The 284,479-nt window shown below is 40.3% G+C and overlaps 2 protein-coding genes across 9 annotated transcripts; one reads left to right on the top strand and one right to left on the bottom strand.

The window, feature by feature from the left end:
• The first annotated feature begins 77,895 nt into the window (after nucleotides 1-77,895).
• Nucleotides 77,896-178,345, top strand: LOC136164338 (charged multivesicular body protein 3). Of its 3 annotated transcripts, XM_065929160.1 has the most exons (7): nucleotides 77,933-79,169; nucleotides 81,486-81,625; nucleotides 142,810-142,870; nucleotides 150,651-150,830; nucleotides 172,739-172,860; nucleotides 176,332-176,446; nucleotides 177,811-178,345. In XM_065929160.1, exons 1-7 carry the CDS (start codon nucleotides 78,944-78,946, stop codon nucleotides 177,954-177,956), a joined length of 990 nt encoding a protein of 329 aa, XP_065785232.1. In that variant the 5' UTR covers nucleotides 77,933-78,943; the 3' UTR covers nucleotides 177,957-178,345. The 3 variants fall into 3 exon arrangements, with proteins under 3 accessions (XP_065785230.1, XP_065785232.1, XP_065785231.1); XM_065929159.1 differs by lacking the exons at nucleotides 77,933-79,169; nucleotides 81,486-81,625 and adding an exon at nucleotides 119,937-120,112; XM_065929158.1 differs by lacking the exons at nucleotides 142,810-142,870; nucleotides 150,651-150,830; nucleotides 172,739-172,860; nucleotides 176,332-176,446; nucleotides 177,811-178,345 and adding exons at nucleotides 92,083-92,198; nucleotides 98,515-100,532 and having other exon boundaries at nucleotides 77,896-79,169.
• Nucleotides 178,346-191,944: 13,599 nt separating this feature from the next.
• Nucleotides 191,945-247,775, bottom strand: KDM3A (lysine demethylase 3A). Of its 6 annotated transcripts, none has more exons than XM_065929154.1 (26): nucleotides 247,630-247,775; nucleotides 246,855-247,069; nucleotides 238,638-238,793; nucleotides 237,337-237,447; nucleotides 233,062-233,164; nucleotides 232,186-232,310; nucleotides 231,432-231,504; nucleotides 231,241-231,329; nucleotides 224,408-224,571; nucleotides 221,959-222,473; nucleotides 218,049-218,253; nucleotides 215,280-215,451; nucleotides 211,992-212,139; nucleotides 211,757-211,852; nucleotides 211,023-211,150; nucleotides 209,466-209,661; nucleotides 208,038-208,210; nucleotides 207,344-207,580; nucleotides 205,132-205,303; nucleotides 200,281-200,368; nucleotides 199,315-199,445; nucleotides 195,276-195,395; nucleotides 195,052-195,191; nucleotides 193,745-193,921; nucleotides 193,529-193,663; nucleotides 191,945-192,661 (listed from the first exon to the last, which is right to left on the bottom strand). In XM_065929154.1, the coding sequence occupies exons 2-26, from the start codon at nucleotides 247,038-247,040 to the stop codon at nucleotides 192,581-192,583; spliced, it is 3,921 nt and encodes a 1,306-aa protein (XP_065785226.1). In that variant the 5' UTR covers nucleotides 247,041-247,069; nucleotides 247,630-247,775; the 3' UTR covers nucleotides 191,945-192,580. The 6 variants fall into 6 exon arrangements, with proteins under 6 accessions (XP_065785226.1, XP_065785223.1, XP_065785224.1 ...); XM_065929151.1 differs by having other exon boundaries at nucleotides 211,992-212,144; nucleotides 215,237-215,451; nucleotides 247,630-247,773; XM_065929152.1 differs by having other exon boundaries at nucleotides 211,992-212,144; nucleotides 215,237-215,451; nucleotides 247,674-247,753.
• Nucleotides 247,776-284,479: the final 36,704 nt, after the last annotated feature.

Here is a 284,479-nt window from a genome sequence, read left to right as displayed (position 1 = left end):
GCAAGAATACTGAAGTGGGTTGCCATTACCTACCCCAGGGAACTTCCTGACCAGGGACTGAATCCATGTCTCTTGCATCTCCTGCATTGGCAGGCAGATACTTTACACTGCACCACCTGGGAAGCCGTTAACTTACCTCTAGGGTTCTTGAAAACCTTTCCTCCATCAGATTCCTTGACTCCATTGACCTGTTTCCATTGCCACCTGTATCCTTCTCTGCCGGGGTCCAGCTTTGTCAGGGTCCGGGGGTACCCTCAGGATGAACGGCGTCGGCAAGAGAAGACACGTGAGACCAGCCTTGATAGGACCAAGTCTGCGAGGGAGGGAGAGAGAGAGAGAAAGAGAGAGTGACCAGACTGGGGGTGTGCAGCAGAGTCTGGCAATGCTTTATTTTTTACCGTAGCTTTTATACCCTAAGTTAGTACATTTCTGAGGGGAAGATAGTTTAACATTACATCAGCTTGTTCTTCATGAAACCAGGATGTTTTCTGCATACTTCTTAGTTTATGAGGGTCTTATACATTATCTTCTGGCCTTGGGGCCTATTAACATTTTATGCAAGTCAGGTGAGTGTAAACCTATTTTCTGTTTCTATGGTGACCTTAACTGAAAGGTAGCAGTCTCATAGGGCAACAGTACAGAGTAGAAGTATAACCTCGTTAACACAAAAATTAATCCTTCTGCAGAAGTTGTCAGTTGAGTTTATCTAAGAAGTTTACTACACACTGACTCTGCGACTTTGGTGAGGCAGCCCCTGCCTAGCACTCCTGACTAACAACAACTGTTTCATTGTTACCACACTAGGGCTAAGCTCTTATTTTTCTAGATGTAACTATGTTAACAATGGTTTCCACAGCACAACCTTAGCACATTAAAAGCAAAACACAGCAAGCAAAACACAGCAAGCAAACATCAACCCAATAACCACCTTCAGAATAATTTTTCTTATGTTTTCTAATAGGACTCCTTCACCTCTCAAAAATGCTCTATGTCTATTAGGGCTTTTATATAATCAGGTTCTTTATGTTATTTTATGATTAGGGTATTATAAGCAATCATGCACATTAGTACCAAGAGCATAAACACATTTGCTAAACAAACTAAAATACCAGCAAAGGAGTTTAAATTAAAACACTCCTTTCACCCTAGATAATCTCATAAAATACCACCACCCAGGAAACTCATTGATTAAAGTTTAAATTTATTCTTATTTGGGGAGAGATCAGGGAAGGCCTTCTGCCTGTGTCACAGAAATTAGGGGGTAGTCTATTGAAGCAAGCATCAGAAAGACAGATATCATCTTTAAGGTGAGCGTCGGGGGCAGCTTTTCGGAATCCCTGAAAGCCTGATCCGCCCTGCCTGTCAGGTTTTCTCCTCATGACCTTGTCATGGGTGGGATCTCATGAGCTGGCTCCCGGCACTTCTCAAGATCCCTTCACTAAGTAACCTGCCTTCAGTCACCCCAGAATTATTGGTGCTTTCCAGGTGTCCTCGTCAGTTTCCCTAGGGATACAGATTGTCTCACTCCCTTTTCCATTCACCCTCCACATTTTCTCTGCATGCTCTGTATTGAGTCTAACTTCCTAATGTCTAAAATGAGGCTTTTCAGTTTCTACTTCCTTCACCTTCATTGTGCTTGGTTGCTCAATCATGTCTGACTCTGCGACTCCATGGACTGTAGCCCACGAGGCTCCTCTGTCCATGGAGACTCTTCAGACAAGAATACTAGAGTGGGTCCCCCTCCAGGTGATCTTCCCAACCCAGGAATTGAACACAGGTCTCCTGCATTGCAGGCAGATTCTTTACTGTCTGAGCCACCAGGGAAGCTCAGGAAAACCTGAGTGGGTAGCCATTCCCTTCTCCAGGAGATCTTCCAAACCTAAGGATTGAACCCAGGTCTCCTGCATTGCAGGCAGATTCTTAACCATCTGAGCCTCACCTCCATTAATACTATATTTATTTACTTATTTATTTATTTATTTTGCTGTGCTGGGTCTTTGTTGCTACAAGCAGACTTTATAGTTGTGGCACATGGGCTTCTCATTGAGGTGGTGTCTCTTGTGGAACTCAGACTCTAGGGTGTGTGGACTTCAGTAGCTGTGGCTCATGAGCTTAGTAGCCCCATGGCAGGTGGGATGTTAGTTCACGGACCAGGGATCGAACCCATGTCCCTTGAATTGGCAGGCAGGTTCTTAACCACTGGACCACCAGGGAAGTCCCTTCATAAGCACTTTTGTCATCCTTCCGAGATTATAATTACTTCTCTTACCTCTACAGTGCTATCAAATGAATCTTCAAAAAATAATAATAATCTTCATTCTCCTGAAAAAGTTGTTATAAGAATTAAATCAGACAATCCATGTAAGGCACTCAATATAATGCCGGGTATATGGTAAGAGCTATTATTATCCACTAATGAGAAATAATCAAGACTTCCCATTACCTGCAGTTTCAAATCCTGATTCTTAGCTGTGTGGTCTGCCCAGCATAGCAAAACATCTCAATCCCCCATCCAAACACTGGACACTTTCACACTTTCAGGGTGAATTAAGCACAGCTTCATCATGCTTTTTCTTCTCCTAGAATGCTTTTCTTTATTCTCAGCTACTCAAATCCTTCCCTTTCTTCAAGTAATAAGACAAATCCTATCACTATTAATATCTTTCGCTATTGATACCTTCTAGATCTCGGACTGCCACTCCTCAATGTGGTCATCATCAGCCATGTGTAGCTATATTTTTAAATCTTTATTTATGTATTTGGCTGTACCAGGTCTTAGTTGTGGCATGCCAGATCTTCAGTCTTCGTTGCGGCATGCAGAATCTAGGTCCCTGACTAGGGGTTGAACCCGGGCCCCCTGAATTGGGAATGCAGAGTCTTAGCCACTGGATCACCAGGGAAGTCCCCCTATGTAGCTATTTAAATTAAATTTTTTAAATTCATTTTCTCAGTTGTACCAGCCACATTTCAGCTGCACCGTAACTACAGATGCTAGTGGCTACTGTGTTAATCAGCACAGAACATTTTCTTTACTGTAGAAAGTTCAGTTGAACAGTTCTGATCTAGACTGTGACCCTAAGGGTTACCAACCGCTCCTTGAACTGCTGGAGGACTTCTCTGTTAAGCCATTTAATGCTTAAGTGCATACTGCCCCCATATTTTTAGTTAACTTTTCCAAAATGTACCTTGTTTTCTAACTAGATTGTTAGCTCCTAGGTCAGGGATGAATTTTCTTTTCTCTCCCATGATTTAATCAGCACAGAAAAAGTGCCCTAGGTACTTGTTAAAGGAAAGAAGATAAACAAGAAGAGTGTGTGCATGCTAAGTTGCTTCAGTCCTCTCTGACTCTACGACCCTGTTTAGCCCACCAGGCTCCTCTGTGCATGGGATTCTCCAGGCAAGAATACTGGAGTGGGTTGCCCTGCTCTCCTCCAAGGGATCTTCCTGAGCCAGGGATCAAACTCCTATATTAGCAGGTAGGTTCTTTTCCACTAGTACCACCTGGGAAGCCCAACAAGAGGAGAAGAGACTGCAAATTTAACCAAGGAAAGAAAAACAGTACTTGTAAGAGCAGAGATCTTTGTCACCTTCTTCCCTTGTATTGGTCCTTCCTGCCTAGGGCATAATTGCTTTCAGCCTAAACCTTGATTTCTCAAAGTCTCTAGAAGTAACAGGAGAAAAATTCCATTTTCAGAACAACTGCAAATTATTTTTCTATGACTACATTTTTACCACACAGCAAAAAATAACTCACTCACACACAAACACCAACCAACAAACAAAAACCCCATCCAATATCAACTGAGCTCCTGCCCCCATAATTTGTTCAATCTAGAGACCGTTTCATTTGCAATCATTCTAGATTTTGCATTGGTCCTTCCCTCCACCCCAAATTCCATTCTCTGTAACATTTAAGAAAACAATCCAAAGAAAGGAAAAAAAAAAAATCCTTTTGTTTTATGACCAAAATACATCTTCTTTGTCAGAAAATTAGAAAATGCAAATAGGTTAACAAAAATAATCATCCAGTGAAATCCCAAGACCCAGAAGAAAAAAAGTTAGATTTAACACTTGGGATGAATTTCCAGACTTTTTCTTACATATACAGATAGGCCCATACGTGAAGGATGTTTCTCAATATTTAGAATTATTTTGTAGACTGTTTTTATTTTTCTCAACATTTCTCTGGGGCTTCTCTGGTGGTTCAGACAGTAAAGACTCCGTCTGCAATGCAGGAGACCTGTGTTCAATCCCTGGGCTGGGAAGATCCCCTGGAGAAAGGAATGGCTACCCACTCCAGTATTCTTGCCTGGAGAATCCCACAGACAGAGGAACCTGGCGGGCTACAGTCCAGGTAGTCACAAAGAGTCAGACACGACTGAGTGACTAAGCACATACATTTCTATAACAAAAAATTTTCAGAACTGCTTGTGACATCTTTTCGAAATGTTTATTAGCTGTTATACATAACTATAGCTTAGCATTCACCCTTATTCAGTATATCTCATACTTTTTTTTTTCATCTTGATTTACTCTTAGATGCTTGAAAGTAGACAGACACAAGATAGAAAAAGTAAAAATTTCATCTTTCAAATTTGAGAATATATAAAGAAAACTTTTAAAATATGCTTTTTATGCAAAATGCACTTTCAGTTATGAGTAAGAAAGACTATGTTTATAATTGTAAAAAAAAAAAACAAAAACACCTTGTGAAAGAGACCTTGCTAATTTCCTGACTGTTCTAGCTGACAGCCAATACAAAAAAGTAAGATTAAATTGACAAAATGTGTTATTATGAAATATCAAATTTTGAAAATAACACTCCTTTTCATCATTTATTTAAAAATCAATTTTCATCATTCTCAAGCCATAAAAAAAAAGAAATCTCCACATGAGACATTTCTGGAAATTGCTGCTAAGACTAAATTAAGAAATGGGTGAAAGCATAACTACCAGAAAAAATTATTGATCAGAATGTTTTTCAGTTCTTTTATATCTCCTGTGTGGTTTGGGGCATATTGCCACTTACATGCCTGTTTGCTGGCTGGCTGGATTATACCTGCCTGCCATTATGACCTACTGGTAGGCAGTGTTGACAATAATGCCTTTTCTTTTGTATCCTCTACCACCTTCTTTCAGCACCACCAATGATTGTTAAGACAGCCTATCTCAACAGCACAGCCCTCCCCAGTGTGGCTTCGCCCCTTCTGGAGGCCAGGGCACTGCTCATTGGCTGCCTTCTGGTTTTGTTGTTGTTTAGTCTCAGAGTTGTGTCTGACTCCTTTGTGACCCCATGGACTGTAGCCCGCCAGGCTCCTCTGTCCATGGGATTTCCCAGGCAAGAATACTGGAGTGGGTTGTCATTTCCTTCTCTTGGGGATCTGCCCAACCCAGGAATCGAACCTGTGTCTCCTACATTAGCAGGTAGATTCTTAACCACTGAACCACCAGGGAAGTCCACCTTCTAGTTTAGACACCCCCCTAAAGATCTCTGTGAGGATGATATGCAGGCAGTGCCCTCATATATTATGCCCTGTAGGGGGGGGGGGTTATACCTTTTGGACTTGGTCCCACAGGTTTTATTGATCTGATCATTTTCTTTCTGGAATCCGAGTGTCTTTCTATACTTTGTTTCCTGCTCACTCTTTTGTGTGGTTTACAGGTATAGCAGGAAGGGTGATAGCACTGTAATTCGGAAGTAATTCACTCAACCCCGCCCAGCCTCAGTTTCCTTATTTATAAAATAAGAAGCTTGAAATAGATGACCTTTAAGTCCCTTCCAGTTCTAAAGTTACAGAGATGCCAGTGTTTATTAGAGAACATGTGAGGCACTACACAACCAAGCAGGAATAGATAGATACGCCCTCCCTGCTGTTTTTCTGGGGTGGGGGGCACACCCTGTGGCTTGTGGGGTCTTCGTTCCCAGACCAGGTATCAAACCCATGTGCCCTAAAGTGTAAGCTGGGGTCCTAACCACTGGACCACCAGGAAATTGCCCCTCCCTGCTTTTGAAAATTTTGATTCTGAATCACTACTTCCTCATTGCAAAAGTGTAATGGGTGTTTTTTTCCCCACTTTGGCTTTGTTTATTTATTCCAGTAATAATAATACCTACCATTGATCGAGTGCTTACAGTATGCCAGGCACTTTGCTTTAAATATGTGATTATCAGAAGCAACTTTGGAAGTAAGTATTATTTTATCTCTATTTTACAGAGGAATAAACTGAAGTAGAGAGGGATTTCTGCAAGATCAGATAGCTAATACACAGTGGAGTTGGAATTTGAATTTAAATCTGTCTGACTCCAAAACCCATTAGTACTCTATCTCCGAAAAGCAAAATTATGCTCCATAACTACTTGTTAAGCATGTGGTTCCTAATAACACAAAGGATCATTTACTCTAAGTAATGTGGTTAGGTAATAGGAGTCTAGGGCTAAAATTCACAGAAATTGTAACACTTCTACTTGTCAGCTTTTACACCTTTGGCAACAATCTTAACCCAACAATCTTATTTTTTTTAAATAACAATTTCTACTCCATGCACCTTGCAACATCACTGAGTTATATATATTTATTTCTAAAATAATTTAAATATGTTTTATGTGGTAAATGTATACATGTAATTAGTAAATGTATAAGAATATATATGTATAGATTCATAGAAAGTTCTCTGTAAACCATGAAGCCCTATAAAAATCCAGGGTGCTGTTTTTTTCTCTTATGTATGTATTTGAGTCATCTGTTTATGTATCTTGTGTGCATGCATGCATGCTCAGCCATGTTCGACTCTTTACCACTCCATGGACTGTATGTAGCCCACCAGGCTCCTCTCTCCATGGAATTTTCCAGGCAAGAATACTGGTGTGGGTTGCCTTTTCCTACTGCATCTATTTAGGGCAGAGTCTAGGTTGTAAATTGCGGACGTACAAGATTCATGACTTTTGACAACCTGGGGGAAACTCCAGATAGTAAACTAGGCAAGTGCTTAAAACATGGCCTTTTGAGACTTCCAGTTCCACAAACACGAAGGAATCCCATTCCTCCAGGTTGTTTCTGAAAACAAAAAACAAAAAACCTGGACGTAGCACAGAAAACAAACATAGGAATATTTTGAAAGGCAGAAAGAAATTGGGCAGTATAGGGACCTTAGGACTTGAAAAATGACCTGGTGGTAAACTCACAGGTTTTCTCCCATATCTCAGTTGTTGTCGTTGTTGTTTAGTTGCTAAGTCATGTCTGACTCTTTTGCAACCCCATGGACTGTAACCTGTCAGGCTTCTCTGTCCATGGGATTTTCCATGCAAGAATACTGGAGTGGGTTGCCATTCCCTTCTCCAGGGGATCTTCCCCAACCAGGACTGAAACCTGCATCTACTGCTTTGGCAGGCGAGTTCTTTACCGCTGAGCCATCAGGGAAGCCCCATATCTCAGATGGGGCACTGCAAAGACTCCCACTCAGCACCACAAACAGGCACACACAATAAAGGCTCCAAGAAAGCCTATTTCCCCTAACCCAAGCTTGGGAAAAGGGATGGCCTAACACTGAAAACTTTGTTGGCAATATCTATCCTACTCCAGTCAAACACAAAAAACTGCATCCTTTCCCCCTAGCATGGTATCAGCAGAGCTGAGCAGGGACATAATTTTCCACTCAGCCCCGCTTAATCCATGGACATGGAGGCAGCGCTCCAGTTCCTCTGCCGAATTGGCAAGGCAGAGTAGGGAGCTGACCTTCCGTCTCCTGCCTGGCAAAAGCAGGTGGTGCTCCAGTTTCCCTAGCAGGTGGTACCAACACATTGAGCAGGGAGCTGGGTTTATACCCCTGGTTAAGAGGCAACCAGACAGTGGGAGTTGTTACCCCCCACCCTTCCACTGGGAGCAAGGGGAGTGCTGAACTTCCACCCCACCTCTTTGCAACAAGGCAGTATGAGTCAGGGCTCCTCTTTTGCCAAAGTGTGTTGGCAGGGCTTGGAAGCTAAACATACATACCCAGCAGCCCATGTGTTAAATCTCAACAGGGGACTGCCTGCTCTAAAAGAAAGAAAAAATTAAATGTGATCCAGAGCTTTGTTAATATACTATCCAGAATGTCCACGATGTGATTTTTTTTAATTAATCATCCAACAACTAGGAAAATCACAATATGATGGAGAAAAGACAATCAATAGATGCCAACAAAATGAATCAAATATTGAAATTATCTTATAATTACATTAGTGCTGAGTTGCTTCAGTCATGTCCGACTCTTTGCGATCCTGTCCTGCCAGGTTCCTCTGTTCACAGGAGCCTCCAGCCAAGAATACGGAGTGGCTTGCCATTACCTTCGCCAAAGGATCTTCCCAACCCAGGAATCAAACCTGCATTTCTTACATCTCCTGCATTGGCAGGCAGGTTCTCTATCACTAGCGCCACCTGGGTAAGCCCATGATAATTACATTAAAGCTATCTTAAAAATACTTCAGCAATCACTGACAAAGTTTCTTGAAACAAAGACAATTCAGCAAAGATAAAGAGATTATTAAAAGAATGAAACAAATTCTAGAACTTAAAAATATGTAAGTAAAATTTAAAACTTGCTATTTGGGCTCAAAAATAGAGTGAAGATAACAGAGGATAGGATCAGTGAACTTGAGGAACAGACCAATAGAACTTACTGAATCTGAACGACAGAGAGAAAATAGTCTGGAATAAAAATGAACACAGTCTCAGGGACTGTGGGATATTATTTTTTAAGTAACAATCATATCATTGTAATCACAGAGGGAAAGGAGAGTGAGAGTAAGACTGAAAATGTATTCAAATAATAACTGAAAACTTCCCTAATTTGGCAAAGACATAAACCTGTAATTTCAAGATGTTGAACAAATACCAAAGATACGTATGATATCTTTTATGTACATATCTTTTATGTATGATAAACCCACAGAATTCCACTTCAAGACATATGATAAACTTCTGAAAAATAAAGAAAATATCTTGGAAATAGTCAAAAAGAAATGACATCATTTTGTAGAGAGGAAAACCAATACAGATTACAGCAGATTTCTCATCTGAACCATGAAGGTCAGAAGGAAGTATCTCAGTTTTCAAGTACTTAAAGGACAGGGTTGTCAACTCAGAATTCTATGTCCATTGAAAATCACCCACAGACATACCAAAAATAATATTTTCCAAACAACAACAAAAAAATTGGAACATAAGGAAGAAAGAACATAATAAGCAAAAATGTTGGTATGTGCAATAGACTTCCCTTCTCTTGAGTTTTCTAAATTTCTAAATTGGCACTGAAAGTAAAAATTATAACACTGTTTGATGTGGTTCTAAATGTAGGTAGAGTAAATATTTAAGACAATCATATTAACAGGGAGGACAAAGACATAAAGGGAGGTAAGGTTTCTATGTTTAAGTTGAATTGATAAAATGACGCAAGTAAACTGCGGTATGGAGAAGGAAATGGCAACTCAATCTAGTATTCTTGCCTGGAAAATCCCATGGACAGAGGAGCCTAGTGGACTGCCATCCACGGGGTCACAAAAAGAGTTGGACACATGTTAGCAACTAAACAACAAACAATAACTTAAGAGGTATGTATAATGTAATACCTAGAGTGATGACTAAAAAATATATACAAAGAGTAAAATTAAAAATACTATTGATAAGAGGAAAAGGAGACATTATTGTTTAAGGGGTACAGAGTTTCTGTTTGAAATGATGAAAAAGTTCTCAAGTGGATAGAGATGATGGCTATACAACTTGATGAATGTATTGAATTGCATACTTAAAATGATTAAATATGGTAAACTTTATGTTATGTATATTTTGCCAAAATCTTAAACACATAATTTTAAAAATTAATTTTAAAAACATAGCAGTGGTAATAATTTTGCAGTATATAAATGTATCAAATCAGTATGCTGTACCTCTTAAATTGCACAACGTTATATATGTCAGTTATATTTCAATAAAGCTGGGGAAAAACACTGTAGATAAGTCAAAATGGAATTCTTCAAAATTGTTCAAGTAACCCACAGTATGGCTGGAAAGGAGAAACTAGAGAAGTAGAAAATAAAGACATAGAAAGCAAAACATAAAATGGCAAACTTAAGCTCTGACATATCATTAGTTACATTAAATATAAATGGTCTAAATACACCAATTAAAAGAGAAGATTGGCAAAGTGGATTAAAACCAGAACCTAACTTATATGATGTCTACAATAAGCTCATTTCAAATATAACTGTATAGACAGGCTGAATATAAAAGCATTTTAAAATACATATCATACAAATATTAATTGAAAGAAAGTAGGAGTAACTATATTAATATCATATAAAGATGACTTCAGAGCAAAGAAAACTACTGGAGGTAGAGATGGGCATTATATCATAATAACAAGGTCATTCCACCAAGAAGACACTGCAGTTCAAAATACCTGTGCACCACCCCAATGTTCATCGCAGCACTGTTTATAATAGCCAGGACATGGAAGCAACCTAGATGCCCATCAGCAGACGAATGGATAAGGAAGCTGTGGTACATATACACCATGGAATGTTATTCAGCCATTAAAAAGAATTCATTTGAATCAGTCCTAATGAGGTGGATGAAACTGGAGCCCATTATACAGAGTGAAGTAAGTCAGAAAGATAAAGACCAATACAGTATACTAATGCATATATGGAATTTAGAAAGATGGTAACGATAACCCTATATGCAAAACAGAAAAAGAGACACAGATGTGCAGAACAGACTTTTGGACTCTGGGAGAAGGAGAGGGTGGGATGTTTAGAGAGAACAGCATGGAAACATGTATATTATCAAGGGTGAAACAGATCACCAACCCAGGTTGGATGCATGAGACAAGTGCTTGGGGCTGGTGCACTGGGAAGACCCAGAGGGACTGGGTAGAGAGGGAGGTGGGAGTGGGGATCGGGATGGGGAACACATGTAAATCCATGGCTGATTCATGTCAATGTATGGCAAAAACCACTATAATATTGTAAAGTATTAGCCTCCAACTAAAAAAAATAAATGGAAAAAAAAAATACCTGTGCACCAGACAACAGAGTTACAAATTATGTGAAACAAAAACTGATAGAACTGGAAGAAATAGACAAATTCACATTACTAGCTGGAGACTTCAGCAACTTTCTTTCAATAGTTAGTAAAACAACTAGATAGAAAGTAAGCAAAGATAAGAAAGAACTTAACACCACTGACAACTAGCAGAATCTGATCAACATTTATAGATACCCAGCCCAATAATAGCAAAATATGCATTCTTGTGAAATATCCATGAAATATTTATCAAGATAGATCATATCCTGGGCCATAAAATAATTCTCAATAAATTTAAAAGAATTGAAATCATACCTAAAATGCTATCCAAACACAGAGGAATTAAACTAAAAATGAATAACAGTAAGATAACAGGAAAATCTCCAAGGGCTCGGAAACTGAACAACACACTTCTAAATAATACAGGGTTAAAAAAAGGTCTCACCTCAAGAAACCAGGAAAAGAAGTGCAAGGTAAACTGAAAGCAAGCAGGAAGAAGAAAATAATACAAAAGCAGATATGAATAAAATCGAAAATAGGAAAACAATGGAGAAAATCATAAAGGAAGAGTAACAAACCTCCAAAAAGATTGACAAGAAATAAAAGAAGACACTAATTACAGTATCAGGAATGAAACTGGATATCACTAAAGAATCTGCAGACATTAAAAAGATAATAAGAGGACTTCCCTGGTGGTCCAGAAGTTAAGACTCTGAGCTTCCGCTGCAGGTGGGGTGGGTTCGATCCCTGGTCAGGAAACTAAGATTCCAAATGCCATGGTGTGCGGCCCTCTCAAAAAAAATAATAAGGAAATGCTACAAACTCTACTCTCTATACACATAAATTTAACAACTTAGATGAAACAAACCTCAAAAAACACAGACTACCACAACTTGCACAGTATGAAATAGATCATTTTGTTTTATGTTTCTCTCTCTCTTTCTTTTTTTGCCTGCCTGGCGTGTGGAATCTTGGTTCCCCAATTAGGGACTGAACCCATACTCAGCAGTGAAAGTGCAGAATCCTAACAGCTGAACAGCAAGGGAATTTCCTAAACAGATCATTTGAATAGCCCTATAGCTACCCAAACAAATGGATAAACATACTGTGTTTGCATGATATATTTTATGTATTTTTACTGTGTAATGAATATATGATTACTCAGTAAAGATATTAATTCTTTCCAAATTGATTACTATAGATTTAGTGTGCTTCTGATCAAAATCTCAGCAAGGTATTTTATAACATAGACTAGCTTGCTACAAAATTTATATGTAAAAGTGCTGCACCTAGAATAGTTAAAATAATTTTGAAAACAAAGGCTGAACTAGGATAAGTCATTCTATTCCAATGTTAAGTCTAAATATATAGCTATAGTAACCAAGACTGCATGATACTGACATAGGGATAGACTGATAGTTCAGTGAAATAGAAATAGAGAACAGGAATAGACTCACAAATATGCCCAAGTGATTTTTAGCAACGGTTTAGAAAAAATTCAAAAGAGGAAGAATAGCCTTTTCAGCAAATACAGCTGGAGTTATTGGGCATTCATAGGCCAAACACAAGTGAATCTCAATCTAAGTCAAATATTTTTTACAAAAATTGCCTCAAAATGGATCTTGGACTTAAATGTTAAACAGGTCATCTAAAACTTAAAAAAAAAAGAAAAACTTGGCAAAAAATCTTTGGGACACAAGGATAAGCAAAGAATGTTTATTTGACACCAAAAGTATAATCCATAAAATGAAAAAATTATTCACTGAACCTCATCAAAATTAAAAACTTTTGCTCTGTGAAAGATCTTGTGAAGAGAATAAAAAGACAAACTATAGGCTGAGAATATAATTGCAAACCATGTATCTGACAAAGGACTTGTTTCTGGAATACATAAAGAACTCTCAGAACTCACTTTAAAAACCAGTCCAAGGGAGGTGGGATGGGGGACCAGGATGGGGAATTCGTGTAACTCTATGGCTGATTCATATCAATGTATGACAAAACCCACTGAAAAATAAAAAATTAAAAAAATTAAAATAAAAAATAAAAAAATAAAAACCAGTCCAGTCAGGAAAAAGGCATAGGGAGGCCAGTGGTCCAGTGGCTAGAACTCCTTGCTCCCAATGCAGGGAGGCTGGGTTCAATTCCTGGTTAGGGAACTGAATCCTGAATGCTGCAACTAAGATCTCTCATGCCCAAGCCACAAAGAAGACCCAACACAGCCAAATAAATAAAGTAAATATTATTTACTTTAATATTAAGTAATATTATTACTTTAATATAAAGTAAACATGGATATACATAGTACTGAAAAGGATTCACATATGGCAAATAAACAAATAAAAAGCTGTTCAAAAATAATTAGCAATTATACATATACATGTATCTATTCTTTTTCAAATTCTTTTCCTATGTAGGTTGTCACAGAGTACTGAGCATTTTACTTTGCTGTACTCCTGAAACACACAACATTTTTAATCCTATATAAAATAAAATTTTTTAAAAAACAAGTAAAAGGAAAAACTAGCAATTAGCAAAATACAAATTTAAACCACAGTGAGGTATCACCTTATACCTATCAGGATGGCTAAAACAAAATGTAGCAATATGCCAGATGCGGGCGAAGATGAAGACAAACTGGATCACCCACACACTGAAAAGGGGAAAAAAGGTGCAGTCATTCTGGACCAGTCTATGGCAGTTTCTTATAAACTGAAGTTGCTTGTCATGTAACCCAGCAGTTGTACCTTGGGGCATTTATTCCAGATCCACACAAAAAATAACCTGTATGCAAATGTTCATAAAAGCTTTACTTTTGTGATAGCCCCAAACAGGAAACAACCCAAATGCCCTTCAACAACTGACGGATTAAACAAACTGTGGTACATCCACACCATGAATTATTACTCTGCAGTCAAGAGGACTGAACTGTTGATACACATGACATCATGGATACATCTTAATGAATTACGCTGAGTGAAAAAAAAGCCAGTCTCAAAAGTTGTTTGTTGTTCAGTCGATAAGTCTTGCCCGACTCTTTGTGACCCCATGAACTGCAGCACGCCAGGCTTCCCTGTCCTTTACTATCTCCCTGAGTTTGCTCAAACTCAAGTTTGTCTTAAAAGGTATTTGTGTATATCATTCTTGAATGACAGTTATAGAGATTGAGAACGGATTGGAGATAGCAGGGACTGGAGATACTGGGAGGGACAAGAGTGCCTGTGGCTATGAAAGAGAAACTTGAGGGACCTCTGTGAGGGACCTCTGTGATGTTCAAGATCTTGCGTCTGGTAGCCACACAACTCTACTTATGTGATAAATTAGCATAGAAGTAGGATTCATCATACACATGTACACATTCACATATACACATGAATGTAAAACTAGGTAAATTTGATGCATTGTACCAGGTGACTACAGCCATGAAATTAAAAGACGCTTACTCTTTGGAAGGAAAGTTATGACCAACATAGATAGCATATTAAAAAGCAGAGACATTACTTTGCCAACAAAGGTCCATCTTGTCAAGGCTATGGTTTTTCCAGTGGTCATGTATGGATGTGAGAGTTGGGCTGTGAAGAAAGCTGAGCACCGAAGAATTGATGCTTTTGAACTGTGGGGTTGGAGAAGATTCTTGAGAGTCCCTTGGACTGCAAGGAGATCCAAACCAGTCCATCCTAAAGGAAATCAGTCCTGAATATTCATTGGAAGGACTGATGCTGAAGCTGGAACTCCAATACTTTGGCCACCTGATGCGAAGAGTTGACTCACTGGAAAAGACCCTGATGCTGGGAGAGATCGGGGTCAGGAGGAGAAGGGGATGACAGAGGATGAGATGGCTGGATGGCTGGATGGCATCACTGACTTGATGGACATGAGTCTGAGTAAATTCCAGGAGTTGGTGATGGACAGGGAGGCCTGGCATGCTGCGATTCATGGGGTTGCAAAGAGTCAGACACGACTGAGCAACTGAACTGAACTGAACCCGTGTTAGTATCCTGGTTGTGATATTGCACTATGTAGGATCTCTTTGCATTATTCCTTAAAACTGCACAGGAATCCATAATTATCTCAAAAAAATTTTTAACCGGCCTTTTGAGAATAATAATGTCCAGTATTCTTGCCTGAGAAATTCCATGGACAGAGGAGCCTGGCAGGCTACAGACCAAAGAGTTGCAAAGAGTTGGACAACGCTGAGCTACTGAGCACACATGCACACATGGTAATAAAGCAGAAAAGGCATCTACTATTTATGTCTCTAATTATTGTATCTAGAGCCTCTTTTCCTTGGTTTTAGGTTTACCTGGTTCCTTTTTCTAATGATTAATTTTTTTAAAGTACAGTTTCCCTTTCTCCATACCCTTATCAACATTTAAAAAAAAAATTTTTTTTTAAATTTATTTTTGACCATACTGGATCTTCATTGCTTTGTCTGGGCTTTCTCTAGTTGTAGTGAGCAGGGGCTACTCTCTAGTTGCAGTATGTGGGCTTATTGCAGTGGCTTCTCTTGTTGCAAACCACAGGTTCTAGGTAAGTGGGCTTCAGTGGTTGTGGTGCACAGACTTAGCTGCTCTGCAGCATGTGGAATCTTCCTGGACCAGGGATCAAACCTGTGTCCCCTGCATCGGCAGGCAAATTCTAATCCACTGAGCCACCATCGAAGTCTTGGTGATTAATTCTAAATTATGTTTAATCCCCCTTCTCCTGTCTTCTCCATTTTCCCTCTCAAATTATCAATAGGTTATTTGGGCTTGATGCAAGGTTATTTAAAGTTACATTTAAATATAGAAACTCTGATTGAAGTTCTCAAACTTATGACTGATTTTCCTTGTTGTCCCAAGGGCAGGGAGAGCATCATACTCCCTAGTGGACAGCACGTGGGAAGTATGTAAACAGTGAGTTTCTGTTGCTGCCAAAGACGAATGACTTGGTTACTAATCCCCTAAATCATCCTGTTTGTTGAAACAAACTCGACTTATTCTGAGCTCCTGCCTTTACCTTTGGTTGAGAATCAGGCATTACTCTTTTTGGAAAAGCGTAACAATTTATCAAAACTCCAAGAGAGTAATGTTTACCAGCAGAAATAAAGGTCAGGATATAAGGAAGTGCATACACTGATTTGAAACATTTGAAAGGAATGTGTCTTGGGGGCAAGTATAGTGCCCCAGTACCTCAGCATATGCTATTCCATCTGCCTGGAATGCCTTGCTTCCATCTTTCACACACTGCCCAGGTGTCTGAATCCTTCCGACCCCTTTCTTGATCTTACAGATATAATTATTTCCTAGGCTGATGGCTCAAGTGGTAAAGAATCCACCTGCAGAGCAAAACATGCAGGAGACCTGGGTTCTATTCCTGGATTGGGAAGATCCCCTGCAGGAGGAGATGGCAACCCACTCCAGTATTCTTGCCAGGGAAATGACAGAGGAGCACGGGGGACTACAGTCCATGGGACTGCAAAGGATCGGACGCGATTGAGCACATGTTGATGATGATGACATGCTACTCCTGTAGAGCCAACATACCTCTATTGTGGCACGTAAAGTGGAAGAGAAGCAGTGCAATACGGTGATCAAGAACTTGAACTCTGGCACCAAACTGAGTCTGAATCTCAGTTCCACTAGCTGTGTGACCATGACCAAGTTATTTAACTTCTTGTTGCCTCAGTTTCCTCTTTCATAAAATGGTGATAGTAATAATATTTACCTCATAGAGTTGTTGTAAGAATGAAATTAAACAATATATGCAAAATGCTTTAAAAAGCATCTGGCAAGTAATAAGCACTATGTGTTAACTATTTTCTTTTTTAAAATTTTTGGCCACACCATATGACATGTGGAGCCTTAGTTCCCCCACCAGGGGTTGAATCTGAGCCTCCTGCATTGGAAGGTGGAATCTTAACTACTGGACCACTGATGAAGTCCCTATTTTCTTTATTTATATGTTTATATGTTTAATTGGCTCATAAACTACTTGAGGGCAGTATAAGTTATCTACTGCTATATTCAAATTACTCCAAAACTCAATGATTAAAACAACAAACATGATTTTATGGTTTTGTGAGTTAGGAATCTGGAAACACTTAGGTAGCTCCTCCGGTTCAATGTTTCTTACCAGGCTGAAGTCAAGGTGTTGGCTCAGCTGGCAGAAGGCCCCGCTAGGGGAGGATCTTGTGGTTGTTGGCAGAATTAAATTCTTCATGGATTGTTGGACCCGGGTCTCAGTTCCACCTTCAGTTCCTTTCCACTGGGCAGCTCACAGCATGGCTGGCTTCCATTGAATGAACCAGCGAGACACGCTGAGCAAGAGAATTCACCCTAATTTTCTAACCTAATCTCAGAAGTGACATCCTTCACCTTTCCTGCCTTCTATTTGTTAGACACACTACACTAGGTCCAGCCCACACTCAAGGTGAAGGAATTACACAAAAGCAAGAATCAAAGGAGTCAGGGCTCCCTGGAGCCCATTTTAGATGCGGCCTGCCCAGTGATCACATTCTTCCCAGGTACAAATTGTACCCGTTATTTCCCTAAGTCTCATCTCATTATAGGCAGGGACTGTAACTACTGCCCCCTTTTCTTACATATTCAAGCAAAAGGAAAATGGTCACTTTCTTCTGTGTTGTGAAGGAAAAGTATAGAATCTTTTGTCACTAAAACTTAAGCTAGAACAAAATTTTATAAATAAAAATGTAATAAAGAACAAGATTTTTCTGAGTCTTTACTGTGAGTGCCCTGAAACACTTTGGAGAATTTAGTAATTACACAAATTTTAAACATCCATCATTTTAATTTTTTTCTCATATTTGGTTTGAGTGTGATGCTATTCCAAGAGATCAGGAGGTAAAACTTAATTTTACATCGTAAATTTCAATAAACTCATCCACGTAATTTTTATTTTGTCTATTTATAGTTGGATTCATGATGTCAAGAAATGTGGATAATTTAAACTCTCTTTTCCAAAACAACTCCTGATTATGGTTGTCCAAGAAGGTACAACCAAATAAAACACAGCATTGCATTCAAATAGAACTCTTCTTGGGCTTCCCAGGAGGCTCAGTGGTACAAATCTGCCTGTCAATGCAGGGGACACAACTTTGATCCCTGATCCGGGAAGATCCTACATGCCTCAGAGCAATTAACCCTATTCACCACAACTATTGAGCCTGTGCTCCAGAGCGGGGAGCTGAAACTACTGAGCCCATGTGACTCAACTACTGAGAACTTCATGCCCTAGAGCCCATGCTCCAAAGCAAGAGAAGCCACAAGAGAAGTTTCAGCATAGCCAAAAATAAATAAATAAATAAAATGATAAAAACAAATAGAACTCTTCTGGTTCAAAATCTCTGGAGATTGGCATTTCTCCAATCTCTAGCTGTAAGTGCATTCATTCACCTGTGATATGAAAGAAACACAAAGTAGATATCTGACATACCTTGCTCTCTGTCCTTGAGACGTATTTTCCCAGCACATAAGCAAAAACCATCTGCTTTGCCATGGAGCCTCTGGTTGGATCTGTAATAGCAGTTGGAACAGGGCACTTGGAGAAAGGGGAGACAGAAGGGGATTTCTCCTTATGAAGACCTGAGTTCAGTGCCGTGAGAAAAACCAGAGAAATTGACATTAAAGCTGACAGGTCTCCTCAAGGAGTGTGTATTGATGGCACAATAATTAAAATCTATTTCTCTTGTTCCCAGTCCAATGGGCCAGAAAATCTTTTTCCTGTTTTAAAACCTTGGGATTTTAAGACAAATTTTAGATTTTAGATTTAAATGGTCAATATAAAGGGAGATTTTTAGCTACTTCATCTATCAGAACTAAAGATCCTGGTACTCAATTTCGTTTATTCACGTCTTGTACTTTACAAAATCAGAATTCTCAATGAATGTTACAAAGGGAGGTCAGATAGTTTAGCTTTGCTACAAGAAACCATTTTAAAATTCTAATTAGATGAAAAGGAATATGGTTTCTTAAATTAAATTCTACAGTCACTTAGGTTTAAAATTTCCCTTCTGTTAAATAACAATAATAAAAACTAAAAAAAGGGAAAAAAAAATATCCTGGTACCCTGTTCTTATTTGTATTGTGTGTGCTTATTCGCTCAGTTGTATCTGATGCTTTTCAGCTCCATAGACTGGGGCCTGCCAGGCTCCTTCGCCCACAGAATTTCCCAGGTAAGAATACTAGAGTGGGTTGCCATTTCCTACTCCAAGGGAGCTTCCCAACCCTACTCCAAGGGAGCTTTCCTACTCCAAGGGAGATCAAACCGGAGTCTCTTGAGTCTCCTGCATTAGCAGGCAGATTCTTTTTTTTTTTTAGCAGGCAGATTCTTTACCACTAGTGCCACCTGGGAAGCCCCTGTCCATATTTACTCCTTCCCAAACACAGGAATAAAAACCTACAGAGATCTTCAGGATAGTAGTTTTTTATTTTTCTGAGAAGCAATGAAGAATATAATTTATAAAAAAATCAAATGATATATTATTAATAATAACTAGTTCTGTCTGTGACTGCCAGTCTCCTGAAATAGCACTTCTAGGCATTTCTGAGCAATGCCCACTTACTAAATCTGATAACCTTCCTGTCCTGCTCACTACTGACGCTTTTATTCTTGAAATGCCTTCCCAGAATGAACCTTCAGTTCTGATCTAAATGGGTCTCCTCACTTTCTCTGCTCACATTGTCCTTGCTTCCTCCCACACCTCTCTGCTAATCTAATGCCCTTTTCAATCCCCTGAAGTCTGAGCCTACCCTTCCGAGAATAGCTCATATGACGATTTTTCCTTGAAGCCTCCCCACCATGGGGACCCTCTTGAATCTCTGTCTCCTGTGGATTACTCTCTTTTTTTTTTGTAATGACCTTTCCCTACAATGTTGTGTTAGTTCCAGGTGTACAGCAAAGTGAATCAGTTATTTGTTATTGTTCAGTTGCTAAGTCATGTCCACCTCTTTGTGACTCTATGGACTGCAGAATGCCAGTCTCCTCTGTTCTTCACTCTCTCCTAGAGTTTACTCAAACTCACGTCCATCGAGTCAGTGATGTTATCTAACCATCTCATCCTCTGCTACCCTCTTCTCTTTTGCCTTCAATCTTTCCCAGCATCAGGGTCTTTTCCAATAGGTCAGCTCTTGGCATCAGGTGACCAAAGGACTGGAATTTCAGCATCAGCATCAGCCCTTCCAATGAATATTCAGGGTTGATTTCCTTTAGAATTGACTGGTTTGATCTCCTTTGTGTCCAAGGAACTCTCATGAGTCTTCTCCAGCACCACAGTTCAAAAGCATCAGTTTGGTGCTCCACTTTCTTTATGGCCCAACTCTCACATCCATACATGACTACTGGAAAAACCATAGCTTTGACTGTACAGGCCTTTGTTGACAAAATGATGTTTCTTCTTTTTATTACACCGTCTACATTTATCATACCTTTCCTTCCAAGGAGCAAGCATCTTTTAATTTCATGGCTGCAGTCACCATCTGCAGTGATTTTGGAGCCCAAGAAAGGAAAATTTGCCACTACATACATCCCGTCTTCTTAAGATTTTCTTCCCATTTAGGTCACCACAGAGCATCAAGTAGAGTTCCACAGTAGGTCACCTGTGGATTACTCTTGCAGATAAAAACTTGTCACTGCTTATTTTGGTTCATAAACAAATATTCTTTTTTAAGTTATCATCTAACATTTTCTATGTGTCCATCATAAAGCCATCTTGTCATGATATTTATTCTCAATTTTCAAAGACCCGTGCAGATGAACGGGTTGTAAAGCGGGAGTTTGTTCTGCAGATGCTGTGCAGTGTACCAGGTGGTGATAAACTGTGCTGCATATTCTTGAAGTCGAAGCCAGCAGGAGCAGAAGAAGGTGTCTTTCCTGAATTAAATGATAGGTTTCTACCTGAAATATTAAAATTAGACATCCAAATCACAATGCAGAAATAAACTAAAACAACTTCAAATTCAAGTCACCTAAAGTTGATATTTCTATAGCACATCTTACTAAAAATATTATATACAGTATATGTCCCTGTGCACACATTTGTATATCTGTATTCCATGATACATGAGGATTCCTTGCCTTGTGATTACTTATTTGTGAAACTCTGCAATTTTCAAATTTCCCTGGATTTTTACTTAAACTAAGTCCTTTTGTGAGCAGCTTGTCAAGTTTACTACTTTTTTCTGGTAAGGGATCTATGTGACTACTCCTGGGCTCAGAAGTAAAACATCTACAAACTTCTGAAGTAAACTGTAATGGTGACAGGTTTTATTCATCTTTCTTGGAAAACTTCTTCCAGAATTTTTCAACCTCTCTCTTACTTTGCTCTCAGGTCATTTCTCTGTATAATATACATAGGACACTTTTATAGTCAGCAGCCATAACTTCTTATATATTTCCCACCAAACAGAAGGTAATATTCAGCCAGTTAGAAAACTTCATCTTAATTTTACCCTTTCCCATGGCCATCTCAGGCAGGGAGTCTGTTTGGCAATTTTTATTTACTGACCTAAGTTACCAGTTTAACAACTTTTTTCCTTGGCAAGTTATAGCACTTGAGCTTGTGTGTGTGTGATTTCAGTGGTTTGCATCATACTACGTTTAAAGTGACAGTATCCCTTTGGGAAACAGAAAAATAGCTGATTTCATCATACTCCAAAACTAAATTACAGATTTCTTTTAAATTTTCTCTTTCCTTCACTTCTCCCAACTTAGCACAATGTTTAAATAGTATAGCGCTGTGCTGGGCTTAATCACTCAGTCATGTCTGGCTCTTTGCAACACCATGGACTGTATGTAGCCTATCAGGCTCCTCTGTCCCTGGAATTCTCTCCAGACAAGAATACTGGAGTGGGTTGCCATTCCCTTCTCCAGGGGATCTTTCCAATCCAGGGATCGAACCCATGTCACCCACATTTCAGGCAGATTCTTTACCAGCCAAGCCACAGCTCCAAGTCAGGGCATTAGTATTACACCTGGCATCTGCCTTCCTTAGGAGGCTTCCTGGTGGCTCTGACAGTAAAGAATCTGCTTTCAATGTGGGAGACCCAGGCTTGATCCCTAGATCGGGAAAAGTCTCTGGAGAAGGGCATGGCAACCCACTCTATTATTCTTGCCTGGAGAATTCCATCTACAGAGGAGTCTGGTGGGCTATGGTCCATGGGGCCACAAAGAGTCAGACACGACTAAACAACTAACACTTTCACACTCAACACACTGTTAGAGAAGAAGTGATAAAGTCTTGTTCCAACAATTCCCAAGAATTAAAACTCTGAAACAACTTCCTGGGCTGGTCTTCTCCTGTTACCCAGACACCTGAACCCAGAAGGAGTTAGGAGGAAATGTCATGATAGAGTTGCTGTATTAGTTATCTACTGCTATATAACAAATTATCCCCAAACTTAAGAGCTTAAAGCAACAAACATTAATTGTTCCACTTAATTTCTGTGGTTAAATAATCCAGGAGTGGCTTAACTGGATGATTCTGGCTTAGGGTCTTAAAAATAAGTTATACACACACACACACACACACACACACACACACACATACACAGATACATATATGTAGTTTTTCCAGCAGTCATGTAGGATATGAAAGTTTTACCATAAAAAAGGCTGAGTGCCAAATAATTGATGTTTTCTTTGAATTGTGGTGCTGGAGAAGACGAGAGTCGCTTGGACAGCAAGGATATTAAACCAATCAATCCTAAAGGAAATCAACCCTGAATATTCACTGGAAGGACTGATGGTGAAGCTGAAGCTCTGGTATTTTGGCTATCTGATGCAAAGAGCTGACTCATTGGAAAAGACCCTGATGCTGGGAAAGACTGAGGGCAAGAGGAGTAGACAGCGGCAGAGGATGAAACAGTTAGACAGCATCACTGACTCAGTGGACATGAGTTTGAGCAAACTCCAGGAGATAGTGAAGGACAGGGAAGCCTGGTATGCTGCAGTCCATGGGGGTGGCAAAGAATTGGACTCTGCCACCCCCATGGACTATAACCTACTGAAATGGGTTGCCATTTCCTTCTCCAGGGGATCATCCTGACCCAGAGATCCAACCCAAGGATCCTGAAGTACCAGCCAGTAAATAATTTGTCTGAATTGCAGGAGCCTTGGGTTGGATCCCTGGGTCATGAAGATCCCCTGGAGAAGGAAATGGCAACCCAGACCAACATTCTTGCCTGGGAAATCTCATGGAGAGAGGGGCCTGACAGCTAAGGTCCATGGGATCCCAAAAGAGCTAGACACCACTTAACAACTAAACAGCAACAACAAAATAGATATGTATATATTATATACATAATTTTATATATTGCAAGAAAGTGAGCATGTTTTATTTTACATGAACATTACATTAATCAGAATGTATCATGTGTTTTGTTATCATTTTAATTGTTTCTAACTTTTTAAAACTATCTTCTGGAATGTGATTCTGGGAAAGGAATTCTAGGACAGTGATCCACTCTGTGTTGCCAACAAAGCAGCATTTAATTTATCTATAATATACATGTAACTATCCCTTATGGTTTAAAGTTCAACATTAGTTAGTTAATCAGTAATCCTAGTTAATGGATAATCCTGATGATGATATCTTATTTGTCCAGTATTTTTTTAAGTTAAAAAAATTATTTTCATGTTTCATTTTTTATTTGATGTCATATCAGGTTTGCTTCCTGTGCCTGGCAAAAAACTTTCATCTTTTTAGGGAGACAATTAAAACTCAGTGAGATGGTTCACTAACTGGAGTCAGACCAGAATAACCATTGCAATTTCTACTCAAGATTTACTTCACATGAGAGTTTATAATTTATAAGCAGGAGGGTTCTATAAAGAAAATGGAATGAATATGAATGCTTTGAAAAGAATCCACTAATGTAACAGTAGGAATATGGAAAACAAGCAAAATGAACTTAAACAAGACATGAATTTACAAAGCAAAATAGGGATGGGGGAAAGGTTTTTTATCCTCAAGGGCCCAAAGAAAAGAAAAAAAATGAAAAAATATCATAAGAACCACAAACAATGATACCGAAGCAACTCAATCCACAGGAAGAAAACAAAAGCAAAACAAGACCTGAGAACTATAAATTAGGATAGGGTGGTCTTATCAAAAGAGGTTGTTTTAATAAGTCATGTTCAGGATGGGAGGAAAGGCTATTAAAATTTCTTCAGACCACCTGGGTTTGCTCCTCCCAGAGAAATGCAGCAACATAGCAAATAATAAAGGGGGAAAAAAACTAATGAAAGTATCAGTGTTAAATCATAGAAGAGATTAAGCAGAGAGCCTTTTAAAAGAAATCGAGAGTCCATAGTTGAAAGTGGAAGAAGATGAAGAAGTACAAAGGGCATAGAACATGAGTCAAAAGTTTGGGGTTCCAGCCCAGTTCTCCCACTCGTTTGGCCTTTGTTGTTGTTCAATTGCTCAATCATGTCCAACTCTTTGTGTCCCCATGGACTGCAGCACGCCAGGCTGCAGAGTAACTGTGTCACCAGGCGACACAGAGTGGACCACTGTCCTAGAATTCCTTTCCCAGAATCACATTCCAGAAGATAGTTTTAAAAAGTTAGAAGGACAGGCTTCCCTGTCCTTCGCTATCTCCCAGAGTTTGCTCAAACTCATGTCCATTGAGCCAGTGACACCATCCAACCATCTCATCCTCTGTCACCCTGTCCTCCTGCCCTCAATTGTTCACAGCGTCAGGGTCTTTTCCAATGAGTTGGTCCTTCGCATTAGGTGAGACATTTACTTCTCTGTGACTTTTTCCCTCAGCTATAAATTGAGATTAGAAAGTCATGGTACAGGAAAGCTCTCTCTTTTTATTTATTTACTTTTGGTTGCATGACTTTTCCATAGTTGCAGTGAGCAGGGGCTTCTCTTCATTGTGGTGTTTGGGCTTCTTGGGCTCTAGGGCACGCAGGCTCAGCAGCTGATGCTCACTAGTGTGGTGCAATGACTCAGTCACTCTGCAGCATGTGGGATCTTCCCGGACCAGGGATGGAACCTGTGTCTTCAGCATTAGCCGGCAGATTCTTTACCACTGGCCACCATGGAAGCTCCTCTTTTGGTATTTTAAACATGTTGCTCTCTGCCAGCTAACTTGTATTGTTTCCAAAGAGAAACCTGGTGTTTCTTTCTACATAACTTGTATCTTTTTTCTGGTTGTTTTTAATCACTTTTTTTTTTTTTTTTTGGTAAAATGATAATGATGTACCTTGGTGCAGTTATTGTATTTCTTGTGCTTGGAATTTGTCAAGCTACGTGAACCTTTGAATTTATAGTCTTCATCAATGTGAAAAAAAAGTTTGACCAATGCTTCTTCAAGTATTTTGTAGATTCCCAATCCTATCTGTTGAGGACTCAAGTTACTTTTACACTAGGCTACTAGAAGATGCTCTAAAGATCACTGATTTTCTGTTCCTTTTTTTCTTAAATTATTTATTAAATCTATGCTTCAGTTTGGATAGGCTCTACTGCTATGCTTTGATGTTCACTAATCTTTTTATTTTAATTTATAAACTGCCATTAATGACATCCAGTACAGATGCTATAGTATTCATCTCTACAAATTCAATTAGGTGTTTTTTAAAAATTTATTTTATGTTTCCACTTAAGTTTTTGAACATATGGAACACAGTTATAATAATTCTTTAAAGTCATTGACTGCTAATCTAACAACTGTAAATTCTGGTTTGGTTTTGATTTATTGATTCAATCTTCATCATCATTGGTCATATTTTCCTGATTCTTTGTATGTGTAGTAATTCTTGATTGGATGCCAGACATTATGAGTTTTGCCTTGTTGGGAGGTGGCTATTTTTATCCTTGTGTATATCCCTGAACTTTGTTTTGGAATGCAGTTAAGATAATTGGAAACACTTTGATCCTTTTAATTTACAATTGTTGGGTGAGACCAGGGCCAAAGGTTAATTAGTCAAAGGCTAATTGTTTTTTACTACTGAGGTGAGATCCTTTTAAGTACTCTACCCAGTGTGCCATAAATTACGAGGTTATCCCAGTGCACCAGGCCTGAGCACTTGTCTCATGCATCTCACCTGGGCTAGTGATCTGTTTCACCATAGATAATATACATGCACTGGGAGGACCCAGAGGAGTCGGGTGGAGAGGGAGGTGGGAGGGAGGATTGGGATGGGGAATACATGTAACTCTATGGCTGATTCATATCAATGTATGACAAAACCCACTGAAATGTTGTGAAATAATTAGCCTCCAACTAATAAAATAAAATTAAAAAAAAAAAATTACGAGGTTATCCAATTTGGCTAATGGGAACAGGCCTAGTTCCTGGCCCTGTGTGAGTTCCTCTAATCCTTTCAGATGGTTAATTCCCAAATCTTGAGTAATTTCGACACACTTATGTAGTGATTTGATCTCTGGTTCCTCTGCCTTTTCTAAATCCAGCTTGTACAACTAGAGATCAAATTGCCAATATCCACTGAATCACAGAAAAAGCAAGGGAATTCCAGAAAAAACATCTGTTTCTGCTTCATTGACTACACCAAAGCCTTTGCTTGTGTGGATCACAACAAACTGTGGAAAATTTTTTAAATGATGGGAACTCCAGACCATTTTACCTGACTCCTGAGAAACCAGGATGAGAAGCAACAGTTAGAACCAGACATGGAACAACGAACTTGTTCAAAACTGGGAAAGGAGTGCATCAAGGCTATATATTTTCACTCTGCTTATTTAATTTATATGCAGAATACATTATGCAAAATGCCAGGCTGGATGAAACTCAGCTGGAATCAAGATTGAACGGAGAAATATCAACAACCTCAGATATGCAGATGACAACACCCCAATGGCAGAAAGCAAAGAAGAACTGAAGAGCCTCTTGATGAAGGTGAAAGAAGAGAGTGAAAAAGCTGGCTTAAAACTCAACATTCAGAAAACTAAGATCATGGCATCTGGTCCCACCACTTCATGGCAAATAGATGGGGAAACAGTGACAGACCTTATTTTCTTGGGCTCCAAAATCACTGTGGATTGTGACTGCAGTCATGAAATTAAAAGATGCTTGCTCCTTGGAAGAAAAGTGATGACAAACTTAGACAATGTATTAAAAAGCAGAGCTATCACTTTGCTGACAAAGGTCTGTAGAGTCAAAGCTGTGGTTTTTCCAGTAGTCATGTATGGATGTGAGAACTGGACCATAAAGAAGGCTGAACACCAAAGAATCGATGCTTTCGAAGTGTGGTTGTTGGAGAAGACTCTTGAGAGTCCCTTGGACGACAAGGAGATCAAACCGTCAATCCTAAAGAAAGTCAACCCTGATACTCATTGGAAGGACTGATGCTGAAACTGAAACTCCAATACTTTGGCCACCTGATGCGAAGAGCCGACTCACTAGAAAAGACCTTGATGCTGGGAAAAATTGAAGGCAGGAGGAGAAGGGGGCTATAAAGGATGATGGTGGTTAGATAGCATCACTGACTTGATGGACATGAATTTGAGCAAACTCTGGTAGATAGTGGAGGATAGAGGAACCTGGCTTGCTATAGTCCATGGGGTCGCAAAGAGTTAGACATAACTTAGTGACTGAACAATAAACAATTGTTTAAGCTATCATTATTTTCTGTGCCTGTCTGATTTTTCTTTCTATCTGCATTCCTTCACTTTCTTAATTAGTAACTGTTGAATCTGCGCTTTGGAACTTAATGAAGGGCCTGGAAACTAAAGCCTCTTTCTACAAACAAGAAACAGGGGAAACAGAGGGACTTGTACCCAAGAGGGCCCTGCAGGGTCCTGCTCAATTTTGATACAATTTACAAATATTTTTCTCCCATTCTGTGGGGTTTTTTTTTTTTCGCTCTCTTTATAATGCCCTTTGAAGTACAAAATGTTTTTTTAATTTTGATGAAATTAAAAGTCTGACTTGTGTACTTTTTTCTTTTGTTGCTTGTGATTTTGGAGTCATATCTAAGAATCCACTGCCAAACTGAAGTCATCAAAATTTACCCCTATGTTTTCCTCTAAGAATTTTATAGGTTTATCTCTTATATATAGATCTTTAAAGCATTTTGAATTAATTTTTGTATATTGTGTGAGTTATGGGTTCAATTTCCTTCTTTTGCTTGTGGCCATCCAGTTTTCCAGTATCATTTATTGACGAGACTATTCTTTCACTATTGAATGATCTTGGCACATTTGTTGAAAATCAACTGACATTATGACATATCTCCAAAGAAGACATACAGATGGCTAACTACACATGAAAAGATGCTCAACATCACTCATTATCAGAGAAATGCAAATCAAAACCACAATGAGGTGCCATTACACACCAGTCAACATGGCTGTTATCCAAAAGTCTACAAGCAATAAATGCTGGAGAGGGTGTGGAGAAAAGGGAACCCTTATACACTGTTGGTGGGAATGCAAACTAGTACAGCCACTATGGAGAACTGTGTGGAGATTCCTTAAAAAACTGGAAATAGAACTGCCATATGACCCAGCAATCCCACTCCTGGGCATACACACCAAGGAAACCAGATCTGAAAGAGACACGTGCACCCCAGTGTTCATCGCAGCACTGTTTATAATAGCCAGGACATGGAAGCAACCTAGATGCCCATCAGCAGACAAATGGATAAGGAAGCTGTGGTACATATACACCATGGAATATTACTCAGCCATTAAAAAGAATTCATTTGTATCAGTTCTAATGAGATGGATGAAACTGGAGCCCATTATACAGAGTGAAGTAAGCCAGAAAGAAAAACATCAGTACAGTATACTAACGCATATATATGGAATTTAGAAAGATGGTAACGATAACCCTATATGCAAGACAGAAAAAGAGACACAGATGTATAGAACAGACTTTTGGACTCTTTGGGAGAAGGCGAGGGTGGGATGATCTGAGAGAACAGCATGAAAACATGTATATTATCAACTGTGAAACAGATCGCCAGTCTAGGTTGGATGCATGAGGCAAGTGCTTGGGGCTGGTGCACTGGGATGACCCAGAGGGATGGGATGGGGAGGGAGGTGGGGGGGGCGGGTTGTTCAGGATGGGGAACACATGTAAATCCATGGCTGATTCATGTCAATGTATGGCAAAAACCACTACAATATTGTAAAGTAATTAGCCTCCAACTAATAAAAATAATTGGGAATAAATAAATAATAAAATAAAATAAAAACCTCAAAAAAAAAAAAAAAAGAAAAAGAAAATCAACTGACATTAGATATATGGGTGTGACTAAGAATTCTGTGATTAAGACAATAGCTTCCAGAGTGTGTATGCCCTTGATCTGCTAGAATACAGAAAGTGAAAGTGAAGTCGCTCAGTCGTGTCTGACTCTTTGTGACCCCATGGACTGTAGCCTACCGGGCTCCTCTGTCCATGGGATTTTCCACGCAAGAGTACTGGAGTGGGTTGCCATTTCCTTCTCCAGGGGATCTTCCCAACCCAGGGATTGAACCCAGGTCTCCTGTACTGCACGGCAGACACTTTACCGTCTGAGCCAAAATACAGAAAGAAGTTATTAAAATGATCTGTTAGGATACAGAAATAAATTATTAAAATTATATATGGTTTAATTTAGTATATAATTTACACATATGGGCTTTCCAGGTGACAATGTGGTAAAGAATCAACCTGCCAATGCAGGAGACATGAGTTTGAAAGATTACCTGGAGGAGGAAATGGCAACCCACTCCAGTATTACACAATATATAAATTAAAATTATCTATCCTTAACAAATTAATCTTTTTAGTCTTTGTTGTTGTTGTTGTTCAGTCACTCAGTCATGTAAAACTTTTTTGCCACCCAATGAACTGCAGCCCTCCAGGCTCCCCGTCCATGGGATTCTCCAGGCAAGAATACTGGAGTGGGTAGCCATTCCCTTCTCCAAGGGATCTTCCCAACCCAGGGATCAAACCCATGTCTCCTGCATTGGCAGGCAGATTCTTTACAACTTAGCCGCTAGGCGAGCCTAACACAAACTCCACTGAGTAAATCTGAAGATCTAGTTGGCTTTGTTCAATGATTCACCAGCAGCACCCCATCTAATGGAGAGAAAGACTCTCTCTGGAGTTGTACAGAATGGGAGGTTTTTATAACCAGAAGAATGGGACAAGATGGGATTATTTTAGGCCAAGCCATCTTCTTTTGTGGAGAAAGGAACAAAACAGCTTTTATTATTCATTCTTCCTCTGGGGGTGGGATGTGGGTAGGTAGAGGGCCCACCAGAATATCTCACTGGTATTGATCAGAAAACCCCAGACTGGTCCATTAAGATGACATTCCTGGGGAAAGCTGAAACTAAAATTGGGTCAGGTATTAAATCTAGGTTTGGTATCCTGGGCTTTAGTAAAAGTGACGCCACTTTGGGCCCTGGTTTTCTCTTTAACGACTTTGTCAACTGACCCTGTGATATACCTTTTATTTTACTTTCTGTATGTTGTGACATATCACAATATATTTACTACAGGATGCCATGAACATGATTCATCTTTTCTTTTTTAAAGAATTTTCAGTGATAGGCCCTATACAATATTTTGTATTGAGAAGGAAAGGCAAAGAGCAATTTTCAGATACCATGCAGAGTTTCACTAGCATAATCTTTCTCAATCTTTTCCCTCTGGAGGAACTCTTGATATAATTTTCAGGTCTCAGAGAATGCCTATGCAATTTTTTTTTTTTTCCTTACAGCTCCCAGGTGGCTCAGTGGTAAAGAATTCACCTGCCAGTGCTGGAGATGCAGGAGAAGTGGGTTTGATCTCAAGGTTGGGAAGATCCCCTGGAGTAGGAAATGGCAACCCACTCCAGTATTCTTGTCTGGAAAATTCAATGGACAGAGGAACCTGGCAGGCTCTAGTCCATAGAGTCCCAAAGAGTTGGACATGACTGAGTCACTGAGCAGGCACATATAGTACATTAGCATTGAAACAGGAAGGAAGCGGGCAGGGCACAAACATTAAAAGAATGGCATAGCCCAAGGACATAACGTAAACTGATTAGAGCCAAATGGGTCCAAGATGGTGGATGAGTCAACTTCCATTAAACTCTGAGCCTCAGTATTTGCTCATTGTAACACATCAGCTAAATGACGTATCCACAGGTGCCATGACAGTTCCAAGGCTGACCATCAAAGGCCAAAAAGTGAGTGGCAGCCCAACCCCTGGAAATCTCCATCCCCTCCCCAAAATAGTTTGAATAACCCTCCCAGTCATTGTGTGTGTGCTTAGTCGCTCAGTTGTGTCCGACTCTGCAACCCCATGGACTGTAGCCTGCCAGGGGGCTGTCCATGGGGATTCTCCAGACAAGAGTACTGGAGTGGGTTGCCATGCCCTCTTCCAGGGGATCTTCCCAACCTAGGGATCAAACCCAGGTCTCCCGAATTGCAGGTGGAGTCTTCACCATCTGAGCCACCAGAGAAGCCTAGTCATTAGCCTATGAAATTACCCAGCCCATAAAAGCTAACCACACCATCTTTCAAGGCCACTCTCTCCTTCTGAAATTACCCACACTCTGTTTGTATCTCTAAATAAATCCACTTCTTACCTATCACTTTGTCTCTCACTCAATTTTTCCACGACAAAACATCAGGAATCTGAGCTTCTTTAAGTCCCGAAACCAAGTGTGTGATCTCAGTTAGAAGATCATGGATTTTGACAGCCTTTGAGTCCCAAATTGGATTTTGGCCAGGTTCAATCCTGGCCAACTAGGTTCAAGTCCCAGTATGAGTTACACAGTTTCAGCATGATCAGTAAATTGTAGATACAACAATCCAGTAATAACTTCCAATGATTTTTTTGAGTAGAGAATAAATACTTTTCTGAGGATCCATTTATTTTAACTAACTGATTAGGCTACTATTTTGTGTGGTTCTTCCTACTGGCCAAAGATGTTAACTCATAATACCTACTTGATTTTTTATCTTAACCAACTATTCGGAAATTCTTATCAGAAATTCCTACTAAACGATATTCTAGTGAGTTTAATATGTCACACATATGTGCAAGAGTGTTTGCTTTCCTCACTTAAAGTTTCTTTTAACAATGACTTTGAAAAAGAATCACATAGCTAAAATTAGCTTACTTTTCCTGAAATCTATCTCCTTATTGCCTTGTCATAAATATTTAAAACTCATGAGGCAAATATAATATATTTTTGTTGAATAACTAGCTTAATACAAAATGAAATTTAATTTTTTAAAGGGGAGAGTAGATTTAATTTATGTAAAGATCATATATTAATTTTAATTAATATTATTTACAACATGGAATTTATTGACAATGCTGAAAAGTTACAAAAATTATAAACCATGCAATATGAATAAAAATATGACCTAAGAGGGAATTCCCTGGTGGTCCAATGGTTAGGACTCTGTGATTTTACTACCAGGGCCTGGTTTCAATCCCTGGTTGGGGAACTAAGATCCCACAAGCCATGTTGCATAGCCAAAAAAAAAAAATTATGACCTAAGACAGCTTGATTCAGCACTATATGAAGGGATTTCCTAACTGAGTGACATCAAGCTCCCATACCGGCCTAGCAACTGCAAAATTACAACATGTATACTAATTGCATGATCTCTTTTATCAGACTATATAAAAGCATTAAAACTATGAAATTAAAGCTAAAGAATGAGATTTACCTTTTAATTGAAATGTGCCTTTTTTTTTTTTTTTTGCTGGTCCAACACAGATATTTCATTTTCAACTGAAATGAGACAATTTCTGACACTGGTTAAATACGCAAAGCTTATCTACACATTTAAGAGAAGTTAAACACTTCAGCAAAATGATCATTGTTTTCCCATGAATGAAAAGTGAAAGTGAAAGTCATTCAGTCTTGTCTGACTCTTTGCTACCCTGTGGACTATACAGTCCATGGAATTCTCCAGGCCATGGAGTGGGTAGCCTTTCCCTTCTCCAGGGGATCTTCCTGACCCAGAATCGAACCCGGGGCTCCTGAATTGCAGGCGGATTCTTTATCAACTGAGCTATCAGAAAAGCCCCCTTCCCATGAATCAGTTCAGTTCAGTTGCTCAGTCGTGTCCGACTCTTTGCGACCCCGTGAATCGCAGCACGCCAGGCCTCCCTGTCCATCACCAACTCCCGGAGTTTACTCAAACTCATACCCATCAAGTCGGTGATGCCATCCAGCCACCTCATCCTCTGTTGTCCCCTTCTCCTCCTACCCCCAATCCCTCCCAGTATCAGGGTCTTTTCCAATGAGTCAACTCTTTGCATAAGGTGGAGTTTCAGCTCAGCATCAGTCCTTCCAATGAACACCCAGGACTGATCTCCTTCAGGATGGACTGGTTGGATCTCCTTGCAGTCCAAGGGACTCTCAAGAGTCTTCTCCAACACCACAGTTCAAAAGCATCAATTTTTTGGCGCTCAGCTTTCTTCACAGTCCAGCTCTCACATCCATACATGACCACTGGAAAAACCATAGACTTGACCAAATGGACCTTGGTTGGCAAAGTAATGTCTCTGCTTTTTATTTTTTATTTATTTATTTATTTTTTGTCTCTGCTTTTTAATATGCTATCTAGGTTGGTCATAACTTTCCTTCCAAGGAGTAAGTGTCTTTTAATTTCATGGCTGCAGTCACCATCTGCAGTGATTATGGAGCCCCAAAAAATAAAGTCTGACACTGTTTCTACTGTCTCCCCATCTATTTCCCATGAGGTGATGGGACCAGATGCCATGATCTTAGTTTTCTGAATGTTAAGCTTTAAGCCAACTTTTTCACTCTCCTCTTTCACTTTCATCAAGAGGCTTTTCAGTTCCTCTTCACTTTCTGCCATAGGGTGGTGTCATCTGCCTATCTGAGGTTATTGATATTTCTCCCAGCAATCTTGATTCCAGCTTGTGCTTCTTCCTGCCCAGCGTTTCTCATGATGTACTCTGCATATAAGTTAAATAAGCAGGGTGACAATATACAGCCGTGACGTACTCCTTTTCCTATTTGGAACCAGTCCGTTGTTCCAAGTCCAGTTCTAACTGTTGCTTCCTGACCTGCATACAGGTTTCTCAAGAGGCAGGTCAGATTCCCATGAAAAGTGGGGTCCTATTTTTTCAAAGGAATCCAGAACTTGTAAACTTCATTTAAGTATACAGACTGTAGTTCAAAAAGTCCTTCTCTCTCTTTTTTTTTTTTAATCTATTAAAGTGGACTTTAGTATTTATTTATATTGTTTTATTTGACTGCATCATGTCTTAGTTGTAGCATTCAGGATCTTTCCATGAGCAGGCTCGGTAGTTGCCAAGTGCAGGCTTAGTTGCATATGGGATCTTGGTTCCTCTACCAGGGATGGGAATCCCTGCCATAGAGGGCAGATTCTTAACACTGGTTAAGGGATTAAGTGGTTTAAGAGAAGAGAAGGGAGACCAGCGAAGTCCTCTTTCTCTTCCCTCAAAAGTACAGTTCTCAGGCTGAGCAAAAGATTCAAGGAGTATGAGTTGCTCAAGTCATACCTTATGCATACAAGGACTGTCTGTGCTGCATACTCATATTCATTCATGTCTGAATCTCTTCGACCACGTGAACTATAGCCCATCAGGTTCCTTTGTTTATGGGACTTTTTAGGCAAGAATACTGAAGTGAGTTGCCATTTCCTTCTCCAGGGGATCCTCCCAACTCAGGGATTTGAACTGGCTTCTCCTGTGTCTTCTTCATTGCAGGTGGATTCTTTACTGGCTGAGTCATCAGGGAACCCCAAAACAGGGACTGTGATTCAGTGAGATTCTGTGGTTTTGCCAAGTGGTTTTCAATAAGATGTGAGGCTTGCAGAGACCCTTCCTCACCTTCAAACCTAATCAACAGTGGAAACACGTCAATATTTCCCTTTGGAACATAATTTGTCAAATTTTCATTTCTTTTCAATCTAAGAACCTATCTCTTGAAGTCAAAATGTTTTCTCTGGGATTTTATGATTCATCTTTTAACCTAAACTCTTGCTGTGTATTCTTTCTCTGCTAAGCCACTAAATTCCTGTTGGTAGCAGATTTATGTGCTCTTTATCCAGATGTTCACGCAGTTTAAAAATTATTCTCAAGTGAATTATTCTCTTTTTAATAAAGTTGGTGGTTTTTGTCACATCGTCTAGACTTTTAATATTTCTTCTTTAACAGGCTTTGACATCAGCATCTCTCTATGGAGAAAAACAATATGTTGAGAACAAAGTCAGAATTTTCTTTGCTCATTAGAGGCAAAGCCTTTCCTGGAGACAACCGTTGATGGGCCCAGTCATTACAAATGTTCGCACAGTTCTTCAGGTACAAAGACAAAACATTATAAATATGTTGGCCTTGACTTGTTTAGGGAGCTCTTTGCAGCAGCAGCAAAAAAAAAAAAAAGCTAATTTTCATCATTATTTATAAATCTTACAAATGTTGTGCTAAGACATTTATTGGTAAAATCTACTGACTCATCAACCTGGCTAGACAAGCAATTGTTGTTCAGTTTATCACATAAAACTTTGTTGGCATAATATTACATGTCACTAATATGTTGACTGATTATACTGTTGGATGATTTTTCCTTTTCTGGATAATAAATAAAGGCTACTAAATAATGTTATTCCTGAGCATTTTTACCAATTGTGACTTTTTTCTTTCTTATCTTTATTGAAATATAGTTAATTTATAATGTTGTGTTAGTTTTCAAGTGTACAGCAAAGTAATTCAGATATACATATATGTATATATGCATGTGTGTATATAAATATATATAAATCTTTTCCATTATAGGTTATTACAAGATATTTAGTATAGTTCCCTGTGCTGTACAGTTGGTTCTTGTTGTTTATCTATTTTGTACATAGTAGTGTGTATATGGGAGAAGGTAATGGCAACCCACTCCAGTACTCTTGCCTGGAAAATCCCATGGACAGAGAAACCTGGTAGGCTGCAGTCCATGGGGTTGCTAAGAGTCGGACAAGACTGAGCAACTTCATTTTCACTTTTCACTTTCATGCATTGGAGATGGAAGTGGCAACCCACTCCAGTGTTCTTGCCTGGAGAATCCCAGGGATGGGGGAGCCCAGTGGGCTCCTGTCTGTGAGGTCGCATAGAGTTGGACACAACTGAAGTGACTTAGCAGCAGCAGCAGCAGCAGTGTGCATATGTTAATCCCAAATTCAGTACCCCCTTTGGTATCCATAAGCTTGTTCTCTATGTCTGTGAGTCTATTTCTGTTTTATAAATAAGTTCATTTGTATCACTTTTTTAGATTCCACATATGAATAATATCATATGATATTTGTCTTTCTGTATCTGACTTACTTCACTTAATATAAATTCTAGGTCCATCCATGCTGCTGCAAATGGCATTATTTGATTCCTTTTCATGGCTGAGTAGTATTCCATTGTATATATGTATCATATCTTCTTTATTAATTAATCTGTCAATGGACATTTACATTGCTTTCATGCTTGGCTATTGTAAATAGTGGTGCAACGCATACTAGGGTGCATGTATCTTTTCAAATTAGAGTTTTTTCTGGCTATGTGTACAGAAGTGGAATTGCAAGATCATATGGTAACTCTATTTTCAGTTTTTTAAGGGCCCTCGATACTGTCCTCTGTAGCTGCTGCACCAATTTACATCCTACCAACAGGGTAGGAGTGTTCCTTTTTCTCCACACTCTCGTTAGCATTTATTATTTGTAGACTACTTTTTGGCTGCACTGGGTCTTTGTTGGGGTGAGCAGGGGCTACTCTCCAGTTGTGGTTCACAAACTTCTTGTTCCAGTGGCTTCTCTTGTTGAGTATGGGCTGTAGGGCCAGTGGGCTTCAGCAGTTGCAGCACATGGGCTCTAGGGCATGGGCTCAGTAGTTGGGGCATACTGGCTTAATTCCCTGCAGCATGTGGAATCTTCCTGGACCACCAAGAAAATTATTTGTAGACTTTTTTTTTTTAAAGCCAAGCTCTCCTTAAAAAAAAAGAAATATATATATATATATATACACACACTCATATATATACACATACACACACATTATTTATTTTTGACTGCTCTGGGCTTCCTCTAGTTGCAGCAAGCAGGGCCTACTCTTCCTTGTGGCGTGCGGGCTTCACATTGTGGTGGCTTCTATTGTCGTGGATCACAGGCTGTACAGCAAGCGCTCAATAGTTGTGACTTAGTTGCTCCTGCTTGTGCAGTCCTTCCAGATCAGGAATCAAACCTGGGTCTCCTGCATTGACAGGCAGATTCTTATCCACTGTGCCACCACGGAAGTCCTATAAACATTTTGATTGGGCCATTCTGATGTGAAGAGCTAACTCACTGAAACAGATCCTGACTCTGGGAAAGATTGAGGGCAAGAGAAGAAGAGAGTGACAGAGGATGAGATGGGTGGATGTCATCACCAACTTAATGGTGGTGAGTTTGAGCAAACTCCAGGAGATAGTCAAGGACTAGGAAGCCAGGTATGCTGCAGTCCATGGGGTCGAAAAGAGGTACAAGTTAGTGACTGAACAACAACAGTTCTGACCAGTGTGAGAATTGTTTTGATTTGCATTTCTCTAATAATTAGCAATATTAATTTTCTTTTCATGTGACTGTTGGCTATCTGTATGTCATCCTTGGAGAAATGTCTATTTAGGTCTTCTGCCCTGGGTTGTTTTGTTTGTTCTGTTTTGATACTAAGCTGTATGTGCTGCTTTGTTGCAAATATTTCCCCCAGTTTGTAGATTGTTTTTTCATTGTGTCTATTGTTTGCTTTGCTGTTCAAAAGCTTTTAAGTTTAGTTAGATACCATTTGTTTGTGACTTTTTTTAAACAACAGTTTTACTCTGTTTCAAGATTCTAATAGCCACATAAAATAATCAGCCACCTTACTTGTCAAAATGACTGGGATGTGGAGTTATGTGTCTTTGCAATTTGCAGGGACACATTGCTTACTTTGTAAGCTGTTTAATGTAGTGCACAAAGGAATAGAACAAAATGAGTTCATTGTCCTCAGGTACGATGAGATGCTTCAAAAGACTGAAATTTTCATCATGAACTCAATCTGAATTTTTCTCTTCTATCTCACACCTTGTCTTTAAAAGCCATCATGTTAGAAACCACATATGTTTAAAAGCACCAACACTAATAAAATATGAAATGGTGCTGTGCTAAGTCGCTACAGTTGTGTCTGACCCTTTTCGACCCTGTGGACTGTAGTCCTCTGTCCATGGGATTTTACAGGCAAGAATACTGGAGTGGGTTGCCATTTCCTTCTCCAGGACATCTTCCTGACCCAGGGATTGAACTCAGGTCTCCTGTGTCTCCTGCACTGGCAGGCAGATTCTTCACCACTGAGTCACTTGGGTAGAGCATAACAAATAACTTTGTGAGAAAAATTACTCCAAATGTTAAATTTTCACTACACAATTCACTAACTAAACAACCCATGCTTTCAGTGATTATAGTTTATGAGTTAGTGGAATAAATAATAGCAATGTTATAAGAAATAGGAGGGAGGCATTGATAATACTGTTATGAAATACTTGCACTACCCATGAGCATTAGAGTGAATTAGCTGTAAATGTAGATTGCAAACACTAAGGAAAATACTTAAATATATTTTTAAACAAGTGTAATTAATAGACCAAGAGAGGAGACAACAAGGAACCATATAAAATGCTCAGTTAAAACGAGAGAAGGCAGAAATAAGGGCTTGGAAGACAACAGAGGCGCTGGATCCGAAGTGCGATCCCTAGGGAGCAGTCCAGGAGGGGATGGCTTCGCCCCATCTGCGCTTGGTACTCAGATCTCTATCAATTAAAAAAAGCAAAAACAAAAGTGACGTTGGCCTCAATAATGTCATCTTTCTTTTTATCTGTAACTGAACTTTCCAAAAGGAAAGTCTAATTACTGTCCTCGGTTTTCTCAGCTTGCTGCAATCTGGCACCTGCTCCTATCACTCCTTTGAAACTGCTATGGCAAGCTCACCAACGATCTAACTTCCAAATCCAAAGTTACTATGCAGTCTTTATCTCATCTACCTCTCTGAGATACCCTCTTTTTTGAATTTTCAACCCCTGGACTTCTGAGAACCACAACTTTCCCATTTATCTCAGACCTCTCATCTTGGGCTTCTTCTTTGGCTTCCCTTCTCCCTGCCTGTCCATCCACCTCAACTACTATTCTAATTAACCTTGTCTGTCTTCCAGGTTCTTCTTCCTCCTATGCACTGGTGATCTCCCAAATAAATCTCTGCCTCTAGCAGGACCACTTCCAGATCTCTAGACCCACATGAATAGTGAAAGTGAAAGTCACTCAGCCGTGTCTGACCCTTCGCAATCCAGGCCAGAACACTGGAGTGGGTAGCCCATTCCCTTCTCCAGGGGATCTTCCCAACCCAGAAATCCAACCAGGGTCTCCTGCACTGCAGGCGAATTCTTTACCAACTGAGCTACCAAGGAAGCCCATCTAGACCTGCATAACCAGTTGACAAATAGTCTTCTCCACCTGGATGCTCTACGGGTATCTCAAATTCAATAAATCCAAATTAACTCATTATCTTTCCTGTGGTGCTGTATCCTCCTCCCCATCTGCCTTCCTTGCCTTGTCAATGCATCTACCGCCATTTTAGTTATCCAGCAGTTAGCTCGTCTCACTTCCTCATGCCCCAAAGATCAACACCTAATAAGTTCTGTTGCTGCTTTGTTAGTTCAGGCCCAGCTCACTTCTTACCCATGCTATTGCCATGTCTTCTGCCTAGAAATCTGCCTTCAGACTTTTCCTCACACCATCCATTCTCCTCCCTACTGGCAAGGACACTTTTCTAACATTCAGGGTTGATAAGTTTCTTCTCTTGCTTCAAATCCCTCAGTGACTTCCCTCTGTCCATGGCACATCGTTCATGTTCCTTAGCACCTCTCAAAGGTCCTTCATAAAACACTTTGTTTAATAGCACCAAACTGAAGTTACTGAACTGTCCATCAGATGAAGAATAAATAAGGAAATTGCAGCATACTCAAAGGAAAATATTACCAATGGACAAGCATGAACCACTGCCATACACAATAAGAACAAGAATGAATTTCACAGATATAATATTGAGCCAAAGAAGGCAGACATAGGAAAGTACAATCCACATGATTCTATTTATATGAAATTCAAGATTAGATAAATCTATGGTGATGAAAATCAAAGTAGTGATTACTTCTGAGGGTGGTTTGACTGGAAAGGAGCACAAGAGATACATGGGGAGCTGGAAATGTTCCAAATCTTCATCTGGGGGTTGAAGGAAAGTTACAGGGCTCAAAATAGCCTGGAGTTAAAACTCCCCTCTTGGTCCTCCCCACCATTCTATGCAAAACAAAGAACTCTCTCACGGGGGAAAAAAAAAAAGACTTTAGGGTGATTACACCCAGCCTTCCAGCCGGTTGGAAAAGAACAGGCCCCCTTAAGACAGTAGCTTTCTATACACATGCCTATGTATACTTACTCTTTACTTGGGTCAGTGCAGCAGCTCACTAATCTGACTGCTGCACCTTCTCGCCTCATTAAATGTGATCTGTTCCTGTAAAGTGCCGGCCTCATTCTTTTTCTGAACCTCGCCTTTTCTAACTCCCTTACCCTACAGGGGTGATTACATGAACTCTGTCTAACTCCCTTACCCTACAGGGGTGATTACATGAACTCTGTCTATCTCTCTATATCTGTAAATATTAATCAAGGTTTGCATGCTTAGTTGCATATATGTTACATCTTAATTTTTAAATTGCTGAGAATTTCCTGGTTGTTCAGTAGTTGGTACTCAGGGCTTTCACTGCCGTGGCCCAGGGTTCGGTCCCTGGGAACTAAGATGCCACAAAATGAGAGGCGAGGCCAAAAAAATTTTTAAGCAATCAAAATTGCTAAATTTTTAGAAACTTTGCTAACTGGGTATGGGGAGATGAATATATTGCTGGCTGCACAGTAAATTGATAACCATCTTTTAAAAAGCAGTCAGTCAAAAAAATAAAAATAAAAAATATATAACAGTCGGTCAATATGTAGTGAGAATTAATACTTTACATCATTTTACCCACTAATTCCACTTTAGTTTTAAAAAAAAAAAACCCTAAGAAAATAACAAGCAAAAAAAATTAGAGACCAGTTGCAAAAAGATTCTTGGAACAGTATTATCCATAAAAATGGAAAGCTGTATACACACCAAAAGTCCAATTATTGGGAAAAGGTTAAGTAAACAGTGGTAAAGGAATACCATAGAATTGTGTATAAGCATATAAAATATCTTACAACTTGTTCAAATACATACAAAATTATACCCCCAAAAATGATAATTCCAAAATTAAAATGCAAATTTAATGTACCAAGTTATATCAGTTATCTATATTCCATTTAAATTACCTAGAATTTAGTGGGTTTTTGGGCACAACCTGTGACTTGCAGAATTTTAAGTTCCCCAGCCAAGGATTGAACCTACGACCTCAACACTGGCCACAGAGAGTCCTAACCACCAGACCATCAGGGAAATCCCTAAAATTTAGTGGTTTAAAGCAACCATTTTTATTTGCTCACACACTTGGTCTGGGTTAAGCTGCATGGGATTTTAGCTGGCCTGGCCGGGGATCACACTTGTGACTGCAGTTATCTGGCAGCTCAGCTGGGGCCTGACAGTCTCAGTTTCATCCACATGGCTGGATTTCGGAGTTGGGTAGAGGGTAGGCTGCAAGGAGGCTTGATCAAGCTTCTCTATAGGATGGTAGCAACATGGCAAGAGCAGAAACCACAAATCTCAGGACTTCCCTAGTGGTCCAGTGGCTAAGAATCTGCCTTCCCCCCAAAAAAAGAATCTTCCTTCCAATGCAGGAGCTGTGTATTTGATCCCTGGTCTGGAAACTAAGATCCCATGTGCCCTGGGGCAACTAAGCCCTCAGGCCACAATGAAGAACCTGCAAGCCAAAATTTTAAATAATAATAATAACCTTGCCTCATTTCATTAAAAAAGAAAGAAGAAACTGCATTCTCTTGTTGCTCAAAGTTAGTCACAAGGCTGGAAGAGATTCAAGACAGGAGGAAATAGATTCCATATCTTTATGGAAGAACATCTAGGTCGCACTGCAAAGAGTGTTATAAACAGGGAGGATGGAGTTTGTGGTCATTAAACAACTTCCACACCAATGATTCACAGCCAGTTCCACAAGAAACATATTAATCATGTGTTTGTACATTGATACGGATAGAAGAAACCTCCAAAAAGCTGTAGCAAGCTGTTTTATATATATGATTTTTTTCCTGTAAAGTTGTTAGCCATTAAAATAAATAACTAAGAAATTTACATACCAAAATATATTCGTTTGACCACATTAAATGAGAACACAGAAGACCATTTTGTGCACAAGCAGTGCTCATAAAAGACAGCAGACAAGTAACTCCAGCATTCTAGATTCTATTAATATATTTAATGACAGCAGATATGGCAGGGACTGAATAGGCTTTCCAGGAAGCTTCAAAGATTTTTTGAAAGATTTCCTCATCAGGGTACTTGGACTAGTCTATTTTTATAAAGATAATACCACAGTTTATGACAGTTTATGCTGCACAACTGTTCAAGAGCAAAGGTTTCGATTTCACCTAGGACTTCTTAGTAGCACTGCCCTACACTAGCAAAACAGGTCCTCCACCCATTATTTTGGATTGCTTCCACTCAGTGAACATGTGTCCTCACATTCTTATTTCGAAAAACTTTGCGTTTTACATCCATACTCATTTGATACCCATTAATGTATTTCTTTCACCATTTTGCTCTGATTTTTACTTGCATAGATGCCTAGGATTTCTCCTAGTATAAGGATATTGTTGTTTAGTTGCTAAGTTGTATCCAACTCTTTTGCGACCCTGTGGACTGTAGCCCTCCAGGCTCCTCTCTGTCCATGGGATTTCCCAGGCAAGAATACTGGAGTGGTTTGCATTTCCTCCTCCAGGAGATCTTCCTGACCCAGGGATCAAACCCACATCTCCTGCATTGGTAGGTGGATTCTTTACTGCTGAGCCACTTGGAAAGCCCACGATATAAGGATGTACAGCCCCTAAAACTTAGTATTAACTGAACTGAACTTGTGTCTTCTCAGAGCTGCTGCCCTTTCTGCCCTCCTGGGTTAACAGCATCCTAATCATTGTAGGCATATCCAGGCTCAAAACTCTGGACTTACCTCTATTTTCTTCCTCTCCCTCTCCTCCTAGCTGCCTTCCTCAGCCAGCTGGGTTGACCTTTGAAAAGCCTCTCCTGACTGCTTCCATTCTATTCCTCAGGGCCCTATCAAACTCTTGTGCAATTAGAACTGCCTCTCATTTCTTCATGTTTTTTTCTCCCACACCTCACGCTGACATCTCCTTTATTTTTATAAAATAGACCAGTCCAGGTTACCTGATGAGGAAATTCAAGTACTACTTGTCTTCTAGATTATAGACTGAATGGGGATATTTACCTCCTTCCCTGCCCTTAGCAGCCGAGGCTTTGTGAAATAAAAGATTGGACACCAGGTATGAATTCTTGGAGAGTCAGGAGGCGAGTCTGAGGGTTGGTTGCATGCATCTAAGGTTATGGAGTCTCCTCTATGGCTCAGCGGGTAAAGAGTCCACCTGCAGTGCAGTAGACACAGGAGACATAGGTTCAACCTCTGGGTCAGGAAGATCTCCTGAAGAAGCAAATAGCAATTCACTCCAGTATTCTTGCTTGAAAAATCCCATTGACAGAGGAGCCTGGTGGGCTACCATCCACAGGGCCGAGACAGACATGACTGAGCAACCAAACGCACAGCACAGGGTTATGGGGTAACGCTTTGTGGATCAAAATGTCGTCTACAGACCTGCAGAAACAGCAGCTGGTGGGAGTCTGCAAAAAATGCAGAATTTCAAGTGCTACTCCAGACCTACTCCAGAGTTAGAATCTGCATCCTAGCAATACCTTGTGATTTGCATGCACACTAAGGTTTGGGAAGCGTTCTAAGATCTAGACCCCTTGGGCACCACTGTAATCCTGTTGGCCTCACATCTTACCCTAGTAGAGACTCCTGGAACTTAGTTTTGCAAAGTAGTGTAGTCCATGTGAGGTTGCCTGCTCTCAGACAGAGCCAGCTTCATGGGTCTGAGACAGATCTGTGCACTCACACGCAGAAGGGCCCCACACTGGGGTCTAATGCTTTGCTGCCACCATCTTGAAATTCTCAACAATTTTTGAACAAAGGACTCTGCATTTTCATTTGGCACTGAGCCCTGCAAATTATGTAACTGGTCCTGCTCCAGGATAGGAATAAACAGAAAAGTCTGACCACAGGTTGAGTGATTTCTCTTTGGTGGTGGTGGTTAAGTCGCTAAGTCATGTCCAACTCTTGTAACTCCATGGATTGCAGCCCACCAGGCTCCTCTGTCCATGGGATTTTCCAGGCAAGAATACTGAGCGGGTTGCCATTTCTTTCTCCAGGGGATCTTCCCAGCCCAGGGATTGAACCCATGTCTCCTGTACTGCAGGCAGATTCTTTACCAACTGAGCTACTAGGGAAGCTGGTTTCTTTTTAGGTTATCTGTAAGCTCCCAGACCTCTAACGTGATCCTAATGGAATTGGGAGGGTCGGGAGAAACCCTCCCAACACACCTTTGTCTGCAACAAAACTGGTTTGGTGGTTTTTTTTTTTGCAAACTCTGACAAATGAAGCAAATTTGATTTGATTTTGGAACATAAAAGTGTGTAACGTTGCTTGCATTTCAGGTGTAACAGAGCAAATACTTACCCCTTCCATGACATAGGTCAGTCTTTTTTAAAAAAAATATTTATTTTTGGCTGTGTGGGTCTTTGTTGTACGAGTTACTCTCTAGTTGTGGTGCCTGAGCTTCTTGTTGTGGTGCCTGAGCTTCTCGTGTGGTGGCTTCTCTTCTTGCAGAGCACGGGCTCTAGAATGTGTGGGCTTCAGTAGTTGAGGAGTGTGGGCTCTGTAGTTGTGGCTTCCTGGGATCTACAGCACAGGCTCAGTAGTTGTGGCTCACGGGCTTAGTTGCCCTATGACAGGGTTCCAGGACCAGGGATTGAACCCATGTCTACTGCATTAGCAGGCGGATTTCTTATCACTGAGCCACCAAGGAAGCCTAGGTCAGTTTTATGTTTAAAGTTCTATAGTGGCTTTCCATCACCCAGAAAATGAAATACAAATCCTATAACAAAACATTCAAGATTTTGCTTGATCTAACACCACCCTAGACGTACTGTTCACTAAATTCTGTCATTCAAATAGAACTAAACTCTAGTTCCACTGACAAGTCCTCCCTCCAGCCCTGTCCCCCATCCACCCAGATCACATTCCTGACTCCCAATAGCCAACCCCTGATATTAGGTTCTTAGGAGTATGCGTGCGTAGGTGTGTGCTCAGGCACTCAAATTGTGTCCAACTCTTTGCAACCCCATGGACTATCACCCTCCAGGATCCTCTGTCCATGGAATTTTTCCAGCAAGAATACTGGAGTGGGTTGCCAATTTCTCCTCCAAGGGATTTTCCTGACCCAAGGACTGAACTGGCCTTTCCTGCACAGGTAGGCAGATTCTTTATCACTGGGCCACCTGGGAAGCCCTTATAAGTATACAGAACCTTTAAGCTTTTATACAAGTAAATAATATGTACTCTGTTTCTTTCTCTTAAACAAAAGGTAGCACACTGCATTCACAGATCTCTCCAGTATTTTATTTATGCTACTGTCCTTAGCTTGGGCTATTTTTCTATACCATCTCCATCACTCTGTCAAGCAATCTTCAACACTCATTGCAAACACCTCTCCCTGAAGGTTTCCCAAATTTTACTAGTTGCAATTTAAGATTATGTTCCTGGGACATAAAATAAGAACTTTATAACTGTACTGTAATTAGCTGTTTAGTATGTCAAAAATTGTGTCTTGGTTTTTACTTTAAAATGGCATTTCACATGGATAATCTGATAGATTTAAATTTAAGTAGATTTTCCTTCCCCTCTTTAGATTGCTATAGGATTCTTTCCTTACTGAGAAGCATAGCCTTTAGTGACCTATATTGTTTTATTCCAACACTTACCATCAACAATATTCAGTTCAGTTCAGTTGCTCAGTGGTATTCAACTCTTTGTGACCCCATGGACTGCACCAAACTCATGTCCATTGAGTTCGTGATGCCATCCAACTGTCTCATCCTAGTCATCCCCTTCCCCTCCTGCTTTCAATCTTTCCCAGCATCAGGGTCTTTTCCAATGAGTCAATTCTTCAAATCAGGTGGCCAAAGTATTGGAGTTTCAGTTTTAGCATCAGCCCTTCCAATGAATATTCAGGACTGATTTCCTTTAGAATGGACTGATTGGATCTCCTTGCAGTCCAAGGGACTCTCAAGAGTCTTCTCTAACACCACAGTTCAAAGGCATCAATTCTTCAGTGCTCAGCTTTCTTTATAGTCCAACTCTCACATCCATACATGACTACTGGAAAAACCATAGCTTTGACTAGATGGACCTTTGTTGGCAAAGTAACATCTCTGATTTTTAATATGCTGTCTAGGTTGGTTATAAGCTTTCTTCCAAGGAACAAGTGTCTTTTAATTTCATGGCTGCAGTCACCATCTGCAGTGATTATGGAGCCCCCCCCAAAAATAAAGTCTGTCACTGTTTCCACTGTTTCCCCATCTGTGGGAAATCCCATGAAGTGATGGGACCAGATGCCATGATCTTAGTATTCTGAATGTTGAGTTTTAAGCCAACTTTTTCACTCTCCTCTTTCACTTTCATCAAGAGGCTCTTTAGTTCTTGGCTTTCTGCCGTTAAGTGTGGTGTCATCTGCATATCTGAGGTTATTGATATTTCTCCCAGCAATCTTGATTCCAGTTTGTGCTTAATCCAGCCCAGCGTTTCTCATGATGTGCTCTGCATATAAGTTAAATAAGCAGGGTGACAATATACAGATTTGACGTACTCCTTTCCCTATTTGGAACTAGGTCAACAATATTAACCTTGCGTGAATCTCAGTCCTTCTAGGTTCCAGGTTCATAGCTGTCCTTTATTTCCATGCTACACATGGCTCTTACTCAAGAGTACTGACTCATCACTACCTCTACCATCTTTATCACTAGGACGACCTACACACATTGTTAACAACTTTACAACCTGATGCTGGGATAAACAAAGCATGAAGTCACTCAGATATCACTGCTGGTGTTGCTTCCAACTTTTTTTCTACTCTGCTTGCCAGTTCTGGATGAGGTTATAATAGTGCCAGTTAGTTGACACCTCATGTTCTCTAATTAATCAATCAACTCATCACTAATTCACCTTAGGAAAACTTGTGCTAAAGACCTCCTTTTGCAGATAGACTCTCTGTACCCAGCAGGGAACGTGCCCTCTGACAGTGTTGGGCCCACAGCTAAAAAATTCAGTGACCAAAAGAGAAGAAAAGAAGACCAGTCCAGTTAGGAAACGTTTGCCTAAGGATTCTGATTGCTTTGACTGGGGTCATAAGCCCATCTCTGGACCAGTCACCATGGCCAGAGAGAGAGAATAGTAGTATTGCCCAGTGCCATAACAAGGACCAGGTTATTAACAAAAAAAGCTGGGGAGGTGAAGGAATCCTGAATAGACAAGAACATTCATTTCTACTCCACATTTAATTGAAACAGATTCCCTTACCTTCAAGCTTCCCAGGTGGCTCAGTGGTAAAGAATCCACCTGGCAATGCAGAAGACACAGGAGACGAGTTCAGTCACAGGGTCAAGAAGATCCCCTGGGGAAGAAAATGGCAACCCACTCCAGTATTCTTGCTTGGAAAATCTAACAGACAGAGGAGCCTGGCGGGCTACAGTCCATAGGATCGCAAAGGGTTGGACACAACTGTAGCAACTTAGTATGACACAGGAACAATTTTACAAGGTCAACAGCAAAAACACACTATTAATTGCTTTACCTTGCCTTGAATGGGCTTTTTTTCCCCCTCTACTTCTATTTTTATCCATTGGTTAATGTTTCAAACTCCACAACTTTGGAGAAATCCTTTTGCCTGATTACTCTGAGCTGCCAACCATAATCCCAACCTAGATATGGAAAGTGATTTCATTTGCCTTATATTTGACTGCTCCCAGATAAAAAGGGACAGTAATACATGAGTTTATCACACTCTTCCCTTATGGAGCTTGTTGAAAGTAACAGCACATGCAGTGACAGTGGACGTAGTAAATTGGTACAACTGGGGAAAGGGGGGATAAGTTGGGAGATTGGGATTTACATATACACACACATATATAAAACAGATAACTAATAAAAACTACTTGTGTAGCACAGGGAATTCTGCTCAGTACTCTGTAATGACCCATATGGGAAAAGAATCTAAAAAAGAGTGGATATATTTATATGTATGACTGATCCACTTTGCTATACACCTGAAACCAAGATAACATTATAAATCAGTTACGCTCCAATAAAAATTTATTTAAAAAATAAATTAGTACAACTACTCGGAAGAGCCAACTGGAAAACACATGAAAACATCTTTTAAATGTTCATGTCCTTTGACAAAGAAATTCGTCTTCTATAGAAGTTATCCTAAGGAAACTATATCTTATATCCATACTAAAGTTTAATGATGTTGCAAAAATGCATCAATTTGAAATGAAAAAATTTCAGAATATATTGGCAAGTGAAGAAAGCAATTTATTAAAAAGTATATATTGTGCTGTTAGCCCATTTTTTGTTTCTTTGAAAATACATAGAAAAGGTTCTGAAGGATTTCCGCTAAGGCCTCAATAGAGGGAATTGTGATAGTCTCTTCTTGCTTGATCATGTTTTCCTATTTTTCTCTGAACCTCACGAATTACTCATGCAATCAGATGTCAACAATAAACAGTGTTTTGATTGTTGTAAGAATTATGTGAAGAACTGGGACTTCCCTGGCAGTCCACTGCTTAAGACCCCACTTTCACTGCAGGTTGCTGAGGGTTTGACCCCTGGTGGGGGAACTCAGGAAGGGCTTCCTAGTGGTTCAGTGGTAAAGAATCTGCCTGCCAATGCAGGAGCCTGGGGAGATGGGGGTTAGATCCCTGGGTGGAGATGATCCCCTAGAGGAGGAAATGGCAACCCACTCCAGTATTCTTGCCTGGAAAATCCCAGGACAGAGGTGCCTGGTGGACTACAGTCCATGGGACCGCAGAGTCGAACACGATTTAGTGACTGAGCACAGGGGAAGATCCCACACGCTGCGCAGTGCAGCCAAAAATAAAAATAAAAAAAGAATTATGTGAAGACTTAATGTCCTTGCCCAGTCTAATAAACTGTCACCTGCTTCTCCCAGGCCAGCTAAAGTCAGTATTCCACTGGGTGAATTTGCCCTTCTGGGAAAGGAGATTTGTCTTTAAAAAACAGGTTTTCTAATTTTATACCCTGATATCTCTGCTCAGACAACTCTAGTAATATCAGGTATTACAGGCTTCACAACTGGAGGCTCTGAGGCAGATAATTTGGCCCTAGTTTCAACCAATTTGTCTATTTGCTAAAGGAATGAACTCCACAAACCTCACTCACTGTTTCCAGAATTCAGTAATATTTTATTAAAATTTAGGGCTGTTTTCTTAGCAAAAAAAAAAAAAGAGTGCAAAAAAGAGTGCCCTGTAGTTAACTTCTCTAAGTTAAATAAAGACCATAAAGAAGGTTGAGCACCAAAGAATTGATGATTTTGAACTGTGGTGTTGGAGAAGACTCTTGAAAATCACTTGGATAGCAAGGAGATCAAGTCTGTCAATCCTAAAGGAAGTCAACCCTGAATATATGCTGAAACTGAAGCTCCAATACGTGGGCCATCTGATGCGAAGAGTTGGCTCGTTAGAAAAGACCCTGATGCCGGGAAAGATTGAAGGCAAGAGGAGAAGGGGATGACAGAGGATGAAATGGTTGAATAGCATCACTGACTCAACAGACATGAGTTTGAGCAAATTCCAGGAGATGGTGGAGGACAAGGAAGACTGGCATGCTGCAGTCCATGGGGTCGCAAAGAGTCAGACACGACTGAGTGACTGAACAACAAAGATACATGACAAAACATCCTGTGCATCCAAAATTCTCTCAGTTATACCCTCTATCTACGTGATTTTGGGACTATCATTGCCCTACTGTAAAATCATCATTGTCATCAATCACATTATTGAGTACATACAACATGCTAGTCACCACATATGTACATTATATGTATCATTAAATTTGAACTTTCCAACCCACTCTGGGGCTTCCCAGGTGGTGCTAGTGGTAAAGAACTTGCCTGCCAATGCCAGAGACCTAAGAGCTATGGGCTCGATCCTGGAATAGGAAGATCTCCTGGAGGGAGGGCATGGCAACCCACTCCAGCAATCTTGCCTGGAGAATCCCATGGACAGAGGAGCCTGGCAGGCTGTATGTAGTCCATGGGTTTGCAAAAAGCTGGACACTACTGAAGTGACTTAGCAGCAGAAACAACTAACTTTGAGGCAGGTGCAATTATTATAATATATAAAATAAGATATATTAAATAGTATAATTATAATATAAATTTAAATATAAAATGAGATAATATATAAAATACATGAAATACAATTATATATTTGTGTGTTTGTATATACAATTGGAGTCAAGTGCTATTATAAACCCATGTGGTAGACAATTTTAAGTGGTCAGCCCAACATTTCCCTCCCCCATTCCTAACAACACTTTGGAAAATGGGGTTAATGAGAGAATTTACCTCATAGGATACTGTAAGGTTGTGAGTCTTAGATGAGTGAACACGTGACTATCACAAATAAAGCTGCTATACACATTAATGTACAGGTCTTTGCATGGATATATACTTTCTTTTGGCTTCCCTGGTGACTCAGATGGTAAAGAATCCTCCTACAATGTGGGAGGCCTGAGTTCAATCCCTGGGTTAGGAAAATCCCCTGGAGGAGGGCATACCCACTCAAGTATCTTTGCCTGGAGAATCTCCATGGACAGAAGAACCTGGCCAGCTACAGTCCATGGGGTCACAAAGAGTTAGACACAACTGAGCAACTAAACATACAGATATACTTTCTTTTCTCTTGGAAAAATAGCTAAGAGTGGAATGGCTGGTAGTAGGGTTGGTATATGTTTAACTTAAAAAAAAAAGCCAAATGGTTCTTCCGAAGTGGACACTCCATCTTACATTCTCATCAGCAATGTGTGAAGGTGCTGGAGAGTTTTTATAGGTTGTGATGTCACCTCCCTCTCTTTATGCTATTGTTGTTTTATATTTATTTTACTTACAAATGTTATAAACTCCATAATGATTTTTATTATTATTTCATCATCATTTTCAGTTTAAAAAACAGTCATCTTTTAAAGAGATTTAGATAAGAAAAAATCACATACTTATCACATAGTTACCATTTACAGTGCTCTTTATTCCTTTGTGTAGATCTGTATCTCCATCTGGTATCATTTTCCTTCTGCTCATAAGATTTTCTTTAACATTTTTCGAAATGTATTTTGGCTCATGATAAATTCTTTCGTCTCTTGTGTGTCTAAAAAAAAGTGTATGATTTTTCTTTTTTTTTTTTTTAGTTTTTTTTAAAAAATTGAGATGTAATTTCAATACCATAAAATTCACTCTTTAAAGTGTATAATTCAGTGGCTTTTAGTATATTCACAAAATTGTGCAACTGTTCCCCTTATCTAACTCCAGAAAATTTCATCAACTCCTACAAGTCCATATCCATTAGTAGTCACTCCTCATTTTCCCTTCCTCCTCAGACCCTGACAGCCATTAACCTACTTTCTGTCTCTATGTCCCTAATTTTTGAAATATATTTTTACTGAGTAAAAAATTCTAGGTTCAGTGGGCTATTACTCATCCATGAAAAGGAACATAATTGTGCCATTTGCAGAGATGTGGTTGAACCTAGAGACTGTCATAAGATTTGAAGTAAATCAGAAAGAGAAAAACAAATGTCGTATAGTATGGTTTATATGTGGAATCTAGAAAAATGATATAAATGGGATGTATTTGCAAAGCAGAAATAGAGACATGGACATAGAGAACAAACATATGGACTCCAATGGGGGAAAAGTGAGGTAGGATGAATTGGGAGATTGGGATGAACATATATACACTAATATGTAACTAATAAGAACCCAGTGTATAGCATACAGAACTCTCCTCAATAGTCTGTGGTGACCTAAATGTGAAGGAAATCCAAAAAAGAGTGTATATATGTATATGTATAGCTGATTCACTTTACTGTACAGCAGAAACTAACACAACATTATAAAGCAACTCTACACCAATAAAAATTAATTTAAAAAATTCAGGATTGTTGTTGGTTTTTACATTTCTTTAATGATATTTTTCCACTGTCATCTCACATTATTTTCAACAAGACCATGAATGTTTTCCTTATATGTGCCCCTCTGTAAGGTAGTTTTTTCCTCTGGCTGCTTCTAAGATTTTTCTCTTTATTATTGTCTTTGAACAATTTGATTATAATGTGTTTTGATATAGTTTTATTCATAGCTTTTGTTTTGGAGGTTCATTGAGGATCTTGGATCTGTTGGTTTATGGTTATACAATTTGAAAAACTTTTGGCCATTATTTCTTGTAATATTTTTTAACTCCTTATTTAGTTCCTTTTCTACCTCATCTGGGTTTCTAACTGCACGTGTATTAGGCTTGAAGTTTTCCCATAAGTTATTGGTGCACTTCCCTTTTGCTTTTTTAAATTCACTTTTTCCTGTGTATTTCATTGGATGGTTTCTAGTACTGGATTTTCACTAATCCTTTTTAAAGTAATGTCTAATCTGCAATTAATCATATCCAACGTGTTTTTTTTATCCTAGACATTGTAGCTTTCATCTCTATAAAGTCAATTTGGAAGATTTTCCATCTTCATGTCTCTACTTAACTTTTTGAACATATGGAATACAGTTAGAATAGCTGTTTTAATTTAGTTGACTGCTTTATTCTAACAGCTCTGTCAGTTCTGGTTCATTTTTGACTGACTGGTTTTTTTCTCCTCCTTATGGAATATGTTTTCCTGGTTCTTTGCATGTCTGGTAATCTTTGGCTGAGTGCCAGGCATTGTAAATTTCAGCTTGTTGGGAGATGGGTTTTTTTTTTAAGACAATTTTTTAAGGGAAGTTTCAGATTTACAACAAAACTGAGAGATACAGAGACTTTTCACATACTCCCCTGACCCCATACATGCATAGCTTCTCCCCTTTTCAACATCACTCATAAAAAAAAAAAAAGTGGCAAATTTACCAAGAATGAACCTCCATTGATACATCATAGTAACCCAAAGTTCATAGTTTACCTTAGAGTTCACTCTTGAAATTGTATATTCTATGGGTTTGAACTAAAGTAAAATAGCATTATATCAATCACTATAATATCATACAGAGTATTTTCAATGCCCTGCAAATCCTCTGTGCTCTGCTTATTCAACTCTCCTCCCCAACCCCTTTCCTCAGATGGATATTTTTGATACCAAAGAATATTCTTTTTTAATTTTTATTTATTTTTGGCTACACTTTGTTGCCGTGCATAGGCTTCTCATTGCAGTGGCTTCTCTTGTTGCAGAGTATAGGCTTTGGACTCAGTCATTGTGGCCCATGGGTTAGTTGCTCCATGATATATGGAATCTTCCTGGACCAGGGATCAAAGCTGTGTCTCCTGCATTGGCAGTTGGATTCTTAATCCCTAAACCACCAGGGGAAGTCTGCCTACAAATATTCCTTAGATTTGTTCCTGGATTCAATTAAGTTACATGGAAGCAATCTAATACCTTTGGGTCTTGCTTTCCTGATTTGTCAGGTAAGACCATAGCAGCCCTGTTTGGAGTTAGCTATTTCCCTTTGAGGCAACATGCTTCTTTGTACTCTGCCCAGTGACCTGTATGTCATGACACTTTTCAGTATGGTTGGTGGGAAAAGGCACTCTTCTTAGCTTGTGTGAATGCCAGTCACTGTTACTGCTAATCTTCATGGGTTATTCTTTACCTGAATTTGCATACTTTCCTTGCATACATGCGCTAATCAGTACTCAAAGGGCACACTCTAAAAATTTTTAGAGTAGTGTCTCTGTGAAGTTCTCTCTTCCCTGATACTCTCTCCTACAAATTTAAACTCTTTGGTCTTCAATGCTTTGAGCTCTATCTCCTCAATGCAGGGAGATCACTGGCTTCTGCCTGGGCTCCTCCTCCTCCTGTCACAACTTTGAAGTTCTCTCTACCAAGTAAACTGAGAAAAAGGATAGTTCATATACATAAAAATGTATTACTAAATGTTTAAGCATGTATGAGTGGTCCATAACTATGGACTTAGCCTAGGGTGGGGGCTGGGAGAAGGGGATTGTCGGCCTGGATTGAGGCAGCTGCGTGTGGCTTAGTGGACGACACTGGGCTTGAGCCAGCCTCAGGAGAGGAAAAATAGTGTATTTCAGGCCAAAGAGCAGCTTCCAAAGAGATTTTCTCCTAGTGAGTGATGCCATTAGTAGACATGCCAGAGACAGGAGAAGTAGCAAGATAGGGATATAAGGTAGCTTCCTGGAGAGAGAAGCAGCCACAGATTTAAGAATGGTTCTGAACTAGATGGATAGAGAACAGAGGAAAGGTGTTCCAAGGAAATGGTTTGAAGAAATTCTGAAGTGTAAGGGGAAGTAAAGGCGAATGGAAAGAGGAGGTCGGCTATGGAAGACATTCCAGGGAAGATAGTCTATGGAATATGGAGATTTCATCTGGTGTGGCCTATGAAAGGGAGTGAAAAGTCAGTGCAAGTACTTTCCTAATGGTCCAGTGGTTAAGAATCCACCTTGCAATGCAGGGGACTTGGGTTCAATCTTTAGCTGGGAAACTATGATCCCACATGCCATTGAGCAACTAAGCCTGTGAGCCGCAACTAGAGAGTCTGTCCTCCACAACAAAAGATCCCATTTGATGCAACAAAGATCCCATGTGCTGCAAGTAAGACCCCAAGAGCCAAATAAATAAATGAAACAGTGGTCTTCAAATTTTAAAAAAAAAGAAAGAAAAGCTAAGGCTGACTCTGATATTCAGAATTTTGTTCCCTCACGGGGAAGTCTTTGGGAGCAATTCTTCATGGTTCTATAGTTCAGAACACTGCTGACCACCTTTAACAGCTATTCAAACAGCAGGCATAGTAGGGAGTGGACACGTTCACTCACACAGGGCTGACTTGCAAGCCTATACAATAAAACAACTATAAATACTGGTGGCTCAAGTGGTAAAGAACCTATCTGCCAATGCAGGAGATGAAGGTTCAATCCCTGGGTCGGGAAGATCCCTTGGAGTAGGAAATGGCAACCCACGTCAGTATTCTTGCCTGGGAAATGCCATGGACAGAGAGCTTGGTGGGCTATAGTCTATGGGGTTGCAAGGAGTCGGACACGGCTGAGTGATTAAGCGTGCGTGCATGCACACACACAAACACACACAGACATAAATACTAACCGTATATCCCACTTGAGAATTTCCCTCCCACAGAAGACATCTCAGAGTCACACGCATATGCGACTTTAAATAAATTCTGTTGGATATTGATAATCCTCAGGTTATTAACTTTTGAGGGAAAATTCCCCAACATTTTTGTCTTTGACTTCATCAGTGCCAGTTTTCTACACAGAGCACCTCTAGATCCTTCTCTCTTTTGTTTCCTTTTAGTAGACTAACATATAAGCATCTAGTTGAAAGTTTATGGAAGAAAGTAAAGATGTGATCAATTCTTCTCAGAGCTAGGGACAAGTTGGGTTCTCCATATATACACAGACACTCCCTTCTATTCAACAACAGTGATAGCTGGAACTTACAGTACACTTGTGTAGAAAGCAGTCCCTTATCTGCTTCTCATGGATTACTGGAGAAGGAAATATTATATTGGAGAAGGAAATGGCAACCGACTCCAGTGTTCTTGCCTGGAGAATCTAAGGGACGGGGGAGCCTGGTGGGCTGCCGTCTATGGGGTCGCCCAGAGTTGGACACGACTGATGCGACTTAGCAGCAGCAGCATGGATTATTAATTTACATTTATACAAACCTTGTGAAATTGACACAATTTGCTGGGAAAGATTGAAGGCAGGAGAAAGGAGCAACAGAAAATGAGATGGTTGGATGGCACCATCGACTCAATGGACATGAGTTTGAGTAAACTCCCGGAGACAGTGAAGGACAGGGAAGCTTGGTGTGCTGCAGTCCATGGGGTTGCAGAGTCAGACATGACTGATCGACTGAACAAAACAAATTACCTGTTTTACAGATGATGAACTGAGGAACAGGGAGATTAAATCATCTATGCTTTCCCTAAAGCAAAGCCTAAAACAAAAGCTTTTGGGTGAGCAGCTTAATTGAGAAAATGACCCCAGGGGCAGGAGTGAGGATGAAGGGAGTGAAAAGGGAAGGAAATGAAACCAACAAAAGAATGTGTGTTATGGACGAGCATTATGAAAGACTGGTTGTTTGATCCCATGGGATTGTCTGAGAATTTTCCATCTGAGAAGACAGAAGGCAAATTTGTACATCAGCTACCTCCAACCCCCATTCCATTGGTTGGTGTTTGCCCCATAGCACATGAAGTTTTGTACTTCCAAGTACAAAAGCTGAGAGCTGAGATGAGTCCTGTAGCCATAGTGCAAGGCATGTCAGAAAAGCTTCAGGACAGAAGTCAAGAGGCATATGGCTTAGTTGCTATTAGGCTACACCTTATAGACTGGCATGGAACTGGTCATCTCATCAATGACCAAAATGAGAGGTGAGGTCGAGAGTTTTTGAAGTGAACAAGGACTATTTTGCTCAAAGTCCCACCACTAGTGTTCGGTGGAACATGGCAGAGCTGCAACATGAATGCAAAGCCCTTCTGAGCCCTCTTGCCAAGAACGTGGCATCTTTGATAGGTTTCACTCTTGCTGTTGCTGGGGAGATTGAGGGCAGGAGGGGGTAGGAGAGGAGGGAGGCAGTGGTGTGGCTTTGAAGTAAAGTTAAGTGAAAGTTGCTCAGTAATGTTCGACTCTTTGCAATCCCTTGTACTGTACAGTCCATGGGATTCTCCAGGTTAGAATACTGGAGTGGGTAGCTGTTCCCTTCTCCAAGGGATCTTCCCAACCAAGGGATCAAACCCAGGTCTCCCGCATTGCAGGCAGATTCTTTACCAACTGAGCCACTAGGGAAGCCCAGTGTGGATTTAATCATCTTATAATGTACTACAACTTTTCTCCAGGGGATCTTCCTGACTCAGGGATTGAACTCAGGCTCCTGCATTGCAGGAGGATTCTTTACCATCTGAGCCACCAGGGATTCTTTATGTGTCAGCCATGTGCGTGCGTGCTAAATCACTTCAGTTGTGTTCGACTCTCGGAGACCCCATGGACTATAGCCCACCAGGCTCCTCTGTCCATGGTATTCTCCAGGCAAGAATACTGGAGTGGGTTACCATGCCCTCCTCCAGGGGATCTTGCTGACCCAGGGATCAAACCCAAGTCTCTTATGTCTCCTGCATTGGCAGGCAGGTTCTTAACTACTAGCACCGCCTGGGAGGTCATATATATATATATATATAAAGTGTACTATAACTTCTCGTCCCTGCACGGCATCACACCTTGAGTTGTCAGAGCAGCAAAATTTGTCAGGCTTGCACAAATCTCCTGCAGGACTCAAAGTTCCCTAGGAAAGGACCAGATACCCACCTGGGGTAGGAGAGTGGACAACAAGCACCGAGGTAATCATTTTACTGTGACAAATGACTTTTCCCCATACACCTTCCATGGTTGCATGAGCCTCATTTTGTCCTTTTCATCTTCAGCAGTGTTCTAAATAAGCCCAGGGCCCCATGTTGTCTTTCACTTCAACTGTTCCTGAATGTCACATGTTTTTCTGTAAAATATTCTACTTGCTTCCCCTTGACTATTGTTTCTTGTCATCTATTTTGTCTTCAGCAACTATCAGTCAATTCAGTTGCTCAGTCATGTCCAACTCTTTGTGACCCCATGGACTGCAGCTCGCCAGGCCTCCCTGTCCATCACCAACTCAAACTCATGCGCACTGAATCAGTGATGCCATCCAACCATCTCATCCTCTGTCATCCCCTTCTCCTGCCTTCAGTCTTTCCCAGCATCAGGGTCTTTTCCAATGAGTCAGTTCTTCAAATCAGGTGGCCAAAGTATTGGAGTTTCAGCTTCAGCATCAGTCCTTCCAATGAATATTCAGGACTGATTTCCTTTAGGAGGAACTGGTTGGATTTCCTTGCAGTCCAAGGAACTCTCAAGAGTCTTCTCCAACACCATAGTTCAAAAGCATCAATTCTTCAGTGCTCAGCTTTCTTTATAGTCCGACTCTCACATCGATACATGACTACTGGAAAAACCATAGCTTTGACGAGATGGACCTTTGTTGGCAAAGTAATGTCTCTGTTTTTAATATGCTGTCTAGATTGGTCATAACTTTTGTTCCAAGGAGTAAGCATCTTTTAATTTCAAAGCTTCAGTCACCATCTGCAGTGATTTTGGAGCCCCCCAAAATAAAATCTGTCACTGTTTCCACTGTTTCCCCATCTATTTGCCATGAATTGATGGGACTGGATGTCATGATCTTAGTTTTCTGAATGTTGAGCTTTAAGCCAATTTTTCACTCTCCTCTTTCACTTTCTTCAAGAGGTTCTTTAGTTCTTCTTCACTTTCTGCCACAATGGTCATGTCATTTGCATATCAGAGGTTATTGATATTTCTCCCAGAAATCTTGATTCTAGCTTGTGCTTCATCCGGCCCAGCATTTCTCATGATGTACTCTGCATATAAGTTAAATAAACAAGGTGACAATATACAGCCTTGACGTACTCCTTTCCCAATTTGGAATCTGTCTGTTGTTCCATGTCCAGTTCTAATTGTTGTTTCTTGACCCGCATACAGATTTCTCAGGAGACATGTCAGGGAGTCTGGTATTCCCATCTCTTTCAGAATTATCCACAGTTTGTTGTGATCCACACAGTCAAAGACTTCGGTATAGTCAATAAAGCAAAAGTAGATGTTTTTCTGGAATTCTCTTGCTTTTTTGATGATCCAATGGATTTTGGCAATTTAATTTCTGGTTCCTCTGCCTTTTCTAAATCCAGCTTCAGCATCTGGAAATTCATGGTTCACATACTTTTGAAGCCTGGCTTGGAGAATTTTGAGCATTACTTTGCTAGCGTGTGAGATGAATGCAATTGTCTGGTAGTTTGAACATTCTTTTGGCATTGCCTTTCTTTGGAATTGGAATGAAAACTGACTTTTTCCAGTCCTGTGGCCACTGCTGAGTTTTCCAGATTTGCTGGCATATTAAATGCAGCATTTTTACAGCATCATCTATTAGGATTTGAAATAGCTCAACTGGAATTCCATCACCTCCACTAGCCTTGCTCATAGTGATACCTCCTAAGGCCCACTTGACTTCACATTCCAGGTTGTCCTGCTCTAGGTGAGTGATCACACCATCGTGGTTATCTGGGTCATGAAGACTTTTTTGTACAGTTCTTCTGTGTATTCTTGCCACCTTTTCTTAATATCTTCTGCTTCTGTTAGCTCCATACCATTTCTGTCCTTTATTGTGCTCATCATTGTGTGAAATGTTCCCTTGGTATCTCTAATTTTCTTGAAGAGATCTCTAGTCTTTCCCATTCTATTGTTTTCCTCTGTTTCTTTGCGTTGATCACTGAAGAAGGTTTTCTTATCTCTCCTTGCTATTCTTTGGAACTCTCCATTCAAATGGATATATCTTCCCTTTTCTCCTTTTCTTTTGGCTTCTTTTCTTTTCACAGTTATTTGTAAGGCCTTCTCAGACAATCATTTTGCCTTTCTGCATTTCCTTTTCTTGAGGATGGTCTTGATCACTGCCTCCTGTACAATGTCACAAACCTCTGTCCATAGTTCTTCCAGCACTCTATCAGATCTAATCCCTTGAAACTATTTGTCACTTCTACTGTATAATCCTAAGGGTTTGATTTAGGTCATATCTGAATGATCTAGTGGTTTTCCCTACTTTCTTCAATTTAGTCTGAATTTGGCAATAAAGAGTTCATGACCTGAGCCATAGTCAGCTCCCAGTCTTGTTTTTGCTTACTGTATAGAGCTTCTCCATCTTTGGCTGCAAAAAATATAATCAATCTGATTTCAGTATTGACCATCTGATGATGTCCATGTGTAGTCTTCTCTTGTGTTGTTGGAAGAAGGTGTTTGCTATGACCAGTGCGTTTTCTTGGCAGAATTCTATTAATCTTTGCCTTGCTTCATTTTGTACTCCAAGGCCAAGTTTGCCTGTTACTCCAGGTATTTCTTGACTTTCTGCTTTTGCATTCCAGTCCCCTATAAAGAAGAGGATATCTTTTTTCGGTGTTAGTTCTAGAAGGTTTTGTAGCTCTTCATAGAACCATTTGACTTCAACTTCTTCAGCATTACTGGTCAGTTGATAGACTTGGATTACTGTGATATTGAGTGGTTTGCCTTGGAAATTAACAGAGATCATTCTGTCATTTTTGAGATTGCATCCAAGTACTGCATTTTGTACTCTTTTGTTGACTATGATGGCTACTCCATTTCTTCTATGGGATTCTTGCCCACAGTAGTAGATATAATGGTCATCTGAATTAAATTCACACATTCCAATTCATTTTAGTTCACTGATTCCTAAAATGTCAATATTCACTCTTGCCATCTCCTGTTTGACCACTTCCAATTTGCCTTGATTCATGGACCTAACCTTCCAGGTTCCTATGCAATATTGCTCTTTATAGCATCAGACTTTACTTCCATCACCAGTCACATCCACAACTGGGCATTGTTTTTGCTTTGGCTCTGTCTCTTCATTCTTTCTGGAGTTGTTTCTCCACTCCTCTCCAGTAGCATATTGGGCACCTACCAACCTGGGGCATTCATCTTTCAGTGTCATATCTTTTTGCCTTTTCATACTGCTCATGGGGTTCTAAAGGCAAGAATACTGAAGTGGTTTGCCATTCCCTTCTCCAATGGACTACATTTTGTCAGAACTCTCTGTCGTGACCCGTCTGTCTTGGGTGACTTTACACAGCTCATAGTTTCATTGAGCTAGACAAGGCTGTGGTTTGTTTTAAATGGTTTTAATTTTTAAATAGTTTTAATTTTTGGCAGGAGCATTGGCTTTGAACTTGGCTAGATCTTGGTTTGAATCACAGCTCAATGGCTTACTAGTTTTGTGGCTCTGGTAAGTTATTTTTCTGATCATAAAATAAAAACAGATCTTGTTCTAAAAACTGAAAACATCCCAAGGCTTTGTTGGCTGTCAAAATTCTTACAAATGCACAGATTGTGCTCAATTATGCTTGGTTCATAGAACTTGGCTCTGCTAAACACCAGGAAGTTTCTGGAACAAATAATGCAGAATCTTTACTCTCTTACATTTATTCAACAAGGGTCTGATTCACGCATCATTCTAGGTGTTGGAGATGGAGCAGTGAACAAGTCAGGCAATAGTCCTGCCCTTAAGGGGTTTGCATTCTAGCTGTGAGATGTCAGAAAACACACAAGTAAATGAATTAATTAAAGATGATGACAAACTCTATGACTAAGATCCCTTAAGCCATGTGACACAGTCAATAATAATAATAATAACAAGTAAAAATTATAAATAAGCTCTATGGGAGAAAGAAACTAGGTCACTATATTAGAAAGTGACTTTGGGAAGAGAAGAGCAGGAAGAAAGTTACTTTATCCAGGCTAGTTATAAAAGGCTTCTCTGAGGAGGTGATAATGAGCTAAGCTGTGATGAATGAGACTGAGCCAGCTGTATGTATTAGTTACCTGTGGCTGCATAACAAATTACCTCAAAACTCAGCAACTTAAAATAATAAACATTTCTTACCTCATGGTTTTCTGTGGGTCAGTGATCCCGGCATGGCTTGGCTGGGTATCTAATTCCGGGTCTCCCAAAGGTTAAAATCTGGGTGTTATCTGGGCCTGTAGTCAATTCAAGGTTTATGGGGGAGGATCAGCTTACAACGTCACCCACATGGCTGTTGGAAGATCTCTTTGCTGCCTGTTGACCTGAGAAATCAGTTCCTCACCATGAGGGTCTTTCCATGGGGTTTCCTAGGTGGCGCGCATGGTAAAGAACCTGCCTGCTAATACAGGAGACGTAAAAAATGCAGGTTCAGTCCCTAAGTTGGCAAGATCCCCTGGAGGAGGGCATGGCAACCCACTCCAGTATTCTTGCCCATGGAGAATCCCATGGACAGAGAAGCCTGGTGGGCTACAGCCTATGGGGTCACAAAGAGTCAGACACAACTGAAGTGACTTGGCACTTACCACACAGTAGGCAGCTTACTTCCTCAGAATGAGCCAGAGAACCAGAGAGAGTGTACCCCCCATGAGAACCACCTCCCTTTTATAACCCATCACTTGTATTCCATTCTGCTTGCTAAAAGCAAGTCACTAAATCTGAACCATACTCTAGGGGAGGGGATAATACAAAGTTGTGAACAGCAGGAGATAGGGACAATAGGAATCACCTTAGAGGCTGCCTGCCATACCATGCAAAGAGCTGGGAAAGTGTTCAGGAAAGAAGAAAGAAAATACAAAGGTCCTGAGTGGGAGAAACCTTAGTTATGGTTCAAGAAGTGAAAGGAAGTTGATGGAGGTAGCATGTACTGAATAAAGTTGAAAAACCATGGTAGGAGATGACTGAGTCTGAAGGCAGACCCTGCAAGGTCTGAAAAACTTTTATTTTTTAAAAAATAATTTTCTTTCTTTCTTTCTTTTTGACTGTGCTGGGGGGTCTTTGTTGCTGCAGAGGCTTCTCTCTAGTTGTGGTGAGTGGAGGTTACTCTTCATCACGATGTGCAGGCTTCTCGCTGCAGTGGCTTCTCTTGTTGCAGTGCGTGGGCTCTAGGGCACCCTAACTTCAGAAGCTGTGGCACATAGGCTCAGTTGTGGCTCCTGGGCTCCAGAGCACAGGCTCAATAGTTTTGGCGCACAGGCTTAGTTGCTCCACGTCATGTGGGATCTTTCCAGATGAGGGACCAAACCAGTGTCTCCTACATTGGCAGGCAGATTCTTTACCACTGAGCCACCAGGAAAATCCAGGAAGTTTTTATTTATATCTAAGTGCAACAGGGATCCACTGAAGGGTCAGTGATGTAATCCAACCCCTTGACATTTTCCAGAGCTCTATGGTGAATGGAGTCCCACAAAGACTTTACGGAGCAAATGTTGTGGGTGAAGAAAAGTAACTTTGCGGCTCATAAAATCTTGATGGCACCCAAATGCCTATTCGATAAGCATAAAGACCTCAGAATCCTATAGAATATTCCCCTTATCTCCCATCACTCCCCTAAACTTCAATCAAAGGGAAGTTTCCCAAGCATGTACTGTGTTTTCCTGTTGCTGAGTTTATCCTATTTCTTCTACCTGAAGGACCGTCCCACCATCTCCACCTGTCAAACTTGAACACTTTTTTCAACTCTTCTGAAGTCCTACCTCTAACGTGAAGGCTTTCTCAATTCTTCCCTTCCTTGAGCCCCTCTTGTTTCTTGTTTATCCACTTTTTGATTTCACCATGTATTTCCTGGCATCAGTAATTCATATCTAGATTGTTAAGTTCCTTGAGATTAGGCACTCCACTTTCATTTGGCCACTGGATATGAAGTGTTGACCTATTGGAAGAGATCCTGATGCTGGGAAAGATTAAAGGCAGGAGGAGAAGGGGGCGAGAGGATGAGATGGTTTGATGGCATCACCGACTCTATGGACATGAGTTTGAGCAAACTCTGGGAGATAGTGAAGGACAGGGAAGCCTGGCATACTGTAGTCCATGGGGTCACAGAGTCAGGCATGACTGAGCGACTGAACAACAAAGTCAACAATTTTGCATATTAAGCATATATAATCAGTATTCAACAAATATTTGTAAACTTGAAATAAACTGGGAACTAGATGATTACAGCACCTTTGGTTGACTCTGAGGGTTTCCTGAGAGATAATAATTTCCCTTTGGTTGATACTAAGCTGTAATTGTTCTACCACAATTCACAAGCTATACTTAGTATGTTCTTTGACCATAATAGAATTAAGTTAGATATTAATAACAGAATACCCTTTACAAAATCTCCAAATATTTGGAAACTAAAAAACACACTTCTAAAGAAGACATGAGTGAAAGAAGAAATTGAAAGGGTAGAGGAACTAATAAAAATAAAACAAATTAGAATTTGTAGGATACTCCAAAGGCAATTTTGAGGGAGAAATTTATAGAACCAGAAAGTTAGATTAGAATAAAAGAAAGACTTCAAATCAATACTCTTAAGTCACTAGAAAAATAAAATAAAATTAAGCCCAGAAGAAGCAGAAGAAAATAAATAAGATCAAAGTATAAATTAATAAAATAGAAAACAGAAAAACAATAGAGAAATCAATGAAATCAGAAGCTGTCTCTTTGAGACTATCGATAAGTTGATAAAATTCTTACCAGATTTATTGGGAAAAATAGAATACACAAATGACAAATATTAAGAATGAGAGAGGTGCTATCTCTTCAGACTCTACACATATTAAAGGGACAGTTAGGAATTATTAAGAACAAATTTATGCTAACAAATATGACAACTAGATGAAATAGACAATTTCCTTTAAAAACAAAAATTGCCAAAGCTCACTCAAGAAGCAATAGATAATCTTAATAGCCCTATATCTATTTAGGAAAGCAGTGTAATTCAAAACTTGCCTCCAAAGAAACTCTGGGCTGAGATGACTTCGTGGGTGAATTCCAGCACACATTTAAAGAAGAAATATTACCAATTCTACACAAACTCTTCCAAAAATATCAAAGAAGAGAATAGCTCTCAGCTCATTCTAAGAAGCCAGGATTACCTTTTAAATGAAGCAAGACAAAAAGGCATTACAAGAAAAGAAGACTATAGAACAAAAACTTTATACAAAGTGTTAGCAAATTGAATTCAATAATATTCTAAAAGTATAAAATATCATATGATCAAATGAAGCTTGTCTTGGAACCATGACTTAGAAGGTATGTTTAACATTTAAAAGTCAATCAATATACTTCAACATACAAATGAAAAATAAAAATCATACGCTTATGAAGACAAAACTCAGCATCCATTTCTTTTTTTAAACTATTTGTTATTTTTATTTATTCATTTGGCTGATTCAGGTCTTAGTCATTGCACATGGGATCTTTCTTTGAGGTGCACGCACTGGTCTCAATTATTAGTTCTAATAGCTTTAAGAAAAGATTCCATCATATTTTCTAATTGAGACCAGTAAGATTATAGGCTACAAGATCAATGCACAAAAATCAATTATTTTTTCCTGTAGTATCAACAAATAATCAGAAATTTTAATATAAAACATTATCATGAACAATAACAGAAAAAATAGTGATAAACTTAACAAAAGAAGTGAAAGACCTGTACACTAAAACTACAAAGTACTGCTGAAAGAAATTAAAGGAGACCTAAGTAAATGGAAAGACAAGACCTTCATGGGCCTGAAGACTCAATGTCATAAAGATGTCCAAGTGTCTTCAAATTATTCTATAGACTCAAGGCAATTAAAATCAAACTCCCAACAGGATTTTTTTGTAGAGATAGACAAGCTGATTCTAATATTTTTAAGGAAATGCAAAGAATCTAGAATAGCCCAACCATTCTGATAAAAAGCATATAAATTTCAAGGTATAATACTGCCTGATTTCAAGGATTATTATAAAGTCACACTAATGAAGACAGTGTGGTATTAGTATAAAGATAGAAAAATAGATCAGTGGAATAAAATAGGAAGTTCAGAAACAAGCTCATACATATATCTGGACAACTGGTTTTTGACAAAGGCACAACTTGGTAAAGAAAGGGTAGTCTTTTCAATGAACTGTGCTGGAACAATCCTATATACATATGAAAAAAAAAGAGCTTAGATTCATAACTCAGTTCAGTTCAGTCCACTCAGTCATGTCCGACTCTTTAAGATCCCATGAACCACAGCACACTAGGCCTCCCTGTCCATCATCAACTCCCGGAGTCCACCCAAACTTATGTTCATTGAGTCAGTGATGCCATCCAACCATCTTATCCTCTGTCGTCCCCTGCTCCTCCTGCTCTCAATCTTTCCCAGCATCAGGGTCTTTACCAATGAGTCAGCTTTTCGCATCAGGTGGCCAAAGTATTGGAGTTTCAGCTTCAGTATCAGTCCTTCCAATAAACACCCAAGACTGATCTCCTTTAGGATGGACTGGTTGGATCTCCTTGCAGTCCAAGGGACTCTCAAGAGTCTTCTCCAACACCACAGTTCAAAAGCATCAATTCTTCCGCACTCAGCTTTCTTTACAGTCCAACTCTCACATCCATACATGACCACTGGAAAAACCATAGTCTTGACTAGACGGACCTTTGTTGACAAAGTTATATCTCTGCTTTTTAATATGCTGTCTAGGTTGGTCATAAATTTCCTTCCAAGGAGTAAGCATCTTTTAATTTCATGGTTGTAGTCACCATCTGCAGTGATTTTGGAGACCCCCAAAATAAAGTCTGTCACTGTTTTCATTGTTTCCTGATCTATTTGCCATGAAGTGATGGGCCTGGATGCCATGATCTTAGTTTTCTGAATGTTAGGGTTTAAGCCAACTTTTTCACTCTCCTCTTTCACTTTAATCAAGAGGCTCTTTAGTTCTTCTTCATTTCGTGCCATAAGGGTGGTGTCATCTGCATATCTGTGGTTATTGATATTTCTCCTGGCAATCTTGATTCCAACTTATGCTTCATCCAGCCCAGCATTTCTCATGATGTACTCTGCATATAAGTTAAATAAGCAGGGTGACAATATACAGCCTTGACGTACTCCTTTTCCTAACTGGAACCAGTCTGTTGTTCCATGTGGAGAAGGAAATGGCAACCCACTCCAGTACTCTTGCCTAGAGAATTCCGTGGACAGAGGAGCCTGGTGGGCTGCTGTCCATGGGGTCTCACAGAGTCGGACATGACTGAAGCGACTTAGCATGCATGCATGCATGTTGTTTTGTGTCCAGTTCTAACTGTTGCTTCCTCACTGCATACAGATTTATCAAGAGGCAGGTCAGGTGGTCTGGTATTCCCATCTCTTTCAGAATTTTCCACAGTTTATGGTGATCCACACAGTCAAAGGCTTTGGCATAGTCAATAAAGCAGAAATAGATGTTTTTCTGGAACTCTCTTGCTTTTTTGATGATCCAGCAGATGTTGGCCATTTGATCTCTGGTTCCTCTGCCCTTTTGAAAACCAGCTTGAACATCTGGAAGTTGACGTTTCACGTATTGTTGAAGCCTGGCTTGGAGAATTTTGAGCATTACTTTACTAGTGAGTGAGATGAGTGCAACTGTGCGGTAGTTTGAGCATTCTTTGGCATTGCCTTTCTTTGGGATTGGAAAGAAAACTGACTTTTTCCATTCCGTGGCCACTGTTGAGTTTTCCAAATTTGCTGGCATATTGAGTGCAGCACTTTCATAGCATCATCTTATAGGATTTGAAAGAGCTCAACTGGAATTCCATCACCGCCACTAGCCTTGCTCATAGTGATGCCTCCTAAGGCCCACTTGACTTCACATTCCAGGATGTCTGGCTCTAGGTGAGTGATCACACCATCGTGATTATCTGGGTCATGAAGATCTTTTTTGTACAGTTCTTCTGCATATTCTTGCTGACTCTTCTTAATATCTTCTGCTTTTGTTAAGTTCATACCATTTCTGTCCTTTATTGTGCTCATCTTTGCATGAAATGTTCCCTTGGGCTGTCTAATTTTCTTGAAGAGATTGCTAGTCTTTCCCATTCTATTGTTTTCCTCTATTTCTATTCTATTGTTTTCCTCTATTTCTTTGTGTTGATCACTGGGGAAGGCTTTCTTATCTCTCCTTACTATTCTTTGGAACTCTGCATTCAAATGGGTATATCTTTCCTTTTCTCCTTTTCTTTTGGCTTGTCTTCTTTTCACAGCTATTTGTAAGGCTTTCTTGGACAGCCATTTTGCTTTTTTGCATTTCTTTTACTTGGGGATGGTCTTGATATTTGTCTCTTGTACAATGTCAGAAACCTCTGTCCATAGTTCATCAGGCACTCTGTCTATCAGATCTAGTCCCTTAAATCTATTTCTCACTTCCACTGTATGATTGTAAGGGATTTGATTTAGGTCATACCAGAATGGTCTGGTGGGTTTTCCCTACTTTCTTCAATTTAAGTCTGAATTTGGCAATAAGGAGTTCATGGTCTAAGCCACAGTCAGCTCCCAGTCTTGTTTTTGCTTACTGTATAGAGCTTCTCCATCTTTGGCTGCAAAAAATATAATCAATCTGATTTCGGTATTGACCATCTGATGATGTCCATGTGTAGAGTTTTCTCTTGTGTTGTTGAAAGAAGGTGTCTGCTATGACCAGTGCCTTCTCTTGGCAAAACTCTATTAGCCTTTGCCCTGCTTCATTCTGTACTCCAAGGCCAATTTTTCCTGTTACTCCAGGTATTTCTTAACTTCCTACTTTTGCATTCCAGTCCCCTATAATGAAAAGGACATCTTTTTTGGGTGTTAGTTCTAGCAGGTCTTGTAGGTCTTCATAGAACTGTTCAACTTCAGCTTCTTCAGCATTACTGGTCGAGCACAAACTTGGATTACCATGATATTGAATGGTTTGCCTTGGAAATGAAAAGAGATCATCCTGTCATTTTTGAGATTGCATCCAAGTACTGAATTTCGGACTCAGGGATCAGTAGAGTTAGCAGCTCTTATTCAAAAATCTTGCAAAGATACAGCTCTTCTGCTTACAGTGGTGAAGAACACACATATTAAGTCAAATTAGCCGTGTGACCCAGAACTTTTCCTACTAATTTTGAAATTAGTTCTTCATAGAATCTAGGAAAATATGAACAACGATTTGGTCTAGCTTCTGTTTCTTAGCCAGTTAAATTTAATGTAAATCATAGAGGAGACATGGAGGGCCAGAGATTCCATAATGATGATTTCCTTCTCCTGCATTTATCTTCTTTATCCTCAAGAAACTGTTTCTTGTATCCAACTAAAAAAATTTGTTTAATTTAATTTCCTTTTGTTCTGTTCTTTTCAGTTACGTTGATGAATTGGTCAAAATATTAAAGCAAAAACTCTATATCACGGAAAAGGTTAGCTCCTTAATGTTACAAAAAACATTTTCGAGACTTCCTGGTGGTCCAGTGATTCACCTGGTTGAGGGTTTCCCAGATGGTGCTAATGATAAAAAATCTTCCTGCCAATGCTGGAGACATAAGAGACACCAGTTCGATCCCTGAGTTGGAAAGATCCCCTGGAGTGGGGCATGGCAAACCACTCCAGCATTCTTGTCTGGAGAATCCCAAGGATGGAGAAGCCTGGTGGGCTATAGTCCATGGGGTCACAGAGTGGGACACAACTGAAGCAACTTAGCACACAGGCACCAGTGGTTGAGACTCTGAATTTCCAGTGGAGGGGGCACAAGTTCCATCCCTGGTTGGGGAACTAAGATCCCACATGCCATGCAGCAAAGCCAAAAAACATTTGCATATCAGTATGTATAAAAGGTAAACATTTTACCTCTTTTTTTTTTTAGCAATATGGCAGATCATATTAATACAGCCCCAACCGCAAGCCCAGCAGGACATCTTTCTGAAAAACACAGAGATGTGCTGTGTCTGCTGTATCATTTTCTGTATTTTTTAAATGCATTTTTAAATATTTCTAATTGTTTAAAACAAAAACATCTTAATTAAAAATGGTCTAAGGACACAGGCAACTCAAAAAGTAAAAATATACATGAACAATAAACTTACAAGGTGAGGAAAGAAGTAATTTATTACTCAAATACATAATTTAAACCAAAACTGCAATGAGATGTCATTTCAGATGTAAAATTGGCAAGTATTTTTAAAAGTGAAAATGCTAATCAAAGAAATCAAACATGTGCTTACAGTAGGATTATCAGTTGATACAGATCTGTTCATTGTGTGAGAATAATGGGATTGTGCATATTTCAGATTTTCTTTTTGATAATACTTATTTCCTATGTTTTCTGTAATAAAAATGCATACTTTTATAACAAAATACTCACTTTTAACTGAAAACAATACTGCTATTCTAAGGTTCTTTCTTATCTTTCTCTTCATACTCACCAGCACCAAATTTTTAAATTTTTCCTATATTCATTCTGAAATCAAATTTATCAAGGTTTTCAGGACTTCATTCATTTTCTTTATGTCCTTAATTCAGCTATGATTAGTTTTGAAATTATCCTATCAAAGCAGGTTTGAATTTTTTAAAAGCACTTTTATACTTTCTTCTTTAAATAATTAAGTCATATTTGCCTTGCATTGCACCTAAAGCATTCATTCGCCACACTGACATTTTATGTTATTTTTTCATTTATTTTGATATTTACTTTTTTTTATTTACTTGGCTGTGTTGAGTCTTTGCTGCTGCACATGGGATCTTTGATCATCCTTGTGGCAAGGGAGATCTCGTTCCATGACCAGGGATCAAACCCAGGTCTCCTGCATTGGGAGCTAGGAGTCTTAGCCACTGGACCACCAGGAATGTCCCACACACTGACATTTTAAAAATTTCCTAGTATCTATGTTTTTTGCCCAAAAAAACAGATTTATTAAGTACCTTCTATGTATCCCTGGTGGCTTAGATGGTCAAGAATCTGTTTGCAATGCAGGAGACCGGGTTTGATCCTTGGATCAGGAAGATCCCCTGGAGAAGGGAATGGATACCTTCTCCAGTATTCTTACCTGGAGAATTCCATGGACAGTGGAGCCTGGCAAGCTACAGTCCTTGAGGTCACAAAGAGTCGGACAAAGCTGAGTGACTCACTTTTTCACACTTTTCATGTACTCTGGTACCATCCCTGTGTGTCATGCAATGCTGTATGTGTATCATGTATGTGGGTAAATACACATATGTATGTTAATGTCCATTTGTAAAAAACATGAGCCAATAACTAAGCTTAGTGCCTCATCAGCTTCATTAAGTCCTCACAACAATCTTACAAGATTATTGTTTTATTTCTGTTTTACAGATAAAGCTTTGAGAAGGGCTGTGATATGGCAGAGAATGGCTGAAAAGGGTAGGAGCTAAGCCTCGCAGACAGCATCCAGAAAGGGTTATGTAAAAAAATAAAACCATCTACAGCAGCTTATAACATACCACAAATGTGATAAAAAATAAAGGATTTTCTGGACCTTCACTGATTTCAATAAGTTCATCCCACACACTGGCTTCATGGGTATGTGACAAAGCAAAGGCTCGAGACCCCAGGTTCAGAGGGACTTTGTGGATGCTTGGAGTTTAATTGTTGCTGTCTTGAAATTCTAAATAATTTTTTCTTTGGATTTCTGTTTTATAAGTGAGATCTGATGAACACTGGAGCATGTGCCAAGGCCTTGGAGCCTTTTGCTCACACGAGGTTTGTCTGCTGTCAGCTCCCCATTTCCTGGCAGCCGGCCCGCCATCACCTGGTATCTAGGCCCCAACCCCCCAGCCTCATGCTCTCTACGACTGCCCTTCCTCACTGGGGTATTTCCATATTCTGCTTCCCAGGTAGTTCAGTGGTAATGAATACGCCTGCAATGCAGGAGATGCGGGGTTCAATCCCTGAGTTGGGAAGATCTAAAGGAGGGCATAGCAATCCACTCCAGTATTCTTGCCTGGGAAATCCCATGGACAGAGGAGCCTGGTGGGCTACAGTCTATGGGGTCCGACAAAGATTCAGACACACTGAAGCAAGTTAGCATACACTCACATCCTCTGCCCAAGAGAGAGTTATATACATGCAATCACAAATTTAAAAACACTTTAACAGATCCAGAGAACGGAAAGCAAGGAAAAGCTTTATATAATAGCACTCCAATGGCACTTTTTTCCTGCTTTTTTGAACAAGGGGCTTGCATTTTCATTTTGTCCTGGGTGGGAAAACTCTGCAGCAATGCCAGCTGTCTCATGGTGAGTCTGTGTGTCATTGTAGCTTCAGGTGATCAGGGGAGGGAATAGTTTACTCCAGGAAGAAAGGTCACTTATTGTTTGCTTACCTCCCTTATTTACCTTTGTCTTCAAAGTGTTTGTACAGGGTCCTCCTGCTTGCTTTTCCTGGTGTTGGAAGATGACAGGACCGGTGACTCCTGGCCAGCTGGCTGGCCAGGGGAGAAGGGCTGTGTATTAAATGGAAAGCAACGTGCAAAGAGAGCTGCCTCACAGGGTGCCTACCTCTCAGCTCTGTTGAAAGTCACATTTTGCAGCTATGTCTCTCCCAAAAAAGAGGTTTCTCCTTTTGAAGATTCCAGCTTATATTCCAAATAGGTCTCCCAATGCCTCACTGCCTATTCCTGCAGATAATAGACTGTGTGTGTGTGTTCTGTCACTAAGCCGTGTCTGACTTTGCGACCCCAGGCTCCACTTTGTAGCCTGCCAGGCTCCTCTCTGTCCATGGGATTTCCCAGGCAAGACTACTGAAGTGGGTTGCCATTTCCTTCTCCAGAGAATCTTCCCGACTTAGGATCGAACCCATGTCTCCTTCATTGGCAGGTGGATTCTTTACTACTGAGCCATCAGATGAACCCAGATAATGGCCTAGTGCACTGGAAAGCACAGCGCGATACCAACGCTGTGGTCAACAAGGTCATTTCTACAGCCAAGGGACTGGATGGGCAGTTCTCACAATCACAGCAGGACATGTTTCTGGAGAAGGCACCCAGGAAAGTCTGATTTTCTTACGGAGAAAAACAGTAATTAGGTAGTCAAAGAAATTACAGGGAAAACAGTCAAATCGCAACAGAAGCCAAAAGATAATGGATCAACACCTTCAAAATTCTGAGGGGAAATGGTTTCCAATTTAGAAGTCTATACTTGGCTATACATTCAAATAGGAAGAGTAACTGAAGCTATTAAATGGTTTAAGAAAAAAAATAGTGTGTGTGCGTGCTCAGTTGTGTCTGACTCTTTGCGACCCTCTAGACTATAGCCCGCCAGGCTCCTCCGTCCACGGTATTTCCCAGGCAAGAATACTGGAGTGGGTTGCCATTTCCTCCTGTAGGGAATCTGCCCAACCCAGGGATGGAACTCATTTCTCCTGCATCTCCAGCACTGGCAGGTGGATTCTTTACCACTGAGTCACCTGGAAAGCCCTAAGAAAACAATATGTTTTTACTCAAGATAGAGAAAAGACATGATAAAGCAACTACAGCAAAAATGTTAGCAATCGGAGAATTGGTGAAGGGTATTAAGATTTTTGTCTTCCAAGTCTTTGTTTTGGAAAAAAAGAATAAGAATAGAATAAAGGAATTTTTAGGTGTGTAAAGTCTCCAAAGTTCACTTTCTTACTAAATCACTGTAGCTGTTTTGTTCCAAGCAAACAAGGAAGTGAAAAAACAAAGTGTAATCATGAGATTAAAAAAAACAGAGTCCAACATAGAAGAGAAGTGAAAGGTAGTCCTGGGATGACAGCTATGTAATTGGTCTGGAGGGTAACCAGTCGACCAAGAGCAGGAAGATCAAGGACAGAAGGTTTATTTCAAATAACACATGGAATTGATAAATTAGCCATTTGAGTGGGTTGATAGTTCAGACAGAGAGTTTGGGAATGAATAAGTGGACAGGGCCCTAGAAAATAGAACAAACCAAAATTTGAGTTAATTATTAATTCCAGGGAAAATGAACAATTGCACCAGAAGGGAAATATAAATGATGTGGTTCAGTCATGAACAAGATTTATATGGATGCATTAATATAAAAATGAATATATAATATAATCACATTGGGAATGAGGGGCAGGAAATGGTGTGTGAATGGAGGGTATAAAAGAGATCATTCTTCATCTTCCATGGTAAAAAATCAATAGATAATGTATAAAAATGGAAAAATCAAGAAGAGCAACAGAAGCCTATTATTTGGAAATAGAAAGGTAAAGATGAGAAAAATGCTTAATAGAATTGAAGGCTGTTACTTCTGAGGAATGGGAATCAGAGTGAGAAGGGATAAGCAGAGTATCTGGATTTGCCTGGGATAGTCCCAGTTTGTCCTTGATAGTTTGGCATAATTTTGTTACCATTGCCCCTTTCACTCTCAAAATTGTCCCAATTTTGAAGTCTTGAAGTGTTCTTTGACATGGATAGTACTTTGATTTTTTTTTTTTTTTGAAGAGCTTTGGTAGCTCAGATGGTAAAGAATCTGCCTGCAATTCAGGAGACCCAGGTTCAGTCCCTGGGTGGGGAAGATCCTCTGGAGAAGGAAATGGCAACCCACTCCAGTATTCTAACCTGGAGAATTCTATGGACAGAGGAACCTGGTGGGCTACAGTCCCTGAGTTTGCAGAGTTGGACACAAAGAGCAACTAACACTTTGATAAAAATAAAATTCAAAGAGGCTCTTTGGATCCTAAATTAAATAATCTCATTTCATCCAGCTCAACCAGAGACACTGACTTTCCCTTTCTCTAAAATTAATTCTTTATTTTAAATTAAATACAAGCAGTATGTCTGTTTCAAAGCAATTTTACATTCACTACCTTATTTAATCCTTACAGCAAATGGCTTCATGGGGTAAGCAGCCTATCCTATTTTATAGGTGACAAAAAGGAGGTTTAGAGCCATCTTGTGACTTCTTAACAAGGTGACACAGTAGTAGATATTAGTCTATCCTGGACCAAGCCCTCTAATTCTGGTTCCCATGCTTTTGCCACAATACCAAATGACAAGGCACTTCAGCTATCCCATGAATGAACAGAATCTGAGATGTAAAATCAAGAACTCAGACTAGCAGGCTAGCTGTTAGAAAAACCAGATTAGGAAAAACAATAAATAATCCAAACATCCTTTTGTCATCTTGGTCTTTGAACAGAAATTCTACTAAATCTGCCCAGTTGGGCAGAGTGGACACTGAAATCGTCCTCCTGGGATCCCACATGCCACAACTAAGTGTCTGCATGTTGCAACTGAAGATTCCACTTGCCACTGTGAAGACCCCACATGCTGCAACTAAGACCCTGTGTGACCACATAAAGAAATACATTTTTTGAAAGCGAAAAACTAAAGAGCCTCTTGATGAAAGTGAAAGAGAAGAGTGAAAAAGTTGGCTTAAAACTCAACATTCAGAAAACTAAGATCATGGCACCTGGTCCCATCACTTCACGGCAAATAGATGGGGAAACAGTGGAAACAGTGACAGACTTTATTTTGGAGGGCTCCAAAATCACAGCAGGTGATGACTGCAGCCATATTAAAAGACACTTGCTCCTTGGAAGGAAAGTTATAACCAACATAGACAGCATATTAAAAAGCAGAGACATTACTTTGCCAACAAAGGTCCATCTAGTCAAAGCTATGGTTTTTCCAGTAGTCATGTATGGATGTGAGAGTTGGACTATAAAGAAAGTTGAGCACCGAAGAATTGATGCTTTTGAACTATGGTGTTGGAAAGACTCTTAAGAGTCCCTTGAACTGCAAGGAAATTCAACCAGTCCATCCTAAAGAAATCAGTCCTGAATGCTCATTGGAAGGACTGATGCTGAAGCTGAAACTCCAATACTTTGGCCAATACTTCAATACTTTGATTTGAAGAACTGACTCTTTGGAAAAGACCCTGATGCTGGCAAAGATTGAAGGCAGGAGAAGGGGATGACAGAGGATGAGATGGTTGGATGGCATCACTGACTGGATGGACGTGAGTATGAGTAAGCTCTGAGAGTTGGTGAGGGACAGGGAAGACTGGCGTGCTGCAGTCCATGGGGTTGCAAAGATAAGACACGACTGAGCTACTGAACTGAACTGAACTGAACTAAACCTTGAGGGAACAAGGCCACAGCTGTTGGGAAGGGATGCAGTTAACACAAAATGTCAAAAGTGTTCTTTAATAACTCCTTTCCAGTCCTCACCTCAATTTTCCCCACTTGCCCCTCTAAGAACCCGCCTGCCAATACAGGAGACATAAGAGATACGGGTTCAATCCCTGGTCAAGAAGATTCCCTGGAGCAGGAAATGGCAACCCACTCCAGTATTTTTGCCTGGAGAAGCCCATGGACAGAGGAACCTGGCGGGTTACAGTCCATAGGGTTGCAAAGAGTCAGACAGGACTGAAGCTACTTAGCACACACAGGCCCCTCTTTTATCATTGTATTTGAGTTTTCGGACAGTCTTTCCTTACCAGTGAGTACAATTTGAGGTGAAGAACGTCATTTTATATGTCAGGGTTTGGACAGCATTATTATCCAGTAACAACATCACTGTGACATGCCCAAGGATTCTGAAATTTCAGAACCAAGCATTTTAGAATGTCTAATACAGTCTCCCGCATTGATCTGCCAGCCCCAGAAACAAAGCCACACTGAGGCTAGTTAAGACACAGAAGCAGAGGCCAAGAGCTGATCATACATTTCTACACGCCTCTGATTCTTTCTCCCTGCCCTGTGTCAGTCCCTACTAAATCCTCTTCCAGGCGGCTGGACATTGAGATGCCCTTGCTTCCTTTATTTTAAAAGGGTACTCTGAGGCTACATTCTCATGGACTATTCTTTGCCTTCCATTCCTAATTGGCTCCAAGACTGCGGATCAAACCCCCATTCTCCCTACAACTTTCACCCCTAGTACAAGGCATTCAATCGCTTTGCACAGCAGCTAACATTTCTCTTGTAATTTCTGGGTCTTTTTTTCCCTCATAAGGCGGCTGGTAGAAGCCAGCCTTACTGATTTTATGTATGCAATCCCCTTCTCCCTCAAGACTGGCAGAGAGATTGACATGAAGAGTAGGTTCTATTGGGGTTAAATACAGAACCTCCTACTGTGTGCTCAACCACATTACTCATTTCATACAAGTTCCTCTTGCTAGCGGGTGCCTTACTCAGGGAGGGGAAGGAAAGAAAACAGCAAGGAAACTTTGCACTGGTACATATCCACAGGCAACAACCCCTTGTCCTGGGAACTCAGTGCTTCAATACTTGGCTTTTTTATCACTCTTGAGACTGAAAAGGCAAGGAGTGAGGAGGGCCTTGAAATGGACAGGGACTGGTGGGCCTAATTCTGGTTCTCCTTTTGACCAAACTTCTTCCAACACATAAAAGTACAAGCTACTACATCCTCACCTAAAGATGGCAAATCATTGTTTTCCAGGTTTCACCTTCTACCACCTCAAACCAACTGTGCCAAGATTTCCCCAGTTAACCAGGACTCGGCAAAAACGTACCTTTTGATTTTTACCTATTTTAAGAGGATAATTGCTCTGTCGCTCTTTGCATGTCTGACTCTTTGCGACCCCCTGGACTGCAGCACGCCAGGCTTCCCTGTCCTTCACTATCTCAGGGAGCTTGCTCAAAGTCAAGTCCATGGAAACAGTGTGGACATCCAACCATCTCGTTCTGCATCGTCCCCTTCTCCTGCCCACAAACTTCCCAGCCCCAGGGTCTTTTGTAATGAGTAGGTTCTTCGCATCAAATAGTCAAAGTATTTGGAGCTTCAGCATCAGGACTTCCAATGAATATTCAGGGTTGATTTCCTTTAGGATTGACTAGTTTGACTTAACTGCCCCATTTTTACCGAAAAATACACAAAGCGACACAGTCCTAAGTCCAACCTTCAGACAAGATCAATCACTAAAACATGTGCAAGGCAAAAGAAAGGAGAGAGCAAAAGACACTCCAGTGTTGTTGTCCAGAGGCAACTTCGGGAGCGCTCTGGAGGACGCAACGCGTCAGCGGTGGGCTCCGCTTGCTCGCCCCTAGGCTGAGCCGCCTAGCTCCTTCCCCGCACCCGTCCCTCAACGCCGCCCGCGGGCGCTCCCCTCTTGGCCCCGCCCTCGCCCCGCCCTCCCCTTGGCCCCGCCCTCCCCCGCCCCGCAGCCGACGTCAGTTGTTATGTCTCGGCTCCGGCCGCGGCCGCAGCTGATCCTCTACTCTGGAGGCGACGGTCGCGGCCTCGTGAGGTGGCGGGGGCGTCGGGGACGGCAGCCGAGACCCGCGCCGCCCATCCGAGCCGGGCCGGACTTTCGTGACCGGGACGCCGCCCGATAGCCGTCCCGAGGAGCCGTCTGGGGCCTATTTCTGCTTTTTTCCCCCCCTCCCGGACCGTCGTCTCGCGCGCCCCCATTTCCTTCTGCAGAGACTGCGACGCCCCCTCCCGGGCCGGGCTGCGTCGCGGTGCCCGCCCGCCTGAAGGCGCAGACTGCCGGCCTGAGCGAACCTGGAGCCGCCGCCGTCGCCGTGTCCGCCGTGCTTCTCGCGGAGCCTGGGCGGCCGGCGGGGCCTGGGGCCTGGGCGCCGGGCGCGGCGCTGCAGCGGCCGCTCCTCCCCGCGCTGGGCCCCGGGCCTGGCCCGGCCGAGCGCCGCGCCCTCTTGACCGCGGCCGCTGGAGCCTGGTCTCGGCTCGGCCGGCCCCAGCTGCCTCCTGGGCCCGCCGTCGTCCGGCCCCGGTCTGCAGCCCGACCCCCTCTTCCTTTGTGGACCTGAATGATTTTTTTTTTTTTTTTTTTTGGCCTCCCCCTTCCCTAAGATCACGGTGCTGGAAGGCCGACCCCGCCACCTCGATCAGTGCCCTCCCGCCCGGGGAAACGGCCCTCCTCTTGTTTTTCCCCGTGGGCTCTTCCCGCGCCGCCCTTCTATCGGGGTTTAATTGATGGAGTTTTTTTAGTTTTTTTTCCCCTTTATTTTTCTCGCCTCTTGACAGGAAGGCCCCGCGCGAGTCCCTGCGTCTCTGCCCCTGGTCATCTCTGTTCCTCACCCCCACACATACCACCCCCCACCCACCCCGGTCCACCTGCCTCCCGCCGGGGATGGCCCCGCGGTGACGGCAGCCGGGACCCCACGGCGAGCTGGTGCCCTCGCCCACGCACTCCCCGAGTCTACCCTTCTCCTCTCCGTATTCTGAGCTCTCTGAAAAGAGAGGAGACGCAGGGGAAGATGTGGCTGAAGCTTTTTTTCTTGCTCCTCTATTTTCTGGTCCTTTTCGTCCTGGCCAGGTTTTTTGAGGCCATTGTGTGGTATGAAACTGGCATCTTTGCCACCCAGCTGGTGGATCCGGTGGCGCTGAGCTTCAAGAAGCTGAAGACCATCCTGGAGTGTCGGGGGCTGGGGTACTCGGGGTTGCCCGAGAAGAAGGATGTCCGGGAACTGGTGGAAAAGTCAGGCAAGTATCTGCTCCCCGAGGGTCCCCTCTACTCGTAGGGGAGAGGGGTGGTCTCCCAGGATGAGTCGATACCTCGAAGGGTTAAGTAGGTTGCTTCCAGAGCCGCCTAGATTTTCTTTGTCCAGTTTTTCTACAAAAAAAAAAAAAAAAAAAAAAAGGAGTAAACCCCAGTTTTCAGAAGGGGCCTGGAATTATTTGTAGGGGTGTTGGCGTGTCTTCCTAAGATTATTTTAAAATAACAGTGTCAAGTGCAGCTTCTTAGCGTTGTTTACGGAGTGGTTTTCTCAAAATTCGGGAACAACCAGTCACAAACTGGAAAGCATGATTTGTCAGTTGAAATTCATAAGGCTATAAGAAAAGAAGAACCCCCAAACGTTGTCTATGGATCGAAGCATTTGTCACCGTAGTAATAGCAAGTTACCCGGAGGGAAAAACATTCCTGAAATATTTAATATCAAAGAAGCATTTAGGCCTAGGATTTCAATTTTATTTTATTTTTTCTTCCAACTTTATTGAGATATAATCGACGTGCAGCGCTGTACAAGTTTAAGGTGTGTAGCATGATGATTTACATATGTCATGAAATGGTTATCACAGTAAGTTTAGTGAATGTCGGATGCCAAATTAAATGGAAAAACTTTTTTTTAAGATTTAAATTTGAAATAATGAGTTTAAATTTGGAGAAAGTGTACATGGCGCGGTATTAGCTTTTCATACTTTAAATTTGGTGAAAATAAGGTGAATTTTTTGTGGAATGCCTACCTTGTTTGTTTTGAAATAGTTTATTTCTATTCCTGTAATGATTTTTTTAAATTGTATCTTGGATAAAAACTGTTTTTTTCCCTTCTGTACCACAGGCAATGCTGTATCAACTTAAATGGGTTGAGAAATAGAACTAAGCCAAGAGACTTTTAACATGTTAACACATGCAATTGCAATAACTGTTAGTTTTGGGGTAGGATTTGAGTGAGAAATACGCTTAATTTTTTTCACCCCTGGACAAAATATATCTTTGTTTAGACACACTTCCTGGAAGGGGGGTGGGGGTTACTGTAATTTGAGAAAGGCATTTTTGGGTTGCTGTAGGAAGCAGTTGAAACTGATAGTTAACTTTTTTGTTGTTTCAGGTATATCTGTCAGCTGTGTGTCTTTTATAAGACAGTTTTTTTCCTTATTTAGTATCTTACAGCCATGCAGTGTGGTAGACAAGAATACTAACTTCAGAGGACTTTAGCACCCACATGTTTGTTGGATACCGGATAGGATCATTACTGGGACAGAAGAGTAAACATTTTCTGTAAAAGTGATACATTTTTTCTTTAAAGAAAACATAAAGTTGTGTGTTATTTGCATAAAATTGTGGCTCTTGTTTACTGACTGGTTTTTGATTACTTTTATTTATCCCATGGCTGGGATGTAGTGTACAGGGAATAGAGTAAGGTAAAAGATCTCTAATAAATAAACTCTCTAGGTTTAGAAATAAAAAGTGCCTTAACTGCCCAAGCCAAATCATTTTTCATGATAAAGTGATTTGATAACACATTTTTTTCTTTTAATTTTTATTTTATTTAGCATTGCCTTCCTTGGGGCCTGAAAATGCTTGTAACTTTGAGCATGCAAAGAGTGCACATAATATTTAAAGAATACACACAGCCCATAAAAGTATGGCTCAGATCCCATGTTTTATAGCACATCCCACAATTTATAAAGCAGTTTAACTTTATAATTAAAGTATTTGCTGTGAATGGTTTTGCTGCTATCATGATATGGCGCTTGTTTTTGCCTTGTGAACAGTTGACAAACGTTAATTTGATGGTAGTGTTTTTCTTATTATTTGATGATACAAACTATAAATTTACACTGTAAATGTGTATGAATATGAAATTTGTTCTTACAGATAATCTTTTGTATCTGACCTTTAAGTCACATGAGCCTTGTTGCTATTTTATGCAGGTGATGACGGTCAATTTTGTAAACCCATTCCTAATTCTTGTAAGTCAGAAGTATATAAATCATTCTATTTAAAAATTTGATACCTGGACACAAACTAAATACTGTGATGGCTTTGGGGGCTGATATAAATTCAAGTAATTTGCTAATGAATTATGTGATAACCCCAAGTCTGTTTTGTTCATTTTTGCCTGACACATAGAAGGTTCTTACATAATTAATGAATGTGTGAATATTAAACAGATGTATTCGTGTTCTACTCTTCTGTAGAATGCAGTGAAAGTACAATGACATCATATAAAATAGAGTTAATTATTGAAACATGAGATTTTTGAAATCTTATTAATGTTTTTTCCTTTTCTTCAGGTGACCTGATGGAAGGTGAGCTTTATTCTGCACTCAAAGAAGAAGAAGCATCCGAATCTGTTTCTAGTACCAATTTCAGTGGTGAAATGCACTTCTACGAGCTTGTAGAAGACACAAAAGATGGCATCTGGCTGGTTCAGGTATTAGAAACAGTGATAGAAGTGAAATAATTATTACCAAAATAGTAGTCACCAGCTGGTGATCCTTCTGTGTACTTGTGTCATCTTTCTTAGATGTAATCAGTTCTCATGGGGAGGCTTCAGTGTCCACTTTAAGAGGTTTTGCAGAACAAGGAAAACGAACATTAATTAAAGAGTGGGGGAAGGGAAGTGGTGGGAAAAGAAAGTTGGACTGTTTAGAATCAGGAGAAGCAAATCCATTTTTGTTGTCAGAGCTTCATTAAGAAACACATGTATTCCTTTTATTTAGTGATTTGTGCTTTTTCTCTCAGTTTTTATTCAGTGATCCAAATCATTTTTGTTTGTAAAGAAAAAACCCTAAAGGAAAAGTAAAGGAGTTCTTTTGTTAGGGAAATAGCCAACTGTGTGCCTATAGAAGAAGCAGTGTTGTGGGAAATGGTAGAGGGCTTACTACTTTGCTCATGAAATTGATGAGATTATAATTTTAGACCCTGGCTCTTAACGACAGCATAAGAAAATGGTGAGATTTAGTTAGCAAGTAGAATTTTAGAGCTATGAAGGGCCTTAAAAAAAATCATCTTTAATGCTTCTGAAACTGTGGTTTACGTATCACTCATAGTAAATGAGTGGACACACATTATCATTTGTGTATTTTATGTAAAGCAGAAAAATCAGTATTATATTGAACATGTAATCTCATAAATGTTGCTGAGAGAAAGCCTAAAGTTATTTAAATCTTTAAAAAGTAACTTCACTTAAAGTAACATCTTAAATAAATTAGCAACATTAATTCAGCTAAAATTATAGTTATTGAACCAGGATCAAATCCCAGGTCCCCTGATTTCTTGTCCAGTGTTCTTGCCATTTCACACTGGGGTTGGCAAAGTTTGGTTCAGGGCATAGGAAACAAAATAGCTGCTGCTTCATATTTCTTTTTTGAGAACAATGACTGCAAAATAAGGTAGAAAAAGCTGGGAGTTGAGAGACCTTAGCTGCGAATCTGGTCCTGTCACTGATTTGCAATATGATTGTGGACAGATTTTCTGTTGCACATGGCCTCAAATAAATACATTTGCACCTGAAGAAGATAGAATAGTAGTCCCTTATAGTAGTCCCCAAACTGTTGATGTTTGGAAATTCTTTAGGTGATTGCATTGGATATCACATGACCTTTCCTTTACTTGCAATCTTCCTATAGTATTTGACCATTTATCCTCCAGATAATCTATTAATAATTTGACATTTTTAAAATTCAGCAAGCATAAAAACTGGGAGGAGTGTATGGGTACTATCTATACATTATCCATCAAATTCTAGTCTATTTCTTTGTTATATTATTGGTATTGAAAAAATAAACTGTAGCATCTTTAAAACCTTAATTTATAGTTATTGTTTCTTTTCCCAGATATTTAGTTCTGATAGTCTGATTGAGGAAGACTTGTGGGTTTGGTTTTGGTAATTTCAGTTTTATTACTGAGATTGAACTGAGCAACCAGTCCCACTGCCCTCTGTTTTATGTTTGTCCATGTTTGTCATTGAATAGCCCAATAGAGATGAGTGATAAAGAGGCTGAACACCTTCCAAAACTGGAAAACCTACGGCAATAGTCTGGAAATTCTTTTGGTGTATAGAGTGTTGTCTATAGACAACAAACACATTCTGCTTCACTAATTCACAATATAGTCTTAGCTTCTAAATGATCTGTTATTTTTTGATATTGTATTAAAGATAAACATGGATTAAACTCTAATACATTACAAAATTCATCCAGTTTATTCATCAGTTAATTGTGCACAAGGCCAGAGATACACAAGAACATACACTAGCCTAGCTCCTTGCTCTCTGAGGCAACTCACATTCCAGTTGGGAGAGGGAGGTACTAACTAAATAAATATTTAATATAACATCAGTTAATGGTAAGTGCTAAGACAAATAAGCAGAGTAAGGAGACAAAAGAGTGGCAAAGAATTCTCTAATGTGAGATTTGAATGAAGTGAAGAACAAGTAATGAATGGTAGTGAATGTTAATGTTATAAATTCTTATCACCAAGTTATTTTTCCCTGAGAATGTTTTTTTAAACTTCATAAGTGTTAATAGTTAATGGTGCAGTAGGACGCAGTTTTTCCAGTGACCTTCAAGATTTGCACTGATCACCACTGTCTGGCCTGTGTTCCCCTGGGCCAGTGGCTTGCATCTGTCAAATGGCTGCTTGGGTTGAAAGAACAGTCTCTGGCAGGACAACTGAGAAGACTGAGATTGAAACCTCAGTTACGGTGTCCTCAGCACTGAACTCACCAGCTAAGCTAATCGGCACAGACACTTTGGCTCTTAAAAGAAAGTTGTGTTGTTGTTGTTTTTAATTGAAAACACCTACTCAAAACAGAAGAGAAATACTCTCTCAATTGCTTGTCATTCTTTCAGTTCAGGTTATATCTCTTTGATCTTTTGTGAAGTGCAGCATTCAGGGTTTCAGTTTTTAACTATTTAAATTATCAATCTTTTGTTTGTTTTGAAAGAAATAGACTCATTTCAGTTTGCTCTGTCATTGCTGCTGTTGCTGTTTTAATCTGTGAGGGTGTATAGAACCCAAACAATTTAGTGTTCTTCATATATCATTTATTTTAGGTAGCTTGTGTAAGAAATATTTAAGCATATCAAAATTCTTTTTATTTTTCCTCCCAGGTTTCTAATATCATTTTCTTATTCAGATGAATTATACTCTCCTTCTGTGTTTATTGAAGAAAAATGTAATTAGGTAGCATATAATTGGTAATTAGCACTTTATACTTCATATGTTACTGAAGGGATCTCTTGGTATACTGATTTAGGGGGAAAAGTGACTTTAATAAATGGATATTGTTGTTGTTTAGTTGCCACTTTATGTCTAACTCTGTGACCCCCATGGACTGTATTTAGTCCTCCAGGCTCCTTTGTCTATGGGATTTCCCAGGCAAGAATACTGGTTGTTGTTGTTCAGACAACAGAATACTGTTGCTAAGCCATGTCCAACTCTTTGTGATCCCATGAATTCCTGTCCTTCACTATCTCCACTGTGATATGATAGTGGATAGAATACTGGAGTGGGTTGCCATTTCCTTCTCCAGGGGATCTTCCTGACCTAGGCATCAAAGTCGCGTCTCCTGCATTACAAGTAGATTCTTTACTGCTGAGCCACCAGGGAAGCCCAGCATAAATGGGTGTATGACTTAGCTATTCCATTACTTAATTCATTCTTTTTCTGGAATGGATTCGTAATCTAGATTGATTGATTACTTTTTTCAGTGACACTGCATGTGGAATGATACTACAAAAGGAAAAATTAGTTTCTGTAATTTAATTAGCTCATTCTATATCCATTATGAGGAAGGAAATAGCAGCCCACTCCAGTATTCTTGCCTGGAAAATCTTGTGGACAGAGGAGCCTGGTGGGCTATAGTCCATGGAGTCGCAAAGAGTTGAACACAGTTGAGTGACTAAGTACACACTATGATTTCTGTCTTCGCAGTAACTGATGAGTTTATTTTCCGAATCATACATGTTGATGGTCTTCATATCTTTCTGTTAATTATTTTAAGATGTATTAGCACTCATGAAATAGCCTTACATTAAAATATTAGCATACTTTTTAAAAAAAATATTTATTTATTTTCCAGCATGCAGGATCTTTAGTTGTGGCATGCAAACTCTTAGTTGCTGCATGTGGGATTAAACCTTGGCCCCCTGCATTGGGAGCACAGAGTCTTAGCCACTGGACCATCAGGAAAGTCCCTATACTTCTTTTCATGTGAAACTTTTCCATGGTTCTCCTATATTCTCTGTAATATGAGGTGGAAAGAACTAATTTTAGTTTCTAAGGCAGCAGTACATATAGGACATATTTACCAATAATACACTATGTAATCTATGAAAGAACCAAGTCATCTTTTTTCTGTCAGTTCTTTCTAACTTTCTAAGTTTTCCTGCTCTGTTCCTAACCTAACCTTGTGTCTTTCATTAGTTATTTATTTCCAGTTGTGTAGATTCTTTGATGTTGCTGCCAACCAATCTTTTTAACATCACAAATAGAAGTTTCTTTTCTTTCAAAATATTCTTGCTCAGAGAGGCAGATGGAATAGTACATAGGCTTCTGAAATGAAGAAGTTAGCATACATTACGGGTTTTATGGATTTATCCTGTTCTTAACATTTCTATTTCTGTATTTTGACTTTTGTTCAAAGAAGTTCAAAGTCGGACTGTGCTATCTATTCTCTACTGGCTGTGTCACATCATAAGGAATTTAACATCACTGTTGTTGAGGTAGCAATGAAAAGCATCTGCTTTAAAGTAAAGCTTTAGGTCAATATTTATTGAAGTTATTATGTTAATATAGTTCCTGATTGGCTGAAAAGAGTTATTAGCTGTTTTATTTTTTTATTTTTTATTTTTTTTTAAAGGTACAGACTTCCATTTATTAGGTAAATAAGTACCAGGGATGTAATGTACATGACAAGTATAATTAACACACTATAGGTTATATATGACATGTATGAAAGTTGTTGAGAGTAGATCATAGACTTCCCTGGTGGTCCAGTGGCTAAGACTCCACACTCTCAATGCGGGGGACCTGGGTTCCATCCCTGGTCAAGGAACTAGATCCCACATGCCATAAGTAAGCGATCCTGCATGTTCTAACTAAATCCTGCATGCTACAGTGAAGATCAAAGATCCTTTGTGCTGTAACTAAAACCTGGCGTGACCAAATAGATAAATTATTTTTAAAAGAGTAAATCCTGAATTCTCACTGTAAGGTAAATTTTTTCTATTTAATTTTCTATCTACATGAGATGTACGTTCACTAAACAGTGTGATAATCACTCCATGGTATGTGCCAGATCATTATACTGTACACAGTGCTGTATATCAACTACATCTCAATAAAACTGGGGAAAAAAGGAAAGAATGGAAGAGGGTAGGGACATGGCCAACCAGCAGTGGCCTTGGACCCACCCAGCAGCGGGGTGGGCTGGCGGGCACTGAGCTCACCAAGGATCTAGGGGGACCTAAGACCCCAGAGCTGCATCCCCCGGGGTTTAGGAACTCAGCACGTTCCAGGCTGCCCCCAGAGCAGGGGGCCTGGTGGGGACCCACCAGTCCAGCAGCTGTGCTGGTGGTCGTCTGATGTCCCTGGGCAGGCTGGTCAGCCCTGTGTGATCCCTGGGTCAGGCCAGAAGACAGCGTGACCTCAGCGCAACCACTCTGCTGCCCTCGCCCACCTAGGGGTGCAGGGCAAGGATGGGGAGCGAGGCAGCTCCACCAGATTGGGGGAGGGAAGGCAACAGCAGGTCCTGTCATCCAGGAAAGACCCAGGTGCTGCCTCTCAGCTGGAGCTGGAGGAGGTACTATGCCCTGGGGCAGCAAAGGTTCCCTCCTGCTAAAGAACAGTCTAGAATGTGCCCACGGGTGCTTCTGGGAGCTTTCCTTGGCAGGTGTGTGAAAGGGGTGCCCTGACCTGCCAGCTTCCCCTCCCCTATTAGCTGTTTTAAAACTTTATTTTTTTACTCCCAGATAGTAGTTTTGTTCAAGGAAATTAACTTATTTATTGCTCTCGTAACACAATGTAAAGGTGAAATACTTGGTAAGTCTTCCTTTATTTTGTATTAGTGAAAAGCTTTTGTTTGTGTTTACTCATAAAGAAAGCTAGTGAGGCTACCAAAGAATTAAATGCTATTGAGTTTTGGTTTTATCAATTAATCATCTTCACCTAATGATCTTGTACAGTTTGCATATATATATTTAGATTGTCTATGACTTTTTTTAAAGTAGAAAACTCCTTGTTATAATGCAATATTGAGAGATGCAGAAAATACCATAGTTCTACACTCCTTTTATATAGAGTTGTTTAATTTAGCCTCCATGTTGTATGAGAATTGACAGTATTAAAAGGGATATAACAAATGTTCTGATTAGTAATAAAACCCACCTCTGAAAAATAGGCAAAAATGTGTAGGTTTTTTCTTATACAAATGTAATACATGTGGAAGGAACCCAGCAATAACCTGAGACCCAGTTTCTCTTTGGAAGCTTAACTGAACTGTACAAGTTTGTCATCAGAAAATATGGGAATTTAGTGTTTCACACTGTCCAACTCAGTTTCTTCCAGTGTGTGCTGAACCCAGCATCATGAAGGACGATTGTTAACATCTCTTCCCAATTCCACATTTAGAAATATCACTTTAGTAACCTGAAATCAGCTGTGTGGGAGGAAATCCATAAATGATAGAAATCAGGACTTGCATTTTCTTCTAGAGAGCTCATAGTTAAACATTTACCAGCCAACCACTGGTTTCATCCATTCATCCAACCATCTAACAAATATTTATTGAAATATAATGTGTGCCAGCTGAACCTTGTGATGAGGGCAAAAAAGATGAGTAACCTACAGTCTGTGCCATAAAACAGCTTACTGTTTGGTTTACTAAAATGTGTGGGCCAATAAAAAATGTTAGCGTAGATTATGTTTCCCAGCTAGTAAGTTAGGTGGTCTGTAATGGTGCTGCCATCTTGAGAAATCCTAAAGAACTCTTATTAGACAATGAAGTGGAATCCAGGAAAATTAGTACTAGGAAAAATTTAGTAGTTTTTCTCCTGGAAAAAAAGTATATTTTTAAATACACTAAATTGGAAGTCTTTATGTGTAACTGGACCCAAGAACATTGATGTGCAATAGCATAACCAGGTACTAGTTATGCAATTGTTGGTCAGAAAACATCCCAGGTGACATGTTGCTGGGGAAGGGATTTTCATTCTTAACAGGAGTCAGAGACTTGGAGCCTTTAGATAACCTATGTAATCTGAAGTAAAATAATGAGTTCAGTCGCTCAGTCATGTCCGACTCTTTTTGACCCCATGAACTGCAGCATGCCAGGCCAGCCTGTCCATCACCAACTCTCGGAGTCTATCCAAACTCATGTCCATTGAGTTGGTGATACCATCCAACTATCTCATCATCTGTTGCCCTCTTCTCTTCCTGTCCTCAATCTTTCCCAGATCAGGGTCTTTTCTAATGAGTCGGCTCTTCGCATTGGGTGACCAGAGTATTGGAGCTTCAGCTTCAGCATCAGTCCCTTCAGTGAATATTTAGAACTGATTTCCTTTAGGATTGACTGGTTTGATCTCCTTGCAGCCCAAGGGACTCTCAAGAGTCTTCTCTGGTACCACAGTTCGAAAACATCAATTCTTTGGCACTCAGCTTTCTTTATGGTCCAACTGTCACATCCATACATGACTACTGGAAAAACCATAACTTTGACTATACCTGTAGAGTCAAATAAAATTTTCTTTTTTTTTTTTTTTGCAATGCCTAAGGGATTTTTCATTTTTAAGTGGTTCTGTTAGTCAGGAATTATTAAACTCTTAAAAGCAGTTGTTAGAATAGCTTGCATAAATAAGGCCCTGGGGTTTAACACTGCCATGTACCTGCTTCAGGGATGTTCCCATTTCTCTTCACACACTTCTGTTGCCTGTGCTATAACCAGGGATGGTTATATCAGTTATAGCGACTTAAATTGATAAACCCCTTGATAGAGTGTCATTGTAAATACAGACCTGAAGTGTTTGGGTTATTTGCAACCTTGCTCAGGAGATAAGAGTGAAAGGGGAGTTACTAAAAACAACAACAGGGACTATGGCAATATGATTTTACAGAGATTTTTTTAAAAATCTGAGTAATCTGAAAAAGAAGTCAAGATTTCTTTGATTATGTAATGGATAAAAGAGCTACCATATTGACTCTTCAGTGGTAGGAAAAGAAGTGAAGAGAAGAGAGAAGAGAAAAACCTGTCTTCTTGGATCTCCCTTATTCTTCAGATAAAATTTATAAAGTACTTTTAGACAAGAGAAAACTGTGGAGGCTAGGAACTTATTGGGTGATGCACCTCTGTGAACCTCCTTAGAAAGCACTTTTACCTACTAAGACCATGTCCTCAAATTGCCCTCCTGACTACCTCAACCATCTGAGCATTTTGATAATACATGTCTCCCTCCATGAGGCCGTTTATTTTCATTTAAGAGTACTGTCAGAGCCTTTAGTTCTATTCCTTAAGTTGTGTATTTATGAATGTATTTATTAAGCATCAAAGTTACATTACAAAATGTTACATACCTATGTGTGTCTCTGTAGGTATGAGAATGATAGTATCAGTGATATATGGCAAGGGTTATTGGACAGTAATCTGTTGGCACGTAACGTGAACTTTTTTATTATTTATTTATTTTTGGCTGCACTGGGTCTTTGTTTCTGTGAGTGGGCTTTCTCTAGTTGCAGGGAGCAGGGGTTAGGCCAGTTTTGTGGTATGCCAGCTTCTCTTGTGAAGCATGGGCTCTAGGGCTTCAGTTGTAGTGCACTGGGTTTAGTTGTTCCTCAACATGTGAAATCTTCCTAGACCAGGGATCAAAACCCTGTCCCTTGCATTGGCAGGCAGATTCTTAACCACTTAGCCACCAGAGAAGTCCTAAAGTGAACTTTAAGTCACTCTTCACCATCATGCAGGTTCTCTCCTCCTGGTGCCCTTGAAATTTGTTAGACTTCCCAGCGGAGAGCCCAGACATGAGGTGTTTGCACCGTCTCTTGCCTCACCCAGACACTCATTGCACACACTCACTCCCCTGGGATTTCACTTGCTGGAGGCTTTGTGAACATGGAAATGGCCCTTCCTTCCAGATAGTTTAGTGGCCCCCAGAGTATTGTCCTATAATGTTGAATTAAATAGTATCAGTACTGTAACATTCATGAAAAGTAACTTGTCCTTATAAACCTGGGCTTAAAATACATCAAATATATGGATTCATGAAGACATAGGACATTTTTGGCTTTCCTTTAAGTTCTCAGTTATTTCTGGTTTTAATTTTTGTTTTTAATATATAATTTTTGTTTGTTTTTCTGATATCTCTATTGAAATTCCTTTAAAGTAGGAAGATAGAGAATAAAGGGAAAAGGTATTAACAATTAGAAAGGCTGAGAAAGAAGTTCTTACATATTTTGAAGGTTAACTTATAGTTTTCTTTTTTAAAAAAATCTTTTTCTTCTTCCAATCCTAATTGTCTTTGAAAGCTATTTGCATATTTGAAGTTAGAAGCTCAAGAATGTAGAATTTATTAATGGTAATTTTTTTTATGTGTTAGAATCTTTTGTGATTGTTAAGAAAAATGCCATAGAAGTAGTAGTATTGATTTAGTCAGTTCAGTTCAGTTCAGTCGCTCAGTCATGTCCAACTCTTTGCGACCCCGTGAACCGCAGCATGCCAGGCCTCCCTGTCCATCAACAACTCCCAGAGTCCACCCAAACCCATGTCCATTGAGTCGGTAATGCCATCCAACCATCTCATCCTCTGTCTTCCCCTTCTCCTCCTGCCCTCAATCTTTCCCAGCATCAGGGTCTTTTCAAATGAGTCAGCTCTTCGCATCAGGTGGCCAAAGTACTAGAGTTTCAGCTTCAACATCAGTCCTTCCAATGAACACCCAGGACTGTTCTCCTTTAGGATGGACTGGTTGGATCTCCTTGCAGTCCAAGGGACTCTCAAGAGTCTTCACCACCACCACAGCTCAAAAGCATCAATTCTTCAGCACTCAGCCTTCTTTATAGTCCAACTCTCACATCCATACATGACCACTGGGAAAACCATAGCCTAGTAACTAGACGGACCTTTGTTGACAAAGTAATGTCTGCTTTTTAATACGCTGTCTAGGTTGATCATAACTTTTCTTCTAGGGAGCAAGCGTCTTTTAATTTCATGGCTGCAGTCACCATCTGCAGTGATTTTGGAGCCCAGAAAAATTAAGTCAGCCACTGTTTCCCCATCTATTTGCCATGAAGTGATGGGCCTGGATGCCATGATCTTAGTTTTCTGAATGTTGAGCTTTAAGCCAACTTCTTCACTCTCCTCTTTCACTTTCATCAAGAGACTCTTTAGTTCTTCACTTTCTGCCATACGGGTGGTGTCATCTGCATTCAGTCAAACATAGTTTAATAGAAAACATGTGTTTGACTCTTGGCTCCATAATTATACTTTAGAAAAAAAGTGAAATTTGAACTCGTTGAACCCACACGTGGTCATTTTTAGTAAGCTCTACTTGGGTTATTTAAATTTTTCTTTTCAGAGCAGAGAAATGACTCCAAGGTCCATTTTCTTCACAAGTTAATTCTAGAGTATAGGCTACATGGAGAAGATGGCTCGCTTTTTAATTTGATTTTGATCCCCTTATGTGTAACTGCCACAGAGTATGAGAATTCCCACAGTGTTTTAGATCTTTTCCAGTAGAACCGTTGCTTTTTCTTACAAGAAGTGCAGTGATAATATGATCATCCACTTAACAAGACTTAGGGATAGAATATGTTTTTCAGAAAAAGTAAATAGATGTAAATGGTTGGTTTGATGCCATTTTAGGTAGTTAAAGTTTCTTTTTTCTTTCTTGGGAATAGGTCATCGCAAATGACAGAAGTCCTTTGGTGGGTAAAATCCACTGGGAGAAAATGGTGAAAAAGGTGTCGAGATTTGGAATACGTACAGGCACGTTTAATTGCTCCAGTGACCCCAGGTAAGTTGCTGGCAATTTTTAGAATTTGAGTTCTGACCAGAAGTTTTTAATAAAGACAGTAGTATTAGAAGCCTGTTTAAACTGAAAATTAATTAGCATGCTTAGCACAGTGTTAGTTACACGGATGCTTGATTAATAGTTTTTGATAACTGGCAGTTATTTGCTTTCTTTCAGATCTCTTTTTATCTGATTCTCCTGTGCTGTTTCTAACAGGGTAACTCTTTAGAGTATGTCTTTGGTCTTTTTTGTTTCAATTTTATTTCCCAAAGAGACTTCAGTACATTTATGGCTTTAGGTGACACCTTTGTGGTAATCTAAATCTTCCTTAATTTGAACTTCTAGTTTGCATTTTGACACTCGTTTCCTTGTGCCTTACGAGTAATGCAGATGGAATATGTTCCCTAAACCTAGTGTTCAAATTCATATTCATCTTTTTCTTTAGTAAATCATGTGTCCTTTCTGCCTTTTCTGTCCTTTACTATTTCTTTTTTTCATTTTCTCAGATGAGAATCTTTGCAGGCGTTTTTGTTTTTCTTTTTGTCATCATCTCCAGTATTTAGTCTGTCACATTATATTGTTTTACTATCCCATTGTTCTTCAAAATGCATTTTATTTTAATTTCTAGTGCCTCCAAGTTATAACTTGAATTAATTTTATTTAATTATCCAGTCAATAAATATTTAATGAAGGATTAGCATGTACAGCATGTTCTGTTTAGTGCTGAGGACAGGGCGTAGCATATGTACATAGAAACCCCCATGTTAGGTAGTTTCTAATGTAGGTAGACACGCCTGTTACCTATGTCCCTTTTATGTGGTCACAGTGAGAGACCCACTGACTGAAGAAAACCTGCCTCCACTACTGCTTCACCTCGATTCTCCCACCCTTCTCCTTCAGGTTCATGTTTGCTTTGATTTTCCTCACGGTCCCTGTTTTGCTCACTTGTAACATAGGCTGAGACCTGTGGGAGGAGGACCCCTTAAAAGTTGAGGATAAGAAGGGACATTGTTGTGTCTCCTCACTCACATGTAATCTCCTCATTTACCCACAAAGCTCCCCTTGTCACCTTTACCACAGAATCTTGATTGTGTTGTGATGCCTTTGGTTTAAATGTCCATGATAGCCTAAGTGTTCATGTTCTTATGAAAAGGAAATCATTCTTATCTTTATCTTTTGTTTACTAAAGACAATTGCACTTGGTCTTATTCCATCATTCCCAAATAGAGTATAGGTGAAAGATCTCCCCCCAATCCCACTGGTGATTGCAATACCAGAATGAATGATAGTTCTAATATATTGATATTTTTTTTGAGATAATGCCAAAAGTCAGTACTTAACATTGCTAATTTATTGAAAAATATTCAGAATTTATTTTTTTAAAAAATCAACAAACTAAATAATACATTTAAATACTATAACTTTTAAATACATTAGGAAATATCAAGTAAAAACAAAATACAAAAATATAAAGTTTAAACACATTTCAGTCTAATATAAGTTCTTAGATCACATTAATAGAGAACTCAAAATGAAACCAAGAAGAGTATAAAGTGAAAACCTGAAGGAAATAGTATATTGATTTTTAATATAATCTTGTGAAGGAAAATGCATCAGAAGTGTCATGCTGCTGCTGCTAAGTCGCTTCAGTCATGTCCGACTCTGTTCGACCTCACAGATGGCAGCCCACCAGGCTCCCCCGTCCCTGGGATTCTCCAGGCAAGAATACTGGAGTGGGTTGCCATTTCCTTCTCCAATGCATGAAAGTGAAAAGTGAAAGTGAAGTTGCTCAGTCATGTCTGACTCTTAGTGACCCCATGGACTGTAGCCTACCAGGCTCCTCTGTCCATGGGATTCTCCAGGCAAGAATATTGGAGTGGGTTGCCATTTCCTTCTCCACATAAGTGTCGTAATTGAGTCCTAATTTAGTACAAATTTTTCTAGCTTTTCTTTTGAAAAGCCCTGTTTGATTTTATAGCTAAAGGAATGATAAAGAGAAACATACAAGCTACCTTTAAGTTTCCTCTGAATCCTTCATCTTGATCTTCAGATAATCCTACCTCTTCTTTATGATGGAGGGCTATAGTCCATAGGGTTGCAAAGAGTCAGACATGACTGACTATCTGTCCATAGGTTTCTCCAGGCAAGAGTGTTGGAGTGAGTAGCCGTGCCCTCCTCCAGGGAATCTTCCTGACCGAACCCTTGGTCTTGTGGCTCCTGCATTGCAGGCAGATTCTTTATAGCTGAGCCACCAAGGAAGTCCATTTATGATGGAAGAGACCCTTTTTGAGCAACTTTTTCTTTTTTTCTGACTGCAGCTATCATTTTTTGTTATTAAAGAGACATTTTTACATCATCTTCTCTAGTCTCATCACAAAGATAAAGACCTTGATGCGGAGTTATTTATATCTGTTTCAGTATTGTTATGTTCATTTCCTTTTATTTGGAAAGTCTGTTCTTGCCATAGATGGTGTGCTTAGTCAGGGTCATTTCTTTCTTTTTTTTTTTTTTTTGAAGATTATAGAGATACAGAAGAACAAAATAGGGAGATAATAGAAAAGTGTTCAGAATGTCAGTGCAAGGTGTAACTGGGCAGGGAATGGTGTTATTCAGCAAGCATTTTAATATGTTGAATAGTTTCATCATCCTGATCTCAGATTGTTAAAATCAGCAAAACTCTATCCCCTGCTGCCTGTGTTGCTTTCTTTGACTGTAGTTCTTTCTCTGGGGCGGCCTCAGGCGCAGCCTCCTCTGACATGCTGGGCCCACTGTAGAGTAGTACTTTCCTGACCTGATTGGCTCCCCTTAAGAACATTCAGAACCACCACTCTATGCAGCATCTGACTCTGTCCGTGCCGGCAGTTTTCATTTCCTTCCCACACAGCCTTCTTACCTGGCCTCAATTCCTCTCATTCCCCAACCTGGTGATCTGTCTTAGGGACCTTTTCCCTGTCAGGTCTATTCTCTACTCTTTTATTCCCCTATCTTTGGAGAAAGTAGAAAGTGAAGTGGGACATGTATCCTTAAGAGGTCAGAGAAGAAGTTGGACCGGGATAGTAGAGAATGGATGGAGGACCCTGGAATTACAGGAGTTGAGTGATAAACAGGCCAGGAGGGCTTATGGTGAAAGAACCATGGGTGGGGACCCATGGAATAAGCAGGGAAGGGAAAGGATGGAGGAGTCTGGTGAGTGGGACAGGAAGGCCAGGGAAGACAGTGACCTTGTCTGAAGAAACAACAGTTTATAAACAATACCAAAGGTTCTTTTTTTTTTTTCAACGTTCCTTTTTAAAATATAATGTGCCATACCAGGATGGCGCACTAAATACCGAAACTCAGTAGCCATGGGTTTTTTTTCTTTAATCCTTTTTAGTCTTCAAATTGTCTAAGAGATCTCAAAAAGTTTTAAGAATGGGAGGATATTTTTGTGATATATTTGTGTGTTGTCACTTTGAAAGTGTTTTTGAATTAGCAGTAAGAAGTTTTTATATGGATATATGGCAATATAATGTTATTAAAAAATAATATGAGCATTAGTCTTATTTTCTGTTTAGCAATTGTGTTTTAAGATTGATATGATTTACTTTGTGTGTTGGATTTCAAGTCTAGAAAACATGATTTAATCTGAAAGATACATGATGACAAACAAAATCTTATTGTCCTGGGTACTCTTAAATTCTTCTGCAGTGATAAACCTTAAAACTATCAATGTCACTTATCTCTGAACTGAAAAGAAAGTACATAGGGCATTTGTTTTCTTCCAAGAAGAAATATATTAACTAAGATTTTGCTTGTTTTATAGGGTAAAATTTTCTATCAGAAAGACTGTAATTTATGACACAAATCAGAAAAGCCAAATATTCTCTAAGGTGGTTGTAGAAATATTAAAATAATGACCAAGAGTAGAAATGTGTCATCACAAGTATCCCATACAATTAAAAATGTAAAACAAGTTAGATAATTAAGATATAAATAAGACACCTATCTATATGGAGTTCACTTGTGGTTTTGGTGGGGGTCGGGATGGAGGAAAAACTAGCATTCATGTCAGTGAATTATTATTTTGCATTGAACAAAGACAGAGTAGAAGGTATTTTATTCTGTAAGAGTATATAATTTTCAAACCATTTCAATTAAAGCTGTATTGATATTAATGGTATCTATGTTAAGGAAGTAAATCTACTAAACAAGCCGAGTTGTGGTCTCTAATCCTGAGTCACCCAGATGGTTTCCCAGAGTCATTACTAATCTTGTCTTTGTGACGTAACATGTTGTCTTCACTTATCTTAAATTGTATCATGAAATCCTGAGGTTAAAATTGATATTGTCTTCATAAAACCATGTGCCATGTATATCAAGACTTCTTTCTCTCTTAATCTAATCATATAAATGTATAATATGCTTATGTAATTTAATTAAATGTAATCTATGCTTACTAAGTAAAGCATAATATTTATTATTTTCACATTAGTATTCTGAATAGCACAATAAAAAAGTAAATGCTTTCTACCATCCGTTTACAAATCTGTAGAGAACAAAAGATATCCACCTAGTAGATTTTGTTTTTTCCAACTTTACTGAGGTAAATTCATATGTCATAAAACTCCACATGGTAGGTTTTTAGGAAAGACTTTTTTGAAAAAAGAAGGAAACTGTTTCACTGATTATCTCTCCACTGTAATTATAGCAGCTGTTTTCATTTTCTGGAATCTCCTTTCATTCATGTTGTAGTTTTTTTTTTTTTTTTTTTTTTAGAAGGAGAGGTTTGTCACAAATATTATAGCAAGACCATGTCCATTTCCAAGAGGATTGGAGTCGTGACCCCATTGGATAAAGCTAAACAAATGATTTAATTTAAAATTCTTCTATATTTACTCTGTTGTAAAATGGGAGTCATCCTTGGACTGGATCTCTTTTTTTTTTTTTTAAGTAATTTTATATTTACAGAAGAGTGATAAAGATAGTATAGAGTTGCCATATATATCTTTCACCAAGTTTAGTTAGCATTTACATAACTGTAGTATAATGATCTAAAAAAATTAACACTGGTACAATACCATTAACTACATTACAGACTTTATTCCAATTTCACCAGTTTTCCAATAATATCCTTTTTTCCTGAGTCTCTTCTTAATCTGAAAACTTACTATCTTTGTTTCCTCTATGTTAAATACTCCTCTTCATGGTCCCCATTAAAAGATGAGTGCATATATAAAACATAGGACTTGCTCTTTACTTGTTGAGCTTTTGTGCAGATTTCTCTGTGATGGTGTTTGTGTGCATCAGGCATTGTGGTGGGTGCTTGGGTTAATAAATGTGTGCAGCATGTCTCCTACCCCCAGGAACTTGCATTCAAGTCAGGGACTCAGCATACAAGATAATCCATTTCCTTCTCTCTTCTTTGCCCACCTGAATCTAACCATTCTTCAAGACCTAGGTCAGTTCCCAAACCTTTCACGAAATCTTTACCAATTCAGACTCCCAATGAGAGTCCCTTTTTTTGAACTTGATTTACATTATTTAGTGGTAGGATATATACAGTTTTATTCTTTTGTCTCCTTAATAGGATTTTAAATTCTTTGTGAACAGGAATCATTTTCCTATTATCTTTTGGATCTTACCAACACATAATGCATTGTTGTTGGTTAGTCTCTAACCAACTCTTTGCGACTCCATAGACTGCAGCACTCCAGGCTTCCCTGTCCTTCACTCTGTCCTGAAGTTTGCTCAAACTCATGTCCATTGATTTGGTGATGCCATCCAGCCATCTCATCCTCTGTTGCCCCCTTTTCCTTCTCCCCTCAATCTTTCCCAGCATTAGGGTCTTTTCCAATGAGTCGGCTCCTCACATTAGGTGGCCAGAGTTTTGGGGCTTCAGCTTCAGCATCAGTCCTTCCAATGAATATTCAGGGTTAATTTCCTTTAGGATTGACTGGTTTGATCCCCTAGTCCAAGGACTCTCAAGAGTCTTCTCCAATAATGCATTAGTAGGTTCATAATAGATGCTGGAAGTATGTGTCAGTTCTCTTGACTCTAAGGCTTTTTAAGCTCTAAGGTTTTTGTTTAAAAAAAAAAAAGGAGAGGGAGAAACACAGAGGTAAAAGCAAAAAAATGATAAAAAGCTTTGCTTTTCCTATTTTACAGCTGCCAGATATTGGTACTACTTTTGGTTGTTTACAGGTTATTTGTTTTTGGGGAAGAGGGTATCTTTTAATAGCTATGGAAATTATCAGGGAAAGACAAACTGTACAACAGGGAAGATAAGCAAGCTAGTTCATCTAGCAGCCTTGCTGTTTACTTACAGTTCCCTCTCTTACAGATACTGCAGGAGAAGAGGCTGGGTTCGATCCACACTCATTATGTCTGTTCCACAAACCAGTACTTCCAAAGGGAAAGTCATGCTTAAAGAGTACAGTGGGCGCAAGATAGAAGTAGAGCACATTTTTAAGTGGATAACTGCTCATGCAGCTTCTCGGATCAAAACCATTTATAATGCTGAACGCTTGAAAGAAGAATGGAATAAAAGTGATCAATATTGGGTAAAAATATACCTATTTGCAAACCTGGACCAACCACCAGCTTTCTTCTCTGCACTAAGCATAAAGTTTACTGGAAGAGTTGAGTTTATTTTTGTAAATGTGGAAAAGTGGGACAACGAGAGTTATATGACAGATATCGGTGTCTATAACATGCCATCATACATACTTAGAACTCCTGAAGGAATTTACAGATACGGAAACCACACAGGCGAGTACATATCTCTTCAGGCCATGGATTCATTTTTGCGCTCCTTACAACCTGAAGTAAATGATTTGTTCGTTTTGAGCTTGGTTCTCGTTAACCTTATGGCTTGGATGGACTTATTTATCACACAAGGAGCTACCATCAAGCGATTTGTGGTTCTCATAAGCACTTTAGGGACCTATAATTCTCTATTAATTATCTCCTGGCTACCTGTGTTGGGCTTTTTACAGCTCCCTTACTTAGATAGCTTTTATGAATATAGCTTAAAATTGTTGAGATATTCCAATACCACCACATTGGCTTCATGGGTAAGGGCAGACTGGATGTTTTATTCCTCACACCCAGCCTTGTTTCTTAGTACATACCTTGGACATGGTTTACTAATCGATTACTTTGAGAAGAAGAGACGGCGCAACATCAACAGTGATGAAGTCAATGCCAATAACTTAGAATGGTTATCAAGTCTATGGGACTGGTACACCAGCTACCTCTTCCACCCGATTGCTTCTTTCCAGAACTTTCCTGTAGAATCTGATTGGGACGAAGACCCTGACTTGTTCTTGGAGCGATTAGCTTTCCCCGATCTTTGGCTTCACCCCCTGATACCCACCGATTATATTAAAAACTTGCCAATGTGGCGATTTAAATGTCTTGGAGTCCAGTCTGAAGAGGAAATGTCAGAGGGTTCTCAAGATATTGAGAATGACTCAGACAGTGAGAGCACAGACACTTTGAGCAGTGAGAAGGAAGTGTTTGAAGATAAACTGAGCATCATTCACAGTTCTCCAGGAAGAGCAAGTCACTGTGATGCTGAGGCTTGTTCCTGTGCCAATAAGTATTGTCAGACCAGCCCTTATGAAAGGAAGGGGCGGTCCTATGGATCATATAGCACTAATGAAGATATGGAACCTGATTGGTTAACTTGGCCTGCTGATATGCTGCACTGTACTGAATGTGTTGTATGCCTAGAGAATTTTGAAAATGGATGTTTGCTAATGGGGTTGCCTTGTGGTCATGTGTTCCATCAGAATTGCATTGTGATGTGGTTAGCTGGGGGCCGACACTGTTGCCCTGTCTGCCGGTGGCCTTCTTATAAAAAAAAGCAGCCATATGCACAACACCAGCCCTTGTCAAATGACTTCCCATCTTAACCATGTGCAATTTGTCCTTTATAAGCTTTGCGTATCTTACAGCCTGCCTTTTTAATGTTAGTCACAATGTTTTTGTGGTTTGATGTTTAGTTTAATGTTAGTGCAGTGACAGGAAATACACATTATGCTAATGTTGATGACAATTATTTGGTTGCCTTGTATGTCAATTTGAATGCATACTTAATTGTAAAAATTTTTATTTACAACATTGGAAATTCAGAAGTTAATGTTCTTTTGTAAGCACAAAGGAAGTATGATAGAAATTTATCCTCTCAAGACTTTACAAGGTAGGATCAAATTCTAATGGAATTGAGGCAGTTTCTTATCCTACATGTTTCCTTCCTTTTTACAATTTCTGTCCAGCACCTCTTGGTTAAATAATGTATGCTCTGAGACATGAAATTAAAACAGACCTATGAAATAAATTATTTTAAAACCAGAACATTACAGTTTTTCTAATGTTAGATTGTTTTTAATAAGGTGTCTGAGTGCTCTAAGTGTTTTGCTTATTTGCTAATTTCACAGTTGAGTCAGATATGATTCTTGATTCATGTGGCGGAGGTGGGGTGGTGGGGGAGACAGATTATGTTGCTGACACTGACCAAAGGTTGTATTATTTCTCCTTGGTTAACTTTGACAGGAAGAAATTTCATGGTGGGTGTTTTTAAAAGTATTAAATCATTTACGAGTATATTCAAGTAAACAAAATCAGCTATAGCATACTAGCCACACATAGATTAGTTGATATATTTTTCCTGACTTTTTATTTTGAAAAAATTTGTTAACTATAGAGAAGTTGGAAACATAGTACAGTGAACATTCATTTGTTTCATTCGCCAGGTGTTTACATCTTGTTACATTTTCTTTATCTCCTCTCTCTATGTCTATAATCTTTTTTTTCTTTTCTCTTTTTTTTTCCTGATTCCTTTGAGAATAAATTTCAGTTATCATGATGCTTCCATACCGTTAAATGTATCATCATGTGTCTCCTAAGAACAAAGACATTTTTTACACATCCACCACACCATCATCACACCCAGGAAATGTAATGTTGATTTAATAATATCTAATACACAATTCATACTCCCTAGTTGTTCCCAAAATATTCTGTATCCTTATATGTTTCTGTTTTGTTTTCATTGGGAATTCAGACAGGGTTTATGCATTGGGTTTAGTCTCTTTTCTTTCATTCATTTCTCTAGAGCAGTCACCCTGCCCTACCCCCTACCCCCCCCCCCCCGCACCCCCCTCCCCCACTTTTTAAGTCTTTTCTGACGTTTTTGCAGAGTACAGGCTAGTTGTCTTATGGAGTGTTCCACATTTCTGGATTTGTCTTGAGTGTTTCTTCATAATTAGATTTAGATGAGAGAACTTTGCCTAGGTGGTTTCTGTTTCTCATTTGTATAACATCATGAGTGCATGATGTCAGTTCATCCCATTGTTGATGATGCTGAATTTGTTCAGGTAATATCTGCTTTATCTTTGCAATGTAAGGTATTTTCCACTTGATAATTAAGAAGGAATCTGTGAGGCCGTGTGAGTATCCTGTTCTTCAGCAACCTTTAACCTAATGGCTTTAACATCTGTTGATGATTGTTAGCCTGAATCTGTTACTAAATAGGAGTTGTGACATGGAGATTTTTAAATTCTGTCCTTCATTCTGCATTTAATAGTGGCATTTTTTTTGTGTGTATAGAGGAGCTTTCCATTTTTTCATCTCATACTTTGAAATGTCACTGTAGATCAAGATTCTTTTTATATTCAGCGTGTTAAAATTCATTATTCTTTTTGATGTGCAAATCATTCCAAATTTGGTAAGTGGGAGCCCCTCTAAGCTCGTTCTTATGTCCTGTTGACATCCCTTTCGATCTTTAAACACTTCATTGCTTTTTGACACGAGATATTCCAGACTCACTTTGTATTTTCCCTGGCCCAACCCTGAAATATGTCATTTCTTCAAAGCCTCCAAAATTCATGGGGGACTTTTTAATATCCTTTACCTTCTGTCCCTCAAAATGGTAAGAAAATTAAATTTTCTTTTTCTGAATTGCTGCTGAGTTGCTAGCAGAAACATTTTTTTCCTTCATGGTGCACTGAGCCTCATTTTCATACAGGAATGGGAATAGTAAGGAATAGCGGTTACTAACTTTGTATTAATATTCGGAAGCTTTTTAAAATTTTTAAATAAGAGTATAAGCACTGCTCCTTGTGTTATTATTTTCCTTTTGGAAAAGAAAATAATGTTACTGTAAATGTTTCCTGGAGTTCTGCCATTGGTTCACTGTTCTTTTCTCTCTGATGTTTTCAGCAGGTGTCCCAAATCACCATGTTCAGGCACAGACACCTCCCCAGATCTTCAGTTTCATGTATAGCTATCTGCTGAACAGCTCCTTCTAAGTGCTCTTAACTAGTTAGTGAGTCTCAAAGCAGCTCTTCCTTCTCTCTCCGTATCCCCTAGTCTTCCTCTTATGGTCCTGATTTCAATTCTTACATATAATATTGTCCGTTATGAAATGTATTTTATGGAAAAGGAAATGGCAACCCACTCCAGTATTCTTGCCTGGAAAACCTCATGGATAGGGGAACCTGGTGGGCTACAGTCCATGGGGTCACAAGTCAGATACGACTTGGCAACTAAATCACCACCACTACCATAGATAGTTTAAAAGATAATTGAAATTTCTCCTCCAGCATGCCAGGGCACACCACACTTTAGGAGACTACAGGCATACCTTGAAAATATTGCAAGTTTGGTACCAGTTCACTGCAATAAAGCAAGTGTGGCAGTAAAGCCAGTCATAGGAATTACTTGGTTTCCCAGTGCATATAAAAGTTATGTTTTTAAAAAAGTTATGTTTACACGACTGAAGTCTATTAAATATGCAATAGCACGTCTAAGAAACAATGTACATACCTTGTTTTAAAAAGTACTTTATTGCTTAAAAAATGCTATCACCTAAACCTCCAGCAAGTTGTAATCTTTGCAATATATTGAGTAGTATTAGCCTAGAAGATAAACCAATCTCCTTACCACTGGCTTACAAGGCCCTGGCCTAACTTACATTGTGATTGTACTGCCTGCCTCTTCAGGGTCATGTTCTACTTGTTCTCAGCTTGGTGCTCGTCTGTCCCCTCTGCCTTATGTTCTCACTCCTCTTCTAGGCTTTATCTGGCTAGATCCCACTTTCTCCAGAAATGCTGCATGTCCTACCCATCTTTTCTTTACCTTCCAGGCTTATGAAAAGACACATATCTTTACAGTGAAAGCTCTGGTGGCAGTCACCCTACTCAAGTGACCACACTTAACATTTCAAATAATAGAGCAACCCCATTTCTCCTTGCCCTTTCCTCATATGTGCCCTTATTTTATTTTTTTTTTTTTTAAGGCCTCACCATTTGGCATGTGGGATGTTTGTTCCCCGACCTGGGATTGAACTCGCACCTCCTGCATTGGGAGTGCAGAGTCTTAACCACTGGACCACCAGGGAAGTCCTGCCCTTCTTATACCAGAGATAGCTGGTATATGCCTGTCCTAGTTAGTTGCATTGTATTAAAATTATGCACATGTCTTTTTCAGGTGAACTCCTTTAAGGTAGGAACTGTGCTGTATTCATTAAATTCATTAAATATATCAACATGCTTGGCATAAAATGGAGGTAATACCTTTGGATGCTAGACATGCTATAAAAGTATTACAGTAAGGTCAAGGAGTAAATAGTCGATAGAGGTTCAGGTCTTCAGGGAAGTTTGCATATGTACGTGCTAAGTCACTTCAGTCATGTCCTACTCTGCAATCCTATCGACTGTAGCCCACCAGGCTCCTCTGTCTGTGGGATTTCCCGGCAAGAATACTGGGGTGGATTGCCATTTCCTTCTCCAGGGGATCTTCCCGACCCAGGGATTGAACACAGGTGTCTCCTGCATTAGCAAGTGGATTCTTTACCTCTGAGCCACCATGGAAACCTAGTCTACAGAAGCTTGACTCATCCTTTAATTGTGAAGCATAGCAAACAATGCTTTTGTCAGGTTTTCCTGGAGGTAGAGAATTGAAGGAGATATTCAAGATTGACAGACTCTGAACTTTAACTGATTTTTGCTTTTCTTTTTAAGTTTGAATTCTTAGAGCGACCTAGTGAATTTAACAATTCCAAGTATGTAGGCTTTATAATTACTGAACTCTGGTTAACTGTAATAGTGGGAAGCACAACTGTGTTCTCAAGAGTTTTTTCTTATCTTCTCTAATTATTTCTTGTGTAAATCTTTTCTTTCTTTAAAAATGATAAGCTCCCTGAAGGCAGAAGTAATGCTATAATCTACTGTTATATCCTTAACATGTTAGACCCAGAGTAGATATTCAATAAAGAATATTTGCTTGAATTTTATAAATCTTCTCTAATTTTGCCCTTTACCAAAGTTTTCACCACCTGTCTAGTATGTTTAGTCAGTGCTGTTACTCTTAGTAAAATTCTACAAACTTTTTTTCATTTGGGAATGGACTTTGAGAACATCATCTATTTGTTAATAAAGGATCTGGTGACATGTTTCCGCCTGGGTAACAATCTGGAGTTTGAGGAGGTCCTTTCACAAAGACAAGACTAGTAGCATTTCGAACGGGGCAAAAGGGAAGTTAGAACTCTGATATTTTCAGGGCCACTTTTGTTATATTGTTTAAATGTTCCCCATTTAGTTTTACTAATTTCCTGAGCCAAGTGGCTAAAACAATAGGTTTCTGGAACAAAATGCCTGGAGCTGACTCCCAGCTTTGTTGCCAGAGGCTCGGATAGGAAGCATCCCTTAAAATGCCAAGCACAGGAATATATTGGGCTTTTTAAACAGTATTATTCAAATTATTTGTTAGTATTGAGCATGGTGGACTGTAACCAATCTTAATATATAATGTTTTGCTTAAATAGCACTTGGTGGGGTGTTTTATGAGAAAAAAGAGCATTCTTACAGTTTTACTGTTGAAAATAATAGAATCTGAGTGGCAGAAACAAATGAGAAGGCCCCTTTGTCCAATCTTATGCCTTGATTTAGATTGTTGATGTCTCTGTTATAAATGAACTGACACACTCATCATTTAACAAAAGATTTGCTACATTTGCAAGAATCTTCAAACAGTTCTCCTGCCAGTATCCACAGAAGAACATGCAGTTAACTGGCAGTAGAGCGACAGCAGGTGCTGGAGACCCAGATCTGGACAGGTGGCTGGACGCTTCCCATGTCACCATCTTTGGGAAGGAAGATGAGTCAGGAGTTCATCTGTTGACAAGAACTAGTTCTGATATAACCAACTTGCTTTGAAATATGTTATGCTACTTACATTTATTCATCAAAATGGCATCTATTTAACCAGAATTTTTATTCAGAGAGAAACCTGTGAACTATTAAAGACCATCCTCAAGAATTTAGCACCAAACACATTCCATCATCCCCCAGTATCTCCAAAACAGCAATCAGGAGACATGAGAGCATCTTTCTCCTGCTTCAGCCAAACATACTTTCTGCTGTATGGAGTGACGGAGGACAGACTTACAGACCCTGCTGTATTTTCAGGGCTATGGAAAGGATGAGAGTTAATATCACCACAGCAGAAGACAGTTTATGGTATAATATGTACCAGACTGGGCTATACAGAAATCAGAGAAAGGATCTTTTACAATTTCAAATTTTCTAAGGGCTAAAATAAGGCTATAATAATTCATTCAGTTGCATTCCTTTAAGGAGGAATGTCTATAACCCATTTTGGAACAACGTATGTGTTTTATTTAGAATCTGGTAATCAGAGACCTTGAGTTTGTTCAAACAGCTTAGAGTTTTTAGTCTAGGAGAATGTGGTGTTAATTGTAAGTTGCTTATTTATCTGAGAATTATGCCATAGCCTGAGTGCAGTACCAGTGTTTCCTGAAGTAATCTTATAGGGTGAACCACAGGTGAGAAATGGAAAAGGTTTTTGATGCCTTGTAACATGTATATTGTCACCCTACTTATTTAACTTATATGCAGAGTACATCATGAGAAACAATGGACTGGAAGAAGCACAAGCTGGAATCAAGATTGCCGGGAAAAATATCAATAACCTCAGATATGCAGATGACACTACCCTTATGGCAGAAAGTGAAGAGGAACTAAAAAGCCTCTTGATGAAAGTGAAAGAGGACAGTGAAAAAGTTGACTTAAAGCTCAACATTCAGAAAACTAAGATCATGGCATCTGGTCCCATCACTTCATGGGAAATAGATGGGGAAACAGTGGAAACAGTGTCAGACTTTATTTTTGGGGCTCCAGAATCACTGCAGATGGTGATTGCAGTCATGAAATTAAAAGACGCTTACTCCTTGGAAGGAAAGTTATGACCAACCTAGACAGCATATTAAAAAGCAGAGACATTACTTTGCCAACAAAGGTCCGTCTAGTCAATGCTATGGTTTTTCCAGTGGTCATGTATGGGTGTGAGAGTTAGACTGTGAAGAAAGCTGAGCACCGAAGAATTGATGCTTTTGAACTGTGGTGTTGGAGAAGACTCTTGAGAGTCCCTTGGACCACAAGGAGATCCAACCAGTCCATCCTAAAGGAGATCAGTCCTGGGTGTTCATTGGAAGGACTGATGCTGAAGCTGAAACTACAATACTTTGGTCACCTCATGCAAAGAGTTGACTCATTGGAAAAGACCCTGATGCTGGGAGGGATGGGGGCAGGAGGAGAAGGGGACAACAGAGGATGAGATGGCTGGATGGCATCACTGACTTGATGGACATGAGTTTGAGTAAACTCCAGGAGTTGGTGATGGACAGGAAGGCCTGGTGTGCTGCAATTCACGGGGTCGCAAAAGTCAGACACGACTGAACGACTGAACTGAACTGGACTGAACTGAACATGTATTAATCAGCTTTTAAAAAAAAAATAGAGGAGTAGGACAGGAGAGGTAGGGCTTCCCAGTTGGCTCAGTGGTAAGGAATTTGCCTGCAAATGCAGGAGATGTAAGAGACGCAGTTTCAATATATGGATCAGGAAGAACCCCTGGAGTAGGAACTGGCAATGCACTCCAGTATTCTTGCTTGGAAAATTTCATAGACAGAGGAGCCTGGTGGACTATAGTCCATGGGGTCACAAAGAATCGGACATGACTGAGCAACTGATCATACTCATACAGGACAAGAAAAGGATGGAACATTAAATGAACAGCACTTTCTTTTACTGTTTTCAGAAGGGAAAGATTACCCACTCCAGTATTGCCTGGAGAATTACATGAACTGTGTAGTCCATGGGGTTGCAGAGTCAGACATGATTGAGCGACTTTGACAGGGAAAATATGTTTTTTTTTCCCCTGTAGTTAAAGTTTTTATTGAAGGGCAATGTATCTCCATGCGTGCATGCATGCTCAGTTGTGTCTGACTCTTTGCAACCCCATGAACTGTAGCCCCTCAGGCTTCTCTATCCATGAATTTCCTAGGTAAGAATACCAGAGTGCATTGCCATTTCCTTCTTCAGGAGATCTTCCCTACCCAGGGATCGAACCCGTGTCTCTTGCATTGGCAGACAGATTCTTTTAACAGAGACACCTGGGTAAGCCCGAATATATCTCCATAAGAGTATGTAAATATTAGATGTGAAGATTATTAATTTATTACAAACTCAACACACTCATGTAACCCATCACCCAGATTAAGAAACTGAGCAATTGCCACATCCCAGATACTCCCCTGCTTCCTTCTTAGTCATTACTTCCACCATCCTCCCCAAAATTAATCTCTGTGATAACTTCCAAAACCATAGATTAGTTTTGATTCTTTTTGAATGTTATGTAAATAGAACCATATAGTGTGTGGTATTTTGTGTGGTTAGGGTTAGATCTCTCATTTATATGCTCATGAGGTTCATCTTATTGTATGGAGCAGACATTTGTTCATCATCATTACTGCACAGTATTAATGAACATGCAACAATTTATCCATTCTATTATGGTGGACATTTAACTTATTTCCAGTCTTTTACAAGTACAAATAGTGCTGCTATGAACATCATTTTATGTGACTTGGGTCACATTTCTGTTGAGGGTGAAATTTCTGGGTTATTGAGTATGCTTCAGTTAAGTTTTGATAAACACTGACAGTTTTCTAAAGTGGTTCTACCAACTTACACCCTCCCCAGCAGTGTATGAGACTTACAGTTGTTCCACACTCTTGCTAAAATTTGATGTTACAATTTTTTTCATTCTTATAATTATACTTATAATTTGTGGGTTTTGTTTGCATTTCTCCAATGACAGCTGACACTTGACACCTTGTCACCTGTTTATTGGTCATTTGAATTACCTCTTTTGTAAAGTCCTTCTTCAAATCTTTTCCCCATTTTTCTACTGAGTTACTGTCTTATTGAATTATAGGAGTTCTTTATATATTCTGTATATAAGTCCTCTGTCAAATATACATATTACATATTTTCTCCCTGCCTGTAGCTGTCTCTTTAGGGGGCAGGATGGATTTTTTTAAAACATTTTTTCCCTTAGAAAGTTTTAGCTATACACAAAAGTAAAGAGATTAATATAATAAAATCCCATGTACCCAATTTCAATCATCATCAACTTACAGCCAGTCATTTTTCAGCTATATGCCTACTAAAAATCATACTTTCTACTGCCTTAACCTGTCCTTTTATTTCCATTATTAATGCTTTAACCCTTTATTACCTCCTTCAGTGTTCATTTGTTTATCCTTCATATATTTATTGAAGTTGAACTAATAATAAAATCCAGTGAATGAATGCATTTCTGTACTTATATTACCTGAGTTCTGTGCATACAGTGACTCTGTTGATCACTCCCTTTTTGAAATTCCTTTTGCTTAGCCTTCTCTGGTCCTCCTCTACCTGGTCTTCCTTCCACTTCTCTGATCCTTTGTAATTTCCTTCCTGGGACCTCCTTCCTCCCTACCTCCTTCAGAGTTATTCTCCCAGAGCTCTGTTCCAGTTCTCAATTCATTTGGGTGATTGCATCAATCCTCATGTCCTTGACTCCCACTTATATACTGCTGGCTTCTGAGTTTATGTCTCTAGTCCAGAACACTATTCAATACCAGATCTCCATACAGAGCTATCTTATGAGCAGTTCACTTGGGGAACCCACAAGCATCCATGGCACATTGTTGACTGTTGACCTCTTCACACCCTGTCACCAATCTATTCTCCCATTCTCCATTATACTAGAATTCTAGCTGAATAGATATCCAGCTATCAGTATTTCTCAGCTCCCATTGTAGTTAGGTGTGACCGACGTGAGTAATTCCTATCAATGCAATGTAAGCAAAAGCGATGCATGCCACTTCTGGATCTTGACTTACAATATTGGGTATGTGTAGTATAACTAACTTTCTCCCCTACATCAGCTTGCCAGATGTGGTGATGGCTTGAAAGTCAGGTGTGACCAGTGCACAGAGCTACCTCACCAGCCTGGGTCCCTGCATGACCTCGCAGAGCAGAGCTCCCTGACTATGGCAATTACTAGACCATTCCACAAACAAGTACACTTAATATTTAGATCATTGCATTTTCAGGTCTCTCTGTTATAGCAGACTAGCCTTTAACTATTACAGTATCTCAGTCATATCATGTCATATCAATTACAGCATCTCAGTCATATCATATCAAAAATTTACTAATCTTCCTTCCACCTAAATATTCTGTGTCTTCATTTCCAGTATGAGTAAAGGCTCTTGCAATTACATATTATTTTCCTCTCTCTATCCCTTCATTGAGTTTTCTTAAGTGCAACACATATTATTTCTTAATAATGACACAGGACTTCTGGCCATGATGGAGGAATTGGTAGTTGACTGGTCTTGGTCTAACTGTAAAACCAGACCAAACTATATGAGCAATTGCTTTCAGGCAGTGGACAATAGGCAGCACAAGATTGAAGATCCCTAAGAGAAGGGCAACTAGAGGTAAGCTCCACAATTACCTCACTCACTGCACAGAACAATTTCCTGATTGTAATACAGAGAGCCTGATCTCAGCAGAACACAGTTGTCACCAAGATTCAACCATGATGTTGCATGTGTCTGTAGTTCATTTTTTGTATTGCTGATTAGTATGCTATTGTATAAATATACCACAATTTACATATTTATTTGCTGATGGATATCTGTTCCCAGTTTTTGCTATTATGAATAAATCTGCTTTGAATATTGCTATACAGTCATTTGATGGACATAAACATGTATGTTGAGTATACAACAAGGGATGGAGTTGCTCTAACATAAAGTTTTTATATCTTTAGCTTTAGTTGATACTGCTAAAGAATTTTCCAAACTAGTTGTACCAATGTACACTCTAGTCAGCAGTATATATGAATTCTCACTTTGGGACTTCCCTCGCAATCCAGTGGTTAAGACACCACACTTCCACCGCAGGGGCATAGGTTTGATCCCTGGTTAGTGGACTAAGATCCCTCATGCTGTGCCGCGCAGCCAAAAATTAGAAAAATTCTTGATTGCTGCATATTGTTTTCCTGCACTTGATACTGTCAGTGTTTTTAATATTAATCATTCTTTTTTTCCCACTTTAGTTGAGATATAAGTGATGTACAACACTATGTAAGTTTAAGGTGTACAACATAATGATTTGACATTTATACATCATTAAATGATTAACACAATAAATTTAGTGAACATCCCTCATTGCATAGATAAAAAATTAAAGAAAGAAAGAAAAATGTCTTCTCTTGTGATAAGAATTCTTAACATGTACTCTCAACTTTCATATATAACACGTAGCAGTGTCAGTTATATTTATCATGTTGTATATTACATCCCTACTATTATTTTTGACTGGAAGTTGACAGTTCTTCCTTCCTCCATATCCTGCCTGTGGTAACCACAAATATGATTTCTTTGTCTATGAGTTTCTTTGCTTGTTTTTGAAGTATAATTGATCTACAACACTATGATAATTCAGGGTGTACAACATGGTGATTCAATTTTTTTTACCTGTTTTAAAAAGTTGAAGTATAGTTGATACACAATATCACACAAGTTACAGGTGTACAATACAGTGATTCACAATTGTATACTACATTAATATTACTATAAAACATTAGCTATATTCCTTGTGTTGTGCAATATACCTTTGTACCTTATTATATATCAGTTTGTATTTCTTAATCCCTGCTCTTTTAATGTCCCTTTCCCCTCCCTCTCCACCCTAATAACCACTAGTTTGTTCTCTGTATCTGTGAGTCTGGCTTCTTTTTTGTTATATTCACTAATTTGTTTGTGTTTTAGATTCCACATATAAGTGAGATCATATAATATTTGTCTTTCTCTGTCTGGTTTATTTCACTTAGCATAATACCTTTTAAGTCCATCCATGTTTTTACAAATGGCAAAATTTTATTCTTTTTATGGTTGAGTGGTAGCCCATGTGTAATCTGCTGTTTAATTCATTCACTGAGGTTTATTCAGTGACTAAGGTTTTTATTTCTGTTGTTATATTTTCTTATGTCTAGAAATTCTTTGGTTCTTTTTCATTTTTATGGTCTCTTGTTTCTTTAAGTCCCTCTTTCATTTCTTTGAACATCTTTAGTATTTTTATTTTACATTTGAGAATTATAATATCTGATGTGCTTTGGACTATAATTATGATTTCTTTTAAATTTACTCTTGGCCTCACATATTTGCATTTGGAAAATTTTGTTTATCTTAATATGTATGAAACACAGGTTTGATCCCTGGGTCAGGAAGATCCCTTGGAGTAGGAAATGGCAACCCACTCCAGTATTCTTGCCTGGAAAATTACAGGGACAGAGGAGCATGGTGGGCAACAGTCCATGGGATCACAAAGAGTTGGACATGACTGCATGACTAAGCATCCAATCTGTAGGGATACTGCAGTGCCTGAATTTGGGGTATGTTCCTTCAAAATGAGCTCAGAATGTTCTGACAGGTACTGATGATGCTGTCCACTAAAGAACAGTTTAAATTAATATCTAGGCTTGGGATTTCCAACACTGTGAGAATATAGTATGGCTTTAAATCCACATAAGGGCATATTTATAATGATGCTTTCTTAAGTAAGTCTTCTATTTTTATTTTTCCTTCAGAGTTGTGGCCTAAAACTTTTCCTTCTTGGCTGCCTTTGCAAGCAAACAGACTTTTTTCCTAGCCTATTCTTTCACTGAGGATGAGGTCATCATGGCTTCTAGCTTGGAGTGGGGGGGGGGGGTCCTTAATTTTGCTTCACCATTTTATCCTGCCAAAGGCCTTGTCTTCTGTTCCTCTAACCAATCACTAAAATCAAGCATACTATTAGATTCCATTTACATAAAGTTCAAGAAGAGCTGAAACTAAATCTATAGAGATAGAAATCAGACTAATGGTTCTCTTTTGGGGATGTTGACTAGAAACAGGGATGATGGAGCCTTCTAAGATTTGGAAACGTTTTAAATATTAATCTATATAGTGATTCTGTAGGTTTACACATATGTACAAATACACCAGGACATACACTTATTTCAACATTTTACTGTGTGTCATATTCCTTTTGTAGTATACAAACAGGGTTCTTGGTTTCTGTTATTGGCAGATATTACTGATTTCCCTTACTTTTCTGTGAGACCAACCATGCACATAAAATAGTGTGGCTGTATGTTATTAAAACTATGTGGTTTGCAGTGAGTTTTTCAGAATTTCCAGTCCCCAAAACGTTGAATGTGTGAGCTACATGCTCACACTTCTCAATTCTGATACTGTTTCTTGGAGACTTTAGTAAAGTATTGCTTAAAAATTCAGTTTGACTTTTCTTATGGTTTAAAATAGAACTTGTCCAGTTATATTTTTGATCTGCTTTGTTTTTAGTTTGATTTTTAGTTTTTTATTGGAATATAGTTGATTTACAATGCTGTTTCCTGCTATAAAAGTGAGTGTGTTATACATGTACGTATCAGTTCAGTCATTCTGTCGTGTCCAACTCTTTGCGACCCCATGGACTGCAGTACACCAGGCTTCCCTGTTCATCACCAACTCCTGGGACTTGCTCAAACTCATGTCTGTAGAGTCGGTGATGCCATCCAACCATCTCATCCTCTGTCATCCCCTTCTCATCCTGTCTTCAATCTTTCCCAGAATCAGGGTCTTTTCCAATGAGTCAGTTCTTTGCATCAGGTGGCCAAAGTATACATATATCCACTCTTTTTAAGATTCTTTTCCCATACAGGTTATTACAGAGTATAAGTACAGTTTCTTGTCATTTGATTTCTTTTAAGTTCAGGCTTTGTCCCTGCTATGCTGTGGAGAAATAAGAAAAGGCATGTAGTCTCCCATGAGAGGAGCTTTGGTGGTAGAAATGGTGCTGTAGAGGGCAATACAGGGTGGCTGCAGTGATTACTGTGATTTCCCAGAGATGGTACTTGCTTCAAGCCAGAGCCAGTCATCAGATATGTACTTACCCCTCTCAAGTGGGAACTACCCCTACTTCAGGGCACGACAGAGGATAGAAGTTTACTGTTGTTGTTTAAAGAATTCAGCTAACTGGTTTGCCTCCACGCTGTATCACCTTCTTTCTTCTTTAAAGTGTAGGACCCATGTGTATACATACATGAGGATTGTTGGAGGTTGAATTGTGCCCCTTCAAAAGATATGTTGATGTTCTAAACCCCCAGTACCTCAGAATGTGACCTTATTTAGAAATAGGGTCATTGCAGATATAGTTAAGATGAGGTCATGCTGGATTAGGGTGAACCCTTCATACAGTAGGACTGGTGTGCTTACAGAGAGGAGAAAATCCCTGTGGACTGGATTGTGTCCTCCCCAAATCCATTATACATTGGAGCCCTAACCCCCTGTGTGATGGTATTTGGAGATGGGTCCTTTGGGAGATGATTAGGTTTAGATGAGGCCTTGAGGTGGGGATCTCATGACAGACTAGTACTCTTATAAGAGAAGGCTATAGTTATTAGTACTCTTATAAGAGAAGGCTATGTCTCTACCATGTGAGGTCCTAATGAGAAGGCCAAGCCAGGAAGAGAGCTCTCCCCAGGCTGGCACTTATCTTGAGACTTTCAGCCACCAGAACTACTAGAAAATAAATTTCTGTTGTTTGAGCCACCCAGTCTTTGGTATTTTGTTTTGGCACCCCAAGCTTACTAATACAAACACTACATAGCAACGGAGGCAGAGACTGGAGTGATGCAGTGACAAGTCAAGGAAAGCCAGTGATTGACGGCCATCACCAGAACCTGGAAAAGGGCAAGGAATGATCCTCCCCAGAGTCTCAGATGGAGCATGGCGCTATTGAATGGCCCTACTAACACCTTGCTTTTGGATTTCTGGCTCCAGAACTGTGAAAGAATAAATTTCTGTTGTTTTAAACCACCTGATTTGTCATACTTTGTTAAAGTAGCCTTGTAGAATCTAATGAAAGTTGCACAGTTGTGTCCAACTCTATGTGACCTCATGGACTGTAGTCCGCCAGGCTCTTGTGTCCATGGGAGATTCTCCAGGCATATACTAGAATGGGTTGCTATTTCCTACTTCAGGGGATCTTCTGAACCCAGGGATCGAACCCAGGTCTCCTGTATTGCAGGCAGATTCTTCACTGTCTGAGCTTGAGGGAAGCCCGAAAATAGAAGTCTTAATACTAGAGTCATTGTAAGGTTGGTGGAGGAAGGTTGGAAATGGGCAGGAGATGATTCAAGGTTTCTCTTTGCCTTATCTCAAGTCATAAACTATGATCAGGAGTCCCTCACACTGGAGGTTAGTCAGAAATTAAGAAATCCACTCCAAAATTATTATATAATGTATGGGAGGGAATTCAATTTCCCAAAGGTCAGTTTATAGCTAAAATTTTCAGAGTCCATCTGTTGTATAAAACAAGGTATATCTTGTTTTTATGAGGTCAATGTTCCTCCTAGGAATTGGATTGTGACTTTCTTGCTCAAAGCATTTCATTAAACTGTCTACCTGGTGTATGAGAAACAGTTGTAAGCCAGAAAGCTCTCTAAGGTAGGAAATCTTACTGAAATAAGCAAGGACAAACTGGGGGAAGGAGGAAAAACAGTACTTTCTATTTGTCATTTCAAATTTAGGGAAATTTTAAAGCACTGGGCATTGAGACATATTTCAGAACAAGGATGTGCATCTGTTCATAATATTTTTCAGGGATCAGGAGGAGAGTGCATATAAAACCTTAAAAATGTGTGTGAATAAATGTCTGTGTGAACATATGGAAGGGAGTGCAATCCAGTTAAACACTTGTGGTGCTTGGCAGGAGCAAAGAACCAGAATGCCTGCTCACTTAGTTCTTCCCACCCCCTCAGATGTCAGTCTCAGCAGGTGGGAGGATCCGGTGCAAGCTTCCTGAGGCCCGTGTAGGAAGGATAAATTACAGCCACAGCCACAGCGTTGTTTCAAGTGTTAGTCATTCAGTCATGTCCAGCTCTTTGTGACTCCACGGTCTGTCCATAGAATTCTCCAGCAAGAATACTTGAAGGGGTAGCCATTCCCTTCTCCAGGAAACCTTCCCAACCTAGGGATCAAACCCAGGTTTTCTGCATTGCAGGCAGATTCTTTACCATCTGAGCTAACAGGGTTGTCCAATGCCACGGCAGTCTCAGGAGACAAATAGAGAGTATATGCTGCTGTAAGAGGGGAGCCTGGAAAATGTGTGGAGGGTGCACAGTGCCCTTCCAGTCACCGAGGAGCAACCGCACTGATGTATTTTTCAGCCTCTGTCAGTAGCTGTGGGTGGCGAATTTCCATAGGATGCCACATGCCAAATCAAACATCCTGCACACTCTGACCTCTCTGGCCTTGATGACCAACTTTATTTTTATTTACTTTTGTTTGTTTGGCTCTGTTGGGTGTTGGTTGTGGCATGTGGAGTCTTCACTTGCAGCACATGAACTCCTAGATGCGGCATGTAGGATCTAGTTTCCTGAGCAGGGATCAAACCCAGGCCCCTTGCATTGGGAGTGGAGAGTCGATGACTAATTTTAGACAAGTGCATTTAGTAAATGAAATGCTTGTGACCCCAAAGCCCCATCCAGTAACTGGGAAGGCTCTAGGCACATGCTGTTTCTTTTGCACTGGAAGCTCTTCATCTTTCTGCTTGCTCATCCTTCAGGGCTCAGCTTATACAGGCATACCTTGGAGTTACTGTGAGTTGATTCCAGACCACCTCGATAAAGCGAATAATGCAAGAAAGCTTGTCATGTGAATTTTTTGGTTTCCCAGTGCATATAAAAGTTATGTTTACACTACACTGTAGTCCATTAAGTATGCAATGGCATTATGTCTAAAAAACGTACATATAAAAAATACTTTATTGCTAAGAAAAGGCTAACCATCATCTGAGGCTTGCAATAGTAACATCAAAGGTCACTGATCACAGACCACCATAACAAATATAGTAACAGCGAAGAAGTTTGAAATGTTGCTAGAATTACCAAAATGTGACACAGAAACATAATGTGAGCAAATGTCATTGGAAAAATGGTGCCAAGAGACTTGGTGATGCAAGGTTGCCACAAACTAGCTTGTTTAAAAAAAAAAAAAGCAGTATCTGTGAGGCACAATAAAGCAAAATAGGCTCAGAGAAGAGTCACTATTCACCATGTGCTTCCTGTAGTCAGCATTTTACACATTTGTGGTAATTCACTCGATTTTATTTATCACCATTGTTTAGTACTTGTCCTTCTCATCGGATTGTATGAGGTTCTTTTCATTCATTGTTGTTTTCTTAGAGCCTATAGAGTGCTTAATATATAGTAGGTATTTGATAAATATCATTCACTAACTCGAAGTCCAGTGTCCCTCTGCCTGAAAAATTGCTGCTTTATAGTTCATGCTCAAAAAAAAAAAAAAAAAACAGAAGAGGGGTATGGTGAAGGAGACTTCCAAACACTTCCACAGATTTCTTATCTTCAGAGAGCTCCATCATATTAAAAAAATAAAAAACAAAAAAAGGAAGGGAGACAATTCAAAGGAAAATGGGCAAAGGATACAAAGAGGCAATTCACAAAAAAGATTCAAATAGCCAAGAAATATACAAAAAGATGCTCATCTAGACTAGTAATCAGAAATGAAAATTTAAACAATATACCCTTGAATTGGCAAACATGTAATTGATTAATAATATTCATTGTCAGCAAGCATTTAGGGAAAAGAGAGCTCTCGTACACTGTTGGTAGTTCAAACTGTGCAACCTATACAGAGTATATAGTTAGTACTTTAAAACTTGTACTTTAAACTGTGTCTATTGTTAAAGAGGAAAATTGGAAACCACATTGTATTTTACGATAGGGAAATGGTTAAATAAATAATGGTACATTCCTGCTTTGGAATCCCTTAGCTCTAGATATTAACATCAATGAAAATCTATGCAAAATTTTTTAAAAAGAAGACTGCAAAACAATATATAGAATATGATCCCAAATAAGTAAAACTACATTAAAAATATATTCTCCAAAGTAAAGGCCACAAAGAATTCACAGCAATTATTTAAATAACTATAGATAATTTGACAACTTTTTCCCTGAGAAAATGAGTGTGAAAATTTTACTTTTTACAATGAACATGTACTGCTATTTTAAAGAACATTATTGAAGTATGTTTATGTAAAGTGTACAAATTAAAGTGTCTATTTTTATTGAAGTATAGTTGATTCACAGTGTGTGAGTTTCAGGTGTACAGAAAGTGATTCAGTTATATATCTTTTTCAGATTCTTTTCCATTTTTGGTTATTACAATATATTGAATATAGTTCCCCTATACAGTAGGTCCTTGTTGTTTTATATATAGCAGTCTGTATCTCTTGCCCCACCTCCTTTCCATTTTGGGAAACATGAGTTTGTTTTCTGTCTGTGAGTCTATTTATTTTACAAACAAGTTCATTTGATTGTTTTTTAGATTCATCACATAAGTGATATTGTATGATATTTGGCCTCCTCTGTTTGACTTACTTCACTTAGTATAATAATCTCTAGGTCCATCCATGTTGCTACAAATGGCATTATTTCATTCTTTTTTATGGCTCAGTAATACTCCATTGTATTATCCATATCTACAACATCTTCTTTATCCATTTGTCTGTTAATGGACATTTAGGCTGCTTCCATGTTGAAGTGTCCAATTTTTGACACAGCATATATCTGTGATACTGTTGCCACAAGCAAGATAATGTCCATCACCTCCCCAAATATTCTTTATGTCCCTTTGCAATCTCTCCTTCTTGCCTCTTTCAAAAACAACCCATCTCCTAGCAACCACTGATCTACTATCACTAGAGTTTGCATTTTCTAGAATGTTATAGAAGTGAAATCATACAGAATGTACTTTATTTCCTGGCTTCTTTCACTCAGCATAACTATTTTGAGATTCATCCATGTTGATGCAGGTATCAAGTTTGTTCTGTTTTTATTATCTACCACAACTGGTTTATGCATTTACTTGTTGATGGACCTTTGGATTATTTCCATTTCTCAGCAAATACAAATAAGGATGCCAGTACAAGTCTTTGTAATCACATGTGCTTTTCCTCCTCTTGGATAAATAACTAGCAGTGGAATGGCATGAGGTAGATACATGTTTATCAGTTAAAGAACCTGCCAAAATATTTTCAGAATGGTTGTACCATTTTACAGTCCCACCAGAGATGGGAGTATGGGGTTGAGGTTGTAAGTGGATTCTTCACCATCATGAGACAAGGTAATGAGAACAACCAGCAGCTCACCAGTGTAGATTCAGAGATTGCCCAGCTAAAATGCAACTGCTTCTTTCTAGTCACAGAGTCCTTTGAGAATTTGATTAAGGTTATGGTCTATGTGGGCTTCCCAGGTAGTGCTAGTGTTAAAGAATCTGCCTGCCAACGCAGGAGACATAAGAGACCCGAATTTGATCCCTTAGTCAGGAAGATTCCCCTGGAGGAGGGCATGGCAACCAACTCCAGTATTCTTGCCTGGAGATTCCCACAGACAGAGGAGCCTGGCAGGCTATGGCCCATAGGTTCGCAAAGAGTCATTACTGAAGTGACTTAGCATCCCCATGTTCTATGCAGACTGCAGGATCACACAGGGGAGGGCTGGAGTTCCTTAAAAAATTGAAAAGTTACAACTGTTGGGACTTGGAAGGAGAGGGGAGAAAGAATGATGCCCCGGTTTTAGTGACTAGGCCATGGTGGACACAACAGAGGGGAGGAACAGCTCTGGCGGGAGGAAGCGGTCATTTCTGGCTCACTGCATGTGAGGTGCTTACGATCTTAGGAAAGTGGTTATAAAAGTATCTTGTTTGGGCGGAGATACAGACTTCCGGACAGTAAGGAGATCAAACCAGTCAATCCTAAAGGAAATCAACCCTGAATATTCACCGGAAGGACTGAAGGTGAAGCTCAAATCCTTTCGCCACCTGATGTAAAGATCCGACTCTTTGGAAAAGACCCTGATGTTGGGAAAGACAGCGGGCAGGAGAAACGGATGACAGTGGATGAGATGGTTGGACGGCATCACCCCACTCAATAGACATGAGTTTGAGCAAAGACCGAGAGATGAAGGACAGGGAAGCCTGCCCTACTGCAGTCCCTGGGGTCGCAGAGAGTCAGACACGACTGAGCGACTGAAAAACAACAGACTTCCGGGGCAACAACATACAAATTTAGGTGAGCAGGCGCAGCTGTAATCACGGGGTGCAGTCAGAAAGTTCGCATCCTCCGGAGGAATCGCCTCCACGCCTCAGAAAAACACCTAGCTCCTTACCTGGATCCACAAGTCCCCTCCCCGAAAGTGCGCGAATGCGTCAACCTTTCTGACAAAAACTCCGCGCTGAGTCTGCGCAAGAGTTCGGCGCATGCGCACCAGGCTCCCCGCGGCCGCTCCCAGCTCCTGGCGCCCAGACTCCTTGCCTCTCAGCGGCCCCGCCCAGGCGGCTGCCCGTGACCTGCCACGGCGCGGGGAACGGAAAGCCGGCAGGGGCGAGACGAGTTCAGTTCGCCATGGGGCTGTTTGGAAAAACCCAGGAGAAGCCGCCCAAAGAGCTGGTAAGGGCAGCGGCGGCGGCACCGGAGTGGGTGCGTTTGCGTGGGGGTGCGGTGGAGTTGGTAAACGACTGGACGCTCTTCCCCCGCGGTTGGCCAGGTGCCGCTCGGCCCCCATTTCCGGGGCCTCCCACTCGATCGAGGGGCCGGAGGAAGTCTTTAAGGAAGTGGCTGTGGGGAAAGAGAACCCCGGACTCCCATTTCCACAAGGGGGCCGAGGGCCGGGTGAAGGGGTTCCGCGGTCTCGGCTAGGGGCGCAGAGGCAGCAGCGCTGGCGCGGCCTCTGGAACCCCTGCCCCGGCGCGCGTTGGTACGTCCCGCGCGGAATCTTTCGCTGGCGCAGGCCCCTCCCCCTCCCGGCCGCCTGCGGAGGGCGGGCGGACCGGCAGGGTCCCTAGCATCTTCGTTAGGAGACCATCCCGAAGTCGGGAAGGTTCAGGCACCTGTCTGTTCCTTCCCCACAGCCGCGCCTTATTGAGAGGGAGACTCAGGGTCTCTTTCCTCTGTCCTTCAGCATTGACAACCAGACGCACAGTGATAGCAGGGACCCCTGCTAGTAACTACATCTGGTGTAGAATTCTGAATCTCCCTGTCAACTTCCATCATCTCCCGGTACAGTGGAGCGGTTAAGAGTGCTCTGCCGAGTCTGGAGCCTAAGTTCGTATCCTGGTTCCGCACATAATCACCTTTGTGATCTAGGGAAAGTTCATTTCTGTGTGCCTTAGTCTTGTGTGTTGAGTAGGAATGACAGTAGTATCACTTCAGAGTCATGGAAGACGGAAGGACGTTAAGTTTTATTAGCTAGTAACGCTGCCGCTGCTAAGTCGCTTCAGTCGTGTCCGACTCTGTGCGACGCCGTAGACGGCAGCCCACCAGGCTCCTCTCTCCCTGGGATTTTCCAGGCAAGAATACTGGAGTGAGTTGCCATTTACTTCTCCAATGCATGCATGCATGCTAAGTCGCTTCAGTCGTGTTCGACTCTGTGCGACCCCATGGACAGCAGCCCACCAGGCTCCTCTGTCCACGGGATTCTCTAGGCAAGAACAGTGGAGTGGATTGCCATTTCCTTCTCCCAGCTAGTAGTGCTAGTTTTGGTAAATATGTTTGTTTTTGGCCGCCCCGGGCAGCTTGTGGGATCTCAGTTCTCTGACCAGGGATCAAACCAAGTCTGTGGCAGTGAAATCCGGAACCCTAATCACTGGACCACCAGGAACTCCCAGAGTAAATTCTTTGTATATTCTACATCAAGGGTCCCCAACCTCTGGAATTTAATGCTTGATCTGAGGTGGAGCTGATGTAATAATAATAGAAATTAAATGCACAATACTTGTATTGCGCTTCAGTTGTTCTGAAACCATCCCCATCCTCCTTCAGTGGAAAATTTTGTCTCCCACAAAAATGGTCCCTGGTGCCAGAAAGATTGGAGACAGTTTTTCTACCTTACTTTCAAAGTGCAGAGTGTTATGCCCGATGTCCAAATCCCCGAGCGGGAAGAGAGACGGCTTCCAAGACAATGCAACTCACAATAAAGGGAAGTTTATTGCTGACTCGAGTCAGGGCTTACTGCTGCAACCAACGCAGTGGTGCAGGGTCAGAAAGCGCTGAGCCCAAGCTGTTCCCCAAATTTATAGGGTGTGCATAAGCAGTTGGTAGCTGGCTTAAGCGTATTGGTTACATATTTGCAAAGTAATCTTATTGGCCCAAACCTTGGCGGACTTTTTTTCAAACTTGGACGTTCATGGGCTTTTCAGCTTTCCCCTGATAGGTTCTCTTTTTCTTGCTAGGCGCATGTTGATTGGCTGGCTCCAGGTGGCCTGATAATCATGTTACCCTGGAAAACCAGGCCTACTCCTAATCTAGGCTGCCTGTCATGGCGCAGCCTCACATTCCCCCCTGTCTTGTTGTTTCTGTAGAGGAATCTTTCTCTTCATCCTGGGCTACCATCTGATATTGTTGCCTCAATACCATAATCTGAATGGTATTTAGACATTCTTTAATAAAAGACATTAGCCGGTTTAAAATACAAGGGCCAAATGTTAGTGTCAATAACAGTACTATAAGTGGACCCAGGAGGGTGGAAACTAAGGTGGTCAGCCAGGAGGAGCATTGAAACCAAGACTCAAACCATGATTGTTCATTTTCTCTTGTTTTTGCCTGCTTAGGCCTTCTCTAACTTTTTGAAGAGATTTCTGTACTACTCTTGAATGGTCAATATAAAAACAGCATTCTTCTCCTAGGGCTGCACATAGTCCCCCTTGTTGTAAGAACAGCAGATTTAAACCCCTTCTATTTTGTAACACTACCTCAGCCAGAGAACTTAAGGATTCTTGGAGATGGGAAATGGATTTTTTGAGTTGTTCAGTATCTTCATCTATTGCAGCCGTTAGCTGGTTATACTGTTTATCTTGGAGCGTTAAGGCTGCAATTCCACTTCCAGTTCCTATAGCCCCCGATCCCAACAGGACAGTTAAAGTTAGGGCAGTGACGGGTTCTCTTTTTACCTTATACTGACCTGTGTCTCTAACTTTGGCTGCAAGCCTTCTTCTGAGTAATAGTTCAGCCGGGGGATTAGATGGACTAGGACACAGAAATCTTGGGAGGTTTTGGGGTAGTCACCTGGTTTGGTCCCAAAGCTACCTTGGGGGCCAAATAGAGTGGTCCCAGCTGTAATTTGAGCTCAAACTGGAATCCATTATCGAATCCAGTCTGATAAAGATGTAGACCCCAGGCTCTGCCTTCGTCCCACCTGGTAAACCTTTTTCCCTCGTCAGTGAACTTAATCTGTAATGGAAAACATTGTCCAGGTTTAGATGACAACATCTTACATGGTGGGAAACCTTGGGGTAGTTTTACCTGAATGAGGTCTTTGATGGGATTGGTGAGCCAATGGACCGTTCCTGTAGTTTCACATCCCCAAGCAGCGCAATAAAAAGAATCAACTACCCCACATTTTGCAGTTTGGTTCCGATCTCTTCTTCCCCCTGGACAGACATATACGGGTGTTGGGTTTGTGCATGGTGTGTCTCCCTGGAAGGCCCAGTCAAAAAGGCCGAGTGTTTCAAACTGAGGGCTCCCGATGAAGTCACTCAGTTGGCCGGGGACCGTGGAAGCCGTTAATGTCGGCTGCCAGGACGCATAAATCAAAGGTCAGTTCAGGCCACCATGTCCCTTTGGGGGCTATGTTGGAACTCGAATTAAGTAGTCCTCTGGTCTCAGGGTTGTAGACCACCCAAGTCATGTTAACCGGATGATGGGGGTTGTGGCTGGTCGCTCCTGGGTCGATGAAAGCTGCCATCAGCAGGAGAATTAGGAGGCCTCCCGTCAGACGAGTTTCAGCTTCAGGATTTGACGGGTGAGGACTCGCCTTCCATTCTGCTCGTGCTTTTTCCTGTTCTTCCGGAGTGGCTTGCCGCATGTGATTGCAGTGAACCCAGGGTCCAATCCCGTCGACCTTAACAGCGGTAGGAGTGGTAAGGAGAACAACATAAGGGCCTTTCCATCTAGGTTCTAATACTTTAGATTGGTGCCGTTTTACCCAAACCCAATCACCTGGGCCAATATTATGTGAGGGAATGGCCCCCTTACTTTGACCCTCGGGTATCTCTCGAATCAATTTCCAAATATGGTTATGCACCTTACTTAATGCCATCAGAGTTTGCTGGAATTGTCCCAAAGTAGGGGATGGCAGGCATTTTCCCTCAAAAATAGGACACACAGGAGGGGGTCTTCCATACAGAATCTCAAAAGGGGTAAGATTCAGCTTATAAGGGGTGTTACATGCCCGAAAGAGTGCGAAGGGAAGGAGGGTCACCCAGTCCCCGCCAGTCTCTATTGCCAACTTTGTCAAAGTTTCTTTTAGGGTCTGATTCATTCTCTCAACCTGTCCTGAGCTCTGGGGATTATATTCACAATGTAGCTTCCATTGTCCCCAGAGCTTGGGCCAGCCCTTGTACAATCTGGCTCACAAAGGCAGGTCCGTTATCAGAGCCCATAGTCACTGGCAGCCCATACCTAGGCACTATCTCCTCTAAGATCTTTTTAGCAACCACTATTGCTGTCTCTCCCTTAGTGGGGAAGGCTTCTACCCACCCCGAGAAGGTATCTACCAGAACCAACAGATAGCGATACCTGTACTTGCCTGGCCTTACCTCAGTGAAATCTATCTCCCAGTGTTGCCCTGGCTCTTCCCCTTGGTACCTTGTTCCCGTGTGCTGCTTTTTCCCTGTCCTTATCAGCTGGCACGCTTTGCAAGCCTGGATTATCTCTCGTACAGTTGCATTTTGTCGAGGGAACCTCAGGCAGGCTGTCTGGAGAAGTGTTAAGGTCTTTTTCTCTCCCAGGTGTGTAGTTGTGTGCAGGTGTTGACACAGGTGACGACCCAGGGTGGCAGGCAATATCAGGTTGTTGTTTTGGTCTCGGTACCATCCATCTTGGTCATCCTTCTGGAGGGTGGTATCCTCGTTGATCCAGGCGAGATCAGGGAGGGAATATTCGGGAACTGGTGGCAGAGTTCCCATACCAGGAGGTGGAAGTCCCACGGCTAATATGGGGGCGGCGTAGTCCCGGCTAGCCGCTTCTCGAGCGGCCGCATCAGCGGCACGATTGCCCCGCGCCATAGGGTCTTCTTTCTGGTGACCGGGGACATGTACTGTTGCTACTGCCCGGGGCAGTTGGACAACTTCCAGGAGCCTGCGAATCTTGGGCAAATTTTTGACCTCCTTTCCCTCAGCTGTCCGAAATCGCCTTTCTTGGTATATTGGACCTTGAAAGCATATCGGCTGTCAGTAAAAATGGTGACTCTCTTCCCTTTGGCTTGCTCCAGAGCCTGTATTAGGGCCATCAATTCTGCTTTTTGCGCAGAAGTGTTTGGGGGAAGTGTCTCAGCCCATATCGTCTGTCTTGAATCATCAACTATGGCGGCTCCTGCCTTCCTTTGCCCATCTTTTACATAGCTGCTCCCATCGGTGAACCATACTAGCTCACTGTTGTTTAGGGGTACATCAGTTAAGTCTTTCTGAGCCGCCAGGGCCTCAGCCAGTATCTCACTGCAGTCATGGAGAGGGCGGTCTTTCTCTGGGTTGGGTAGGAGCGTGGCCGGATTCAGGAAGCAAGGGGTCTGAAAACGCACCTGTGGGGCATCAAGCAGCAAGGCCTGGTAATGTGTCAAACGGGCATTGGAGATCCACTTACCCGGCGGCTGCTTTAAAACCCCTTCTATGGCGTGGGGGGTGTAAACCAAGAGTTGCTGTCCATACGTCAACTTGTCAGTGTTGCGGACGAGGAGGGCAGTGGCTGCAATGATGTGAAGGCAAGGGGGCCACCCAGCGGCCACCGGGTCCAATCGCTTCAAAAGGTATGCCACCGGCCGTATCCATGGTCCCCATTGTTGCGTCAAGACCCCCTTTCCTATTCCTTGCTTTTCATCTACAAACAGCTGGAATGGCTTATTTGGGTTGGGCAGGGCAAGGGCTGGGGCTTCTAGTAGGGCCCGTCTGAGTGTCTGGAAAGCCTGTTTCATTGGCTCAGTTCAAGTCCAGTTTGGGGTCTCTTTACTTCCCTCATACAAGGGCCGGGCCTTCTCAGCAAACCCCATGATCCACAGTCTGCAATATCCAACAGTCCCCAGAAACTCTCTCACCTGGCGAGGGGTCTTGGGCTCTGGTGTCTGCAATATTGTTTCCTTCATGGCCAGAGTTAGCCACCTTTGCCCCTGCCTGATCTTATACCCCAAATAGGTGACCTCTTGCTGGGCTATTTGCACCTTCTTTGTGCTAGCGCGATACCCCAAGGTGCCTAGAGTCTGTAAGAGGTCCCCGGTGGCACGGCTGCATGCCTCCTCTGTGGTTCCAGCCAACATAAGGTCATCTACATATTGTAGCAGGATGACCTCTGGGTGGCGAGTCCGATATTCATAGAGGTCCTCACTCAAAGCCTCATTAAACAAGGTAGGGGAGTTCTTGAACCCCTGTGGGAGGCGGGTCTAAGTTAATTGTACTACCAGTTGGCCTTCCTCCTTAGTCCACTCAAAGGCAAATATCTCTTGGCTCTGGGCCGCCAGGGGTAGGCTGAAAAAAGCATCTTTCAAGTCCAACACGGTGTACCAAGTGTACTCAGGCAGTAAACTGCTCAGGAGGGTATACGGGTTAGGGACAGTAGGGTGTATGTCACTCGCCCGTTTGTTGACTTCTCGCAGGTCTTGGACAGGTCTGTAATCTGTCCCCCCTGGCTTCTTCACCGGCAGTAAGGGGGTGTTCCAAGGGGATTGGCACCGCTTGAAAATTCCGGCATCCATGAGCCGTTGAATGTGGGGAGTGATCCCCCGCCGAGCTTCCTGGCTCATGGGGTACTATCTCACCCTCACAGGAATTGCCTCGGCCTTTAGCTCGATGACGACCGGATGTCTCATTTGGCCAGTCCCATTCCTGCTGTTTCTGCTCAGGCCAATGGGTATTTATGGACCCACGGTTGTACATCTGGTGCTATGACCTCTGAGGGCTTAGGTGCAAAAAGTCTGTATTCATCTCTTAAAGTTAGGGATAAGACATGTATCGGCTGTCCAAGTCCATCCGTGACTGACATTCCCCCAGGGTCAAAATGGATCTGAGCATTAACTTTAGTCAACAAGTCTCTTCCAAGTAGAGGGGCTGAGCATTCTGGTATCACCAAAAACGAATGGGACAACTGGTGGGTCCCCAGATTTACTTTCCGTTCTGTGGTCCAACAATATCTTTTTGTCCCCGTGGCTCCCTGCACCAAGCTGGTTTTCTTAGACATTGGTCCCAGTTTTTTATTTAAAACAGAGTGTTGGGCGCCAGTATCTACCATGAAGCCAACGGGTTTCCCCTCCACATGTATGGTTACCCAGGACTCGGGGAGGGGTGCCGAGTTTTGACTCCCCTAGTCACTGTCTTCCCCCGCATATAGAACTCGAGTTCCAGGGGAGATTCTCTCTCTCTGGGTTGTTCCTCTCTTCGGGTCCCTCTTAGGGCACTCGTTTTTCCAGTGCCCCTGTTCTTTGCAGTAAGCGCACTGATCTTTCTTTAGGGCCTGCCTTTTTGGTCTCTCTTTTTCTCCCATCTGGGCGTCTCGAGGCTCCCTCAATTCTGTTCCAGGCTTCATCCCCACAAAAAGAATCTGGGCTAGCTCTCTCTGGTTCTTCCGGTTTTCCTTCACCCTATGTTCCCTATCTTCCTTCCTGATCTTCTCAGCTAATTCCCTTTCCTCCCGTCGAATTCGCTCTTCCCTTTCTTCTGGGGTCTCTCTACTATTAAATACCTTTCCAGCTGCTTTCAGTAAATCTTGTATTGTCTGTTCTCCCAATCCCTCTTTTGTAATTTCCTCCTGATATCTGGGGCTGCCTGATTTACAAACGCTAACAGAACTGCAGCGCGTGACTCCTCAGCCTGGGGGTCCATAGGTGTATATTGCCTAAAGGCTTCCATCAGTCTCTCTAGGAAGGCTGATGGGCTCTCAGTGGGCTCTTGCCTTACTAAAGTTACCTTTGCCAAATTTGTCGGCTTTCTAGCTGCGGCCCGCAGGCCAGCCATTAGAGTCTGGCGGTACACTCGGAGACGCTCCCTACCTTCCGCTCGCTCAAAATCCCAGTTAGGCCGTGAGATGATGAGGCTGGGCGGTTGGTCTCCCGTCGACCCCCGGGACCTGTTTCCATGCCTCTGCCAGAATCCGCTCCCATTCTTCTGTGGTGAAGAGCACCTGCAACAGCTGCTGACAGTCGTCCCAGGTGGGGTTGTGAGTGAACAAAATGGAATCTAAGAGGTCAATGACGCCTTGGGGGTTTCTCTGAGAAAGGAGGGTTCTGGGTTTTCCAATTGTACAGGTCACTCGTGGAAAAGGGCCAGTACTGATAGGTTCGCTCTTCATCCGGGTTAGCTGGTCCCACTCGGATGGGGAACGCCTGAACAGTGGATGAAGGTAACTCTGGGTCCCCAGGGTCTTGCCCATCCCTATCACCCCTAGTTCTCCCCTGGGTCCCCAGTGCTGGTCCCCCCTCATGGTCGGTTCCCGTTGACCCTCTTAATCCTCTCGGTTCACCCGTGGGAGCTTCTCTTCTCGGAGAGAATCGCAAGGGGGGCACACATGGCGGAGGCCTTATCTCCATTTCTAGATCTATCAGGTTTGGATAAGATGATTCCTGAAGGACTGGTTTTGGGTCCTCTTTCTTTTTAGTTTCTTCCGGGGTGGGGGGGGGGGGCGCAGTCTCTATCACCAGGACCTGTGAATTGGAAGAACTAGGAAGTTTGTGAATGAAAGGTTTTAACCACTTAGGTGGATTTTCCACTAGATCTTGCCAGACCATGACAAAGGGGACCTGATCCGGATGGCCTCAGGGATCAGGAGCCATAATCTTCTTCTTCACAGCCTGTATGATGGACGGTTGAAAGGTGCCTTCCAGAGGCCATCCAACCCGGAAGGCGGGCCACTCTGCAGAGCAAAAGGTTATTAATTTACTTTTCTTGACTAGCAAAGACAAGTTATGGGCCCTGGCCCTGACATCCGAAAAATGGTCAATCATGAGAGAAAGTGGGGTAGATTCCCCCTGACCCATGGTCAAAGAATAAATGGTAGGGAAGAGAGAGAGAGAGAAGAAGTCACTGAGAACGACCACCAAAAAATCTTACCAGGAGTGGTGGCGGCCAAGAGGTTGGGCTTATGGTTTGCTTTTGGAACTGTTCATGTGCCTGCGTCGTTGCACAGAAGTTTTCTTGCTGGGGGCGGGCACCCTAGAGGTTTCTAGCCCGTTCCGTGACCCCCTTATCCTCTCACAGGAGTCTTCAAGTGGCAGGCGCCCTAATGGCCTTTAAGTGCCTGACCCGTGCCCACACAAAGAATTTTAGGCGACGTCCTCAGTTAGGGATGTTGAAGGAGAGTTTCACCTGATCGGGCTCCCGTTACTGAGGCTCACTTACTGTAGGGCCTTCAGAGCCCGCCAGAGTGTAGCCCTGGGCGGGACTCATCAATTGCCTCCACAGCCGTTTGCCTGTTCACTGAAACTCCCGAAAAGAAAAGGAGTTGAGGGCAGATCAGAGAAGAAGAGGAAAGGAGAGTAAGTCAGAAGAGAGAGAAGAGAACGAAGTACCAGAAGAGAACGAAACCAGAGACAATGCCGGCACACACACAAACACGGAGGGTCGTAGACAAACACATGGATAGACATATGTCGGCCGACAACACAGCGCTGGGTTTTCGGGCCCCCTGAATCCTCTTGCCTCCGGTACAAGGTTTATCTTACCGAATGGCGTCCACTGTTCACCAGACTCGGGATCAGGAGAGGAACTCGCCTTCCCACAGAACCGGCAGCCTTCTAGCGCGCTCGCTGGCCTCGGTCTTGTGCCGGCTGGAACGTCCAATCCGCTTCCCCCTTTATAGAAAGCTTTCTCCTGCGCCAGATACCTTCCTGCTTCTCAGCAGGGCCTCGGATTTACACTGGACTTTCCTGTCCTGCCTGAGCACTAGTGCTATTATTTATCCTTTCCCTCTGTCCTGAAAGTGTTCTCTTTCCCCTGTCAAGGGATCCTGGACGAGCCCCCAAATGTTATGCCCGATGTGTGAATCCCCGAGTGGGAAGAGAGAAGGCTTCCAAGACAATGCAACTCACAAAAAAGGGAAGTTTATTGCTGACTCGAGTCAGGGCTTTCTGACCCTGCACCACTGCATTGGTTGCGGCAGTAAGCCCTGACTCGAGTCAGCAATAAACTTCCTTTTTTTGTGAGTTGCATTGTCTTGGAAGCCTTCTCTCTTCCCGCTCGGGGATTCAGACATCTGGCATAACACAGACCAACAGCATCACCTGTCACCTTGTTAGAAATCTCAAGCCTCACCTGTTGAACCATAATTTGAATTCTGACAAGATCACCTGTGATAAGTGTGCATATTAAAGTTTGAGAAGTATTACAGCACCCAGTACATACTTAAACATAAGGAGGAAAAAACCCCCAAATCTTTCATTTAATAGGTGATCTCACCTGTTCAGCCGTGTGTGTGTGTGTGTGTGTGTGTGTGTGTGTGTGTGTGTGTGTGTGAAAGTTGCTCAGTCGTGTCTGACTCTTTGTAACCCCATGGACTGTAGCCAGCCAGACTCCTTTATCTATGGGATTTTCCAGGCAGCAATACCGGAGTGGGTTGTTTTTCCTCTCTCCAGGAGGTCTTCCCTTCCCAGGGATCGAACATCTCCTGCATTGCAGGCAGATTCTTTACAGTTTGTGCCACCAGGGAATCCTGTTCAGCCCTAGCAGGCATATTTTAAACTATTGTCGTGCATCAGGAGGTTGCTGGCACATACTGTGTGTGTTGTTGTTGATTGTTTTCAATAATCATAGCCACTAGAACAGTGTTGTTGTTCAGTTGCCGAGTTGTGTCCCACTCTTTGCAACCCAAAGGACTACACAGGCCTCCCTGTCCCTCACCATCTCCCGAAGTTTGCCCGAGTTCATATCCATTGCATCGGTGATGCCATCTAGCCATCCCATCCTCTGATGCCCTCTTCTTCTGCCCTCAGTCTTTCCCAGCATCAGGGACTTTCCCAATGACTCGGCTGTTCACATCAGGTGAAAGACCCTGATGCTGGGAAAGATTGAAGGCAGGAGGATTAGGGGATGACAGAGGATGAGATGGTTGGATGGCATCACTGACTCAATGGACTTGAGTTTGGGTAAACTCTGGGAGTTGGTGATGGACAGGGAGGCCTGGCATGCTGTAGTCCACAGGGTCTCAAAGAGTCGGACACGACTGAGCAACTGAACTGAACTGACCAAAATACTGGAGCAGATACTAGACTGGAGTAGATACTAGAACAGTAAATATTAGTTCCCTCAAGCAACTTACTCAGCTTTACTCCCTGGTAAAATAAAAATTGGGGTGCTTAAGTGCTTAAGTGAGGTAAGAGTATGACATTACTTTGCAAACTGAATAGCATAATATAATGAACATTTTGTGGCTTGTATGTATTCTGAGATGCTTGTTGTAGAACTGAATTTTTGATGTTAGTAAAGATTATTATCTTCAATGTTTGGCCTTAGTTTTGCCGTTCATAAAATGAGAAGGTTCTGGGAAAATACTCTCATTACTATTTAAACTAGTGCAAGCTGTGCAGTCAGATTGAAAACTACTGATCAGAGTTGTGGCTGGATGATCTTGATTATTCCCATTTCTTTTACATAAGTTTTTCTTTCACAAAATCCCTTTCCATTTTGTAAGTTAATGAAAAAATTTTGATGGATTTAATGAACCTTTTTCTCTGACATTTAAAGACACATGTATAAAGTTTCTGTAGTTTTTTGGTGTTTTTGATGACTGAGATTTTTTGGCCCGTCTTGATAACACATGTTTTTTTTGTTTGTTTGTTTGTTTTCAGTGGGTTTTGTCATACATTGATATGAATCAGCCATAGAGTTACACGTATTCCCGGTCCCCCATCCCACCTCCCTCTCCACCCGATTCCTCTGGGTCTTCCCAGCCCACCAGGCCCGAGCACTTGACTCATGCATTCCACCTGGGCTGGTGGTCTGTTTCACCACAGATAATATACATGCTGTTCTTTCGAAACATCCCACCCTCACCTTCTCCCTCAGAGTTCAAAAGTCTGTTCTGTACTTCTACGTCTCTTCTTCTGCCCTGCATATAGGGCCATCGTTACCATCTTTCTAAATTCCATATATATGTGTTAGTATGCTGTAATGTTCTTTATCTTTCTGGCTCACCTCACTCTGTATAATGGGCTCCAGTTTCATCCATCTCATTAGAACTGATTCAAATGAATTCTTTTTAACGGCTGAGTAATATTCCATGGTGTATATGTACCACAGCTTCCTTATCCATTCGTCTGCTGATGGGCATCTAGGTTGCTTCCATGTCCTGGCTATTATAAACAGTGCTGCGATGAACATTGGGGTGCACGAGTCTCTTTCAGATCTGGATTCCTCAGTGTGTATGCCCAGAAGTGGTATTGCTGGGTCATATGGTAGTTCTATTTCCAGTTTTTTAAGAAATCTCCACACTGTTTTCCATAGTGGCTGTACTAGTTTGCATTCCCACCAACAGTGTAAGAAGGTTCCCTTTTCTCCACACCCTCTCCAGCATTTATTGCTTGTAGACTTTTGGATAGCAGCCATCCTGACTGGCGTGTAATGGTACCTCATTGTGGTTTTGATTTACATTTCTCTGATAATGAGTGATGTGGAGCATCTTTTCATGTGTTTGTTAGCCATCTGTATGTCTTCTTTGGAGAAATGTCTGTTTAGTTCTTTGGCCCATTTTTTGATTGGGTCATTTATTTTTTTGGAATTGAGCTGCAGGAGTTGCTTGTATATTTTTGAGATTAATCCTTTGTCTGTTGCTTCATTTACTATTATCTTCTCCCAATCTGAGGGCTGTCTTTTCACCTTGCTTATAGTTTCCTTTGTTGTACAAAAGCTTTTAAGTTTCATGAGGTCCCATTTGTTTATTTTTGCTTTTATTTCCAATATTCTGGGAGGTGGGTCATAGAAGATCTTGCTGTGATTTATGTCGGAGAGTGGATAACACATGTTTTATGCACTTATATTCAACAGGTATCTATTGAGCATTTCCTCTGTGTCAGACTTTTGCACAAGGAGTTAGTGAATAAGAAAAGGTCTTTGACCTTCTGGAGTGTACAGTCTATAATATGTATGCACATTAATATCACTATATTAGTTATATATAATTATATTAGTTTAATGTAATTAACATAATAATTACAAAAGAGACTCAATGGACATGAGTTTGCATAAACTCCAGGAGTTGGTGATGGACAGGGAGGCCTGGTGTGCTGCAGTCCATGGAGTTGGACACGACTGAGTGACTGAACTGAACTGTTAGGGTTCTGTCTAGTTATACTGCAGACGGGTTTAACTTAGCCCTAGGGGTCACAGAAGGCTTCCCAAAGTAACAATTAAGCTGAGACTCAAAGACCAAATTTAGAAAATATATTCTTTAACTACTTTTCTGATTATTGTTAACATTTGGGGAAAGCAAGAGTTTCTGGTACTTGTGTGAAATTGTTGTTCAGTTAGCTGCCCCCTTTTACATAGTTATTGAATTGTTCCAATTCATACTTCAATGCTTCTAATTATAGATATACTTCAAGTATAAACAAAGTAGGATTTATCATTTTAGGGTGTTAATAAAATGGAGATTGTGCTTAATCAGCATTATTGGGAAGATTTGAATTTAGGGCATTCCAAAACTAGTTACTGTCCATTGTAATAAAAAAAAAAAATCTATTTGTTATATGATCAGTTGAGTATATTTGTGTGGGTCTAATTCTAGACTGTCTATTCTGTTCCATTGATCTGTGTGTCTATTCTTTAGACAACTGCTCTGTCTCAAATACTGTGCCAAGTTGCTCAGTCGTGTCTTATTCTTTGCAGCCCAATGTACTATAGCCCCCCAGGTTCCTCAATCCTTGGGATTTTTCATGCAAGAATACCTGAGTCAGTTGCCATTTCCTTCTTCAGGGGATCTTCCTAATCCAGGGGTTGAACCTCCGTCTCCTGTGTCTCCTGCATTGCAGGCCGATTCTTTACCTGTTGAGCCATCAGGGAAGCTCGAATACTGTAGCTTTATATTAAGTCTTGAAATTGGGTAATAGGTCATCTTCCAGCTTTGTTTCTCTTCACTTTTATCTTGGCTATTCCAGGGAATTTGCCTTTCCATATAAACTTTTAAATCAGTTTGTTGATATCTACAAAATAGACTGGTGATTTGATTGAGATTACATTGAATCTACAAATGAAGTTGGAAAGAACTGATATCTTAATGTTTAGTCTTCTGATACATGAACATGGACTATCTCTCCATTTATTTATATATTTTTTCTTTCATTTTTGTTTTGTAGGTTTCTACTGGTAGATCCTATACATATTGTTAGATTTATACCCAAGTGTTTGGGTATTGTTTTCTGTGGTGCTCTGCTAAATGTTTTTAAACTTTTCTGATCAAAATAAATAAATAAATAAAGTAAAATTTCTGACCACTTATTACTGGTGTATTTGAAAGCACTTAACTTTTGTGTATTAACCTTATGTCCTATGACCCCTCTGTATTTGCTTGTTAGTTCTTGGAGTTCTTGGTGATTTTTTTGGATATACATCCCAAAGAATCAACAGAAAATATCACTTTGTTTCATCCCAAATTTGTATACCTTTTATTTCCTTCTCTTATTGTACTAGCTAGGATTTCATTACACATTGAATAGGAGGAGTAGACAGAAATTATATCCTTGCCTTGTTCCTGATATTAGCAAGGAAGTCTTCTAATTTCTTGCCCTTGGTTATATTGTTACCTATAGTTTGGGGTGGAGGAAGCTTCAGTTTTTTAAAAATTAACTTGAGGGATTTTTATTTTATTCAGGTTTATAATTCAGTTTAGTCACTCAGTTGTGTCTGACTCTTTGCGACCTCATGGACTGCAGTACGCCAGGTTTCCCTGTCCATCACCAACTCCTGGAGTTTACTCAAGCTCATGTCCATCGAGTTGGTGATGCCATCCAACCATCTCATCCTCTGTCATCCCCTTCTCCTCCGACCTTCAATCTTTTCCATCATCAGGGTCTTTTCAAATGAGTCAGTTCTTCGCATCAGATGGCCAAAGTAATGGAGTTTCAGCTTCAGCATCAGTCCTTCCAATGAATATTCTGGACTGATCTCCTTTAGGATGGACTGGTTGAATCTCCTTGCTGTCCAAGGGATTCTTAAGAGTCTTCTCCAACACCACAGTTCAAAAGCATCAGTTCTTCGGTGCTCAGCTTTCTCTATAGTCCAACTCTCACATCCATACATGATTATTGGAAAAACCAAAACTTTGACTAGATGGACCTTTGTCAGCAAAGTAATGCCTCTGCTTTTTAAGGTGCTATCTAGGTTGGTCATAACTTTTCTTTCAAGGAGCAAGCATCTTTTAATTTCATGGCAGCAGTCATCATCTGCAGTGATTTTGGAGCCCCCCAAAATAGAGTCTGTCACTGTTTCCCTTATTTCCCCATCTATTTGCCATGAAGTGATGGGACCAGATGCCATGATCTTAGTTTTCTGAATGTTTAGTTTTAAGCCAACTTTTCACTCTCCTCTTTCACTTTCATCAAGAGGCTCAAGTTCTTCACTTTGTGCCATAAGTGTGGTGTCATCTGCATATCTGAGGTTATTGATATTTCTCCCAGCAATCTTGATTCCAGCTGTGCTTCATCCAGTCCAGTGTTTCTCATGATGTACTCTGCATATATGTTAAATAAGCAGGGTGACAATATACAGCCTTGATGTACTCCTTTCCTGATTTGGAACCAGTCTGTTGTTTCATGTCCAGTTCTAACTGTTGTTTCTTGACCTGCATACAGATTTCTCAGGAGGTAGGTATGGTGGTCTGGTATTCCATCTCTTTAAGAATTTTCCACAGTTTGTTGTGATCCACACAGTCAAAGGCTTTGGCATAGTCAATAAAGCAGAAATAGATGTTGTTCTTGAACTCTCTCGCTTTTTCAATGATCCAACGGATGTTGGCAATTTGATCTCTGGTTCCTCTGCCTTTTCTAAATCCAGCTTGAACATCTGGAAGTTCACGGTTCACATACTATTGAAGCCTGGCTTGGAGAATTTTGAACATTACTTTGCTAGCATGTGAGATGAGTACAATTGTGCGGTAGTTTGAGCATTCTTTGGCATTGCTGTTCTTTGGGATTAGAATGAAAACTGACCTTTTCCAGTCCTGTGGCCGCTGCTGAGTTTTCCAAATTTGCTGACATATTGAGTGCAGCACTTTCACAGCATCATCTTTTAGGATTTGAAATAGCTCAACTGGAATTCCATCACCTCCACTAGCTTTGTTTGTAGTGATTCTTCCTAAGGCCCATTGACTTCGCATTCTAGGATGTCTGGCTTTAGGTGAATGATCACACCATCATGATTATTTGGGTCGTGAAGATCTTTTTTGTACAGTTCTTCTGTGTATTCTTGCCACATCTTCTTAATATCTTCTGCTTCTATTTCTGTCCTTTGTTGTGCCCATCCTCACATGTAATATTCCCTTGGTATCTCTAATTTTCTTGAAGAGATCTCTAGTCTTTCCCAGTCTGTTGTTTTCATTCTGTTTCTTTGCATTGATCATTGAAGAAGGTTTTCTTATCACTCTTTGCTATTCTTTGGAACTGTGCATTCAAATGGGTGTATCTTTCCTTTTCTCCTTTGCCTCCCACTTCTCTTCTATTCACAGCTATCTGTGAGGCCTCCTCAGACAACCATTTTGCCTTTTTGCATTTTTGCATTTGTTTTTCTTGGCGATGGTTTTGCCTCCTGTATAGTGTCATGAACATCCATCCATAATTCTTCAGGCACTCTGTCAGATCTAACACCTTGAATCTATTTTTCACTTCCACTGTTTAATCATAAGGGATTTGATTTAGGTCATATCAGAATGGTCTAGTGAATTTCCCTACTTTTCTTCAATTTAAGTCTGAATTTGGCAATAAGGAGTTCATGATCTGAGCCACAGTCAATTCCTGGTCTTGTTTTTGCTGACTGTATAGAACTTCTCCATCTTTGGCTGCAAAGAATGTAATCAATCTGATTTCGGTATGTCCATGTGTAGAGTCTTCCATCATCTGGTGATGTCCATGTAGAGTCATCCATCTGGTGATGTCCATGTGTAGAGTCTTCTCTTGTGTTGTAGGAAGAGGGTGCTTGCTATGGCCAGTGCGTTCTCTTGGCAAAACTCTATTACCCTTTGCCCTGCTTCATTCTGTACTCCAAGGCCAAATTTGCCTGTTACTCCAGGTAGCTCTTGACTTCTTACTTTTGCATTCCAGTCCCCTATAGTGAAAAGGACTTCTTTTTTGGGTGTTAGTTCTAGAAGGTCTTGTAAGACCTCAAAGAACCATTCAACTTCAACTTCTTCAGCATTACTGGTCGGGGCATAGACTTGGATTGCTGTGGTATTGAATGGTTTGCCTTGGAAGCAAACAGAGATCATTCATGGAGAGTTTTTGTTGTGTATATAGGATATTGTCAAATGGTTTTTTCATGTCAATGCATATGATTTTTCTTATCTAATCTATTGATGTGTAGTGGATTATGGTGGCCAATTTTTGAATGTTGAACCAGTCTTGCATACCTAGGATAACACTTGGTTATGGTTTATAACTCTTTTTATATAATTTTGCATTCAATTTGCTAACATTTTGTTGAGAATTTTTGCATTCATGAGATAGACTGGTCTGTAGTTTTTCCCTTCTTGTAATGTCTTTATCTTGTTTTGATATTAGGATAATGCTAGACTTGTAGAGTAAGTTAAGAAGTATTCCCTCATATTTTCTTGAAGATTTTGTAGAGAATTGATATCATTTCTTCCATAAGTCTGGTAGAATTCAGTAGTGAAACTGTCTGGGCCTGTTACTTTCTTTGTTGGCAAATTATTAACTACTGATTCAATTGTTTTAATAATGATAGGCTTATTCAGATAATCTACTTCTCACATGGATTTTAGTAGGCTTTTAAGTAGTTGGTCCCTTTCATCTAATTTAGCAGACTTGTGAGCATAGAATTGTTCATAATATTCTTTCATTGTCTTTTCATTCTCCATGGACTCAATAGTTGATGACCCCTTTTGTACTTCTGATGTTGGTAAACTTGTCTTCTCTTTTTTTTCTTTGTTAGTTTGGCTAAAGGTTTTTTTCTTTTATTGATCTTTTTAAAGAGCCAGATTTTGGCTTCATTGACTTTCTGTTACTTTCCTTTCTTCAGTTTCATTGAGATTCTATTTAATTTTTTTATTTCTTTTCTTCTGCTTTCTTGATGCTTAAATTTCTATTCTTTCTTTAGTTTCCTAAGGTGGAGTCTTAGGTTATTGATGATTAGAGCTCTTCTTTTCTAATATATGCATTTAATGCCATAAATTAATTTCCTAATGTTTTTGCTGCATCCTGCACATTTTCATAAGTTGTATTTATTTTCACTTTCATTTAATTCAAAATAATTTTAGATTTCTATTGAGACTTTTTCTTTGACCCATCTGTTATTTAGATGTGTGTTGTTTAATCTCCAGATATTTGGGGGTTTTTCTGGTATTGATTTCTAGCTTCATTCTTTCATGGTCTCAGAACACAGTTTGTATGATTTCTGTTTTTTTAAATTGTTAGAGTATGTGTATTATGGCCCAGAAAGAGGTCTGTCTTGACAAGTGTTTCCCTGAGAGCTTGAGAATTGTATGCATTCTGTTTTTAGAGTATTCTGTAAATGTTGACTAGATCAAGTTGATAGTTCTGATCAGATCAGCTGTATCTTTACTTATTTGCTCTCTGTTCCATCTGTCAGATTATCTCAAGAGAAGTTTTGGTATATTGTAAATGTGTTTAAATGGAAGTGTATAATTACTCTTTTAAAAATGTATCACAGTGATTTGATACCTGTCAATGTTGATTTATAATCAGACATTTTTATTTCAGACATTTTTATTTTTTCTCCTTGAAAAGTGAATTTCTTTCTTTTTTTTTACTTTTTTTTACGTTGCACTTTCTCCCATAGATTTCTTCTAAAGTAATACTTTTATGCTTAAAATAATTTATTATACTTAGAACAAAAGTATGTACATACTTTTTATGATAAAAATACTCAGCAAACTAGGAATAAAAGGAAAGTTTCCTAACATGATAAGGAAACTTTCCTAACATGATAAAGGCCATTTATAAAAATCTGCAGCTAACATGATACTTAGTTATACATTATAAATTGTGAAAGATTGTAAACTTTTCCTGTAAGATCAGGAATAAGACAGAGATAGCAGCTTTTGCTACTACTAAACACTGTATTAGAAGTCCTAGCCAGTGCAGTTGGGCAAGAGAAAGAAATAAAAGGCATCCACACTGATAAGAAGTAAACCTGTTAATTTGTTGATAACATGATTCCACAAATAGAGTACTCTAAAGATTCCTAATGCAGCAGAAAATTAGTTGTAAGTGAATTCAACATATTTGCAGGTTTCAAGGTATTTTTAAAAATCAGTTGTGTTTTTTACACTCACAATGAAAAATCTATAAAAGGAAATTTTGAAATTTCATTTACAGTAGTATCCAAAAGGGTAAAATACTGAGGAATAAATTTAACCAAGGAAGCAAAACATGTATACACTGAAAATTGCAAAAAAATTGCAAGAAGAAATTCCAGGTTTATGGGTTGCAAGACTTAATGATGTTAAACTGGCTGTACTTCCAGAAGTGATCTGCAGGTTCAGTGCAGTGTCTATCAAAATTTCAAATGTCTTCCTTGCAGAAATGGAGAGGTTGAGCTTCAAATTCATATGGAAAACAACAGATTCCAAATAGCCAAAGCCATACTGAAAAAGAAAAATTTGAAGGACTCATAGTTCATAACTCCAGAAATTACTATAAAGTTACTGTAATTAAAATAGTGTGCAATTAGCATAAGGTTAGATATATAGATCAATCAGTGGAATAGGATTGAGACTCCAGAAGTAAACCCATACACCTGTGGCCAGTTGATTTTCTATAAGAGTGCCAGGATTATTCAGTGAAAGATAGTCTCTTCAATATATGGTCTGTGACAAGTGGGTATCCACATGTAAAGAAATGAAGCTGGGCTCTTACCTCACTCCATACACAGAGATTAACTCAAAATGGATCAAAGACCTAAATTAAAGTCTTTGACCTAAAGCTATAAAACTCTTAGAAAAAACTTAAGGGTAAGTCTTCATGACCGCTTATCTGACAATGGATTTTTTTGCTATAACACCAGAAGCATAAGCAACAGAAGAAAGACAAATTGGAATTTCTCAGAATTAGTGCCTTTGTGCACCGAAGGACATTATCAAGAAAGTGAAAAGGTAACCTACGGAATGGGAGAAAATATTTGCAAATTATATGTCGAATGAGGATCTACTATCAGAATATATAAAAAATTCATACACTTAACAATATAAAGGCAACTGAACTTAAAAATGGATAGAAGACATTAACAGACATTTCTCCAAGGGAGATATATTGATAGAAATGGCCAACAAATATGTGAAAAGATACTCAGCTTCATTGGTTATTAAGGAAATGCAAATCAAATTCACAATGAGATACTTTTTCAATAGTTTCAACAGATTTGCTCTAATTAAACAGTTGAAAGATAACAACTGTTGACAAGGACATGGAGAAGTAGGAACCTTTGTACATTGCTTGTGGGAATGTAAAATGGTGAAGCCCCTTTGAAAAAGAGTTTTGGAGTTCCTCAAAAATATAAAATAGAATTAACGTTTTAATAAGTTTGTTCAGTCACCCAGTCATGTCCGACTCTTTTGCGGCCCCATGGACTGCAGCACGCCAGGCCTCCCTGTCCCTCACCGTCTCCAGAAGTTTGCCCAAGTTCATGTCCATTGCATGGGTGATGCCATCCAACCATCTCATCCTCTGATGCCCTCTTCTCCTCTGTCCTCAATCTTTCCCAGCATCAGGGACTTTTCCAGTGAGCTGGTTTGCCTCAGGTGACCAAAATTATCATATGACCCAACAATTCCACTCCTATGTATATACTCAAAAGAATTGAAAATAGGTACTCAAACAAATACTTGTGTTTGTTCATAGCAGCACATTCACAGTAACCAGAAAATGAAACCAACCCAAATGTTCATCAGTAGATGAATGGCTAAATAAGTTGTGTTGTGTGTACATACCATGCCATATTATTCAGCCATAGAAAGGACTGAAGTATTGATACATGCTACAACATGGAGGAACTTCCAAACCACTATACTAAATGAAAGAAGCCAGACATGAAAGACCACATATTCTATGATTTATTTTGTATTAAATATCCCAAATAAGCATATCAAAAGATACAGAATAGCAAATTAGTAGTCACCAGAGAGTGGGGAGGAGGGTGGTCATAGGGGAAGATTATTTATAGGGTATAGTGTGTTCTTCTGACATACTGAAAAAGTTCTGAGACTAGAGAGAGTTGGTTTTTGAACATAGTGAAAGCACTAAATGCCACTGAATTATACATTTTAAAATGGCTAAGTGTGCGTTTTGTGAATTTCACTTAAAATATATATATAAACCTAAGATTAACTTTTTAAATTGTATAACTATGCAGTTTTAAGTTCTTTAATATTTCATCTGGGAGTTAGAGTTGTTGTATAATAAATATTTTATAGACTTTGTTAAATAGTGGTTTTAAAGTCATTATAAATAAAATTTATTGGAAATTCATCCTAAGGGTATGAATTTTTTAGTGCCACTTAGTTCATGTATCCATGGATGAGTGCTAAAGGGTTCAGCATCAATTCCATTCCTGTTTTATTATTATTTTTACCTTAAGTCCCACAACCATTGTTTATTATAAAGGTTAACCCTGATCCTCATGATTGGTAGAATTTCTGGTAGTAATCGTGGGCACCAGGGTCTCCAGACATTTGAATTTGCAGCTACTAGCAGTGTTCAGTGTCCTCATCTTGGTTGAGGATGTCTTTGATCTTTTTTTTTTTTTTTTTTTTTTTTTGGACACCTACCTACATATTTCTGATAGTAAGATTACCAGGGCTTTGAAGGTGGACTGGTAGATTGCAAAACTCTGGGCTATGTGACCACCACCCTTCACATGGACACTGAGGTCCATGCCAGCTAATTGCTCCTTCCCAAGAAGTAGAGCCGTTGCTGGGAGCTTGTGTTGTAGCTTTGCGCGGGTGGATCGACTCTGGGGTAACCCATTCACTACAGAGACCGTTGCCCTCTTTGCTGTGTGCCATGACTGTGACCATCTTCTTGTGTCTGAAGATCCGTGCCAACAGCCAAGGGCCCTTGGATGGCATGACAGTGGTGTAGACAAGAGCTCCTCATCGTGAGGTGCCTCAACTAGAAGAAAGTCCTATTTTATGTTTTATTAGACTCAAATGTTGGGAAACATCATTAATATTAATAAGTAGATGGTAGTGGAACGGATTTTGTATATCAGCATCACTTAGTTCTTTGAACTTCTGGATCATATGCCAAAAAGCACATATTGATTTAATGTAAAATTTAGTTTTAATGATATATCAACTGATAAATGATTTTCCTTCGTTTTTGAAACTGAAAAGACTAGGGGAAAATGCATAAGAATGTGGCAGTCATTAGAGTCATTCACTACTTTCTCAACACCTCCACCAGTATTTCTAGTTGGCTTTATGTTGAGTGCTTCAGAGGTTTTTGCCTCTCGGGGAAATCTATCATAGTAAAAGACATGTAGGCTGGAGAAATAGTTCTTTTGTAAAATGAAATGGTAATTGTTAAAGGGGAGAAGGAAAAGATGGACTTTTATGACACAGGTACAGCAGTTTTTTAAATAATTATGTATAGAAATAAAAAAATCTGTTGCCCATAAAACCTTTCTGTCCCCATGCACCTCTTGAAAAATTGTATATACATGCAGGATATTGAACTCTCTCAGAGATCTTGTATAAAGTGCTTCATATTGCCTTCAAAATAGGAATCTTTGAATAGTTTGAGACTTCTATGTACTCTGAATAAAAAGACTAAAAAAAAATAGAATTTGGCCCTAAGGCAATTTCTTTCAAAATAAGCTTATTTTGTTTCTAGATTGTGTCAGGATTAAATGTAAAATTAATAGAAAATTTTTCAAAATTTGGTGAATTGGAGGTATTGGCTTCTCTTATAATTCCTTTTCTAAAATTTTTCCCAGGTCAATGAATGGTCATTGAAGATAAGAAAGGAAATGAGAGTTGTTGACAGGCAAATAAGAGGTAAATTACTATTTTATGTCTCTTATCCTGTTGCTGTATTTTTCATTAGTTCATAAAAGTAAGCTGAATACAGAAAACATCATTTATATTATTTATAGCTCTAATTATTTGCTTTCTAATTATTATAAGAAAAATAAGATATAATCAACTCAAAGAAAGTTTACATTTTAAAAGAAGTAAATCTTTCCTCAAGCCTGAAATTCAGCTGTTCAAGGGGAAGGGGCCATGTTCATTCATCTCTGATTTCCTAGAGTCTAGGTTCGTGTTGAAAACAAAGCAGGTGCTCACATTCTATGGTAGAATAATGGGCTCCCAAAGATGTCCATGTCCTAATACCCAGAACCTGTGAATATGTTACCTTACATGACAAAAGGGAACTTGCACATTTGATTAGAGATCTTGAGATACGGTGATTATCCAGGGTTACCTGGGTGGGCCCATTGTAATCATAAGAGTCCTTCTAAAAGAGAGGCGGTATGTTGAGTAAAGGAGGTGTGACCACAGAACCATATGGTGGAGTGGTTTGCTTTGAAGATGAAGGAAGAAGACATAAGCTAAGGAATGCATTTGACCTCTAGAAACTAGAAAAGGCAAGGAAATGGATTCTTTCTTGAAGCTTCCAGAAGAAATGAAGGTCTTCCAACACCTTGATTTTGTTATATATTTATTTTTGGTTGCTCTGGGTCTTTGTTGCTGTGCGTGGGCTTTCTCTAGTTGTGGCGAGCAGGCTTCTCTGCAGTGGTTTCTCTTGTGCAGCACAGGCTCTGGGCGCATGGACTTGAGTAATTGTACATGCGGGCTCAGTAGTTGCGGAGTGTGGGCTCTAGATCGTGCAGGCTTCATTAGTTGTGGCTCATTGACTCAGTAGTTGTGGCTCATGGGCCCTAGGGCAGGAGCTCAGTGGTTGTTGTGAGCAGGCTTTAGTTGCTCTGTGGTATGTGAAATCTTCCTGGACCAGGGATCAAACTCATGTCCCCTGCACTGGCGGGTGTATTCTTATTCACTGGACCATCAGGGAAGTCCAACAACACTTTGATTTTCGACTTCTGATCTCCAGAATTAAAGAATACATTTTTGTTGTTATAAGTGATTAAAAAAAAAAAACCTAAATAAACTTCTTCCTCCTTACAAAGAAATGGTTTTATGGAAGTCAGATTAAATAAATTGTACACTCATGTTTATAACAGCGTAATTCTCAATAGCAGAAGGTATAAACAACCCAAATTTCTACTGATAGATGAATACATAAACAAAATGAAATATATACATACAATGGGATATTTATTCAGTCTTTAAAAAGAAGGAAATTTTGATACATGCTGTCACATAAATGAGTCATGGAAACATTATGAAGTAAAATAAGCCAGACACAACAGGACAGATAGTTACACCGAGTCTGATTATAGAGACAGAAAGCAGAATGGTGATTACCAGGGAATGTGAAGAAGGAAAAATGGAGAGTCAGTGTTAACAGGAACAGAGTTTCAACATGAGATGAAGGGAAAGTTCAGGAGATAGTGGTGATGGCTGTACAACAGTGTAAGTGTACTTAATATCAATGAACTGTATATTTTTAAATGGTTTGCATTCATCAGTTTATGTATGTATTGATATTAGTTATATGTGGAAAATAAGCTATGATACAAATGAACATATCTATGAAACAGAAACAGATTCACAGAGATAGAGAACAGACTTATGTTTGCTGGGTGGTGAGGGTTTAGGAGAGGAAAGGATTGGTTAAATGGTAATTAATTCTGTACTTAATTTTAGAGGAGCGCCAGAAGGAAGTGAGTTTATATATTTAAGTGCTGGAAGAAGATACCTGTATATCAAGAATCCTATATCCAGCAAAACAAAGGAGTGACCATCCTACTTAAATGAAAGCTGATTGGGTTTGTTACCACTAGACCTGCCTGGCAAGAAATGCTAAAGCATGTCCTTCAGGTTGATAGATAGTAACAACCTGTTACTATAGATAGTTACAATGTAACTTGAAGCTATAATGAAAAAAATAAATATCTCCATTAAAGACAAATACATGGGCAATTATAAAAGCTAATATTTTTGTAACTGGTTTGTAACTTCATTTTTTGTTTTCACATGATTTAGGAGACTTGTGCATTTAAAAATATATTAGACTTTATTTTTTAACATATAGTGCAGAAAGATGTACTTTTGTGACATTAGTAACTGAATGGGGGTGTAGACAAAACTGTAACGGAGTGAAGTTTTTGTATAACATTAAAGTTAAGCTCATATAAATTCAAATTAGCATTATAACATTAGTATGTTAAGTGCATTCACTGTGATAATCACAAAGAAAGTAGCTATAAATTGTACCCAAAAGCAAATGAAAAAGGACTTGAAAAGTGACCATAAGAAAAGACACATAAGCACAGAAGAAGATAATGTAGGAAATGAAGGGTAAACAACTATAAGACCTACAGACAAAAAAGGCAAAATGGAAGGATTAAGCCCCTGCTCATCAGTAATTGCTTTTTTAAGATTAATTTTTGTTGGTGTGTAGTTGCTTTACAATGTTCTGTTAGTTTCTGCTGTACAACAAAGTTATATGTGTACATATGTCTCTTCTTTTTTAGAGTTTTCCTTCCCATAGTAATTACTTTAAATGTAAATGAATTAAATTCTCCAATCAAAAATAGACCTTGGCAGAATGGGGGAAAATGACCCTAGTGTATACTGTATATAAGAGACTCACTTTAGATCCAAAGATACAAATAGGTTTTGAAAGTAAAAAAAAGGAAGGAAGAAGATATGCCACAGGAATAGTAACTTAAAGGATGGAGGTTGCTGTACTAATGTAAGATAAACTTTAAATCAAAAAAGATTACAAGAATCAAAGAAGGACATTATATTTTAATACAATAAGATGTAACAGTTACATACATCTATGCACCTAATGACACATGGTTAAAATATATGAAGGAAAGTAAATTCTACAACAATAGTTGAAGACTTTAATATAACTCATGCCCAAAAGTGGATATAACAACCAGACAAATTAGTAAGGATCAAAGATGACTTGAACAACACATCAATCAACTAGATCCAACAGACATACATAGAATACTCAATGCAACAACAATAGAATATACATTCTTAAGTGTACAAGTTACATTCTCCAGGATAGATTTTCAAATTGTGGATGAAGAAGTTAAATTATCTGTTTGCAGGTAATGTGATCTTACATGTATAAAACCCTAAAGATTTCACAACCCAACTATTAGAACTAGCAAATTAATTTAGCAAAGTAGCAAGATACAAAACACAGAAAAATCAGTTGTGTTATTCTATATGATAACAGTTGGAAAAGGAAGTTAAGAAAACAGTGCCATTTATAATAGTACCAAAAATAGAATACTTAGGAATTACCTTAACCCAGATGGCACCCCACTCCAGTACTTTCGCCTGGAAAATCCCGTGGATGGAGGAACCTAGTAGGCTGCGGTCCATGGAGTTGCTAAGAGTCGGACACGACTGAGCGGCTTCACTTTCGCTTTTCACTTTCATGCATTGGAGAAGGAAATGGCAACCCACTCCAGTGTTCTTGCCTGAATAATCCCAGGGATGGGGGAGCCTGGTGGACTGACATCTGTGGGGTCACACACAGTCAGACACGACTGAAGTGACTTAGCAGCAGCAGGTGAAAGGCTTATGATGAAAGATATAAGATGTTGCTGAAAGAAATTAAAGGCATAAATACATGGAAGGACATCCTATATTCATGGATTAGAATCATAAATATTGTTACGATGTCATAGTGCCCAGTGTGATCTGTAGAGTCATTGCAATCCTTATCAAAATCCCAGTAATGTTTTTTGAAGAAATGGAAAAAGATCTATCCTAAACTTCATATGGGATCTCAAGAGATTCCAGAGAGCAAAAAAAATATTGGAAAAGAACAAAATTGGAAATTAATACTTCTTTATTTCAAAACCTATTGGATATATACAGAACATTCCATCCAAAAGCAGCAGAATACCTATTCTTTTCAGGTACACATGGAACATCCTCCAGGATAAATCACATGGTAGGCCACAAAACAAGATCAAAAGAGTATCAGCCATATTTTCTAACTACAGTGCTATGAGACTGCAATACTATGACAAATCAACTACAAGGGGGAAAAAACTGCAAACACAAACTCATAGAGACTAAACAGTATGCTACTCAAAAACCAGTGGGTTGCTGAAGACTTAAAAAGAAGAAACCAAAAAATACTTAGAGTCAGGGAATTCCCTCGCAGTCCAGTGGTTAGGACTCTGTTCTCTTCCCACCTAGGGCCCGGGTTTGATCCCTGGTTGAGGAAGTAAGATTCCACAAGCCATGCAGTGTAGCAAAAAAAAAAAAAAGAAAAAAAAGAAAGAAAGAAAAAATAATTATGTAGAGTCAAGTGAAAATGGAAACACAGCAATCCAAAATCTGTGGCACACAGCAAAAGCAGTTATGAGGGAAATTTATAGCAGTATAACCCTACCACAGGAAACAAGAAAACAATTTCAAACAACCTAACCTTACACCTAAAGGAACTAGGATAAACAACATGCAAACCCAAAGTTAGTAGGAGGAATGAATAAAGAAGATCAGAGCAAAAATAGATGAAGTAGAAAATTTTAAAGAACAGTAGAAAGGGTCAGTGAAAGTAAAAGGTGGTTCTTTGAGAAGATAAACAGAATTTAAAAATTTATAGCTAGACTCATCAAGAAAAAGAGAGGGCCTAGGAGATAAAATCAGAAGGGAAAAAGTAGAACTTAAAATTGACACTAGAGAAATACAAAGAATTATAGGAGATGACTTATGGACAGATTACTAGAAGAAATGGGTGAATTCTTAGAAATGGAGTCTTCCAAGATTGACTCAAGAAGAAATAGAAAATATGAATAGACCTATTAACCAGTAATGAAATTACATCAGCAAGAAAACAACTCTCAAGAAACAAAAGTTGAGGACCAAATGGTTTCATGGGTGAATTCTACCAAATACTTAAAGAAAAGTTTAGATCTGTCCTTTTCAAACTACTCCAAAAATTTGAATAGGAAAGAAAACTTCCAAACTCATTCTTTGAGGCCAGCATCACCCTGATGTCAAACCAGACAAAGATATCACACACAAAATAGAAAAATACAGGCCAGTATCACTGATGAACATAGATGCAAAAATTCCCAACAAAATATTAGCAGCCAAATTCAGCAGTACATTGAAAAGGATTATACTCCATGATCAAGTGGCATTTATCCCAAGGATGGTTCAGTTTATGCAAATATATATTGTGATATACCACATTAATAAATTGAAGAATAAAAATCATAGTCATCTTAATAAATAGAGAAAAAACTTTTGACATAATTCAACATCCATTTATGATATAAAACTCAACAAAGGGACTAGAGAAGGTACATCACTCAACATAATAAAGGCTATCTATGACAAACCTACAGCCAACGTCATATTCAAGAGTGAAAAGCTGAAAGAAAGCATTTCCTCTGAGATCAGGAATAAGACAGGGTGGCCCACTTTTGTGCTCTTTATGTAACATAGCCTTGGAAGTCCTAGCCACACAATCAGACAAGAAAAAGATATAAAGTGATCCAAACTGGCAAGGAAGGAGAAGAACTGTTACTCTTTGAAGATGACATGATACTATGTATAGAAAACCCTAAAGATACTACCAAATAACTATTAGAAATAATAAATGGATTCAGTAAAGTTGTAGGATACAAAGTTAATATAGAGATCAGAAAGAGAAGTTAAGAAAACAATTCCATTTACAATTGCATCAAAAAGAATAAAGTGCCTAGAAGTAAATCAAACAAAGGAGGTAAAAACCTTGTATTCAGAAAACTGTAAGATGTTGATGAAATAAACTGAAAATGACACAAACAATTATACCATGTGAATGAGTTTGAAGAATTGTTAAGATAACCATCCTACTCAAAGTCATCTATAGATTCATTTCAGTACCTATTAGAATTCCAGTGGCATTTTTCACTGAACAAATAATCTCAAATTTATATGGAAATATAAAAGACCTCAAATAGGCAATAAAGCTGTTTTTTAAAAATGGGCAGAGAACCTGAATAGGCATTTTTCCAAAGAAGACATACAGATGGCCAACAGACAAATGAAAAGATGCTCAGCATCACTAATCATCAGGAAAATGCAAATCAAAACCAGAGTGAGACACTATGTCACACCTGTGAAAAATGGCTATTATTAAAAAGACACAAATAAATTGTTGGATTAGGATGGGGAGAATGGGGAACCCTTGTGCAATATTGATGGAAATGTAAATTGGTGCAACAACTATGGAAAACAGCATGGAGGTTCTTCAAAAAGCTAGAACTACCATATAATCCAGCAGTTATGTGTCTGGGTATTTTCCCAAAGGAAACAAAGACACTAATTTGGAATGAGATATTCATCCCTATGTTTACTGCAACATTACTCACAGTAGCCAAGATATGGAAGCAACCTCAGTACCCATGGTAGATGAATAGCTAAAGATGTTGTATGTGTATACATATATATGCTAGAATATTACTCAGCCATAAAAAGGAACGAAATCTTGTTGTTTGTGACAGCATGATGGACCTCAAGGGAATTATGCTAAGTGAAATAAGACAGAGAAAGAAAATACCATATGATTTCACATATATGTGGAATCTAAAAAACAAAACAAATGAACAAACATAGCAAAACAGAAACAGTTACTGAAGCAGACAAATGGGTTGTCAGAGGGGAGGGGTGCAGGGGAATGAATGAAATAGATAAGGGAGATCAAGAGGTACAGACTTCCAGTTACAAAATAAGTGAATCACAGGGATGAAATGTACAGAGTGGGAAATATAATCAGTAATAATATATCCTTATAGGATGATGAATGGTAACTAGACTTATTGTGGTGATCATTTTGTAATGTACACTGTGCACCAGGACCTATCATAGTGCTGTAGGTCACTTATAGTTCAAAAAACCACAAACAAGCAAATTCATAGAAAAAGAGATAAGATTTGTGGTCACCAGAGGTTGAGTTTGCAGGGAGTGAGAATTGGATGAAGGTAGTCAAAAGGTACTGACTTCTAGTATAAGATAAATATGCACTAGGGATGTCATGTATGACAGGATAAATATAATTAATACTGCTGTATATTATATATGAAAGCTGTTAAGAGAGTAAATCCTGAGTTGTCATCACAAGGAAGAAATGTTTTTCTGTGTTTTGTATTTGTTTGAGATGATGGATGTTAACTAAACTTACCATGATCATCATTTCATGATGTATGTCAGTAAGTCATCATGCTGTGTTGTAATACTTTTAGCATGTTCAGGCTTTCCTTAAGTTGTAGGTTCCTTAATACCAGTACCAACAGATGTTAGAATGGGCTTGCAAAAGCAGTTTTGACATTTTGTCTGGTGTAATAGGATTTTTTTTTTTCTGTTTACACTTATAATACTTTAATGTGATATTGGAAATAATATTAGAAATGATTTATTATTTTTATTTGGCTTATATCCTCCTGCTTCCTACTTAATAGACACATTTAGATCACAGTGAGAACAGATTTCAGTGCTAGTAAATCTCCTTTTTGTTCTTCAGTCGCTAAGTCATATCCAACTCCTTGCGACCCCATGGAATGCTGGCTTCCCTGTCCTTCAGTATCTCCCCGAGTTTGCTCAAACTCATGTCCATTGAGTCAGTGATGCCATCTGGTTTACCCTTAATCTTTTGGTGTTTTGTGTTCTGTCCTAAATTTAGATATCCAAAGAGAAGAAGAAAAAGTGAAACGATCTGTGAAAGATGCTGCCAAGAAGGGTCAGAAAGATGTCTGTGTTGTTCTGGCCAAGGAGATGATCAGGTCAAGGAAGGCTGTGAGCAAGCTCTACGCATCCAAAGCACACATGAACTCAGTGCTCATGGGGATGAAGAACCAGCTGGGTAAGACAGCGGTTCTTAAAACCACCTCATTAACTGAGGCTCTTGCCATTATCATAACACTAGTTTCCTTGAATAGGAAGAACCGTCTGAGCTCTGGCATTTATTCTCTATATTGTCTTAGTTGGGGAGTTACACAAAAGTAAAATAATACTTATTACTTTCATTTTTATTTTACTGTTATTGATTTTCTTTTGCCAGTATTGTTGAAGTAATGGGAACATCTACACCTCAACCTACTTCGTTTAGAATTTAGACATTTCCTCATGTGAACAGTGTTGAAAAGTGATCTGAAGGTTGAGTCCTAGCAATAAGAAGTGGGCCCAGGCCTTAGAGGGAGAACGAAGAAAGAGCTTCCTCTGTCCTGGACCCAGAGCTGCCGCAAGTAGGATTTTAAATAGTCTAAGCTTGACTTTGGCTGTTACTCCCCTCCTTCTCTGCCTCATCTCTGGCTCTCAGCCTGAGGCTTTCTTACATCTTAGCAACCTGCCAGCCATGTATTAGGTATTCAGTGTATATGTGGACTTAATTTTTATTTTTTAATCATTATAATATTTAAGAAGAAACCTACTAATCTACTTAGCTTTCAGGATCCAGTATAACATGGTTTGCCATCTTTCACAGGCATATTTCTCCAGGTCACTGACAGCTTGAGGCACAGGTTACATTTTACATCCAGTTAGTTTCTTTTCTTACTTAATTTTGGCTAAATGAAGAAATCCTAAACCCAGAACTAGAGTTCTTTGAGAATAGCAGCAGATGACTGTCAGATAATTCGACAGAGTACAGACTCTGAAATTACAGGGAAATTTTTCCACTAAAGAATATCTTCAGGGAATTCCCTGGTGGTCCTAATCCAATGATTAGGACCTCATGCTTTCACTACCAGGGTCCAGGTTCAAGCCTTGGTTGGGGAACTAAGATCCCACAAGCCATATGGCGTAACCAGAAAAAAAAAAAACAGCATCTTCAGCTCTGTCAGTTACTATTCTGATGAGTACATCACATTGAAGAATTAGAAGACTTGAATGTTTCAGTTTAGAGGCTGGTGCCAGATGAATGCCTGATTCATTATTTGGTTGTATTTGGCTCTGAAAGTATTTCTTTATGTTCAATTTTAACATTTGGTTGTGGGTTTTTATTTTTACTGCGCTTCACTTTCCCTTTTCACTTTCATGCATTGGAGAAGGAAATGGCAACCCACTCCAGTGTTCTTACCTGGAGAATCCCAGGGACAGGGGAGCCTGGTGGGCTGCCGTCTGTGGGGTCACACAGAGTCGGACACGACTGAAGTGACGCAGCAGCAGCAGCAACAATAGTGAATATATCAGTTTCTTTCTCCAGATACTGAAGAAAATAATCCATGAGTTGAGAAAGAGTTAAAAAATAAGACAAACTATTTATTCTGTATCTTGTTAACTTTTTTAAATTTTTTTTAAATTTTTTTTTATTTTTCAGTGGGTTTTGTCATACATTGATATGAATCAGCCATAGAGTTACATGAATTCCCCATCCCGGTCTCCCATCCCACCTCCCTCTCCACCCGATTCCTCTGGATCTTCCCAGCCCAACAGGCCCGAGCACTTGACTCATGCCTCCCACCTGGGCTGGTGGTCTGTTTCACCACAGATAATATACATGCTGTTCTTTTGAAACATCCCACCCTCCCCTTCTCCCACAGAGTTCAAAAGTCTGTTCTGTACTTCTACATCTCTTCTTCTGCCCTGCATATAGGGCCATCGTTACCATCTTTCTAAATCCCGTATATATGTGTTAGTATGCTGTAATGTTCTTTAACTTTCTGGCTCACCTCACTCTGTATAATGGGCTCCAGTTTCATCCATCTCATTAGAACTGATTCAAATGAATTCTTTTTAACGGCTGAGTAATATTCCATGGTGTATATGTACCACAGCTTCCTTATCCATTCATCTGCTGATGGGCATCTAGGTTGCTTCCATGTCCTGGCTATTATAAACAGTGCTGCGATGAACATTGGGGTGCACGAGTCTCTTTCAGATCTGGATTCCTCAGTGTGTATGCCCAGAAGTGGTATTGCTGGGTCATATGGTAGTTCTATTTCCAGTTTTTTAAGAAATCTCCACACTGTTTTCCATAGTGGCTGTACTAGTTTGCATTCCCACCAACAGTGTAAGAGGGTTCCCTTTTCTCCACACCCTCTCCAGCATTTATTGCTTGTAGACTTTTGGATAGCAGCCATCCTGACTGGCGTGTAATGGTACCTCATTGTGGTTTTGATTTGCATTTCTCTGATAATGAGTGATGTGGAGCATCTTTTCATGTGTTTGTTAGCCATCTGTATGTCTTCTTTGGAGAAATGTCTGTTTAGTTCTTTGGCCCATTTTTTGATTGGGTCATTTATTTTTCTGGAATTGAGCTTCAGGAGTTGCTTGTATATTTTTGAGATTAATCCTTTGTCTGTTTCCTCATTTGCTATTATTTTCTCCCAATCTGAGGGCTGTCTTTTCACCTTACTTATAGTTTCCTTTGTTGTGCAAAAGCTTTTAATTTTCATTAGGTCCCATTTGTTTATTTTTGCTTTTATTTCCAATATTCTGGGAGGTGGGTCATGGAAGATCTTGTTGTGATTTATGTCAGAGAGTGTTTTGCCTATGTTCTCCTCTAGGAGTTTTATAGTTTCTGGTCTTACATTTAGATCTTTAATCCATTTTGAGTTTATTTTTGTGTATGGTGTTAGAAAGTGTTCTAGTTTCATTCTTTTACAAGTGGTTGACCAGTTTTCCCAGCACCACTTGTTAAAGAGGTTGTCTTTTTTCCATTGTATATCCTTGCCTCTTTTGTCAAAGATAAGGTGTCCATAGGTTCGTGGATTTGTCTCTGGGCTTTCTATTCTGTTCCATTGATCTATATTTCTGTCTTTGTGCCAGTACCATACTGTCTTGATGACTGTGGCTTTGTAGTAGAGTCTGAAGTCAGGCAGGTTTATTCCTCCAGTTCCATTCTTCTTTCTCAAGATTACTTTGGCTATTCGAGGTTTTTTGTATTTCCATACAAATTGTGAAATTATTTGTTCTAGTTCTGTGAAAAATACCGTTGGTAGCTTGATAGGGATTGCATTGAATCTATAGATTGCTTTGGGTAGAATAGCCATTTTGACAATATTGATTCTTCCAATCCATGAACACGGTATGTTTCTCCATCTGTTTGTGTCCTCTTTGATTTCTTTCATCAGTGTTTTATAGTTTTCTATGTATAGGTCTTTTGTTTCTTTAGGTAGATATACTCCTAAGTATTTTATTCTTTTTGTTGCAATGGTGAATGGTATTGTTTCCTTAATTTCTCTTTCTGTTTTTTCATTGTTAGTATATAGGAATGCAAGGGATTTCTGTGTGTTAATTTTATATCCTGCAACTTTACTATATTCATTGATTAGCTCTAGTAATTTTCTGGAAGAGTCTTTAGGGTTTTCTATGTAGAGGATCATGTCATCTGCAAACAGCGAGAGTTTCACTTCTTCTTTTCCTATCTGGATTCCTTTTATGTCTTTTTCTGCTCTGATTGCTGTGGTCAAAACTTCCAACACTATGTTGAATAGTAGTGGTGAGAGTGGGCATCCTTGTCTTGTTCCTGATTTCAGAGGAAATGCTTTCAATTTCTCACCATTGAGGGTGATGCTTGCTGTGGGTTTGTCATATATAGCTTTTATTATGTTGAGGTATGTTCCTTCTATTCCTGCTTTCTGGAGAGTTTTAATAATAAATGAGTGTTGAATTTTGTCAAAGGCTTTCTCTGCATCTATTGAGATAATCATATGGTTTTTATCTTCCAATTTGTTAATGTGGTGTATTACGTTGATTGATTTGCGGATATTAAAGAATCCTTGCATTCCTGGGATAAAGCCCACTTGGTCATGGTGTATGATTTTTTTAATATGTTGTTGGATTCTGTTTTCTAGAATTTTGTTAAGGATTTTTGCATCTATGTTCATCAGTGATATTGGCCTGTAGTTTTCTTTTTTTGTGGCATCTTTGTCTGGTTTTGGAATTAGGGTGATGGTGGCCTCATAGAACGAGTTTGGAAGTTTACCTTCTTCTGCAATTTTCTGGAAGAGTTTGAGTAAGATAGGTGTTAACTCTTCTCTAAATTTTTGGTAGAATTCAGCTGTGAAGCCATCTGGTCCTGGGCTTTTGTTTGCTGGAAGATTTTTGATTACAGTTTCGATTTCCTTGCTTGTGATGGTTCTGTTAAGATCTTCTATTTCTTCCTGGTTCAGTTTTGGAAAGTTATACTTTTATAAGAATTTGTCCATTTCTCCCAAGTTGTCCATTTTATTGGCATAGAGCTGCTGGTAGTAGTCTCTTATGATCCTTTGGATTTCAGTGTTGTCTGTTGTGATCTCACCCTTTTCATTTCTAATTTTGTTAATTTGGTTCTTCTCTCTTTGTTTCTTAATGAGTCTTGCTAATGGTTTGTCAATTTTGTTTATTTTTTCAAAAAACCAGCTTTTAGCTTTGTTGATTTTTGCTATGGTCTCTTTAGTTTCTTTTGCATTTATTTCTGCCCTAATTTTTAAGATTTCTTTCCTTCTGCTAACCCTGGGGTTCTTCATTTCTTCCTTCTCTAATTGCTTTAGGTGTAGAGTTAGGTTATTTATTTGGCTTTTTTCTTGTTTCTTGATGTAAGCCTGTAATGCTATGAACCTTCCCCTTAGTACTGCTTTTACAGTGTCCCATAGGTTTTGGGTTGTTGTGCTTTCATTTTCATTTGTTTCTATACATATTTTGATTTCTTTTTTGATTTCTTCTATGATTTGTTGGTTATTCAGAAGCGTGTTATTTAGCCTCCATATGTTTGAATTTTTAACAATTTTTTTCCTGTAATTGAGATCTAATCTTACTGCACTGTGGTCAGAAAAGATGACTGGAATGATTTCAATTTTTTTGAATTTTCCAAGACCAGATTTATGGCCCAGGATGTGATCTATTCTGGAGAAGGTTCCGTGTGCGCTTGAGAAAAAGGTGAAGTTGATTGTTTTGGGGTGAAATGTCCTATAGATATCAACTAGGTCTAGCTGGTCCATTGTATCATTTAAGGTTTGTGTTTCCTTATTGATTTTCTGTTTAGTTGATCTATCCATAGTTGTGAGTGGGGTATTAAAGTCTCCCACTATTATTGTGTTACTATTAATTTCCTCTTTCATACTCGTTAGTGTTTGCCGTACATATTGTGGTGCTCCTATGTTGGGTGCATATATATTTATAATTGTTATATCTTCTTCTTGGATTGATCCTTTGATCATTATGTAGTGTCCTTCTTTGTCTCTTTTCACATCCTTTATTTGAAAGTCTATTTTATCTGATATGAGTATTGCGACTCCTGCTTTCTTTTGGTCTCCGTTTGCGTGAAATATTTTTTTCCAGCCCTTCACTTTTAGTCTGTATGTGTCTCTGGTTTTGAGGTGGGTCTCTTGTAGACAGCATATATAGGGGTCTTGTTTTTGTATCCATTCAGCCAATCTTTGTCTTTTGGTTGGGGCATTCAACCCATTTACATTTAAGGTAATTATTGATAGGTGTGGACCCGTTGCCATTTACTTTGTTGTTTTGGGTTCACGTTTATTCAACCTTTCTGCATTTCCTGTCTAGAGAAGATCCTTTAGCATTTGTTGAAGAGCTGGTTTGGTGGTGCTGAATTCTCTCAGCTTTTGCTTGTCTGTAAAGCTTTTGAATTCTCCTTCGTATCTGAATGAGATCCTTGCTGGGTACAGTAATCTAGGTTGTAGGTTATTCTCTTTCATTACTTTCAGTATGTCCTGCCATTCCCTTCTGGCCTGGAGGGTTTCTATTGATAGATCAGCTGTTATCCTTATGGGAATCCTTTTGTGTGTTATTTGTTGCTTCTCCCTTGCTGCTTTTAGTATTTGTTCTTTGTGTTTGATCTTTGTTAATTTGATTAATATGTGTCTTGGGGTGTTTCGCCTTGGGTTTATCCTGTTTGGGACTCTCTGGGTTTCTTGGACTTGGGTGGCTATTTCCTTCCCCATTTTAGGGAAGTTTTAAGCTATTATCTCCTTGAGTATTTTCTCATGGCCTTTCTTTTTGTCTTCTTCTTCTGGGACTCCTATGATTCGAATATTGGGGCGTTTCACATTGTCCCAGAGGTCCCTGAGGTTGTCCTCATTTCTTTTGATCCTTTTTTATTTTTTCCTCTCTGCTTCATTTATTTCCACCATTCTATCTTCTGCCTCACTTATCCTATCTTCTATCTCCGTTATTCTACTCTTGGTTCCCTCCAGAGTGTTTTTGATCTCATTCATTGCATTATTCATTTTTAATTGACTCTTTTTTATTTCATCTAGGTCTTTATTAAACATTTCTTGCATCTTTTCAATCTTTGTCTCCAGGCTATTTATCTGTAACTCCATTTTGCTTTCAAGATTTTGGATCATTTTTATTATCATTATTCTAAATTCTTTTTCAGGTAGATTCCCTATCTCCTCCTCTTTTGTTTGACTTGGTGGACTTTTTTCATGTTCCTTTACCTGTTGGGTATTTCTTTGCCTTTTCATCTTGTTTAGATTGCTGTGTCTGGAGTGGGCTTTCTGTATTCTGGAGGTCTGTGGTTCCTTTTTATTGTGGAGGTGTTACCCAGTGGGTGGGGTTAAACGATTGGCTTGTCAAGGTTTCCTGATTTGTGAAGCTTGCGTCAGTGTTCTGGTGCGTGAATCTTGATTTCTTCTCTTTGGAGAGCAATGGAGTGCCCAGTAGTGAGTTTTGAGATGGGTTTATGTGTTAGGTGTGACCTTGGGCAGTCTGTATGTTGACGTTCAGGGCTATGTTCCTGCGTTGCTGGAGAATTTGCGTGGTATGTCTTGCTCTAAAACTTATTGGCTTTTGGGTGGTGGTTGGTTTCAGTGTAGGTATGGAGGCTTTTGGACGGTCACTTATTACTTAAAGATCCATGTAGTCAGGAGTTTTCTGGTGTTCTCAGGTTTTGGGTTTAAGTCTCCTGCCTCTGGATTTCAGTTTTATTCTTCCTGTAGTCTCAGGACTTCTCCAACCATACAGCACTGATAATAAAACTTCTAGGTTTTATTGGTGAAAACTAATGGTGAAAAGTTTCTCCCCCGTTAGGGACACCCAGCGAGGTTCACAGAGTTACATGAGGAAGAGGAGAGGGAGGAGGGAGATAGAGATGAGCAGGAGGAGAAAAAGGGGGATTCAAGAGGAGAGAGACAGATCTACGAAGTTGTCTGATCCCAGAGTGTTCGCCGTAGCCCAGACATCCACAAAGATTCACAGAATTGGATTGGGAAGAGAAGGGGAAAGGAGGAAATAGAGGTGTTCTGAGGTAGAAAACAGAGAGTCAAGATTGGGAGAGAATAATCAACACACTCCTGAATAAAAATGGGAACTGAATATTGGATTCTTAAATGTTCACAATTTATATCATATACTGAAAAACAAAAATTAAAAATCTAGAGTAGAGGTTAGACTCTTAAAAATACTATATTAAAAACAAAAACCAAAACATAAAAAAAAAAATTTTAGAAATATATATGAAGTTTGGTTTAAAAATAGGGCTTCTCTTCTTCTTCTTTTTTTTTTTTTTCCCCTGTAAGGTTATAGTGTATCGAAAATGAAAATTAAGGAGTAGTAAGAGGAGTACTAGATGACTTTAAAAGAAATGAGAAAAAGAAAAATAGAAAATAGAAGAGAAGAAGAAAAAAGAAAAGAAAAAGAGAAAAAAAATTGTTTTACCTAATAAAAAAAAATCATAAAAATCTTATGAAAATGAAAGTTAAGGAGTAATGGGGGAGTAATAGGGCATTTTAAAGGAAAATAAAAGAGAAAAAAGAAAAAAAAATTTTTTTCTTACTTAAAAAAGAAAAAAGAAAAAAATATATCTAGGAATTTCTCTGGAGCTGTTGCGGTCAGTGTGGGTTCGGCTCAGTTTCAGATATCTCCTCGTTCCAGCTTACACTTCTCGATATCTACAGGCCCTTCCGGTGAAGTCGGTGTTTTCTTCAGGGATTTTAATCTGTTGTACCGGTCCCTTCTGAAGCGGTTCCCTTTGTTTATTTGGCTTCTGTTGCCGGTTTCTTCCGCGCCTAATTTCCGCCCTGACACAGGCGGGTGGAGATGGATTCTTATTCAGGTAGCGAGTTCCCTCGCGCTCCGGGGTGGGGCTGGCGCTGCAGGGAGGGGCCGGCGCTATTTCTCCGTCTGGGCTGCTCAGGCTCCAGGCGGTTCCAGCCCTCGGGTGATCCACAAAAGTGTGGAACACAAAGCTGCGCCTGCGGTTTGTCCCTACGCCGCCCGAGTGGCTCAGGCAGCCAGGCGCTTGACGGGCGCTCTCTCCCTGGGTGCGGCGCGTCTTCTGCCCTGCGCGATCCCAGCCTCAGTTTCCACCCGCGCCAGTCGGGTGCGTGCGCCTTCTGCCCTCCGCGTCCCCAGCCCCAGTCCCTGCCCGCACTGGCCGGGCGCGTGTACCGTGTCTAGCCACGACCCTCCCGGCGGATGTCGACCATCCAGAATCTCGGGAGGTCTTTGATTAGAAGGTGGAGGCCTGTTTGCAGTGTGGCAGGGGATGCGGTCCTTGGGGCAGAGCCTGCCCCCTTCCCCTCCCCCCTGCCTCCTGCCTCCGGCGGGGCTGGGCCGGTCCGCAGCCTGCGAGCTCTTCTCAGGACTTTCTCGGTCCTTTTGTTCTGTGGACGGCCGGCAGTGTGTTCCGGCCAGCTAATTTTCTCTCTCTCTTTTGCTGTCCCACAGTTCAAGCTGGGAACTCACAAAAGCTCCCTCCGATTGTCCTCAGGGCACTCAGGCCCGGACCCTGCCCCAAGCAATGCCGCCCACTCCTCTCCGTTCCGCCCCCACTTGCTGGTTGCGGATGCGGGCGTCTGGGGTACTTTTCTGCTGGGAGTTGCTTTTAGGCTCGTAATCTGTGGGTTTTATTTATTCTATCCCACCCAGTCAGATTCAAACTCTGAGGTTCAAACTCTTCCCCCAGGCCCGCCAGTGCGAGGGTTTCCCCGTGGCTGAGAACGTCCTCTATTAAGACCCTTCCCAGGACGGATCTCCGTCCTTAGCTCTTTTGTCTCACTTTTTATCTTTTATATTTTGTCCTACCTCCTTTCGAAGACAATGGGCTGCTTTTCTGGGCGTCTGATGACCTCAGCTAGCGATCAGAGGTTGTTTTGTGAAGTTTGCTCTGCGTACAGTTATTCTTTTGATGAATTTCTAGGAGAGAAAGTGGTCTCCCCGTCCTACTCCTCCGCCATCTTGGCTCCTCCCCCATCTTCTTAACTTTTAAAAACTTATTTCAGTCCTAAAGTGATGTGTTTAGGCTGTTTAAATATTGGATAAATAACCTACATATATGCCTTTTGGACAAGCCAAGTATTCAGTACCAGAGAGAAATAGTGTAATCTTACTGTTATTTTGAAAACTAAATACACTTACCCTTTACAGGCATCAGTGAAATATTCATATTTACTTCTGTCTTTTTCTGCAGCCAGCTGAAAAGGTACGTGTTCAGTTGACCATGATAAGACTATTCTAAATTTTTTCAGTGTTTCCTTTACTGGATCAACATCGGAAAACATTTAGCTTATTTTGCGTTTTCTCTTCCTATGAATCAGGCACTATATACACAGACTCTTCTCCCCAGTTGCGAAGATAATATGTAGGATAGCTTATGTACCTAACAAGAGCTTCCCTTGTAGCTCAGCTGGTAAAGAATCCACTTGCAATGCAGGAGACCCTGCTTTGATTCCTGGGTCAGGAAGATCCCCTGGAGAAGGGAACAGCTACCCACTCCAGTATTCTGGCCTGGAGAATTCCATGGGGTCACAAAGGTTAGATAGACCAAGCAACTTCACATGTATCTAACACCCAGAATCAATAAAATTTGACATTTTATTATATTTGCCTCAGTTTTTATTTTAGAAAGCAGTATTACTAAACTTGAAGCTTGTCTGATAAATCTTTCCAATCCCATTCCCTTCTCTTTCAGCCTCCCCAGAAGTAACCATTATCATGACTATTAAAATGTGTATAAATGGTATACTTTGTGTCTCATTCTGCATTGTTTCCCATTTATCATTGTGAGGTTGAAACATACCCATATAAGAATATATTTTGGCATGATATTTACCATACCAGCTTAATGATGAATATGTTTTGAGATGATAAATATATATTTTTAACTCCTAGGTGGTATTGTATTCTGTGAATGTATCACATTTTATTTTTCTTTTCCCTATTGATGAACACTTAAGCTTTCAATTTTTACTATTACTAACAGTACTGCTATGAATGTCTTTTCACTTTTGCACGTGTTTCTTTAGGACAGTTATATCCTCAGAAGTAGAATTGCTGCATTAAAAATAGCTGGGTTTAAATTTTACTAGAACGGCAAAATTGCTCTCCAAAGAGGCTAATTTGTATTCCCACCAGCAGCGGATGAGGGTTCTTTTTTCTGAACATTTTCATCAGCCGTTGTCAGACTTTTTAATTTTTGAGAAATGTTATAACATCTCTCTGGGAACTAGTGGGCTTGATCACACTCTTCTCTTCACCTTTTCTTCCTATGTACTGATCCCCAAATATCTTTTCAAGGAATTATAGCTCACAAATATTCACTAATCTATGTGAAAAAAAATCTCTTCTCCTGTAGCATGTACTTCCAATAATGAATATAACACACAAACAGCATAGTCAAGAGCCTGTTATTCTTTAAATGTATACCCATAACAACATATTTTGTTGTTTCAAATATATAGCCTTTATGGCTTTACCACACCTGCAAAGTAAAATATCTGCTATTTGATACTTATGTTAAAATATTCTTTTCTAGCTCCTCTCCTCTTTTCCATCTTTCCTTTCTCCCTGTAGGTGAGCTCATCTAACCTCATGCCTTTAAATGCCATTGATTTCCAGATTATTATCTTCAGGCCTGACTTGCAGGGTATAGCTGGCATCTCTATTCATTCTTAATGGATATGTCAAAATTAATATGCCCATCCAAGCATCTTGGCTAGCCTCACTTCATCTATATCCCTGACTTCTCCCTATGTTTTCCCCTGAGAATCCAAGACTTCATGTAGTTTCTTCTGCAGATGTTTCCACATGGGTCTGTTCCTTGGTCTTTCAATTCTCGGGTATGTTAATGTGATCATTTCATTTCCACTGTATTTTGTTTGTTTCTGATAGGAAAAGATTTTAGTCAAATGCTAGATTTCCTGCGCTGATCCTTTATAATTTTTTTCTATTCTTTCCTGTTTTCACTTTGGAAATAATAATAGTACCTTTCTCATAGGGTAGTTGTGAGGCTTAATTCAGTGCTTGGTAACTGCTATACGTGTGGGTTCTAAATATAATTTTTGTTGCCATCATCAATTTTGTCTTTGTGTTCTGCCTTCTGACACTTTCTAAATTGTCTCTATTTTTTGTTTCTTTTCATGAATTCTTTATTTTAGCTGTCTTAATTTTAATTTTTGGAAAAGAGTTCTCTGATATTTTTAAAATATCATTTTATTCTTATTTCATGAATATAATTTGTTACTTATTATTGATAGTCTTTTTTAATATACATTCTTTTTTATTATGGTTTACCCAGGACATTGAATATTGCTCCCTGTGCTATATGGTAGTAGGACCTTGTTTTCTATCCATTCTGTATGTAATAGTTTGCATCTACTAACTCTAACTCCTAGTTCATTCCCTACCTCCTTAATAGTTTTTAGAATTTTTTTTATGTTCCTTGCATTGTTTCTCAGAGCGCCTTCTCCCCACCACCCTTTTCTTCCTTATCTCTCTCCTCTTTTTATGAGAGAGGGAGGGAAGAGAATGGAGAGGTTGGATTAAGTTTGAGTTTCATAAGAAGCTTCTGCAGTCTTCTCAGGCTGGTAGCTTAAGCTACAAAGAGAAAAATGATAATTCATGTAATAAATCCATTTATTTTAGCCACTATTATATGCCAGATATATTTCAGGGCACCAGACATAGTGAATTGTACAGACACAGTCATTGGCCTCTAGTTTTGGAGTAAAAAGCAAAAATAAATAAATTTAATAAAAAGAAGCATACCTAATAATAAATAATAAACTTAATAAGTAAATGGGTATTTATAAATGTACACTGTAATGAGCACTAGGAGACTATAAAAGGGAAATGCACTCAAGGGTCTCAGTCTCTGATGATATCTGAAGGATGAGTAATTAAGGTGGGGGGGTGCTTATTCCAACCAGAGTGTCAGTCACTTGTGTGAAGACCCCAGGGCCAAAAGAACTATGTATTTGAACCCTGAAGGAAGTAGTTCTGGGAGGTTGGGGTACCTGGGAGCAAGGGGAAAGGATGGCTGGAAAAGATGAGCAGGTTGGTGAAGAAGACAGTTGGGACAGCTGTAAGGAGAGCAGGGCTTTTCAGATTCAAATGTGGAGGCCTTGCAGATCAGCTGCAGTGGGGGGTGCAGAAACAGAGCTCTGAGGGAGAACCAGAGAGGCGTCCCGGTAGAGCAGTGGGGTCCCGGAGGCGCAGGTGAAGTAGTTCAGACTGTGCTTAGCAAACAGCCCTTGATTCAATGTGACACGAATGCTTGACAGGGTCGTGGGAGGTGAGGCTGGAAAGGTAATCTGCAGTCAGAGTTTGGAGAGCTCTGCTGAGGTTGGTGACTTCATCTCCTAGACAGGAGAGAGCCTCATGGAGTACTGTGAGCACAGCTGCAGGTGCAGCCAGGCAGGAGGCAGGGGAACCTGAGAAGGGATGGTCAGGGCCCAGCTGGGTTAGTCTGGTGGGATGAGGGCGAGAGAGGACACTGGAGAACTGCTCTGGATGCCAAGTAAGTGAACGTGGTGAAGGTAGAAATAAGCCTAAGGTGCTTTAAACCCTGAACCCAGAAAGAGCACAGGGCATTAAAAGACTCTGGAAGCCTGGATGTGGGGAGAAGCAGGCCTAAGAGACACAGAAGACTCTCCTTGGGGCTGTCCAGACTGGCTCCTGCAGGTCGCCTTGCTCCCCCAGCCCCTCAGCACGGTGCCTGGCCGGAGGAGTCCCCATGGAGGATTGTTGAGGGGGTTTATAGTTGGATGTTGTCTGTTGGCAAATTAAATACAACAGAGAAGGTAATTGATACTAGAACCCAGAACAGAGAGGGAGGGGGACGTCTACAATTTTGCGAGTGAGAAAAGAGAAAACTAGAAATACTGTGACATGAGTTCCCATGTCCCCATCCCATCCTGAGCCTGTTACTGTTTGAAAAGCCACCATTTGCTGAAGTAATTTCTTCTCCTTAAGATGTTTCTCTTTTCAAATGCAGATGACCCTGGGAGGGGTGGTGTATTAAGCCCTGTCAGCTATTAATACATTGTCATGATTAGATGTTTTCCAAGTGTTACTTTCTGACAGCAGCTTCTTGCAGAACAAGACAGATGATAAGTATGTTTTGGTTGGGAGAGAAAGTTAAGAGAAGCTAAGAAGGTGGGGCGGGAAACAAAATTATCATACGGTCCAGAAATTCCACTTCTAGATAAGTAAGAATTGAAAGTAGAGACTCCAAACAGATATTTTTACGTCCATGTTTATAGCAGCATTATTCATAACAGTAAAAGGTAAAGACATTTCAGTTGTCCACTGAAGGATGAATGGATAAACAAAACATAGTATATATAGTTCAGTGGACTACTATTCAGCCTTAAGAAGGAAGGAGGTTTTGGGGACTTCCCTGGGTTCGGAAGACCCCCTGGAGAAGGGAAAGGTTATCCACTGCAGTATTCTGGCCTGGAGAATTCCATGGACATAGCTCACGGGGGGTCACAAAGAGTCAGACACAACAGCGACTTTCACTTTCACTAGTGGTCCAGTAGTTAATACTCTGCCTTCCAATGCAGGGGGCAGTGGTTGAATTCCTGTTCAGGAAACTAATATCTCACATGCCGCAGGGTGCAGCCAAATATTTAAAATATAAAAAAGGAGGAGGAAGTTCTGATACATTACAACTTGGGGTACCTTGAAGGCATTATGCTAAGTGCAGTATGCCTGTCACCGAAGGCCAGATGCTATGTGATTCCACTTCTATGACGTATGTAGAATAGTCAGAATCAGAGAGAAGTGGAATGGTGGTTGCCAATGGTGGAGGGAGAGGGGAATGGAGAGTTAAGAGTTTAATGGGGACGAAACTTTATAAATTCAAATTCTGTAGAGCTTCATCTTTTTCATATGAAATATTTTTCCTTTGCACAAACAAAATACAATATAGAAAAATTTTAAAGTGTGAAAAATCTCCCTCGTGAATTGATTGTCTCCATTTGTTTTATAGTTATTCTTCATAGGAATAATCATTTTACTCAGCTGTAAGTGTAGTGTGAGTGTCCATGGTTGGCATTAGGTGACTGGAAGTAGTCACCCCTCTGGAGTCTTAAGCCCTACCTATCCCTGTAGTGGGCTTCTCTGGTGACTCAGCTGGTAAGAATCCTGCAATGCTGGAGACCTGGGTTCCATCCCTGGTTTGGGATGATCCCCTGGAGAAGGGAAAGGCTATCCACTCCAGTATTCTGGCCTGGAGAATTCCATGGACTATATGGTCCATGGGTTCAGAAAGAGTTGGACACTTTGTAACTTTAACTTAATTTTGTGAAACGTCATTGTAAGACTCCATATTTTCTTATAACTCTTCATTCTGCTTATGATTGCCATGTTTAAGATGGCTTTTGTGAGTGTGTTGCTCCCCTGGGCCCTTGCTCTCAGGGAATTGCATTTTGCTATTGATGCCATCTTTAATATTTTTTCTTTCTTTTTTTTTTTCATTTCTTTTTATTAGTTGGAGGCCAACCATTTCACAACATTGCAGTGGGTTTTGTCATACATTGACATGAATCAGCCAATTTTTTCTCTGATTTATTTAAATTTAGCTATAATTGCCACAAGAACCTGTGATAAGTGGAAACAGCTTTGTAATTTTGTTACTTTAATTATTGAGATCAGACTGAGAATATTTCCATTGGTCTTTGTATCTATGATTATGAAGCTAAATCTATATTTAGCTGCTTTGTTTCCATATTTGGTCATTGTTATAATTTATAGCAGAACTTGTATTTGTGTGTGTGTGTGTGTGTTTCATTTGTATCTCCAGCAGACATGGTAACATAATGTTGCTTTGTTTTTATATACTCTTTTCTGAGGGTTTTTTAAAATTAAGCTTTTTGAGAGAATTGTAGATTCACATACATGGAGTTGTAAGAAATAATATAGAGAGATTCTGTGTATACCCTTTCCCCACTTTCCCCCAATGGTAACATTTTACAGAGTTAAAGTAAGTATTACAACCAGGAGGTCAGCATTGATACAGTCAAGTTTTAGAATTCTTCCAGTTTCCATCTCTACAGGGCTATCTCATACTGCACATCTGTAACCACACCCACTTCCTTCCCACCCCACCCCCTCTTTATATCTGGCAATCATTAATCTGTTTTTTTTTCCATTTATTTTTATTAGTTGGAGGCTAATTACTTTACAATACTGTAGTGGTTTTTGCCGTACACTGACATGAATCAGCCATGGATTTACATGTATTCCCCATCCCGATACGCCCTCCCACCTCCCTCCCCACCCCACCCCTCTGCGTCTTTCCAGTGCACCAGCCCCGAGCACTTGTCTCATGCATCCAACCTGGGCTGGTGATCTGTTTCACCCTTGATAATATACATGTTTCAATGCTGTTCTCTCAAAACATCACACCCTCACCTTCTCCCACAGAGTCCAAAAATCTGTTCTGTACATCTGTGTCTCTTTTTCTGTTTTGCATATAGGGTTATTGTTACCATCTTTCTAAATTCCATATATATGCATTAGTATACTGTATTGGTCTTTATCTTTCTGGCTTACTTCTCTCTGTATAATGGGCTCCAGTTTCATCCATCTCATTAGAACTGACTCAAATGAATTTTTTTTAATGGCCGAGTAATATTCCATGGTGTATATGTACCACAGCTTCCTTATCCATTTGTCTGCTGATGGGCATCTAGGTTGCTTCCATGTCCTGGCTATTATAAACAGTGCTGTGATGAACATTGGGGTGCACGTGTCTCTTTCAGATCTGATTTCCTCGGTGTGTATGCCCAGGAGTGGGATTGCTGGGTCATATGGCAGTTCTATTTCCCGTTTTTTAAGAAATCTCCACACTGTTCTCCATAGCGACTGTGCTAGTTTGCATTCCCACCAACAGTGTAAGAGGGTTCCCTTTTCTCCACACCCTCTCCAGCATTTATTGCTTGTAGACTTTTGGATAGCAGCCATCCTAACTGGCGTGTAATGGTACCTCATTGTGGTTTTGATTTGCATTTCTCTAATAATGAGTGATGTTGAGCATCTTTTCATGTGTTGTTAGCCATCTGTATGTCTTCTTTGGAGAAATGTCTGTTTAGTTCTTTGGCCCATTTTTTGATTGGGTCATTTATTTTTTTGGAATTGAGCTGCAGGAATTGCTTGTATATTTTTGAGATTAATCCTTTGTCTGTTTCTTCATTTGCTATTATTTTCTCCCAATCTGAGGGCTGTCTTTTCACCTTGCTTATAGTTTCCTTTGTTGTGTGAAAGCTTTGTGCACCCCCTCTTTATATCTGGCAATCATTAATCTGTTTTTTTTTTTTTTTAAATTCTTATTTTGTATTGCAGTATAGCAGGTTAACAAAGAATGTGATAGTTTCAGGTGAACAGCTAAGGGGCAGCCATACATATGCATGTATCCATTCTCCCCCAGACTCCTCTCCCATCTTGGCTGCCACATTAATTTTATAATTTTATTATTTCAAAAATGTTATATAAATGGAATCAGCCCATATGTAAGTAACCTCTTGGGACTGGCTTTTTTTCTTTTTTATTGAAGTGTAATTGACATACAATATTATACTAGTTTCAGCTGTGCAGAATAGTGATTTGACATTTATATACTTTACAACTTGATCACCTCAGTAAATCTAATAACTGTTACCCTACAAAGTTATTGCATTATTACTGGCTATAATTCCCTGTGCTGTACATTACATCCCTATGACTTATTTTATATTAAATACTAATTTTATATTAAATTACTAGAAGCTTTATGGGCAGCTTGTCTTTGAGGCAAGAATATACAGCAGAGAAAAGACAGCCTCTTTAGTAAGTTGCTGTTGCTGCTAAGTCGCTTCAGTCGTGTCCGACTCTGTGCGACCCTATAGACGGCAGCCCACCAGGCTCCCCGTCCCTGGGATTCTCCAGGCAAGAATATTGGAGTGGGTTGCCATTTCGTTCTCCAATGCATGAAAGTGAAAAGTGAAAGTGAAGTCGCTTAGTTGTGTCCAACTCCTAGCGACCCCATGGACTGCAGCCCACCAGGCTCCTCCGTCCATGGGATTTTCCAGGCAAGAGTACTGGATCGGGGTGCCATTGCCTTCTCCGCTTTAGTAAGTTAGTGCTGGGAAAACCGGACAGCTGCACATAAAGGAATGAAACTAGAACACCTCCTAACACCATACACAAAAATAAACTCAAAATGGGTAAAAGACTTAAATGTAAGGCCAGAAACTATAAAGCTCTTAGAAGAAAACATAGGCAGTGCACTTCTTGACATAAATCACAGCAAGATCCTCTATGACCCACCTCCTAGAGTAATGGAAATAAAAACAAAAATAAACAGGTAGGATCTAATTAAACTTAAAAACTTTTGCACAGCAAAGGAAACTATAAGCAAGGTGAAAAGACAGCCCTCAGAATAGGAGAAAGTAATAGCAAATGAAAAATATTAATCTCCAAAATATACAAGCAGCTCATGCGGCTCAGTACCAGAAAGACAAACACCCAATCAAAAAGTGGGCAGAAGATCTAAACAGACATTTCTCCAAAGAAGACATACAGATAGCTGATAAACACATGAAAAGATGCTCAGCACTGCTCTTTATTAGAGAAATGCAAATCAAAACTACAGTGAGGTATCACCTCACACCAGTCAGAATAGCCATCATCAAAAGCACAAAGAGCTGTAAGCATGAAGTGCTCGTGTGTTTCACAACCCCCTCTGTGTGACTGTGACCTTTCTCAGTTTAAATGTCAGCTAGCTTTTATAATGCTAACTTTATGTTTGCTGTAGAATATTAACCTTTTTATTTTTGGAGATTCTTATTTTATTGTGAAATGTATACAGCTGAAAATTTTCTGTGTTCTGCCTGTTCATCTGTCCCACCCTTAACTCTGGCAGTCACTGATCTTTTTATTGTCTCCATAATTTTCCCTTTTTTGAGAATGTCATATATACTTGGAATGATACTGTATGTAGCCTTTTAGATTTTCTTTTTTAAAAAATATTTTAATTGCTTATTTAATTTTTGCCTGTGCTAGGTCTCCTTTTGGAGAAGGCAATGGCACCCTACTCCAGTACTCTTGCCTAGAAAATCCCATGGATGGAGGAGCCTCTTAGGCTGCAGTCTGTGGGGTCACTAAGAGTTGGACACAACTGAGCGACTTCACTTTCACTTTTCACTTTCATGCATTGGAGAAGGAAATGACAACCCACTCCAGTGTTCTTGCCTGGAGAATCCCAGGGACGGGGGAGCCTGGTGGGCTGCCATCTATGGGGTTGCACAGAGTCGGACACGACTGAAACGACTTAGCAGCAGCAGCAGGTCTCCATTGCTGCACATGGGTTTTCTCTAGTTGCAGCTAGTGGGGGGTGCTCTCCCATTGCAGTGCACAGACTTCTCATTGCAGTGGCTTCTCTGCTTGTGGAGTACAGGCACGTGGGCACGTGGGTTCAGTAGTTGTAGTGCATGGGCTTATTAGTTGCTCCATGGCATATGGAATCTCCCCAGACCAGAGACTGGACCCATATCCCCTGCATTGGCAGGTGAATTTTTAACCACCGGACCCCCGGGGAAGTCCTAGATTGACTTCTTTCACTTAGTGATATATATATAAGGTTTCCTTCATGTTTTTTCAAGGAAGCTCATTTCTTTTTAGTGCTGGTTAATATTCACTGTGTTGATGTCCCACACTCTATTTATCAATTATTGTTTACTTGTAAACCACATCTTGGTTGATTCTGAGTTTTGGCAATTACGATGAATAAAGTTCTTATGAACATTCATGTGCAAGTTTTTGTGTGGACATAAGTTTTTAACTCCTTTGAGTAAATGCCAAGGAGGGCTATCGTCGAATCATATGTTAAGAGTATATTTAGTTTTATAAGGAGCTGACAAACTGTTTCCTAAAGTGGCTGTACCATTTTGCATTCCCACGAACAATGACTGAGAGTTCCTATTGCTCCACATCCTCACCAGCATTTGATATCAGTGTTTTGGGTTTTGTCCAATCTAATAGATATGTACTGGTACCTCATTGTTGTTTTAACTTTAATTTCCCTAATGACATAGGATGTTGGACATCTTTTTATGTGTGCTTTTTTTTCCATCTGTATGTCTTCTCTGAGTTGCTTGTTTAGGTATCCTGCCTGTTTTTCATTGGGTTGTTCATTTCCTTATTGATGATAACTATAGATACTTATATTAGATAATAAATATGACATAGATGATATTTATCATCGATGGTAAATATGACACTTGAAGAGCTTTAAGACTTCTTTGTATATGTTAGACCATAATCCTTTTCATCATAAATGTCTGATGAAAATCTTTTCTTCCAGCTTTTGGCTTGTTTTCTCATTCTCTTGTGGGGATAACTATGTTTACTTATAAAATAATTTTTCCTGACACGTGCTTTTTTTTCTTGTGTAACATAAAAAATATTTTGGTCCTGTCTTTTATTTTTCTCATATCTTTTTGGTTTTGAGATTCCAGGGTACATATACATTTATTTTGTCCTTTTAAAAATCCACTTTACCAGTCCTTGACTAGTTATCAAATTAAATACTATTGGAATTAGTTTTGTTTCTGAGTTTAGTTTTGCTTCATCTTTTCCCCACTATATTGAGTCTTCCTTTTCTTATTTCTTTTAGCAATCAATAAGTCATACCTTTTTCAAAATGCAAATGTTTCAGTATTTAACTTAACACTTGTCACATCATGTTTTTCTGTTTCCATTTATTTTTGCTATTTCAAAAAACTTTATTGAACACATGTCATGTTCAATCCCAGAGCCCCTCCCTCTGGGATACGGACTCTGGATGCAAATTAGGATAAAACATCGGCCTGTGTAGACATCCAACTTTTATCATTCAAACAAAACTATATGGAATTTGCTTTATTTTCCCCTTTCTTCTCTTCCTCCCATCATTTACCTTTTTACAACAATCAGCAGTAACTTCAACACTTTAGAATTTGTCTTTTTTTTGTCATTATAATAGCATAATTCATTCCTATTTTAGCCATACAGACGCTTGATACTGCCTCTTCCCTTTTCACAGGAAATTAAGAGTGCAAGGGAAGTGAAGTATTCTCTGCAACTAGTGAACTTCTTATTCCTGTATAAAAATCACAAAATGCTGCATGTGTCAGATGGGCACTTCTCTGGTCATCCACTTACTTGCACCTTGTTTTCCTTAGCTGCAATAGCTTCCTGGAGTCTGGATTCAGATAGAAGTAGATGGGTGGTGGTTCCCAGTGTAGCTGGGGGCCCTGTTTTGGCGAACAGATAAACGTGAGGCATTTCTCAGAACATCTAGTCCCATGAAATTTCAAAACAGATGTGAAGGGTGGCCAGCAAAGGTCCATCTAGTCAAGGCTATGGTTTTTCCAGTGGTCATGTATGGATGCGAGAGTTGGACTATAAAGAAAGCTGAGTGGTGAAGAATTGATGCTTTTGAACTGTGGTGTTGGAGAAAACTTTTGAGTATCCCTTGGACTGCAAGGAGATCCAGCCAGTCCATCCTAAAGGAGATCAGTGCTGGGTGTTCATTGGAAGGACTAATGTTGAAGCTGTAACTCCCAATACTTTGGCCACCTGATGTGAAGAGCTGACTCATTTGAAAAGACCCTGAGGCTGGGAAAGATTGAGGGCAGGAGGAGAAGGTGATGACAGAGGATGAGATGGTTGGATGGCATCACTGACTCAATGGACATGAGTTTGGGTAAACTCTGGGAGTTTGCGATGGACAGGGAGGCCTGGTGTGCTGCAGTTCATAGGGTCGCAAAGAGTCAGACATGACTGAGCAACTGAACTGAACAAACTATTTTGACCTGTTAAAAACTTTAGAGGGGAGAAATCATAATTTTTTACTACCATGATTTCTTTTAAAGAATATAGGGATTTCCCTGATGGTCCAGGGGTTAAGAATCCACCTTCCAATGCAGAGGATGTAGGTTTGATCCCTGGTTGGGGAACTAAGATCCCACACGTCTCAAGGCAACTAAGCTTGCTTGCTGCATGAAAGATCTTGTGTGCCTCAACTAAGACTCCACACAGTCAAATAAATAAATATTGAAAAGAAGAATATGTAGTATGTGTATGATCTTGGACTATAGAGAATTTTTTCTAACTGTAACTACCTTACACTGACATTTTCTCTCATTTTCCTGTTGATCAGTGGCAGGTCCCTCCCAGAGCAGCTGCAATCCATTAACTGGTGTGTGGGAAGCGTTACTTGCGTTGCCTAAAGCTTCTTTTCCAGTCTGGCCCTGGCAAGGCTTAGAGACATTCTTCTGTGTGTGACTTGTCCTGATGTCACAGTCGTTCCTAGCTAGCTTCGTTCCCTCAGGGTCAGACTCAGGCCTTCAGATGTGAGTCTTGGTGTGCCTGAAGAATTTGTACCTATTGTAGCCAAAGTAACACTCAGTTTAGCAAAGTCAGTCTCGGTCAGCCAGCACAGTCATGCAGTCTGCAGGTACATAAATAGCTTTGGGAGTCCGCCCACCCCCGCTGACTTTTATTAGAGCAGCTTGTGATTTGCCTGTCTATTCCATCCTGTGCCACTTTGTGTCGAACGATCGTGTTATCTTTGCCTTTCAGCGGTTTTGCGAGTGGCTGGTTCCCTGCAGAAGAGCACAGAAGTGATGAAGGCCATGCAGAGTCTTGTGAAGATCCCGGAAATCCAGGCCACCATGCGGGAGCTGTCCAAAGAGATGATGAAGGTGACCTGGGGCTGACCCTGTGTCCTCTTCCAGAGCACTAGGAATCAGCCAGCGGCAGAGTCTGGGCCAGTGTGGACAGGGGCAGACAGGTCATTGTGGTCCGGCAGAAATGATTTTGAGGATAGAAGCTGTGGGTTGTTGTTTTTTTTTTAAATTTTTATTATTTTTTTTAACACCAGGACAAAATACAAAACAAAACAAAAATTGTATTGGTGTATAGCCAATTAACAGTGTTGTGTTGTGATAGTTTCAGGTGAAGTGAAGGGACTCAGCCATTCATATACATGTATCCATTCTACACCCAACGTTCCTCCCATCCATGCTAGCACATAACATTGAGCAGAGTTCCATGTGCTATCCAATAGGTTTTTGTTTGTTATCCATTTTAAATATAGCAGTGTGTACATGACCTTCCCACCATGAGTTCGTTTTCTCAGTCTGTTAGTCTCTTTCTGTTTTATAAGTGAGTTCATTTGTGTCATTTCCTTTTAGATTCCACATATAAGGGATGTCATGTGATATTTCTCCTTCTCTGACTGACTTCACTCAATATGACACTCTCTAGGTCCATCCATGTTGTTGTAAATGGCCTTATTTCATTCTTTTTAATGGCTGCGTAATATTCCATTGTATTTATATACCACATTGTCTTTATCTATTCTTCTGGAGGACAGAGGCCGTTAACACCGAAATTGTCTGAGCCGAGCATGGCAGAGGCTGGGTCAGATTGCCATTTTTCCTTAGAAGAAGCAGTGGTATATCTAGATCTCCAGGGGCGGTGGATGACCCAGGAAGCAACTGTCTATAGAGTTTGGGGAGCTCAGGATTATGGGCTCTGAGGTGAACAAGGAAGCAGAAGAAAACCCAGGTTCCTCTGTTTGTACCAGAGGAGTGTTAGTGAAGCAGGCAAGGCAGGTGGTTCAAGACCAGGGGTTGGCAAAGTTTTTTTATAAAGGGCTGGATAGTAAATGTATTTTTTATTTCCTGGGCCATAGGTCTCTGTTGTAACTACTCAACTGTACTTTGTAGTTTAAAAGTAGCTGTAGATAATATGTAAACAAATGAGCATGACTATGTTCTCATAAAACATTATTTGTAAAAGTCAGCAGTGGACTGGGTTCGGCCTGTAGCTGGCTGACCCCTGTCTTAGACCAGAAAGTGAAAGTCTCTCAGTTGCATTAAACTCTTTGTGACCCCATGGACTTAGTCCGCCAGGCTCCTCTGTCCATGGGAATTCTCCAGGCAAGAATACTGGAGTGGGTTGCCATTCCTTTCTCTAGGGGATCTGCCCAACCCAGGGAGCAAACCTAGGTCTCCTGTATTGCAGGTGAATTCTTTACCATCTGAGCCACCAGGGAAGCCCAGATAAAGGAACTGAGAACCAAATAGAAAGGAGTAAACACCTGCTGCCCCAGGACCAGGGCCTGGCAGAGCCCTGCACCAGTGGCCTTTGGATGGGGGACCGGGCTCAGGAGGCTGCTGTTACTGAGCCCCCAGCTGCCTGTGGTGCAGCACACACGCTCTCCCAGAGAGTTCTCCCAGCCACCTTGAGATGTTGGTATTTTTTCCCCTATTTTACACAGGAGTAGGAAACTGAGTCTTCAAGTTGCCAGGTGACTTACCTGAGTGACCTTGGTAGGAGAGGATAGGTCTGGGGTTGAAGCACAAAGGTCTGAGCTACGTCAGAGGACATGGTGCTAGAAGGGCCCCATCAGTGCTGCTTCACAACTCTGAACTCGTGGCCAGAGAATTCTCATATGTAGCTGTGCAGAGAAGCTGCCTCCCTTCCTCCTAGGGAATTTGATGTATGAACTTGAGTTGTAAACAGGGCTCCGGGTCCCAGGAGAGGGGAACAGGAGAAGAAAGTTGATAGAAAAGAAAGGCAGCATCAAAAGCCCAGAACCCAGGTCTTTGGAAGGAGGAATCCCTGAGCAGTAATCAGGACAGAACCAGCTTAGTGGGATGTATCCTCTGAGAGTGATACGTGGGTGTCTCACCCCACGTTGTGATATCTGTCCATCTAGAGCTGGGTGACATGGTCATTCTTGGAGTGACTTCACGTCTGCTTACTGACCCATAAGCCTCTGAGATCTGAGGGTGGAGTCTTGATTTTAGAATCTGGAATCTCTTCCACAAAAGTTTGTGAGCACTGAAAATAATATAGCTTTGGAGGAAGGCATGTATGTAGTAGATAATATTTCCTGAATTCATACAAGGATGCCTCTCCAGGTGCAAACAGAAGCCTCTGCTGGGGTCCCAGCACATCAAGGGCAAAGACACACTCTTACTCATTCCATGTGTTCCCAGATCCAGGGCTATCTGTGGCACAAAGCAGACATTTGGTGAATGAATGGTTGCTAGCTGGATGAATGAATAAAGGAATGGCCACTTATTCCTCCAGGATGTGGAAGGCTCTTAGAGTCAGGTTCCCCTGGGCTCTTTTAAGCGAGTTAGTATGTATTATTGATCCAGCAGTAAGATCCACTCTCCCAGGCCAAAGGGCTCCACTTGTAACCTTGAATGTGAATTTGTTGGTTCATTTTGGTTGGGAGGAAAAGGGTCTGAGCGTGGGCAGAATATAGAACTAGCTAGATTCATACATTAAGAGTCACCTGAGTGGTCTGACAGCAGGAGAGAGAGCTTGCTTTAAATCTGATGCCGTTAGCACGGTTGGTGAGGGTCATGCCCTGCCTGAGTGCGGTGGAGCAAGGGCTGGAGCTGCCACACGTAATCTCGTGCTCGCATGACATTACTCAGTGAGGGCGACCGTTGGCCGGTGTTAGAGAGCAGTTTTCTTGCATCTGTAGTGGGGCTGTGCTCTTGAGAATGAAGTAGGCTGATTGGCTGGCATCAGGCTGCTGGGCATGGGGCTCACTGTAGGGAGTGTGGGCACTGCCTTGTTGGGTCCAGAAGTGTCGACTTATCAGTTCTCTCAGGTTTTGGTGAATTGACTGATCCTTGCCAGACCCATCAGACTGACGCCAGGCCAACAGCTATCACTTGGACCTGCTGAAGTACAGGCCTTTTCTGGGTTCCATGGAGCCCCACCCTGCTCTTCGTATTTGTTATCATAGTGTCTGCTGTGACTCCAGCCTATTTTGATACTGTGTCTCAACTCCTGCACTCATAGATTTGCTACATCAGGGCAAATGCTTCCTTGAGACAGCACCCTCTCCTCTCAGCAGGTTTTTCCCCTACATGCTGCACTATTGTCTGAGTTACTCTGTGAAACTCTGCTGATAGAGGCCCCCCTCCAACCTTAGTACTAAATTTGGAGAGCAGTTTCCCTTTGGCTTTTTGCTTGCTCCAGAGAGGGCAGGTAGCATGTGGTGTTTCCTGTGGCTTAGACCTGGGAAGGGTGGACTGGACTCATAGACGCCAGAGCTCAGTTGGTGCGCTGGGCCCACAGGGACATCTGCGGGGAGTGGATTTAACAGTTGTGGGAAGTGACATGGTTTATTCTATATTTAGGCTGGGATCATAGAAGAGATGTTAGAGGACACTTTTGAAAGCATGGATGATCAAGAAGAAATGGAAGAAGCAGCAGAAATGGAAATTGACAGAATTCTGTTTGAAATCACCGCAGGTATGACCCAAGATCCTTCCTCTTTCTCTTGTCCTTTTGTGGCCATCCTTCCTGCATTTGAAAGATTAGCTAGTAGCTTTTTCTTCAGATTCTAACTCCCTTCCACATTTCTTACTTTATTTTTTAAATTTTCATTTATTTTATATTTAACTGTGCTTGGTCTTTGTTGATGCCCACAGGCTTTCTCTAGTTGTGGCAAGCTTGGGGACTCTTTAGTTGTGCGTGGGCTTCTCATTGCAGTGGCTTCTCTTGTTGTGGAGCATGGGCTCTGGGGCACACAAGCTTTAGTAGTTGTGGCTTCTGGGCTTAGAGCACAGGCTCAGTAATTGCGGCACACAGGCTTAGTTGCTCCTCTGCATGTGGGGTCCTCCTAGACCTGCTTCTCCTTGATTGGCAGTCAGATTTTTTACCACTAAGCCACCTGGGAAGCCTCCACATTTCTTACTTTAGATTATGCAAGTTATTACTTGAAAAACGAGCATAATATCTATAACCATATTTTATAAAATACAAAGATAAAGAATTTTTTGGTCCTATATTCTGCTGTCAGGAGCTTAGGCTTTCTTGAAAGCTGTTTGGCAGTAGCAAAGCTCTTGAGCTCACAGATTGGCTTCTGGGAACTTATTCTAGTAATTTAAGATTTAGCTCAAGGATGTCTGTAGTATTGATAATATTGAAAAGTTTGACATAAGCTACATGCCTAATAATAGAATATTGATTAAATCCATTGTGTTACATCTGTGGTAATGGAACATGTCATAGTTGTTACACAGATGTATTTATTGACATGGAAAGATGTTCATAATATGTGAAGAAAGCACTGTTACTGAAATACACTATTGTTTAAAAAATACATCTATTAAAAATGTCTAGCAGGGGAATAAATAAAAATAATAGTTTTCTCTAAGTGATGGTTCATGAGCTTTTAAACTGTATTTTCACTTCTAGACTTTCTGAGTTTTATGTTTAATAACAAAACTGACTAGATTTAATTTTTATTTGTTTTCAACTATTGGGGGAAAGAAGGCTCCAAAAAAATGTTTTGTAATGATTTAGAAACAGTTTAGTTTTACTAAATATTTAACATCTTCATGAATCTTGAAAATTAAGTATTCACTGGTAAAATTTAGGGATTTAGATCAAGAGCCTCAGAATCAAAATTCTTAAAATCAAAATCTTTAGCTACTGTGCCTTTGTTAGAAGTTGGTGTTTGTGCACATCTGTCACAGTAACCCCCCCAAAACAGGTGTTTCACTGCTCCTTTTCTGTTTCTTGTCAAATTGAACCAGGTATGAAGGACAGAGAAAATGAGGGAGCACTGCTTAAGCTGATGTTTTATTGACCTGTGTACTGTTTCTTTACAGGGGCCTTAGGCAAAGCACCTAGTAAGGTGACGGACGCCCTCCCGGAGCCTGAACCTATAGGAGCGATGGCTGCATCAGAAGACGAGGAGGAGGAGGAAGAGGCCCTGGAGGCCATGCAGTCCCGTCTGGCCACACTTCGCAGCTAGGGCACCCCCGCTGGCTGCAGGCTCTCCTCCTGGCCCCGTCACCGGGCGCACACTCCTTGAAGCCTCTGCCATTTCTGTGTCTCTTGCACTACACCTCTGGGTGAGACACTGCATTCTGGAGAAGGTTCTCTGCTAATCTCTCTTCTCTCTCTTCAGAGGCTTTGGGATTCAGTGAGATTGTTCTTGAGAGGTGGTGTAATAAATGCATCATTTTCAGGAGTATGAATAGAAGTTACCTTTTTAGGGGATGAGGGCAAAGAAGTCTTGTCTTCTCACAAGGCACTTCAGAGAATAGAGTTGATTGCCTGAATGTTGAGGACTCTGTATTTTCTTTTTTTTGGTCTGTAAAACACTATATAAATGGATTTTAATAAATTTCTGCTTTAACACTTGGTCTTATCATAGATTGTCAGCTGCAGTGAACTTGCAAGGTGTCTCCTGTTCCAAATTATGTCCTGTGTTGGCCATGAAAAGAGGAGGTGTTCCAGCAGGGCCTGTGGGACTCAGCAGCTCAGCGGAAGGCACTTCTCAGTGGACGCTGCTCCTCGGCCTCCACAAGGTGCTGTGCCAGCTGCTCTTCCCATGTTTGTCAGCTTTGTATCAGCAAAAGGATGCTTGGGAACTGTTGACCCCTTGTCTTGTGGGCTGGGTGGCTATATCATATTGGCCTGAGGCAGGTGTGTGTGTCTGCAGCTTTTTCCTTCCCACTGCAGATTGTGGACAGCGGTGGGGTTAGGCCTCTTTCACCCTTTGATTGCCTTCTTCTGTGTTAAGCTGGTTGTCTTGGATGTATGGGATATGGGCATACATATCAGTGCTTTCTCAAAGCCAGGAGCTGACCAGTGAGAGGGGCATGGTGCAGTCATGCAGTATAAACGATTCACACATTTCTAAGTGACGTTTTTAAATCATTCAGCAGTAGAGACTTATATTTTTGTGGGCCTGACAGTTTACAAAACTGTTGAACATATGTGATCATTCAGTCTTCACAAATTAGGAAAACACCTCAGCTTGCTGAAGTGACATGCTCTAAATCATAAAGTGGCAGAACTGGGGTTCAACCCAAATCCCTCTGTTCCATGTCTTATGTGCCCTACACAGGTAGGAAAAAAAACGTGGCCACTGTCCCCCTGGTTGTTTTCTGTAGGTTATATGGAGAAATGTGGATGTATTGGATGTGCTGCAGTAAGGACCTTTTCCTCTCATCCTGCAAAATGGGACTCTCCAATCCAGGGCACTGTCCTCTTATTCTTGATTTCACCTTCAGGATACAGTTCAGTCTTTTGGTTTTTTTTTTTTCATTTATTTTTATTAGTTGGAGGCTAATTACTTTACAATATTGTAGTGGTTTTTGCCATACACTGACATGAATCAGCCATGGATTTACATGTATGCCCCATCCCGATACCCCCCTCCCACCTCCCTCCCCACCCCATCCCTCTGGGTCTTTCCAGTGCACCAGCGCCGAGCACTTGTCTCATGCATCCAACCTGGGCTGGTGATCTGTTTCACCCTTGATAATATACATGTTTCAATGCTGTTCTCTCAAAACATCCCACCCTCACCTTCTCCCACAGAGTCCAAAAGTCTGTTCTGTACATCTGTGTCTCTCTTTCTGTTTTGCATATAGGGTTATTGTTACCATCTTTCTAAATTCCATATATATGCGTTAGTATACTGTATTGGTCTTTATCTTTCTGGCTTACTTCACTCTGTATAATGGGCTCCAGTTTCATCCATCTCATTAGAACAGATTCAAATGAAATCTTTTTAATGGCTGAGTAATATTCCATGGTGTATATGTACCACAGCTTCCTTATCCATTTGTCTGCTGATGGGCATCTAGGTTGCTTCCATGTCCTGGCTATTATAAACAGTGCTGTGATGAACATTGGGGTGCACGTGTCTCTTTCAGATCTGGTTTCCTCAGTGTGTATGCCCAGGAGTGGGATTGCTGGGTCATATGGCAGTTCTATTTCCAGTTTTTCAAGAAATCTCCACACTGTTCTCCACAGTTCAGTTTTTAAGTAAACTTCTTTTGAAAGAAGTTTTGGGTTCAGAGCAAAATTGAGCAGAAAAGAGTTCCCATAAATGCCTCTTGCCCTGACACATGCAGTCTCCCACTTCTGTGTATTGACACATCACATCCCAGAGGCATGTTTATTCCTGGAATCCTACAGGATGTAGGATTGCCTTCTTACATTTAGTAATATGCATGTAAGTTTCCTCCATGTCTCTTTCATGGCTTGATAGGTCCTTTTTAGTGCTGAATTATATTTCATTGCTCACAGGCACTACACTATACATTCATCTGTGGAAGGACATTTTGGTCGCTCCAAAGTTTTAGCAGCTGTGAATAAAGTCATACATGCCTGTGTGCAGGTCTTTGTGTAGACATACATTTCAGCTCATTTAGGTGAATAACAAGGAGCACAATTGCTGGATCATATGGTAAGAGTATGTCTGGTTCTGTTAAAAGCTGACAGTTCCAAAGTGGCGGTATTGTTTTGCATTCCCACCAGCAATGATGAGAGTTCCTATTGCTCCACGTCCTCACCAGCATTTGATGTTGTGTTTCGCATTTTGACTGTCCTAGTGTGAAACAGTATCTTGTTTAATTTGCATTTTCCTGAAGATACATGATGTTGAACATCTTTTTATACACTTTTTTGCCATATGTATATATTCTTTGGTGAGATGTTTGTTTAGAACTTTTGTCCGTTTTTAGTTGGTCTGTTCATTTTCTTTGTATACTATGGATAATAGTCCTTTGTCAGAAATATCTTTTGCAAATGTTTTCTCCCAATCTTTGGCTTGTTTTCTAATTGTTCATGCTTTTCTCACAGAGCAGTTCTTAATATTAATGAAGTCCATCTTACCAGTTATTTCATGATAGTGCCTTTTGATGTTGAATCTTAAAAGTCACTGCCATACCCAAGGTCACTTAGATTTTCTGTGTTACTTTATTAGTAGTCTTATAGTTTTGTACGTTACATTTGGGGTTCCCAGGTGGCTCAGTGATGAAGAATCTGCCTGCCAATGCAGGAGACACAGGTTTGATCCCTAGGTTGGGCAGATCTCCCTAAGGAGGAAATGGCAACCCACTGCAGTATGCTTGCTGGGATAATCCCATGGACAAAAGAGCCTGGCGGGCTATGGGGTCGCAAAGAATCAGACATGACTAAGTGACTGAGCATGCATGCATTGTGATCTGTGATTAATTTTTGTAAAGCACATAAGGTCTGTGTCTAGATTTATTTCTGTGCATGTGAATGTCCAGTTATTCCAGCACCATTTATTGAAAAGATGATCTTTGGTGCAGTGTACTACCCTCACTGCTTCATTAAAGATCCATTGACTGCATTTATGGGGGCCTATTTCAGGGCTCTCTATTCTGTTCCACTGATATATTTGCCTGTTCTTTTGCCAATACCACACTGTCTTGATTACTGTACTTTATAAGTAAGTCTTGAGGTCAGGTAGCATCAGTCGTCCAACTTTGTTCTTCAGTGTTGTATTGTCTGTTCTGGGTCTCTTGCCTTTCTAAACAAACTTTAGAATTCATGTGTCAATATGCACAAAATAACTTGCTGGGATTTTGATTAGGATTGCTTTGAATCTACAAGTCAAGTTGAGAGGAGCCAACACATTGGCAGGATAGTTTTATGACTGCATTTATCTGGCTGATTTATTCACGGAGTAATTTTGGAATTAAGGAATGCTCATAATCTCTGAGCACTTTTGTTCTTATTGTGGATAATCAGAGTTTATCCAGGTGCATGGATGGACAGAATAATGACAGCCACTCTTTCAGCCATTCAAATAAAATGATCTAAATATAGGGTTGGTTTGTTTTAATTGTTTGAGGGTTTTACTCCATTCCTATTTTCAGGCTAAGGAGAGAGCACTGTTGGCTCATTATTAGGCCACACATCCCATTTTCCCCCAGTACTCTGTTGGGTATCATTGGAAACAAGGTAAGTCAGATACTCTTCTGGCCCTTCAAAGGTCCACAATCTGGAAGGGGAAACTGTGGTGTCAACATCTGCAACCCAAGTTTTCCTCTAAACCCTTGACTTCGTTCCAGCACCAGCTTCCACTCGCCCCACCCTAACCACAGATGATTCCACTTGGTGCCTCTACCCCCAAAATTTCAAGGGTACTCAGAATAGCATTCCACACCACCAACTCATTTGTTTTGTTTTCTTCTCAAACACAGCTTACTCTTTAAAAACGACTGTCGAGTTTGTGGTGATCACCCAGCAGTGCACTCGAGGCAGATCATACTTCGCTCTCTCTGTCCCTGCCCATCCCCCCACACTGACTGTTGGAGACGACTTCCTGAGCCCTTGCTCGTTGTACAGCTCGCATGGCCTTAGCCTTCTCTCTTGTCTGACACATTTACAGGTATGTCTTAGGGCTCCTGGAGAGAAGGGGTCATGGCCTTTATTTGTTCCAAAAGAGTACTAGTCTTGTCTGCCTCTGCACCTCTCCCCAAAATCCAGCCCCATAACTGTATTTATGGAAGCAACTGTGAAAAATCAAAGCTTTAAAAAACTGGACCATTTTTCTTGTCCTACCCTGGTGACAAATGCCCTTCAAAAGCTATTCTGTATTACCAGTGAGAAAGATTCTTAAGTGAAAATAAACTTGGGAAGTGCTTGGTTGAAATAAACATAAAGCAGGCTTCTTTAACTTTTCATAGCCTTTCATATCCTTTTACCAAGTTTATTTAACCAAGCACTTTTCTTTTGAGATGCCAGAATGAGCATTGCTTAGCCAGTGAGCCATTTCAGAAATTCAAGTCTAAACCACAGTAAGGAAATACCTTTTCTTAAGCCAGGGGAGTTCTCATTTACAAATAATTATATTTATGTAATATATGTACAGAATTATGTCAGCAAAATGGAGGAGTAGACAGTTTCAAACCTCCATCCCTCCAAAGAAACATTGAAAAAGTCCCAGAAGTTTCAGAACTCTGGAAAATAAAGGTTTACAACAACCAAGAAAATATTAAGAAAAAAGAAAAAGCAGAAAGCTTTATGGCATTTTTATTTGCCCTTGCCAGACCCCTGTCACAGCATGGCAGCATCTTGAAGACAGCAGCCCACATTTTCAAATGTGAGACCCTGGTCCCTAGTACCAGGGAAAGAGAGAGGACCTTATTCACAAATTACCGTGTTTACCCCAATCTAAGGGCCATCCTGAAGGGATAACACAAGGTGCTGATCTCTGGTTTGCCTATCTTGGAATTTATCCAGGGTGGAAAAGCATCAACTATTGCTTGAAAACATGTTATGGAATTTTCTTTTTTTTAATGTGTGGCCACCTGGTGCAAAATTTTTCAGTTGAAACATACAAGAGACTACTCAAAACCTGGGAGGAAAAGCCAGGGAGACGTTTTTTTGTTGTTGTTGTTGTTGTTGTTTTATATTAGTGCATTCAACAACAACTGGGTATACTGGCAATTTAGAAAGCTAGGATAGGAATTATGCTCAGAAAAGACCTCAAAAGACCTGTAGGTCTAGGCTTGGTGCATTTAGAAAGTGAAGGTTGAGTTAGAATCATAAATGGTCTGGCTAAGTGGTAAAGAGTGTCCAAGCACACAGCCAACCCATAGAAGACAGGAACAGGTATTTTTGTTTGTTTTTTAAGTTTCTAGCATTCACGGAGAGCTCTGTTAAAATACTGGCTGAACACAGTTCAAAAACTCAGAAAATCCTGGGGAAGTGAATGATTCTGATTTTCAGAATTATTCAGGAGTAATTTAAATGTCCAGTTTGGAACAATAAAATCACAATGCATACAAAGAAATTGGGAAGTATGGCTCATTCAAAGGAAAAAAAAAAATTACAGAAACCATCTCTGAGGAAGCCCAGACATCACACTTACTAGACAAAGACTTTAAACCAACTGTCTCAGGTATACTCAAGCAGGAAAGAAAACCCGGAAAGTAATATATGAACAAAATGAGAATATCAATAGAGAAATTATAAAAAGGAACCATATAGAAATTCTGGAGCTGGAAAAGCACAATAACATGAAAAAATACATTAAAGGGGTTCAGCATATTTGAGGAAACAGAAGAAAAAATAAGTAAACTTGAATATAAAACAACTGAAATAATCCAGTCTGAGAAGCAGAAAGAAAAATGAAGTGCACACAGCCCAGGGGATTTGTGGGAGACCATCAAGCTCACCAACATGTGCAGTATGGGAGAACCAGAAGGATAAGAGAGAGAGGAGCAAAAAGAATATTTGAAGAAATGATGACCTAAAACCTCCCATATCTGAAAGATACTAATCTGCACATGCAAATAGCTGAACAAATTCCAAGTAAGATAAAAATCAAAGGGATCCACACTAAAACACATCATAGTCCAGTTGTTGAACAACAGAGACAGAATCTTGAAAGCAGCAGAAGAGAAGCAACTCCTCACATACTAGGGATCTTCAATAAGATTAACAGCTACTTTCTCACTGGATACCATGGAAGCCAGAAACTGGAGTGACATATTTAAGGCACTGAAAGCAAAAATTGTCAATGAAGAATATCATAACCAGCAAACTTGAAGGAGAAAATAAGATATGCCCTGCTTTAAAACAAAAAAGGAGAACTGCCCTATATGAAATGCTAAAGAAAGTCTTTCCAGCTGTAGTGAAAAGACACTAGATAGTAACTTAAAGCCATGTGAAAAAAAATAAAGAACACCAGTGAAGGTAACTATATTGGTAAAATAAAAGCCAGTGTTGTACTTTTGCGTTTGTAACTCCTCTTTTTTCTTATAAAGGTTAAAAGCAGATGCATACAAATATAACTATAAATCCATATTAATGGACACACAATGTATAGAGTTAATAAGCTGTGACAAAACAGTATAAAGAGGGAGTGACTAAGATGTGTAAGAGTAGAGATTTTGTACACTATTGAAACAAAATTGCTATTATTCAAACTTGGTCATTGTAACTTTAAGATGTTACTTATAATCACTAAGGTAACTATTGAGATTAACAGAAAAGGAAAGAAAATGGAAATCAAATGGTATAGTACAAATTTTCAACTAAATGTGGAAAAACGCAATAATGTAAAAACTAAACAAAAACTATATACAAAAACCAAACAGCTAAATAGCTAAGTCCTTCCTTATTAGTAATATAAATGGACTAAACCCCAATTAAAAGGCAGAGATTGGAAGAACAAATAACATAATCCATCTATATGCTGATTCATTTTAGGTACTGTACAAAGATAGAAAATACTGAAAGTAAAAAGATGGGAGAAGATATTGCATAGGAATAGTAATTGAAAAAGAAGTAGATGTCTATAAGTTTATCAGATGGGCTTCCCTTGTGGCTCAGCTGGTAAAGAATCTGCTAGCAATATGCGAGACCTGGGTTGAATCCCTGGGTTGGGAAGATCCTCTGAAGAAAGGAAAGGCTACCCACTCCAGTATTCTGGCCTGGAGAATTCCATGGACTGTATAGTCCATGGAGTTGCAAAGAGTTGGACATGACTGAGCAACTTTCACTTTCATGTTTATCAGATAAAATAGATTTTAAGTTTAAAAAGATTACAAGATACAAAGGAGAACCTTATATATTGACAAAAGGGTCAATCTGTCAAGAGGATATAACAATTACATGTGCACCTAATAACAGAGCCCCAAGATATATGAAGCAAAGATTGCTAGAAATGAGAGCAACAGACAATTCTATAATAGTAGAAATTTCAATAATGAACAGAACAGCCAAGCATAAAATCAATAAGGAAATAGAAGAATTGAAAACACTATGTACCAATTTGATATATACAGAATAGTATACCCAGAAACAGCAGAATACACATTGTTCTCAGATGGAATATTCTCCAGGAAAAACCATATGGAAGGCCACAAAACAAGTCTCAAGAAATTTTAAAAGACTGAAATTATACTAAAGACCTTTTCTAACAAAAGATGAAACTAGAAAACAGTAACAGAGGGAAACTAGAAAACTCACCAATAAGTGAAAATGGAAATCAAAAACTTAAAAGTAGAACTACTACTTGATCCAGCATTTATATTTCTGGGTATTTATCTAAAGAAAAGGGAAACACTAAAGCAAAAATACATGCACGCCTAAGTTCATTGCAGCAATCAAGATACAGAAACAACCAAAAAAGAAAAAGAGGTCACAAAAAAGACAAGGATGCTTCCTTTTGCTATTTTTATTCAACATGGAACTAGAAGTTCTAGCCAGGGCAGTTAGGCAAGAAAAAGAATTTAAAGGCACCCAGATTGAAAAGGAAGATGCGAAATGTCCCTATTCATAGATGACACGATCTTCTATGTAGAAAACTCTGAAGATGACACACATGCACTGTTAGATACAAATCTGGCAAATCATAGTTTAGCCTTACCTACCTTGAATGTGCTCAGAACACATTAAACCAGAGTTGAGCAAAATCATCTAACCTAAGCCTATTTTATAAGTATTTTATAAGTATTGAAGGCTCAGACTGAAGAGTTGATGCTTTTGAACTGTGGTGCTGGAGAAGACTCTTGAGAGTCCACTGGACAGCAAAGAGATCACACCAGTCAATCCTAAAGGAAATGAGTCCTGAATATTCATTGGAAGGAGTGATGTTGAAGCTGAAGCTCCAAATACTTTGTTCACCTGATGTGACAGCCAACTCACTGGAAAGACCCTGATGCTGGGAAAGATTGAGGGCAGTAGGAGAAGGGACAACAGAGGATGAGATGGTTGGATGACATCACTGAATCAATGGACATGAGTTTGAGCAGACTCTGAGAGTGAAGGACAGGGAAGCCCGGCATGCTGCAGTCCATGGGGTTGCAAGGAGTAGGAAACAACTGAGCAACTGAACAACCATCGAATATCTTATGTAACTTATTGAGTACTGTGCTGAAAGTGAAAACCAAGAGAGGCTGCATGGGTACTCATGCAGCTAGTGCTCACAGCTGAAAGCACAACACGGGTTCTGAGAAATGTTCAAAGCACTAAATTAAAGTTAATTGCTGGATGATGATGCTATAGTGTCATCAATCTTTCTGTTCTGATGAGGCTTGAGAATAGCTGGGAGGAGGAACTGGGGCACAGACCCTTGGTTTAGTAAACACAGTGTTCTTCAGGAAGATAACTAGCTTTGCAGTTTTTCTTCTCTATGGCAAGCAAGAGCTTCCTGTACCTACCTGCCAGGTCTTGCCAATCTCTTATAATTAACAACTATTTCTAACATCTGTACACCACTGGTGATAGTAGCAAACACCTCTGCTAAGTTTCTTTGCTGTGAAATCTTGGCATCTCAGATAGAACTACTTCTTCCTCACCTCAACTCCTTTCTTTCTCCAGTTCAATCAGCTCTTCATTAGAAGGCTCTTCAGCCTCAATGCCGAGAAGTTCATGAATACCCTCTTTGTCAAAGTCCAATTCTTGCTGCTTCCCAAGCACTTTTATCTTGTTACTGTATTAGCAACAGAACCTTGGTCAAAAACCTTTGAATGCATTCATGTATGTATTCAAAACTTTCTTCCAAATACCATTGGTGTGTGACTTCTTCCCATGTTGCAATGATGGTTAACATTTGGAGTGTGGCCATGTTTAGAGGCAAATACATATTTACCTCAGGATACATGTCACAAATATGCTGTGGATGCCCTGGAGGTTTGTCTAAGATCAGCTTGAATGGAATATTGTTTTGCCTACAATATTCTCTTGCCTGTGACAAATAGTTTTGTTTTTTTTTTAAAGTCTTCAATGGTACTGCAAGTTTTCTTATTGTGATAATGGGAAGTGTATTTTTGTTCACATTTTTTAATGCTTTAGGGTTCCTTAAGTGGTACATTAGGAAAGGCTTTAATTTGAACCCTGCAACATTTCCACCCAAAAGCAGTGTTAAATGGTCTCTGAATGCCTTGAATACTGGCATTGTATTGAACTCTTGAATATATGACATACAGTTCTAGAATAAGCTTGTTTCATCAATATTAGCTTTTTCTTCTGGCAAATTAAAAAAAAAAATTACTTATTTGGCTGCATGGGGTCTTAGTTGCAGCACATGGGATTTTCATTGCATCATACAGATCTTTTGTTGCAGCACAGGGACTCTCTAGTTGTGGCATGTGGACTTAGTTGCTCCGTGGGATGTGGGATAAGTTCCCCAACCAGGGATTGAACCTGCGTCCCCTGCACTGCAATGTGGATTCCGAACTACTGGACCACCAGGGAAGTCTCTCTGGCGAATATTTCTCACCCTCAACTATCCTGTATAGCTCTTCCTTCAAATCATCAGCACCTTTTAGCATCAGGACTTGCTGCCTCACTGCTGAATTTCACACTGTGAAAACCATGATGCCCTTTGAAGCTCTGAAACCTACCACAGGTTGCTATAAGCACTTGGGTATAAAGAGGGAATCGAAAAGCCTTCTTGCCTTAGCTGAGGGCATCAGTTGGCTAAGTGGTATAGACATGACAACTTTTAAGTATCACCATTAGATCAGCTCTTTTGTGATGACAGTGTGTTTAATTGATGCTATTCACTGCATCACTGATTCACTTCTTAACCTTTAAGACGGTTGAAATCATCAATGGAAATTCCTAACTCATGTGCAGTGACCATTACTGACTTGCTTGCCGCCTTTGTGCTGGGCAATTATCCTGAATTTTATCTCAAGAGTAATTGCCTTCCTCTTCTTTTTCCCACTAGAAGCAGCAGATGCAGATGGGCATTTTTTAGACATCACAGGATGCAAAAACACAAACCACGATACATTAAAAATGCCAGCAACACAGTACACTGAAGAGTATTGGTTGTTTACCCTTGAGATCAGATGGCTGACAAGTAGCTATCAACATCCATTTCTAATTAAAGGTCTCAAAAAAGTGACTGTAGAGGGAATGTACCTGAATATATTATATAGTGTCATACAAGGCCAGAGCTAACATAAAACATACAAAAAATATATAAAATCTGAAGTTTTAGATATGTTGAAAAAATTGAATCTATAGTTAAAATCAACTGCATGTTTTCACTGATGAAATGCTTCTACTACACATTTTAGAAATATTACTATAAATACATTTAAATCTGTAAATTCCCATCTCTAAGCACTGATGTAAACTGAATTCATTTTTGAAGGTTGTGTTTTTATTATTGTTTCAACTATCTAATTTCATTCTGATTTCTTCTTGGTCATTGATTTACTTGGAAGTATGTTGCTTAATTTTTCAACATTTGAGGATTTTGTAGTTATTTCCATAGTCATCATAGAACATATTATTTTTTAATATTTAGTTGGCTGTGCCGGGTCTTAGTTGCAACATGCAGGATCTTCAGTTGCAGCTTGCAAACTCTTACTGTGGCCTGGGGGATCCAGGTACCTGACCAGGGATCGAACCTAGGCCCCCTGCCTTGGGAGTGCAGAGTCTTAACCACTGGACCACCAGGAAGTCCCTATCCCCCACTTTTTGAAAGTTTGCTTTACACTACTTCACATTTATGAAACACCTACATTAGTACCTGGTTTTGCTAATGCAAAGAAATCTGAAGAGGATTTTTTGCTTTTACAAAAAAAAAAAAGGCAAAATGTGAAAACAGCATTCAGCGTTTGTTTTGCAACAAGCTGTACAGAGGCAGCATACACGCGGAGCCGTTGAAGTGCCATTGCCACGCTCCTTTACAGAAAACTACACTCCGCATCAGGGCCATAGCTACGAGCTGTGTCTGAGCACCTGTGCTTGATGTCGACTTATTTTGTGTGTCCGTTAGCAAGATGTGTCCTAAGGTACTTGCTTCTACGCTTGTTAAAGGTTTCACAGGAAACCTCTCCTTTCAAATAGTGGGGGAAAGCTGTACTTAGAAAAGGCCCACTTGTTCCTTCTACCTTTTTCATCAACTGAAAATAAGAATGTCATTTTCTCATTCGACTCCAAAGGTTTTTCCTACTTGGGAGTTAATTTTTATTTTGGTTTTTTAAACATACATAACACAAAATTGATGATTTTAATCATTTTTAAGTGTACAATTCAGTGGTAGTAAGGACATTCACAATGTTGGACAACCATCACCACTATCCATCCCCAGGATTTTTTCATCATCCCAAACAGAAACTGTGCCCATTACACAGTAACTGCCACTTCCCCTTCCTCTCAGCCCCAGTACCCATCACTCTACTTCCTGCTCTATTCTAGGAATAAGACTGTTCCTCATATGAGTGGAATCATACAGTGTCTCGTTCTATGTGTCTGCCATATTTCACTGAGCATATTTTCAAGACTTGTCCATGTTGCAGCAGGTGTCAGCATTTCTTTCAAGACTGAGAAATATCCGACCATATATAAATGCCACATTGCTTATCTGTTCACCTGTTGGGTTGTTTCCACTTTTGGCTCTTATGAATGCTGCTGCTGTGAACACGAGTGTACAAGTATCTGCTTGAATCCTTGCTTTTGATTCTTTTGAGTTTAAACCTAGGAGTGGAGTTGTTGGATCATACGTTAATTCTGTTTAACTTTTAGAGGACAAAAATACTGTTAAAATTGCTTAAGGTTATCCAGGAATTTTACAATTTCCCTTGTGTACCATTTTTTCTTGCATCATGATGTGGGTTAATTTTCTTTCCTAAGAAATTCTGGTTTTTATCTGAAAATGTCAGTAATGAACAAGGGAAATTATTTTTAGGTGTCTAGACTTATCCCGTCCCTCACCAATCTCTTGATTCTCTGACTTACTGTCAAACCTGTACTTCCCTCTGTCCGTCTTGTAAGTAAACATTTCTCTATAGTTCCTTGTTACTCAAAGATGTATTGTATCTTTTTACCAATCTTTTGGTTTGTAAAAGAACTTTTTTCTGCTCCTTAACTCATGTGCTGAATTTCTAATTTTAGTCATCGTGTCTCATTTCTGTAAATTCTATTCATCTTCTTTCCCAATCTGGTCATTTCTGGCAATCTCATTCTTTTATCATATCCCATACACCCATTTCTTCATGCATACTAAATGTTTCAGAATATAAAGTACTGGATCATTCCAGAATCTACAAACATTGCAGGTTTAATATAGCAGTTTGCAGGTTTGCATTCACTCTTGCTCATGGGAGCTTTCAATTTTTATATTTGTGGGCACAGCGCATCTAATTATAAGTAATAAGTCCTTGGAACTATCTCTGGGATTCCTTTGAGGTCTGGCTTGATGGTGACTACTTCAGTAGAAAATTAAACTTTTCATCTTTTTTTGGCTATTGGAGATTTCTAATCAACAGTGCCAATTCTAGATCCAAAACTGTATAAAGGAGCTTCTCGTAAGACATTCCCAGGGAAGATGTTTCCCACTAATAGATATTTCCATTTATTCTTTTCAGAAAACTTTGTTTTTGAAAGTTCATCCATTAAAGATTTTGGCTTGAGGTGGGTTGGCATTAGGTATGCATCTTTGATTTACCACTCTGAGCTCATAGGTAAAAACCCAGGCTCCAGGCCTTGTCTATGTTATTTGATTTCAATTTAATTCATTTCAGTATAGCTAGAGCTGTCTAGGAGAATCAACAAGGTAGAGAAAACTGGCTTCTTTATGAATTTCCTTTCTTCATAGAGGTGATTATTTTTGATACTACAGTTTTAAAACTTCTAATAATTTCACTTTCTTTTGTAAACTCTTCAATTATAAAGGGTCAGAAGAGAGACAAAGTATTTTGACCTCTTAACTTTTTAGAATCATTTAGCTAGTCACCATTTGGTTTTTCGGTTAATTCTCATTTCTAAAGTTAGTTAATCAGCAGTATTTCTTTACAAAAATGTGACAGGAGTTTCCACTTGGCTGGGGAGGAACTTGTTTCCATGTGAGCACTGTAATACCCACTCAGAAATTACTATAGCATTGAATTTCTGGGCTTTTAAGACGACTTCCTGGCGTAAACTCTTACACTTGTTAACACAGATGAAATGTGTGTTGACTCTGCAACCAGAGAATAATGCCAATAAACTGAGTCAAAACATTATATGAATACTTTAATGCAAAATGCTTAACACTTAAAATTAGCAAAGCTTCAATTTAAATTAAAACTCCATTTAACTAAAGATGGTTAACCCCAAGAATTGTACAGTAGTTGACTTCTGCTATATAATGCCATTCCTAATGCAATACAGTATAAGAACTGCACTGTTGGTGGTCGCTTCCTCCACTGTTCTTCTGAACCCTAAGGGCTGGGGGAGAGGGTACTCAGACAGATACAACAAAACACAACCCAAATCAACTGTGTGGTGGTTCCTAAGAGTTATAATCCATTTGACTAAACTGTCCAACCACACAGCTGGGGAGTAACCGCAGATGTTGTTCCAGAATTGAGAAGGGATTCTGTTTTTACAGTTGGGTAGAAGCTCTGCACTAGGTGAGAAGTCACAGTTTTAAAGGATGCATGTTCTGTAAATAGTTACTACATATACACATTTAGTGTCTGTAAACACTTGAAATATACATTAGACAGAGTACCCCCTTACCAGGTGGGTACAGTTTAAAAAAGAAGATGAGGTAACATGAGTCTCAAAGTCCACAGGAATCCTGCCTGAAGAGTTTGAACAGCTGCCAGTAATTCACTTCCAATGTGCAGGGCTAAGGCTCCTCTGGGACCCTCAGGGTTTGCCAAAACTGGATTCACTGGCTTTCAGCATAGCCACCGCATCTTTTACTGCATGGTAGATAACATTCTTCACCTGATTGAAATGAGAGAAAATATGGTCAGTTTACCATTAACTTTAAAATCTGTCAACTGAGAATAAACTTTCCCCCTACCAAGTTTATTACCATGCTCTCGGAACTTAAGACTCAAAATTCAATATGAAACATTAATAATACTTGAAAGGTCCCTGAGATCCTTGAGGCTTTTATACACATTTTAAACCCATGCCTCCTTTGAAGAACTGAAAAGCTCATTCTCCCCCTTCCAGAGGCTTTGATCCTATGTGGCCCTGCCCTCACTGAGTGCAGAGAAAAGCAAGTCCCAGGGTACAGCTCTCTTTTTCAGGGTTTATATATGTCCCTAGTTTTCTAAATGAAATCACATGTTTTAGATAATTCACTATTGCAAGCCTCTAAACCAAAGTGAGATTCCCTTCTGGTTTATTCCTCCTTTGCCTAAGTAGGTATTAGAACCAGCCAGTTCATCAACTCACTGTTACCTAGTGTGATATGGCCAAGTTCATGGACTATGTTTTTTGTTGACAGGAAATGAGGATTTATTGGTGGGCATGAGTAAGGAGGGGACAGCACCAAGGTTCTCCTGAGTGCAGGGCCCGCCATTTGTCCAGGGGCCCATGATTAAGGATGTATTTGACTCTACAGTGATCTGGGATGAGCTGCTTTCTGCAACTATGTTTTCAAATTCATCCGCATTAAACTTAGTAAATCCCTACTTTTTGGAGATGTGGATGGATCTTCTCGCAGTCAGGGAATTTGAACTGGGCCCTGCGGAGGGCTTCAATCATATGCTCCTTGTTCTACAGCTTGGTATGGATGGACATTCACTGATAAAGGGCCATGAAGCCAGAGTCAGAGAATGCCCGGGATCACAGTATTTTTACCTGTAATTTATCTTCGTGGTTTGTATGAGTCTGTGACAGATAGCGGAATTCCTGAGTAAGCCAGAAGCAGTGCTTAACATGTTCTGGAGAAACAAAATCTTCAGCCACCTTGATACAGCTATATAAGTTATGAACCTGGAAAACAAGAAGACACATCGGTAACACAAGCCACATCAGCAGTGTATGGAGAATAAAGAGTACAGTCATGGTTCTTGCCTGATGTGGCGCTCCTGCTGGGATAAATACCACATCTCCAAGAAACTGCACAATAGCCCAGCCTTGAACTCCATACTCTTGTTGCAAACGCTTCCTCAATGATCGGTCTAAATACCAGCTCTGATCATGAATGGGATCGTGGTCGGCGGGGTTTTCTTGACCTTGCTCCTCTGACACCTAGAATACATTCCATAACATAAGCCCTGGCTGGCAGAAAAAGAAAATAGTACTCAAAGACAATAACTGAACGAACCAAGAGGAGACTGAAAGAAAATGTGGCTTCCTTTGTCATTTCCTATAAACCACGACTGGCAGTCTGCATTATTTTTGTAAATACTGTGTCTGGACAATATTTTGGCCTAGACTTTTGAATGTAAATAGACTCAAGCTCCTTATAAGTAGATTTATTGCCCTGCAGTTCTTAAAAACCTCTAATACACTTAACAATTTGAGTTATGAAATAGTCCCAAAGATGGCTACAGATGAGAAACCTGTTTATTCTAGACCAGTATTGGGCAGCACAGACTCAGTGTGACCCTATCAAAGGAACAACATGGTGACCAGCAGGTCCTCTGAAGAACCAAGTTATCCTTAGCAAAAGACACCTTGACTGAAGGAAACACTGGTTAAGGATCTTACTTGGCATCAGGCTACCATGAATATCCATTCCTCATGAACAAATGAAGAGTACTGGCCATAAATATCTACACTAAAACTAGCAGCCTCAGTGGTGAACAGGTTAAAAACTGAACATGCCCATCTGTGTCTAGAACAAAGGGTTCCACACAGAACCCTTGCCAAATAACCTAACTACTGGAATCCTGGGATCGTCAAAGTCCCAGTATACCTCTCCCATGACCCTTCATAAGTTGATGGCCACGTAGGGTGGACAAAGACAACAGAGACCTGAGTAACTTGGAAGACAGCTATCATGGGTGAAGAAATGATACATGGGTTTCTGAAGGGCTTAGGTTTTTAGGGCTGTAAAAACAGATACTATGTGATGATCAGAGGAACTACCATGAAGGTAAAGGCAGAGCACAAAACCCTTCAAATTCACTGGAACATAAAACACAGACATGACAAACAAAACAAGTTCCCCCCTTTTCAAAGATGTGAGCCTAATAATCTAGAAACCAATGATCCTTAGAAACCAGCTTTAGCCTACCCAATCTGAGATGCACAGGTTTAAAGTTTGAGGTTGTGATTATTTGTCAGTGACCCAGTCAGGTCTCGACATGTAGTAATTAATAATACTGCCGTTCTGCATGCTTCTCTCTTCACATGCCATAGGGTAGGGAGCACACCTTTTTAAGAAATTCTCGTATCTTCTCTGTGTCCTTAGCAGCATATATGTGCCAGAGAGCTCCTGGCTTCTCTTTTCCTTCAATAAATCGCTTTATTGTGAGTTCATCAGAATCTCCATCTTGGATGGTTTTAAGGACTTCTGGAGCAAGAGAAGGCAAATATCAGACTACGTATGTTCCAGCTCAGAGAGTAAGCCCCACTTTTTTTATGCTTAGGACCTTACCTTCTTCTTGGTCACACTGTCCTTTGGGAATTCCCACATAGACCATGACATTAGCTGCATCAGATACATCTAGGTGAAGATTTGTTGTGCCATATTTCCGATCTTCTGGAGTAATTAATCCTGCAGGCAGAAAAGCCTGAAATTTACTGAAACAGCACAGGGTGCCACAGTCTTTCCCACTCCCTGGAATACTTGGCCACAAAATTTTAAATCTACCTTTCTAAGCAAGGAAGAATAATAGAACAATATTCAATATTAAGTTATTTTATCCTTTCAACTTTGAATAAATATTAAACGTTTACTTTTGTAAGAATAAAAAACCAAGTCCTAATATTAGTTTCTGGTGATAGGCAAAATACCTGAAAATCTGGATGAAATTTAAATAAAATATGGATGAAATTAAAAAAAAAAAGGACAAAAGGGCTTTTTAAAAACGAGCCAATATGCTGGCAAAAGAAAGTCAACATTAGAAAGTAGGACTCAGGACGGTAATGTGGACTACTGAGGCTGAGATTTGCCAAAAGGATGTCTGCTCAACCAGGCGAGCTCAAGCTTTCAAGCTTTGGTTGTCACAGCCGAGGACTCTGGGGTAAGACATAAGATGGGGATTCTAACAGAACACCTCTCTACCCCTGCCCCAAACACAGAAAGCTAGGACCTCAAATGACTATGTACTCAGTCACACTTGGATCCCTCAGCTGTGGAAGAGGTTAAACCAGAGCAGGGGATTCCCAGGTGGCGCTAGTGGTAAAGAACCCGCCTGCCGATGCTGGAGACATAAAGAGTCATAGGTTCGATCCCTGGGTTGGGAAGATCCCCTGGAGGAGGACATGGCAAATCATTTCAGTATTCTTGCCTGGAGAATCCCATGATCAGAGAAGCCTGGCGGGCTACAGTCCATGGCGTCACACAGAGTCAGAAGTGACTGAAGCGACTTAGCACGCACACACGAGCCAAAGCATGAGGTCCATGCTGGTGCTCATAAAGGAGACTAATCTCTTCCCTCAGGAGAAGGCCCATTTGCTCAGCATTCACCTTGAGGCTTGTCAAGCCCGGCGGTTACCTTGCATCCCCATCCTGACATGAGGACACTGCTTCTTGACTGGGCACAGAGCCAAGCATGGCTCAGGATGGGCAAGCCAAGGCTGTTTTCTAACCTGCCAGGCCCTGCAACTTAAGCCCTATCTTGTTTGGAGGCCAAGGAATTTCTCTCTGGCTCACAGGGGCCTGTGGTTTAGGAGCAGCCATACACACAGGAGCCAACACCTTATCATTTCAACCTGGGATCATGGCCCTGGGACTCAGTTACAGTTTCCCTTCTTTCCAGTTTGCTGAAATGCCAGCCCTAGGAGTGAGTAAAGCATTAAATATTGGACAAAATCATAGGCTATATGAGATTTTCTTTCAAAGAGTAAAGGAAAAAAGTATGAAGACAGGAAATAAGGAAACAACTATGGGAAAAAAGTCTGAGAGTGGTTGTAACTTGGGAGATGAGTACATGGGAAGTCACTGTCCTAGATTCAGGTTTTCAGTGCATTTAATTTTCTATAGTAAAAAGTAAACAATTGAATCAGTTCTAATGAGATGGATGAAACTGGAGCCCATTATACAGAGTGAAGTAAGCCAGAAAGATAAAGAACATTACAGTATACTAACACATATATACGGAATTTAGATAGATGGTGGCGATAACCCTATATGCAAAACAGAAAAAGAGACACAGAAGTACAGAACAGACTTTTGAACTCTGTGGGAGAAGGGGAGGGTGGGATGTTTTGAAAGAACAGCATGTATATTATCTATGGTGAAACGGACCACCAGCCCAGGTGGGATACATGAGTCAGGTGCTCAGGCCTGGTGCACTGGGAGGACCCTAAGGAGTCGGGTGGGGAGGGAGGTGGGAGGGGGGATCGGGATGGGGAATACGTGTAACTATATGGCTGATTCACGTCAATGTATGTCAAAACCCACTGAAATGTTGTAAAGTGATTGGCCTCCAACTAATAAAATAATTAAAAAAAAAAAAAAAAAAAAAAAAAGTAAACAAGTATAATCTGAGAAGAAAAAAAGCAATGTGATAGGTGGCAACTGAATTAAATGAAGTTATTAATGACAATTGTCATTTAACTAATGACAATTAATGATGACATGAAGGAATATCCCTAAGTCTGATTCCATTCATATAAAGCTCAAAAGTAGGTTAAATACTGAAAGAACATTCTGCAGTAATACAAATCTATGGTAAAATTATAAATGTAAGGATATGATAAGCACAAATGTCAGGATGTGGCCTAACACTGGGAGCAGAAGGAAGCAGATGGAGCTGGGAGGAGTGAAGAAAGGTGAACATGTCTCAGAGCGATATCCAAAGCTGCTTGCTGGTTTGGCCAGTGGAACCAAAAACAATGGTCCCAGGGAAAGAATTCCTATAAAATAGAAAATCCTGAAACAAAACATGCCATAGACTTTCACGCAAAGAACATAAGCAGACACAGTAGGGGCTGCTACGTGACAGACCACTGGGGCTGGAGACTGGTTCAAGCCTGGAAATTAGGAGACTTAAGACCTAGTCCCAGACCTGTTACTAGACGCCCCTTGGGTTTCCTAGTCAGGTCAATGTCCCCTCTATCATCCTCAAGTCCTGGTTCCTATTTGTAAAACTGCTGGTGGTGGTGGAGCTGGAGAGAGGTTGACTTATGATCTTCCTAAAGAGCCTTTCACTCCACTCTGTCTCATGGAGAAGTCACTGCTCAGTCACCCAACTTTTGAAAAATGACTGCTCATTAATGAGGTTTATCATAAGGTTGAAGGTGTTTGAAAATGAACACATTTTTCCACCCCTAACTGGTCACTCTGAATAGAACAGTTTTGATAGGAAAAGCTATTATAGAGTGACAATGCCATCTATCAATTGGTATCTAGGAGGAAAAGACCTCTATCAAGCTATTTAAACCAAATAAATAGACTTATTTAAAAACATCTCAGGTAACCACTTCTACCTTATATAGCTTTCTAATTTCTATTAGACCTGGATAATCATGATATAACATGATTTATACACCATTTGCTTTCATGTAAATTTGTTGTAAATTCTCATTGTAAGCAGAACACACCCTGAGATCCCAGCCATCCAGCTGCTTTGAAAGGCTCAGGGGAAGGTAGCATAGCTGCAGAACAGGCTGCTGCCCCCCAACACAGGCAGAGCTCTCTAAACTGAGACCTGAAGAGTAAGGGGAAATGGGATACTGCCAGCTGTGTCCTCTCCCCAGACCACCTCTCAGTCCACCCTGGCAGAACTATCTTGGGCACCTGGACTGTGGGAACTCCCCAAAATAAAGGCCTCTCTGGGACTGTTCCCTGACCTCACTCCGGGTGGTTCCCGGGCAGACTCCACCATAAGAAAAGAATTGGGGGCTGAGGTCCAAGCCCTCACTCCCACTCCAACGGTGTCTGGAGAACATGGCAAAGATGCCAAAGACTCTGGTCTGCCACCCTTGAGTCTGAGACACTGGAGTTGAGATTACGTGAGGAAGGAATAACAATGAAATACAAATTCAAAGAGTATGTTTAATACTAACTTAAATAACTGAATACTACCCACCAGCACAGAACACTGCATTTAAGTGCAGCTGATGTTAAAACAGCTGAAATTCCAGCAGACTGACCTAAATGTCCAGCAACATTAAAACAATGAATAAACTGACATTCATTAAATGACGTACCATCAAATGCAACCATCAAAACTGATCACACTAAAAACCACTGAGCAATATGTAAAAATATTCCTATATAATATGAAGTGTAAGGGAAAATTTTTATTAAAAAATGGCATATGTCCTACAACTGCAATTAAGAAAGGGAAATATACATACACGTGGCCAAGGAATGAAAGGAAATAAGCAATAATGAAGACCACTGCTATGTTAAGGGGTAGGATTACAGACATCTTCTCTCCCTCCCCCAAAACCAATGTTACAAATATTTTAACGTGTTTTACTTCTGTTAATAATCTTTTCAAGTTGGGCCATTTCTTTCTTACCATAAGCATTATACATCTTGGGACCCAGATCTGGCCTAACAAAGTAGTTTGGCAGCCGTGAGGCCAAGTTGAGTTTGCCGTCCCTCCTTGTGTACTCAGGCAGTGGAATGTTGGCCATCAGATCATCAAATCTAGAACAAGAAGACAATGAATTTGCAAAATAAGCTTGCATTTCTAATCACTTATATGTGGAATCTATATATGACACAAATGAACCTATCAGAGAATCAGAGACACAGACAGACTGGTTGTTGCCAAGGCAGAGGTGGGTGGGAGAGAGTTGAATTGGGAGTTTGGGATTAGCAGATACAAACTGGTAAATATAGAACAGATAAATAACAAGGTCCTTCTGTATAGCACAGGGAACTATATTTAATATCCTATGATAAACCACAATGAAAAAGATTATGAAAAAGAATGGGTGTATATATATATACATACATATAATTAAATCACTTTTCTGTATAGTAGAATAACACAACATTGTAATTCAACTGTACTTCAATATAAATGAAAAAAACATTTAAGGTTAGAATTGCAGTGCTTATAAGCAAAGTATTCTTTCTCTCCTACAGCACACAGATATATCAAAATAATCTAGAACACTGCAGACAAAAGATTTGAGCAAAAACTTCCTGATATGAAGTAATACTAAGGAATATATTATTCTTTAGTTCTGAGGATTCAAGGTTCAAGCACAAATCAGGAAAACGGATCGAGCTATTCCGTTCTCTTGTCTAAGCAATGTCACTATATTCTACCCAACCCTAACATGCCTGATCTCACTCCTGCCTACAAATGAGTGCATGCATGCCTGAGTCAGCCTCTTCTCTGGCGGAGCACCACAGGGAAACATAGATGATTTTCATTAGTGAGCCAGATTTAAAAGTCAGTAACGTCTTCATCTCACCAGGAACATCATCTCTCAAGAAAAGGACCATCTCTTTCCCCTCCCCATAATCGTACCTGGAGGGCATCATATCTCTAAAATCTTCTCCTGGTGGCCAGTCCTTAAGTTTCAACACCATTGGCTCTTTTTCATTTTTCAAGCGGTCTGAAAGGTAACCAGAATTACTGAATTGTTACTATTCATAACTCGGAAATAGATCAAAATCAATGGCAAATTAGCACTTTATGCCCTAACAATACAAATAAAGTGTATTTGTCTCTGCAAAATCTTTAACCTGACACATTTTGTTCAGTTTAGTTGCTCAGTCGTGTCTGACTCTTTGCGACATCATGGACTGCAGCACGTCAGGCTTCCCTGTCCATCACCAACTCCCAGAGCTTGCTCAAACTTATGTCCATTGAGTTGGTGATGCCATTCACCATCTCATCCTCTGTCGTCCCCTTGTCCTCCTGCCTTCAATCTTTCCCAGCATCAGGGTCTTTTCTAATGAGTCGGCTTTTCTCATCAGGTGGCCGAAATATTGGAGTTTCAGCATCAGTCTTTATAGTGAATATTCAGGACTGATTTCTTTTAAGATTGACTGGTTTGATCTCTTGTAGTCCAAGGGACTCTCAAGAGTCTTTTCCAACGCCATCTGAATAGTTCAAAACCATCAATTCCAAGGCACTTAGCCTTCTTTATGGTCCGGTTTTCACATCTATACATGACTACTGGAGAAACCATAGCTTTGATTATATGAACCTTTGTCAGCAAAGTATTATCTCTACTTTTTAATACGATGTCTAGGTTGGACATAGCTTTTCTTCCAAGGAGCAAGTGTCATAATTTCAAGGCCACAGTCACCATCTACAGTGATTTTGGATCCCAAGAAAATAAAGTCTGTCACTCTTTCCATTGTTTCCCCATCTATTTGCCATGAAGTGATGGGACCAGATGCCATGATCTTAGTTTTCTGAATGTTGAGATTTAAGCCAGGTTTTTCACTCTCTTTCACCAAGAGGTCTTTTTCTTTTTTTCCTCTTTTTTTTTCCTCCCCTTTCATCAAGAGGTTCTTTAGTTCCTCTTTGCTTTCTACCATAAGGGTGGTGTCATCTTCATATCTGAGGTTATTGATATTTCTCCCAGCAACCTGGACTCCAGCTTGTGTTTCATCCAGTCCAGCATTTCTCATGATGTACTCTGCATATAAGTTAAATAAGCAGGATGACAACATACAGTCTTGACGTACTCCTTTGCCAATTTGGAACCAGTCTGTTGTTCCATGTCTGGTTTTAACTGTTGGTCTTGACCTGTATACAGATTTCTCACGAGGCAAATAAGATGATCTGGTATTCCCATCTCTTTAAGAATTTTCCACAGTTTGTTGTGATCCACACAAAGGCTTTAGCATAGTCAATGAAGTAGATGTTTTTCTGTAATTTTCTTGCTTTTTCTATGATCCAACAGATGTTGGCAATTTGATCTCTGGTTCCTCTGCCTTTTATAAAACTGGCTTGAACATCTGGAAGTTCTTGGTTCACGTACTGTTGAAGCCTGGCTTGGAGAATTTTGAGCATTATTTTGTGTGTGAGAGGAGTGCAATTGTGTGGTTGTTTGAACATTCTTTGGGATTGCCTTTCTTTGGGATTGGGATGAAAACTGAACTTTTCCAGTCCTGTGGCCACTGCTGAGTTTTCCAAATTTGCTGGCATATTGAGTGTAGCACTTTCACAGCATCATCTTTTAGGATTTGAAATGGCTCAGCTGGAATTTCATCAACTCCACTAGCTTTGTTCATAGTGATACTTCCTAAGGCCTACTTGACTTCGAACTCCAGGATGTCTGGCTCTTGGTGAGTGATCACTCCATTGTGGTCTTCTGGGTCATTAACATCTTTTTGTTTGCCACCTCTTCTTAGTATCTTCTGCTTCTGCTCCATTCTGTCCTTTATTATGCCCATCTTTGCATGAAATGTTTTCTTGGTATCGCTAATTTTCTTGGAGATCTCCAGTCTTTCCCATTCTATTATTTTCCTCTATTTCTTTGCAGTGATCACTTAGGAAGGCTTTCTTATGTCTCCTTGCTAGTCTTTGGAACTCTGCATTCAGATGGATATATCTTTCCTTTTCTCCTTTACCTTTCGTCTCTCTTCTTTTGATATACAAATATTAACTTTAACATTCACATCCTGCAAATTACCAACCATTTTATTTATTCAGTGTCAAGAAATCCATTACACCCAGCAAGGAAGTAAAATAAAGATCACTGACTAATTTGTATTACAGCCCTGTCTTCTCTGAATTCTCTTTGAGAGCCCTGTCTCAAACTGCTTCTTTGAGATTTCAGCAGCTCCCTTTTGTCCATGTTACATAGGTAGTGTTTTGATAGATCCGGTCTCCTCCTATACAGTATTCCAGAAGAAGCAAGCAGCTTCCCAAATAACAAACAGCACAGCACTTTAACAATCAAAGGTCACAGATGTCTAGAAACCCCAGTTTTCTGAGGCCAGCATGAAATAGAAATGACTTCCTTTGCTCAGAGAGACTGAAGCAACCTGATGTTCTGTCCAGAGACAGTGGGCCCACTCAACCACCCTCCAATCCCGCCCCGACCCCATCTTCTGGATGATACATAGAGGGTTTAGTCGGACTATTTTCCTGTAATAGACAATTACCATTGCAGGTCATGTCAAGGAACCAAGAACCTCTAACTGAAAAAGATAGGCTGAAATTATGATTTATAGCCATGACTCATCATGATTAACAGTAATGATAACTATTATTTCACACCTCTTACTGTGTTCTAGTCTCTGCTAAGTGTTTTAAAACCATTTAGTTCTTACAACTCAATCCAATATCCCAGTGACTCCTGGCACTACGTAATATTTCTAATTTTGGACTAGGAAATTGACTGAGATCAATTGACTGAAAGATGACTGAGGTCATCCATTATTAAGCAGTAAGAACTGAAACTGGAACCCAGGCTTGACTTCAAACCCTATATTCTTGAGGACTAATGTCTGTATACAAGTGTTTGATGGTCAACCAAGTACTTTCTCATAATCTAACTTAAATAGTGCACAACAAACACAGTAAAATACAGGTTACAGGGTTTGCTCTGAACATCAGCAACATTTCAGTGTGGGTGGTGTGCTGGCGTCTGGGCAGAAGAATGATCAATATGGAAAAGGCAGGCTGCCATGGACTTTGAGGCACCTTAACCATCTGTAGGCATGAGGAAGTGTGAGCCCTAGAAAAATGAAATTAGCAAGTTCACATACACAGCAAGTACATATCAAGAGTCAGGATCTGAACCCAGGCCTAACTGGAACGCACACTGTGGTATGTGTGCCTCTATATCCCCTTTGGCCGACAAAGGTCCCTCTAGTCAAAGCTATGGTTTCTTAAGTAGTCATATAGGAATGTAAGAGTTGGACCATAAAGAAAGTTGAGCACCAAAGAATTGATGCTTTTGATCTGTGGTGTTGGGAGAAGACTCTTGAGAGTCCCTTGGACTGCAAGATCAAACCAGTCAATCCTAAAGGAGACCAACCCTGAATAATCACTGGAAAGACTGATACTGAGGCTCTAAAACTTTGGCCACCTGATGTGAAGAGTCAACTCACTGGAAAAAACCCTAATACTGGGAAAGACTGAGGGCAGGAGGAGAAGGGGGCAACAGAGGATGAGACGGTTGGACAGCATCACTGACTCAATGGACCTGAGTTTGAGAAAACTCAGGGAAGACAAAAGAAGACAGAGGGGCCTGGCATGCTGCAGTCCATGGGGTCACAAAAGTCGGACATGACTGAGCAACTGAATGACAACAAGATCCCCTTTCAAAGGACCTGCTGCCCTCACAGCTTTGTGGTCAGCCTCAGCCACAGAGAGCTGCCCTGCCAGGTCTTGCTCTTCCCAGGGCCTGAGAGAGGTGAGGGGATACAGGCCCTAACTCTTCCTCACTTTAGCCCAGTCTGAGACCATGAGGGGCAACACTTGCTCCAGAGCTCCCTGGCAGGTGTGCCAAGGATTCACTAACTCTACACTGCACCTGCCTCCTCTTTCATTTCATAGACTTTGATTCCCAGGTAAACATCTAACGTCTGAAACTCCACCTTAACCTTCATGTGTGGAAACCCCCATCCCACTCTACTTAAAGTCAGCTATACCTGGTAATAAAGTCTGTTCAAAGTGTGGGCCATAACCTGTAAATGTGAGTAACAGGCACAAAGGAAGCAAGAGATTACAAGGTAACGGTATGCCTTAAAAGAATAAGAATGAAAAATGAGCAAATTTGAATTGAGAGTCTACAGAATGAACTGGCCAAACCCTCTCGAGGAGGCGGGAGCCTGATGACAGGTGCTGGGGCTCACAGAGCACTTGTAAACAAACACGTTACTGACTGGCCAGTCACATAAAGCGCCAGCCTCAGCACTGGAAACATGGCCCCCTGACCACCATTGTCCCCCTTGCCCAAGTGAGGAGGCAGTAACCAGGCTCAGCTGTGTGAAAACTATTCATTCTTTGGCACTTTCAGCTCAGCTTGTCGTGTTAAACATACTGACAATCTTCTTGTTAAATAGCAAAGCTACATAAAACCACCACCCTGGAGGCACAAGCCCTGGTTCTGTTTTTCCCGCCCCTCGCCTTTGGGCACATGTCTGTCACAGGACAGATAGGGTGTCACCTGAAGAAGAGGTGACTAAAATCTCACTTTCAAAGGAAATACCAAGAGAATCTGCCTCTGTTCAAACACACAGAATCTGTAAAAAGAAAGGGGAGGAGGAGGTAAAACAGAAATTTTAAACTCCAGACTCACAGAAAATAATGCTGCTCCCACTGAAGGACAGTCGGCTCCTGCTGCTCCTGATCCCACCCACCCCCACCCTTTTCACACCCTCAGCCCCTTCAAGGGTCTGTAATACATACTCGGAACATCTTCAAAGCCATCCCAGAAGTCTCCGACTGTGGCTCCTGTGATGATTTCATTGGTTCTGCAGTTAACGAGGTCAACTTCCTGGTTTCCAAACTCCCTCCTGAAGGACTCCGGTTTCCAGAGTTCACTGTTCAGCTTGTGGTGCACTCCTGACACCATCACTGGCTAGGAGAGGAGAATGAAGACTTCGGTTTGAACTCCCCCAGCCCCGTCCCCTCTCCTGAGGCTGCCCCTCCTCAAACAGCTGCTGATTTTTTCTCTGCGGCTGTTCCTTAGGCTCAGCTCCCAAAATGACATCATAGTCCTCTGTGTTCCTACAGCATTTCATGTCTTCGCTTACCTGCTACACACAACCCTTGCTCTCAAATTAACTAGCAAGCTTTGAAAAGGAAGGATCACACCTTCTGACTCAGATCCCATGATTCACAGAACACCAACTCCACGGCTCAGGGCAAGGGACACGCAGGAGAGACAAAGGCAGCAAGAGTGCCCTTTCGGAGGGGGGTGTTGCCACTGGCCTGCAGCCTCTTGTTAACCAGCCAGGAACATGACCCTGAAATCGCCCAGTCTTTTGGTTACCCAAGATAGGCCAGAAGTCCTCAATTTCATGTGAAATAGCCTGACTAAAATATTAGCAACAAGTTCAACTTTTAAAAACCATTATGTAATCCTAAAAAAACCAAACAAGACCTACTGTACAGCTCAAAGAACCCTTTTCAGTGCTCTGTGATGACCTAAATGGGAAGGAAATCCAAAAAATGGGGGATATATTTATATGGCTATCCCCATGACTCAGCGGCAAAGGATCTGTCTGCCATGCAGGAGATCTGGGTTTGATCCCTGGGTAGGGAAGATCCCCTGGAAAAGGAAACAGCAACCCACTCCAGTATCCTTGACTGACAAATCCTAAGGACAGAGGAGCCTGGCGGGCTACAGTCCATGGGGTCGCAAAGAGCTGAACATGACTAAGAGACTAAAACAGGAGCATTATAGCTGATTCACTCTGTGTTAGTACAGTAAAAACTAACACAACAATGGAAAGCAACTGTACTCCAATAAAAGTTACCTAAAACAAAAAATCAAGCAAGTCATTACATAATCCAAGCAAAACATTTCAGTGGACTGTATCCAGTCTGTCATGAGAAAATCTTGTTAGTAAACAGGACTGAAAAAAAATTTTTGTTGTTGTTAAATACATACATTTTTCTATTTGTCAATTCCCAAGTCCTGGCCTTGTCCAAGAGCAAACTATCCCTTTAGCGAGGATTCTTTTTGGCCCGGAAGAGAAGACAGAAATCCAGAAAACATAAACCAAAAGAAGAAAGCAAAGAAGCAGGTCCACAAAGCCAAGTATCACCTAAACTATCAACCAAAACTTAAGATGGAACATCACTGCCCTTTAAAGCAAGCTCTGGCCTGGGAGACTACACACCAGTTCCAGGCTGACACTACATGGCTCAGGGCCACCTAAAATTGTCTTCAGCACAAGGTTATAATTAATGGAAGAGGGAGCGCCTGATTTTTATCCTATTTTGTCTAATCCCCCAAACTTCACCAGCCTCAGTCATACACCCAATTCTCCAATTGACGTTTACCACATAAGAATCACTGAGCCCAGAAAGCACTCATCAAAAATCCAAAGACAGGGCTTCCCTGTGGTCCAGTGCTTAAGAATCTGCATGCAATGCAGAGGACATGGGTTCAATCCCTGGTCTGGGAAGATCCCACATGCTGTGGAGCAGTAAAGCCTGTGTGCCACGACTACTGAGCCCGAGCATTACAATACTGAAGCCTGTGCTCTGCAACAAGAGAAGCCACTGCAATGAGAAGCCTTGCACACAACATCAAAGAGTAGCCCCCACCTCTGCAATGAGAGAAAACCTATGTGCAGCAATGAAGACCCATCACAGTCAAAAACAATAAAATAAAAAAATAAAAGATCCAAAGATGACTGGTTAGAAGCAATCAAAACAAAAACCTCATCAGAGAATACAGCCCAGGAAAGTTTGTGGTAAGAAGTAAGACTCATGGCCACATTCTGATTGTATTCACTCTAAACAATATAGTACAGAAAAAAAGAAAGAAAGTATACAGCACTTAAAATCCAGGAAGGGGGGAGGGGAGGGGCTGTGGGGTGAGGGTGTCAGAAGTCTACCAAAGGCACTGGGAAGGGGCTGTGCTGGGGCCGGGCAAGAGGCCCCTTACCTGCCCTTGTTTCCAGCACTCCCTGAACACATTCCAGTTGCTCTTGTTGTTGGGATCTTGCAGGCAAAGCAGGCGGTTATCACACAGCCAGTAGTGGGGAGTGTCAAAGCCCAGAATGCTGGGCTTGATGGTTAGTCCTTGGGGCCTCTTTGATAAATCAGAGCAGGTCTTATTTTGTACCAAAGAGGCAAAGATGTCATCAAGGATTTTTGGTGTATTCTTGAGTCCATTTTCTGTCTGAATTTGAAAAAGAACATAAGTCTTAAACATATCATTCCCTACCATCAATAAACCCTATATTCCTATAACAGTAGGATGAGTACATGTTACACACTCAGGGAAGAACCCAGGCCAGGACTCTCACAGACGTTAAGTCTTCTTCCTCTACCTGACATCACAACTCTCAGAAGTGGTACATAAAAAAGTGTACCCATCAGCCAAGAATTAGAATCAGCCCATCAGTATACTCAAAAGCCTATCAGCCAAGAATTAGAAGCTGTGAAGCCCATCTGCCAATGATACAGCCTCTGTACCCATGAAGGAAAAAAGTAATGGACTCACATCCTTCTTTCTACTTTCTATTTTAGTTTCTCTACTCTATTCTACTCTGACTCTGTTCATCTTTATTGGGGGCGGGGGGGGGCGGGGGGGGGGCCGGTTGGTGAAGAGTATAAACCGTAAGATAAATACATACCTTTCCTGTAGAGGAATTCAAGAGATTTCGGAGGAAACCCGAATTGTTGTTGCTTACAGGTGTCAAAATTGTGCTGTTAAAGGTGTGGAGAACTGTGCTGGATTTGCTCAAGGGGGGGAGCGGCGGAAGGCATTTGATTTCATTCTTTAAAATTGGCATCGCTGGTTGCTTTTCTAAAAAGGAAACCAAAAACATCTAGATGGAAAAGTGTTCTGAAAGGCAGAGCCCTTACTAGTCTTCTATTAACAGAATTACTATGGAACCAGGAAACTTAAGAGGATAAATACTAATGATATTACTGATTTTGATAAGGATTTCCAACTGCTATTACATATATATATATATATATACACACACACATATAGTATATATATATATAAAAACATTCAATACCCAAAGTGATACTATGGTAAACTGTAGTTTTTATTTGTTCCTGTATGTAAAATACAACTGATTTTTGTAAATAACATTGTAACTATCAACCTTGATAGTATTTATAAATACAGATTCTCTTAGAATTTCACATGCATAATTAGATTGTTCACAAATATCAACAGTTTTATCTCTTTCTTTCCAATCCTAACATCTTTTTGTCCACTTCACTGCAATAGCCAGGACTTCCAGTACCATGTTTAACGAAAGACTGAAGACAGGAATCCTCGTCTCATGCCTGAACACAGAGGGAATGGTTTAAAAATTATTCAACTGAATAAAAAATTCAGTAATAATTTAACATGTTTGCTGTCAACTTATCATAGAAACTCATTAGATTAAGGATATTCCCTTCTGTTCCTAAGTGTTTTTGTTTTAATTATAAGCAGGTTTTGAATTTTACTCTTTTTCTATATCTCCTCACATGACTTTTTCCCACTTTTTTAATGTTAAAACTGCAGTTGCATTTCTCAAGCCCTGCTGGGTCACCCCATATAAGCCCTTTATTTATTATGCTGAATTCTATTCACTGAGATGTTTAATATCTCTGCGTGAAAGAAATGGATCTGCAATTTTTCTTTCTTGTAAAACAGCAGAATCACCTAAATTCTAAATACCTGATTTCCAAGCCCATGCTCTTTATACTATAGTCAAGCATCCTGAGACAACAGCACGGATGAGAAAAATAAAGTTGAAGACAGAGTGTTCCCATTTAGACAGAATAGGAAATATATACAAGGTAGAGATAGAAAGGCAAAAATTACTATTGAAACTAACAAGTCTCAGCCCACCCTACTCCTGCCAAACAGAAGCTCAACAATGACTTCTATCAGCAGTGAAAGCTCTTTCTGGGCCTGCAACTGTGTCAGGTCTCAGGTGACTACAGGGAACCCCTAACCCTCCACACTACTTCTCACCACTCTGTTCTCCCAGTAACTGAGGTTGCCAAGTCCCTCTCGGAACAGGCCAAAGTTCTGGAAGGCAGGAAACACTCACCCTTGTTCTCCTTGTTGACATTGCCACTGGTCAGGTCTGCTAGCCAGTTCAAAGGAGAAGTGCTGGCTGGACAGGCGGGCTTCACACTGCTGGCCGGTTTGGAAGCGGCCTCCCCACCCACAGTCACTGGCTCCAACCCTGAGGGATTCTGCTGGAGCATGGTACCGAGAGTCGCTTTTTCTCCAGTTAAGGAAGTCTGTGTTGAGTATAAAAGGAGAACTTGACACAGGCTGGAAAACTGCATCTTCTTCTTATCTTCTCCCCTAACTGCTCACCAGTAAGAGAGAAATATCTGCAACAAAACCACCCAATAGCCCTGGAAATCATCACAGCTGCAGTAATCTTGCAATAATAGAGCAAACTGCGTAGAAGAGATTTTAATTTTTTAACTTTTAAGTATTACTAGAGAAAGTATAAGACGTGAAGGATGTAAATACAGCAAGATACGCCTCCACCATTGTAGCAGCATCTCATATTCATTCATATTCCTATCACTCCATCCACCGTGTTTCTTTAAAATGCCCAGTTTGTTCCCATCACCCAGTGTTATGAGTAGGCACTCAGAAACCAGTGACTGAACAAGTAAATGAGGCAGGGTAGGAAATACAGCTGTGAATTCAGAAGGAAGTGGGAAAATGCAGAAAAAGGACATGCTCTTTTGATTTAGTGTAGTGTAGGAAGCTTTAAAAAGTGATGAAGAGCCCTAACAAGAACTCAAAACATGAACTGAACACGAACAACAACAAAAACGACAAACGAACTGCACAGACAGAATACACCACTTATTTTACTGGCATTATTATTCCTTTATTACTGATGAGGAAGCTAAAGCACATACACATCAGTTCATCTGAGCCAGAGTTATGCAACTAGAAAGTGACAGAAAAAGAATTCAAATTCAGTTCTGACTCCAAAGATCAAAACTCTTCTACCAATGCTGCCTTCCACACCACAGCTTCATGAAAATGTAAAGTAATTTCTGATTACTAAAAATAAAGTGGGCTAATGATTACTGGGGTGAGGAAGAGTAAGGGGGGTAGATGTGATGACAGACGTGAAGGAAATGTCACCATAAAGAGGCCTGTGAGCACCAAGGAAATGTACACATTTTTTACATTGAGTGAGAGATACAGAAAGGATCATTTCAGTTATTATTTCCTTCAATGCTTTATATATTTATTACAGGTAAAATATATTTAGTAATTTAAAAATGTTAAGCTTATCTGAAAAATTTTAACTGTGTAAAACAATGGTAAGTTTAAAAACCTATACAAATTTGAAAGCAATTTATTAAGTAGACTGTAACAGAAAAGGTTTTTCTTTTTCAAGGAATGAAAATTAAAATCCTACTTAAAAGAGACTACAAATAAAGTCCACAAAAATAATGTAAAACTTGAGAATGGGTCTATAAAGTGCCACATGAAACAGTGAACCATTTCTTTCCACTGACAGCTCTCCCCATGTTCCTTTCTAATATACTATAGAAATCCTCAGGTTATTGAAAACAGACAGACAACAATTAACAAGGATGGTTGAATCCAGCATAAACAGCAATACCTGTTTTATGTCTTCCTTTGAGGCTGGTTTTGAAAAGAGTTTGAACTGCCTGTTTGAACAGGGACAATTTGCTTTTATTCCCCATTTTGCTCTTACAGAATGAACAATGTCTCCAACATCATAGAGGGCTAAAAAAAGGGCACAGGCAAACATCTGAACAAGAATATTAGGTACTTTCAACCTCAACATTACAAAGCAGAAGCTGGTATTTCTAACAAGATAACTTGTTTTAGCAGCACTTATTTTAGGGTGGGCTTCCCAGGTGGCGCTAGAGTTAAAGAACCCACGTGCCAAAGCAGGAGACAGAAGATACACGGGTTCGATCCCTGGGTTGGGAAGATCCCCTGGAAGAGGGCATGGCAACCCACTCCAGTATTCTTGCCTAGAGAATCCCATGGACACAGGAGCCTGGCAGGCTACAGTCCATGGGGTTGCAGAGAGTCAGATAGGACTGAAGTGACTTAGCATGCATTTTATGTTGCTTACACTCCCTCCTTTTCATCCTAAGTATGCTTTCCCCTAAATGCACCATTTTCTTTCCTTTTAAAGAACTATTTACGAAGCCTTAATCAAAAACTTTGGGGGCATTATTTAACACATTTCTGGACAATTTATGGTACACACTAAAATAAAGATAGCAAGTAATTATATTAGACAAAGTAAAACCACTCTACCAGCCTCTATGAGCTAATCAAAACACAGGCAAAAGAAAATCATTGCACCCCATGAAATACCTTTTCCAGGAATGATCTGTGTAGGCATGAGGTTCTCTGGTTCATGTATCTGACTCTTCACACATCTCAGCCAATTGAAAGTCTTATAGGCAGCACCTGCAAAGAACTGATTTGTAGTCACTGGCTCTTTATGGACTCTGGCCCCACAAGTTTCAGAAATCCATCACCCGCACATGAGTGAAAGGCTTAATTTAAGCGGAGAAGAGGCCGAGAGAAGAATGAAGTCAGTTCTCACCTTGTTGGCAGTTTTTCCTCTTCATCCGATAGCAGTCCACACACACCCCGAATCCACACCTGGGACACACCCAGTGCAGGTTGAAGATAGTGGTGTCACACACGTCACACATTTCCCGCACACCTTTGACGGCTCGCTTCCAAGCAACCTGTCCTACGAAAATCAATAAGCCACTTAGTCTTGGGGAAGAGAGGGCCCCCAAAATAAAACATGAAGGGGGAGGGAGTTGGTGCCAATCCCCCCCTCACTGGAGCTCCCAGTAACTGTTTAGCCTCCAGAGCCCATCCCAAGCATGAAGCTCTCCTGGACTCCTCCAGCATTCCCATCAGCTCGTATCTGCACTCCAGGCTCGAGCCTCTGTACATGGCACACAGTCAAGAGCAGTTTTGCTTCTCTCGAGGAGTGATGAAATTAAAAGACACTGTTCCTTAGAAGAAAAGCCATGACAAACCTAGATAGTGTATTAAAAAAAGAGACATCATTTTGCCAAAAAAGGCCCATCTAGTCAAAGCTATGGTTTTTTCCAGTAGTCATGTATGGATGTGACAGTTCAACATAAAGAAGGCTGAGCGCTGAAGAACTGATGCTTTTGAACTGTGGTGATGGAGAAGACTCTTGAGATCCCTTGGACAGCAAGGAGATCAAACTAATCAATCCTAAAGGAAATTAACTCTGAATATTCATTGAAAGTACTGATGCTGAAGCTGAAGCTCTACTACTGTGGCCACCTAATACAAAGAGCCGACTCATTGGAAAAGACCCTGAGGCTGGGAAAGAGTGAAGGCAAAATGAGAAGAGATGGCAGAAGACAAGATGGTTAGATAGCATCACAAACTCAATGGACATGAATCTGAGCAAACTCCAGGAGATAGTGAAGGACAGGGAAAGCTGGTGTGCTGCAGTCCACGGGGTTACAAAGAGTCGGACATGACTCAGCAACAGAACAACCACAAGGAGACTAAACTTCATGCAAGCAGAATTCCTGCTCAGATCCCCACCTCCACCCCACCCTCCAAGGAGTTCTGCACACTGCTGGTGCGTAGGAAGCCCTGCTGAGTAAGTCAATGAAGAAAGCAGCACTGGTTATGCAAGTTGAGGTTTAGACACAGGTATCAGAGAGCAGTGGTTCTTCACCTTTTGGGCCATGAGATCTTCTGAAACTATAAAGGCAGCAAGGACCATCCTTTCTCCAAAGAAAAAACATTTCACTCAAATCCACAAACCCAACCTTCAGTACAGAGTGTCTGGTTATTCACAGATGCCCCGAAACCTCTCAGACTGCCCATTAAAAACCCTCCGGGTGCTTAGGGAACCTGGAGGGAGCAGCACATTAACTAGCGAAGGCACAACTGTCCAAAGTTGACTCCTTCACAGACCAGAGACAGAAAGTCAATTTTGCTAGAGCCAGGAGTGATGCAGGCCCCCAGGACCAACTCACACTAACCAAATATTCAACAGATGGAGGCATAAGCTAGACTTCTACAAAGTAGCATCTTCTGTTCCAGAGGCCAAGCTCTGAGAACTGGAGGGAGGGGCCTTCCCTGCGACAGAGGAGTGCCAAATACAGCATCAGAAATCTTCAAGGAGTAGGAGCAAAGGGAGGACATTTTCCTAGGTCACAGAAAAGCCCAATGTTTCCATCAGAAGATCATTCTCTCTCTCTCCTGAACAAGACAGGATCAACACAGCCACATTCGTGTTCTAAGGAGAACATACATCTTTTCCTAATCCAGTCAGTGGTGACTTCTTTCTTCAGACTGACCATAAAACACATGACTAACTTCAGTTTGCTTCAAATTAATCCAACTGCTGACCTCTGCCATTTCATTACAATGTGAAAGCTCAGAGCATAATACATAGAGCTTCAAGCATTTTATAGACGAGATTTTACGAACTTCACCTTGGTCACTGGATTAGACTGTTTTCTTAGAGAGTAGTCTTAGACCTCTTAGCCATCTATTATTCAATGACTGTCACTGAAAAGACAGAATAAATGTATGAAGGCTGGGACTTGCTTCCTAACCTCAGGAGCAGAGGGCACTGTCTCACACGCTTCTCTAGGAACACCTTCAGGATCACTCACAGCGAGTTCCTCTCTCCAATTGACCAGAGTGTCACAGAGGAAATGAAGAGGAATATGACAATCAAGGAGGAAAGGCTAATAACATAATCATCTTAAACGACTGAGTTTCTTAATTATGCTCTTAAAAAGACAACTGTGTTTTTTTGGGAATGAAAAAATAAAAACCCACATTTTTCAGACAAGTCACCTTAAGCACAGAAAAAAACATCCATAGTTTAAAACAGCCCTGCTGATTCAGGAAGCTACTAACATTATTTCAAAGAAGTGTTTTTACATTCCAATCACTCATATACCACCTCTTGATCAGTTACTTGAGAATTCTTTAAGTCTTTAACTTAGAAGTATATAAGAAGAAAACTTCCGTAACTTTACTGAAAATGAAACACCAGAGTCATTTGTTCTAAATATAAGATCACAGGAAAAAAACTTTAATATGATTCTTGACTTATCACGGTCTCTACTGACCAACAGAACAGAGTGATTCTAAAGCTGTTTTTCAATTCAGTAGGACTTCAGCCGCCGTGGAGTTCACAATGCCACTCCCCACCTAGCGCTGAACTTTCATTCCTGGGAATGCCCCAGTTTTCACTCCCTGAACTCTGAGATACAAGAATAATCAAACTTATCTAATATATTATTTTGGTGCTTAAACTAGCTTCAGTTAATTCCTGGAACCAATTTTGGTTCCTACAATCAAAATTCTTAACACTGGTGTGTACAGATGCTTATATTGAAACGTATTTGGTTATACAAAGTCTGAAAAGATACCTACTAGAAAAATGAAAAGGCTTCACTTTTTACTTTCAACCATTTGTGAAAGATACAATGATGGAAGAAGTCTGAGACTGTCTCACCCCTCTAGGTGAGCCTATACTGTTGGTAATGCTGTGCAAATTCCACCACCATCTCCCTTTAGCTCTCTTAACAAAAAAGGAGCTCCACTCCTTTAGTAAACAACCTAAACAACTTCCAAAGAGAGGTAACTGACTCTGATTAATTCAACAGGCAGAACCTGTCACAAGGGAAAAAATGCAACCTCAGTATACCAAAGTCATCTAAATTCTGGGTGAAAATGAAACCTACACAACTAGGACTTAGGTGTCATTTAGGAATGAAAGTCAAGTTGGACTCAAAAATCCTACCCCCTAAGAGATGCTCTTACTGTGTGGCTCAATAGTTGACATAGCTTCCTTTTCAGAAATCACCATTTGACAGAAGTGGTCTCCAATGTTGGCCAGGATATACTTTGCTGTGTCCAAATCAGTCCCCACAACATTTCTGGTTAAAGGCAACCACAAGCCAATTGCTTCACTGTCATACTTGTTTGGTGTTAAGAAGCCTTCTACCCGCAACACACCATGTTTGTTGAACTGTAACCTAGAAGAAGTGAAAGGAAGAAAGGAAAAAAAAAAAGCGTGTTACATATATAAAATATTGATTTACACCTTGTTGTTACTATTTAAATATTTAAAATCAACCCCACTTCCTTCCCAGCTTTCTATAAATCTCCATGGCTAGTTACAGCCAATTTGCTATGTGGCAGCAACAGTATAAAGATTAAAACGTTCAGGTTTTCCCCCAAAAGACATGAAAGACTGGAGGGGAGAGGAGGTGTGTTTTACACTCCAACCAGTTATCTAATCCTATCACCTCCAGGGACAGCTACTGAACTTGCCTGATGTGGAAGTTAATAGCAAGGACCATCACAAGACATCACAGAAGTAAACTGACAACAAACAGAAGGTGATAAATAACCTGATCAGATCTGAATATAACTACTGCTAAAAGATTAATGCTCAGCAGAGGAAGGCTAACCCTAGATATCACTAAAGCCATAACCACATGAATTCATGAGGTATTCAGAATCCTTAAAAATTCTAGCTATAAATTATCATGCAAGTTTCTGGAATAACAGGCAGTGTTAAGATGGGCCTTGGTACCTAGGAAGGTGGAGCCGAAAGCTGAGTATTTTCTCAACATTCTCTTTCTCATACATCTTTGACATCTATCATGCTTTTTTCTAGGTTGTGTAGTAGTCTGGGATTTATTTAAACACAACAATATATGTCAATCTAGATGGAGATATAAAAGCAGTATATGACAGGTATCACAGCAATCACAGAGTCTTATACGAATCAGAGGAAGAAGTGCTGGGATAAGTTTGGTGGGACTAATATTAAGACTTCATGTTAAGAGACAGTAATTAAGCTTGGCCTTGCAAGAAAAGGTAGATATTATGTAACAGAGGGCATGTCAAGGAAACACTATTATATATAAAGGCAAGAAAAATGCAGGGACTGCAATTTCTTTATTAGTCATTGGGCAGTTGCCAAAATTTTTTGAGCCTGTGAGATGCACAAAGTTGTGCCTTAGGAAAATTATTTGTCCAGAACTGGAAGCACATGGGGAGCTGCATTAACAGATGCAAACGAGTTTCTAGGAGCCCATAGTTTTTAATTGACAGTCCAAATGAGAGCTAGTCGTAATTCTAAAAAATAAATTTGTGGAAGACATTTCAAATGGGGAGGAGACGGTGAACAGGATATGGCAACTGAACTTCACCGAGACCCTACCCTCTCCTATTTCATTTGCAGAACATAATGCGAAACAAACCTGATGGTACTTATGACAGTATCGATCATCACTGATTAGAGTTAGTTGAGCCTGAAATTCTACCTAGATTTCTGAGAAAATGTATCATATCTAACAGATCATCTATACCCAGAACAACACTGCTCATTTATATATCAAAAAGACCAGAAGGCTACCTTTCTCTTCACTCAGGATGGAAGAATTTGAAGAAAATTAAATTTGACTTTAAAATTAAAAAAGCAATGCAAAAATGATCTGCCTATAAAAGTAGAAAGAATTTTTTTAAAAGATACACCTCCTTCCTATTGGCATAGAGATGGGAATGCTCAAAAGCTGCCAGGGGGCATGGAGGCAGGTGCAACATTCCTCCAGGGCAATTTGGCAGAATTCATGTATCAAAGCCTTAAAACACACACCTTCTGATCCAGTAAGGGCACTTCCAGTGTCTCATCCAAAGTAAATAAACAGAGATACGGACAACAGATGATCATCTCTGTATTTAGTGGCAAAAAATACACACTAATCTGAATACCAATGAGGGAATAGGTTAAGGGAATTTTCAAACATCTATGGGTTCTTTCATAGTTATTCAAAAGTATTTGCTGAAAAAAGTTAGTATGATCGGACTTCCCTGGTGGCACAGCAGATAAGAACCTGCCTGTCAATGCAAGGGATGCAGGTGTGATCTCTGATGTGGGAAGATTCCAGGTGCCTCGGAACAACTAAAGCCCATGAGTCACAACTGCTGAGCCCACATGCTGCAACCACTGAGTCTCATGCCTTAGAGCCTGTGCTCTGCAACAAGAGAGGCCACGGCAATGAGAAGCCTGTGCACCACAACAAAGAGTAGCTCCCACTCGCTGTGACTAGAGAAAGCCCGCATGCAGCAATGAAGACCCAGTAGAACCAAAAATAAAAATAAATAATCTTTTAAAAAAGTCAACATGATCAAGTGGTTCCTATCACATACTGGGAAAGTACTATTGGGGAAAGTAAGATTCAAAACAGTATTTATACAATACAACAAGTAAGCATGCTTGAATATATTCTGTGACCACATAAACACTAAGATGCACTGAAAAGTTAACAGTAGTCATTTGCGTGATGGTTTTTAGAACCTTCAGAATTTTTCTGTATTTGTTATTTCTAAAATCAGAAGTTTATATTTTCAAGCTTCTTGCTTAAAAAAAAAAAGAAAAAAAAACAACTGAAAACGAGTATGAGTAGGAAATACCATGTAACAAGATCTAGACTCCTAAATCCACAGATTAGAAGTATCATCCCTAACTTTTCCCAGTTTTAGACTTACTATTGATAGAAGAGGAGGGAGAAAAGTACATTAAAGGGCTCAGAGCACCTCAGTTTTCCCCCACAGGCCTCACCTCCTGAAGTGAAAGAAGCGGCAGAACACAGGCGAGTCTTTCTGCGGCTCCTTGTCCTTGCGCAGGCTGTCCAGGCGGCACTCACGGCACTTGGGCAACTGTGCCACAATGTTCACGCAGGAGTCGTCCTGGACAAAGGCCTCGCCACTCTGCTGCAGCTTCTTGAGTTTAGCTGGGTCTGTTAAGACCGACTTCCGAGATGGGGCTAGTAAAAAAAAAAATGAAGGAAATGGCATTTCAGATTTTTTTAAAAATCACATCAATCTTTGACTGAATTCTACTCAAAAGATTAGATTTCCCAAAGGGAGAACTGCTCTTCTCAATTACTGATTCAACTGTAGTTTCTGAAAATGGCTGAAGACAACTATCAGAACAACTGGAAGTTTTACTCTCTTTGAAATGCTTCCCATTTGGTGAATCCATTTGGCAACATAAAACCCCAGACTCACAATTCCAAGGTAATGCATACTTGTATTCACAACCCTAGATAAGATAAACATCTTGGGGATTTCTCTGGTAGTTCAGTGGTTAGGAATCCACCTTCCAATGCAAGGGATGCAGGTTTGATATCTGGTTGGGGAACTAAAATCCCACATGCCCAGGGCAACTATGCCGGTGCGCTGCAAACTACAGAGCCCACACGCTCTGGAGTCCATGTGTGACAACTAAGACCCAAGGCAGTCAAAAATAAATAAAAATACGTAAATAATTAAAAAAAAAAAACAAACAAAACAAAAAACCTCCAAACAGATAAACATTGCAGGCAGACTTTTCCAAAGCAGACACTTAAACTCACTGCAAACTTAACAATACACAGGGATAGGTTTATCTCAATAGAGGACCACGTGGAAATCAATTCTGTCAGTTTTTACACTCAAAAAAGATTGGCTTAAGATGTGTTTTCTAAGGCATTCTGCAAAGCTAACCATTCCAAATATAACAAAACCCAAATAACATAGGCCCCTCAGTCTATAAGTTATTTTCTAAGTGCTTCCAAGAGCATTGACTCTTGGCCCTCAAACAATCTTAAATTTTCTTCATACATACTTTCCATTCAAGACTAAGAGCCTTGGCTAAAGACAGAATTGTGATTCTAAGTAAACTCACATTTAACTTTTAACTTAGGAGCAGGAGAACTTCAATGGAAATGATAACATAGTTTCTAAAGGGAGAAAAAAGTAGAAACCTAATTTTAAAGAGCAATCACTCTGTTAGTGGAAATAACACAGAAGGGAAATCTATTTCTAAGTCAAGAGCCCTCAGGCATGCAGTGAGCCCTCTGAATCTGTAGGTTCAACCAACCACGGTTTGAAAATACTACACAGGGACTTCCCTGGTGGTCCAGAGCATGGGTCCAATCTACAACCCAATTTTTTTTTAAAATGAAAAGAAAACACTACACAATCTGTGGCTGGTTGCATCTGCAAATGCAGAACCCCAGTGTCAGATGGGTAATTTACGGCTGACCGTAGCATTGTGTATTTGCAGATTTTTGGTATCTGCAGGAGTCCTAGAACCGATCCCTCCTGGATACTGAAAGACAACTGTATTTCATATAAAACCGGCAAAAAAGACCTTACCTTGGGGTCCAAGGGGGCTGGAAGAGGAAAGTAGATTCTTAAACAAAAAAACAAAAACACAACTTTGGGGGAAACAGTCAAGAGATGGGTGGGAGACGCTGGTAAGCAGTCTTGAAGGAAACTAGAAGAAAGACCTCAAACCAAAGAAGACTTTAAATAAAATAAGCATCTTTAATAAATCACCTTTGATGTGTCCTGATGTTATCTCTCTCTTAAAGCAGGACTAAAGCACACCTTAAAATGCTAAATAGATGCCGCCAGGCCTCGACTCCTTAAACATTCTTATTCCGTGAAAGAGAAGGTAAAGTAAGAAAGGAGAGAAAATAAAGTAATCAGTAGTTCAGGATGGAGTTTTATAATTATAAATTTTATATAATTTACAAAATTCCATCCTGATACTGAAAATACATCACCCTTTGAACGGGACCAGGTTTTCCCAAGCCGAGTCCAGAGATTATCTTACAACTGTTTTGCCTGGGCTGAAAAGAGCAAATATCTAGAAATAAGCAAGTTGAATTATTTAAAGCTAGCTCTGTATTGAGGAGATCAGCGGTTGCCTCCTCATCAGTGATTCTCTTAACTTAGAACCGAACCAAGGAAAAAAAAGCAGTACTGACTTCTGAGAAGCCATGCATCTACCAAACAGAAAAAAGGGTGGCTGTTCAACTCCAGCTTGCTTTTGTTTCGTAACCCCTAAGTAAGGTCACACAGTGGAGAAGCAGTGTCCAGTGGAGTCTTTCCATATCCACAAGCAATACTGGTGGAAACAGTACAGAGATCTCAGTAGGCTTCTAATCACACTGCCTTACTCCTCAGCCAGAGGTCCCAGGAGACAGCACATACCAGGATGTAACATGGCCTCTCATTTCCCTCAAAATCATTTTAGTTGGAACAGAGTTGCACAACATATTAAGCAAGACAAAGTTGGACTCTGAAACTCACTTCTGTATCTATAATGTGTTTACTGGTCTAGAACTTTTACTGCTTCTTCACATAATATTAAAATAATTTGCCTTAAAACTAGTGGAATGTGAAGGTTGGTGACTCAAAAAGAAAAAAGAAATAGAACAGGGATATGATCATGAATATTCACTTTCTTGGGGAGTTACATAACTCCTGAGGAACAGTATAATCTTATGCAATTAATTTCATGCAAATTACCAGCTATATCAACTTAAACCTCAAGAATGAAGAAGCTGGGTTAGAAGAATTACTCAGCAAAGAAAGTTCTTTTCCAATTCCTCCAACTCTACTTCAGGAAGACCCTCAGTCAAATCCATCCATCCTGCCCTCCAGTTTCAGAGCCCTGCAGGAAGAGCTAGTGTGGATTATCCATTTGTTACTTATCCAAATGAACGGCGTTTTTAAGTGTTTTTCAAGTTTTTTTACACCCAGTTGACATCTATCAAATCTATTTTTAAACTGAACCTTTTGACATACTGGAGCCATTTAGCTCTGTTAATTCTAGTAAGAGAGCTTCTAATAACTCCCATCGCTGAAACGCATCCTCAAACTTATAAGTATTGTGAAATACAATGTGCCATTCTCTGTAAGAAGAGCACTGAACTCTGAACCGTGCGTGCAAAGGGACATCCCTGGCAATCCAGCGGCTGGAACTCCGCTTCCGCTGCAAGGGACTCGGCTTCAATCCCTCGCTGGGGAACTAAGACCCCACATGCTGTGTGGCGCGGCCAAAAAACTTAAAAACAGACCAACAAAAATTACGGGTGCAGCAGGACCTTCCCTTAAGCAAAGAGGGAAATCCTAAGTTAACACTGTCCCCTAAATTCTTTAACTAAAAATCTCTTTGCTAGAGGCAGTGATGCAATTCCCTTTTTTAAAAAACTTCAAATCTGAACCATACCTGTGTGAGCATAAAACTTTAATCACTTCCTTCTCTCCAACACAGATGTTACAGAAAAATCAGTTATAGGATGACGATAAAGCAATCAAATCACTTTAGATTTTATTTCAAAACTTTCTTACAACCAAAAACTGGGACCCACCTAAGTCATATGGTAAAATGCATATAAGGGCATCCTTGCAGCCTTTAAAGTGCTGACAGACATCTACAACTAATGCACTGGGTAAAACTGTTGGTATGAACCCATGTGTCTCACAGCTCATCTGTGTTTCCATATACATAGAATCAATTCCACCAAAATATGAACAGTAATCATTTCTCAGAAGATTTAGGGGTTTTACTTTCTTCTTTGAACTTTTTCTACAGTCATTTTCCTATTATTTTCTCATAAGGTAAGAAGAAGATAATGTATGTACTGACAACCATTTCTTACCTTCTACCAATAAACATATGCAGAAACACTTACCATTCTGGAATTTATTGTTGCTTCTTGTACAGCAGCTTTCAGGATCTACTTTTGCTGAAGGCGCCTTTATATTCTGTGACTGGCAGCCTAAAGTTGAAGGTTCTCCCCTTTTTTCTATGCAACTATTAGGACCGTTACTACTGACAGCTGCTTTCTCTTCTGGCTTCTTTGAAAGGACATCAGATGTGGAAGGTGCATGTTCGAAATGCTTCTGCAGTTCAGGAGTGTTGGTAATTTCCAATTCTGCCATAGAAGACACCTTTGTTGGTACACACTCCTTAGGAGGGTCAGTTGATGGAGGAAGAGATTCCACACTGCTTTCCTCATCAGTGCTGGTCTTCAGTTGGGAACAGTTTCCCTTTGGTTCACTCAGGGTTTTTACGTCTCCAGTTCCAATCTGAGAGGACTTTGAAGAGAGCAGTTCTACTTTGCAGGCAACATCTGGTTTTGTTCTCAGTATTTCAGGCTTTGTATTTAGACAGGAAGAAAGTTCTGGTAAAATCTGTTTATGACATCTGAAAAAGATTAATATGGAAAACTAGCATCTAGGCCCCTTTCATCTCTTCCCCACCTTCCAAAAATGATTGCTTGCTTCCCTAAAGTTACCAGTATGAAAGAGAAAAGAAAACTGCTTATATCAGAGAATTCAGGATAGGTTTCTGTGGGCTGGAGTTAAAAGTAATCAGTCAATGGCTATGCAAAAAGATCTTAAGACACTAAGAAAAACACACAACGCTAAATTCTATCTGCGTGTTCTCATAGTTAACTACTTTATGTATTTCTTATAGCAAAATGAAACTTAGCTTTCCCTCAAAACAGAATATCACATGAAACCAAAATCACGAGAAGCATAAAACTCCATCTATGAACATGTTACCAGCCTAGGCACTGGACAATCGCATGCTTGTCTGGTCAGCGATCAGGACCCAAAGCAAACAGAAAAGCCAGCTGATGATGTGCTTGTTCACAGAACAATCTGATACCCTCTCCACCCCTAATAGGGGTTTATCCTTAAAGAATTTTTGTTTCTCTGAAATTTGTCCAAAAGTTCTTTCCTCAGCAGAATGCAAAGTCCTTTTTCCCTCTTACACTAGTTTTCCTGCCTCTACCAAAGGATCTCATCCTGGAGAAGTTCTCACTGATGCACTCATGTTGTTGCTGAGTTGCTCAGTTGTGTCTGATTCTTTGTGACCCCATGGGACTATAGCCCACGAGGCTCCTCTGTCCATGGGATTCTCCAGGCAGGAATACTGGAGTGGGTTGCCATTCCCTTCTTCAGGGATTCTTCCCAACCCAGAGATCGAATCCAAGTCTCCTGTATTGGCAGCAGATTCTTTACCACTGAGCCACCTGGGAAACATTCATATTAGACATCTTTGCTTGGGTACCACCAAACTTCTTACTGTTTCCCTCTTTCTACTCTGAATAAACCACCTCTCCCCACCTTGCCCTCTCTCTGACTCTTCTGTGGTCATCCTCTAAGCTCCCTCCCCCACAGCCTGCTGTCCTCCCTGTGAACTGCTGTGCTGCTCATGCACTGTCCCATTTACTACAGTGGTCTTCTAAGCCCACCTTTCTACACCAGTTTCTGAGCCCTATCTTAGGTCTTTACAACTGCTTACACAGGTCATCACCCCTCCTAAAAAAGATCCTTCCCTTAAAACTCATCTCTCCATTAATCTTGTGGCTACTTTAAATTTCTGATTAGATTTTACATTTCTTATTCCATTATCTTCTGTAAATAGTAACTATAAGTCATAATTACTGCTTCCTTGATTTTATGTCTTACTGTTTTCTCTACTGCTCCATCTCTCAGCTATAGTTGAGATCCAGGCTGAAGGTCACTCACTGGAACCCTGTCTCCCTCTACCCCACACTCCCATGGATCTCAGTCTTCCACACACAACCAAATGGCTCCCCTTTCCTTGAAAGTGGACATCTATTCTCCAGCTGTTTGTAATATTTCAGTGGACCATTCCTTCTATACAAAGTCAAGAAAGCTCCTCTTTCCTCACACCCCTTTCTTTTCTGTGGCCTATTGTAAGTAGGTCTGTATGCCAACTACACATTATCACCTCTGATGGCATATGACCAACTGGAAACTCTAACCTCCCCTGACAACCTGAGATACACTGAATGGCAGGTCATTACATCAAATTTTCACTGCACTAACACTCTCTCTCTAAACACTGAATGTAGGGTCAATCTTGCCACCCAAGCAATGTCAGCTCAGACAGAAAGAACCATGGCTAAAATAACCCTTCTGTATTATGATCAAACATCAGGATGGGCTTCCCTGGTGGTACTTACGGTAAAAGAATCTACCTGCCAATGCAGGAGACGTAAGAGATGCAGGTTTGATCCCTGGGTTGAGAAGACTCCCTGGAGGAGGAAATGGCAACCCATTCCAGTGGGTTGCAAGATTAAACATCTTTAACTTCTGACTCACCCCTGAGGGATTTTTGCTCCCAGGTTCGGTGGAGAGTTGGCGGCTTGGGGAGTGCTCTGCTGTCTTGGGTCCTTACTTGGTGGAGTAGCTGCAGTACAGCCAAGCAGTATCTCCTTAAAAACTGTTGTGGGAACAGACTGTACAGGACACACACTGGGAGAGGCCTAAAAGATACCAAAGCAAGCAGATGTTAACAGGGAAGCCCCTAGTGGCAGAATTACAAAATGCTTGCAAGATTCAAGTTTATTTGCTTGGTTTAGTAGTCAACAAGCACAATACCACCACCAAATAAAAAGAAAAGAACAGAAGAACAATGAATAAATCACAAATTAAGAACTTATACCTGAGGACTATCAAACAAGTCACTCCAGCTTTGCACAAAACTTGCGTCTTCCTAGAAAAGACCACAAGTTGATCTCTTACAGACCTTTGAATACCAGGAAAACGCAGCCATGTGGCAATTACTTGACTAGTGCAATGCTGAGCTTTTTATCAACTGTCTTCAAATGGTGGCAGCTTCACATGCATTCAGTTCAGCGTTACTGAGTGCCCACCACGCACTTACTGCGAGGACTGGCAGGAGACCAGACCACATAGGGCTCTTGCAGGCAGTGGAGCCTACTGGGTACCAACATAAGCCTTTACAATGCAATAAAGGTTGAGGACATGGTTCTTGCTTGTAAGTGCTCATCAAGTCACAAAGGTCATCCCAAGCTGCAAAAAATATCAAGTCATGATAGGCCTGTGGGACAAAGTTAAGACACTTGTCCCCTTCCCTTTTTGTGTACTTTTACCTTTACAAAAATATGAGTAACAGACCAACTTCTTCCCAGTTTATACTATCCAAAAAAACAAATCTTCCCACCATGGGAAGAGAAGGGAGAGATTAAACTCAACTCCAGACAACTGAACATTCTATGGCTAAACCAGGTGAAATCCACAGACCATTTTCACCATCCTTTTCGCATATGTGTAAATTTAAAGTCACTTGTCCTTTTCAATCATTATCTCTTTCAATGACCTTTACATTCACTTTACCACCAGATCTAAACTTGTAGAATCTTCTATTTACTAACTCCTAAAATATGATGTAGAACTTCTCTTAGTAAGAGTTTTTAAAACCACAGGTTTTAAAACCTCACGATTCTGAATGTAAACCATGTAGCCTACATGTGAATCTTCTTTGCAGACATTTACTTTGATGGCCTTGAAAATACTGTCTAGTATATGCTAAATAAAGACATCTGAAAAATAAGAATTTACTTAATCAATATTAAAGTTCTGGCACAGCTTTCCGCTATGTCAAGGTGCTAAGTTATCTGATCGTGAATTACACTATGAGAGCTCAGTTTTGGTTAAATATTAGCTTAGTGTTTCCCAGAAGGATCTTTGGCGGGGGAGGCTTTGACCAATCTAAGGACATCCCTCGGATAGCCAAACTTTACCTCTTTGGGCCTCAGTTTCCTCATTTTTAAAATGAATTAAAGAAATAAGATATTTTTATTTTGTTACGATATCCACTGAACTGCTCAAGCCAAAAACCCTCCATCTCATTTCCCATATCAGTCAACCAGAAAATGCTGCCTCTATTTCCAAAATGTTTGTGGAATATATCAACTTCTTTCCAGGCCACCTCTACCACCATCTTTCCCCTAGACTATCACGTGTATACTAAGTGGCCTGACCTTCCATTTTTGCCTGAACCTTTTGCCTCTTCTCTGAAGTTAAAATTCTACCACAGAGCAATTTTTATAAAACATAAATCAGTCACTCCACTGCCGACTAGAATTCTACATGGTCTGGTCTCCGCCAACCCCCTCACCTCATATCACTGCATTTGTTAAAGGTGCTCCAACTAAACTGGCTTCCTTTCTGGTCTCCAAATGTTCTAAGTTCTTTCTTGCCTGCACCTTTGTACTTGCTATTCCCCTCTGGGTCTGGACATTTTCATGTGGCTGGTCCCATCCTTCAGCCTCAAATCTGCTCAACTGTCACCTCAGAATCTCTGATCACTCTTTCCAAAGCAGTGTCCCAAAGCATAACTGCCTTATACTTTATATTATCATGTTTCTATCTTCCATTGTACTAACACACTGTGCAAATACCTTAAGTTACTTTTTTTTTTTTTCTGTCAGTCTCTTCACAATGAAATATAAGCCTTCTATGGGCAGAGACCCTGCTCTTACATCACTGTTACATCTTTTAAAGCCAGGCACAGAGCAAATGCTCAATAAATAAGACTGCTGGAGTGTATGAATGGATAAATGCTCTTAGCACTTCTTCTTTGAAAATATTAATAGCTACAACTGTATTCTGAGTTAACTCAAGAGCCAAGCAGTAATGCTCAAAAATGTCTAGCACATATTACATGCTCAGTAAGTATTAACTGGAACTAGGGATGGAGAACCAGATGGAAGGAAGGAGGACTCTTGTTTTTACAATGGTGCCTCACCATACCAGGCAAAAGTTCTGGAGAGCAATGGCAACAACAGCACAGTGGCCAAGAATGCTGGGTTTTGGTGTTAGACCCTGGCTGGAATCCAGTCTCTTGACACTTGCTAGCACGTTGCTTAAGCTCTCTGAGCTTCGGTTTCCTCAGTCGTAGTGAGGAGTAATAAAGGAGAGTAATGAGAAAAAAGGCAAGTAATGAAGCATACTGTATACGGCAGTGCTTTACCACAGTGCCTAGCACATTGATTAGCTATCTCAAAGCAGAAATACATCATGCAAAATTCCTCGGTTCAGTCACCATGTGTTAGAATGATCATAACCTGGATCATTTCCTTTAAGAAACTGAAGTAAGTACATCACTCTATAACTTTCCTAAGGTTTAGCTTAATAGGCATAGGACTCTGATTCCAAACCCATCTCCATGTGCACACCGCTGCACTGGCCTCTGACTTGACAAGGGTCAAAGTTTCTTCTTACCTGAAGAGTTTTCCCTGAAGGTCTTCTATACCAGTCATGGCAATAGTTCCTCCCTGCCAGCAGACGGAGATAATATAATTGAGTGTATAATGATATTCCAAAAAGGATACTGCTGGCTCATACTATTCAGCAGACTGTCTCAATTAACCAGGCAACATCCTAACTCTGAGGAATAGTCTGCTAGGCAGAGAAGACCTTCAAGGAGCCAGATGCTACTGGCAAACAGGTTCACCTTATCCAGAAGTATTCATCAAGGCAATAAAGACTCTCATCTACCTAATCCTAAACTCCTGTCACCCAAAGACTACCAACTCTGCACACATCCAACATATCTGCAAAGTGGAAACACAGTGAGACATGCACCAAGTGTGTTACTGTACTCACCTTTCACTCACACATTTAAATGAACTCTCTTTCTCTCCCCACATCTTTCTTTACCTCTCCATCTCTCCTGAAATTTAGGCTAGGCCAGTGTTTCCAAAAACTTGTCTGATTACAAGGATGACCCATGACAAAGGAGAATATTTACTGATATGGAAAACATTCACAATATACTATGGAATCATGGAAGCTACATAAGAGTATGATTTTTAGTTTTTTTTTTTTTTTTTTAAAGAAGTCTCTATGAATATACATGAAAAAGAAAAACAAACAAAAACAGGAGGAGGACAGGTATTCCAAAATGTGAATAGTGAGTATCTGAAAAGTATGATTATGAGTGATCTTTTCTTTACTATGCTTTTCTAGGTTATCTATATATTTGTCAATGAGAGTAACTTTTTAAAAAAAATGTAAGAATCTTTATTTTGAAAATACGTGCAATAGAAAGGAGAGTAACTTTTCATAATTACAAATATAGTAATAATTTCTAAAACATCAATACCTAGGTAAAAATTTACCATCTCCAACTTCCTTTAGAATGAGAAGATAACTAGGATAGGTCTTTTTTTGTTTGTTTGTTGAGGCAAGGAGTGTGGCTTTATTTGGAAAGCCAGCTGACTGAGAAGATGGCAGACTAATGTCTCAAAATAACCATCTTCTAGGATAGGTCTTACGAGCTGAAACAGACATGCTTTTATACATCAAATTTATTTTCACATTTTAGATGTAAAAGTTAAGGCTCAAATAGGTTGAGGGACTTATCTCCCAGCCAAAGTTCAGGCCTTTTTGGAAATAGATTCTACTGTTCCCAGTAATAAGTTCACACAAACCTACTGAGCTGGATAGGATGCTGACAGACAGCAGAGAGACCTGCTCCCTGCCCTTCAAGAGTGGGAGTCAGTAAAGATTGTCATACTGAGTGAAATAAGTCAGAGAAAGAAGGAAAAAGACTGCATGACACCCCTTATACGTGGAATCTAAAAAGGAATGATACCAGTGAACTTACAAAACAGACACTCACAGACTTAGAGAATGAATTTATGGTTGCCTGTATACACTGCTCTATTTAAAATGGATAACCAACAAAGACCTACTCTATAGCACATGGAACTCTGCTCAATGTAATGTGGCAGTCTGGATGGGAAGAGAGTTTGGGGGAGAATGGAGACATGTATATGTATGGCTGAGTCCCTCTACCGTTCACCTGAAACTATTACAACATTATTAATTGGGTATCCCCTAATACAAAATAAAAAGTATTTTTTAAGATGAATTTTCAATAAATAATATTAAAGCATAAAAGACTAATATTTTATTGATCCATAGATCAGCTTCTAATCTATGAATATGATATATATTTTCATTAATTTGTGGCTTCGTTCAACAGTTTCATGATTGTCTCCATTAAAAAAAAGAAAAAAGTGTGAGTCAGGAAGAGAGGATCTCTTACATATGTATGTTACTATATTTTACAGGCACTACCTTTGCCTTCAAGGTCATAAATTTACTTGCTCAGTTGCCTATCACTTCACTGATAAACCTGACACTCTAAAGAACTGGCACCTTTCCCAACAGGACATCCCCAATGACCCCAGTCCTACCTGTACCCCAGGTTGATTCCTCCATGATCCATTAGGATGCCATTTCCTGAGTCATGGTCCTCACCTCAACAGAACATCATGTGGCTCTCCTTTTCATCTCACTGACCGTTTACAATGATGCCTTCTCTATGACAGACAACACTCAAATAACTTCTCCAAATCATCTTTTATTATCTCTATCCATGACTGCTAACAATTTATCCAATGCCAAAACCTGACAGATTACTATTATACTGCTTCTCTTTCAGCTTCTAACAACCTGGATCACTTGACAATATCCCATAAGCTTACCTCTAAGAGGCAGTAATCACTTGCCTGACATCCTCAATTTACAATTCTTACTATACTACTTCAATCTGGTAAACGTTAAGGCAAAATGAAAAGGGAGTAATATTAATTTCCAAAATGACCTCTCCATTCTTTCCTGGACCACCTGAGGTCAAGTCTTCACATATGGAAGAAAAACAGAGGTACTAGATACCTCGGTTTACAAAGTTTCTGCTCAAGTATCAAAGCTCCTGTGGCCTGTACATAGGCTTAAGGTTCAGGAAAGTCGATCATTCTAGCTACCCAGATTTCTTTAGTATTTGTGTGGTATATGCTTGCTTTGGTTTTAGTTGATGTTGTAGTCCAGTCTGCCCTGATTCAGAATCTCAGATTCATTCAATGACTCTGACCACTCTCATGCCATCTCTCCTTGCCCTCTTCCTCCAGACACCTGAATTTCCCTCCAAAACGCTGCCAACAATCTCAACTTGGTCAATTTTAAAATTCAAAACTCCAGCCTGGAGCAGAGCATCATAAAGGCATTTTTGACAATTATAACACAGTAACATATCCATGTAACTTAAATACATTTGGATACCTAAGTTGTGAGAAAGTTATCTGTATTGTAATAATACCTAAGGATTCAACTCACTTAAAGAAAGAGCCTGAAGTTTTTTTTACCCAGATTTCAAATTCTGACCCTGGTATTTATACTCCCTTGAGTTTATCCCAGTCCTCCATCCCCTTATTAGGCTAGTGTGTCTAGCCCAATCTTTTGGGAATTCTGACTAAAACTGTCCCCAGTGTGTACACTGTGATGTTCTAAAGGCATGTACTAGTAATTACAAAGCATAATAAAACAGAGAATTTGACCTACTCTGGGATATGGGTTAAAACAATGGTAGAGATGTTAAGTGAGGCTTCCCCAAGGAAGCAATATCACATTAGAAAGATACATGGGAGTTAATTAGAATGAAGACGGCATTAGAAGAGAAAGGGGAACAGCAAGTCCTGAGGTTGGAGAGAACATGAGGTACCTGAAGAGCTAAAGAAGACCAGCTTCTCCACAGCATGAAAGAGATGGAAAAGCTGACAGCCTTAAGTTTCTTGATCCAAATCCTCACTACTTCAAGAGGATAGAAGTAAATCCAGTACTTGAACTCAACAGTGCCACTCATAGAAGCCAGTACTTTTCTCGGCAGAAATTAGTAATGGCAAACCAACTGCTTCCTTCAAAAAGCAAGTATGTTGGTTCACCCAATCATGAATGACCAATCCAGACCTATTGTCCAGGTGGGAGTCCTATTTCAACACCAATCTACTCAGAATTCTAAGGTTCCTCCCCTCTTCTCATGGATGGCATTCTTTTGATTTGATATACACAACTCAATTTATCTTTAAAAATACCTCCATGTGGTGGAATTGTCAAATCTACTGAGGATTTTCAACCAACATCAAAAATAGTGAACCAGAAACTTATATTATCTCCATCTGCTTGAGCATAGAAATTATGGCCAAGATCTGGGACTAGCAGAGCGCAGACACAACAGCATGGATGAGCAGAGAAAACAGCCTTATTACCACTAAACATACTGGCCATGCAGTGCAAGAATTAAAGAGAGCTTCACACAAGTGACAGAAAAAAAGCAAGGCTACCTCGGAGCATGATTTTGCCTGTTTGGAAACCAGGTTTCCAGTATTCTCCGAAGACTTGCGTTTCACAGCTCCCATTCTTGTAGAATTACCTGAAATAATTAAAAACAGGTAAGTCAGCCTCCCTGTTTCTATTAAGGTGAGAAGGATGAAGAGGAAAGGAGAACAAAAGTTTTAATCAATCAGTATCTTACCACATGTCACAAAGTTATCATGTACAACTTCAACATGAATCAGTGATGGATCCACGATTTTCAGTGCTGGAATCTTAAGAACAAACAAAACAAAGATACCAGGAAATTTTTAAAATGCTCAGGAATATACCAGAAATTACCTCTATCACTCAGTCGTGTCCTGACTCTTTGCGACCCCACAGACCATAGCGCGCCAGGCTCCTCTGTCCACAGGATTCTCCAAGCAAGAATACTGGAGTGGGTTGCCAATCCCTTCTCCAGAGGATCTTCCTGACCCAATTATCAACAAACTTGGGTCTCCTGCATTGCAGGCAGGTTCTTAACCGTCTGAGCCACTAGAGAAACTAGTTAACAATAGGGGTTTCTTACATATAATTTCCTTTTAAAAAATAATTGATTTTTCTTCTACTCTGTCTGATATTTTAATATAAAATAACAAAGGTACGTGACGGTAAAAGTGTTAGTCACTCAGTCATGTCTGACTCTTTGTGACCCCATGGACCGTAGACCACCAGGCTCTTCTGTCGATGGAATTTCTCCAGGCAAGCATACTGGAGTGAGTTGCCAATCCCTTCTCCAGGGGATCTTCCCGATCCAGGGATTGAACCCAGGTCTCCTACACTGCAAACAGGAGATTCTTTACTGTCTGAGCCACCAGAGAAGCCCCATTTAGCTCTTATAAGATACTGTAATTCCTTTTTATAATTATCTTCCCCTGTCAACTTATCTTACATGCAATTATCATCATCTTTACCTCCTCACAGTTGACTTGAAGAGTTTTTGACGTTGGGTTTCCATTTACAATGGTTGCAGAAAACCACTGAGTTGATGGGTCCAAGCTGTAAATTTTTACTTCCGAGCCAACTAAATTTTTGTCACCTTAAAAAATAATTAAAAAAAAAAAAAAAATCCTTAGAGCAATTTGCATTATCTCTGAATAGCACCATTTATCCAGCATAATTTTTCCCCAAGTCTTTAAAAAAACATGGAATAGACAAAAAGGAAACATTAAAAGATATTGCTATAAACTTAAGACAACATTTCAGCAAAGGTAGGAGAAAATGTAAACTTTCCATTTTAAAGCTTTGATTTCCTATTGCTTTATCTAGACTTGGCAGTATATTTATCCTAGCACCTGTATCAGACCAGGTAGTATCAGATAATTCATTGAGACCTAACTCACTCTGCTATGTAGTTTTAGAGGATCCATATTCAGGAACCTCGTCAGAACTTCTAAGTTTCCTAAAACATTCACAATTATGAAACTGACCAAGAAAATCAATAACAGTAACTGGCAAGATCAAGATCACCAAATTAATGTTTTACTCATTTTATAAGATTGAACTTCCAAACATATCGAATTTCATGTCAAAATATAGCTGAGCTTGTTCAGTATCTACTTCACTTTTATGTTGTTCACATGATCCTTGGGCTTTCCACATTTCAGAGGCTTTAGAATACATTAAAGAATACAATCCTCCTCTCATCAAGCTGCATGGGAAATGCATCTAAAGAATTACTAAAAAATGAGACATTTTAATGAGCAAATGAGTGAGAAGGGCTAAAACACAGCTTACAAAACTAATCACTGGTCAACTCATGAGCTATCACCAACAGACAATCCACATACCTTGTAAAAGATGACTTTCATCTAAATGTTTCACAATCAAAGCTTGAAATTCTTTACTGACACTCTGATTATCCATCAGTGAAAGACGGAGATTGTTTACATCCTGAAAAATTGAAAATCATTATATTTTAAGGTAACAAATAAGAACAGTTGTTTAAATTCCAGTGGATTATTTCAATTCATTTAATCACAGGGATTAATATAGTGTCAATCAGCCATTTGATGGCAGCAAACCATTGCAACTCCAACGAACTAGACAAGTCAAACAGTAGGAAACCATCAAATGATCACAAATATAAGGCAGAAGTGAAGCTACTCGAAGCTAAGAGTGAAACAGATATTAAGAGTGGCTCAAAGCATAATTTTCAACATGACAAAACTTAGGCTATGGGACATATAATAAGCAAAGTAGTAGCTAGTCATGCCAAAAATACTCTGTATCCCGAACTCTAGGGATTAGGGAAGTCACAGATCCAAATGCAAGGGGCAGAAGACACACATAAGAAAATACTTAGATCTGTAGCATCATTTCATTGAAATTGCTGTTTTTAACAAACATCATTTCACATAGATTCATTTACCCTAACCAGAATTCCAAATGCATTCTTCTTTACAAATGGTAAAGGTGGGGGTGAGGAGGGACAAAAGCTGAATGAACGAACAGCCTAGGTCTTCAATAGCCAGTTTTGAAACATTCAATTCTTGGCAGCTCTATTTCTGGCATTATTCCACAGTGTTCTGGCTTTGTGTGTATACTCAGTTATGATAAATGTAAACAGATTGTCAATAGGAATAACCTGTCAGACCCGAGAAACCATATAGTACAGAAGCCCTTCCAATACTAGGCCTTCATGCTTTTCTGCATGTGAAATGGGTACACAGTGGCTAAAAATAGTTCATTCATTTCTCCCATTGGGAAGAATAGCTCTGTAGAGAGACCATGCTGAAAAAATTTCTTAAGTAACATTAAACTAGGGGCTTCAAAAGAGTGCAATATTAATTACCAGAATGAGCCATGTTTTTGTTTTTTTCCCCCTCATGCTACTGCAATTTCAAAAAATTTAAATGTGTTCACCAATTCCTACTACAAGGTAAAAGAGCATTAATGGGGAGATCCATTAACATTAAACAGCTCTTAAATAAGGTAGAATAATTGGATTCTGCCTAGAAGAGTTTCAAGGGCTCATCAAAGGTGCCAGGTAACTGAGCTGGACACTTAAGTCATTTTTCTTATCCACCTATAACTGAGATGAATTCAATCTAAAAGACAGACATTAGGTTTCAATTCCAACTTCTGCGTACCCCAAATAATTTTCAGATTCTCTATTCATTATTTAGAACAAGCCTCCTACTGTGGTAACCATATCAGCCAACATAGTCTCATACAGTAGAAGCCTTACATTATCACCTGCCTCTACAAGAGAATGCCCTGAAGTACTTAACTTTGGAAATTATCATCAGTAAAAGTCAAGAACACATGCAGAGTCTCCCTCAATCAGTATATTAATAACACTCACACTGACAGCACAGAGTGCACCTCCTTGAGAATAAAAACTTATCTTTTCAATCTCAAGAAACAAAACTGAGCTCTACTTTAACTGAAAAGATGAGACACATTAAAGATGAAAAATAGAACTGTCCCGAAAACAATGCAAAGAAGTAAAAACTACTCTCTGCTCAGTAGTAGTCTTCCACAGTCCCTCCTATATGTTCGTTCCCTGGTCCTTAAAAGCAAGGATTCTCCAGATCTGAAAGAGACACGTGCACCCCAATGTTCATCGCAGCACTGTTTATAATAGCCAGGACATGGAAGCAACCTAGATGCCCATCAGCAGACGAATGGATAAGGAAGCTGTGGTACATATACACCATGGAATATTACTCAGCTGTTAAAAAGAATTCATTTGAATCAGTTCTAATGAGATGGATGAAACTGGAGCCCATTGTACAGAGTGAAGTAAGCCAGAAAGATAAAGAACATTACAGTATACTAACACATATATACGGAATTTAGAAAGATGGTAACGATGGCCCTATATACAGGGCAGGAGAAGAGACGCAGAAGTACAGAACAGACTTTTGAACTCTGTGGGAGAAGGTGAGGGTGGGATGTTTCGAAAGAACAGCATGTATATTATCTGTGGTGAAACAGACCACCAGCCCAGGTGGGATGCATGAGTCAAGTGCTCGGGCCTGGTGGGCTGGGAAGACCCAGAGGAATCGGGTGGAGAGGGAGGTGGGATGGGGGACCGGGATGGGGAATACATGTAACTCTATGGCTGATTCATATCAATGTATGACAAAACCCACTGAAAAATAAAAAAATTAAAAAAGCAAGGATTCTGCATTTCAATGTAGGAAAAATATCAAGATAACCTTCCTAGCGTGCATGTACGTGCACCCAGTCTCTTCAGTCGTCTGACTGTTTGCCATCCCATGAACTGTAGCCTGCCAGGCTCCTCCATCCATGGAATTCTCCAGGCAAGAATACTGGAGTAGGTTGCTATGCCCTCCTCTAGGGGATCTTCCTGACCCAGGGATCAAACCCATGTCTCCTCTGGCTCCTGCACTGCAGGTAGATTCCTTACCTCTGAGGCACCAGGGAAGCCCCATCTACCTGATATATTAAGATAACTTGTGCCCACAACTAAGTAAAAGCATCTTCCTCTATTCCATTCACCTAAACATTATAAAGTAAGGTTCAGAGTATGAATCTTGTTTTCACTCACTTCCAGGATATGGAAATAAAAGTGAGACTTGAGCACAGAAAAGCCAGTGCTTTGGGTTTTCCAATATAGACCCAGCAAGGGCAATGACCCTTGGTCCTAAACTGTCTTATAGTTCATAAACTGGTTGAATGGTTCTACAGGCCACAGAAACAAGTCAGGTCACAAAACCAAAGAGAGTGAAGAGGATAACTGACCTTCACAAATGACATCTAAAACAACCAATGTTAATTGTAAGACCAAAATTACTCCCAAGGTAGTAATCTGTGGAGTTAATGTGCATGTTCTTCCCCTCCCTCCCAACATTTTTATAATAAAGGAAAAAAACAAACATATGAGCAAGACCCAAGAGCCTAAATGTTGTGAAGAAAAAGGTAGTTCTGCAAGCTAACTGGAAAGAACAGGAACACACACACACACTTGATTCACACTGTTTGCGATAGGTCACCATAAACATTGAATTAGTGAATACTGAACCATTCCTAGTGGAAAGATGGGGTTAGGTTTCTTAAAGCCTCTGGTCACAAGTGACATCAACCAATCAATACATAACCTTGTTTTATGTGTTTCTGTTGGAAAAAAACTCCACAAGTTTCTAACATATATAACTGCATTTATTTGCAATGCAAAGTCGCTTCAGTCATGTCCAACTCTGTGCAACCCTATAGACTGCAGTCCATCAGGCTCCTCTGACCCCCATTCTCCAGGCAAGAATACTGGAATGGGTTGCCATGCCCTCCTCCAGGGGATCTTCCTAACTCAGAGATCGAACCCAAGACTCCTGAGGGTCCTACACTGCAGATGGAATCTTTACCCCTGAGCCAGCGGGGAAGCTGTACTACTGGATTACTAACCTTGAACTCACAGCTACCATACCTCATGGCTGAATGAAGCTTAGCTAACACATGTTCTAAGACTCACTTAGGAACAATACAGACCACTTCAGCACTATCCCAGGGGACCATTTTAAACAATGAAGTAACCAACAATGCAGTACTAAATAAGACTTTGAAAAGGACACTTGTTTACAGTAGAAGAGATGAAACAAGAAGGCAGAATGGAACCTTATTCAAACCTCAGCTGGGAACAGGTGTCAGACAACTCAAAATTTTCACCACTCTGCAGCACATGTCTGTGAATGACCATAAAAGCACCAAAATACTGATTGGGGGGTTACAAATATATTTCATCAAGTAAGCAAGTTCTCAAATATAGAATTCTTAATGAGGACTGATATATATGCATACAGATATATGTATATATGAGTAACAGTTAATGTAAAAATTATTTTCATATTATCTATTTTAAAAATTATTTCATATTACACACAAAAGCCATCAACAGTAGTACCTTTGTCCTTCCAAACCCAATAAATAGTACTAACCCAATGGCTAACATTGAGCATTAATGTCTAACATCTGCTCATAAGATGGGTCCTTTTTTCTGCTAGATATCTGATCTGGAACAATCAACGTCAATATGTTAGTTCTCACATTAAAGGAGTTTATACTTCTGTTTTTAGGGTCTAATATTGGTTCTAATGGTTTACCTGTATAGGCTTTAAAAGGTCTTTAGAAAGAAACACTCTTTGTTGATCTCCTAAAAAGCGAATAGATGTTATGGATCCCAAACCAGCTTTGTCCAGCAGAGATTTGTACATCTGAAACAAAAGAAAATGTTTTGGCATCATAACTGCTGTTAGTATCATTGTGAAAATGGGGACTGGCAATGTTCCACACAGAGATTAAACCATTCATTTGTTTATTTACTACCAATATCTCAATAACAACTATTTATGCAACCAAAACAAGAGTACACAGTTTTTATCCAGAATCAATCATTTAAACCAGATACACATTTGAGAGTCATATAGGTCTGGGTTTACAGATGTATGGCTTGCCCCAAATTTATGCAGAATACTGTTTTAAGTTTATTTTTCTGGGGAAATGGGCCATATTTTTAGCAAATTATTAATAGATGGGGGAAAAATACGAAAAGCAAAATACAACTTTAAACAAAACCCTACATCTCTCAAAACCCTTCAGGGGCTCGTTTCATCCATGGGCAAAATCTCAATTTGGCTCACACAGCATGCAGGCCCTTCACAAGCTGGTCAGCCTTTTAATCATCCTCTTGGCCTTTCAACTACCAAAATATGTACCAGCTCACATATCAAACAGCATTAACTGTCCTCTCCAGATACGGGGCTCACTCTTCGCCTTTAACTGCACCAGATTTCCGGTGCAAAAATGGCACAATCATATACTGACTGCTGGTGTCTTTATAGTCAAAGAAATATGAGCTGGGGGAACCTTAAAGATCATGAGACCAGAAGTGGAAACCCTGACAGGGGCCAGGCAACACCTACTATTCAGGTTCAGCCTACTGTTGCCAAAGGAATTGCTACAGGCTTTAGTGTGGCCATATCTTATTGTTCTTAATAAGAAATGGAAATCTAGATTTTTAAGAATATTCTCTACATTTTTTTAAAGCAGACAGTTAATTTAGATTTTTTTAAAAACACTGTAAGGGGCAAACCAAAAAGATCTGTATGTCTGTATATATCTGCTGGTTTCTAACCCTTGACCTAGAAGTTCCCCAAATTACCCTCACTCCCTGCTCTTCAAGTGAGGAAACTGAGACACACAGAAGTTAAGGGTCCAGAATTGCAGGCCTCCTAGCAGGGCTGACAGGAGATCCTGGAACTTTTTCTGAATCTTCTGCAATGTCATATATCTGTACTATTATTTTCCAGAAGGCCAACTACAGATATTACATAGATTTTCCCTGTTTCGTTCATAATGGATGAAAGAACTTCTCAGGGGTTCAGTAAGCCCGAGTTTTACTTACTATTGCAGGCCACTGAACAATTCGCTCAGAAATTTCAGGAGACTTTCGTTCAGCCAAAACCAAGTTATGTTCCACTAAGAAGGCTCTCCTTAGGAGGCTGTAGACATCTATCCATCTTCTCTTCCTCCAAGATTCTCCATCAAACTCCACACACACCTAGACAAACAGAATTGAAGGAAAACAGACTTGATTAACAAGAACATGAAAAATGCCTAAGATAAAATTAGACCCTGATCAGTCTATTCAGATCTGTGTCTGTGAATACGCTGCTTCCACTCCTGCTCTCTTACTTCCCTTTTCAACCCACAATAAAATAACCAGATATGAGGCTTCCCTGGTGGTCCAGAGGTTAAGAATCCACCTGGTGATGCACATGACAGGCATTCGACCTCGGTCTGGGAAGATTCCACATGCCGCAGAGCAGCTAAGCCCGTGTGCCACAACTACCAAACCTATGCTCTGGAGCCTGCAAGTCACAACTACTGAGCCCACGTGCTGCGACTACTGAGGCCACATGCCTAGAGCATGTGCTCCACAGCAAGAGAAGTCAGCACACGGAGAAACCTGTGCACCGCAACTAGAGAGCAAGCCCCACTCTCCATAACTAGAGAAAGCTGTGCACACACATGAAGACCCAGCACAGTCAAAAGTAAGTATTAAAAAAATAAGAATAACCAGATTCGTTAGTCTAGTCTAACTATCAAGCTTTGGCTCCCAGGCCACTTTGGGAAGAGAAGTCAAAGGATATGGGAGCCAATCTGTCCTCAAGTAATCTCTGGGAAGACCTAAGAGAAAAGAAACCCCATGTAAAAGGCTTTTACATATGTTAAACTGATGCAGAACTGAAAGACAGAAATCTGAAACCCTAAGATGTACTTGTCACAGGGCATTGTAATTCTGTGTTGACACTGTCAGTAACCTGATGATGACCCCCAATAACACAATCCACCACTGACTTTTCCATTCCTCTGATAGCAGCAGGATTCAGCAACAGGCACTTTCAATGCTTTGAGTTGAATAAACTGGGAAATTTACCTCAGAGTTTGAACTCCAAGACAACTTTGCTAAATACAGAAGTAATTGATAAATGACACCAGAATTTTCCTAAACTACCTGTGTAACCTCTTATATGAAAATTAAACTACTTTTAAAAATACTATTTTCCAAGTAACTATGAAATTTCCTGCTTCTGATTTATAAAATATCTTTTAGCCTTAGTTATAACCCCGACCTAAAAGTTTCCAACATTACCCCCCTTAAAATCTGTACAGATATTTTAAGATATAAAGGTAGAATTCAGTCCAAAAGTGGGTCTCTGACAGTAATGCAGTAGTAATCAGTCACAAAATCTTAAAATTCATATAAATGTACCAAAACACCTTAGCTTCCTTAACCCATTAAGAATATGCTACCCTTTTTATTGTTGTTCAGTTGCTAAGTCACATCTGACTCTTTGTAACCCCAAAGCACATCAGGCTCCCCTGTCTTTCCCTATCTCTCGGAGTTTGCTCAAATTCATATCCATTGAGCCAGTGATGCTAACTAACAATCTCATCCTCTGTCACCCCCTTCTCCTTTTGTCTTCAATCTTTCCCAGCATCAGAGTCTTTTCCAATGAGTCGGCTCTTGGCATCAGGTGGCCAAAGTACTGGAGCTTCAGCATGAGTCCTTCCAAGAAATACTCATTGGGTGATTGCCTTTAGGATTTCCTTTAATTTATTCTAAGTCTTTTAAAATTTTTTTATGTTTTAACTGAGATACGATATATTCCCTCGATAGTGTAAAAATCACCATTTTTATTTGATTTAAAAGCCCTCATTTTTGGCTTCAAAGAGTTAGTAAATCCATCAATACTTCATAAATTCATAGACAATTCTATCTTCCTTTTCAGTCTTTAGAAAAAAAGTTTAATCTCCATTCACTCATCAGAATCCAATTCAAAAATCCTTTCCTCAAAGATGTTGTCCCTTACCAAAGAGCCCCTCTCTACCCCAAAAGAAGTCCCTTGCTAACTGTACTCAAAACTCTGTCCTTTTCCTTCCCAGCATTTACCCACATTTTGAATTATTTATTTGTGGTTAATTGACTGACATTAAAAACTCAGATAGGTCAAAGTCTGTGTTGGCTTTTACTTACCATTGTATTTCATGGGTCTCCATACTTGTTCAGTGAATAAATTTCTCCCTGAACTGGGCTCTTACCTTCTGTTTCTCTCATCCATTTGGAAGGCAGGAAGTTCCCAAGGGATATACCATTAGCCTCAATCCCAAACTTTTCCAGATTTATGGCTATATAATATCAATCTTTAAAATCAATTAAATTTAAGACCAGTCCTATCCTCCTCTCCCAATAACAAAATGTACACGCCTAATTTCTCAGGCAACTTCCCCTGAGAAGCACGTATCTTCTTGGTATGACAGACTTTTATCCTTGCAGTTATTATAGAGTAAGTGCAAATGTGTAAGCACCTATTATGTGACAAGGCCCCATGTTCTATGTTTCCACTGGTTCTATGTATTCCATCCATCACCATAACCAACCAATGGTCCTTCAAGACAGAGGTGTTCAGAGGCTGAGCATATTCCTTTCTGTTTCTAGCCACAGAATCCGTGTCTTCTGATATCTTCCCCGGTCCTTCAGCCCCATATCACGTCAACTTCAAACCCAACCTAGTACCATCAATGTACCAGCAATGTACATCTACAAACTTCAAAACCACAGAGATCTGGGTTTGAATGCCAGCCTTGCTGAAGCTTTCTTAGAATGGTTTTACATGCATAAAATAAAATGTGTAGAATTACAAAAGCAACCAATTAACTGTACCCAGGTCAAGAATGCTTGCCAAAATCTAAGCTCTCTGAATTCAGTGTTCTGGTGGCTTCAGAATGCAAGTACTAACACCTACCCTTCACGGAACTGTTAGGTAGATTTTAAAGGTAATGTACATTAAGTGTCTGGCAAGCAGACTAGGCAGCTTTAAGACCTTCATGGAAATTCAAATCTTAATTTATCAGAGTATCACTTCAGTTAGGAATGGGGGAGAGAAAGACTTCAATATGATCATCTAACATCAATTCAGAAAAAAAGAAGTAATCTAAGATCTTAAGTGGTTTCTCAAAACTTAAGCACTATCACAATTCTTATCATATCACTATCTACAAAGCCTATAATCAACCCTAAACCAAAATTTAGACAAGGTTCCTCTTTATATCTCAGTTTTAGGGTGATTTGAAAACTAAGTTTAGTCCTTTAAAAATAAGTTTATGACTTTGAAGTATTAGATCACATTAACAAAAAATTCATATTTTAACAAGATGGCTTTTTAAATACATATAATGAAACCAACAAGTTGTGAGCTTTCTTAAACATGCTTTCAAAAGTTTCCTATCTATCATAACCACACATCTTTCTTTTGTGCTCTGAGGTCTAATGTGCTGTACATAAGGACATCCCCCTGCCACCATCCCCAAAAAAGTCTCTTCTGCAGAAATTTCTATAAAAATGTACCAGTAAGAATTCAAATTCAGGGGGAACTGACATGATTTGACCAAGCTCCTGCAAGCTGACAGATGCAGCTAGTTCTCGTTGTAAAAAGTGTTCTTCCCTTCACAATCCCTTGGTCCAGAAAGGAGATGTTATTTATGTTGTATGACTCCAAAGGCCAGAAAGAGGCCTATTTAATTATGATTACTACCTGTAATTCCCAAAGTTCCAGATTTTTAATAGGGCATCTAATAATTGTGTGCCTATTAGCCTATCAAATTCATTGACCAGATGTTGGATATTTCAAGTTAATTATTTCAAGCTAGTTTTCCCCAAAAGAAAATCTCTTTAAGACACATGAATTAATATTATCTAATCAAACTAATCTCAAAACCTCCCACTTGGTATACACTAATCTTACCTGAGTATATGATTATGAAAATTATCAGAATGGCCAAGTAAAATGTTTCCAGGTTTAAAAATAAGCACTTACACAATGGCATGTTTTTTAATCCCGAAGTTTTTGATAGCATTATCTACTCTATGTCCAGCACTATGATGCAGAAGGCCACTTATTTCACAACTTCACAAATCAGAAATTATCTCATTATGCTTCTATTTATGTCTTCTTCCACCCAGACTTTTATCTAAAATCCTAGTCAAGCATTCAATTATAGGGGTAAACAGTTATTACACTGTGCTAAAGTTTCTCATTTTACATGGCTTGACAGGCAACAGAATCCACCTACATTCAAGTTTTAACTGTATGCAAGGATGAAAAGACCAGGTAGACGACAGTAGTCAAGGCATTCAGCTCCTAATAAGTGGGAAAAGCTATGACAAACCTATAGAGCGTATTAAAAAACAGAGACACTACTTTGCCAACCAAGGTCCATCTAGTCAAAACTGTGGTTTTTCCAATAGTTGTGTATGGATGTGAGCGTTGGACCATAAAGACAACTGAGAGCTGAAGAACTGATCTTTTGAACTGTGGTGTTGGAGAATATTCTTGAGAGTCCCTTGGACTGCAAGATCAAACCAGTCAATCCTAAAGGATCAATCCTGAATATTCATTAGAAGGACTGATGCTGAAGCTCCAATACTTGGGCCACCTGATGTGAAGAGACGACTCATTGGAAAAGATCCTGATGCTGGGAAAGATTGAGGGTAAGAGGACAAGGGAGGGACAGGGGATGAGCTGGCTGGATGGCATAACCAACTCAATGGACTTGAGTTTGAGCAAACTCAGGGAGATAGTGAAGCATAGGGAAGCCCAGCATGCTGCATGCAGTTCATGGAGTCACAAAGAGTCTGACACATGTTAGTGACTGAACAACAAAAGCAAAGAAGGGAAAGACCTAGACAAACAAGGCAGAGAAGGAGGACACTCTCAGCATGCATAATGAACAAAACCAGTTAGAAAGCAACCTGCCTCACACTCAAAGAAGAAGAGTGGGATAAAAATAAAGTTAAAGAAGTTGTTCCAATCACACCTAATTAAGATCTGTTGTTATTCCAGATAAAGAGAATATCACTGTTCCATTGCAAGATTATTTCTAAACTGCTTTTCTATATATAAGCAATAACTATTTGATTCCTTCACTTATCTATTCAAATATTTTAGCAAAAACTACATGCCAAGCAATGTTCTTAGTTCTGGGGATACTGAAGCCAGCAAAATAAGAGCTGTGCTAATTTCCTTCTATCTGAACATTAAAGCTTAGTGTTTAAGATTTCGAGACAAAACTGGGCAAGTTATTTAACTTGTTTAAGCCTCAGTTTCTAATACTAAAAAGTGTGGTTTACTATCTAAAATTTTTGTGAGAATAAAATAAAAGCATTTACTGCTTCAGTTGTTCAGTCATGTCTGACTCTGTGTGACCCCATGGACTGTAGTCCACAAACTCCTCTGTCCATGGGGTTCTCCAGGCAAGAATCCTTGGGTGGGTTGCCATTTTCTATTCCAGGGGATCTTCCTGACCCAAGGATCAAACTCCTGTCTCTTGAGTCTCCTGCATTGCAAGCAGATTCTTTACTGCTTGAGCCACCTGGGAAGAGGTATTTGTTAATTCTGTCTTCACCTAACTTCTTTGTAATCAACCACTAGACATAATGTAACTGAGTAAGTGGCTTTGTTACAAAGTCTTTCTCTAAATGAAACAAAGTTAACAAGCCCTGGCCTTATTAACTCCTCAATCAAGGAAGCAAATCAGTCTAGACAGACTTGGATCTCTACCAGTACTAAAACAGGTGCACACAACTTGAATTTTATTCCTTCTTATTCATTATTGCCCCCAGTCCCAACTCATTCCTCAAATTCCTACTCAGTTTCTGCCTGTATCTTGCCAAACACAATTGGTTTCAAAGTTTCCAACACTGCTTTTGATAATACATGTCCCTACACTTATACCAGTTACTTCATCTGCTACTTCATTAAGGAATGCAGCAATAAAGCATGACTAGAAAAGAGAAGTTGAGTAGATTTCTTACATGAGGGCTGAGTTGTGAAGAATGTAGGTAAAGCTAAAAAATCCACTATACTTGAAATTGTTCTTGAATTAAATCCCCCTTGCCTCCAGGTTAGGCACCTCAGCCCACTGGAAGACAAACAACCAAACCTAGATTCAAGTGCTCTCTCTGTCCCTTAGCAGCTAACTATGCAAGTCTGGAAGAGACTTCCTTTTTAAAATCTATTTCTTTCTGAAAATGAAGCTATCACCACCACTTCAAAGGCTGAGGGTGAGGAAGATGCAGAGAAGAGGACACACAAAGGACCTCCTAGACTGCCTTTCTAACCCAACAGGTCCTTGATTTCTGATGGGGAAGGGAACACCTAGTGTCTCATCAGCTGCTAAAGAACTAAAAACTATGAAGCTTAATCTCGTTTCCATTCAAATCAAATAAAAACAAAGGCAATAGAGAAAATTTTACTTGTTGTGAAATAAACCATAACAACTATGATTAACATCTACTCCCCAAAGCCCGTTTTTATGGAGAAAGTTTATTAGCCTAAAACAAACAGGCTGGCCATCCCTGCACCACACTAATTCTTTCTGTAAACCTCAAAACCCAGTTTGCAAGGAGTAAAACCAATTTCACACTGTATGACAGTGTGGTGTATGGTCATACACACTCCTGTATGACAGGAGTCCTTCAGTGGCACAGCCTTTGATTAGGGAGCACGATGATTAAGAAAGTGGGCTCAAGGGTCAAAACTTTCTGAGAACGATTCCAATTTTGACCTTAGACAAGACAATCTCCCCCAGGCCCAGTACTTTTGTCTGTAAAGTGGGGAATATTAGTACCTACCCCCAAAGAACTTCTGTAAGGATTAAATATGAACACAGCTATCAACTGTTTGGCATGATGCCTAGCACATGGTTAAGTACACAATGGTCACTCCTTTTTCCACATGAAGATAAAGTAGACTACTGAAGTTTTGAAAATATTTGACCACATATCCTTTCCTATAACCTTTTGCAGACTAATTACTAGTTGGGGCATGCACTGTCACCTTGAAAGTGTTCTCCTTGAACAGTGTCTCAGAATTCAACATGTATTCAACTGCCAGGGCGAAAGCTTGCTTCCCTTATCTGCGCAGTTTGCAAGAAAAAGCCAAGATAATGATCAAATGAATCCATTACCCAAGATGGAAAGCTCTTCTGTTCTGACAAGCTTCCTTCAAGTTATCACCACTTCAGAGTCTCTGTTGGGGACCTCTCTCCAGTTATCTTTTTGCACAAAGGAGAGTTTATTGGTACAATGGCTTCCTCACTGCTAGTTTCCAACACCCTTTCACACCCATACTTATATTACGGAGTAAGAGCAGAATTCATCTCTTTTTGAAAAGATCTAACTGTAAAAAGGTTCTGCGTGTCATTCCGATTCAAAATCACCTGCCGCAATTGTTCCCATTTCTCTCCCTTCCAACACTCCAATGGAGTGTTTGAAGTCATTCCTCCGGCACACCGTATACCGGGCAGCTCCACCCCAGCCCTCCATATATGGTCACAACCCACACCCACTTACAGACTCCTCAAAGACAACCAGGAAACTCACTCCTGCCCTGACCCACCATATACGGGCAAACACCCACCCTAACACGCTGAAAAGAGGACTACGCTCCTCCCTCTACACACACTTTTCTTTTTACAATTCTGAAAGTTTAAGAAGTTGGGGGGAAGAAATTCGGAGGAATGAACCAAAAAACCCAACTAAAAGCACTTGCACCCACTATTCTCAACGCTCGATTCTCAAACATTCCAAATGTCACCCACCTGCCCAAGATAACATTAACAACACTTCCCCCCCTCCTAGAAGGAACCGTACTATCCTGAGGAAGCACTGGAGAAGGAAATGGCAGCCCACTCCAATATTCCTGCCTGGAGAATCCCCACGGACAGAGGAGCCTGGCAGGCTACAGTCCATGAGATTGAAAGAGTCGGATAAGACACAGCAACTGAGCAAGGAGGCACAGCGCGGGCAACAACTAAGCATGTCTGAGCAACCCCCAAGCCCCTTATTAAAAACAGGCAACTCCAGGGCAAACACACCTCGCTCTACACACCATTTCAAAGACTTTGAAGGTCTAGTTTTCTGCACCTTCAGATCAGATGCCAACTTTCTGGTCGCCTTTTCAGAAAAGGGGAGGGGGGGGATGGGGGTGTGCTGGCTGTCTCGTTACCAAGGTAACTAGGAAACGTCCGACTGCCGAGCCCCGGGAGCCGGTTATACCTTCAGATCCTTCTTGGTAACGTCGGTGTGGGAGACGGCGCGAATGGTCCCGGAGAGCCAGGGCCACTCGGCGACGCGCTCCACGTCCCAGCTGTCGTGGCCGCCGTCGCCGCCGTCGGCTGCTGACAGACTGAGGAATCGCTTCCCCACCAGTACTGGCCAACTTTCTCCGAGCGTGAGCACCATGGTTTCCACGCTGCAGGAAGGGCTCCTCCCTGCAAAAACACAAAAACAAAATGCAACGGAGGCGGCCAGCAGGACGGGGCCGGGAAAAGAGGGCGGTGGGGGGGAGAGAGAGGAGGTCAGGGAGGAGGGAGGGTTCTAACCCCGCTCTGAGGACCGGACCCCGGGCGGCGGGGGCGGCGGGTGCGAGGACGTTAAGACTCAGCACCCGATCTCTCCACCCGCGCCTTCCCCGCCCCCCCATCTCTCCCCCACCCCAAACACTGGCCCCAAGCGCCGCGTGACCCTCGCTCTCCCAAGTTTCGCTTTTCCAAAACCTTAAACCTCACCACAGACTGAGTGAGGAGAATTATTTGCGGCTTAAGTGGATTTGAAAGTGTTCGTCCCTCACCCCGGAAAAGAAAAGGCCCCGAAGCAGAGGGCCTGTCCCAGGCGGCCGGGTCCCCGCCCCGGGCGGCCCCGCGGGAGGGGCGAGCCCGCGGTTCCGCACTTGCCCCGCCGCCCCGCCCCGACACCCTTCTTCCCGGCCGCAGAAGCCCCGGCCGGGGCCCCGGTCCGGGGATGGCGGGGCCGCGGGGCTTGGCGCCTTCACCTTTCTTCCTCCGCTCCCTTCAGCCGAGGCCGCGGCGCTCTTACCCCGCCTCCCGCCTCCCTGAGTCACCGGCGGCTGCCGCCGTTTCCAGCCGCCCAGCAGACTCTAGCTCTGACTTGGTTCAAGAGCTCTCACAAGACACGCACAGCCTCCCGGGTCCGCCCCCTCGGAGCCGCTTCCACCGGTCATTGGCTGAGTCCGAGGAGCAGGGCGAGACTAGTAGGGAAAGAGCCCATCACCATTGGCCGTCCGAGCGAGGGCGGGGCGAGAGAAAAAAACAATTCCTTGGCTGCCTCCTCCCTCTCCCCTCCCCCTTCCGACTCCCGGACGACCCCCATTAGGTTAAAGTACACCGAGCGTAAGCGAGGGATTCCTCCGCCAGGGCCATTCTTTCCATTTGTTGCCTCACGGATGCAAAAAAGTCCCGTGAAATCGGTTATCAACTTTAGGACCCAGAGGAAAATTACGGTGGTGCACAGATAAGACTAGATGGCGAACCCTAGGGCTGTAAGTGCCTATTGGATTGCTTGTCAAGTGCGTAGGCTGTCGACCGAAGATAGGCTTTCCACTTGGCGGAAGAATCTCACAGGAAAGGGGTGAGGACGGTGCAGAGTCAGCGGGGGAGGGAAGAGACTGGAACGTGCGGTTTGAAGCGTACTCAGCTAGAGGGAGGAGCGACAGTGCTCGAGAGGTTCGTGCGCAGGCGCTTCGCGGAGCAGAGGCTGGAGCTTGGGCTGCTGGGCGAAATGGCCGCGGGAGGCGCAGGCGCACGTGGTGATGATCATGGAACGTCTGAAGTCCGCCATTTTGAAGGAAAAATGAAGAAAGGCATGGAGTCACTGGGAAATGATATTAATTATATCTAAAGCAAAAGAGGCCATTGGTACAATGCAAGAATGGGCTATTTTCTTTATGTTTTTTAATGTAAAGGGAGAATGAGAAGATATTCTGAGTCTTACAAAGAAAATGAAAGACAAGATCAAGGTCATAATGATGTAAGAGATATGAAGAGGAAGTGACTTTGAAGGACACAGGAGTTGAAAGGTGATTGTGTCTGTTCCATCTGAAGATTTTGGTTGAATGAAGAAAAAAATGCAATGAAGGAATTGAAGATCTGTTATTTTATAAAGGCTGGTGCTTGATGTGGTATCATGTTTAATCTTTAAGATTAAATAAGATTAAGTGGAGAACTCAAGCTCACATTTTGTAAGTGTGAAAACTGAGAATCAGAAAAAGTTCAGAAACATATTCAAGGAATTATAGATGCAAGTTAAATCCGGGTGTTGATTTTAAACATGTATGTTCTGAATGCTTGACATTAAATAAAAATTTTAAGAATAAACACAAGAATTAGTTTGATTGATTTACAATTTGCAGACCATTAAAGAGGGGGGAAATGGAACAAGACATATCCAGTCCAACATAAGTCAGAATGGGAACAAGGGAGGGGGGAAATAAACAACTACTAGACAGAAATATGCTAAAGTGATTTTTAAAATTAAAGGAGTAAGTATAAATATAAGTATTTACAATAAATATAAGTGGGTTAATTTTAATCAGACTTTAAAAAGACTCACTGGATTAAAAACAACCTATAAATTGACCTTGAGCAAACTTCAACAGCAGCACAAAACATGAGAAAATGGCCCTTAAAGAGTTTCTAATCTAATGGTAATCAGTGGACAGCAATAGAGCAATGTTAATGAAGTTGAAAGCAAAGGCACCAAAAATGATTTTATAATAATGAAGGATGAAATCTACAAAGACAGCATAACATACACTAGAACTTTTGTGACTGTGGGAGCATATTCTAACCTTCACTAAGATTAAACATGAAAAATTTTTTGATAATTTGTAGTAGAGTGTACTGAAGATATAAATAGATCTATCCCAGAAATAGGCATCTCAGATTTTTTAAATTAGGTATAGAGGATTTAGATTACATAATTAACTATTAATTTGAAAAGCAATAGCTAGGAAGAATTATATAAAATTCAAATAATATATAATTCCTAGGTTACATTATGGTTCCAGAACTTAGGAAAGATGGAAAGATATTCAATGTTTTATCCAATTTTATAAAACTTGTGAACCCCTATTATCAAATATGAATCAGTTGAGTACAAGAAAGGAAAGCTATATAGTTCAACCACACTTGTAAACGAAGAACAAAAATTCTTAAATAAAATATTAGCAAGTCCAACTTGCTAATTATTTTTACTTGTATTTTATTTTTACTTTTATTTTATTTTTGCTAATTAATTACTTTAAAGTAATCACATGATTAGTTAGGATTATTATTTGAATATGAAGTATTTCAAGTTTAGAAATTTTCTATAATTCACCACAATAGGTGAAAAGAGAAAAATCAGGTTTACTTTAGTAGAGACTGAAAAGAATACTCACTCACAAGGAACTCCAAACCACCTAGAAAACTGGGAATATTAAGAGCACACACATATTTAATGTTTATTCATGATTAAAAATTTTTAAACATCCTACAAGCCTAGGAATATGACACGTACCCTGAAAAGACACCCATGTAAGAAAAACACCCACAAATGTGAACTAGGAGATATCAACAAGGTTGTTCATTTCAATATTATTTGTGGCTGTGAAAAATTAGAAATAATCTAAATGTTCTTCAGTTGGGTCATAAGTAAATAAAATATGATACATATAATGAAAAGTGAGTAGAGCATTTGAAAGGGAATGAAATATATTAATATTTAGATGTACCAGTGAGAATAGATTAGCAAAGCATATTTTGAATGAAAAAGAAAGTTGCATTTGGCAATATTTGAAAATGCACACACGAAATTACAGTATATATGTTCTATGAAATATATATATTAAAATTCATAATGATGGAAAGTGCACTCTAGTAATATTGGAAAGTGCACTCTAGTATTGGGGAGTGTGGGTCAAAGATGATTTAGCATTGTAATTCTCCCACTTTTATAAGACAAAAGTATTCATGTTACTTTTGAAATTTAAAGCTCTATTTAAAATCCTATAAATGTGATCTTCTACATTGACACTCAAAAGTATTCATGACAAATTGTTAGAACTAATACCAGAATCAAGAAGGTGGTACAATAAAAGATCAGAAACAACAAAAAGATCAAAGGAATTCCTATTCCTGAATAAGCATTAATTAGAACAGAAAACAGAAGAAAAAGAAACCACTTATGATCATGAAAACCATAGAATACAGGAGAAACTACAGAAAAAAAAACATAATGTGAAATGAACAAAACCTATAAGAAGAAAACTGCAGGACTTTACCAATGGAAAGATATCCATAAAACGAATACATGAAAGAAGATTTGAAAAATTCCATTTCCTTATATTACTTGATAAAGATGTCATGTCTCATATTAAACTAATTTCAAATTAAATTTCAGTGAATGAAAGAATCAAAATACAGTATGTAAGTAATTAAGAGAATACAGAAACAGAGCTATGGATATATAAACAATGAGCTTGTGATTAACAGCATTTCAAATGAATGTAAATAATAAACTATTCAATATATGCTTGGGGGTTGTTATTTATTAGGAAGAGGAGGGCATAGCAACCCACTCCAGTATTCTTGCCTGGAGAATCCCCATGGACAGAGGAGCCTGGTGAGCTACAGTCCATGGGGTCACAAACAGTCTGAAATGACTGAACAACTAAGCACAGCATTTATTAGAAAAAATAACAAAGTCAGATCCCTACATCAATGTCAGAAAAATAAGTTACAGGTGGATCAAAGAGCTCAATATAAAAAAAAAGAGTAAAATATTTAAAGATTCTTCACCCATTGCCTTCCTCTGTCCCTTTCTCTTCCTCTTCCAGAATATTTCAGTCCTAAAGATATTAGAGTGCAGAGTAAGGTAGGTTTTCATAAGAACAGCCTGCCCGGTATGGAAATTTGAGCTAATTAGAAGATAGTCCTGGTGGGGGGAGTCAGAGCCCAAGTTGGATGACAATAGTAGACATAAAGAAGATTAACCCAGAGTGAGATACCTAGAGCCCAAGTGAGGTGAGGTGGACACGCATGAATGGGGATCACCTGGTTGTGGTGCGTCAGAGTCCAAACAAGGTGAAGAGACTGTCCTCACTGGGGAGAGCCTGCCACTTGGTATTAGAGCCCGAGGAAAGTAATGAGAGCATTCACTCAGGGATCAGCAAAAGACACTGAAAAGACTAAGATCTTAGAAGTAGTAGGAGAATCAGGATAGAGGTATGTCCTAGAAACAAGGCAGATGGGGATTTCAATATGGGAAACTATTCAGAGAAGTCAAAGGATAAGCTGAAGTCAAGGCCAATGGAAAAGTGAGAAACAGGATGTTGACACTTCCAACAAATATATTTTGGCCTGGATGTATTGCCATAAATCATTTCTGTTGGTTCATAAAAACCATCATCCAAATTCCAACATAAAATTACAGTAAAAATCCTGCCACTGAACTGACTTACCCCAAGGGACATCAGAAGTTTCCAAAATCTCTTAGGAAATTTAGCAATTGGGACTTCCCTGGTGGCACAGTGCTTGAGAATCTACCTGCTAATGCAAGGGACATGGGTTTGGTCCCTGGTCCAGGAATATCCTACATGCCAAGGAGCAACTAAACCTTTGTACCCCAACTACTGAGCCCTCGAGCTCCAACTACTGAGCTCTTGCACCTAAAGCCTGTGTTCCAGAACAAGAGAAGCCATCCCAATGAGAAGCCTATGCACTGCAATGGGAGAGTAGCCCCTGCTTGCCACAGCTAGAGAAAAGTTCATGATCAGCAATGAAGATCCAGTGCAGCCAAAATTAAATAAATAAAAGAAAGAAAGTTAGCAACTAGAAATTTGGAGTTTATTTGGACACTGATTCCTCACCTGCAGAACAATTAAAATACAATTTTCTGTCTGAATCTGCTTTGTTTAAATAGCACAATAGTGTTTTGTGTGAAAATTTAAATGTCTTATGTTATTTCTGTTAATATTTTGTTAATAAAGCAAAGCATCAGTACTGAGTTCCTTGTCTCTTTCTTTTTTTGAGAAGTTTTTCTATTGAGGAATAGTTCATTTCCAGAGAAATGGACAGATCTTAAATGACCAGTTTCTTCAGTTATACAAATGCAAACATCTGTATAACTCGCATCCCCATCAAGATGTATTTACAGAACAAGGGTCAGCCAACTACAGGCTACAGGTCAAATCTGGTAAACAACCTAATTTTCTACAGCCTAGAGACTTTCCTGATATTCCAGCGGTTAAGACTCAGTGCTTTCACTGTTTAGACTTGGGGTTGGTCCCTGCTAAGGAAACTAAGATCCTGCAAGTCATACAGTGCAGCCCAAAACAATAATAATAAAACCAGAAGTGTAAAAACATTTTATGACCGTGAAAATCATACAGAATTCAAATTTCAGTGTCTATAATAAAATTAGAACACAGCCTCTAAACAGAAGGATCTTATAATTTATTTTCCTCTGCAATTGCCTTAATGTCTTCAAAATATGATCCCTAAATATCCCTAAACTTCCCAAAAAGGCTCATACTCCCTCCAGCCCCCACATGAAAAAATCTCTTTCTTAAAATCATATATTTCAGTTTCTGACTTCTCAGCATCTGGCTGAATGACTCTGAAAATGACATAACATTGTTTCAAAGTTTTGTTGAACTTGTCTTTTAGTTAGTTGACTTATGACCGAATATATTGCTATTTCTCCAGCTGTTTTCTGTTCTACCACCCCCCACATCTACCATCTGTACAGTGAATGGAAAAGGGAAAAATGGAAAATTTCACGAGACAGTTCTTAAATGCAATCTCTTGTATTTTTCTTCCCAATGCTCTATTATGAATGATTTTAAATATTATCTATATGATAACCATCTAAGTTCAACAATTAACATTTTGCCATGATTGTTTTATTTATGCAATTTCATTTATATGTATATAGATGGGCTTCCCAGGTGACACTACTGGTAAAGAACTTGCCTACCAATGCAGGAAACATAACAGACATGGTTTCGAACCCTGCGTCAGGGAGATCCCCCAGAGGAAGGTGTAGTAACCTGCTCCAGTGTTCTTGCCTGGGAAATCCCAGGGACAGAGGAGCCTGGCAGGCTACAGTCCATTGACTAGCAAAGAGTTGGAGAAGACTGAAGCAACTTAGCACACATATATGTAGATATAATAATATTTTTTCTGAACCATGCAAATTTGTAAACATCATTGAAATTCACCACTAAATACGCCAATGTGCATCTCCTAAAAAATAGTTTTTTCTTTAATTTTTATTTTGAGTATAATTGCTTTACAATGTGTTGGTTTCTGCTGCACAACAACGTGAATCAGCTGTAGATATACACACGCCCCCTCCCTCTGGAGCGTTTCTCCCCATCATCACCCCCACCCCAACCCTCTAGGTCATCACAGAGCACAAAGTTAAGCTCCCTGTGCTACAGAGCAGCTTCCCACTAGCTAGATCTTTTACACATGGTAATGTATACATTGCTACTCTTTCAATTCATCCCACCATCTCCTTCCCCACTGTGTCCACAAGTTTGTTCTCTATGTCTGTATCTCTATTTCTGCCCTGCAAATGGGTTCATCAGTGCCATTTTTCTAGATTCCATATATATGCATTAACATACAATAAAAAATAATCTTTCCTTACAAAACTATAATATTGTTATCTAGTGTAATCTAAAATCCTGTTCATTTTCAACTTTCTCCAATTATTTTTAGTTTAGTTTGAAGAATAACATTCTTGGATCTCAAATATTCCCTGAAAGAAAGAGGTGATGAATAATTCATAACTAAGAAGTTTGGGGAATTTCTTGGAGGTCCGGGGGCTTCCCTGGTGGTGGTAGTTGTAAAGAACTCACCTGCCAATGCAAGAGACACAAGAGATGCAGGTTCGATCCCTGGGCCAGGAAGATCCCCTGGAGCAGTACATGGCAACCCACTCCAGCATTCTTCCCTGGCGAATCCCATGGATAGAGGAGCCTGGCGGGCTATAGTCCATAGGCTTGCAAAGAGTCAGACGTGACTGAGCAATTTATCACACCAGTGGTTTGGACTCTACACTTTCACTGCCAGTGGCCCAAGATGAATCCTTGTTTGAGGAACTAAGATCCCACAAGCCATGTGGTGCAGCTCCCCACCCAAAAAAAAAGGTTGAGTCTTTTACTTGTCTCTAAAATAAAGTAGGGACTAAAGGGATTCACCTTCCATAAAAGTTGAACAAACAGCTCATTTTTGCAAACAGCTGTTTTGCAGCTCTGTCTCCCCCCCTAAGAAAACAAAGGGTAATAGTCATTCCTGAGAAGTTTTCCAAACAAAAGATTATACATATTTGGATTCTTAATATTTACTCCTCTCCCCAACAAGTGATTAACTCATTTTATATCCTGATGATGATAAGTCCTGGCTTTTCATAATTAAATGATTTGAGTTGCCTAACAAAAATTTAGAACACAGCCACACCCACTTGTTTGTTTTATCTATGACTAATTTTATGTTACAACACAGACTGTATGACCCCCCAAAACCTAAAATATTTGCTCTTTACCCCCTTACAGAAAGTTTGCCAAACTCTGATAGAGGACATTTCATGACTCTTGAATGTTCCTAAGTGTGATATTCTAGTCAATACCCCTGCCCAGAACAGCCTTTGTTCTAATTTCTATTACTAGAAATTGATTTTGCCTGTTTTTTAATTTAATTTAAATAGCATATTATGTATGTATTCCTTTGTTTCTAGCTTTCTTTACTCAGCATGTCTGAGATTCATCCATATGATTACATCTGTAAGATACTTTTTTCCTTTGATTGCTAGGTATTATTCCATTGTCTAAATATGCCATATTTTGTATGTCCATGCTCTGTTAAATATCTAAACTATTTTCAGTTCTTAGTTATTATGAATAATATAATTATGAATATGTTTGGGTTTAAGTCTACTATTTTAGTGTTTGACTTCTGTTTGTCTCATCTGTCCTGCCTTTATACTTTCTACTATTTTAACTCTGCTACTGTTCATTCATTCCTGTAAAATCAGTTTTTATTTCATACAATTTTCTTCCAGCCTAATTGACTTTTTTTTTTTCTAATGAACTTTTAAAATATGGATTAACAATGTATTCAGTCATTTAGATGGCATGTTGTTCAGTCACCAGTTCATGTATGACTCTTTGCAACCTCATGGACTGCAGCACTCCACAGGACCAATAAAAGGAATTATCTGATAATTGTTCACTGTGTAATTCTATTGATAATACTAAGCCAAGGATCTGTTATATATTCCACCCAGTTGTATTACAAGTTTCCATGTGTGTGATTTGATCAACAACAACAAAAATTATGTACTTGATATAAAACTGCTTTTCTTTTTCAGTTTTAAGAGTAGCTCAATGATTTGGGGAGTGTTAGTATGGTACAACACATACATAAGAAGTAAAGTACAAAATATTTAGTATTTAACTCTGGAAAGAATTTATAAGAAGGATAATTGGAAGGTAATACTTCGTCTTTATTTTCAAATAAGTGATCTTAATTTTTCTCTATGTAGAAAAAGTTTAATTAAATTTATCAAAAAACTGACTCGCTGTATAAGACCCTGATACTGGTAAAGACTGAAAGCAGGAGGACAAGGGGATGACAGAGAATGAGATGGTTGTATGGCATCACTGACTCAATCAATAAGAGTTTGAGCAACCTCTGGGAGATGGAGAAGGACAGGAAGCCTGGCATGTTGCAGTCCATGGGGTAGCAAAGAGTCAGACATGACTTAGCCACTGAACAACAACAAATTTATTATAAATTTACCTAAACCATTAATTTTTGCAGTTCAGGTAGAGCTCAGCACTTTCACACTGATGAACTAATTTTAGTAGATCTTACAGTGTGCAGATGTGCTGGAGATAAATGCTTTCAGCTTTTGTCTGTTTAAAAAGCCATAATTTTAGGAAATTTCTTGGTGGTACAGTGGTTAGGACTCAGCATTCTCACTGCTGGGGCCTGGGTTCAGACCCTGGTCAGGGAACTAAGATCCTGAAAGTTTTGTGGCAAAGAAAAAAAAGGTCATAATTTTACCGTCATTTCAAAGGATATTTTTGCTAGATACAGATTTCTAGATTGACAAAAAAATTTCCCATTTTTACCTTTAAAGATGCCAAATACATCATCTTTTGGTCTCTGTTGTTCCTGATAAGAAGTAGGAATGATATTTTTCTTATCATTGTTCCCTTGTATGTAATGTATCTTATAGTCTTTGCTGTCAAAATATTCTCTTTACCTTTGGTTTTTAGCATTTTGACTCTGATGCACCTAGGTGTGGTTTTCTTTGTATTTAAACTACTGTAGATTTACTGAGCTTCTTAGACCCATGTTAATATCTTTAATTTTAGTAAAATTCTTAGCCAATATCTCCTTAAATGTTTTTATTCCATCTCTCTCCTTAGGAGAGAATTCATTCACACATATATTAAACTGTTCAAAAAACTATTGTTTTATGCACTCAGGTATTTTGTTTTCACTCTTTTCTTCTTTGTATTTTGGTTTGGGTATTTCTAATGACTTGTCCTGAAGTTAAGTAATGTCTGTATCTAACCTCCTCTTTTAAAAAATTCCTTATTTCTTATATTACTTTTTTTATACCTAGCATGTCCACTTAGCCCTTTATTATGGTTTTCCTCTCTCCATAAAAAGTCCCCATCAGTTAACAATGTTGTCCACTTTTCTCACTAAATCTTTTATTTATATCTCATGCTTATTTTTAATATGAATTTTTATTTTGCCAACATGTGGGACAGCTCTGTGTCTGATTCTACTGACAGTTTTCTCTCCTGACAATGGATTTAATTTGAAAAGAATGAAATAATGTCATTTGCAGCAACATGAATACAACTAGAGTTTATCAGACTAAGTGAAGTAAGTTAGAAAGAAAAAGAAAAATACCATATGATATCACTTATATGTGGAATCCAAACTATGACCCAAATGAACCTATCTATGAAGCAGAAGGAGAATCACAGACATAGAGAACAGACTGTGGTTGCCAAGCGGGGAGGAGGTTGGGGAAGGATGGAGTGGCAGGGTGGGGTTAGCAGATGTAAGTTTTTACACATAGACTGGATTAAAAACAGTGTCCTACTGTATAGCACAATGAAATATAATCAATATCTTATGATAAACCATAATGGAAAGAATATTTTAAAAAAGAATTATATATGTGTATAACTGAATCACTGCTGTAATTACAGTATAATTAAGACAACATTGTAAATCAACTATACTTCAATTAAAAAAGCAAAAATAACAGAAATACTAAAACAGACCAATGAAATGCTGATGACCTGTGAAATAAACAGAAGTCCAACTCAATGGCTCTGCCTTAGGCATAGGCTGTACTAGTAGGGTCTGGGGGGATGTTTCAGAGTCTACACAGTTTTATTGACAAAATATCTACAACCAATTAACTGTGCTTCTGAGTCTCACCTTCTAGAGTGTCTATTTTTGTCATCAGTTACATATACAACAGAGTCCCTTTAGCTTTAAGATTCTGCACATTTACTGCCAAAGGTCCCAGGTTCAATCCCTGGTTCAGGAACTAAGGTCCTGCAAGCTGTGTGCTGCGGCAAAAAAAAAAAAAAAAAAAGCTGGAGGTGAGGGTCATTTCTTGAGGTGTTATTAACAGTGTTGCTGGAGGTTCTTAATTGCACTATAGAAAAACAGACACAGTAGAGGCACTGGTACAGTGGAAGGAGCAAGGGCTTTGACTCATGAGCCCAGGTTTGTGCCCTGACTCCATCACTTACTGGATTATTGAGCACGATACGTAATCTCTGGGGAGCTCAGTTTCCTCCCAGATAAAAATGCCCCAGTAATACCTACCAACTCGGTTATTCATGAGGACAAGAAAAAAATAACATATATGCAATCTTATCTTTATGAAAGATGAGATTATTAGTTATGCATATTTTTTAAAATGTTTATTTATTTATTTGGTTGTTCTGGGTCAGTTGCAGCATGTGGGATCTAGTTCCCTGACCAGGGATCAAACCTGGGCACTCTGCATTGGGGTCATGGAGTCTTAGCCACTGAACCACCAGGAAAGTTCCCAGTTATGCAAACTATTATGCATACATATTCAACTACAATATAAAATCAATTTTAAAATAGCACTGTCCTTTGAAGAATGAGGAAAATTTTTCTTCTAATATATCAAAGAAGACATGGTTTGCATTGTGGACTATGAAACACATATATAAGTCATACATTTTTAAAGATTCAGGGGCTCATGGTTGAACTAGTAAGATCAGGGGTTAAAAAAAATTGAGATGGAGTGAGAGGTTTTCACTGTTTCACTAATTCTCACAAAATTTCACTAATTTTAGACTCTGATAGTCTTTCAGAATTCTGCCTCCTTTGCCTACAATAAGAGAAGTATCCCCTTCATTTCTTATTACAAGGCTCTGCTAAATTAAAACTGGTTTTATCCATTCTATATTTGGAGAAACACGAGTTTCATCCTTGAAGTTCCTGGTTTAACAAGAGCTGCAGGGAAGTAATATTAGGTTGGTACAAAAGTAATTGTGGTTTCAGTCTGAATTTTAAATAATTATAACTAGGCTTAAGCATATCTTTATTAATTACAATAGGAACCATTTCAATCAACACATTTTCACCAACAAGAAATAAGTTTGTTTATTCCCATAGCGTAAAAGATACTATGCTTTGGGATTCAACAAACTCTTGGAAAGCATTTTCTGCATCCTGCTGGTTGTGGAAGTGTTTTGCCTGCAAAAAATTATTGAGAACACAGCAAATGCAAAACTTTGTGACACAATTTGTTCAACTTTTGTTGAACAACTTTTGTTGGTTATGTGATATGCAGTCAGATGTTGTTGTGGAGAAGAATTGGGCCCTTTCTGTTGAACAATGGTGGCTGCAGTCGTTGCAATTTTCAGTGCATCTCATCAATTTGTTGAGCATACTTCTCAGATGTAATGGTTTTGCTGGGATTCAGAAAGCTGTAGTGGATCTGACCAGCAGCAGATCACCAAACAATGACCATGACCATTTTTTGGTATAAGTTTGGCTATGGGAAGTGCTTTGGAGCTTCTACTCAGCTGAACCACTGACCTGGTCATTACCAGTTTTTCTGTAGAGCCCACTTTTCATTGTATGTCACAATCTGATCAAGAAATGATTCATTGTTTTTGCACAGAATAAGAGAAGACAACACTTCAAAACAATGATTTTTTTGATTTTCAGTCAGCTCACGAGACACCCACTTAATGAACTTTTTCACCTTTCCAATTTGCTTCAAATGCTGAACGATCCTAGAATGATGTTGAGTTCTTCAGCAACTTCTTGTGTAGTGGTAAGAGGATCTGCTTCGATGATGGCTCTCAACTGGTCGTTGTCACCTTCCAATGACTGGTCACTATGCTCCTCATCTTCAAGGCTCTTGTCTCCTTTGCAAAACTCCTTGAACCATCACCGACTATGTGTTCATTGGCAGCAATGAACACATAGAAATGAACACAAAGAAATGGCAATTTCTTACAAAACTAAACACACTCTTGCCATGGGATCTAATAGTTATGCTCCGTGGTATTTCCCAAAGGAGTTGAAAACTATGTCTACATAAAAACCTGCAAATAGATGTTTGCACAAAATTTATTTGTAATTGCCAAAACTTGACAGCAACCAAGATATCTTTCAACAGGTGAATGGATAAATGACTCTATCCAGATGGTGGAATAATACTCAGGGGTAAAAAAAGAATGAGCCATCAAGCCATGAAAAGACTTGGAGGGGGCCTTACCTGGTGGTCCAGTGGTTAGCAATCTGCCTGCCAATGCAGGAGACACGGGTTCAGTCCCTAGTCTGGGAACTAGGATCCAACATGCAGTGGGGCAACTAAGCCCATGTGCCATGACTACTGAGTCCCATTCAGGGCTCCCCAGGTAGCACTAGTGGTAAAGAATTCACCTGCCATGTAGGAGACGCAAGAGACACAGGTTTGATCCCTGGGTCAGGAAGATCACCTGGAGAAGGAAATGGAAATCCACTCCAGTATTCTTTCCTGGAAAATTCCATGGACAGAGAAGCCTGGCAGGCTACAGTCCGTAGGGTTGCAAAGAGTTGAACACAACTGAAGCAACTTAGCAGGCAGGCAGGCATAGTTGATTTACAATGTTGTATTAGTTTCTCCTGTACAGCAAAGTGAATCAGTTATATATATACATATATCCACTCTTTTTAAGATCCTATTCCCATATAACTCATTACAGAGTACTGAGTAGAGTTCCCTGTACTATATGTCTTTATTAGTTATTTATTTTATATATAATAGTGTATATGTGTGTTAGTGAGCTTTCCTGTTGGCTCAGACAGTAAAGAATGCCTGCAATTCAGGAGACCTGGCTTTGATCTCTAGATCAGGAAGATCCCCTGGAGAAGGGAATATCCACTCCACTATTGCTGCCTGGAGAATTCCATGGACACAGGAGCCTGGCGGACTACAGTCCATGGGGTTGCAAAGAGTCAGACACAACTCGGTGACTAACACTTTTGCTTTCACTTGTCATATGTTAATCCTAATCTCTTAATTTCATCACTCTCCAATTTCCCCTGTAGTAACATAAGCTTGATTTCCAGATCTGTGAGTCTATTTCTGTTTTGTAAATAGGTTGATTTGTACCATTGTGTTTTAGATTCCACATACAAATGATATCATATGATATTGAATATCTTTCTCTGTCTGACTTGTGGCAATCTCTAGGTCCATTCATATCGCTGAAAATAGCATTATTTCAATCTTTTTTTATGGCTGATTAATATTCCATTGTATATATATATACACATATATATTCCATTCAGTATTTTAGGTATCAGCTACAGTGGAGTCATTCAACATTTAACATTTACTGAGCATCTGCTATGTGCCAGACCCTATTCTAGGCATTGAGGATAGAGTAATAAATAAAACAGAAAAAAATTCTTACCCCTCTGGGGCTTTTGTGCTAATGGGAAGATGGAAGGAATATTAGTTTAATGTACAGAATAAGAGAAGACAATAAGTTCTAGGAAGGAAAAAAAAAAAAAAGGATAGGATCCTAGGTGAGACCTCTGGGCAGAGACCTGAGGATGTAGAGGAACAAGTCATGAGGTGCATTTTCAAAATATTTTTGCCACATTGCCATTTAAAATATCAAAATTGAGGCTATTCTGGGACTTCCCTGGTGGTCCCGTGGCTAAGACTCCACGATCCCAATGCAGGGGGCCCAGGTTCCATACCTGGTTAGGAACTAGACCCCACTTGCTGCAACTAAGCATTTACATGCCTCAATTAAAAGATCTCAAATGCCTCAACTAAAGATCCTGCATGCTGCAACTAAGACCTGCATGATCAAATAAGCAAATATTAAAAAAAAAAAAAAAAACTGATGATTACTGTAAGCACCATGGATTTTCATCTTAATGAAATGGGAAGCCACTGGAAGGTTTTCAGACTAAGAAATGACCTGATATATGTTTGCCCAGGATGCTCCTTGGATTGAGAATGGAAGTTAAGGGTCCAGGTATGAGGCTGTTGCTGTGATCCAGGTGGGAGATGGGTTAGCAGTGGAGGTGGCAAGAGGCAGTGAGATGATAGGTGTGTTCTGAAGGCCCTGCTGACTGATTGAATGTGAGGGGTGAGACAAGGGAAGAGTCAGGATCTCGTTCCGTGTTCACACAGTGGCCCCGCTCACAGATACACTTCCTGAGTGGCATTCCCTCAGTGACTGTACTGACTCCTGTGGTTCACCACAAAGTCTATTTCCATGAAAATTTGAGCTTGACGGTATCAATTGTGGTGTCTTTATCCTCACCACAGAATGATTGATCCATGTCCTGTATCCTCTGAGCATGGTCCTCAAGAAGCATGTGTTTTCTGTTGTTATGTGCTGCATAATGTTTGGACATATTTAATTCTTTTATTCTCCCTGAATGTTCCCCTTTCTCTTTCCTCTTCGAAAGCACTCACTCCCATCCTGTTGAACTCAGGAGTGATATTTGCTGGCAAAAGTGAAGTGGATCACTTTGAAGCTGAAGCTTTAAGAACTAGACCATATACTTCCCTGGTGGTTTAGCGGTTAAGAATCCATCTGCTAGTGCATGAGACATGGGCTTGATTACTGGTCCAGAAAGATCCCACAAGTCTTAGAGCAACTAAGCACGTGTGCCACAACTACTGAGCCCGTGCTCTAGAGCCCGGGCTTCACAATGAAGAGTAGCCCCCACTCACCACAACTAGAGAAATCCCTCATAGCAATGATGACCCAACGTAGCCAAAAATGAATAAATAGAATTAAATCATGCTTCTCCACATTTTCTCCCCCTCAGCCACAATGACTGACAATATTTCATACAGATACTGCTCCATCAACACAGGTCCTAAAGTGAAAACAACATGGAATAGAGACATAGCATACTCCTCAATAAATATGTAGCCCAAGGGAGGAATATAAAAAACAAACCTTAGCAGCTGTAAAGAGAGATTTGGGGATCATTTGTTCCCACAGCATCATTTAGCCTATCCCGACTGATAAACTCACCTAAGGCCATGTCACGATAAGCAGGGTTGCTGGGATTTTCCTGGGGCTCAAACCTAGACAGTCTGGCTGCAGTTGTTGACAAGTCACCAAATGTATAATAACACTGTCTGTTTATACAAACCCAAAAGTTGCAGCCCACAGCAGCTTAGGGAAGCAACAGGTATTAACTTTTTCAATAATGCCACCTCATTTTTATTTCAAGCCTCTTTTCCATCAAGATGCTATAAGCTTCAGTGCAGGGTTAGGTCTAAAAGTAGATACAGAGTTACGAATGATCTTAATTCCCATCACTCCCCTGTTTAGATTTATCTAATGACTTCCTTCATATCCAGAATAAAATCCAAACCCTTACCATGGCATGGACATCCTCCTGCTGTGTCCCTGACCCCGTTTGGTCTCCCCTCTGACCTCCTGACACATCTGCATGAGGCTTCAGCCACTTCCTAGACTCACTAGGCAGGTCCCCACCTAGGACCATGCCACTTGCACTCAAATCTGGAACTCTCTTCTCCCAGAGGTTCTTAAGATTCATGCAAGTTTCAACTCAGCATTTATTCCTTTTAAAAGGCCTTCCCTGGCAAGTCCCTCTCTGCATTGCCTTCCCTCTCTCCACCCTCATCCACCACTAACCCAATTATTCTACTTCTGAAACTCAGAATACTTGAAATTATCCTGTTGGTTTATTTACCTGTTAATTATCCATTGTCACCCTCTTTCACACACCAGAAAGAGAAGAACTGTTGTGTATCTTGTTAACTGAAATTCTGGCCAAAAACTGCAGGAAAGGGGCTTGTGTGCTCAGTTGCTAATTCGTGTCTGACTCTTTGCAACCCCATGGACTATAGCCCATCACGCTCCTCTGTCCATGGGATTCTCCAAGCAAGAGTCCTGGAGTAAGCTGTCATTTTCTTCTCCAGGGGATCTTCCCGACCCAGGGATCAAACCCACGTCTCTTATGTGTCCTTCTTTAACAGGCGTTCTTTACCACTGGGAAGCCCGGAAAAGGGTTTAGCACATGGAAATGCCCAATTGTGGAAATATTACTAAAATTATAAACAGTCTTGATACATATTGTCAAAATGCCTTCCAAAAAACTGGACAACTTACATCTTTCCTGCATCCTTGATAGAATTGGAGATTTACAAGTTCTGTTTTTGCTAATATTCTAGTAACCAAATTTAAATCTGGTTTCCCAAATCCACTTTTATTTGATTATTAGTAAGGCTGGATATTTCTTTTTTCTAAAAATCATTTATTTATATTATTTGTCCATTGATAAGTTAGAGAGTTAGTGCTTGTGCTACTGATTTACATGTCTTCTTTACAAAGACAGGTAGAATTTCAAAGATCAGTAACTTACTGGGAGCTTGAAATCTATTTTAAAATATCTCACTACAAGCCCAGGATAAACCATGCTCAGACGGTTTGTTTTGTTTTGTTTGTCTTTATTGGAGGGGAGAGTGCCTACTTAGCTAATAGCTATGTCAAGGGGATGACTGCAGGCGTAAACAAAATACTTCTCACAATAGTGTAAAAAAAGAAGAAGAAGAAGAAGTCCTAGTGAAAGCAGACAGGAAAAGTGAGTCTGGTAGGTAAGTGGAAGTCCGAGTCCCAGGCTTCAAAATAAGACTCAAGGTGAATTCCAAATGGAATTGCAAAATCAATGTCTCCTTTTGAGACAAAGATAAAGCTACATTTAATAATATTAAGGGTAGGGACTTCCCTGGTGGTCCAGTGATTGAGAATCCATCTGCAATGCAGGGGACATGGGTTTTATTCCTGCTCTGGGAAGATCCCACATGCCAAGGGGCAACTAAGCCTGAGAACAGCAATTACTGAGCACTCACACAATGAAGGAAACTATAAGCAAGGTGAAAAGACAGCCTTCAGATGGGGAAAATAATAGCAAATGAAGCAACTGACAAAGAATTAATCTCAAAAATATACAAGCAACTTCTGCAGCTCAATCCCAGAAAAATAAGCAACCCAATCAAAAAAATGGGTCAAAGAACTAAACAGACATTTCCCCATAGAAGACATACAATGGCTAACAAACACATGAAAAGATGCTCAAAATCACTCATTATTAAAGAAATGCAAATCAAAACCACAGTGAGGTACCATCTCATGCTGGTCAGAATGGTTGCTATCAAAAAGTCTACAAACAATAAACACTGGAAAGGGTGCAGAGAAAAAGGAACCCTCTTATACTGTTCGTGGGAATGCAAACTGGTACAGCCACTATGGAGAACATTGTGGTGATTCCTTAAAAAACTGGAAATAGAACTGCCATACGACCCAGCAATCCCACTGCTGGGCATACACACTGAGGAAACCAGAATTGAAAGAGACACATGTACCCCAATGTTCATCACAGCACTGTTTACAATAGCCAGGACATGGAAGCAACTTAGATATCCATCAGCAGATGAATGGGTAAGAAAGCTGTGGTACATATACACAATGATATATTACTCAGCTATTAAAAAGAATGCATTTGAATCTGTTCTAATGAGGTGGATGAAACCAGAGCCTATTATACAGAGCGAAGTAAGTCAGAAAGAAAAACACCAATACAGTATATTAATGCATATATATGGAATTTAGAAAGATGGTAATTATAACCCTATATGTGAGACAGCAAAAGAGACACAGATGTAAAGAACAGACTGTTGGGCTCTGGGAGAAGGCGAGGGTGGGATGATTTGAGAGAATAGCATTGAAACATGTATATCATTATATGTGAAATAGATCGCCAGTCCAGGTTCGATGCATGAGACAGGGTGCTCAGGGCTGGTGCACTGGGATGACCCTGAGGGATGGGATGGGGAGGGAGGCAGGAGGGAGGGTCATGATGGGGAACATAAGTACACCCAAGGCTGATTCATGTGAATGTATGGCAAAAAACCACCACAATATTGTAAAGTAATTAGCCTCCAATTAAAGTAAATAAAAAAAAAAAAAAGAAAATCCTAATATTTAAAAAATGCTTCCCCCCCCCCCATATAACTGTGATGAAAATTAACTTTTTTCTTCTAATGAGTTAATAACAAAGGGTTATTGTAACCCCATGGACTGTAGCCTACCAGGATCCTCAGTCCATGGGATTTTCTAGACAAGAATATTGGAGTGGGTTGCCATTTCCTTCTCCAGGGGATCTTCCTGACACAGGGATCGAAACCATGTCTCCCGCATTGTAGGCAGATGCTTTACCATCTGAGCTACCAGGGAAGCCCCTAACAAAAGGTAGCCTTTGTTAATTGTTGATTACATAATATGTAAGCTTTATCTCATAGAATCTTCAAGATAGACCTATAAGGTAGATATATTATTATCACTTTTCTTACAGGCAACTGGAGGCTCTGAAAGATTAGAAAACTTGCCTAAGAGCATGTAGCTAAGAAGGGTGAATTGGTGTGTCTTGGTGTGTCTTTGTGAATGCATGCTCAGTTGCTCAGTGTGTTCAGTTCTTTGCAATCCCATGGACTGTAGTTCACCAGGCTCTCCTGTCCATGGAATTCCCCAGGCGAGAATAATGAAGCAGGTTGCCATTTCCTATTCCAGGGGATAATCTTCATCTGTCTTATACAATTTGTGACCCTGAGTGTGAAAAGGTGCCTGACTCTGCTGTGGACCATTATTGACTGCTGCAGCTGTGACAGAGCATGCAGGGGGCTGAGAGGGGCCTCCTGGCAGCACAGTTGGCTTGACGGATTTGGCTGCCAGCTGCCTACAATCACAGTATGCTTTCTCCCAAAGAGCACCCTGCAAGGGGCTCCCACTGGGGACCATAGCCAGAACACAGGGGTCCTGCTCTCTTGCTCTATGCCCCTCCCACTTCAGATACCTCTTTGCAGGCTGCTTCAGGCCTAAGAAAGAAACTGAAGTTTCTCAGCCATGTCTGACTCTTTGCAACCCCATGGACTGCAGCCTGCCAGGCTCCTCTATCCATGGATTCTCCAGGCAAGAATACTGGAATTGGTAGTCATTCCCTTCTCCAGGGGATCTTACTGACCCAGGGATTGAACCTGGGTCTCCCTCACTACAGGCAGACTCTGTACTGTCTGAGCCCCCAGGGAGTCCCACTTCAGTCCTAAATCCCTTCTTAAATACTCACCTCTGATTATTTTTCATAAGTATATCTTTCTTTTTTAAGAATTTAGTCTGAAATATTTTTAACTCTGTACTTTGTTCTTTTTAATCCTGATTTATATTGCTCTGACTTATTTTTAAAATTTTATTGGCATAGAGTTGATTTACTCCAATAGAGTTGTTGGGTTAGTTTCAGATGTACAGCAAAGTGAATCTGTTATAAATATACATATAACCACTTTGTAAAGTTTAAAAAGAACTTTTTAAAGTTCTTTTCCCATATATTTCATTATAGAGTATTCAGTAGAGTTCCCTGTGCAATACAGTAGGTTCTTACTAGTTAGCTACTTTATAAATTAGTAGTGTATATATAGCTCTGACTTATTTTCATCATCAATTCAGTCGCTCAGTTGTGTCTGACTTTTTGCAATCCTGTGGACTGCAGCACCCCAGGCTTCCCTGTCCATCATCAACTCCCGGAGCTTACTCAGACTTCTGTCCATCGAATTGGTGATGCCATCCAGCTATTTCATCCTCTGTCATCCCCTTCTCCTCCTGCCCCAATCCCTCCCATCATCAGGGTCTTTTCCATTGTGTCAACTCTTCACATGAGGTGGCCAAAGTATTGGAGTTTCAGCTTCAGCATCAGTCCTTCCAATGAACACCCAGTACTGATTTCCTTTAGGATGGATTGGTTGGATCTCCTTGCAGTTCAGGGGACTTGCAAGAGTCTTCTCCAACACTGACTTATTTTAAATGGTATTATTTTATTTCTTCACCTCTCCAGTCTTTAACAATTTTCTAATTGTATCTTTTTAATCTTTTCATATTTGTGTTGCTTTAAGATGTTTCCTTTTAAAACTTTTTTTTTTATGTAATTAAAAAAATTATAACTTCTATAACTTTGTCTTTGATTTTTAAACTTTTTGTTGCTGTTTTTCTCTCTTTAATCTTTTATTATTATTATTATTATTATTTTTCCCCTGCTATACTTTGTCATAATATTTTGTTGTTGTTCAGTCACTAAGTCGTGTCCAGCTCCTTGTGACCTCATGGACTGCAGCATGACAGACTTCCCTGCACACTATCTCCCAGAATTGAATCAAGTTCATGTTCATTGAGTCAGTGATGCTATCTAACCATCTCATCCTCTGCCACTGCCTTCTCCTTTTGTCTTCAAACTTTCTAGTGGCTCAGACAGTAAAGAATCTGCCTGCAATGCAGACCTGGGTTCGATCCTTGGGTTGAGAAGATTCCCTGGAGAAGCAAATGGCTACCTACTCCAGTATTCTTACCTGGAGAATTCCATGGACAGAGGAGCCTCGTGAGCTACAGTCCATGGGGTCGCAAGGAGTCTGAAATGACTGAGTGACTGACACTTTCAATTTCACTACTATACTTTAACAGTAACTATATTATCTTCAACGTTTTTGATCTTCTGGTTTTACTTGTTTCAATCTGTTTTTCAATTTTTTAGTTCTTTACATTTTAAATTCCTTGTTTTGATTTATTTTAAAATTTTTATTCTCAAGCTCATTTCTCCTTTGTACCTGAACACAATATTTTAGCTTTAGGATTTATTTAAAGATTACTTGGTACTTTTTTATTGGTATTTATTTTCATATTTTACATTATTTTAAATTCCCTTAAAAATAATTTTGTATTTAAACTGTACCATTGTTTTTACCAGATCAATTATTAAATTTCTGCCTTTGTTTTGAATTTATTTCATGAATTTAAATCACAATTCTTTCCCTTTCCTTTTCATTTTATTTCTCTATCTCCTTAAAAAAAGATAACTTTATCCTAATAGTTTCATCTATTTCTTCTTTTCTTAACTTCTACATTTTCCTGATGGTTTTCATAATAGTTATCAAGAAGTTGCTGGGAGGTTGAAAGCTTCCACAAAAACTCTCATCACAAGCTGGCAAGATTTCAGCTCTGGCTACAGCTGTCCCTCAGGCTTCTCTTAATAGATTTCACATGTGCCTGCACTATTCAAAAGATTAAAAAAAGAACAATAAGGGAAACAAATTACCCCTCCTGAAAAGAATGCCTTCTTGACCATGGAGAGTTTGCTGTGCATCAGTGGAGGGCATGGACTTATCAGACACCATCACTGGGCTTGGGAGCGGCTTGTCAGAATGCAGCCACTGAAGAAATGCCAGAACTACACATGTAGTCAAATGGTGAGATTTCACCTAGGATTTTGTGCTGATGTAGTGAACATCAGCTAAGTTCTATCTGACTCTTTTGTGACCGAATAGACTGTAGTCTGCCAGGCTCATCTGTCCATGGGAAAAATACTGGAGTGGGTTGCCATTTCTTACTCCAGGGGATCTTCCTGACCCAGGGATCAAACCCATGTCTCCTGCATTGGTAGGCAGATTCTTTACCACTGAGCCATCTGGGAAGCCACTTGGTCCTTATGCTCCTGGAGAAAATGCTTTCTGCAAGCAAGTAGGTGTGAATCTCAGGTCTGTAAGAAATTGAAACTTCTTTGCTTTGAGGGGAGGGGAGGTGTCATGCCCCAGGGTATGTGGGATCTTTGTTCTCCAACTAGGGATTGAATTTAGCTCTGCAGTGGAAGCCAGGATCTGTTACTTTTACCTGGACTACCAGGTAAGTCCCAGAGTTTCTTTACTTTCTATAACTCACCTTAAATTCTATATCCAGCATAGCAGAAGAATCTAACATGAGTCCTGGCCAAGCTCCCACATCCACAAAGTTATATAGTGGTTTGAGAACCTTACTCTGGTCTAAGAAACAAGTATGCTTGGATCCTGTCCAGTCATTAGTCATCTGAGCCAAGTCTCTGCTCACCTATTCCATGCCTTCTAAAGACAGAGGCATCTTTTCAAGACTGAAAAAAAGACAGGATATCCATTCCTCCCAAATTTTACACTTCTTTCGCTAAACTTACACCTGGTTTATTCTTTTTAAGTGGAATTATTTTCTTAATTTCATTTTTAAATTGTTCACTGTAAGAATATAGAAATATAATTGATTTTTTAATATTGATCTTATGTCCTGCAACCATGCTATTTGATTTAGTGCTAATAGTTTCTTAAGTGGATACCTTAGAATTTTCTACATACATTTTTTTCTACATACAATTATCTACATGTCATCTGTATGTCACACGAGTGTATGTTCCTCGGCTCTTTGTCTCATCACAACAAAAACTTGGAGTGATGGACATTAAAGCCCCTTGGCGGGTCACAGCTCTTGGAGGACAGACCGTGTTATAGCTCTCAGGTCTCGAATGGACCGTGTTATAGCTCTTAAATAAATAAGTGTTACAGCTCTATTTATTTAGATAATAGCAGGAAAATCCATCTTCGAGGCATGAGGGCACGTCGATCCAAAGACACGAAGAGAAGATCGCCCCATCACGCGGGGGAGAGAGAGAAAAAAGGAGAGGGCTTTGGCTCCTCTTTTTATATGTTTCTCTGTCCCTGGACCTGTCTTATGTAACTTGGGCTTAGGCAGGAGCGTTGTTTGTTTTACCTGAGGTTCTCACTCCAGACCTTCCTTTGTTCTATTTTCACGGGCTTTCCCTTCCAGGTCTTTTAGCCACCGCCATTTTGGACTCCTTTTCCCTATTCTACCTACCTAACATTCCCCCCTCAAGAGATGGGAGGCTCAATTCTTTGGGAATAGGGGCGTCGAGGTCTCTCTGGCTACTTCCTGCTGAACTGGGACAGCGAGGGGCATTGGGCCTCCCCCTCTTGCTAGTCTCAGGCCTCAGAGTCCTTATAGCGGTGTCCATCTAAGGGTGACTGGTGTTTTCTGTGGTTGGCTGTAGTTTTATATCTTTGTTGAACTGGTGCTGCATGTCATAGCTTGACCTGGGCAGAGACAAGACAGGTTTGACAATTGACAGTACATGGAACAATCATTAGCCGCATCAGTATAGCATAACAAGGACTAGTAGGGGCATTAGTCAATTAAATTCACATCGCCAGGATGGCTCAAGTCCCTCCTTGTTCAGAGATCAGAAGATCTGTCTCCTGTCTGTTTTGGAGTACAATCTCTGCCAAGTTGTGTTGGCTCTTTAGAGCTGTCTTGAGAAATCTTATCCCCAGAGACCAGATTTTGGGATTGTTTATTAGAAGGGCACTCATTTGTAGTTCTGAATAGGTATCTGAGATCTCCCAGGGGCTCACAGTGGTATTGAGTGTCCTCTTCTGTTTTCTTTCAAGGCTTGACTCGTGAGTAGTGAATCCAGGAGTCATGTCCTGGCACCTTGACCGCTGTGGGAGTAGAAAGTATTACAGGGTAGGGGCCCTTCCATGTGGGCTGGAGTTGAGCCTTTGGGGACCCATCTTTCCAGACTTTAATTAGGACTTGAGTCCCTGGAGCATATAGTGGTGACTCCTTAGAGTCTTTTGGGTCCTGGTTCATACCCCACAATCGTATATCCTGTTGGAATTGCCCAACGGCCATGGTATAAGACTGGAGGGTCTGAACCTCTGGATCTAGGAAGAGGTCATTAACATAAATAAAAGGTCTCCCATATAGCATCTTGTAAGGACTAAAACCAACCTGTTCCTTAGGGGCAATACGGGTACAGAGGAGAGCTATTGGTAAATCCTCCTTCCATCCCAGGGAAGTCTCCTGGGTTATCTTTTTTATCACTGATTTTAAGAATTGGTTGGCTCTTTCTACTTTTCCTGAAGACTGAGGCCTCCAGGTACAATGGAGATAATAAGTAATGCCCAATGCTTTAGAGATTTCTTGGGTGATCTTAGAAGTAAATGTCCCACTGTCACTTTGTAATGACCTGGGCAGACCAAACCTTGGAATGATTTCATGAAGCAGTTTTTTTTACTATTTCCTCAGCCTTCTCAGTCCAGGTGGGAAAGCCTTCAATCCATCCTGTGAATGTATCTATCATGACTAATAGGTATTTATACTCTTGAGAAACTGGCATCTGGGTGAAGTCCATCTGCTAGTCCTCTCCTGGATAAGCCCCATGTCGCTGGACAGGCTGGGCCAGCTGGGGTCTTCGAGCTCCTTGGGGGTTGTTTAATTGGCAAGTGGGACAAGAGGAGACCACTTGTCTTATAGTTTTTTGGAAGCCTGTTCCTCTGAAAGACCTTTCTAGTAATCTTTGGAGGGCCTTTTCTCCTAAATGAGTGGTGGCATGTAAGGAGTTAAACAACTTCCATTGGAGGTTCCCAGGCAGAAAAAGGAGCCCCTCCTTTTGGAACCACCCCATATGATCTTCTTGAAAGCCCTCACTCTTAGCTTCAAGAGTTTCACCTTCAGTATATGAAGGAGTTTCTGGCAAGTTAGTCTGTGGAACTAAGGTGGCAACCCCTGTTAGGTCACGGTTCTGTAATGCTGCTCTCTTAGCTGCCTGATCGGCTGCTTGGTTCCCTCGTGCCACTTCTGTGCTCCCTTTTTGGTGTCCTTTACAGTGGGAGACTGAAACCTCAGTGGGCAGATGGACTGCCTCTAAGAGTCTAAGGATTTGATCACCATATTTGATTGGGGACCCCCGGGTGGTCAAATGGCCCCTTTCTTTCCAAATAGCTGCATGTGCGTGTAGCACCAGAAAGGCATACTTGGAGTCAGTATAAATGGTTATTTTTTCCTTTTCCCAGCTCTAAAGCTCGAGTCAGGGTATGAGCTCAGCTAATTGGGCTGAAGTACCTGGCGGCAGAAGCTTAGCCTCTATGATCTCAAAATCGGAGACTACTGCATATCCGGCTCTTCTTTTTCCATCCAAGACAAAGCTCCCAGTGTACCAGTGTACCAGTGTACCAGTGTACCAGATTTCTTCAGGATTGATCAGAGGATCTTCTGACAATCCCTCTCGGGGTTTTGTCCAGTGGTCCAAGGTTTCTAGACAGGAGTGAAAGGGGAGAGAGCCCTCGGGGGTAGGCAGAAGGGTGACTGGGTTAAGAACCTCACAAGGGGATATAGTGAGGCCTGGATTTTCCATCAATATTACTTGATATCTGAGGATTCTTTGGTCAGACATCCATAAGTGGCCTCTCCCATTTAGGAGTTGTTTTATTTGGTGGCTGGTATAAATAATTTGCCCCCAAAGGAGAGTTTTAAAGCATCTTCTATCATGATTGCAAAAGCTGCAAGATTTTGAAGGCAGGGGGGCCAGTCTTGGGCAGTTGGATCAAGTCTCTTGGATAAGTAAGCTACAGGCTGGGACTCAGATCCCAACCTTTGAGTTAACACTCCCAAGGCTATTCCCTCTTTCATGGACATAAAGTTGGAATGGTTTTTTTTGGATCTGGCAACCTCAAGGAAGGTGCCTGAGTTAAGGCCTGTTTTAGTGTAGCCTCTGCCTCCTTTTGAGGAGTTCCCCACATTAGTGGGATTGAATCATCTCGTCCCTTTAAGCTTTGATATAAGGGCTGGGCAATTAGACCATAGTTGGGTATCCAGATTCTACAATACGCAGTTAGCCCCAGGAAAGCTCGCAATTGTTTTAGAGTCGTGGGGGAGGGCAACTGGAGGATTCCTTGTACCCGATCAGTGGACAGCCTCCTGGACCCATGTGTAATCTGAACTCCCAGGTAAAAGACCTTTGTCTCGACAATTTGTGCCTTAGCATGGGAGGCTTTATATCCCCTTTCTGCCAAAAAGCTTAGAACCTGAATTGCATGTTGTTGGGCACTTTTTTCATCTGGAGAGCAGATTAGTAGGTCATCTACATATTGTAATATTTTCCCGTTAGGTCCCAGGTCCAGATCTAGGAGATCCCGGCTAAGGGCCTGTCCAAACAAGTGGGGGCTATCTCTGAACCCCTGAGGTAATACTGTCCAAGTCATCTGTTGGTGTTTTTCTCCTGGGGCTTCCCACTCAAAGGCAAAAAGATATTGGGATTCTTTAGCCAGTGGTATGCAAAAAAATGCATCTTTGAGATCCAAGACTGTAAACCACTTGGCACTGGGTGAGATTTCTCCCAAGATTACATAGGGATTGGGTACTGTGGGATGGAGGGGGACTACAGCTTCATTTATGATCCGGAGATCTTGAACCATTCACCAGGTTCCATCCCTTTTCTTTACTGAGAGGATTGGGGTGTTACATGGCGAACTGGTGGGGACCAATAGCCCACAAGCAAGGAATTTATTTATTAAAGGCTGTAGTCCCTCCCGAGCCTCTCTTTTGAGAGGATATTGTTTCCGGTTAGGAACCCGAGTGGGATCTCAGAGGACAATAATGACTGGTTCAGCTTGGCGGGCTCGTCCAGGAATCCCCTGGTCCCACACCTGGGGGTTAATTTTGTCTAAGACTACTATGGGTAGTCTTTGCTCTCTCTCTCTATTGGAGGTGTAATGGGTTCCTCAGTAGTAACCAGAAGCTGTAGGGCCCTAGGGGCTGAAAAGCTTCCCATCACAAGGGTGCTCCCCAGTTTAGTGAGTATGTCTCTTCCCATTAAGGGAGCAGGACACTTAGGGACCACCAGGAACTGGTGGGAAAATATCTGTCCATCCCAGCAACAAAGAAGTGCTTGGATTAATCTTTTAGTAGTTGCTTTTCCTGTAGCACCCAAAATGGTACAGGTTTGGGAGGAGAAGGCTCCGGAGTAGGAGATCAAGACAGAGTAGGTAGCCCCTGTGTCAACCAAGAAATTCTCGGACCTACCTGCCACATCCAGTTGCACCCTTGACTCCAGCCCCGTGATGGTTATCTGTGACAGGTGGGCTGGCGGGAGCGGGAGCTTCAGTCCTCTTGAACCATCGTGAGGGAAGGTTTGGCACTTGATCTTGCACCTCTTGGGTCCCCAGGGCAGAGTGCCGCCCAATGTCCCAGTTGATGGCATTTGTGGCAAGCTGTTCTAGGAGACTTGTCGCGGTTAGGACACTCTTTGGCCCAATGCCCCACCTGTCTACAGATTAGGCATTTGCCTCTTCCCTTGTCCTTCAAGGGCTCGGGGTGTGCCATAGGGCTGCCCTGGAGGGCGGCCAGCATCTGGGCATGCCTTGTCTCTTTCCTTCTCTCCCTCTCCTGGGCCTTGGCCTCCTTCTCCTGTTCTGTTATAAAAGGTATTGGTGGCTGTCTGGATCATCTCATCTAGAGAGGCAGCAGAGTCCTGCTGCTGTAGCTGTTGTAACTTAATTCTGATATTTGATGCACATTGGGATAGGAATTTGTCTTTTAAAATCACCTGTCCTTCATAAGAGTCTAAGTCCAAACTGGTAAACTTTTGGAGGGCCTCTTTTAGCCTTTCTAGAAAGGCAATGGGGTTTTCATTGGACTCCTGAGTTATTGCTGAGACCCAGGCATAGCCGATTATTTTTTGCTGGGCTGCTTTCAGTCCTGCCTTTATACAGATTAGAAAATGATCTCTTTCCCAGATGTGCTCCGGGTCATTATAATTCCAGTTAGGATCAGAGGAGGGGACTGCAGTTTCCCCTACTGGGTATCTATCGCTTGACATATGAAGCCCTGATGCATACCTCCGGGCTTCCTTTAAGACCCTAGTATGTTCAGGGTCAGATAAAGTTTGACTAAATATGACCATGATATCCTTCCATGTCAAGTCAAAGGCCAAAGTAATATGTTGGAACATATCTATGTATTTGCCTGGGTCATCTGTATAGCTTCCCAGGTCTTGTTTGATCTGTCTTAGTTCTAAGAGGGAGAAGGGTTTATGGACTCGGGTTGGTCCAAATTCTCCAGTTTCAACTAAGGGACATACTCGAGCTGGCTCTTGTGGAGGGGGTGCTCCCGGATATGGGGGCACACTTGGATACAAGGAAGAAGCACCAGGCAACTCGGGAGCTATGGGAGGTGAGCCTTAACAGGGGGGTGTCTTCTCTTGGTTGCCTGTGCCTAACACCATTTGCCTAGTGGGCTCACTTTTAGGGCGTGGAACAATCCCATACTTAAGACAGAGTTCCTTCATATCTCTCAGTCTGAAGAAAATTTGGACATAGGTGATCTCTGTCCATTTCCCTTGTCTTTTGCAGAATCATTCTAATTGCAGGATGGTATTGTAATTTAAAGTCCCATCCTCGGGCCAGTGTTCCTCGTCCCCCAGTGGATACCGTGGCCACATAGTGGCACAAAAAAATTTAAACGACTCTTCCTCAGAGTTAGAGGATCAAACAGCTTCCAGTTGTCAAGGATGCATCTCAAGGGCCTCTGCTGGGAAGTGGATTGGTTATTTCTCATCTGAAAAACAGTCACATTAGGGAGGAATAGGAAAAGAAAAAAACTAATAGGCTTTTTGAAACTTATCTTACCCAGTACTGTGGCAACCTGAGAGCCAGGCGTCCCCGGGTCAGGATGCAGATCTCCAGGCAGGCTGAGGCGTGACAGCCTCCTACAGATCAAATCCCCGGGCAAGTCGAGGCGTGATGGCCTCCTGGGACCCTTGGGACTAGCGGATCCCCGAAAGGCTGAGGCGTGACAACCTTTCAAGGACCAGATCCCTAGGCAGGTCAAGGCGTGATGACCTCCTGGGACCCGCGGGCTGGAGTTTGGGCGTCCCCAAGATCTCCGGTGTGACCAATGCTAGGTAGGACTAAGAGGTTAGATATTATACAGTTCTTCCCTCCCAAGGCCAGCTATTTTCTGGTTATCCCTCTAGTAGATTGTAGAGGCAACATTGTGGGCCCGGATGGGGCTGAGGAAAGGAGCATGAAACAGGAAGAAATGGGGGCAGAGCACAACCTTTGGAAGAATGACATAGCACCAGAGCATAGCGTAAACCGATTAAAGTCAATTGGGTCCAATCGAGCAAACTTTAATCCCCAATCTGTAAGCCAATGGCTGGGATGATCCTCCCACTCATTAGCATATGAATTCGCCCCGCTCGCAAAACTTAAGCTACATTCCTTGACCGGTACCCTGTAGAATGGGCGCTTCTCTCTGAATCCTAGCAAATCCACCTCCCGCTTATCGCTTTGTCTCTCACTGAATTTTTGCAATAAGACCTCAGAGCCTGAGCCGGGCATCCTGGGTTTTGGTCGGGCTCGCGTCCCGGGAGAAAGAGCTGAAGGACAGGAAGAAAAAGCAGTGTGAAAAACGTGCCAAGGAATCCCCTTCATAGCCTACTGGAAAATATGCTAGCTATCTGACCGGTACTCACAGTTTTTATTGATCTGATTCTTGGAACAGAGAGGAGTAGGGACAGAAGAACCCCCACCAGCTTGGGTAACCGCTACTGGGGCTAAGCAGATGATGCCTTTGGGACATACTGAAGAATAGCCTCTCCAGAGTCCCTCTGGCGCCCACTGCCACCTGCCTGTTCGTGGGGGGGGGGGGGGGTTCAAGGAAACGAGAAACGAGAGATTGTAATTGTTAGGCATGTCCTTCCAGCCATAGGAGCGAGGACCTCCTACCTCAACCAGAGGTCTGCTGGAATCTGAGGCTGAGCCGCGTGGGCCTTCTGCTGAGTTTGTTTTTCGCTGCCCCGGTTTCCAGCACGACGGCCTTCCCCTGCGCTGAGTTTTCTTCGCGTTCCGCTTCTACCGCGGGAGCTTCGCCGAGTTGGGCTCCTGCTGCTCTTGGCCTCTTCTGTGGAGGTTGTTTCAGCCACATTTTATCCGAGTCACGGCACCATAGATGTCACGCGAGTGTATGTTCCTTGGCTCTTTGTCTCGTCAGAATAAAAATTTGGCGTGTCGGACATTAAAGCCCCTTGGCGGGTCACAGTTCTCGGAGGACGGACCGTTTTATGTAGCTCTCAGGTCTCGAACGGACCGTGTTATAGCTCTTAAATAAATAAGTGTTACAGCTCAAGTGTTACAGCTCTATTTATTTAGATAATAGCAGGAAAATCCATCTTCGAGGCATGAGGGCACGTCGATCCAAAGACACGAAGAGAAGATCGCCCCATCACGCGGGGGAGAGAGAGAAAAAGGGAGAAGAGAGCTTTGGCTCCTCTTTTTATATGTTTCTCTCTCCCTGGGCCTGTCTTATGTAAATTGGGCTTAGGCAGGAGGGTTGTTTGTTTTACCTGAGGTTCTCACTCCAGTCCTCGGACTTTCCTTTGTTCTATTTTCGCGGGCTTTCCCTTCCAGGTCTTTTAGCCACCGCCATTTTGGACTCCTTTTCCCTATTCTACCTACCTAACAGTTCTGTTTGGTAATATTCTGTTGTGTCCATGTTCCTTAGAGGTATTGGTCTATAGTTGTTGTTGTTTTTTTTTTTTTTTTTTTCTTGTGATGTCTTCATCTGGTTTTGGTGTCTGGTTATTACTGGCTTCATAGAATGATTTGGGAAGTGTACTCTCGCCTTCTGTTTATTAGAAGAGCTTGTGAGAAACTGGTACCACTTCTTTTTAAAATGCTTGTTAGAATTCAGCAGAGATGAATCAGCAGAGATGACTTTTCTTTGTGTGCAGTTTTTTTTATTACGAATTCAACCTCTTCACTTGTTATAGGCCTATTCAGGATGTTTTCTTAAGTCAGTTTTGGTAGTTTGTATCTTTCTAGGAACTTGTTCATTTTATCTAAGTCATCTAATTTGTTGGCATACAATTGTTCATGATAGTCACTCAGTCATGTCCAATTCTTTGTGACCCCATGGATTGGCCACCAGGCTCCTCTGTCCATGGATTCTCCAGGCAAGAATACGGGAGTGGGTTACCATTTCCTTCTCCAGGGGATCTTTTTGACTCACGAATTGAACCCAGGTCTCCTGCATTGCAGACAGATTCTTTACCATCTGAGTCACCAGGGAAACCCTCAATTATTCATAATATTCTTTTATAATCCTTTTTATTTCTGTGTGGTAAGTAACAACGTCCCCCTCTTTAACTTTGATTTCTAGCAACTTAAGTCTTTTCTCTTTTTTTTCTCTGTAAATCTAAGATTTACTAAATATTTGTCAGAACTTTGTTGAACTTTCAGAGAAACAACTTTTAATTTTCTATGTTGTTTGTCTGTTTTCTGTTAGAAAACGCCGCGGGAAGAAAGAGCCACCTCTAAGGACCGGTGGTGAAGGCCTGTATTGGGCGGTCGCTCTCGGGCAGATCTCTCGGGGAGGGGCGGGTGAGCGAGGAGACAAAGGGAGTCTGCGAGGTATGAGAGGTGGGGAGAGGTTTTATAGCCAGGGCCGGCGCCCAGGCCAGGTCCTTCTATATAAGGAAGAAAGCGCGGGCTACAGCGGCGGTGGGTGTCCAAGGGCTCTGTGTTGGTTCCTGATCGGACCAGGCTGCAGGGGAGGGGGGGGGGGGTCGGTCCCTGGAAGTTTAGCCAGCCTCCGGAACTTGTCTGCGGCACTTTTTCCAGGGCACGCCTCAACATACCCGACCTTTCATTTTCTATTTCATTAAATTCTGTTCTGATCTTCAATATTGCCTTCCTTCTGCTTTGTTTAGGTTTAGTTTGATCTTCCTTTTCCAATGTCCTTTTTTTTTTTTTTTTGCTTCACTCCACAGCTTGTGGGATCTTAATTCCCTGACCAGGGTTCAAACCCGGGCCCACAGCAGTGAAAGCAGTACATTTGAACTATTACAGGGAAGTCTCTCCAGTGTGTTGAGATGGAAGATGAGGTTATGATTTGAGGTCTTTTTTCTTTCTTTATATAGATATTTACAACTATAAATTTTCCTCCAAGTACTACTTTGGCTGTATTTTATAAATCCTGAAATGTTGTGTCTTCATTTTTATTCTTCTCAAAGTATCATCTAATTTCCCTCTTGACTTCTTTGACCCATTGGTTATTTAGGAATATGTTCTTTAATTTCACCATATTTATGAGTTTCCCAAATTTCTGTTTTTGATTTCTAATGTCATTCCACTGTGGTGGGAGAATATAATTTGGGTTTATATTATTTCTATTGTTATAGCCACACTTTCTGGGAAGCAAACTCACTCAGAAGGACAATGCAGATAGTGGAGTGCAGTTTATTACACCGGTGGGCCCAAGGCAGAGTCTCCTCTTAGCCAAGGACCCCGACCAGCATTTGTGAAAATCTTTTATACCCCATGTGTACGATGTGTACGTGTCCAAACCCACTACCCCAATTCCCTTGAGACTTACATAAACAAAGGAAGGGTAAATACAACTACAATAACCCCATCATTCACGTGTTATGTGTTCAAACAGTCAATAATCAATAAGCCTGCAGTTACATTCCAAATAGTTAATAACCGATAAGCCTGTGCTTACATTCTGATGCATAGTGTCCGGAGGCAGGGGTGATTAGTGTCTGTTTTCTCTTAGGTGATGAGTAACCTGGGTATGATCTTCAAGGTTCCCCTTCCATTGTCGTTCCCACAGGCACTAAGCAGAGAGTTCAGAGTCCACTGGAGAGGTGGCCGAGCACAATGAGCACAGAAAGGCCTGAGATGGAGTCCAGGCCCTATGAATTCCTTCTTCACTATCATTTTTAATTTATTTTATGGCCTAGTATAATGTCTGTGCTGGAGAATGTCTCATCTGCTCTTGAGAAATATGTATATTCTTGTGTTGTTGGGTGGAATGTTACATTAATGCCTCTTAGGTTTTCATTGTTCTTCAGGTTCTGTTTTCTTTTTCTTCTCGATTTTCTGTTTAATTGTTCTATGTATAATTGTAAGGAAGTATTGAAGTCTCCAGCTCTATTGTTTAATTGTCTGTTTCTCCCTTCAGTTCGGTCAGTTTTTGCCTCTTATATTTTGGTGCCTATATGTTTACAACTGCTTTGTCTTCCTGATGAACTCTTTTAGCATTATTAAGTGACTTTTAAAATCTCTAGTAACTTTTTTTTTTTACTTAAAATCCATTTGTCTAGTAGTAGTGTAGCTACTCCAGCTTTCTTATGATTGTTGCTTGCATGCTATTTTTTCATTCTTCTACTTTCAATCTATTGTATCTTTGAATTTAACATATTTTTTTCTAAAGAACATATAGTTAAGATCTTAATTGGCTTTTTAAATTCAAGTCTGATAATCTCTGTCTTTTCAATGGATTTTTTCATCCATTCACATTTAATATTTTTACTGATATAGTTGGATATACATTTACCATTTACTTTCCTGTTTTCTGTTCCTCTATTCCTCATTTCCTGCTTTCTTTTGTATTAAGCAAATATTTACTAATGTGGCATTTTGATTACTATAATGATTTTTCACTACATTTTTCTAGGTGTTTCCTAATTTGGCTTATCATATACATCTTAACTTATTAGAGACAGCTTCAAATTTATATTAACTTAATTCCAATCAGATGTAGAATAATTACTCCTATATAGCTCTTCCCTTTTCCCCTTTTTTGTGGTATTGTTATACATATTGCATCTATAATTGTTATAATACAGCTATAATGTTTACTTTATATACTTTGATGTGTTATACAGAGAAGAAAGAACAAGTATATATTAATACCTTCCATTATATTAATCTTTTGCTTGTCATTTCTGGTTCTTTTTATTTGTTCTTATGGATTCCAGTTACCATCTGAGTCATTTCCTTAGCTCAGTGCAGTTTTGCTCCCACCTAACTCCTTTGTGCTTTTACTGGCAAATGTATTTCTATGCTATAGACCAAACAATACATTATATTCATATTATTTATATATATACATATATATGTATTGTTTTTTAAATCAGTTGAAAAGAAGAAACTACACGCATTTATATCATCTTTATAAATCACTTACCTTCACTGGTGTTCTTTCCTCCCACTCTTAATGCCCACCTTATGGATTCAAATTCTATGGTCACTTGCTTTCAGCCTGAAGAACTTCCTTTAGTATTTAGTAAAGCAGGTCTACTAGTGACAAATTCTCTAAATGTTTTGTTTATCTGGGAATAAAAAGATGGCTTTGCTGGGTACAAGGTCCTTAGTTGACAGCTTATTTTTTGATCTTTGTATATGTGATCTTTGTGTGACCCCCCTGCCTTCTAGTCCTGTTGTTTCTGCTGAGAAGTAAGCTATTTATTTAGTTCCCTTTTAGGTGATGCATCATTTTTCTCTTGATGCTTTCAAGATTTTTGCCTTGTCTTTGGCTTTCAGCATTTTTATTATGATGTGCTTGTAGAGCCTTTTATGTTTATCGTACTTGGGATTCATTTAGCTTCCTGGATGTGTAAATTATTGTTTTTCAATAAATATGAGAGATTTTTTCAGCCATTATTTCCTCAAATATATTTTCTATTCCTTTCTCTCTTCTACTTCTGTTACTTCCATTACATGTACTTTGGTACTTAATAATGTCCAATATTTCTCAAAGGCTCTGTTCATTTTCCTCATTCTTTTTTTCCTTGCTGTTCTTCTGACTGCATTATCTCTACTGATATAGGTTTTTTTTTTTTACTTGATACAGTTTTAAGTTCTTTAATTCTTTCTTCTGTCAGTTCAAATATTCTGCTGAGTCCCTCTAGCTAAGCTGTCATTTATTTCATTTATTGTAGTTTAAAACTCCAGAATTTCCATTTGCTTCTTTTCACAATTTGCATCTCTTTATGGATTCTGTCAATTTGATGCGACACTGTAATAACATTTTCCCTTACTTCTTTAATCATACCTTATTTTAGTTTATTGAACATACTTATAATAGCTATTTTGAAATCTTTGTAAAATGTGACATTCATTCATAGGTAGTTTCTCTTGCTTGCTTTTTTTCCCAGAGTATGAGTCATACTTTCCTTTTGTTGTTGTTGTCGTTGTTGTTATTGTTGTTTTGCTGCAAGCTCAGTCATGTCTGACTCTTTGCGACCCCATGGACTGTAGCCCGTCAGGCTCCTCCGTCCATTGAATTTTCCAGGCAAGAATCCTGAAGTGGGTTGCCATTTCCTCCTCCAGGAGATCTTCCCAACAGAGAAATCAAACTTGTGTCTCTTGTGTCTCTTGCATTGGCAAGCAGATTCTTGGTCATTTGCAACACCTGAGAATGTTTTTAAGAAACTGGATATTTTAGATATATATTGTAGCAACCTCCCCACTCTAAGGATTGTTATTTATTTGCAACTTTGTGTTTAGTGACTAGTTGGATTATTTGATGTAGTGTGTCCTGCCCATCCAAGAAGGCAATGGCAATTCACTCCAGTACTCTTGCCTGGAAAATCTCATGGACAGAGGAGCCTGGTAGACTGCAGTCCATGGGGTCGCGAAGAGTCGGACACAACTGAGCGACTTCACTTTCACTTTTCACTTTCATGCATTGGAGAAGGAAATGGAAACCCACTCCAGTGTTCTTGCCTGGAGAATCCCAGGGACGGGGGAGCCTCGTGGGCTGCTGTCTATGGGGCCGCACAGAGTCGGACACAACTGAAGAGACTTAGCAGCATCCTGCCCATGGGCTTCCCAGGTGGCTCAGCGGTAAAGAATCTCTCTGCAATGCAGGAGACTCAGGTTTGACCCCAGAGAAGGAAATGGCAACCCACTCTAGGATTCTTGCCTGGGAAATCCTATGGACAGAGGAGCCTTGGTGGGTTACAGTCCCTGGGGTCTCAAAAAGAGTCTGAGCAACTAAACAAGAACATCCCATCCATCCCCACTGGTTAGCTTCTGATGCTGTTCCTTGGGTATGCAGCCTTGGGGTATTCTTGCAGTCCCCCAGGGATGAAGGTAGTTTTGGTAGGGCTCTTTTTGACTATCTCTTTTCCTGACCACACCCAGCAGTTAAGCTCCACTATCATCTGATTTCTCCATTGTTTTCAACAATGTCCTGAGAGCATAAACTGCTTGTTAGACTAAACCAATAAAATTGGCTTCTAAGAAGGGATAGTTCGCAAAGTCAGTTTTTAAGATTTGATCTCAGGCTCGTTGGATGGCATCACAGACTCAATGGACATGAGTTTGAGCAAACTCTTGGAGATGGCGAAGGACAGGGAAGCCTGGTGTGCTGCAGTCCATGGGGTTGCAAAGAGTAAGACATGACTTAGTGACAAAACAACAAGAAGCTCCTTTCAGCTGCTTCTCTCCCCCAGACTTTTGGAAAAACCAGCTGGCCTCCAATTTAACCTATATGCCTAGTGAGGCCACTAATCTTCTTACCTGCCTTTCACCACAACCTCCACTGTTTCTGATGGTGCTCTTAGGCCTCAAGTTCTCTGTACTCTGTTCCTAATAAAATTGGTTCCTTGAGAAGAGATTAGGAACTATTTGTTTTATGGCTTATTTCCCTTCTCAGGCAAAAATCTCAGTCACAGTTCTGGATCTGGGAGTAAAGACAGAAGAGACCCTCTTCTCTCTGGGTGATACTCCCATTTAGGAGTCTGACATGTGGTAGATGGGTGGGGTGAGGG

Source organism: Muntiacus reevesi, chromosome 3 (assembly GCF_963930625.1).
Source record: "Muntiacus reevesi chromosome 3, mMunRee1.1, whole genome shotgun sequence".
In the NCBI taxonomy this organism is placed as follows: Eukaryota; Metazoa; Chordata; class Mammalia; order Artiodactyla; family Cervidae; genus Muntiacus; species Muntiacus reevesi.
Note: the sequence above shows the minus strand (reverse complement) of the source record. Positions and strands in the feature narration are given on the sequence as shown.

What these genes read in the sequence shown, in the direction of transcription:
- LOC136164338 (XM_065929158.1), top strand. Translation starts at nt 78,944, where the DNA reads ATGTGGCTGAAGCTTTTTTTCTTGCTCCTCTATTTTCTGGTCCTTTTC. An exon ending in GGAACTGGTGGAAAAGTCAG is followed by an intron (nt 79,170 to 81,485) that starts GCAAGTATCTGC and finishes CCTTTTCTTCAG; the next exon opens with GTGACCTGATGGAAGGTGAG. An exon ending in ATGGCATCTGGCTGGTTCAG is followed by an intron (nt 81,626 to 92,082) that starts GTATTAGAAACA and finishes TCTTGGGAATAG; the next exon opens with GTCATCGCAAATGACAGAAG.
- KDM3A (XM_065929151.1), bottom strand. Translation starts at nt 247,040, where the DNA reads ATGGTGCTCACGCTCGGAGAAAGTTGGCCAGTACTGGTGGGGAAGCGA. An exon ending in TTACCAAGAAGGATCTGAAG is followed by an intron (nt 238,794 to 246,854) that starts GTATAACCGGCT and finishes CTGTTTGTCTAG; the next exon opens with GTGTGTGTGGAGTTTGATGG. An exon ending in ACAGTGTGACCAAGAAGAAG is followed by an intron (nt 195,192 to 195,275) that starts GTAAGGTCCTAA and finishes CTCTTGCTCCAG; the next exon opens with AAGTCCTTAAAACCATCCAA.